This window comes from Varanus komodoensis, unplaced genomic scaffold, assembly GCF_004798865.1.
Source record: "Varanus komodoensis strain SLA01 unplaced genomic scaffold, ASM479886v1 scaffold4, whole genome shotgun sequence".
NCBI classification, from domain to species: Eukaryota; Metazoa; Chordata; class Lepidosauria; order Squamata; family Varanidae; genus Varanus; species Varanus komodoensis.
In genome coordinates this window covers 52,084,556-52,372,913 of record NW_025335941.1, presented here as the reverse complement: position 1 = coordinate 52,372,913, position 288,358 = coordinate 52,084,556, and the positions used below count along the sequence as shown (strand labels likewise).

Here is a 288,358-nt window from a genome sequence, read left to right as displayed (position 1 = left end):
ATAAAGTAGTGCCATTGCACAATAATTACCTGGAAGCATCGTCAAAGCATCTGAAAGAAAGCCTTCCCACAATGGCTTCTCTTTTCAGAAAGCTCAAATGCCTGCCATACGTATTGAGTTGAAATCAATGTGAAGATAACTGAATTTAATAATAATCTGTGAGGACGGAAACTGAGAATCTGGGGTTGAAATAGGATTTGTGGGAAAAAAATGATAGATTTGTGTAGTTTTTGCTTTGTCTTAGTTTTAAAGAGGAGCAATTCTAGAGCTTCAGGGGCAAAATGAAAGTGTTAATGACAGAACATGAATTTCCATTCTTTAAAAATTCATTGTTTTATCATAGTCATCTAACTCCTTGTCAGAACCGGCCACAGTAATAGAAGCTGGAATATTTGTGTATAAATATTTGCATTATGCCATTGTGGACGTTCTTTCAAATCCCATGCACCTGACAAAAAATGTTGCCAGTAAATAAATTGCATGAAACATCCGAGTGGGAGCTTGTGCTGTGCTCTTCAGTAAGTCAGTATCTCTTAGACACAGTTCTTATCTCTAAAATGGGCACATCTCAAGGAAATGTGGAACAGAAAACAACTGGGTTTGAACGTGGGAGGCTGTCTCCCCTCTGACTCCTAACCACCAAATTGCACCTAGGATTGCTGTGAAAATACAGTGACTGGGTTCGGACAGCACAATAACCTGTGAGTGTGAGTCATCACTGGATGATGAGTTGCTAAAATACACGTTATCCTGCTGCCTGAACCCAGCTGAAATGATAAACCACAGTGAACAATGCAACCAATCATGGGTTCGCTTCATGGGTTGTTCGTGGTTAACAAGCCATGGCTTGATCACAGCAAGACAATGACTCACAGTTCAAGAGCAACCCCATACTCAATCCCTGAGTGTGGATTACCTGAACCCAGTCAAGGATTGAATGCTACCAATGTTTTCAAAGGGTTCTTACCACAAAACAAAATAGAACACGGCCATGTACATTTATACAGTGATGCAGGCACGGAATCTACCTTTCCAGAGAAGACTATTCTGTGCATTTCTGTAGGGAACAAGACTAAATGTGCATTCCATGGCATGCATGGCACTGCTTCTCCCTGTTGCAAATAACACAGCCTCCCATGTGCCTGAGAAGATGGACTCCGACAAGAAGTCTTTCCCTGTGGAACCTGGAAGCTTTGGGAAGCAAAGCCCAGTGACCTTAATCCCTTCCCCAAATCATTGAAGCAGCTCTGGGATATGAGAGGCTGCATTTCTATTCTGTGTCAATCTAGATGGCAGCGATTGAGGGCCTCTTTGAGAAAGTGAAGTGCAATCACGTGTACAAGTGCGGAGCCTGGCATCTGATTTGGATGGGAGGATAGCTATCCAAATCTATTTTGAGCAAGAAAGGGGGACAAAATCACGACGTAGCCAACAAGAGCACTAGAGAGAGAATAAATTACTTTGTGCAGGGTCATGTTTGGAGAAGTGCAAAATGTTGAGTTAATTGTACTTACTAATATGCCATTCTCTGTCTGAAGAATCAGATGTCACTGAAGCAAGTGAGAGCGAAGCAAGTTGGAGCTCCCTGCCAGAGTTTTCTTGAATGATCTCGGTTAAGCCCTGCGCTGTTACACAGAGCCCCTGAGAGGGAGCAGCACCTGGAATGAAAGGTCAAGGTGAAAAGAGTGACTCTAAACCTTTCCCTCTCTTTATCAGCAATTTTTCTTCCTTGTGTGAGCTCTGGCTCCCTTTTATCTGAGGAGAAGACAATAGAGCATGGAAAGAGATTAAGGAGAGGATGATAGATACATATGTACAAAATGATGTGTGGTGTGCAGAAGGTGTGAGACTCAGGATAGATAAAAGGCATTATTATTATCATTACTATTATGACGACGAGGATGACTATACAGGCCAATAGCAGAAGCTCTCTGGCTAGTTTACAACAGCTCATACTGCTGACATACTGCAAATGCATATTTAAGATTATGTCTTTGTTGATCTCAATAACCAAAGGGAATATTGTTTACAAGGAGTCACAACTTGTGACAGCAAGGAGCAGCTGGCTGTGAATATCACCCATAAACACTTTGGATATCCGGGAGTAAATCTTCACACAGCACATCATTAAACTATGGAATACAGTACTGCAGGAAGTAGTGATAGCCATCAGTTCGGATGGCTTTAGAGAGGGACTGGGTACATTAATGGAAGAGAAGGCTGCTGGTCCTGAGGGCTGCATGTTGCCTCAGCATCAAGGGGGAATGGATGCCTTCACCAGCTCCTGGGCAACATGGTGAGGGGGCGCCATTGCCCTCGCGTGCTGCTCGTCGGCTTCCTGTGGGCAGCTAGTGGGCTACTGTGTGAACAGAATGCTGAGACTAATCTAAAGGAAGTTCAACGTGGTGGTGTTGGTGCATCTCACACAGTGGCATGAAGCATGATGCGCTTCCCACTCTGTTTTGGTGATGGGGAGCGTTTTTGCAAAGTCCTTTCAGAATGGCTATTCTGCATTTTCACATATTCATGTGTGTGCCCTGGCAGTGTGCTCTTCCTAATTCACCGAGCTGCAAGTGAGACAGCCTTTTGTCCCTTCTTGTCTCTGAACTGGGCACCTGGCTCAGACACTTCCAAGGTCTTTCTGTTCTCCTCCTGAGCTGGTCTTTCACAGCTCCACATAATGCTGCAGGGAAGCTTAGTGGCCACAGGTCATCACGTTTCATGGAAGCCCCTTGAATGTATAGATTTCTGCAACATCTGGAAACACATATGTACATGCACAGCTGCAGCTCAGAGCCAGTTCTAAGAACATAGCTGCCTCCAAAGCAATTGCTCAGGAAATGGCCAAGCACAGACACAAAAAACCCACCCGTTGTGAGCAGGGCTCTACCTTGCCCACAACATCATGACTGGGAGTTGCACAAGGATAAAAAACTTGTATATCTCTGGAAGAATAATGAAGTTTACTGAGCTGAGACCAGTTTTGGAGCTACAAGGAGGCAAATAATGACCAAGCAGAGTTATGTGTACAAACTTGTACAGAAGTCTGCAATGGAAGAAACACCTGAAGTTTTTATTTACCTTGAAACAGACTTGAGAATCTGTGCACAAGCAATAAGGAAAGGGAGGATTCACTGGATCACTGTGATGGTCATACTGACCCTCGAGAACATTATGCCTGTCCTCTGTCAGTAACACTGGTTGCCTGTTGCAACCAGTCCAGGCCCAATTCGAAGTGTTGACATTCACATGCAAAACCCTAAAGGACTTGGGGCCAGGCCACCTAAGGGAATTTCTGTCACCATATATCCCTATCTTATCACTGAGAACTTTGAAGGAGGTCTTTCTCTGAGAATCACCCCCAAATGAAGTGTGTGGGGGGGGAATGCTAGGAGAAGGGCCTTCTCTGTGGTAGCACACTACTTATGGAATATAGCCCCCAAGGAGGTGTGCTGGATGCCGTTGCTGCTTTCCTTTCAGCACCAGGTAAAGGCATTTTTATCTAGCAGGTGCAGCTGAACTGGTTTTTAACATTGCTTTTAATCTTAATTGCCATGTGCTTCGCCATGATCTTCCTTGCCTTGAGTTGCCAGCTTTTGTATTGTTTTTAAAGGATTATATTATTGTTGTTTTTACAGTTGTTGTTTTATTGTAAGCCACCCAGAGAGCCCTTCAGGCTATGGGCTGCCATGTAAATGTAATAAATAAATGAGTAAATAAGCAAGCAAACAAATAAATACTGGCATTGACACTGGCATGTGGCATGATAGAGCAGGTCCGATCCGGTCACAACAGTTGAATCAGTAAGTTCACATAATGCGACTCCATTTATGTATACCAAACTTAATGTGGTTCCTGAAAAGCTTTTCCTCCCAAAGGTGGACTTAATGCCAAGTCTATCATTGGCACCTTACCTTGCAGGAGAAGCAAACACAAATTCAAGAAACTGCATGATTCAATTGTGTTGGTGTCAGAAGGTGTTTCAGTGTAGATTAGGATGGACCTTGGTCTGATCCAGGACAGTTTTCCATATGGTCCTGGGATGCAGTCTGAACTCTCCTGGGAGGCAGGAGCTGGGAGGGCTTCACATCCATGGAGGGCCAACCCAAGACATTTTGCCACCTGAGGCGAACTGGACAATTGCAGCTCTTGCCGCCCACGGTCCAATGCAATTAACTTTACAATGCCTTAGAATTTTAACTTACACTAGTTTAGCTTCTCACATTAATGCCTAACTCTTAGCTGTTTATTGCTGTATATGACTGTGAATTGTGAACGTTGGTGTGTTTTGTTTATACAGTTGGTTTATTGTCATATTATGCATATTATTCTTCTTTGCATTTTATTTTATTTTATTTTATTTTATTTTATTTTATTTTATTTTATTTTATTATTTGTAATTCACCTAGAGGGTCTTTTAGAGTATAAGTTTAATGAATGAATGAATACAGTAGTCATGTATCTGGACCAAATACTAACACTATCATGACTCTCATGCAGTCTCTAAGGCCCAGTCATGACCTCACGACCCAGCCTACTTTATACGATCGTTGTGAAGATGAAAATACGGGGGGGTGGTCTTTAGCACTTGGAGGAAAGATGGGATATAGATGGAATATAATGAAGTTACAGGTAGATACAGTTGAAGAAACATGCTTTTCATAATATGTTATCACTAATTCAAAACAAGCCAGCCTAGCATGCAGAATGGCCACCTGTACATTGCACAGTTTCTTATAATGTTCATGCAGGCATATGCATGAACAAAAATTAGATGCATCAAATGCATTTTGATGGCCCTGATGTTATTTGTCAGTGGGGTGGTGCATAAATTGAAGGAATTCATTATGTAATTAAAATACCTGCCTTTGAGTTTAAATTTCTTCTAAGGATGGAACCTTGTGTAGACTGAATGAGGAGGAAGTCAAACTGTCAACAGAACATGGGAGCAGGATTCTGATTAAACATGCATAGGATTATGTGATAAATCCTAAAAACTGGCACAGACCAACTCTTGCAGTGGATATTAAGAGCTTAGTAGCTGAACAACTCATCCTTTTGCTTCTCATTTGCATCACCCTCGTGCCTCCATGTTTCGCAGGAGATGTTAAACAAAATTTCTCCACCATCCCTGGTGCTGTAAAGCCCCAAGGGAACCAGTCCTAAAGACACTTAGACTGCAATCCTATGAAAGTTTAGATGGAAAAACAGTTTTGCATAGTATTGCATCTTTATGGAGGAAGCTGCTGTGTTGCTGTCAGCCCTGTTCTTCTTTTGTGCTCTAGGAATGTGGGAGTAGGATAGGATGGTGTTCTAGCTGACTTTGGAGCCAGTGCTGGAGGACACTTTGGGGAACTGCCAAGAGTAAGTTTAGGCATCAGGAGTCTCTCTCCTCACTTCAAACTTCAGTTAAGAGCATGCAAATCAGCTCTGATATTTTAAATAGGAAGTTCAAAATGATGGGGGCATAATTTCAAGAGAAGGACAAGAGTTTGTGCACTCATCTCTCCACTTAGTCACTTTATTACGGCTGGGTGGAGACAGCATGACAAGCCATGGTGTTTTAGGAATGCTGGTCCTTTGTGTTGTCTGAACCCAGTCATGGTGTTCCACCATGGTAAGTTTGGCTTTTAGAAGCCATGTCATGGAAGGACTGTCTGTTCTATGGTTTTCCATTCACCATCACCTGTCATGTTGTCTGGATGCAGGATTCTAGTTTCCACAGTCCTGATATGCAACCCCCAGGGCACCCTCTGAAAAGAGGAACAACTGCAAAAGCCACTCCTGCCATCCAGCCTCTGTGTGTGGAGCAATGAGAAAGACCAAAGTGGCGCAGATAGGGAGCAATGCACCCTGGGATCAAATTTCAGGCACAGTGGCTGATAGGATGCATGCCAGGAATGGGAGGACTGTGGAGGGAGGATGGAGACCATAAACCACTCAATCATTTGTCAGGTAGATCATGGTAAAGAACCATGAGCCGCGGTAACCATGGCTTGCCATGTTGTTGAATGCATTCTAGCATTATTGCATTGCATTTATCTTCCATCTCTTATAAGGAATCCAAGGAAGCTTTCATAGACCTCTCCCACTCCATTTTATCCTCACAACAACAACCCTGTGAGGTAGGTTACGCTGAGAGTAAGTGACTGGCCCAAAGTCTCCAGCCTGACTTTCTGCTACCTCTCAGGTCCCGAAGAACAAAGTCTACCAGTTAAAGAATGACTGGGCAGGGGTGGGAAGGAAGTCCTGAATCACTTTCTGAGCAGAAGCACTGAGTTCGAAGGCATCTCTGAAGGACAAGCTGGACTGCCTGCAAGTGTGGTGGTTGGCGTGTTGGATTAGGGACCAGGGAGATCTGGGTTCTAGTCCCCACAGTCATGCAGCCGACAGGGTGACTTTGGCTGTCACTCACTCTTGGGCTAACCTACCTCACAGGATTGTTGTGACTCTAAAAAGGAAAGGAGGAGGATTATGCATGCTACCTTGGATTCCTTGGAGAAAACAAGATGAGATATAAATACAATACAATAATTAAGTAAACAAACATTTTAATACAAATACAAATTTATAATAGATAAATCTATGTCTAAACAAATAAAGACACGTGGTCACACCTTAAAGGGTTGCTAGTAGAAGAAAAAAGCCCTTAATGGCTGAGCCCCCATTTTTTAATATATGCATTTCTGGACATATTTTAATACATTTTAAAAGCCAAAACTACACTGAAGCATTTGGGAAGCACAGCAGCTGGCGGATAGCTAAGTTTCTATCCACACGTTAGTTGGGGATGTTGCGATCAGGTCAATTTCTAACAGAATTCACGAAGTCGGGATTTCCAAAGCATCTCCTGTGACAATAGCCATGGGTGCGGATATTCTAACTGCAAATAGTCTAAAATCCCATGGTGAAACTGTTGAGTCATATACCTGCACTGTTCTGACTATGAGCCCGCTGGGAACAATACTTCAAGGTGTAATTGTCCTTAAGGTTTTATGGATTATTTTAACAGACTATCAAATACGAGGCACCAAGACTTTTTATGCAGCTTGAGCAACTTTGCTGAGGATGGCTGATTCCCCCATTAATGATTAATCTTTCACATAAGAACATTGTTCCAACAGGGGACCGGCTGACTGATCACTTTATAAAGAGTTGTTTCAATAACCATTGAATGATAAGTGAGGAAAGAGAATGAATGCCTGAGTGCCACTTTTTGATTCAAGGCACAGTGGTGGAATATTCATTTTGGCACATGGAATACAAAGCCCTGGATCAAACTTTCTCAACTCGGTACCCTCCAGATGTTTTGGAGTACAATTCCCAGCATTCCCGTTGGCCAGACTGACTGGGACTGATGGGAGTTAAAGACCAAACACATCTGGAGTCACCAACTTGGGAAGGTTGTCCTCAAGGTTTTCAAAGTTCTGATATTTCTTTGGCTCATGTCTTTATTTGTAAGAACTGAATGCCATCTTTCATATGGCATCCATATATCCCTACCAGGCCACTCAGGTCAACAGTAGAGGTCCTCCTTTACAAATCCTCCCCAGATGAGGAAGGGAACAGTTAGCAAGGAAAAGGGCCTTCTCGGTTGTCTTACTTCACCTTTGGAATTCCCTTCCAAGGGATGTGAGACTGGCACCCACTTCATCTTGTTTTCTGCACCAAGTCAAGACTTTTTAATTTACGATCGGTTTTCAGATTGGACTGCTGCTGGCTTATTCCTTTATTGGTTGTTCTTTTTGGTTTATTGTGTTTATTTCCTTCTGTTCAATGTATTTGTTGTATTTATTTTCTATTTTAATCCTATTTGTTTATGGTTTCAGTTTGTTATTGTTTTTATTTTTATTTGTATTTTATATTGCACTGCGAGTCACCCACGAGCCTTCAGCTATGGGGCAGCGTGAATGAATGAATTTTAGCTGAGCTGCTCTGTGTAAGGATCATATCTTACTCTAACAAAACAAGGCAAACACAGAACTGGGCAGCTGCACCTATGGGAGGGCCAGACAGCCACCTTCAGGGCTGAATAATGCCAGAACACTATGGCTGTGTCCACAGATATGCTTCGGTTCTCTGCTGGGCATGTCAGGTGCATGCTGCCCTGGGACACCTACCAGGGATGGGCTTTGATAGGTGCAAGGATTCTCCCACTGGAAAAAGCCCACTTACAATCCAGTCACTCCACTTGCCCATGCGTTTTCCCACTGGGGAGAGAACATGGACCGAGTGAGGTTGCTCAGCTGGCTTCACCTGTCCATCTTTCCTTTTCTGGTGCCTGCGGGAGGCAGGGGCAGTACTTGCCTTTGCACAGCCTTTGCACTCCCTGTAAGGGGAAGGGGAAGGGGGGAATGATGAGGAGAAATCCCTCACTGCCCCCAGAAATAAGAGGACTGCTCTCCTCCCAAAGCCACAGGTAGCCTCTGGTCCAGGGGGTGGGGCTTGAGGAAGGAGGGACGGAGCTGTAGAAGAAGTGGGGGTTCTGGATTGTGTTTCACATTTGGGCTAAGCCAAAGGTAACTGGCTCAGCTACACCATTCCATCCTCATAAAACAAGCCACATGGCTTCTCCCATTGCTGTTTTTTATGATGCCATCCATTCATTCAAATATCCATTCATGTATAGATCAGGAACGCTTGCAGAACTTGAACTTCATGTGTTTGTCTGTGAGAGAACTTCAGCCACACCTCTTTGAACACTGTGCAGTTCAGAAGGTTGCTGTTCTTCAGATTCTTCACTTCTCAGAATAATTTTGGAAGGCTTTCATTCATAGGGTTGCAATAACTCAGAGATGACTTGATATCCCAATGACAACAGCCATTTCTACAGATTGGAATAGACATACAGGCTCACTAGAGGGCATTGCATGATCAATGCTAATTTTGTTTGCAGAAAGCATGGATTCCAACAACATTTTTCTCAGTGTAATGTAGCAGTAGTGATCCTATAGGCTTTTGGAAGATTCTCAGGAAAAGAGAGTCCCATAAGTAGTTTCCAGCATCTTCAAATACCCAGGATATGACTGTGTTTAAGTCAGTGGATACGCACAACTATCTTACATTCTGGTATTTTCTTTTCATAGAACACTGATTACTATGCTAAGCATTAAGGCACTTAATCGAAATGGGAATGTTTGTATGGATGATACAGCTAGTAGAAGCAACCTGCCTTCCAAAACCTCACAAGCTTTGTGCTGGGAAAACCATCCCAAACCACTTGAAAGCAGAGGTGTGACCTTGCTTAATATTTTAGAAAGGGGGGGGGGCAGGAAGGATAGAAAGATCATTCACCTAACTCATGAAATTGCAAGTAGGAACATTTAGGAACATTGGAATAGTCATGGGCATTTATAATCTGCGGTATCCTGGAGCCAAGACTCAAAGTGACACTCCTGGATCAGCAGGGATGCTGACATTAACTCCCACCCCCTCACAGTTCTCCATTCCTTCTGTAATCCTCATACTATCTGCAGAGAAAGCAATGCATTCCCAGGGAGAATATAATGTGCTTCCAAGTGATGCAAAGTATTTTGGAGTGGCCTGATCCTGAATGGGCAATTAATTCTCATTTGCTTCACAAAGGACCTGTTCTTCCTGGGAATGAAAGGTCCTAGACTTGGTTTGCTGATAAGGATCAACACTGTTTTAGTTCTTCCTTGGGAGATGGCTACTGACATTGTCATGATGAGCACCTACCCTTCAGGATTTACCACTCCCCCACTGCTTCTGATACCACTACTCTGAAACCAAGCATTAATATTTCCTCATTATGGATGGCTAAAAGTTCTTCCTGTCCAATAAGTCAACCAAGAGTCTTGCGGCATCTTACAGACTAAGGATGCCAGCTTACGTGTCTGCCTATAAACCTCTGAACTCAGAGAGTGTTTGTTTATTAATTTGTTTTGGAATTTGCATGCTCTAGGTGGCTTACAATAAAATGCTAAAAACAACAATACAACCAATTAAAATCTCATTTAAAACATAGATTTCATGATTAGGTCTGTTTTTTCCAAATTACTAGCACAGATGCAGCATCAGTTTAAAGGAAGTCTTCTACCCCTGTCCTTTGTATTAGGGATGGATGAATTATCAATTTCAGTTCATGTCAATTTTGTATTTTTCCAATGTCAAGTTCATACCATTTCCACACCAGTTTGTGATTTTTTAAAAACCTAGACAGTCATTTATATTTTTGCTTAGTATACACATTTTTGCAAGGAATGCATTGTTAGCATTATTTTCATGAATATATGCATGCTTATGTGAATTATAATTCATAGATTGGTTCAGGAATTTTCATTCCTATTTTGTATCTTTTTAATTTTATTATTTCTGCGGAAGGTATTACATCATTTAAAAATGTAAGTGGCGTTAAGGTAAGTTTAGCATATATATTACTTCAGCATCAATTTGGTGTTGTTCAGGCGTTAGGGTTTCTACTAGGGCTTTGCAGGCCTAGGCTATTGTTATTTTAGTGTAGCTTTCATATTGTTGTACTATTCATTTTTTATTTTAGTGCATTGTTTTTATTGTATATTTTGTAATTGAATTTGTACACTGCCCAGAGGGCCCAATGGGCTCTGGGGCGGTATAAAAATGTAGTAATAGCAGTTCTATAATAGTATAGCAGGTGAGTGTACATGTATGCATGAGGCAGCATTATACCAAGTAAGCAGAGCAACAACAATGCAGCAATTCACCCGTGCAGATTGGTGACAAATTTATTTCAGTTTATATGTAAGGATTTTATCAACATTTCAAAGCTCTTCATGCTTGGGAGAGAAATATTATAAAATATGAATGAAGGAAAAATTGATCAGCAATCCGCACAGGATTCCAGATGCGTTTTTTTCCAGGTATTGGGCAGCTATTGAACCTGGAACCTTCTACGTGCAAAGCATGTGCTCCACCACTGAGCCAGGGCACCTGGAAGTTCTTCCTATCTGGCCAATAAAGACATTGAGATTTTAAACCCAGCAAATCAGCTGGTGGAATGTTGGGCTCAGCCCTGTTTCTGCCAAAAGTGTCAATGAAAAGAAGTACAATGAACAAACCCCCGTCATTCAACTAAACAATGGGCCACTCGCTTCATTCTAGTGGCACTCTGAAATCCACTGCCTGAGGAGAGCAGCCTTATCCTACTTAACAGTAGCACCAGAATAGCTTCCAGAGACCCAGAGAATAGCTGAAACCTGGAAAATTCTATTGCATCTGTGTAATTATACATCTGCATAATTTCTGAATACAGCATCACAGGGATAAAACAGGAACCAGATTACAAAGACTCTTCCAGCTCAGAAAGAACTACATGTTTAATTTAATCCTCTCTCTCTCTCTCTCTCTCTCTCTCTCTCTCTCTCTCTCTCTCTCTGACTCAAAAGCAAATTCTACCATGGTAAAGGAGTCTAATTCAATATGTAAAAGCATTTCTCATCCTAATTTTAATGGCAGAAGGGAGCATAGCTCTGTTCTTCATTCCCCCTTCATGTGATGAGAAGTGACTTTTCCATATGCTGCTAAAATATTGCAACAAACAAACGAACAAATAAATACATGTGATGAAAAATGTGTGGCCCATCAGGATCACATACAAATTTCCATCTGCAGCATCCTAATGGCTGAAAGGCATAGATTGTGAAAAGTGGGGAAAGAAAGGCTAAAGGAGAAAATTTATTTCTTGGATAAGATGCTCATCTCAAGTCTGTGGTGCAGCCTGATCCCAAACCTATTTCCAAGCTTGATCCCAAGCCTAAATCTGTCTGTGATTCCTGGGGCTTGATCCCAGGGATGCATCCGGAAGATTCTGGCTTTAACGTTATGAAAGGCCACAGTGGATCATCTTAAGCAGGGGTCCTCAAACTTTTTCAACAGGGGGCCAGTTGAAAGGCGTGCATGGGCCGGTGAGGCAACATTGCCCATGGGTGCAGCAAAGTGGCAGCTTGCTCGCTCGGAGATCTCCAAGCAAGTCCAAAATGTTCTCTGAGCGAGCAAGCTGCCGCCTCGCCACACGCGCAGCGAGGCAGGCAGTGGTGGCGGGTGCGGGGAGTCCAAAACCTCTGAGGTGGGCCAGATCCGGACTGTGGGCCGTAGTTTGAGGACCCATGAACTTAAGTATGGGATCATGAACCCCACTTGAAATCCAAAATAAGTAGGACAACATATTGCTGCAAGGCTGGGTCCATCTGTCAATTTTACTTTCTCCTGCATGTTGTTGTTGTTATTGTTGTTGTTGTTGTTATTATACATCAAGTTCTTTCTGTCTGGAATATGAAGAAATTGACAAATCTTGCTAAATCTTGTAAAAAAATGAACTAAAAAATTTCTTACCAGTCTGGTCTGGCCAAATACAATAGATACAGCTAATCTCAGCATGGCAAGGACTTTGTTGTACTAAGCTGCCCTGGAAACAATCTGAGGTGGGTGAAGGGGAATGCAGCAATGCGTGGTTGAATATGCAGGGTTCAAAACCAGACTTTTAGGAGCTAAACACTCAGTGCCTTTGGTATGGATGGGTGAATCTGTCCATTTCAGAATCTACCACATTGTTTGAGCAAATCTTAAACATGGAGTAATTTGTGAATTTTGGCAAATTCACATAAGGAGGTGCTGTGGCACAATTAGGTGGCATACAAATGTTTTCAATAAATAAATAAACCCTAGAAATGAAATTCCCACCGATCGATAGTTCTTCTCCACCCAAGTGCTGGCCAGTTTACTATTGTACAGCACAGCCATAGTATTAGGTTACTTCTTGAAAGTAGCAGAGTGCCTTTCCACTAATCAGGATCGTAAAAAGTGATGGAAAAGTATATCCACTCCACTCAACTGGAACTATTAAAGAGCCAAACTCCACCCCTACGTACTTCAGGACAATAGACAGCTCCTTAGCTCCCTTCCCTAGGGAGGACACTGCCTACCTCCCTTCATTTTTGAGGTTACCTCCCTGCCACTATTGCTGCCACATCTGCTGTTTCCTGTGGAGCACGTGGGGGGCTTATCTGGCAGTGCATGGTAGCCCCAGTGTTGGTGAAGTAATGTATGCACTCTGGGTTTCAGTCTGAACTTTGATTTATGAGACTGAGCCATGTTGGGGATAGGGTTAAGCACCATAGATAATTCTTCAAGAAAACCGGATTGGCCCCACCTCTGGTGATGGACTTGATACTAAATTGTAATCAGGCCCATGGCAGGAGAAGGGTTAACCTGCCCCATCCATACTGAAGTCCTAACCAGATCCTGCTGCCTGTGTTTCCAGTAGGGTAATCTTTTTTTTTTAAGTCAGTTTTGGCTTTCAGCCATGTGAAGAACATACCAAAGGTATGGATCAGACCGAAGCTCCTTCTAGTCTAGCATTCTGTTCACGCAGCCATTGCCCACAAGCAGGACATGAATGCAACAGCCTGCCAAGCCAGTTCCCCAGGAACAGGTGCACATAGTCAGACTGCCTCTGATCCTGGAGATGGCAAATAGTCATCAGGACAAGTAGCCATGGAGAGCCTTCTCCTCCATGAATCTGTCCAAGTGGTGGCTTCTCCAGGAGGTGAATCTCATAGTTAGCTCTATGCAGGATGCAGAAGTGCTTTCCTTTATCTCTCTCATGTCTCCCACCAGTCAGCTTCACTACTGGGTTCTAGTATTATGAGAGAAGGAGAAAAATATCTCCCTACCCCTCTTTTCCACAGCATGCATAATTCTGTAGACCTTTATCATGTTTCTCCTGACTCACTTTTTTTTATAAGCTAAAGACTTTCAGTTGCTGTAACCTTTCCTTGTCCAAGAGTTGCTCCAACACCTTGGTCATTAAATTTCCATTGAAGTTGGCCTAAAGCTTGCTGTTCTATGAAGATCTTCACAGATTTTCCAGATTCCCGACTAAGGAGATGAACTACAAGGATGCTCTCTGAGATTACAAATAAACAAGATATAATAAAACCAAACACCAAAGCTTCCATAAGAATGTCCTAAGTTGCTATTTAGGATCATTCTGTGATGGCTGTTCTTACTTTCCTCATCAGCAAAGGGATTGGGGTAACTCAGGATTGGGAAAAGGATGCATGCATGCAGGTGGGCAGAGGTTTCCACATCCTTTTCTGTCATTCTTTTGGGGACTGTTTTAGGCCTGATTTCTTTTCTGATGTCCAGTTTTATCTGGATCAGTTCTATTATTTCTTCTGGAAAAAGTTATGTAGTTTGCTATAGCCAAAACTTTCCATACATTTTGATTGTGTGAATCTTTCTCCATTTAGGGAACCTAAGAATTCAGACCTTTGAATTGTGGTGCTGGGGAAGACTCCCGAGAGTCCCGTGGACCACAAAGAGATCAAATAAGTCAATCTTAAAGGAAATCAACTCTGACTGCTCTTTAGAAGACCAGATACTGAAGATGAAACTCCAATAGTTTGGCCACCTAATGAGAAGGAACAACTTATGGGGAAGACCCTGATGCTGGGAATGATTGATGGCAAAAGGAGAAGGGGATGGCAGAGGATGAGGTGGCTAGATGGAGTCACCGGAGGAGTGGGTGTGGGCTTGGGTGGAGGACAGGAGAGCCTGGAGGACTGTTGTCCATGGGGTTGTGATGGGTCATACATGACTTTGCGACAAAACAAAACAAGTATTGCACAGATTCTGTCTGCTGCCATTTACAAACTCCGTTTATCCAAACAATAGTAGCAAAGTGGGAATTCCAGATGAGCACTGGACTCCTTTCTTTCCACATTAAGGAGACTTACTCATTCTTTCCTTTCAGAGATCTAATGGATTATGCCTGTGTCTCTCTTTCAGGTTAATTGACTTAATATGAATTACATACATGCAGCCCCACTGACAGATTTGTCTTTGGTCAATGCTGATGGTCGAACATAGCCTGGATCATATCTCTGATATGAAGATTTAGCATACTCACACAATAAGATGTTGTGAGCATTCATGGAGTGGGACTTACATAGAGATGAGAATCTTTTCCAAATACTTGCAAGTGGGACTGGGGCAAAAAGGGTAGGGGTAGGTCTGCCCTGGTCCTGCCAGCAGTTGCCAGCTCCTCTTTTCTCTGCACCAAGGCAAAGGAATTTACTTTGCAGCGGGTAAGGGTACAGGGAGATGGAACAACCCCAGCTTTCAGCACAGTAGCACTTTCCATGTGGTTTCTGGCATGGGTAGTCCTGTTCCCTGGCAGGAAAGGGCTTGGGAGTGCCAAGCCCCACAGGTGGGGACAGCGAATGGGGAATCAGAGGTAGCTGTGGAGGAAGTGTTTCTGAAATGCCTTTGAGGGCTTTGTCCAAGCTTGGAGAACAGGTCTCTTTGCAATGCTTTAATGGCAGGGAATTGCCTACTGTTACAGTCCGTTTCAGATGACCATTATTGCCATGCATTTCCTCTGAAAGTACATATGGTTGTACACATGTTAACATTTTGGGATGGGTTGTGTGTGTTCATGTGTGTGTGCTGAGAACCAGACCACAAATTCAAAGAAGTGCAAAGATCAGAAAGGAAAACTGTCTCCCAATTTACATTTTAGTTCAGGAAGTGTGAATCAGGATGGTTTGCTTAAAAATGAGGACCAAACAAGATTTTCAAGCATCTCTAATTGTTATAATGTAAAATTTATTCCTATTAAAAGATGCAACAAAACCATTACCTGCCGATAGGGACAGATTAATGCATACTGTGGTGTGAAAGAGAAAGAGAAAAGCCACAGGGAACTTTCCTTCCAAATATTATTGGACAGCAGCTCCCATCATCTCTAGCCAACATGCTCAGTGACTGGGGATGATGGGAGTTTTAATCCAACAATAACAGTGGCCAAATCAGGAGTAAGGAGAAGGTGTTGCCACATACAGAATGCCCATTCAAGATGTTGAACAATTGGACATGTTTAAAACATAAATGGATAAGGATGATTAAAAGCAGTGAGTGGAAAGTCCCATGAGGGGAGTTTTGGTGACTCTCATATACAGCAAAGCCAAAAATCATCTGGGAAGTCACTTTCATTGAAGAAACACAACTGTTGGTTGTTTCTGGGACTTAAATGGGTAGTCCATATTGCCCACTGTGCCTTTTCTCAGGAGAATCTCCTTGCAAAAGGATAATAAGACTGAACACCTTCTGAACTGTGTGAATAACAACCAACCTGATTACAGATGCTTCTGTGTGGCACTTATTGAATTTATCAGAGCTGGAATAGCCAGTAACCCCAGGATGAGCCTAATTAAAGGAAAATTAGAGGAAAACATTGAACGTTTGTGAAGTCCTGCTGAATGAATTGAAATATAAAGCTGTTCAGTTTGTGTTTTCTGGATTTGTTTCCTAGGCACCACAGTTGATTACAGAACAACCTGCCAGAATAGGTTGACCTACATATCTGTCTAGCTGATGGCCCCCAAAATAAGGTAGAACAACGGGGAGGGGGATTCAATTGCTCCTTGTTAAGAACTATGCTCCAGATTTTTAAAGGTCCATTGCCTTCCTTTGTTCACTTTAGACTGTCCCATACAATCATTAGTTGGGACTTTGGAGTTTCCTCCATGTAATGTTCATTAATGTCTGGACTGATATCTGCACTTTAGAGCCTGGAAGTTTAACTACATGTGCTGGAGTTTTTCTAAAATGGCCTGGACCTACTTCTCCCCCAATTATATTTGTGTGTGACACAGGATCACATTTTCACTGTGGAAAGTGTGCTGTATTCATTAGCATGGGTCCCAATGTGATAAATGCAATTTACATAAATAGTGTGATGCCTTTCCTTGTTAAAATGAAAGGGCTCTAGTACAGATTATTTCCAGTCACTCTTCCTTCCTTGTGAAAGCATAACACAGATGTGTATACACACTCTGTACCTTTATTAGATCTACCTTTTGCTGCTGTTGCCCTTGCACTGAGCACTGAAACTAGACTTCTTCTCAAAGTTAGGCTGCTCCAAATGCATAGAAACAGGATTTCAGAACATTTATTACATGCAGAACTACAGTTGGAGGGACAATACAGATGATCAAACTACACTGGGTTAACCTCAATCATCAGGGGGATGATTAGAGATTTCCACTTAATCATGCAATTTATTTACAGCAATTCTGTATTCCATGTGTGGTTCTTAAATCAAATCAATCCTGAACTTGCCCTGGAAGAAAAGAAATGATGAAACTGAGACTGATGTACTTCCAGCATGTTCCAAGAAGGCAAGACTCACTGCAGAAGATAACCATGCTAGGGAAAGTCAAAGGCGGCGGAGGAGGAGGACCAAGCTATGAGATAGCTTGTTTTCATAACAGAATCCACAGTCTGAGTGTGCAAGTGCTGAGCAGGGCTGTCAAGGAAAGGACATTGTGGAGGGCACTCATTTGCAGGTCCACCATAAGTTGGAGATGTTCTGATGGTACGTAGCAACAATGATCTTCTTTTTGCTGGCTTGCACAGTTAACCAAGCCACCCAGAAGTGAGAGTGGACCTTACTACGTGGTATTCTACCACAAATTCCATTTGAGCCCATCGTCTTGCTCAATATAGGATCAACTCTTATCTCTAACGCTTCAGTTTTCCCTCTTCATTTCTGTAGAATGCTATCACTCCAGGGCTGGGATATCTCTTTCAGCCCAAGGGTTGACTTCAGTTCCAGAAAATCTCACAGGGATCCTTTCCCAGTGGTGGCCAGAACCAAGGCAAAAGGAACTGAACTGAAAATATTTGCATATTTTAGCGTAAAGTTCTTCCTGCCGGTAACTAAGCCTTGAGAAAGGCATTTCACTTGGTGCTGTGCCAACAATGTATCCTACTTTTTAACCATTTGATTTGCTAGAGGAGAAATTGCTTTTGAAAAGGCAGTCAATGGTGAAGACATTTCGGTGAAATTCTCAACGGTTGGCACTGGCTTTCTTGGGCTTACCTTACTTAGGAGGTGGCAGAGAAGTGAGCATAAGTGTCTTGCTTTTCATTGCACTGTCATTTTTCCAGCATCCTGTAGCTGCATCAGCTGCTTACACTTCCATTAAAGCCCAGTGGAAGACATCATGAGGTACTTCCTCTGAGACAACGCTTTCAGATCAGGAAGTTCAAGCATTCTGGGAGGCCAGCAGTGCTTAGGTAAGCTCAAAAACACCAGGAGAACAAATGATAAACACTTTGGAACTTGAAGTGGAATCATTTTTGGGACAGGAAGAAACCTTTCCAGAACCCGGAGGACAGATTCAGGCACAGGGCTAGTTCTGTCTCATTCCTGGAACTAGACACAATACTTCTCCCACATGCCTGCATTGCGGTGGATGAACAATGGGGGCCAATGCCAGCAATGTTATGGCTATTGAAGCACAAACCCTGAAAGCCCATACCTTAAAAAGAATGAAAGAAAAAAGCTGCACTCCAACTGTACCCATGGGAAGCCTAAACTATGATAATTTCTCCTCACCCTGAAGACATTCAGGGTGTTCATCTCCCCATTTTTTTGCCCCCACCAAGAAAAGCAAGCAAGGTGGAGAATTTTGAGAGGCTAATTTAACCTCTTGGAATGGTAGGAAAAAACATGCAAAAACAGGAAAATCACCCCATTATCAGTGGTCAGAGGAAAGGGGGTGTGGCCAGGAAAAGAGTATGTGGCCATCTGGATGACTGAATTGGGACCCCAGGTGGGATGGATTTTTCCATGAGCCCAAAGGTCTTCAGCCCGACTGTAACCAATGTTACTTCCAGGGTGGCAACTCAAGCCAAAGGGTACCTTGATTTGTTTGCAACGCTGCTGATAAGGTGGGCAGGGGGGAGGTTAGGGAATGAAGCCATGCTGGGTTCTGTTCTTTCCCTCAGAGCCTTTACAAAACAATATGAAGGGTTCCCTGAAGGCAGCATAACTCATTTAGGCTTGTAATTTGGACAATGGGCTGAAAAAGAGAGCAGCTGCTGCTATAGATATGATTTAGCTGTCAGGAACATCTGGTAACTGACGGAGGGATTATAAGGAAGTTAGGAGTACATGAGAGTCACAAACTATCCCCCAATGCAATCTCGAAGCAATAGTGAAAGGGAATGCATGCCCAGTGTTAATGAAAACAGTAAACAGTTCTCCGAATGGCTTCTTACATGCATAATTTGAATGCGAAATCACAGCTTCATACTCATTATAGGTGCTATAAAATGGCCGTAAATCCTGAAATTTATAACCAGCTGAATTTTCTATAAATGATGTGTGCTTTATTGAGTGTTAATACACAGTTACTCCTGTCAAATGTTCGGTCCTGCCAATTTTATAACTTTTTTTAGCCATGCGTATTAGAACAGAGTGCTCACATTGCCGTAGTTAAGGATGAGTTGCAGTTTCCATTATAAACTTCTGTTTTCAGACATAAAGAAGTTATTCCATGTACTAACCTGGCACATATGGTTTGAAAATTAAAAAATGCCCTGAAAAAAGTACCCCATAAGCAGCCAGATTGGCTCCACACAAGTCATTTACGCATGAATGCAAGTCATTTTGGGCCTTCTATATTAAAATAAAAAGAGCCCTTAGTTTACATGCTGGGGTGGGGGGGGCGATATTATGTAGAGGAAACATTATGTTTTACTGATATCAATTAATTTGCTCTCAGTGCTGTTCAAGAACAACACTAGATTTAAGGAAGCAGCAGGCATAAATCTGACTGACTTGTCTTGGCTGATTCCCTGCTTCTGGTTCACAGCGCTGGTTTTAACCTATGAAACCCTACATGGCTTGGGGCTCCACTCCTGGACACAACACCTTTCCCAGCTGCCACCTGCCTGGATATTATGCTCAATACCTGAGGCCTTCCTCATGTGCCACCTCCTTGGTGGGTCTAGGTTGGTGGCAGCCCCTTATTATGGAACCAGTTTCCACACTGAAGCCTTCCTGGTGCCAGATTTACTACCTTTCTATCACCAGGTTAAGACAGGCCTTCAGCTCCTTTAACAAATCTGGTTGCATGCACCTGTCTTAACTATTTAAATTGTTTAAAAGCTTGTTTTTAAATTCAGTTTTAAATTTCTTCAGTGAAATGTTTAGTATGTGTTAATTCTTAGCTGTTTTTATAGTGTATTTGATCAAGTGCTGTAAACCACCCAGAGAGATTTGGCTATTAGATGGTACAGAATTAAAATCATAATAAGTCTGATGATCATAAATCTGATTATCATATAAGCATAAATCTGAGCTTTGATGAAGCAGTAGATAGAAAAAGAATTGCAACCAGCTGGCTTCACATTGGCTCTGGGCGGTGGGGTGGCCCCAACTTTGCTGAATGTCGCTGAATGCCCGAAATGGGGAGGAAATGTGAACTCACTTAATTTCACGCTTGTAAGTCTCTATGCAAATTCAATTACCCTTCAAAATTCATATTCTTCCAAATTCACAGTGGAATTCTCCATTAAAAAGGGGATGTAATGTGAACCAGCTGGTAACTCTGGGAGGCAGGGAAGGGTTAATGTACATATGGGGTAAGATGCTGGAAAAAACAGGGACTAGCACTGCAGGAAGCTCACCCCCAAGGTCATGGGAGGCAAGGCTCGGCTCGGCTCCTGCTATGCGTAAGAAAATGATATTATTATGCCCCAAGGAGCATACGCAGGAGGTGGTTGCAAGGAGGGGCAAAGGGTCTGCAGTTGGAGTCTGTAACTGGGCATTGCCTCATGGATCAGCTGACCTGGGTTGGCCGGAGGATAAAAGCCAGGGCATGGAAAGGCTCAGGGTTCCTCTTTCAGGAGAGCGGTCTGCTTTTCTGCCCTTGCTCTGTGCTGTGGTGTAGCCTTTGAGTGCATAGCAGAGAATAAGCTGCATTTTGTTACTTTTGGTGTCTGAGTGGGCCAGCAAGGTGTGGGAGCTGGGGGTCCTTGGTTGGCTGTAAACTTGCTGTTGCTGCTTTCCCAGAGTCCCCTTCCTGTTCCCTTCCCCCATTTCTCCTTTTCACTTTTTTTTTGGTTTTGTTTTAGTACCTTCCACCTCCATATTTTATCCTTTTAATATAGCTATTTCCCCCTCAATGCTTGGGTTTGTCATGTGCTTGAACCCAGTGTCTGGTCCAGAGCTCTGGGACCAGGGAGATTCTGGGCGGGAGCTCAGCCCCGGTGGCCACAGGAGCAAAGAATCCTTGTTGGCTTTCTGCCTCATGGTGATAGAGGTAGGATCATGATGCAAGACGTAACGTAAGGGTGGTGGAGGCTTTTGGGAAAGGCTGTTCTTGGTGCACTTGGACAGTCTGAGGGGTTGGGCTTCCTGCCTCTTCTGGAGGAATGAGGGAAGGGGGAAAGGGGGCAGAAAAAAAAAAATAGAGAGAGACCAGGAGAGAGAAGGAGGAAGAGAGTCAAAGTTTGCTCAGAAGGACAACAGCCCATCCACTGCAGCTTGGCCAGGCAACTGGAGGACAAGAGAGGCAGCCACTGCTGTGGAGGGAACATTGGCCTGGGAGTCTGCCTTTCTGTTTTCCCCGAAGTTTGTCTGGTTTGTGTACTTACCATGGGGAGAATGCCAGAGAGAAACGCCAGTGTTCTTGTTACCCCCCGCCCACCTTTTGCAAGTAGAGGTGTTACTGTGCCAAGGCTAAGAGAAGATGGCCACCCCAGCAAGGTGGGCAACTGGAATTCTCTGAGGCTAACAAAATGGTTTGCCATCCTGTTTCCAGCTTGTCCTGGTGCATCCTAAGGCCCTGGCACAGAAGAAAGAATCCCTCTTCATGGCTGAGCAATTCCTTCATTAGGACCAAAATTTGCTTGCGAATGGATTTTGGGGTTCTCCAGAGTTTTTCCTCAGGCGAGGTGGTACCAAAAGGAGGGGATGGTGATGGGGAGAAACAGAAAATGAGGGGAGGGGGAAAGGCTCCTTTCTTGTAGCCATGATATCTGCAGTTTAGAGAGCCAATTGCAATTAAATCATAGTTATTAATTAATTAATTTCTGTACTGCCCAACAGGTGAAACTCTTTGGGCAGTTCACAGCACATTTGTCTATTTATTTCTAAAATGTATCAGCTGCCCCATAATGAAAAGCTCTTGAAGTCAATTTATGATGCCATTGTATTGTTCTCTTTTCCAGAAAAGATTTGTTACATTCTACATAGGGTTTTTCCCCCTAGAAAAGCTGCAATAGCTAGCTTTTGATCTAGGGTGCAGTGTAATTTTATATAAGCCTGCTCAGAAGTAAACCCTGCTGACTTTGTCAGGGTTATTCCAGAGTAAACATGTATCAGACTCAGTTATGACTGCTACATGCCACCGGATTTCCTATAGGTGATGGACCTCTTCACATTTTTAAGAAAGCAGACACTCAACACAGCATGCTGCAATTCTCTCTCATCTACAAAAATGCATGCATGCTCTACTGTCTAATTTAGAACAGGATTTGACAAGTAATCCAAGCATTTCTACATGTGCTCTTCCATTTTCCCAGCTCCCTGCCTCTAATACACTTTTTCTTCTAGAAGCTCTGCAGCTATGTTTGCTAACACTTTATAGTAACCCTTTATCCTCTCTGGGGTTTTGTGTTCTCACAGTAAAGACCTGTTCAAAAGCCTGGGGACATTTCTTTAAAAAAACCTCCACTGATTGTTAGAAATGGGGCAGGTCAAATACCACGACTTCATTTCTCCTGTGAGCCTATATAATAAACAGTGTAAGATTTGGCTGTCGATACAACTTCCAGGCAGGGATTCAGACTAAATCTTTGTCTTTTGCTTGTGTAGCTCTGACCTACTTTTTATAAGTGTTCAGTGTGGGGTAGATGAATCAGAAAGAGACATTCTTTGAAGAATCCAGGAATGGCTTTTAAGAATCAATACAGAATCCTAAGGTGTGAAGGCAACTTCTAGTTGACGTTCAACCTCCACATTCATAAAACTAATTTGGAACTGAGCATACACAAAAACTTCATCACATTCTCCATCTCTTCCTCTACATGCTCCTATCAAAGAGGCTGCAAACTGTCCTGAACATTTCATAGAAGTGCAGAAGACCAGATGGCCCTTGGTCTAACCCTCAGTCAAGTCTTTGGACAATCCACCTCTATTCTTTTTTCTCCTGATCAGCCTCAGCGGCCCACACCACAGTGGGTTAGCTGAACACTAGTTGCTTGGTGTTAGGAAAGTGGACTCCCCCTTTAATAGGAATACTTTGCAGTCCATTTCACATAATCTCTGCATACTCAAGGAATGTGTAAAGGGTGAGAACATGGTGTGACTCCAGTCCCAACTTCTTTATTTATTTATTTTTTTCGATTTATAGCCTGCCTTTTTCCTACAAAGGGCTCAAGGCAGCTTACATCATCTCTCCTCCTCCATCAAGAACAACCCTGTGAGGTGGGTTGGGCTGAGAGTCTGTGACTGGCCCAAAGTCACCCAGTTGGCCCCATGGCTGAGCGGGGACTAGAACCCAGGTCGTCTGAGTCCCAGCCCCATGCTCTTCACCACTACGCCACACTGGCCCTCACACTGCTGAGCACAAACACATAGCCATAGGCTCTGTCATTATACATGTCAAGGCAAACTTTACCATTAGGTAGAGTGAGGCAGAAGTCTCAGGTGGTAAACAGCAGGTGTTGGGAACAGCGGTGAAGCAAGATTCAGTTGCCAGTGCAGTCAGCCCCTTTTCACAGAATGAGGGAGGGTGCTATCTTATCCTTTTCCTAGGGCCACAGAATATCTTGGGCCAATCCTGGTGGAGATCCTGTTTTTTGCAGGTGCTCGGAAAGCCTCTATGCATAGCTTGGTTTTTCCTTGCCTTGCTCACACCTCAGCTGGATGGGCAACAGGCAGGATTCCACTCTCCAACCGTATGGACTCATCTGCATGTGTGAATTGCATAAATGTTCTATTTTATTTTATTTTATCTTTTGCATTTATTTAAGTATGAATTTTTTGTATTTTATATGCAATCTTAATGATCGTAAGCTGCCCCGAGGCTCATGCGATGGGGTGGCATATAAGTTGTTTAAATAAATAAATAAATAAATAAATAAATGGCCAGTGGCCCCACAGAAAGTGCTGGTTCTAAAGTCTGGGGCTGTAGAACTTCAGCTGGAAGAAAATGCAGTGGAATGCTCCTTTTGATGCTGTCCCTGCCTTGAGAAACTGCTGACTTGGATTAAATGAACACATCAGAGGGACTGGTTTCGTGTCACTCTCACTGGCATGATAGATAAAGTACATGCGGGAAGCTTTTTGATTTATCTAAAGGAACGTTTAAAGAAATGCTTTTCTCTTACCATAATCTGATGTGGTATAGCCCAGAACTCCGTGACCTCCACTTCTTACCTCTTTCTCTGTAATCATCTGTGGAGTTGCATCATGACATACTAAGTTCTGAAAAAAGATTATGGCTGACCTAAATTTCATTCAAGTGCCAGCTGAAGTCGATTTCTTAACATTCATTCCCTGCCATTGTGACAAAGTAGTTTGCTCTAGGACTTTAGGAAGCTACTTGGCCGTTTGTATTAGACACATCTGTTAGAAAGGGAAAAAGGCAAATTGTTTAGCAATGTGGATCCCTATATATTTATTTGCCTGTGCAAGTGGATTTAGATGACAGCTGGAATAACATGCAGTGGCATGTGCTTGGTTCTAGATTATTTTCTTTGTGCTTTGCTGTTGCTTCCCAAATAGAATGGGATTAGGTCAGAGCAACACTTTCAAAGTTTGTCATGGAATTAGCTTTCAAGCAACTTCTTGCCGCACTTCAGTGACCAAGAGAAGGGCATTCCTCTCAACCCTTTTTCATTCCTGCCTATGGCCATCACTTGATTCCACTAATGATAATTGGAAGCTGAACATACAGATTAACCCAAAAGTTCTCAAAGGAGAGTTTTGTGATATTTTTTGGTGGGGGAAGACTTTTGTAGGTAAAAGAGAGCACAGTATACTGTTTTAACTTCTCTCCCTTCTTTTTGGGGAATCTGCTAGGCCTGGATTGGAATGCCATGGAGTGTGGTAGATCAGAGCTAGAATGGTTAAAGTGAAGGTCTTTTTTGTGGTGGCCCTACCTAAGGTAATTCCTGTATAAAACATATCCTGCTATTTCCTTTGAGCCTCATTTTAAGCAGTTTAAAAAAATATACCTGTTTTATCTGGCTTTTACTTGAAAAGAAGTCATTGCATATCACAATTCACACTGTGCAAAGATTACAACATGCTGAGTTTCTGTGAGGCTGTCCTAGCAAACTATTCAGAAGATGCAGCTTGTAGGAGCCAGATTAGTAACTGGGGTCAGAAGGTTGGAGCATTTAATAGCAATTCTGACCTGCTTGCATTTGCTCCCTCTGTTTCTGAGTCCAACTCAAGATGCTGATTTTAACCTATACAACCTTGCATCACTCAGGACAGCCATCCATGATGGCATGCCTGTCCCAGCGTGAATCTACCCAGGCACCATGTTCACCATCTGAGTGTCACATCCCGCTGACATCCCAAAAGGGGGCTTGGAAGTTGGCAAAAAGAAGGGCCTTTTCAGTGGTTTATTTTTTATTTAAAACATTTATATCCCGTCCTTTCCCACAAACAGCTCAGGACGGCTTACAATGGTTGCCCCATGATTATGGCGATTATAGAATGATCGCTCTGTTGAGGCCTTCCTGGCACCAATACTGTCAGTCCAGTTAAGATTACCCTTTACTCTTAGGCATTTAAGGGCATATAGTTGGGACATTCATGATAGTTGTATTGAGCAGGTCTAATATCTCACTGAAATTGTTTTTTGCTGTTTAAATTCTTTTAAAATTTGCAAGTTAAAATAGTGCTTGATTATGATGCGTCTGTGGTTTGTAATCCTTGTGAACTGCCTGGGGAGCTTCAGTTACTTAGCTGTATAGAAATGAAATTAATCATCATCATAATCCTCCTCATGAACATATGACTGCAGTTCCTGCTGCTGTACATTTGAAGTGGATTATGCTTTCTGTTGAATTAACTGGTCTATTTTATATTTGTCTGAATTTAAGGCAGTTTTACACTGAATCATATCAGGCAGGTTTGCATGACATGAGAAGCCACGGCGATATCTTAGCATGGTGAGTGTTGTGTCATCTGGACCTTCCAGAGCTCCTGCAAGGTAGGATTAGTTTTCTGAACTCACAGAGAGAATCAACTGTCTCCTTTAAGGTCCGTATGCTTCAATACGGCTTCTCTGGTCATCTGGACCCAGGATTTCTATTTTACCATTGATAGTATGGAGTCCCCTGGCAAGAACAGCTGCAGGAATGGTTGCCTCTAGCCTTCAATCATTACTGCCGTCAGCACCCTAGCAACAGATGTGTCATTGCATGCTTTATTCCCATTGGCCAAAATTTGCATCTGTCTTCCCATTTTCTTTTCAACACAGGAAAACAGTATGGAAATATATGGAGGGGAGAGGAGGGAATCACAACAAAACGTTTAGTTTCATTTAATAGCAATCCCAGTGGAGGCTGTAGTGGCTGGGAAGTGATCTGGACATGCAGATGAGCTGAAGGGGAGGAAGCAGCGGACCAATCAGGAGAAGGTTGCTGCAGTTCATAGGCAAGAACAGGGAAAGGAGAAAGTTTCATGTGTAGGAAGTTCTGGGATGTGCGGCAAGGCTGGGGGGATGGATTAATGAAATGAGGCAAGAAATATGTACAACAAACAGACAAGTATAGTCTTTTGCAGCTGTGCTCTCTCAGGTGAGCCATTCTCAGGATCCAGGCAGACCCTGAGACTGGTTCACCCAAGACAACATGGCTGTTGGCCAGCCACTGGAGCCATGCTGTGCTCCAGGGTGGATGGAGGTGGCTGCATGAATTGCCCTAGAGAGCAAAATAAGAGTGCATTCTAGGGTTCCATCCAACATGGCTGCCAACATGGCTGCCTGCAGCCCTCTGAACTCAGAAGATTATGGGTGCCCAATGGAAGGTGGGAGAGTGTAGGGCATGGAATAATCAATTCGAGTTACGACAACCCAGATTCAGGCTGGACATCAGGAAAAGTTTCCCCACTGTCAGAACAATATGACAGTGGAACCAGCTGCCTACAGAGGTGGTGGGCTTTCCCACACTAGAGACATTCTAAAAGAAACTGGACAGCCATCTGGATGGAATGATGTAACAGCAGGGGGTTGGACCCGATGGCCTCCATGGCTCCCTCCAACTCTACTATTCTATGATTCTGTGAATACAGAGGCAAGGGTAGCCCCTGGGGTCCTCTCACCTTCTAAAATGTTTAGTCAGTTGCATTTAATTGATTAAATGCTTTTTGCCTCCTTACGAGGAGGAGAAGCTCAGGCATTACTGAGATTCTTCACCCCATGGTGCTGCCTTACTCCTTCTCTTCCTCCAAGAATTGCACCTTCCATTCCCACTCCAAAGATGATCTTCTATCTTCGCAGCCCAGCCAGTGCAGAAACAACTGCACTGGCCATGTGGGTCACAAGGCCCCCCTGGAGGTCCAAACCCCAACTCTGACCTCAAACTGCTCTTTGGTGGTCTCACCTCAGACTTCAACCTACCCCGTGGGCCACCAGACATTGCCAGAGGGTTGTAGGACTGCACCTTTAAAGTAGGAGCTTGTTCTTTATTCCTTCTCGTGCTCCCACACGTGTGTAGTTCTCCATGTGGAGTACATTCCTTCACACACAGGTGTTTGTATTATTATTTTTTCATTTTCAGAAGCTCACAAAAGCCTTAAGAATGAATCATGCATTTCTCTCTCATAGCCAAGCTGACAGGCAGTGTCTTCTTAGGCTCCCGCTGTCTTCTAATTGGCACCTTTTGCGTTCTGCACCGTGCAAAGCAAATGAGTTAAATAGGATATCTTCCTAAGGATACCCTAGACATCAAGCTACAGGTGTCTATGCAAATGTGATGCTGTCAGAACAGAAGAAAAAACAAGAAGTGCAGACCTGCCAGGCACCGAGTCACTCGAGCAATGCTGAGAAAATAAGAATAGACGGTTGGTTGCTGGGCTAGTCCCAGGGAATACTAATGGAAGATCAGTATCTTTGATCAGGGCAACATCTGTTTGAGAGAGGTATGCACTTTTTTCATCCGACAGAAAAGAGAGACAGCTAAGCCTCGAGCAAATTTAACAATAATTATATGGATTTATTAACTTTAGATACCACCTTTCTGCAACTTTTCATTCACTATGATGTGCAATACCGTAACAAAAACCTCACAGCCATTTTTGTTTAAAGCAATCATTAGTAAAGAGTACAAAAATAAAGTAAGAGCAAGCCCAACTATCCTTACAAGGGCAAGGTTAAAAGCAGCAGCCGCAGCATCACCACCACCACCATTGAAAAGCCCAGTAGCACAATCTAGCAGAAGCTTTTAAGATAGGAAGGGCTGCCCTTTATGCATCTTTAGAAGACAGGCAAAGGGTGGGGAACCTGAGGCCTTCCAGATGTTGCAGGAATAATGCTGCCATTATTCCTGCTCCTTGTTCATGGTAGCCAGAGCTGATGGAAGAGTCCAGCAACAGCTGGAGGGCCAGAGTTCCTCCACATCTCCAGTTCCAGCTCCTCCAAGCATCCACTGAGAAGGACCACTCCTGTGTCCCACCCAAAAGATTCCAGATGCTGGTGGAACATCAGTGAGGACCTATCCTGAAGGTATTAAGATCAAGGCAGCTTTGTAGGGGGAGTAACTTGACCTCAACCTATTTGGATTCTAAGGGTTCTCTCCTATGTAGCTGCACTGCCCATAACCTTCTAAAGTTAGGATATGGGCACTCTATAAAGTGTGGAAGGAATATGAGTAAGTTTGCCACTGCACTCCCCTCAAAAACATTGAGGTGAACATGTTTTCCCTCTGCTCAGGGGGAGAAGTGGCTGAGGCACCACCTATACTTGACAGCAACTGGTGGTCTCTCATCCTTTCCCATCCCTCCTCCCGAAACTCCTCCCTCCCCTGGAACAGGCTGTCCTGAAGATGGTCTTCCAGCTTTTGGATCTCAACCAACATGGAAAGAACTGTACTAGTTAAGGGCAGGGACGGTGGGGAGGCAGAGTCCCTGCTATGACCCCAACAGGCTCTTTCGAAGTTGCAACACGGACTTTGCCTTTTCCTGTGGCTGGCTAGACAGCATTTGCCAGCCATAGGAAAGCACCATAAAAGTCATTGCCTGTATGTCAATTGTAGTGGCATCTGGTGAAGTTGTAACACAGCCTTGGACTTGCCATCATCTGGAACATGAGAATGATGGAGTTATTCAGGTGAAGTTTAGGGAAAACTGCAATGGGGGACCCAAAAAACCCAGAAATTTATTTATCAACAATCATGTATTTATTTTCACATGTCCAGACTTCAGTCACTTTCAAAGTACCCTCTGTTTGATGCAATACACATATCGGGACATTTTTTCCATTGCTCAAAACATGGTTTAAATTCATCAGTTTTGATGCCTTTTAATGTTTCTGCCATTCTTGTTTCACCAGTTCTTTTTCCTTTGAAGACATTTTTCATCCTGGGAAACAAACAAACAAACAAAAAAAGTTGCACAGGGTGAGATCAGGTGAAAAGGGAGCATGTGGCGCAAAGGCCATGCTGTTTTTGGTAAAAAAAACAAACTGCTGAACACTCAGCTGGACAAAATTCACTGCCACACATTGTTTGTGTGGCAGCCATCACGAAATAAGCAAACGTATTGGAAGAGTCTTCAAGGTAACCTCACTGAAGCTGAATGCAGCTTCTCACGACAACCCAGCTGGGTACGCTGGTGCAGGTGGGTTCCCAGAACACTCACCTAGCGAGGGAAGCCTGTACTCCAGAAGATAATTCCTGGTTGTTTTTTTGGGTGGGGTTAAATCCCCCCTTGTATGTTTCACAAGGCTACTAATTCTGGGAAGGGAGGAGCCATAGCTCAGTGGGAGAGAACCTACTTTGCGCAAGGGAGGTCTCAGGTTCAGTCTCCAACATCCTCAGGTAGGGCTGGAAAATCTGCCTGTAATCCTGAAGAGCTGCTGCCAATCAGTGTTGACAATGCTGGAAGGATCAAGGGTCTAACTCAATGTAAGGCAACTTCCTTTGCACCTATGGATCTCTGATTGGCCACTGGGCAAACAGAAGGCTGGACTATACAGGCCTGTGGTCAGATCCTGCAGGGCTGTTCTTATGCTCTTATGACTTGCAACATCTGGATTGTAATGTTATGTTCAGTTGCTCCATGCACTTCCCCCATGGATGAACAAGCAGCAGGAAGACAGCCTCCTCATCTTCCAGAGATAGCTAGAATGTCCCACTTTTGGTCTGTCAAGGTCTATTCTGTGAATATACAGAATACCATCTGGAGAACAGTAAGTACACCCAAGTAACCACTTTATCTCTTAAGTTGTGTTTGGTTGAGATGTGATAGGATGGATAAACAGGTTGTCTGTGGAACAGAGGTGTCTAAAATAATGCACGGTGTAGAGAAAGCGGGAAGGGAGACATTTTTCTCCTTCTCCCGTAGCATTCAGACCTGGTGTCGTCTCTTGAAACTGATCAGGACAGGCAAAAAAAGTACTTTTTCATACAACATGTAGTTAAACTATGGAATTTGCTGCCATGGGATGAGGTGATGGCCACCAATCTGGATGGCTTTGAAAGGGGATGGGACAGATTCATGAGGGAGGAAGCTATCAGTGGCCACTAGCCTTGCTGGCTAATTGCTTCCTCCTTTGCCAGAGGTGGCATGACTGCAAGCACCAGTTGTGGGCAGGAGGAGGTCCTGTGGGCAGCTGGTTTGCCACTGTGTGCCTTGAGTACTGGACTAGAAGGACCTTTGATCTAATCCATCATGGCTTTTCTTATGCTCTTATGTTCTTATAATAAATCCTTTCTACAAAAATATTGCAGCTCTACATTTGCATTTCTCATTTAACTATCACCATTTTAAAGCTTTTCCATGTTGCTTCAGAGTATATGAAGTTGAATTCTAGATGCTTTCTGAAGCCAACCAAGCATCCTTGATTCCATCTGAAGGCACTGACAACCATTTAGAATTTGAAGAAGTTGTATGATAAGTTATTTAGCCTGTGGCACTGAGATCAATTTATGAACTTTCCAGAATGATTTCAGACAAATTAATTTACTGTGGAAAGACTACAGCTTTTTAGTACCCCAGCAATGCAAAGCATAAGTTTCCAATGTCTGTTTTCATGTTTCTGTCCATTTTGTCCAATTTGTTGGTCTTATCTTCAAATGTTATTTCTGTTCTCAGTTAGTCTTTTGAGTCACACACCCATAAAAAAGCACTCAAAGAAGCTTTAATCTACTCAGAGTTTCCTGCCTTTGCTAGTGAAGCAAATTATTACAGCAGATAAATGTAATGGGCATTTTGATTGACTGGATACGATTGGCAGTTTGGTCTAAACGCATAGCTAATGATTTAGTGGCATAGCTATAAATATGCTGGCATGTAACGTTTCAGGTATAAGGTAGATGTAATACTGGTTCCCTGTAAAGCACAGTTTGCAAATTTGCAGTTTGCAAATTGCAAAAATGCAGTCCCAGTAAGGGAGATTCCCTCCTCTCCCCAGTAAGAATTCATTATGAAGCCCTTTGTTGGGCTTGATCTTGGTTTACTGTTAGGGTAAACACTTTGTAGTCCTCCAGATGTCCTGACCTACAACTCCCATTATCTCTAGTCAGAACAGGCAATAGTGGGGGATGATGGGAGTTGTAGGCCAGAACATCTGAAGGCCCAGAAGCTGCCCATCCCTGGTATAGTGTTAAATCAGTCATGCAACTAGCCAAGGATTTGAAATTATAACTGAAAGGAAGCCCAGTTAGGGAAGAACCTGGTTAACATTTGCACTCATATAGGTGAAAAGCTAAAGAAGGGTCACAAGTTTATTAATGCTGCCAAATTTGATATGCAACATGACTTCAAGGTGCGTGGGGAATGGCTGAGGAGCATTAGTAAAATTAAGAAGCAGCCCAGCCTGGTCTCACCTTTTCTTGCTTTGGAAAATGGTCAAGAAATATTTTAAATAGGCAAACAATGAAGTGGATGTAGTGAACAGCTTGCGCCAACCTGATCTGGTTGTATCTTCAGGCCCTGAGGAACACCTGCCTGAGGCACTACCATGCCTACCAGCCCCAGGACCCTGTGATTCCAGCAAGCCCCAGAAGGGTTCCTCCTCTCCTCCTTAATCCCCAAAGAATGGCAAACCATGGGAATGCCCTCTCATCTCAGTCCTCTGTGTTTAAAAGCCTCTCCGCCATAGCTATATGGAGTCTGATATAAATGGCCCTCACAAGGAAGAGCAGGACTACTTATTATTATTATTATTATTATTATTATTATTATTATTATTATTATTATTATAACATTTCTATGCCGCCCCTTGCCGAAGCCTCGGGGCGGCTTACAACACAATAAAATACATTGAAATACAATAGCACATAATAAATTACCATTAAATACAAAAATGCAAAAAATACATTGAGTTACAAACATAATAATATAAAATTAAAATTATCAGTATAAAATAAGTAAATGTGCCCCTTCAACAACACTGAACAAGGGGCAGAAATCACGGTGCCACCATCTTCCACACTTTGGCATTTCTATTTGAATTATACCTATGGTTTCTAAATTCGATCCTATGCTTCTAAATGAGCATGCTCACATTCCAGCAAATTGAAGTCCTCTTTTTCAGTTTTGCACATTCTCTCTCTCTCTCTCTCTCTCTCTCTCTCTCTCTCTCTCTCTCTCTCTCTCTCTCCCCCCCCCCCCCTTTTTTTAGGTGATGCTCAAGTAGTTGGTCTTTGCACCAGCTGCATGCAGAAGTTTTAAAGCAGAGCTGAGCTAACTGCGGCAAGCCCAGCAATTCAGCTTTCTGCATAAGAATGCCTGTCCTGCAATAAATAACCTTTGAAGACTCCTTGTCACGTTTAATCATAGTGTCTTATATTTTAAAGAAAGTAAATGTTCAGTGTAAGATTTAACACGCACAGACTGAACCCTCATATATACTAGTATCAATCTCAATGCAGTTTTATGCTGCATATTTTTCTGTGGAAGCTGCTTTAAAAAAACCCCTAAGGACAGCATAGAAACATTTAAACAAATAAAGTATTAACACCTCCCTCCCCCAACTTCTGATACTCAACCTCCTATCTGTCACTAGTGCTTATAAGGCTCCAACACATCAAATTCTTGTAGCCCCTTGGAGTAGTGTTATAAATACAACTTGATGGTGATTTAATTTTGAGGCAAAACAGGCTTATGTTATCTGACATATTTATCTAAAATTGATTTTAGTGCCTTTGGCATTCCAACTTATTCTCCCTCCCCACCCCTCCATCCACGACTTTGCAGGACTATGATAGAAAAGTGAAATATGGCCCCAGAATCTTAGCTCCTGATATAAGGAGTCATAAGCGCTGCACTCTAAAGTGCCAATCAATGGACCAACTAGCTTGTCTAGAGGTGCAGTCTGATGAACCTTTCAGTTTCATGGGACAAGTGCCGATCCAAATCTGGAATCGGACAAGGATATGGCAGAAACATGAAAGCGTGATGCTCATTGTAAGCTATTTGCCGCCAAATGATGAATACCAGAAGCTGTCCTTACACCCAGTTGGTTCACCCAGCGCAGTTGTTTCCACGGGGATGAGCTGCAGCTCCCCAGCATTTCAGGCAGTGTTCTTCTATCACCTGGAGAGGCAGTGGATTGAGCATGAGACTGTCTATGCTCTGCCCTGTAACTGAAGAATTGCCAGGAGGTGGACTCTGAAATGAGGCAAAGGTGAGAGGATGGGAGCAGAGCCCACCAATGGGATTGGGCTCCAAATGGCAGAACCCTGTTACAGGTATCGCAGCTCTGAATCTGACCATGAGTGATATCCAAGTGCACATGTACCCTTACATAAATTGCATTGCTCTTGAATAAGGGGTCAGCTCTGGTGCAACTCCAATTTTTATTTTGCATTTATTCTATTAATCCTGCTGGAGAATCAATCTCTATCACAGTGGACAATACTGAACTGGATGGGCCTATGGTTTGACTGGCTATAAGGGCAGGTTCTGGTATGCATCTTTTGGTAAGAGTATTTTAGCATGAACATCATGCTCATGGTTACATACCATTTGCTCAGACATCAGCACTAGTGTAGACTACATTGTCCCTGTGTAGCAGAGGTTCCAGTGCATTTCCAAAAGCATTAACTGATCTCAGTTTCAACATGAATGCCTGCATCATCAGGTTATAAGTGCATTGTTGCTCTTATAACCTGCTTTTTCTTCCATTGTGATGAATCTAAGGTGTCTTCCATAGTTTCATTTTTATCCCCACAACAACCTTTTGAGATAATTTAGGCTGAGAGTGAATGACTGGCCTGAAGTTGCACAGTGAGCTTCATGGCTGAGTGGGGACTAGAACCAGGGTCTCCCAGAGCCCCAGTCCAACCCTGTAACCACCACACCACGCTAGCACAAATGGAGCTGGCATAGTATGAGAGCTGCCTTGTGTTGCTCAGGGGAGAAGGCTCACGATATGACATGCAGACCTGGGATAATCCTACCATTTGGCAGAGTGAGGTGATTGAAGAGCGGGAGCAGCAGTCCCTGGTTGCTCATCCTGAGCCTCTGGAAGTTCACCCCTTTTTGGGGGTTTCACCATCAAAGGGAATTCAGTCCGTAGGGAATTCTAGAGGGGAATTCTGCTCCTGGAACTGCAGGGCTGAAAGATGTGCACAGAAGATGAAGAAAAGCATATGCAGGAAACAAGAGTCTTAAATTACTATGTCTCTGCATCAGATGGAAAAACTGGTAGAACCCTTGATTGTAATAACTGCCATTAATTTGCATTCTAAGCAACAAGGTATATTTGTTAGATTTCTGCAAAGTCATGAACTGTGACTGTTTCTCTGGAGTGGTTTATCTTCTGCCCTTATTTCATTCTTAGCATCTTAATGAAGTCTTTGCTGTGTGTGTGTGTGTGTGTGTGTGTGTGTGTTTTTAATCAATTTGCATTTTGATTTTGGTTTTCTTTTACTGCAGGCAGAAGGCAATGCTACTCCTACAAATTTGCACTAGAAGTCACATTAATAACCTCATGAGGGAGAATTTATGTGCAGGTTGTGTAGCTAAGAAGTTAATCTTAAAGTGTGTGGGCCTCTGTATTCCTTTGAGGAAATGGAATGTTGTGTCTGGCAACTTTTAATGCTGCTTTTATCATTATCTTGACTTTGCTGCTGTCACTTTTTGTTGTTGATTGTACATTTCTAATGTTATTGGAGTTGTTTTAATATTGTATGTATTCATAATATTGTGGACTTCATTGGGTGCATTTGTAGGACAGGAAGGTGGTGAGTGAAATTAATTGCTATTAGTATGAATCCCAAGATAAATTAACTTAAGGAAGTTGAGAGAAGGAAAGATGCTTAAGATATTCCCTCCCCTGTGACCACCAGGGACCCTTTGTCTCCTCAAAAGCCTACTGAACAATGTGTCATGGGGTAGAGAGGGATGCTGGTGGAAGAGGCAGTCAGTCTGAAGATAAGTACATTCAAGGCACAATCCTATGCATATTGAGACAAAAACGTCTAACTCCCCGCATCCCCCAGCTGGTCACGATGAGCTGCATCATGTCTCATATTTGTTCAGAAGTATATCCCACTGAACTCTGTATTTCCTCTGTTGAGGGACTGTAGCTTTAAAGACATTTTGGGGTCTGCTTTGTAGTTGAAAAAAATGCAGACAAAAAGTGGAGATCCTGCAGATACACAGAGTATTAGGGGAAGGCAGTAGCCTTTTCCTTACTGGTTCTACTGTAATTGTAAAGAAAAATCAATTCTCTCTCAAGAAGTAAATCTAAATGGTTTAGGTTTAATAAATCTAAATGGTCTAAATAGGCCTTGTTTCTGAGCAATCAGTTTTAAGTCACACTTCAAACTGATGTTCTCCATTTCATATCTAGATTTAACCATCACAAGGTAGAGATAAATCTTCAGGAACTGGATATCTAATGTGTGTCTAACCTTGCCAGGGTGAAGTTCATGGTCACCATTGCTCTTGCACAGTTCCTGTATATCTGGTTATGTGGATTGCAAGTGTATCTGCCTGGCATCCATGTACTTAGCTGTTATGGCACACATTGTCACACCTACAGACTTGTTGAGTGTGAATATCTCTGGATCTGAGCCAATATATCAAAGAGCAAACGGCCTTGCAGGATTTGGGAACAGTCAAATACTGCTGAGACATGATGTGGTGATGAGTGCAGCTCCTAATCTAGATGTCATTCAAGGGGGATTAGGTGGATCCCTTGAAGAAATTATCAAAGGGTTCTAGTTGTTATGGTTATATTCTTCCAGGACCAAGGCAGTGAATTGCCTCTAGGGGTCAACCATGAGAGGAGGCCCACTGAGGCACAGGGGGCCACTCTGGGGAGCAGCTGTGGAGGATGTGGTATAGCCTCTCCAGCAGACTCAGATGAAACCTTCAAAGCACCTTCCTTTTATTAAAGCCAGCCAGGTACAAAATAGTATAAACTGAAGATTTTCCTTGAGATTGGGAGGAGCATCCGCAAGCTAGATGGTGGGAATGCCAGCCATTTCATAATTGGTCCGCTAGTTCCACTTGTCATCTCCTGACAGCATCAAGGAACACTCCCCTCTATCTCATCCCCTCCAGCTCTGAAAAGTCTCCCTGCTTTTCCAAGGCTGCTGGTTCTCACACTCTGCCTGAGAGTCTTACCTAGTAAACTGCCAAGTGCTCTGCCCTGCTCTGCCCCCTCCCCCCCCCCAGCGTCAGGTGAATCTATCAACCCATAACATGTGAGAGCATGGCCCCCTCTCTTTGTTGGGGTGCAGTAGGCCTCTCTGGGGAGCAACCGTGGGAAGACTCCCCTCATCATATCTTGCTTATGGGTTTCCAAGGGGCAACTGGTGGATCCATCTCTGGAAATATTTTGCTAGACTTTGAAATTAGTATGATCATGAAGAACTCCTTTTCACGATCTTATAAACTGGAATGCAAAGAGTGCTTAAACATGTTCTTTATTTTAAACTAGAAGTATCAGGGGAAGTTCGCTGGTTAATGACACGGTGCTCATTATTGTACTTCGTTTGATGGTTGGCTTCTATTGGGCATACATTGTTCCCCTGTGTAGCCCAACTGAAGTGAAGTCAGGGATGAATTTGGACAATTTTGTAGGGTAAGGAAATTGTCATATTACTACTTTGCACTTAGATAACATTGAGACTCCCAGGATCTTGCAGCATTTACAAGTGTTAATTAAGTCTCAAGTCCCCTGGTAGTAAAGGAGGTTGGTGGCAAACTCATTTAAGATCTTAGCATCCCAATTTAAACTCATAGCATTGTTTTTTTAACTATGTCTCCACTATGGAAACACTTTGGGTTGAATGTGGCCATGAAGTAGGTATTTTTGCTCCACTGAACCACTATTTCACTGGTTAGTAGCATGTTTACTACGAATATGTATTAGTAAAATTCTACAGCAGCTTTCCCAAACCAGCCACCCTCCACATTTGTTTCTCTGCAACTCACATTTGCCAACTTATTCAGTGAGGGCTGAAGCCGATAGACTCATGTACACCCCAGCTAGGCTTTAAGAAGTTCTGGAAATGCAAGCTTGTTAGCTTAGGTTCATCCAGTATCGTTAAATATGACATGTGTTGGCACTATAAGTTGTGCTGGACCAAAATATTTGTGCCATCCAAATTGATTAGTTTGAGAGGATGACCCCAAAATATCCCCCCTACCCCATGTGGGGAACAGCAAACCTTAAATATGAGATGGTTGGGGCAGTATCTGCCAGGATGCAACCACAGGTGCAAACAGCATTGTATTACTGTGTACCACACTAGTGTAATGCTGATAGGGTTAGCTGGTGCACTAGATTCTTTGAGAAAACAGTGTGCTTGCTACCACTATTGGCATGGCGCTAGTGCAATGTAGTTGACACGAGCGGTGATGACCTGTTGGACACTCCCCCTGGTCGTTTTGCTTTCTGGCTTTAATAACAAAAAATGTCTTGCCAGTGTTGCGATCGTGCTCCTGGGATAGAACATGCATCATGTAAAGGATGCTATGTTTGAGGCAGTGGCAGCGGTGCTGGTGTGGAACAGACAAAGCAAAGTATTAAATCCAGCACTCAGTTGTAAACATGAGTTGGTTTCACCACCAGTGGTCCAGGGAGAATTGTTCTTCTGTGATGCCCTGCAGTTTTGGAGCACTCTTCCTCTGGAGCTCTAGAGCTCCATCCACTCTTCCTCTAGAGCTCTAGAGCTCCTTCCTCTAGAGCTCCATCAAAGTCTGAGCCCAAACGCCTTGTGAAATAGTTGACATGCAAGACCCAAGGTTAGGCAGGAATGAGATCATGGGGTTAATTGGATTCTTACTTAGTGGTTAAGTTACTTAGGGGTACTAGGGCATGAGATCATGGGGTTAATTGGATTCCTATTACTGCTTTTTTTAAGCTGCTTTTGCTCATTCTGAGTTTTTGAAAGGGACAGCAAAGGAACTAAGCTAAGAGAGCACTGTTATGCGTACTTAGAAAAAAGTCCTTCAACTCCCAGCACACAGGGCTAGGGATACTGTGGGTTGTGGGATTCTCTTCCCTCCATCTAACCATGCTTCATGCCACATTTATGTGAGGGAAAGTTGAAGGCAGATATGAAAGGAAAGGCCAAATATAGATGGATTGAATTCGTAAAGGAAGCCAAGCCTTGAACTTGGAATAGCTGAATGGAGCGGTTGTGGACAAGACATTTTGGAGGGCTTTCCTTAAGAGGGTTTCCATACTTGATGGTTCATAATACACACATGCACCAGGTTACATCTTTAATTAAGAAACCAGTGGATTGACACCATTATGGAAGAGAAAGGAATCTTGTCAGTGATCTTGAGGGAGCAGCTTTATTTGAACTGCTAGGTGGATTTCTGAGAAATTGCTAACCTCCCTTGCTTAAAATAGTATAGGATGTCTTGCAACAAAATGACAAGTGATACACGACTTAATAAGAGATTTTTATTGATGTATGAATAAGGAGATATTAGCACCTTCTCAAATTGGATGGAGGTAACTAGTGGGGTGCCTCAGGGTTCAGTTCTGGGCCCAGTGCTCTTCAACATCTTTATTAATGATTTAGGTGAGGAAGGACCAGAAAAGATAATCAATTTTGCAGATGATACAAAACTGAGTGGAATAGCAAACACTCCAGAAGACAGAATGAAAGCAACAGAATGAGATTCAATAAGGACAAGTTCCAAGTCCTCCACTTAGGAAAAAGAAACCAACTGCATCAATATGTGGCTCAACAGAACTGAAGAAGAAAAAGATCTTGGAGTAATTGTGGACAATAGGCTCAACATGAGCTAACAATGCGATGCAGCCGCCAAAAGTGCAAATGGTGTTTTGGGATGCACTAACAGAAGTATTACTTCCAAATGTAGTTTCTCTGTACTCCTCACTAGTCAGACCTCATCTGGAATGCTGTGTCCGGTTCTGGGCACCAAGATTTAAGAAAGATGCAGGATAATTAGAAAGGGTCCAGAGGAGGCCAACAGAAATGATCCAGGGTTTGGAAACACTGCCCTAAGAGGAGAGACTGAGAGAACTGAGCATGTTTAGCCTTGAGAAGAGAAAACTGAGGGGGGACATGATAGCCTTCTAGAAGTACCTCGAAGGCTGTCACAAAGAGGAAGGTCAAGATCTCGTCTTGCTGATACCAGAGTGTAGGGCATGGGACAGTCAATTCAAGTTGCAACAACCCCGATTCAGGCAGGATATCAGGAGAAGCTTCCTCACTGTCAGAGCAATATGACAGTGGAACCAGCTGCCTAGAGGGGTGGTGGGCTCTCCCACACTAGAGACAATTAAAAAAAAAAAAAAACTGGACAGCCCTCCGAGTGGGATGGTGTAATGCGGTGTCCTGCAACATCAGGGGGTTGGACTTGAAGGCCTTCATGGCCCCTTCTAACTCTACTATTCTAAGAGTCTATTATTCTAAATAGCAGTACTTTTATGAAACAGAAAACAGAGGCATAAGCAGACTCACAGTGAATTCTGGGTAATTTACGTAAACTAATTGGCAAGATGACCTGGATGATATCCAGAGAGAAAGCTGTGTTAAAGCCCTTTTACTTGGGTCAAAGAGTTATTTAAGTATGAAGAAGTGTCAGACTGTATTATTCAAGGTCAAAATTGTATTTAATGTGTTCATATCAGTTAATGAGCTAAAATATTATATGTGATATTAACATCAAAAAGCTTGATATAAAATATATAGGATGATTTATATACCTAGATTTAATTAGCAAATTTTGATTGAGTTATTTTTCAAAGATATAATTCATTGCATCTAGCTTGAAAGATGTACGATTAATCCTTTTGCATTATGTACATTTTAATTAATTTATTTATTTTTATAATTTAAGGCTGTGACCCCTGATTTGGGGTCATTCTGGAATACACTGGAATATGAGTTAGTCACTAATAACTTCAGTCCCATTAATTTCAATAGCCCTGTTCTAACCAAATGTAGGTCTAATTCAATAAACCTGCAGTTTTATCATCTGTGCCCTCAATGCATTTACGCCTCCAACTTGTTGGATTATTTGCATCATGTGCCCTGAAGGAACTACAACTGGAACCTCTGCAGTGCCTTGTACCCTGATTTTTATCTAGATGGCACAATTCTTTTCTTGGGGCTTGGACTTCTGCAGTCCCAGGTCCAAGTTTTCAGGATCATGTTGCTGGGAATCTGAATATTCCTACCAAGAGGTCATAGGATTATGTCCAAAACATTCCAACCCAATCAAGTACAATTTTAAACCAGATCTTTTTAAAAGTGGTTTCAAAGGGGACTGAAACTGGGACCTGCTAAATGCAAAGCATTTAGCTGTACCAATTGAGCTATCAGCCCATCCTGTATACAAACTACTTCTGATGTAATGGAAACAGTACTCATTTAATATTAAAGTCCATGGTGACCCAGGCTGAAGCTATAATTCATTTCATTTGTGTTGCTTTTATTGTAAAGCCCTCCTGAGACGCTAGTAGTTGGATGGGATAGATAAGTTTTAAATAAATAAATAATGCTAGATCACTGTGTAAAACTATGAAGCTGAATAGTGGATGATTCAGAACAGTTGAAGGAATTACTTCTTCAGAGGGGCAATGTTTGCTTATTTCCTTTCTATACTGCTGCACAGCCAAAACTCTCTGGGTGGTTAAACTATGGAATTCATTTCTAGACGCCATGGCCACCAGCTTGGATGGCTTTATCAGATTAAACAAATTTATAGAGAATAAATCTATAAATGGCAACCAGTCCGGATGGCTGTATGTTGTGCCCAGTATCAGTCAAAATAGCCTCATCCCTTTTAGCTCAAGAGGAATCTTTGAGACAAAGAAAGAACCCCTTTTCAAACTTGTTATGGGGCTGAGAATTCTGCAGTGTTCAGACAGAGAGAATAATGTGAATGAAAATTCCGCAAAGATCAGACAAAGGTTGGCAATCCAACATCCTTTGAATATCGTGTACTACAAGTCCCATAAGCACCAAGCAGTATGGCAGTTGTAGTACAAATTATATAGAAAGTACCAGGTTGCCTGCCCCAAAGCAACCTAATGAAGGCAAGTTTTGGCAATTGTGACCAATGAGGGAAAGGTCTAAATATCCAACCACTGAAGAGCATTAAATACAGGAGTTACTTTCTTTTATGCTAGCACATGACCTCAACTATCTAACGTCCTGTGATAAGAAGCTCCTTTTGAGCTCCATGGGTGAGCTGGGACTAGAACCCAGATCTCCCAAGTCTCAGTCTATCACAACTCTCTACTGCATTTACATTAATTTCTTCCCAGGTACTGCAAAAACTGCAACTAAGCTCAGAAAGGAAAGAGGCCTTCTAACAGGGTGTCAGATGATGTCAGCAAGGTTTTATTAGAGTTTTTGTTCCTATTCATGCAATCATATTCTGTTCACAGCCCCAGACACAAACAGGCATGAAATTCTTAGGAAATGTTTTCTTTCCAAATGCACATACACACAAGAGCATACTTCCAGAAATGTGTGTTTGTGCACTGTTGCATCTGCACACATGTGAAAATTCACAAATACTGCAAATCCACAGTTTCACATTTTTCAAAATAAGTATTTGCATGTTTGGAAATGTCCATTTTTCCTGTGTGTGTGTGTGTGTGTGTGTGTGTGTGTGTGTGTGTGTGTGTGTGTTTTAAGTGGCTCACATTCAGGAATGCAAGCAAGGTGACATGAGCTAAGGGGCAGGGGGAGGGATTTGAGAATCCGAGCAAGCTTAAACACCATGTCTGCTCATCCCTAATATTAGCATCCCTGCTAATAAAAGAGTGCAGGGACTGCTCCCCCTTGAACCCTGGCTCCTCTGTCCCTCTGGCCTGTTGCAACCAGGTGTTTTGGCTGCCACTGCATTCTGGAACTGGACTCCTGCATATATGTTGAACTACAGTTTTGGAGAGGCCGTTTTAGCATATGGAGAAGAGCCCCTTGCTTGTTTCATCAGCATTCTTTCCATACAAAATAAGATTTTCAGGAAAGATTGCAGGCACAAAGCCATTTCTTTGGTGTGTTTCTGCAGCTCCCTGGATTTGTATAAACATGTCAGTCATCTGTGCTTCCACTACTTTTTGCCTTTCATGTGGCCGCCAGGATAATGAATAAGAGAAAATTGTCCCCTGCTGCTTCCGAGTTCTCTGTTTCTCCTGACATCCAGTCCGCAGAGCTTGGTAGCAGTAGGAAATTTATACACTTTCATTGTCTGTTCTTTATAGATCTGAGCCTCTTTAAGCTAAGCTGTCCCTGGGCTTTATGCAAAGACAGTTCACATTAGCACAAAACTAACAGACATTACCGCTTAGCATCATAATAGCTCCATTTACTAAGCAGCACTGGAATTAGCTCTAGCATATCTTGTTCAGTGGGCAATTAAGAGAGAGAGAGAGAGAGAGAGAGAGAGAGAGAGAGAGAGAGAGCGCGCGCGCGCGCGCGCGCGCCAACACAGAAAGCCCACTGAATTCGACATTTAAGAATCTGACATTTAAGAAAGTTGGACTCCTACCCAGGGTGGACTGGTTTCCATTTGCTTTAGTGGAAGGGCCAGTTCCATGCACACGTCTTGTAATAAATGTTGGAATGAATAGAGAAACCTTTAGAAAAAACAGCCATGCTGGTTTGGATCGAGGACCTGTCTTGTCTGGCTCTGTGTTCAGCCAGGTGCCCGGGGGAAGAGCAGAACTAGACTATTGTTATTTTGATTGCTATATTACCCTATAGCCAAAGCTTTCTGGGTGGTTCACAGTGCATTCCTCATAGCCACAATAAACATGTAAGCACAATAAAATGCAATTTAGAACAGTTTAAACAGCTAAAACAAAATAACCTCCCACTCAGATTCCTAGCAATTGGCATACAGCAACCATTTGCTGTACCATTTTTATGTATAACAGAACCTTTTTGATATGTGATGACGGGAAATGTCCACTGTATTCCAAGTGTGGTCTTGCCATAGATTTGTATAATTGTGCATATATATATATATATGCATAATGTTTAATACAGTATCTATTATACAATATTATATATTATAATGGTAATTTAATTTTCAGTTCCATTTCTGATTATGCCCAACATGGAATTTTCCTTCTTCATGGAGCTATTGACCACAGCCCCAAGATCTCTTGCTAGCTAGCTCACATCCCATCGAATATTCAAGAAAGTGAACTCAAATATGCTACTCATATATTAAAGTTGGGGGGGGGCGGGTTGGCTCAAAGTGCATCACTTTACACTTGATGGCATTGAACTTGGCTGTCATTTTAATGCCAATTTCCTCCATTCAAAAAGATCATCTTGGGCTTCTTCACTGAGCAATTTTCTTTAGTTGCAATTTGTTGTCAGGAGCAAACTGAGCTACCTCACTGCTCATCCTGCTTCAGATCATTTATGAGCATATGAACTAGCACAGATTTCAGTAGACAGCACTGGGTGCGCCCACTGTTTCTGTCCCTCCGCTGCAGGAACTAGTTGTTCCCACCCACTGCCTTTTGTTCTTTAACCAGTTGTTGATCCATATTGACCTCTGCGGACTGAGAAGCACTGCAGGATCCATACCAGAACATTGGTCCAAGATTATTGTCTGAGAAACGGGGCCTTGAATCCTCTCCCATCTTTTCTCTATTATAGCATTTGCACAGAAGATCTGAAAGCAGGGAATGTAGCATTCAGTATGACTGCGATCATAGCGAAACAACACAGATGGCTGCTCTGCATTACATTTCATCTTCTAACTCATACACAAATGCCTGCCATTCTACTCACATTGGCTGAACAGATGGGTATGCAAACATGTGTCAAAAATGGTTTTCATGTGAGGTTCTCCTTGCATGTATTCAAGGAATTACCTAGCTGGGAGAGAATATAGGCCAGGAGAACCTGTTTGTAAGGTGGACCTGGAAGAGGTAGGTGCTTAGCAGGGGCAAAAAGGAGGGAAAATTACTTAACAGCCAAAAATACCCATTTTGAATGAGCTTTTGTCTGAATCTGTTGAGCACCCCTCTCTGGAAAATGGCCAATTTAAATTCTGTTGCATATTGCAGCCAGCAGAACACAGAACTGACTTTTGTTCCATCCTCTGAAAAATATAGTAAGTTTTTGCACTACTTTTTTCTGAAGTGCTCCAATTGCTTCACATATTTTATTGCAGTTATCTTTGCAGCAATGTTTTCAGGTTGGCCACTATCCTCAGATTACAGATGGGAGGAGAGGCAGTGGCACTGCAAAAGCTTTCTGTTCCTTCACTTTCAAAAGGTTACTATGAGTGAAAGAAAATTCTCTGCACGTTAACGCTGGTGACTTCCGAGAGCAGGTCTCACCTTGGACCCCACAAGCAGGGTGAGATCAGGACATTTTGCTGCCTGAAGCAAAAGAGGAGATGGTGTCTCTTCCCTGTTCCCTCCTCAAAAGTCAACTGTGCTGGCAATTGGATCTTCAGCACTGGTGACCGTAGGGCATCCTCCACTCCACCTGAGGCAGAAGGCAAGTTTTGATGGCCCAGGAGATTGCATGAGGCTTACACATCTCTGCTCTCCAAGAAAAGGGAATGGCTGGAGGTTTCCTGCCAGCACTTGCCACTTGAGGTCATAGCCTCACTCTCTCTAATAGTAGGACTGGTTCTGAAACTACTGAGTGTAACCTTGAGGATCATTTCCTCCTATTTCTGGGAACTGTTGAGTAAGCATCCTTGGCAACTCAAGAGCGCTTGTTGGGCTTGGTGCAAACAGCTTCATGGCACTGCAAGAGTGCAGAGTGTTTTTAGTGAGAAGGAGGAGGATAAGAGCCACCATCTTTTGAATATTTCCTGCAGTTATAAATGGAAACTCTGCCTTACCACCATTAGAAAACTCTATGAAATTCTTCCCCTTCCTGCAAAAAATGTAGGGGAAAAAAAGCAATAGAGGGAAGACTGTTGTGAAATTAGTGGGCAGAGTTTGGCACTGTACTGGTTTAGGTGACTTAAAAAGAATGTGGCAAATACATGCTGGGTAGGCCATACTGGACATGAATTTGTAAATAGACCTCTGTTTTGAGAGGCAGCATGGTGGGGAAAAAGAACATTGGCAAACTGAATGTGGTCAGAGGAGGGTGACTAGGATAGTAAGAAATCAGGGAACCTGGCTTGCTGAAGAATGGTTCACAGTGGATGTGATTAATCTGGGGAAGAAAATTCAAGGGTAGATGCTGCCATGCAGAAGATGTTTGAACAGACTTCACTGTGTGAACCAGTCTTTAACTTTTTAAAAATTCAGTCTTTATTCTCTAGTGAAGTTTTATTATCTTAGTTATTTATATTTTATTGTATTATGTGAATGCCCAGATGAATTTGGTTATTGGTTGGTTTGTTGTCATTAGGTGTCATCAAGTCCTCTCTGACTTATGGCAATCCTATGAGCGAAAGCCCTCCAAAATGTCCTGTCCTTCACAGACCTGCTCAGCTCTTACAAACTTAAGGTTGTAGCTTCCTTTATGGAGTCCAACCATCTTATCTTTGGTCTTCCTCTTGTTCTCCTGCCTTCACAGAATTATAGAATAGAAGAGCTGGAAGGGGCCATGAAGGCCTTCAAGTCCAACCCCCTGATGTTGCAGGACACCAACTTACACCATCCCACTCAGAGGGCTGTCCAGGTTTTTTTTTTTTTTTTGAGTGCCTCTAGTGTGGGAGAGCCCACCACCCCTCTAGGCAGCTGGTTCCACTGTCGTATTGCTCTGACAGTGAGGAAGCTTCTCCTGATGTCCAGACTGAATCTGGGTTGTTGCAACTTGAACTGATTATTCCGTGCGCTACACTCTGGCATCAGCAAGACGAGATCTTGACCTTCCCCTTTGTGACGGCCTTGGAAGTACTTCTAGAGGGATATTTTACCTCCAATAAAAATGGAGCAGATTTGTTCTCTGTTGGTCCAGAGGGCAGGACTAGACTCAATGGGTGGAAATTGAAGAGGCATGGATTTTGGCTAAACTTTAGGATAAATTGCAAGTGCGAGTTGTTTGACATTGAGTCAGGCTGCCCATTGCACACTTCATGAAGGGCCATCAGGGATCTTGTACTTCTGGACTGCAGATCCTGCCCAGAGCAAGGAGTTCGACTGGATGATATCCAGGTTCAGCTCTAAACCACTGTGCTTATGTGGATGCTATGCATTTGACTGGCCAGTATGAAAAACAGAATGCTTGTTCACATGGACCTGTCATCTGTGCCAGCAAAAGCAATTCTTAAAGATGAAGCTTTTTCTAGCAATTCCAGCTGAAGATAGATCAAAAGTAAATTCAGGATTGGCATTGCAACGTTTCAGCGTGTTACATCTGATTTCATTATGGATGAACTAAATAGGATCTTGTTTTTCAATCTGCATCTTAATGCAGTTTCAAACCCTCTGACAGCTCCACTGCTTCATATTCTGCTACCTTGACAACCAACCTGCCTTCCATAATTTGTTCTGTCTTTCAGCTGCCTCCGTATTTTGCTCAGTAGCAGTGGACTAACTTAACATGACCAGCACAAAAGCCCATCAGCATTTCTAACCGCTGGAAATGAGACCAGTTGCATACTAGAGCAGTCCAAAGTTTCCTTTCAGTCATTATTAAACCTTTGGTAATGGTCTGAATTAGATCTGGTATATTCAGTGGTGGCAAAATTCAGGGAGAGCTGATTGGAGGCAAGAAATTCTCCTCCTCTTCATCACATGGCTCCTGCAAAAATCAGTCCTGTCTGACTAAACTTCTAGAATTCTATGGCAAGGTTTCAAGGTGGCTAGAAGGAGGGGACTTGGTGGATGAAGTTTATCTGGATTTCAGCAGGATCTTTGACAAGAAGCTTCATGATATCCTGGTTGAGAAATTGATGAGCTTTGGGTAGATTAATGCATTGTCCAATGGATAAGGGCATGGTTGACAGACCACAAACAGAGGGTGACTATCAGCATGGAATAATGAGCATGGGGTCCCCCAGGGCTCTCTTCTGAAACTCTGTTCAACCTCTTCATCAATGATCTGGAGGAGGGGGTAACCCGTCTGTTGACCAGATTCGCAGACAATGCCAAAGTGGGGGTGGTGGCCACAGCTGGGGACAGCTCCAAATCCAAAAGGAACTGGTCAGACAGTGGAAGTGGACAGGGGACAACAGGATGGGATTCAATGTGGATGTGTGCAAGGTCTTGCACTTGGGACTCAGGAATAGGTGCTGTAAGTACAGGATGGGGGACAAGTGGCTGGAGAGAAGTGTGTGTGAAAGGAATCTTGGGGTACTTTTCGATAGCAGATTCAACATGAGCCAGCAGTGTGATGCAGTGGTTAAGAAGGTGAATGCCACCGTTGGGTGTATAGCCAGAAGCTTGTCTTCCAGAACAAGAGCGGGGTTAGAACTGCTCTATATGACTCTGGTACACTCAGAACTGGAGTACAGTGTCCAGTTCTAGGTTCCACATTATAAGAGAGACATAGCTAGGTTAGAATCAGGGTCACAAAGATACTAGCTGGATTGGAGGGGGATGACATATGAGATGAGATTGAGGGAACTGGGTCTTTACAGCCTGGAGAAGAGGAGACTTCGAGGGGATCTTTTAGCAACTTATAAGTATGTGAGGGGATGTCATGTGGAGGAGGGCCATGACCTGTTTTTCCCTGCAGTGGAGGGCAGGACACGTTCCAATGGGGCAAAGCTTGAGGAACCAGGCTTCAGGTTGTATGTCAGGAAGTACTTCTTGATGGTTAGGACCCCTTGGATATGGAATGGACTTCTATGGCAAGTGGTTGGGGCCCCATCAGCAAGGGTGTTCAAGGAAAGATTGGACAACCACATGTTGGGGATTACATTAATGGAACCGGCTGGAGCTGGGGTAAGATTAGATGCCCCAGAAGGCCTCTTTTGACTTGTTATGTTTCTATGCTTCTATCATCTGTGTAGCTAAAGCTCTTTTCATGGATTCCTCAGGTGACAGCCTGTGTGGCTGGGAAATTATCCATGGAGGAACAAGGATTTTAACAGGGACAGAGGGTACAAACAGAGGGAGTTGCAATGTGGCCTGTTACTAAGGGACTTTTTCAGGGACTGAGGAACAGCAAGAACGAGGATCCTCAGCGGCATGGGCTACTGAATTGGGGAGGAAGGATGGATAAGAGCTCAGGTCATTCACGCCTGCATTAAAATTAATAAATGAAAAGATGCTATAGCATGATGCAGCATGTGTCCACTGAGACATTACATGAAATGGTCCCAGAGTGGGCTTGGAGCACTTGCCACAGTGACAAAAATGTTGTTAGAAAAAAAGGTGGGAAGCCTACCAACCCTTAACATTCCCAACCCTTCAAAATGTTTAACAATTTCTCCACCTGCCTTGGAAATTCCAAACTCCAAAGTCAACTCCCCATTTTCCTAACAGAATGACGGAGTTATAAAACAATATAGGCAGACTCCATCTCAACATGAATTAACTGAGGTCTGTAGAAGAGACTATTGATTTTTGCTTCTAGACCTAAGTTTTTGTGTGCAGAGACGAATCAACCCTGGGCTCCCATCCCTGTAAAATACAGCAGGCCAGAATTCAACCAGAGGAGTTTATTGCCATGTTACTTTATCTTTGTGCTGAGAAAACTTTATCTGTTGAATCCGTTCCTGCTGTAAGACTCTAAAGGGGCACAGGAGCCCTTCCAGAAAACAAAACCATGTGGACTCCCTTCTCCTTTCTTCTGCTGTGACGCCTTTTGTCAGCTTGCAACCAGCAGCCAAAACTTCCAAGCAGTCTCAGCTTCCCTAGCTGAGAACAGAAGTGATGCAGAACCATGCACAGTTTGATATTTAGCATCTCACACAGAGCACCAGTATTGAAAATTAAATGAAGTTGCTTTTGCTGCTCAAGTACACCTTATGACAAGGTATTTGCATGAATAATCTCATGCACACAGGCTGAATGGATTAAAGATGAATGGGGACATAAAATTAACACCTAGCTTGCTGTTCCTGCTATCGCTCCAAAATGTAACTTTCTGATGAGTCCTCTGGAGAATGCAATCTGTCAGGTGACTGATGCCTGTGGGTGAAATCCTCATTAAATGATGTAGATGTGCATTACTTTTGCTGTGGGGGTAGGATGGCCAAAGGCAAGTGACAACCAGCTGCCCTACCTGCAGGGGTTGGTCTATGCATACGTTTCTAAGTTGTGTCTGTGTGTGTGTGTGTGAGAGAGAGAGATGAAAAGGCACCGTGAAGGGAACACTGGGACTCATTACTGAAGGTTCTTTCTTTCCATAAACTTGTAGCACTCCTTTTTGGAGGAATATAATGCCCAGGAAAATTTTTTTGTGGTTTGTTCATTTGTAATTTGTTTGATTTTTCCTTCCTTCCTTCCTTCCTTCCTTCCTTCCTTCCTTCCTTCCTTCTCACCAGTAAAAGGGGAAAAAACCTGAGTGGAAGAGGCAGAGGTTTAGAGTGGCATACCCAATAATTCAGGTGTACGATTTGGAAAGGGCAAGAGTTCTCTTCTCTTTGGCAGCACATAATATTCCTCCCCAGGAGCATCTACATTTGCAATCCATTTTTGCAGCAGCTGGGGGTGGTGGGAGGGAGAGGGGACAGGAGGAGCAATCTGAGGTTGGATGCCCCTTCCCAAGTCTGTAGCAGTGTCTAGAACCTCGGGAGGGGGATCTGAAGGATCCTATGTTCCTCGGGGTTCTTTCCAGGGACCATAGGGTTGCCCCTGAACACTCTTAATTTTTATTCATTTATGCATCTAAGTTTAAGTTTTAGGCTGTCTTGCAGGGCAGTAGAATGCTTATTCCTGACACTTTTGTGTGCAGATCATCCTCTTTTCAAGGAGCAAGGAGCTCAGCAATGTTGATGCCGATGGCTGATATTGTAGGCTCCAGTGCCCCCATGCTGGCTAAGAAGAGGATTTCAGGCCTATGTGCCACAGACTCCACTCTGTTGCTCTCCGGGTGACCATTAGGCCATGGGACCCTGGACTTTTGCCTCAAGGGCCATCCGTAGCTGCACCACAGAGCTCTAGCTCTTACCTAATTTACCTGGCTCTTAGAGATGCAAGCAACTTTCTTCCTCCTCCTTGTTCTGCTGCCCTCGACCACAGAGGTGGGGAAGGAACAGCTGCAGTACATTCCTATCATACACCTTCTGCTTGTGCTACCACTTAAACAAAAGTAACAGGCAGGAGGCATTTGGAGGCAATGCCAAGGAGGGGACAGTGTCTTGGAGGTGCAGATGGCTGGCAAGAAGGGGTGGTTATTTTGAACAGGATCAGGTGAAAATTTTATATTCTATGACTTTTAGAGCCCGACATTTCCCTCTTGCAAGGAGCCTGAGGTGGCTTACAGGGTTCCACTCCCCTGCCCCTCACCAACCCTGAAATGTAGGCTTGGCTCTGACTGTCCCAGTCACCGAATGAGCTTCAGGGCCAACCGGGGACCGGAACTTGGAACTCCCGAGTCCTAGCCCAGCATTCCAATCAGCACTCCACACTGGCTGCGGGTTCTTCATCCCATTTCTCTCCAGTTTGCAGTGGAAGAACATGGATCATTTCTGAGTTCATCTTCGTCAGGCAGGGTAGATTTTGCCTATCCCTGACTAATACGCACAAGCGTCAGGACACTTCAAAGAGGCACTGGCAGCCCAGAGAGCCCTCTGTGCACTCAGTTTTCTAGGAAAATCAGATCTGGCAGATCAGCAGCTTTGAGAAGAGATTACATTTCATGCCTGCAGCAATGGAATGGATGTGCAAATGTACAGCGGGGTTATGCTGGTGAGCTGGGCTGAATGGCATCCCTCTTCCTTTATCGCGGCTTCTCTTGGTCTGTGCTACGCACACAAGTCTGGAAATCACTTTGAAGTTTGGAACTGAAAAGGCAAGTCCTGACACCAGTAATTAATGGTGGGTTTATGATACTCGGGAATGACAGGATATTACAGAGAAGAAATACAGAGACAGTTGTCGAAAATGATATTCCTGTACAGCTAATTAATGGGATACTTTTCGAAATATATAGCCCCAGGTTCAGCATTGATGAAGAGCCTGTCAGGTCCAGTAGTCTCAAAATAAAATGTGATGACAGAAGATGCATTTTAGCCCTGAATTTGGTGCTAGGATTCCATGCTGAAGTTACTCCCTGTAAGGTCTTCACCCTTGCACTGCAACCTTCAATAAAATAAGCAAGTGCTTGTTGTGTATGTTTTTACTATAGTAAAACACAGTCATTTGATCCCTGAAATCTTTTGGGGTGATGCACTAAAATGGGCCCCTTCATGGATCACTGCCTTGTCATGGCAAAGGGGCTTGTGTAGCTCAATGAAGGTATGAGCTATGCCATGCAGGGGCACCCAAGATGGACAGGTCACAGTAGAGAGCTCTGACAAAAGGTAATCCCCTGGAGAAGGAAATGGCAACCCACTCCAGTACCCTTGCCATGAAAATCCCATGGACAGTACCAAAGACAAAAGTGTGTATAGTCAGGGCTATGGTTTTCCCAGTTGCAATGTATGGCTGTGAAAGCTGGGCCAAAAGGAAATGGACCACCAAAGAATTGAGGCCTTTGAATTGTGGTGCTGGAGGAGACTCCTGTGAGTCCCTTGGACTGCAAGGTCCAGTCAATCCTAGAGGAGATCAACCCTGACTGCTCCTTAGAAGCCCAAATACTGAAGATGAAACTCATATACTTTGGCCACCTAATGAGAAGGAAGGACTCCCTGGAGAAGAGCCTAATGCTGGGAACAATAGATGGCAAAAGAAGAAGGGGGTGGCAGAGGATGAGGTGGCTAGATGGCGTCACGGAAGCAGTCGGTGTGAGCTTAAGTGGACTCTGCAGGATGGTGGAGGACAGGAAGGCCTGGAGGAGTGTCGTCCATGGGGTTGCGAAGGGTCGGACATGACTTCGCAACTAAGAACAGAATTGGATTCAATCCTGGTTAGTTATAAGTATGGGATGCTGATCCACCATGTCATACTCCAGAGGTGGACAACCAGTGGACCTGGAGCTGCATGTGCCCGTTTCCTGGAGTTGCATGTGGCCCTGAGCTTCTTGAAAAGAGGATGATCTGCGGTGGTTCTGCTCCTATCTCAACAGCCGATTTCGGAAGGTGGTGCTGGGGAACTATGGCTCTGCGCCATGGCAGTTATGCCATGGAGTTCCGCAGGGGTCCATTTTGTCCCCTTTGCTATTTAACATCTACATGAAACCACTGGGAGAGGTCATCAGGAGGTGTGGGCTGAAGAATCATCAATATGCTGATGATACCCAGCTCTACCTCTCGTTTTCCACCAATCGAGATGAGGCAGTGGCTGTGCTGAACCGTTGCCTGGCCGAGGTAATGGGCTGGATGAGGGCCAATAAACTGAAGCTCAATCCAGACAAGACGGAGGTCCTGTTGGTGGGTGGCTTGGGCCTCGGGATGGGGGACTTGGGCCTTATCCTAAATGGGGTTGCACTTCCTCTGAGGGACAGGGTTCACAGCTTAGGAGTGCTCCTCGACCCTGAGCTGTCTCTAGAAGCTCAGGTGACGGCGATGGTGAGGAGTGCCTTCCTTCAGCTTCGGCTGATCCATCAGCTGTGTCCCTTCCTGGAGAATGACTGCCTGGTGACAGTGACACACGCGTTGGTGACTTCCAGATTAGATTTCTGTAACACGCTCTACGTGGGGCTACCCTTGAAGACAGTCCGGATACTTCAGTTGGTGCAGAATAGAGCTGCCAGGTTGCTGACGGGGACTGGGCGTTGTTCTCCTATAACCCCAGTTCTCCATCAGCTCCACTGGCTCCCGATTGAAGTCCGGGCCCAATTCAAGGTGCTGGTTATGACCTATAAAGCCCTAAACGGCTTGGGACCTGGATATCTAAAGGAACGTTTGCGTCCAGATATGCCCTCCCGCCCCTTGAGATCAGCAACAGATGCCCTTCTCCGGGAACCCTCTGTGAATGATATTAGGAGGGTGAGTACCCGGAGGAGGGCTTTCTCTGCGGTGGCGCCCCATCTATGGAATGCGCTCCCCAGAGAGGTCCTCCTGGCGCCGTCGTTATTTGTTTTTCAGTGCCAGGCTAAGACCTTTTTATTTAAAACTTATTTTAATTGTTAAATTATTTGTTTTTATAGGATTTTAAATTTTTAACCGAAATGCACTGGGGGTTTTTAAATATTTTTTTATTGTTATATTGTTATTCATTTATGTATTTTGTTTCTGTTGTGAGCCGCCCCAAAGCTTCGTTGCTATGGGGGCGGCATAAAAATGTTTTAAATAAATAAGTAATAAATATTCCCAAGTAGATGTGTTCAGCCTCAGGGCAGCAGGAGCAAACTGCTTTTCTGCTTTTATTCCTATAGTCATGATAGTGTTTAAGTGCAGAACTTCATGGGTTCAGAGTATTTTTTAAAAAAATCTGGACTAGCAAACTGTATTTTGCTTACTTTTTGCTCAAACATTTCAGGAGTATAGAGGCAGTTGTAAAATATGGAAAGGTGGGTGGGACAGGAAGAGAAACATTAGTTGTTTCACAACTGAAGGAGTAGATGTGGCCATTTCAAGATGACAGGGGCTGCCCCTTCTCATTGTGCAACTCACCTGCTGAAGGTAGTGCTCTGGTTCTTATCCACTCTTGGTCCAGGTTTAAGATTCTAGTGCTAGTAAAGAAGCCTTAAACAACTTGAGACCAGGATACCTGAGAGAGCAGCTTCTCTCTTACTAATCTGCCCCATCATCAAGGTTATTGGAGGACCTTCTCCTGCTTATTCCACATGACCCAATGGGCCAATTTTTGACTTCCACAAGAATGGCCTTCAGGGTGGTGGTGCCATTAATGTAGAGCTCCCTACTCTAGAGGTTTGAGACTGTCCTGTTTTTTATGCCTGCTGGTGACAATTTTGTTCTGGAAAGCCTTCCTAACTGACTAACCGCAGTTTTTAGTATTTTTAATTTGTTCAATGCAGGCTTGTATTCTTTTATCTGCTGCATCTTTTTATTGCCCACTGATCTGGAATCTGTGTAGATATGGAATGTTATACAATGCTATACATGAATGACTGAATAAAATAATGAATTCCAGGGTCTAGCTACCAGTGTTCTAAAAGACAGCTTTTATGTTTACTTAGTCCATCTTTTATCCCATTGGATGAATGAGTCATAATCTGTGTAGCTTCAGCTTTGGAAATGTCACTGATTGATGTTTAGTTCTGCTTTTCTTGATTACTCATCAGTACAGGCAGTCCTTGAGTTACAAACAACCCATAATTATGAGCATACTGCCCTACAGCCTAATAATTTTTAAAAATTACTGCAGAAAACCATCATCGCCATAGAAAGCGAGGAAGTGAAAGAGGAGAGAGGGAGACCTCCAAAGCATGCCTTTCTGCCTCAACCTTCTGGAGAGGGAAATCTCTCTGGCATTTCCTTGCTGTGAAGAGGAGGCACCAGTGAATTTGGGTGGGTGGGGTTTCAACTTTCATGGTATTCCTGCACCCCAACACCTTTGAATGTGGAGTGCTGGCTGCATGTGATTTGACTTACATACAAATTCAACTTGAAGATGAATTTCCCTTTTCTCAGGAAACTCATTTGTAACCCAGGAGCAGCCTGTATAGCAGATTTCTTGTTTCTAACAGAAATCTGTATTTCCAGGCATTGTGATCTCCCTCCATGCTCCACGTTCCTCCCATGGTATTCATCGTATGGCTAAAGCTTACAGAATCATGTTAACCAGTAGAGAGTGATAGAGACTGCACCTCATTATGCAGTCATTGGTAAAGATTTTTAAATTATTTTATTTTATTCTATTTAAAATTACTTTTAAGGTTCCTTTAAGGGATGAGCTATCTTTTCTTTAAAATAGCTTTCTTGATCAAGAACCTTTCAATTCAAGATGCATTAACCATCTTTACAGGCAAAGTTCCTGATACAGGACACATACTCTGACACTGCAATCTTTTAAAGAAAAAATTCGGGAAGACGGCTTCTGTTTAAATTGCCCCATAAATGCTCTCTTTCTCTCTTTGTTGCCAGCAGCTACAAAGAAATACTCTCTCAATTTTCTTTCCTGCATTTCACTTTTTCTTAAAAGTAGTTACCTCTGAGAAAACTTCCAAAAGCATGTGTCATCAAAGGAGCGGTAGCTACCAATGAGAATATATGTGCAAATAGTATAGGCATGATGAACGGGAGAACTACAGGTGTTCGAGTCTGCCAAAATTCTCCAGCTTCCCTTCAAAGCTCAGCTGGGTTTGCAACAATTTGGTCTGTAGTTTGTTTCTTTGTTTTTTGGTTTATTTGAATGCGAAAGTTGAATGCATATTTTCCAAATGTACGCAGGGGTTTTTTTTCCCATTGACTGGGGCACAATCCTATGGTCTCTGAACATCATTTGGATTCTTTGGACTCCCAACCCTAAGATCCTATAATCCTGAAGTTGGGACTCTGCAGACCAATCCCATCCATTGCTCCTTTTCAGCCAGCACAGAAAGAATGGGGCCAGCTGCCCCCTGGGATCTTGCGGAGCAGAAAGGAAAGGAATCTGGACCATGACGTCATGGCAGTCCAAGTCTTCCCTCCTGCTTCCTGGTGCCAAATCTAGATGGCTGAAATGCAGCAGCACTGAAGGTCAGGGCTGGTTGGTGCGCCTCACACCTTCCATTGAATGCTTGTCAATATTCCGGTTTCAAGGTTATGAACATTTACTTGAGGCAATAGGATTGCACCCTAAAGCACATCTTTGCACATATTTTTAAAACGTGCATTTCAAAGCATGCATTTTTCAAATGCAATCATGAATGTGTAAACTTTGATGTGAGCACGCTTTGAAAAGATGTATGCTTTGTGATCCTGTTTGGGATTGCTTAATGGGACAAACTGGGTGATGGACAAACTGAAAGAAGAGTCTTGTGACATTCCTAAATATTAAACACAGTGCAGTAATAGGCATTCTTCAACGCAGTATCAAGTCATCTGACTCCACTTGGAAAGTGGGTGCAATGGATCACCATGCTCAGTTGAACAAGGAAAGGGAAAATGATAGTTTTGGATGGGATTAAAACTTCAGACAGAAGATGTTTCAGGACTGGGGAGATGTATTTTATTGTGTTGTAAGCCGCCCCGAGGCTTCGGCAAGGGGCGGCATAGAAACATAATAATAATAATAATAATAATAATAATAATATTAACAACAACAACAATAATAAAGTCCTGAGAAGTAGGGACATGTAGCGACCAGGAGCCTGAAGGTAAGGAGAAGGTAGACTGAGAAACAGGAGCCTGAAAGAAAGATAGGTAGAGAGCAACACTTGAAGAAGAGGCCAAAGACTTATGGAGGGGTCTCTGAAGAAATTGCACAGTGCTTATAATGAGGAGGGGCTGTATATGGGGGGAGAGGGGAAGAGAAGTGCTAGGCAAGAGAAGTGCTAGTTAAAAGTAGACCAAAGAAAGCAACCTAAAAAAGAGGGACCCGAAGATGAGTGGCAGGCATGTAGGTGATGAAAATGGGAGACAAGGAAAAGCAGAGCTGGGACAATGTATGTGGTCATTTATGCATAGCATTTTATTCCACCTTTTAGCCCCTGCCTGCAAGATTATACTCTTAAAGACACAACACAAAAGGAAAGAGGGTTGGGAGGAAGGAGGACAAAAGCAAATTCATACGTTAGCATGGTAGGGCAGGTAGGGCTGGGAGGACCAGGAATATTCAAGCTCCAAATATGATTTCAAATGCTCTGAACTCTACTTCAAACTATAGTTGGGATTGCTCCCATTCTCATTTGAGAATAATTTGAGTTCCTTCAAAGGAGAAAACTGCACTGTTCAAAAATAAAGGTGTGAATCAACTCATGAGAAGATGTGGCAATGCTTCAGTGGTGACCTCTTCTGGAAAGAAGTTGTTAGACACATCAGCTTTGCTCTAAATATGTCATTTATGTTTAAAGAGGTGAATTATATGCCCACATCCTGGAAGCAATCCTCTAGTCACTGCAAGTGGACTATGTGTGCCCTCATGGTGGCGAAGAGGCTCACGCCACAGGGAGGGAAAGGCAAATCACCTCCCTCAACCATGCAATGGGCTGAAGACCTCAGCGCACTAGAGCCTATGAGAGGATGTACTACTGGGGACAACTTCATCTCAATACTCCTTAGGTTGACCTGGCTCAACCTATATATGAATGGTGTGGAACAGGAACTTTGGATATTTGTGTGTGTGTGTGTAAGCATGTATGCATACTTCTATAATATTAGTAATACTTTCATAGGAACATAGAATCAGAGTGAGTCAGAAGGGGTCTCCTGGGCCATCTAGTCTGACCCCTGGCTCCACTCATGACATGCCTACCGTGTGCATGTCCAGCCTATCCTTAAACACCCTCACAGTTGGGGCTTCAGCCACCTCCCGTGGAAGCCCATTCCATACTCTAGAAGTCCTAACCATTAGGAAGTACTTCCTGACATCCACCCTAAATCTTGGCTCCTTGAGGTTTGCTCCCTTGGAACATGTCAGACCAGCTCAATGTATTTCAACCGCTGCTGTGTGGCTGCATGCTTTGTCGTTGTTGTTTAGCGCTTTAGTTTTGTTTCAGTTCGTTTCATTTTGTTCCCCCCTTTTTTCTACCTGTTTGTGGTTCTACTCTAGTTTCATATTCTTGGTGTATATTTTTTGCTGATGTTTGGTTTTGTTGGAGGCTTGTGGAGATTCAATAATATATATATAAATGTTAAAAAGCCAGAACAACATGGGGCAGCTTTGCTCTCAATGCACAACTTTAAGATTAAGCATGGGCCCATCATCCAAGGCATCAGCTTCAGCTTCTAATTTCCTGGCTTTTTGAGTTTGGACCAACATAAAATAGCCCAAGTCTGGTCTTGGAAATTGGCAGGCTTTTTGATCACTGATAAAAACATATTGGTGTCTTTCCTTGTTTGCACTGACTGCCTTCCCTCCGGCATCACTTTCCTTTCACAATGTTTGCTGCTACAAACTGCATAAAATGAAGTATCTGGAGACTGAAGGACAAGACGAGACTTGTCTTGCTTCTTATAGCAACTTGAAATGGCTTCTGCTCGAAGTTTCCATTCTTTGCTGGTGACTAGCAGAGCAATTTCGGCTCTTGCTGTACCTTTCTGTCATCTATTTCTGAACGAAACATAAACAACGGCCAGATCCATATATTGCAAAGGGTTTTCCCCACTGGGCTGGACTTCCAACTAGAAACATGGGAATCAATTTTAACTACTGAGTGACTTGCCAGACTACTCATATATCAAGCACATATAATATCTACAGTATATTTGGTTCAGTATAAGAAGTAAAAGAATAAGATTAGGTTAGTAAGGGACTGTGCTTGTTGGCCTTCTTCAGTCTGGGCATCCAAGAGTTTTCCATGTTGCATCAGAAACAGCTCAGTGGTAATTCAGCACCTAGAAATTGGGGAAAAGAAACATTTATCCTTTCCTCTCTCCCCAACACCCAAGGATACAATTCCTTGGAGCAGTGTTAACATTTAATTTAATCTAATCTAATCTGTATACCATCTTTTTACTGTAAAATGGCATTCAAAAAGGCTTACGAAATTGATTAGAACATAATAAAATAGAATGAAAACATAATTACAGAAGAGAAACAGCATTGAAACCAGAGGCTTACTTGCAAGCCAAAAGTCTTCTTGAATAAAGCAGTCTTTGCTTTCTGTCAAAGGATGAAACAAACCTAGTGTTCCTTGGGAGGGAGTTCCACAACTTGGAGGTGTTGCCTGCAAACTTGCCCCTGTTGGGTCACCAGCTTTTGCTTTCCTGTTTTTATAAACCCATTTCAAAAACGTGTTGCTGGCATTGCAGGGTTTTCTGTCTGCTTGGAGTGACTGTCACTACCCTGTCCTATAGCTGTTGCATCAAACTTGATATTGTTCCAGCTCCTCACACAGCCATCAATTCACACACATATAAAAAATAAGAAGCACCTTGCTGGATCAGACCAAAGGTCTATCTTGTCCAGAGTCCTTATTTCCACAGGAGCCAACTAAATGCCTCTGGAAAGCACCCCACATGGTGTGAAGACAAGAGCAGCAGGAGGCCAACAAGCAGTAGAGAAATTTCTAGATATAAGGATGGAGGGATGAATCTGTCAATTTCATGGTCTAAGTTTCCAGACTTAAATCCCAAACTTTCATTCCCCCTGCCCAGTGTTAAGTTTGGCACATCCATTTTTTAAATCATTGTTTGTGGCTGCAAAAATCGACTGTGTATTCATTATATGTGCTGTGAGAGCCTTAGTGAATTTCCCACCTCTCCCCACTGTATCTGCTATTGCTTGGTTTTACAGGAGCTATTATTTAGAGCATGGCAGTTTTCTTAGTAAAAGGTTGTGGGGGAAGGAGGACTAGGGAGGTGTCAAAATTTGGCTTTGCTTGCACAGTATGTAGGCCTGCCTTGTTCGAAGCTCCAGCTGTGAATGTGAGCATCTGTCTGCCCAAAATGCTTGCATCTGATTTGTGTAACTTTCCCAGTTTGAGTTCACAGAAATTTCCTAATTGGTACTAATTTCCCCTATAGACTGAATTAGTCGTGTTTTAGTCTATGAAGGAGATTTGTGCACATTTGTCTGATGTGCTCATTTTTCTCGTAAAGGCAGAACAGGTTGTGAACAGACATGAAAATGGGAATTGGGTAAGAGGCCATGGTCAGAGCATCATGGACAATGCCTATTTGCCAATTCATAGAGGAGATGGGTCAGCAATGAGATGTGGCTCCAGCTAAAAGGATTTATTTATTTAAAACATTTCTATGCCACCCCATTCGCTGAAGCCTCGGGCGGCTCACAACATAAATTAAAATATAATACATTGAATATATAAAACAAATTAACAATATAAAATAAGTCACCCTGGCCAGACAAAATAAGCAAATAATATTAACAATTAAAATGACGTTTAAATAAAATGGTCTTCGCCTGGCACCGAAAAACAAATAACAACGGCGCCAGGCGGACCTCTCTAGGGAGCGCATTCCATAGATTCCATAAAAGGATGCCTCCCTTTACTTTGAATTGGTACATTAGTACAGCCTTACACAACCTAATGCCCTCTGGATGTTTTGCATGATCTCCCAGGATTCTTGACCATGCTAGCTAGGGATAACGGAATTCATGGGAGGGGGCCAAGAAAGCCATTGGGTCCAGCCTCCTGTTCAATACAGGATGTGTTAAACAATCACTCTCAGACGGCTGTCCAGCTGTATCTTGAATGCCTCTAGTGTGGGAGAGCCCACAGCCTCCCTAGGTCATGGGTTCCATTGTTGTGCTGCTCTAACAGTCAGGAAGTTCTTCCTGATGTCCAGTTATTATTATTATTATTATTATTATTATTATTATTATTATTATTATTAACATTTCTATGCCGCCCCTTGCCGAAACCTCGGGGCGGCTTACAACATGATAAAATACATTGAAATACAATAGTACATAATAAATTACCATTAAATATAAAAATACAAAAAAATACATTGATTTACAAATACAAAATTAAAATTATCAGTATAAAATAAAAATATAGGGGGAGAAAGAGAAGGAAGAAGAAGTTGCCCCAGCCAGATCATATGTTTTAACAATTGAAATGATGTTTAAATAAAAAGGTCTTTACCTGGCGCCGAAAAACCAGTAACGACGGTGCCAGGCGGACCTCTTTGGGGAGTGAATTCCATAGGTAACTTGAGCCCATTATTCCATGTCCCGCACTCTGGGATGATCAAGAAGAGATCCCATCCTTCCTCTTCATAACAGCCTTTCAAGCATTTGTAGAGTGCACATCAGTCTTCTCTTCTTGAGACGGAACATGGCTGGTTCTTCCAATGTCTCCTCATAGGGCTTTGTTTCCAGTCGCTGGATCATTCTTGTTACCCTGCTCTGGAAACCTTCCAGTGTGTCTGCATCTTTCTTAAACTGTGGTGCCCCAAACTAGACACAATAGTCCAAGATGAGGCTTAGCCAGTGCTGGATATGGGTCCATTTGGACCACATCAGCCTAATCAGCGCTGACCTGAAATCCATCTGGACTACACCTGCTTCTGAAAGGCTAGATGAGCAGAAGCATTATATGCAATACTAGCATTCATGCCACAGGAACAGGACTTTGTGACAAATAACAAATATTCTACCATGTCCCTCATAATCAGGAACAACTCATAAAGATAATTTTAGTACCTCTTTTATGCATCTATTTTTCTCCCCCCTTCCCACATTGTTTTGGAGCCGCAGCAGACTGGTATCCTGCGTGTAGCCAACTTGTCTCATTTTAGCACTCCCGGAGGCAAAGCCATACAGATGCCTCATTAATAAAGATTGTTTTCCTGACAAGAGGCTCATTACATAATTAGAAGGAACACTAAGAATTTACAGCCTCTGGTACTGTATATATGGTGCATTCCAGTGTCATCACAAATCTGGATGCAGGCTTTAATGCATTTGCCTTTTGCTGGGCACCAAGAATTATAAAATAAAATCTAAATGGTATAACTAGGAAAAATGAGAGATCACTGGGTCATAGGAGAGAAAAGAAGGCAAGTTATGGAAATGTATGGAAGTGTTGCAAAATTCCTATGAAAACCAGCTCAAATGAAGGAAAAGAGGAGCTAGATGGAGCTTGGCTCTCAGGAGAAGCCAAGAAGGCTCTACTGTCCTATTCCGCCTAGTACTCCAGCCAGGTGGAATGTCAACTGAATGATAGTCGTGGGAGAGGGAGAGCCAAATACAGCTCGTGTCTCAGCATAGCTTATGAAATGAGCCTGTAACCTTTCCACTCCTCCTGCTGCTGTTCAAGCTCTTTATATTTATATGAAAAATAAAATTGTATATGAATCCTATAGAAATATTCTTTTAACCAATATTTTGGCTACTCATATGCAAAGCTCTCTACCTCCAATCACCACGACTTAGTGGTAGGTCTCATGTACAGACATTTGATGAGGAAAGCAATGTACATGTGGAGAGCGCATTGACTACTGACAGCAAGCTTTGCATATCAGGCATCAGCATTGGGCAACCTCTTTCTCAGCTCCCTGAAACACAGTGCAAAACTAGAGAGCATATTTTTAAAAATGCCATCTGCAATGTCATTTAATATTTGAGAATGTGAGCTTGAGTTTCCACTCCACACATTTGTCCTCTACACACACGCTTTTGGTTCTCAGACTTGCTCTCATGTGGATCATTTTTATTTCTGGCTCTGAACTTTGACTCTTCAATTTTATGCCCCTTTCCTTGCCTGGGAAGGTTTGATCTTTTCAATAATGTAAGCAACAGATTTATAAGAGCTGCCATTAATCTCAGCTTTCTGTTCTTATAGCCTTCGTTCTACTTGCATCAGTCACAGCCAGACACATATTGGGAAGAAATATGCATTTTTCATTTTCTGGGTTTTCAGAAAAGTGAAATTGCATCCCCTTAGGTCATAACAAACATATCTAGAGGAAGTTCCATGGTTCCTCCTGCTTAAGCAGTTTACCCCTTAATATTTCTTGTTATGAAACTACATAAATTAGGGTTATTTCACACATTCGTGCAACTCCCTTGTCAACCTGCTCAACCTCAACACCAGATATCCCCTGGAGTGTCTCAGTCATCCTTGCTTTTCCAAATTACTTCTGTACATGTAAGGCAAAGGTGCAGAACGTCATACCCGGGGAAACAAATTCACGCTACTTCAGTTCCAGGCCAGTCCTGCCATGTTCCCATGCTTTCTTCCTCAGGATCTACTGTTTTATCACAAACACTTATTATTTCATAGTTTCCTGATTTTTTTAATTTCCCTCCACCCCATGTTAAAAAGCTAAAATTCTTCTCCTAAAACTGAGGTACTGCCAGCATCAGCATTAAGCTAAAATATGCTCATATCTTTGGCCCCGTATTTGCCTTCCGCCCTTCCATCACTGCAGTGTAGCCCTCCCCACTACTGAATTATTTATTTGTGTTGTTCTCCAGAATTTTCCTTGGTCCATTGTTTTATCCATTGAGATAGGCTAATTCCAAAATAAAGTATAATCCTTACAATTATGAGTCAGACCATTGTCTAATTTTGGTAATGGGATGGAGTTCTTCTAGGGAGTGGAAGAACTTTAGGTTACTAAGAGCAGTAGAATCAAAGCAGCATAAGCCTAAGGGTTTTACATTGTTGTTGCATTTTATGACTTACATGGTTGTGTCATTATGAGGCTATCAAGCCATCTCCAACTTATGATGGCCCTAGGAATGAACGCCTTCCAAAATGTCCTGTTCTTGTTCAGCTCTTATAACATCAAGACTTTGACTCTCTTTATGAAATGGATCTCCTCCTCCTCCTCCCTTTGACTTTCTCTAGCATGATTGTGTTCTCCAGTATATCTTGCCTTCTCATGAAGTACAGGAGCTTCTGTTTCATCTTTTTTGCTTCCAGGAATGTTCTGGTTTGATTCATTCTAGGACTTACCTGTTCATCTTTCTGTTTCAGGGCATTCCCAGAGCTGTCCTGAAGCATCATGTTTCAAAAGCATCAATTTTCTTCCTGTCGGTTTTCTTCACTGTCCAGCTCTCACCTCCATGCTCAGTGACTGGGAAGACGATAGTGTGGATGACCTTAGTCTTGGTCGCCAGTGAAATGTCCTTACACTTGAAGTTCCTTTCTCGTTTTTTTAATGCTCCCCTTCCAAATCTTGGTCTTGAAAAATATAGATGTATACACCCTTACAAATGTCAAATTACAATACATTGCATATGCATAAATTCACATAGAATATTTATTCAAGTATAAATGCAAATTTAGGAATAAATACATCTCACCATTATCTGGAAACGAGCTTAGTTACCTAAAACTAGGGTTGTGCGAGAATCAAGAAAACTTGAACTTATTGAAGTTCTCTGAATTCTGCTTCAAAGCTCATTCTGACTCAAACTCATGTCAGATGGAGAGCCTTCTTTTCACATGAGAATTCATGCATATTTTCATGTGCCCTTTTCAATATGTATTTCTGATGTATCATTTACATGCTTCTTTGGAATATGCTTCTTTCATCGATCAATGCATATTTGTATGCATTTCTTGAATGTACTCAAGTTGTCAAATAAATTTAGGAAATCAATATATGGACATCAATTGCAAATCATATCCAAATTCATGTCCCATCTAGAAGGTGTGAATGGGATAACTTTCATTAAAAACAACCTGGAACAAATGTCATTTACATTCTCATGGAAGAGTATCACCAGGTGTTCTGTATGTACTTGTGCTCACGCTGCTGTCCAGGTATTCACTATGGATAAGTTAAAGAAAAAAAAAAGAGTTCAAATCTCATGCATGTTTGAACAGATAAAAAGCTCTACAGGTCCCACAATTCCCCCAAAACCAGCTAGCTGGAGAATACTTGGAATTGCATGATTTTTTGGCCTAAACATGCATAAGAATGTGCTGTAAGATACTTCAACTTAAAACAAGAATTGAACTGGACATCCCTTCAAATAGAGGATGATCCTTTGGCAGCTCTTCAAACAGAGAACTGACCTCTATAAAAGAGGCCACCAGGACACCTAGCACCACCCCATCCTACCCCACTCCAGATGCCACTGTTATTCAATTGCATCATGCCTCTGAACCATATGTTTGTATTTAACTATCAAAGCTAGTATAAACGGAACCATCACAATTTATATTAGAATGCACCAAGGACCATGGCCTTCCTAAAATTCATTGGTATCATGCCCTGTAACTTCCCACCCCTCTATATTTGAAATAGCAGTCCTGATTCCAGCCCCTACCCCTGGGGATGAACCATTTCCCAGTAGGAGAGGACTGACCCTGAATGCCAATGGTCCCAGTTTTGATCACCAGCATCTCCATGCAGGGCTGGAAATACCTTGTCTGAAACCCAAGGGAGTGACTGCCAATCACTGTGCAATCAGAAGTGTGCTAGATGGACAGTGGGCTGTCTCAGAGGAAGAAAACATCCTATATTGGCCAGAGCAAGGAGTCAGAATACACGTCCAGCTTGCACCTGAGGCCTGGCTATGCTTTTTGAAAAAGCTACATTCAAGTGTATATTTCTGTAGTGCCAGGTAGGGGGTAGCAGTAGGCAAGCTTTTAGCTAAGATGTGTGCACACTCTGAGGCTGTTCTTTGGAAAGAAATCTTCCTCCTTTCTTTTTTGAAGTCACTGTACATCCGCGTGGCCCCCTGCAGTGAGTCCTTGTTCCAGGTACAGAGGAGCTGTGAGTTATGTTTTCTTGCAGCTTTACTGTTGTTATTTCCCTTTAGTGAAAGCAAAGCAAAGCAAAGCAAACACAAGCCTTCAATGCATCCTATTCACTACAAAAACCTGTAGTAATATGTGGTTTAATTGCATCATCGAGAAAGATATCTGCAAATTTGTAGGGAAGGAAATGCTGATTGACCAAAGTTGCTTCTCAGACTTTGAGGAAAACTGTCCAATGGTTTTGTATTAAAAGGATGTTGCATTTGTTTGAAGCTAGGAATGACAAGGATTCACAGGAAAACAGACCTATATAAAAGAGACTGGAATTAGAATAACCATCCAAGTAGTTCTTCCAAGTAGATCACAATAGTTAGTCATTCTCCAGGTTTTGGGGCAAGAATCCTTCCTAATCCTACCACATAAAATAACAACAACAACAACAACAACAACAACAACAACAATAATAATAATAATAATAATAATTATTATTATTATTTAAAACCATGTGTACCTGCTTGCATTTTACCCATAAACTCCAGCCTTTAATCTAAATATTGAAGCAGGACTGTTTTATATATTTCTAGTAGGTGTGCAGAACATGGTTGTCCTTAGGCCTCAATTGTATCCAATTAGAATTATTTTCCTGATGCTTAACTGCATCTTGTAATTACATGAACCACCAACCCCAAGCCCATTTGAAGACATTTTGTTGCCTGCACTAGGACATATAATACCACATTTCCAACCCACGTCAAGGTACGAAGTACCTGAAGCCAGCCTTTGGCCCACAAACCTGAGAATCCCACAAGCTCCTTTCCCCATTCCTAGGAAAAATACAATCACAATAAATTAACCAACACATTCCTAGCCTTCTGTAACAAGCAAAGACTGCTCCCTGAGATGGTTTCCTCATTTTTCCTAATTCGAGGGTGCAAAAGCTCAGGCTCCAAGATCAAATCAACCCCCAGATTTCCCCCATGCCCAAATCCCTTTGCCTGCCCCTGCCCCTTTTCTCCCAAGTAGGAGTGTCCAATGACTTCCTGGTTTTGGGGAAGTATCTCCCCATTCCAAAAGGCTGAAATGGCAGTCCTAGTTACTGACAGTAAGACCTGTGACTTGGTATGCTCTGTGGGTGTCCCTGTCCTTAGGCCTGTTCTGTACATGGTTTCACTCCTAGGAGTTGCCACCAGAAATGGAAATTTGTGTGCCCTATTCTACATAGAAAGCTAATGTCAAGCAGCAGTTCCTCAGGGGAGTGGGCCGCCTTCATATGCATCATCTACAGACCCTCTTTCTGAGAGCGCTGTGCCCAGGTAAGCACCTGTAAGACGGCAGCTTTCATTAAATGTAGAGCTGATCTCTTTTTGGCCATATGCTATTTTCATGTCAGTCAGGGTGCAATTCAGTCTGGGTTCCTGTAGGACTCTGAGCTGGAAGATTGTGCTTCTCCCATGCAGGGCTGAAGGAGCATGGAGGCGGGGGCTGCCTCTGCCCATTTCGTCTGTCCAGATGCCCTGCCTCGGAATGGGAGGGGAGGCTGAGGTGCTGTGGGGATCCTTCATCTCATGGTCCCTCCTCACCCCTCTCCCCACTTCTGGACTCCACTGCAGAGGAAAAGCTTCCTGCAGGGCTTAGTCTGCTGTGGTTGTGTTGTGTGCGGTGAAGAAGGGCTCTGCTGGAAGGGGACCCACCTGGAAGACCAGAGCAGTTTTCCAAAACTGTGCTGGGTGCCTATTTTTTCCTCCCTACATGCCCTCCTGCCCCTGAGATCAGCAACAGAAGCCCTCCTCCGGGAACCCTCTGTAAAAGACGTTAGGAGACAGTGTACCCGAAGGAGGGCCTTCTCGGCAGTGGTGTCCCGTCTATGGAATGTGCTCCCCAGAGAGGTCCGCCTGGCACCGTCATTATGTTTTTCAGCACCAGGTTAAGACTTTTTTATTTAATCAATATTTTAATATGTTTTAATGGGAATTGGATTTTATTGTTTGTATTTTATTAATTGCAGCCAGAGTGAAATTGTCAATTTATCTATTTTATTTTGATCTATGTTGTAAGCCATCCAGAGATGCAAGCAATGGATGGCATGGACATTTTATAAACAAACAAACAAACATTCTGCAGCCGTCTAGAGGCTGTTGCGAGCCCCCACCCCTGCCCCATTCTTAATATTGGATTTTGGTTTGTGCTAGATTTGAATACTGAGGTTGGAATACCTCCCTGGCTCCTGGCCCCCACAGTGGCCCCTCCCGCTGCAAGCCAGCCTTCCTTGGTCACAAGCCAGCACTCTACCTCTTCTGTCACAAGTTCTCGTGCGATTGGTAGGAAGCCTGTGGGTGATCGGTGGAAAGCCAGTAGACCAGAGTGAGAGGCAGGGGAATCAGCAGACTGCCATTGTGACAAGGAGGGGCAAGGGTCTGCATTAGACCAACCTGAGGAGTGGGCTCTTGGCCCAGCGATGCCTCCCCTACACAGTGGCCCTCCTGTTTGAGCAGCTTGTTCGAAAGTACGTAGAAAAATAGTTAACATGACCCTGAGTAACCAAACAGGTAGAACTGACATCCTATTTATTTTTGTTGTACTTATACCCTGCCTTTTTGCTCCTGCAAAGAATCCAAGGTGGCCGGCATAATCCTCTTTGTCCTCTCCATTTTATCCTCTCAACAACAGCCCTGAGAAATTGGTCAGGCTGAGAGGGAGTTGCTGCACCAAATTCAATCAATGAGCTTCCTGGCCAGCTGGGGACCAGGGGACCTCAGTCCAGCATTCTAACTACTGGGCCACCCTGGCTGTTTTGCGCTAATCTGCACATTCGGACTCCTCATTATGTGGCATCATTTCAAAGGCAGAGCAGCACTATCAAAGGAGAAGAAAGTTATCAAGATGAGTGGGATGTGATCCAAGAGCGAGTTCATTATCTAAGCTACTGACATTGTTCATCTGGACAAGGGAAAATAGCTCTCTTGTTTTATCTACATTTTTAAAAACCCACACCCCAAACAATCATTAAATCCAAAATGTAGATATTTTATTACCATTGTTCTGGTCCTTTTCCAAGCAGTGGAAAGTTCAGGGCAGTCTTTATGGAGTATGTTTCCTTTGGAAAGGACAGCACTGAAAAGACTGATGGTATCTTATATATTTCTGCAGAAATATTTGGGCAGAGCAGAAATGATAGCAATGCAGTGGTCAAGTAATAATAAATCCTATGTTCTAACAGTGAACCAATCCTCTGAGTGTAGACAAATCCACATTATCCACACACCAGAGGGAGACGGCTTGTGAAAGTGGCAGGGATGGAGGACTGGCTGAGTGGAGGAGGGTAGGAGTGAGTGCCAAGGTGTGATTCTGACTCACCCAACAAATGTGCCAGTAAAACTTTCCCTGGAAAAAGCCACCCCTGCACTGGAGGATTTCTGGCCAGTCTCTAACACTCCTTTCCTGCTTCAGGCCAGCTTTGGTCACCCTGGTGGATAAATCTACATAAGGAGCAGCATGGGGGATTGCTGCTGTTGGCTCTTCCAGATCTGCTCTCATTCTAGTACAGTGTCTGATGTCAGTAGTAGGCTAGATGAGGGGGCAAGCAAATGGAAGCTTAATCCATATGAGACTGATGTTCTTGTGCTTGGAGCACCTACTAGGTAGCCCTTCCAGGAAAGTCAACCATAAAATACATAGAGAGGGTGCTGGGTTTTAACCTGGGCATGACTTTATTGGTTACAGCTTAGAGCTTGACAAGGCTGGACAAGTGGCTGGAGAGCAGCACTTGTGAAAATGATCTCAGGGTGCTGGTCAACTGCAAGCTAAAGATGAGCCAGCAGTGTGACACTGCAGCCAACACCATCCTTGGATGCATAGCCATGCAATGGCTTCTAGATTGGGAAGCTTTCAAATGGACCACTCTTACCTGTAGTCTGAGAAATGGTACAGTCCAGGAATAATTTAGCATCTCAACTGCTGCTGTTTAGACCAGCCAGCAGTTCCCAGCTTACTGAGTATTATAAAACACACTCCATTCTCTCCAGCACCCTTCCAGCCCACTCCTTCAAGTTCCCCTGTGCTTTCTGGGTGCCATCAAGTTGGTCAGCCAAACAGAAAAATGGCTGAAGAGTTCTCTGCTTCCCTCCAATGGTGGCTCTTAATCGATCCAAACTGCTCACAGTCTTCACCAGAGCTTACCTTCCACCTGCTCACATGACACATTCTGGAATAGGCATGGATGGCCGGAGAGGAGCAGGTTCACAGACTGGTGCTGAATGTGGGAACACAGCATGGGTTCTATGGGTACCATTCTGTTTTCCCTTGTCCACCATACATTTGTTCAGTATTCCAGTTCCCAAGCTAGAGGTCCCAGGAAAAAGGCGGAAACTTGGTAGTATTTTTGTTCTAGAATCATATCCTTGGCAGTTTTTGTCCTAGAGTAATATTTAAAAGGGGCCTTTCAACAGATAGATATGGTAGGCACAACAGAAAGAAAGAGGCTGCCCTTGTTTCTGTGAATTAGCCAACTGTATTCTTTTTAAGGATTCGTTTTCCTGAGAACAAAACTTTTTATTTTGTAGCATGCATATTTCTTTATCAATTGCGAGACGAACAAATGATAAAAATGGCACATTTCTTCCCATCTTAATCTAGACTGTTAGTCATGCAGTTCTTCTAATGATGGCTCACTTCATTGTTTCTGTTTGGCTAAACCTTCTGTTTCCCACTCTCCTCCCTCCTATCTATGGTTACAAATTGGTAACAAGTCTTGGAGACTGGCAGCAGCTGCTGAGTTTAATGTGTGATCCACAGGCTTGTTGCTGCTTCTGCAACCATGCAGATCTTGTCATTGGCTTGTGCCTCCTACTCACTGTGGGGGCTCCTTAAATGGGGATGCTAAGCCAAGATGAAGTAGATCATTTTCTGGAGAATGGGTGGGCTTGTTTGGCATTTTCAAGCTCAGAGTTTTTCAAGCTCAGCTCGATGTCCATCAAAGTCAGGAAAGAAAATCATGTGGATTTCAGTGGAGCTGAGCTTGGGTTGGCCAATTTGATTATGATAAATTTCTCTGTGGGGTGGTTTAAGTATGTGTTGTAATCCCACAGAGATAGCAGCATCAAGGGGTAGCTTACAAATGTGAATAAGTAATTATTGCAAGGGTGATACACCAGCTTTTTTACAAGAGCCTTACCTAACCCTCAGTTTTCTGTATGCATAGCCAGTTGAGCCCACAGATCGTCCGAGAAAACTTTCTTGGTCATTCCATGGACAAGGAAATGTCACCAGGTACAATAAAGAGTTATCATGTGGGTTGACTTTGGCCAGGGATCAAAGCTGGAAATCTGGAAATGCTGGGGAAATCTGTCATGGACCAGGATGGAGTTCTGGCTTAGGCTGCTAACCAGAGGAGGAGGGAGAAGCCAGCCTGGTGTTTGGGTCATGGGGTTCTCTGAAGAACGTAAGAACAGAGCAGTGCTACAGTAGACCAAAGACTTACTTAGCAGCTTCCCCTTGCACAGCAGCCAATCATAAAGGAAACCCAGGAAAGGATGTGCGAGAAATAACAGCCTCCCACCCCTGTTCCCCAGCAACTGGTTCCATAGGCATACTGCCTCTGATGCATGAGCTAGCATTTAGCCCTCATAACTAGGAACCACTGATAGCTTAATTCACTGCGGATGTGACAATTACCCTTTTAAAGCCATCCAAATGGGTGGCTATCACTACATCTTGTGGAAGCAAATCCAATGAACTGTGCTGTGTGAGAGCATCTTTTAATCTGTCCTGCTTCTCTCACCAAGCAGCTCCATGCAATGACTCCACAGGGTTCTAGAGCTACAAGAGAGGGAGAAAATGTCTATCCGTTCTGAAGTGCTATGCATTGTAAGCTGCCTAGGAAGACCTCAGCGGTTATAGGCAGCCTGTGAATCTGAGTATGAATATATAAATAAATAAAATAAGCTCTTTGCTGAAGACAAGTATACAAAAGAGTTTAGGTGTGACTCTGGTGGTGAACTCAGTTGATGAGTGCTTACAGGAATGAAGTCCAATTGAAGCCTCTGAGAAACAGTTGGAAACAGTACCCAAACAAGCAAAACAAACACAAATCTAACCCCTCCCCGCAGCAAGACACCCAGCCCAATGGAGCTTGAGCATGCTCAGTAGAAATGGAAAGTAGGAGAAGAAGACTGGAAAATTGGGATAGCTGAAAAGAGGAGAACGTCCTTCTTGAGGAACTCCAAGGAAGAACAGTCCCGGTAAGAGGCAAGAATGGGTGGCAACAATTCATTGCAGGGCTTGCATGTTATAAATAGAAAGTTCATATCACCTCAGGCATGTTTGTCTGGGAGTTAAGGAGAGATGGGCATGTTTATGTGAATTGCCCTTGTATTCGGAATGCAGTTCTGAAGTCCTCCCTAAGTGTACCACAAAGCAAGGTCATTGTGGAGCCCATGCAGTGGTCATGTGAATCAGCAAAATGCAAACTCATCGAGGTTCTCCAGGTTCCACATTGAAGGTTGTTGCAGCTTGTGCCCATATCAGACAATCAGCTTTTTAAAATCTCTTTGCATGAAAGTTTGTGAGTATTTTTCATGCACATTTCCTCAAATATATGCCAATGTATGCAGTTTTCCCTAGATTAAATCATATGTAAGCACACTTTTTCGAAACTATGCATTTTCATGCACATTCCTAAAATTTGCATATTTTCTGAAGACTACACTACAAGCTCAGAAAGGAGCAGACTTTGACTGCAGGTTGTGTTTTGGTCTGCATTTGGTTCTGTAAGCTAAGAACTAGGTAAATTCTGTTAAAAGATACTGACATGAATTTCTTGTCCCATCCTGTTCTGTACAAACGCTGCTTAGCCAGCACAAATCAGTGGAAAAAAGATGGAGCAGGAGTACCTGTGTTAGGCACAGACAGCTCTTCAAACAGAGGACTGCTCTCTCCTCACTAGGATGCAGGACCAGCACAAGTGTGTTCAGTATTTAACTTTCTCTCCCTCTCTCATTGGGCCTAGGTTTGTATTCTACTTCCCTGCTTAATTAGATTAACCAGGAAAATAGAAAACAAAATGACCTCCACAATTTGAGAGTCTTCAAAGGGCTAGGGCTAGATCTTGCATGTAATGCCACTTTGGGCCACTTCAATGACAGGAGCATTGATGAGGTGTATGCCCTGCGCTATGATTAATGGCTGGAGAACCAACAATATGAAAGAACATGTTGTTAAAAGCACGAGCACGCTATGAAATAGCAGCTCAAATTGGGATTAGAGCCAAGTTCAGGTTCTTCCTTTGCCATCAAAATTGCTCAGAGTCCTTGCTGGTCTAATTGCTGGTCTTCAAGCTTAATTTACCTCACATGTGTTGTTGTTCTTTTTTAATAGAAGGAATAATTTGAAGAGAATGGTGGGATACTTTATATGCTGCACTGTACTGTAGACATAATAAATAACAGGCATTACGTTTAAAAAAACTCATGCACCTTAAATGGCTTCAGTTGATAGTCTGAAGATCTGTAAAATATACACAGTGCAGTGTCTTAGTGCAGAGGCCTGGAGGGCATGAGATGGTCTACAAAGTCAGAAGCACACAACCGTTTCGAGCCACATGAGCTTATTTTTCTAAGACCTCTCCAATGTAGGGTGATGACAAAAATGACCCCAAGGTAAGGAGCTGGTTCTTCAATGCTCTGAAATGGAGATTATCCAAATTCTACCTCAGATCTCATTCTGTATCAGGTTATGATCTTCTATTTTTTAATCACACTTGGGCCAGCATAGAAAATAGAATGCTGGACCAGGTGGTCCTTTGCTCTGATCCATAAGAACTTTTCTCATTAGGAATGGAAGAATTAGCAAGACTCAAGATCAAATTCCACCAAGAATCTCATTCCACCTCCTTCCCAAATATGTTCATTGTTGATTGTTGTTGCTCAGATAGGAAAGTTGTGCCTTTAGGTATACATTTTTTTCAATTGCACACACAAACCTATACTTTCTTTCATTCACTAAAGCATGATGATACATTTTTCCCAAAATGCACATTTTGACAGGGCACAATATTCTAATGAATGTATTTTGCAAATCTGATTGCATGCTTTGTCCAAAAACTGTGCTCATGTTTGGGATTCAGGATGGGAGAAGTCTTAATGTGTTAAGAACTGAACTGAAATTCTTGTTCATCCTTGGTTCTTACAGCAATTCCCAGACTGGTAAAACCCAGTGAAGCAAAGGTGGCCTAACACAGAACTACACCAGTTGCAATTCCTGGTTTTGTGCAATTATGAAAGACGCAGGGAGGCCTTCAATGCTTTGCATCTGGCCCCTGCAGCTGGATTGCAGTCAACATCTGTAGAATCACCTCTCAGCATAGGTACTCCAACTCAGGAATCGGCACTGCAGGAAAGCCATCATAACCATGGCTCTTGAATCACTCATCTTCCTCTTACTCATCATCACCACCAGCACAAAATCATGCAGCATTTTTAATTCAGAAGCTGGCTGTAAAGATTGCAATAAATGATTGTGATAACTGTAAATAATCAGAGTGGTAATTAGGATTTTTCACATAATCTGGATGACTGCCCAGGCAATTTGAAAGAATGAGGTAATATCGCTCTTAGATCCAATCAGAGATTTATTTTTTTATTACTTTTTTAAGAAAAGTCATCCACATATGATAGGTTTTAGTTCTATTTTAAAAGGTGGGTTTTGCCTGTGGTAAAAAGATTCTAACTCTCTGTTTTCAGTGCAATCCAAAAAGTTATCATTCAGCATAAATTTTAATAAGCACATTCTCGGGAGCAAAGCTATACTCTAATTAATGGGCAAAATAATTGTGCTCGGTGTGCAAGCTGGCTGACGGCCCCCAGCCTTACTTAGCTGGATGCTTCCCCCTCGCCTGCTTCCCCATACCTCCTGTATTGAGAAATCATGCTATTACTTTTGAGGATAATCAGCGCTTGCTGCTAACGCATGGTAGATACAGCAGCCTTTAAACACCGGAGTAAGCCTGTGAAAGTTACTGCATTGCAGTAAGCTGGCTAAGAACTCAGTGAAGCAAAGTATATTTACTGCTAGGAGCAGAACTTGAGAGGCACATCAGGATCGGCAAGCACAAGTAGTGTGTGTGTGTGTGTGTGTGTGTGTGTGCACGCGCGCTATGGGAGGTGGGAGGGATAATGGTGAAGCATTAAGCACCCTGAACATGCATGCGGGATGTGTTAAGCAAAATCTGTCCCTGTTTTGTGTCAGGAAAAGGCAGTGTTCATATTCTTCATTGCCAGGAGTACTGCAAATATCAACCAACCTGTGTCCACTGCTCGAAACAGAAGAGATCAGCTGGATCGAACCAGCATTCTAATACGCAGAACGTTGCTGAGATACATGCCTAAGAGAAGTCTGCAAGCATTAGCTCTGCTCCAGTATAACTGTCCCAGCAGCTGGTCTTCTGAAGCATGGAGGCATTGACCTTGAGATACCTCTTCTGGGTATACCTATATATAAATATTATATACATAATGTATATAAACAATATATATACACACATAATAGGTATATACATAATATACCTATTATGAATACCTATTCATAAGAACATAAGAAAAGTTATGACGGATTAGATCAAAGGTCCTTCTAGTCCAGCACTCAATGCACACAATGGCAAACAGGCTGCGCACAGGATCCCCCCAGCAGGATGGGTGCAAGGCCTCCTTCCACGCAAGCCCCTCAGCAACCGGTGTATGCAGGCAGGCCACCTCTGCTAAAGGAGGTAGCACACAGCCAGTAAGGCTAGCAGCCATTTGATAGCCTCTTTCACCATTCATTTATCCAGGCTGGTGGCCGTCACTACTTCCTGTGGCATTGAATCCCACCGTTTAACTGTGTGGTGTGTGAAGTGCTTCTTTTTATCTGTCCCAAATCTCACCAACGAGCTTCATGGGATGACCATGGGTTCTAGTATAATGGGAGAGGGAGAAAAATGTGTCCACTCCACTTTCTCCATACCATGCATAATTGGAAATGCCCCTATCCAGTTTCCCCTTACTTACCTTTTCCCTAGGCTAATAGTCCCAGTTGTTGTTGCTGCTTCATCCAACGCCACCACTGCACCAATGGGTCCCACCAGAACAGAAAGCTAATGCTCCCCAGAACAACCAGAAATTAGTTGAAAAACTTGCTTCTGGAGAGGAACAGGTCTGAGGTGTTTCCAGAAGGGAACCCCACTAACCATCCTATTTCAGACATGAGCATTTTGACTTATTTCTGGGGTTGCCCATGGGTTTCCTATTTCACTGGTGGTGAATCACACTAATGTAGCACAATCCTCAAAGGCTCAGAGGAAACTATGGACACACACTGCTCTTTTATTAGTAGATAATAGCCATATTCTTCATGAATTTGTCCACTCCCCTTTCTAAGTCCCATTTCTAAGTCCGTGTTCCTGACCACATCTTGGGATCTGAATTTCACGCTTTAACTACACACCCTCCAAACAAGTCCATCCTTTTGTCTCCTCTGCTCTTTATCAGTCGGCCCCCTTTGAGGAACCCCTTTGGGTTCTAGTATTATGAGAAAGGGATGACAAACTCCACCCATTTTTTTTTCTGCACCATTCATCATTCTCTGTCAAAACCTCTATCCTGTTGCCTGTTGCTTGCATTTTCTCTAAATGTTGCTTGCATTTTCTCTTTTCTCATACCTATCCCCTGATCATTTTGGCAGCCCTTTGGAGCATGTTTTTCACATGCAAAATATCCTTTTTCAGATGCCCCAACAAGAATTGGGCTCACGTTACACCCTGTGTGGCTGGGCTTAGAGTGCAAACTTCTTGAAAGGTCTGTAAGCCCCTGACCCTGCAGGCTTATGGGCATCAGCCACAGGGTGGCAGTACCTTGGAATGGGGAGAGTAGGAGAGATCATGGAACATTCATATCCTGGCCTCTTGAACCTCCTTCCTGCCCTGCACACTGAAATGCCCCCTTTTATCCTTTCTAAGGGTGCATTCCTGACTTCAGAGAATAGCCAGCGTGGTTCTTTCCATAACGGCTGGGAGGGGGTGGAGGCAGTGTGCCAGGGCTTCCCTGCTCTGATATCAGAGCACAGTCCCAGATCCAGGATCCTGTAAAACCTTATGGCCCTCAGGCACTGATAGGGGCCATAGGACCACTCCCTTACATTTGCATAGAAGCACCGTAAAAGACGCTTGCTCCTGGGGAGGAAAGCTATGGCAAATCTAGACAGCATACTAAAAAGCAGAGACATCACCCTGCCAACAAAAGTGCATATAGTCAAGGCTACGGTTTTCCCAGTTGCAATGTATGGCTGTGAAAGCTGGACCATAAGGAAGGCTGAGCGCCGAAGGATTGAGGCCTTTGAATTGTGGTGCTGGAGGAGACTCCTGAGGGTCCCTTGGACAGCAAGGCAATCAAACCGGTCAGTCCTAGAGGAGATCAACCTTGACTGCTCTTTAGAAGGCCAGATCCTGAAGATGAAACTCAAGTACTTTGGCCACCTAATGAGAAGGAAGGACTCCCTGGAGAAGAGCCTGATGCTGGGAACAATAGATGGCAAAAGAAGGAGGGGACGCAGAGGATGAGGTGGCTAGATGGAGTCACTGAAGCAGTCGGTGTGAGCTTAAGTGGACCCTGGGGGATGGTGGAGGACAGGAGAGCATGGAGGAATGTTGTCCATGGGGTCGCGATGGGTCGGATGTGACTTCGCAACTAACAACACCAACAACACCATAGAAGGTCTTTGGCACCAAAGCTAGTTTGTTGCTGAAGAAGGTTTTCATTGGATAGTGCTGTTTATTTCTTTCAATGCTACATTCCTTTAATGCTGCATTCTTAACTGTGTGTTTAATTTATTTGCTTTTATTTCATATTTTAACCGAAGCTCTGTTTTGAGGTTGCATTTTATTGTTAGCCACCCTAAGCTCCATTTTTGGTAGGCGAAGCACAGAAAGGTGGGGAAATAAATAAGGAAATAAAATGTTGACAGTTTTATTTGTAGAGGGATGAATATACCAGTTTCACTTCCTCTTGATTTGAAGTTTTTAAACTTCAATCTTTCCCCCATTTCATGAATTGATTGATTTTACTGTAAGTTTCACCATTCAGTAATTCAAGTTTCCCTGGTGGCATACAATATATTAAGAGCATGCATACACATATTAAAAACAAAAACAGTACAGAGCAAAACCATGATAAAATCAGAAAACAGAGGGCAAAAAAATTACAGCATTGTAAAACCAGGTTAAAACCAGCAATAGAATCAAGTAATAAAAGAACCAAAATCAATTCTTAAAATTCCTGGGAGAATAACAAGGTGTTTCCTGGTGTTGAAAAGACCATAGGTATCAGCAGGTTGCAGTCTTTCATGGAGAGAATTCCCCACTTGGACAGCAACTTCTGAAAATACATTTATGTTTTTGCCACCCACCTTAATTACAAGCCATTTTTTCGCATTTTCACAAATTCTTATGAAAAAGTGAACTGAACAAAATTCGCATCTAGCTGCAGCAGCCAGATCATAGGTATTTCCGGCATAAAGGGGGCTATGGTGTACTTTTCTGCCTAGTACCTCTTAAAGACGAGGAACCAGGCGGAGGGAGGGAGCAGTGGCAAGCCAAATTGAGCACTACCCATGTGGTTAATTACACAAGAATCAAACCCAGGCTTTCCAGAGCTAAGCACTGAAAGCCCTCTGGTGGGATGGAGCCATCTGCCAGTTTAACTTTCTTCTGCAGTTGGCATTTTTCAAACCTCAAGTTCTCTGTATCCTGTTTATAAGGAACTTTACAAGCCTGAAGGTTCTCTATCCACCTGTATTCTAAAGCATGACAAGGGCTAGAATGGCTCCTGGTGGTGCAAGCAATGCTGCCAGAAGTGGAGAAAGGATACTTAAGATATATAAATGTTTTCCTACCATTCTTTATATGTTCTCGCAAACGACATTGTTAAAGTGGGTCGTTTAACGGTTTGAAGTTGTTTCTAATTTTTGAGAATGATCAAAATACACCTTGTAAGTTTTGCTGGTAGGGGACTCTTGGCACGCTCCTCTGCTCCAGTGGAGCCAGAAATATTTCTTAATATGATATATATTTTCCAGAAATGGTCCCCTTTTCAGTTACTTGCAATTGAAAACATACTTTGGTATATGTATCCCAAGTGCGCTATAATTCTTTAAAAAACAATGTTCAATGCTTACAAAGTTCCTAGCTTTTTCACAATAAATACAATAAATAACAAAAGTGTCTAAAGCTTCTCATTGTGCAGAATACTTTATAATTCATGTTTCAATGTTAGCGGCAACTCTGTGAAGTAGCATTTCAGGGGGAAAGTTATTTGACTTGGGTGAATGTGGATTATGACTCCCACCTCCCAAGATTAGCAATGTGCTTTGAAGCTGGTCAGATCCTAAAGCAGATTATGTTAATGCAGACAAAGACAGGAGATATTAAAATCCAAGTGGGGATCTTCCAAAGTAATCTTAATTTGAGAATGGGCATACCTGAAGGTTTGGGAGTCAGAGGGACCTGAAGACACAGGGACATGCCTCCAGGATTGATATTCTTACTTAGGATTTACTTCCAGGTAAGCATATACTGCATGGCAGCCTTAAATGAAGCCCTATGTAAGTTTTAGTGGGGGGGAAAGCCTACAAGCACCAGCATGCTCCAGTCAGCCATACTGGCTAGGGAATGCTGGGAAACATAGGACTTTTCTAGTTAAATATGCATAGGATTGCACCCCAAGAGGCTGAGTGAAATGGTCCAATATCCGCCTCTGCATCTGCCAGCTAGCATGAAAAATCTGGATTGGCCAAGGTTAGACTATGAGCCTGGTGTTTGCTTTTTCTTGGGTTGCAGAGCTGAACAGCCTAGAATGCCAGTAGCTGGCCCTGACACCAGCTTTAGCAATAAAAATGGACCCCAGCGAGCCTGGATTGGAACATGCACCATATGAATCTGGAGTTTGGTGCAGCCAACTTGGGTTAGGCACTAAAGGAAAACATTTTGTCTCATTCTCTTGAATACTTTCCTAGTAAGAAAATCAAACATTAGCAGTCAAGTAGTATACTCCAGTCACAAGAGAGGCAGATGAAGTTTTCGGAGACCACATCACATCCACATTAGAGCACAGTCGATGAGATGCTACATACCAAGTCTGATTCTGAACACTTCTTTGGTTCAAGATGAGCGATTTGCAGATATGTGTTTTCAGCTGTACTTTCTCTCCATAATATTTGCATTTCTCATAATACCAATGCACCCAATAGAGAGCTATTGCACCATTGATTTTAATGGAATTTAGCGCAGTGCACACCGCAGAAAGCAGACTGTACAGAGAGAGTAATGTGGTTGCTGGTGCATAAAATAACCCAGACCAATATTCTTAGTAGTAGTCATTTGCTACAAAACCCGCACTACCTTTCTCAGTAGTATTCCTGGATGTTCTTTGTAACAGTTGCTCTGATATGTCTTACTTTAAATAATTTGTTGTTTGGGATAATAGCTTTCTTAGTGTGGGGGACACAGTGAATGGGTGTCTTCATAACTTACTGCTTTAGGTCTGTAGTGTTACTGCATTTTCTTTGAAATGCAGTGTGTGTGTGTGTGTGAGAGAGAGAGAGAGAGAGAGAGAGCGCGAGAGAGGGACTTGTGACTTGTGGGCTCTTTTCTATCTATGCTTCCTATAGGCTGAGGTGGAGATAGCAGGTGATGGAGAAGACCTCTATTTGAGACTCTGAAGAACTGCTGCCTGTCATATTAGACCCCTCCTCTCCTTAGACTTCACAAGACCCTCTACATGTAAAGCATCTAGGGCAGTGTGACTCCTATATACATTTTTTCCCAGCTCCTCTGGTCCGATGACTGTCCATCACTGGTGTCACCAGGTAAGCCTGGTTCCAGAACCCACTGATTTAGGATGGGCTTCCCTAGGAGGTGGCCTGCTGAGCATCTCTCTCAAACTTTGATTAATATGGGCTTTGCTAAACTGCTTCTTCCTTGTTTCATGGTTTTCTGGGTCTTTTCATGCTGTTACCTCCTCATTGGCAGAACTAGATTTTGCACAAATTTGATCTTCCAAAAATGTGCAAATCTTCCAAAATAGGAAAATCCTCCAAAAATGCACATGCTCACATTTTATTTGGGGGGGGTGGGGGTGGGGGTGGGGTGGGTAATGTGCATTTACAGTCAGTTTGTGTTTAAATTCTCTATTAAATTTGTACAACATTCTGGGAAGAAAGGAAGGAAATAAATGTTCCTCACATTTACAAAATTCATGTGACATGAGTAAAGCCAACCTGCTATAGAATCTGCACAGAAATCTGACTTCTCTGCTTAGTCTCAGAGTTTGGATGAAGCTGGAAAAACTACAGTGTGCAAAAAGAGTACACTTATTGGTATATAATTTGCACATGCTAATGCATATGAGGAGAGAATGCTGAATAATAATTTTAATAGACATGGAGTGCTGCCAACCCTCGTGTTGGAGACAGTGATGGAGTGACCTATGAGCCTCCTGTTTGCTGCCCAGGTGCTTAACTGTTGACCTGCAACTGTTAAATGGAATTGGTCAGGACAGTCTTTCAGACAGAGAACACCTTCAGCTAGAGGAGCGTTGTGTGGAAACCATTCAAAGGGGAACAGTCCTCCTTTGCAAAAGAGGATATAAGGCCACTCAGAGCCAGTCCCATCAAGACTTTCTCTACACTAGCATATTTTCCTTGATACACAAACACATTTCTCTTGGTTTTTCTAACATCATTCTCTCTCAGGCACACTAGTTCCTAAGTCTTTTGCAGCTGATGCACCCATGGGCATTTTGATCACTTTTGCATTTTTCAAAAGTCAATTTGTTCCTGCTGTCGGTGCAATATTGGCCTTTCACTCCTATTTCTGAGTGCTTTCTTTTTTTCTTCTTTTCTGGTGCACTTCTCATTGGCATCTGTTCCACTTGGCTGAACTGTATCTGATTCCAGGGTAACGATACTGAGCAAGGTCAGTCCAATGACTAAAGGTGTGATCGGAAAGTGTAAACTCCCTTTCCCTTGTTCAGCAGATGAGGACTGGCCTGCTGGAAAAGTTCCCATCGCAGACCCTTGCACACACTTTTCTTCCTTTCCAGTGTATTCATTTATTCCTAAAGTGTATACTTTGCCTTTCAAAAGCCCAGTGGCATTCCCAGGTCGAGTTACCGGAGAATAAAAATACAGCTATTATAAAAACATCTTTCTTGCAATGGGCAGGGGATGGAACTAGATGTCTATAAGGGCCCCCCTCTGTTATTCTATTTAAACCAACAGTAAAACAGCATGGCACAAGAAAAAACCCGTTCTTAAAACAGCAGCTTGAAACAGTCATTTTTCTTTTTCTTTTCTCTTTCTTTCTTTTAATGCATCTTTTCCATGTAACCATTAATTTAACCAATTTTTTCTCCACTGCTTGTACTTATAAATATGCTGCCTTTACTCTGAGAATACAGCAAAATAGGAAGAGGAAAACCTAAAGGGGAAGGAATGAGGCAGGGAGATGGAAGGGAGGAGAACTCAAGAAGAGGCAACCTGGATTGGACTGAGGGTCCATCCAGTCCTTTGTTCTTTGCACACTGCGCCTGATACTGGAGGCAAATGCAGCCATCAGGACTAGGAGCCATGGATTTTCCCAATTCCCTTTTAAACCCATCAAATTGGTCCCCAAATCTTGCGGAAGCGGATTCCATAGTTTAACTATGTGCTGTGTGCACACTTATTTCATCAAAATCTCCACCATTTCCTCTTTTGGGATTACCTCTTTGGCTCCTATGGGTTTTGGTACTATGAAAGGGAAACAAGATTCCAAGTGTGCTGGCTTGGCTGGTAGTTTCCTAATGCGTGGGGCTGTTCAAGGTAAGGTGAAGCTTCAGGTTAGGGGCAGGGATTGGAAAATAAGAGTTCCTCCAGATGTTTAAGAGTCTGGAACTTGCTTGGATGAGGAAGAAAATGTGAGCTGCCAGCAAAATGCTCAAGTGGTCTGCCTTGGATAGCTGATTCCTAATGCATAGGGAGATCCCACGGCTGTTAGGATTAGGGTAAGCTTCAGGATGGGGTTGGCTTTGAGAAAATATCTGTTCTTTTTTATCTCTAAGAGCTTCAAAGTTGCTCAGACGAGTCAAGAAAAGCCATGAGTGTGCTGCCTTTGCTGTTGGTTTGAAAATTCATGGGGAGCAAATGAGGCTGTTAACATGATGGTTAAGCTTCAGGTTATGGTTTGGGTTGAGAAATGAATAGTTGCTAGGGATACTGTAAGGGCTAGGAAGAGCTCAGATGAGACAGAAAATGCGAGTTGCTAAGATAATCCCCAAATGAGCTCCTTTTGCTTGTAGTTTCCTAATGAATGGGACCACATGGTATCTTTAGGGTTAAGCTTCCAGTTAGGCTTGGAGTTTGGGTTAGGGTTTGGAAAACATCATTTCCTGTGAATCTAAGGGTCTGAAGAGGCACAGATAGAGAGCTGCAATCAGAACCCCTAAATCCCTCCATGGATGTAGACTCCTAATGGATGAGAAGTATATGGTCCTGTAAGGATTAGGATAAACTCCAGGTTACAATTAAGTTTAGGAAAATATCCATCCATTTGCATTTCTATGTACTTGGAAGTAGCTCAGGTGAGGCAGAAAAGGTGGGATGTGAAGAGAAACCCTGAGTGTTCTCACTTTGCTGCTGGTTTTGAAATTCATGGGGGCCAGTTCGTTAGGGTTCAGCTTCAGGTTGGAGTTAGGAAAATAGCACTCCCTGTGAATTACTGAGGGCATGGAACTGCATCAGATGAGGCAGAAAAAGCAATCTGGAAAAGAAATTCACAATTTGCTGCCTATGCAGGTGAATTTCTAAGGAATGGAGATTATATAGGGCTGATAGGAAGAAACTTCAGGTTAAGATTAGGGTAAGGGAAATATTAGCTTCTGTTGAAGTGCACTGGGGGTAGAACCAACCTGAATCAGGCAGAAAAACTGAGTTTTCAAGGAAAACCCAAGGAGGCTTCCTTGCATGGCAGTTTCTGAATGAATGGGGAGCACATTGGGCTATTATCACTAAGTTTAAGCTTCAGGTTTGGTTTAGGGTTAGGCAAAGAGCAGTCTGCCTGAATGACCAAGGGCCTGGAATGAGACTGGGTGAGGCAGAGAAAGAGAGCTGCCAAAGAAAGCCAAAGCATGTATGCCATTTTCTAATGTATGGGGAGTATATAGGGCCATTTAGGGCAGGGTGAAGTTTCAGGTTAAGGTTAGGAGAATAATTGTTTCTGCAGACATTTAAGGGACTCAGGCTATCTCAAGGCAGAAGGAGCGCAGTCTCTAATTGATTCCAAAATTCATGGGGAGCAAATGACAGTGTGATTGTTAGGGTTAAGGTTCAGGTTAGGGTGAGGAAAGACTTGTTCCCAAGCATATCAGAGAGGATGGAACTAGCTCAGACACTGTCAAAAATGTGAGCTGCCAATGTAATCACTGAATGTGGCCCTGTGAAGGACTAAGGACCTAGAGCTAGACCAGAAGAGGCCAGAAGAAGAGGGAGAAGAGAGAGAGGGAGAAGTGGCCTCTTTTGGCTTTGAGTTGCCACTGCTGGTTCAGCATCCCATATGCAGCCTCCCAGACAAAGTGACCCTGAGAGGAGAACAAAAAGGTTGCCCTATAAAAATTCCTCTGGCATACATGACTACATATCTGGGAAGGTTATTACCCACTATTATACCAAAACCTATGCTGCATATGACCTATATTCTGTATATGAACACCTCAAGGCAGAATGTGCCATATGGAACCCTGAACAAAAGGTATGATGAAGAGGAGGTAATTCATGACTTCTGCTTAATGCTGCACACAAAAATCCTTCTATCATAATGTTAGACATTTATATACTGTGCAAGTTTCTTAGAAATTCCACATTTCTATTATAATAGAAACTTTTGCGTTAGTACTCTGCCAAAGCAGTTATCTCTAAACTGAAGGACTGTGCACTATAACCAACAATACTTTCATGATTTCTGGATAAACACAAGGCTTTTCAGGACCAATTGCCACAACATTTTCCTCGAGAAAAGCTGAAGCCAGTCTTGTCTGCCACAAATCAAAGTATGTATTTTACTTACTATGGAAATATTTCCTTCCTGCATTTATTTTACTAAATTATGTACCAAGGCAAGCCAAATCTTTAAAAGTGAATATGTCATGACTAGTTTCAACCCAAACTAGTAATGTGTTGCAAGATTATTTGGCAAAATATCTATCTCTACTATATTTGAGGAATGTGTATGAAACATGGTGCTGCAAGAGAGCGTTGTGAACACTCTGGGCCAATAGAAAGGTGAGCCAGTGTGACCTGGATGAAATTAAATCAGAACTTTACTTGGAAGGAAAATTGATGAACCTGAACCTGCCATATTTTGTGCAGATCATGAAAGGCAAAGCTCACTGGAGAAGACAATCCTGCTAGGGAAAGCTGAAGGCAGGAGGAGGAGGAAGAGGAGGAGTCTAGATGTGGGATGGATGGACTCCATCAAGGAAGCCACAGCCTTCAGTTCACAGAAGCTGAGCAGGTCTATCAAGGACAGGACATTTTGGAGGGCTTTCCTTACTAGGGCGCCAAAAGTTGGAGGCAACAGCATATAACAGCAACACCCCGATCAACTGTTGACATCCAATGGGTACTGAACACAAGAAGGGCTTGCCTAGACCAGAGGTTTTCAAGCTTTCCACAGCTGGGGCCTGGCAAAAAACAGGAAAACCACCTCAGGGACCACTGAGGCAGAAACAAAAAGCACCATAAACACAATATGGTATTCTGTGTACTAGTTTTCAAACACAATTCCAAAAACATGAAAATTCTCCAAAACAACCAGAAACTGAGCAACAAAAAAATGCCAACAGAAGAACAAAATATCGCAATCGGCACAGTATGACTCCCAGCTGGCTCCAGCTGAGCCGTCCCTCCCCTTCCTGGTCCCCCTGGCAGCACTGGCGCAGCCCCTGCATTGCAATGTCAACAGAGGAAGAGGTAACAGAGCACTGCAAGACCCCGTGTGGGTCCGCAGTGAGCAGAATGTGGCCCCCCATGGACTGGCAGGAAATCTGCAGACCGGTGCTGATCCATGCACCAGAGGCTGAAAACCACTGGCCTAGACCACATGGGGTTGGTCCTACCCTATATTCGCTGATATGTGACTGGCCACTCCCATGACTTAAAAATATAAATAGGAAAGTTATGCATGTGTAAAGATGAATATCAACATGGTTCCCTGTGTTCATGTCTGCATGATCGCTGTCTAGTTTTGACAGCCTCTGTATCTAACTGTTGAAAGCAATCAAATGAAGCACCATGGAAGCATTAACTTCACAGTACTGAAAAAGGGTAAATATTGGAGCTACTGAAAATTTTACTCTACTATTAAAAAAGATACTGGAGATGAAACTCAAATACTTTGGCCACCTAATGAGAAGGAAGGACTCCCTGGGGAAGAGCCTAATGCTGGGAACAATAGATGGCAAAAGAAGAAGGGGATGGCAGAGAATGAGGTGGCTAGATGGAGCCACTGAAGCTGTTGGTGTGAGCTTAAGTGGACTCCGGGGGATGGTGGAGGACAGGAAGGCCTGGAGGAATGTTGTCTATGGGGTCACGATGGGTCGGATGCGATTTCGCAACTAACAACAACTGTTAAAAAATGACTGAGAAATGAAATCTGCTGATTATTCAGTGGCAGGTTCCTAAAAGGGAATAGAAAAGGTGGAGGGGGGGGGGAGTGTTCAATATTCTTTTTCAATCCACTTAAAAGAGTTTCATGCCCCAGAAGCCAGTCTCTTGGCATTTAGATTAAGAGTTTGTGAACAACACAGTAAACAAGCCCCATAAGAAAACACCAAATAGGTTCAGATCATACCATTCTTTTGAAATACACGCATGACATTCACAGTAACCTTTACATCTTCAACACAGAGTGGATGCATCTCTGTAGCTGCAGTAATTTCTTTCCAAAGGTCAAGCAAGAATTAGTATGCTCTTGTAAAACAAATGCTGCCTATTGTTGAGGAGGGACAATTTCTATTTGCAGTAAACCAAAATATTGCAGCTTTCCCCCCACCCCAATTACTCAGCATCCGAACAATTACGCTTTTAGTTATTCAATCAAGATAAATGAAGCAGGATTTGTGTGTAGGCGTGATTATTGAATTCACCCCCTTCTGTTTTAATGAAGGCACTTGGGCCCAATTTAAATCTTTGACAAGGAAAGGTAAGCAAATTAGTTTTCCCTAAGAAATATATTTTGCATACCACTGAAATCTTTGAGACTAAAGCTTTTCTTAATTAAAAATCCCTTTGTAAGGTTTTATACCCCTTCCCCAGCAAAATATTGATTGAAGGCCCAAATGAAAAGAAGACTAGGCATACTGATGTGAAATCATCACTATCATATTTAAGAAAAAGAGAAAAGTGTGGGAATTTTAGGAAATGTGGGGCAGGACACATTTGGGTGTATCTTGACTATTATGCTTTTTAACCTGAAACTCGACCATTCAACCTTTCATTAGCACTCTTTGCAGCTTATAATACAACAAAATTAAAAACTGCAATTCTACCAGATTGACTCCCCTGTAGATAGAGGCTGGGCCAGCCCTACCATTAGACAAAGTGAAGTGCTTTCCTCAGGTGGCAAATACTAGGAGACAGCAGTACTAAGTTGGAAGAGAGAGATGTGTATGAAAGGCCTGCTGTGTACCCGCAAAGCTAATCCATGTATACCAGATACTGGTGTACATCAGAGACTATGAGCCTATGCACACCAATTACTGAAGAACTTGGGCAGGATGGTGTTGTTGTGTCCATAGTCTGCTTGCAGGATCCTGTGAGCGTCTGGCAGACCACTCTGTGAACAGAACGCTGCACTAGATGGACCTCTGGTCTGATCTTCTTATGCTCTTCTGCCTACTTCTTTCTGGTTTGAGGGAGGATGCTATCCCATCATCGGTGTCAAAGAAAGATTCAACAGCCAACACAGTTAGTTTTCATACATGGAAAAGGAGAGAGGCCACCTTGTCCTTTGTCATAGGTTGCATGCTGCTTTGGGTCAGCCCCAGGGAGAGGATTCTAAAATTGCAGCTTGCTGACTATCCAAAGCCCGGCCAGCCAGTGCAGGTGAAGCAGCACAGTCATTTTCAGCTCCTTTTCCACTTTAAAAATCATTTTTAGCTCTGCAGGCCTCTCAGCAGTGGGTGGGATGGGTGATGCAAAGAATAGCAGGTCCAGTGGAACCATTCACCTTTTCCTCCCTTCTTACCATTTTGCCCCCTTTCATCCTTGCCTGACCACTTATATGAGGTCACATTTTACAGTGGGGGAGGATGGAAATCTACAGCCTCCTTTGTTTCTTGGCCTGCCCTCCCAGGAACCATCGGATTGCTCTGCAGGAAAACTTTTCAAAAATGCAAGCATTAAAACCATACCGTGAAATCAGTACTAATTAAGGGTGGGTGTAATCCTTAATACAATGTTTCTCCGCCTCCGCCTCCTCCCTATTATTATTACATCTTTATACTGCCCCATAGCCCAGTGGTGGTGAGGGGAGTGTCGGTGGTGATGACAGCCCAACAAGCGAATTGTAGCTCGCCCTTCGTGCAGAGCTCCTCAGAAGTCCCTGCGATGGAAGACCCCGCTGTGGCACCAGGCCATCCTCTCTCCCAGCCCCGCCAGCTCTCACCAGGGGGTGTGGGAGGAGTTCCGTGTTTCCCTGAAATATTTTCCATTGTTTCTCCATTCTACCTGATTCAAATTAGATGCAAATTTCAATTCAGACAAAACATAAAAAATCTCATTATTACCTAGATGAATTCTGATGCTCATCTGCTGCTCATTTACCCCCTTTTTTCTGGTGCACAGGAAGCTTTTTTCTCCTTTCTACAAATTTCTTGGATGTTCCACCCAAAGGGGGGAAATGCCCAAATTTTCTTCAGTGTTGGCTCTAAGTAAAGCCTGGTAATATGCTGGGGGAGTTTGGGACCTCTGCTGTGAATTGCTGCTAGCATTACCAAGCATCTTCGTTTTGCTTTTTCCTCAAATTTCCTCATGAGGAGAGGTCCTTGGAAATCACTTCAGATGATCTCTCAGTTGGTTAAAACAAGCAGTAGCAACCAGCAGTTGAATATTAAGAAAACAAAAATCATAACCACAGAACATTTACAGAACTTTTCTGTTAACAATGTAGAAATTGAAATTATGAAAGTTTTTCATAATTCTTCAGCTCTGTCATCAATTCAAATCGAGACTGCAGGCAAGAAATTTGAAGAAAACTGTGATTGGAAAAAGAAGCAATGAAGGAAGTCGAAAAGATAATCGAGTGAAAGGAAGTTTCATTGGAGACCAAGGCAAAGAATGTCCACGGTGCTGTATTCCTGATCACCATGTATGTGTGAGAAAGCTGGACAGTGAAGGAAGCTGACCAGCAGAAAATTGATGCATCTGAAGCACGGTGCTGGAGGAGAGCTTTGCAAATACCCTGAACTGACAGAAAGACGAACAAGTGGGACCTAGATCAAATCAATCCAGAACTTCCCTAGAAGCAAAAAACTATGCAAGTGAGGCTGTCATACTTTGGACACACCATGAAAAGGCAAGACTACCTGGAGGAAATGTTCATGCTAGTTGGAGGCAGAAGAAGAAGAGGAAGGCCAAGTGCTAGAAGGATTGACTCCATAAAGGAAGTCCATCTTGAACTTAGAAGAGCTGAGTAAGCTGTCATGAATACATTATGGGGAGTTTGCATTCGTAGGGTTCCAATCAATTGGAGATGATGTGACAGTGCATAAAAACAACTGTGTCACTCTATACATGAAATAACAATGCTACCTATTTATTTATTTATTTAAAACATTTCTATGTTGCCCCCATCGCAACAAAGCCTCGGGGCAGCTCACAACATAATTAAAACATATAAATAACAAATTAATACAATTAAAAATTTAAAAAACCCAGTAACATCTTGGTTTAAAAATTTAAAACCTATAAATACATAATAAATTAACAATTAAAATAAGTTTTAAATAAAAAGGTCTTCACCTGGCGCCAAAAAACAAATAATGACGGCGCCAGGTGGACCTCTCTGGGGAGCTCATTCTATAAGTGGAACGCCACCGCAGAGAAGGCCCTCCTCTGGGTACTCACCCTCCTAATATCATTCATGGAGGGTTCCCGGAGAAGGGCATCTGTTGCCGATCTCAAGGGGTGGGAGGGCATATATGGACGCAAGCATTCTTTTAGATATCCAGGTCCCAAGCCGTTGAGGGCTTTATAGGTCATAACCAACACCTTGAATTGGGTCCAGACTTCAATCGGGAGCCAGTGAAGCTGACAGAGAACTGGGGTTATATGAGAACAACGCCCAGTCCCCGTCAGCAACCTGGCAGCTCTATTCTGCACCAATTGAAGTATTCGGACCGTCTTCAAGGGTAGCCCCACGTAGAGCGCGTTCCAGAAGTCTAATCGGGAAGTCACCAATGCGTGTGTCACTGTCACCAGGCAGTCGTTCTCCAGGAAGGGACGCAGCTGATGGATCAGCCGAAGCTGAAGGAAGGCGCTCCTCGCCACCGCCGTCACCTGAGCTTCTAAAGACAGCTCAGGGTCGAGGAGCACTCCCAAGGTGTGAACCCTGTCCCTCAGAGGGAGTGCAACCCCATTTAGGACAAGACCCAAGTCCCCCATCCCGAAGCCCGAACCACCCACCAACAGGACCTCCGTCTTGTCTGGATTGAGCTTCAGTTTATTGGCCCTCATCCAGCCCATTACCTCAGCCAGGCACCAGTTCAGGACAGCCACTACCTCACCTGGATTAGTTGAAAAAGAAAGGTAGAGCTGGGTGTCATCAGCATACTGCACCAAATCACCTCCCTAAAAAACTACTGTCCATTTTCAATTGACAATAGAAGGTAAACATTGAGTGGTGTATTGCTGAAACACAGGAAGCATGCCACAGAAGGTAGCTTTTTATTGATATAACAACAAAAACATTACATATATAAATTGCTTGCAAGGAAGTAGAGTCTGCCTCAGAATAATGCAGCGATTTTGTTGGCTTTGTTTCTTCCCAAGTAGTACAGTCCTTTTAAATTAATGAAACTATTTCAGGATCTTTCAAAAGTCATGTTTGCACTAAAGATTGGATAGCAAATGAAAAAGAAAGAACCAGTTCATACTTTTGATACAGATGGCACAACTGACTGTGCTTTTGCTTCCGTTCATTTGTAGAGGGTATAAGTGAACAGCAGAAGGTCCTTGGAAATGGTGTTCTGAAAAATCGTAACAGATCTGAAGCAGGGTGAGATCGTCTGGTTTAAAATTCCTTGTGATTAACGTGTGTCTGTTTTTGCGGGTTGCCTCCCAGGTGAGCATCCCAGCAGAAATCTGCCATTGCTTTTTGGTGACACTGATCCCTCTGAGCTGGCTGTGCTGGGACCACACTGAACATCCTCCTTATCCAACATTATGGAGCTATGCACAATGCTCCTTTCTACTCATCCACAGGTGTGCATGGCTCTGAATTGGATTGCGACCATGGTACTTTAGCAAAGGAGCCATTATTCTTATTCTTTTTGTATTTCTGCACCACCCCACAGCCAAAGCTACCTGGGCAGTTTATAACAATGCATAGAAAGAAGACAACAAAAGGCAGTAAAAATATCATATTATCAGAGCAGCATTAAAATGACTTTAAACATAATATTAAAAATGGCCCCATGAAAAGACAAGAAGGAAAATCACCTGGGATACGTAGTGCCTTCAAGCCCCTGGAAAACTAAGCAGACCTTTAAATGCTTCAGCATGAAGAGGCATCTTAACTTTTTGTTGAAAAGATGACAAGTTTGGTACCATGCAGGCTGCAGTGGGGAGACGGTTCCATAGATGGGGTTTTAAGTTTCTCCTGCCTTGATTTTGTTCCAAAATTCTACCCAAGGATGAGGGATTAAAAAGAAAAAGAAAAAAAATGGAATCTTTTTTTAAGCTCCACTATGTGGTAACCTATATGTAATCTTCAGCTGGAATTCATTCATTCATTTATTGCTGTTGTACACCAAGCCTCTTAGCCAAAGTCTTTCAGGGCAAACAGTAAAATACCAATAAAACAGTTTGATTGATGATAAAACAATAAAACAACAAGAGAGTAAAACAGCTAAAAAAAGTTAAACCATCCATTACTAATAAAACCATTTCAAACAGATTAATATCAACAAATATTGTCTGGTGACTAAACACTCAACATGGCAGCAGAAATAAAGGGGGGGGGGTTGTTGTGAACTGAAGCATCAGGAACCTGATGGAAATGGAGGCCACAAATGCTTCCAAGATTGTAGGAAAAACAGTCATGCATGGCTCCACGAGGCTTAGGGGGATGCTTAGTTTGGTTCTCAACAACCTGCAGAAAAAGGAGGAGTGCTCCCATGCTGAGCGGGCTCGACCTGGTGTGTTGACATAGCCTGGAGAAATCCAGATCTTTACAGATGTTGCGCACACAAAAACACAGCTGTCTTCCCAGTAACAGTATTGTCACTCCAACACAAGCATTATATACCATGCTGCATCTTGAAAAAAGAGTGAGTCGAAGGAGCCCAGACCAGTGATGCCACTAGGGTTCTTTTCAGTTCAGTGTTTATAAGGCTTTCCAGAATTTGCAATGTTCTCCATATCTGGGGCAAAACAAACTTGAGTTTAAAAGCATTCAAATGTAGGGAAATGGAAACAGATTGACTTGTCCATCCAAGCCCAGGCCTTTGAGTGCTTAGCTGTTTAAAGTCTCTCCTGGAATCCCTGTTTTCAAGCACATTGGTGGTGAATTGGGATTGTCACCTTGTCCTTCTGCCAGGCCCCTCATCTTCATCAGCTGCTTAGCAGGCAGGCATTGCATCGTCCTCTCCACGCTGAAAAGAGCCGGATTTGGCTAGTGTAGGTAGGCGAGAACGTCACGTCAGGTTTTCTCAGTTGCTTTCCTTTTATATATGGATTTACCTAAATTTACATTTGGGAATGAAAGAATATTTTCCTATCCCTGGTGAGGTTTGAACCTTGGGGCAGAAGTCTAGAGGCCTACTGACCAGAGGTTCCTTGAACGACTACACATCTCAGGACAGGTGATGAAGCAGAACAAACCTCGTGACAGCTTGAGCGAGGCTCATTATGTCTTCCTCAATAATCGTAGGCAGGTCAACTAGTCATGTACAGTTTACAGGTGCTCATTTTATTGGATTTAGTTTTGTCATCATTACCTATAATGGAATGGCATATATTCCCTTAGCATCAAGAAAGTAGAAAGAAACTCCATTTTATTCCTGCAGCTGCAGGGGTGTGGGGTATAATTTAAGTGAGTTTAAAAGGCAAAACTTCCCATTGTGGGGAGAAGAGACTATTTAGTTGTGTATTTTATGTATTTATTTATTTATAAAATTTGTATGCTGTCCAATTACTTGCGTCTCTGGATGGCTTACAGCATAGATAAATTGACCATCCACACTGGCTGCAAATTAATAAAATACAACAACAACATTCAATATTAAAACATATTAAAATATTGATTAAATAAAAAGGTCTTAACATGGTGTATACATGGAAGGCATGTCATGAGTAGAGCTGGCTCAACCTGGGGGTCAGACTAGATGGCCCAGGAGACCCCTTCTGACTTGCTCTGTTTCTACGTTTCTCTACCTGACAGCCCTTAAACATCCTCCTCCCTTTAAGACCAGTATATGCTGCTCTAAAATTACATAACCGCATCATCTCTTGAGAGATGATATTCAATGAACTGTTGCATTTAAATCAAAGTGATAGCCCAGTGTTGGATCCATGCAGAGGTGCTACTTGGAATATCATTTAGTTACTAATGATGATAAATGCAATGGTCTCACATACTAGTTTCCCAATTGTAGCCTGGAATATTGGGGAATGTTTAGCTGAAGGACTGTGAAAAATTTCAAAAGAAATGTCAATTTGAATCTGAATTCAGAGCTGTTCATTTAATATGGGGGCAAAATAGGAACAAACTTACTTAAATTTCTTAAAATGGCATTTAGGAAGGAAAACAATTATAACTGATTCAAATAATGCGAAGCAAAGCCAGCAGACAGGTTGTATTTGCATTCTCAAGTGTTCCACCAGAATAGGAAGCAGTAACTGATTCAGCATTTAAACTTTATTCAGGAAGGGTTTGATAGAGATATAAAAACAAGGAGATAAGACGTTCAACTTGATAAAACAAACCAATCTAGAGGATGGAGATAATTTTAGAACTCTATTGATATAATCAGCAGAACAGGAGTGGTTTAAAAGTTCACAGTATTACCTGATAACAGGCCAATCTCAGTTTAATGCATGAAACACTATTATAAACGATTTCTTTCTTCCTTTAAGACAGGAAACCGAAAGCAAAACATAAAAGGTATCTGTGAAACCTTCCACCCAATTTTTTCTACTGCATCTACAGGCAAAAGTTCATTTCCCTTTTGACCATAAACTGACTTATATTTTGTGTGGATAGCTTTTAGGGAAAAGTATATATAAAAAATCCCATTGGAAAAGCTCTTCTTCCTTAATGTTTATCAAATAACTTTATCATAACATGTTCAACAGCACAGGAAGCTGACTATGTGCTGTAGCATTAAAGGATTTTATTTTACCATTATGCAGGTAATAAATGAATATTTATATTCAATGAAAATAATATACATTCAGCATTGTTTGGCATGAATCGGAAAATGCTCAAGGCATTAATATGCCTCATTAAAATATCATCCCAAAGTTCTTCCTTAAAAATGCTAAGAGTTTAAACTTAGTCATAGAAGCTACTAAAGACAGTTAACTAACATGACTGTATATAATGACAAAAGTATGGCATTCCTGTCCCATATGTAGTTAAAAGAATACTGGTCCTTAAATGTGCCTCTAAAAACTAGAACTCTGCTGTTGCTTAGATACATATACAAGAAGAGTGGAGGTACGCAAGTCCTTGCTCCTTTGTTGCATTCATGAGGTGGCATTAGGCAAGCCAATTTATCTCACTTCCAGTTCCTCATCTGCAACATGGGAGGTTGGGGAACTAATTACACCAGTTTACCTTATACAATTGTTCTCAGCACTTTGACTAGATAACGTAAGTGAAGTTCTCAGAACCCTTGAAAGTGCAATACAAATGCTGTGTATTATTCTTAAGAACCATCTTAAGGTGGTCTAGTTTAAACACATGTACAGATGAGGGACAGGGGGTAAAAATTCCAGCTGTCCAATTTTGGGTTCTGGAGTTCTTTGCAGTTGCTATGCAATCAGATGGGTTCTACTTGAAATACAGGAATGTATTTGGATAGATGGCTCCTTTGTGCTTAAATGCATTATTGGGTATTCAGAGGTCCCTGCTCACTCCCCAGCCATCTCTATGGAATCCATAAATGGAGAGCTTGTTCCATATTGTGAAAGCTGCACCCTGAATGTACCCTGTGAAAGTGTACTCTGAATAAGTCAGCGTACTTGTATACAGTTACTGTCTTTCTACAAAGTACTGTCCTCAAGACCTTAGTATAAGCCTAAGCCTTGAGATATTTGTAACTTCAGGGTGGGGGGACAGTAATATCTTCCAGAACCAGGTGGAGAAAGCTGAAGAGTCCAGTAAAGTTCTTCTGAAATTCCAATATAGGTTGGATGAATCTGTTAAATTGGGTTTCTCTCATTTTTCCAAACTAAAGTTTGATTCATCTTGAATTTTGGTTGCCTCAAGTTAAACAAAAAACGTTTAAAAGTTTGACTATTCATAAGCATTTTGTGCACATTTCTAATATATGTATTTTGTATGCATTTGCCTATTATGTACATTTCTGCAAGTAATTTTCCAAACAAAATGAATATCTGAAAGTTATTTCCCCATTTTTGTTTGTATTTCTAATTGGAAAACTGAAGTTTTGGTTCACATTCAGGTTCAAAAAAAACCAAAACCCAGATTTGGTGAGTTTACATTCCAGTCCAAGCTTAATTAATTTATTCGCTATCCCTAATTCTAACCTAGGAAACATAATGGTGATTAGACTCCTATGTGGATAACAGTGTGGCTCCTGAGGACACAGAAGGTGACCACACCTGCATTTGAAGCATCCTAAGATGCTTGACAGCACTGGCCACAACCTGACACATCAATAAAAGTTGATCCAGCAAGAATATTTGCTGACAGCTTGATGCTCTCCCTTGTGATGTATTTGAACCTGTAACCTGAAGGAATGAGAATGAGATCTTTGGAGGAGCGTTTGGTTCTAATCTGTAATATTGTATGAGTGGGCAGAAGATTGCATCTCCTTGGATCCAGACTGCTTAATGTGCAAGCTCGCCTGTTGTGAACCATAAGTTGCAACGCATGCCTCTGTGTATGCATTCCAACACTGCTGGATGTAGACACTCACTCCCCATTTGTACACTGGGGCAACATGTACAAACCTGCTTCTTCACATGGAGCACAGATGGTTGAGTGGGGATCTTGCATAGGAACGAGCTGCTTTGAAAATATACATGCGTTTTTCATTATTTACATTGTAAGTGTGCTTAAGTTAATAGGATTGTATGTGCAAGGGTATGCGAATACATGCATGCATACCCACGTGTACTTTATGCAAGAAAGTTCTTAAAAGCCAACTAGGAAATTCAGCCATGTAGTTAGATCTCACTGCACACACTGAACATTTCAGCCTTTGGGTTCTCCTGTTCTCTAATGCTTAATCCCAGATTTGCATTCAGATACATGAATCTGCCTTATCAATGCTGAAATATACTGGCACTTAGTAGTACTTTCTGTTGGATGTGGATTTCTCTACCAGTTACAATTCAGGCTGTTAGCAAAGTTTCATGGCCACCGAGATACTCCATGGGGACTGCTCTTCCTCCAGGAGAAAGATGTCCTTAAAGATGAAATTAGGACAGCTGAGACTGTTCTTATCGGGGCGGCCTCGCACTGCAGATACAGTCGCAACGCTCATGGTGTTCCAGCTGAATGTCAATCAGTGCCATGTTGTTCTTTGTTCTGCCCCTCCTCCTGACATGACCTGCTTCAGGGATGAATCTTAGCACCTAGAACAGGAAATAAAAGGTTAGTCAGAAACGTAGGTAGGAGATCAAACACTTGGGATGAAGGTTTACAGCCAGGCTTTGCAGAGTCACACTCCCCATCAAAGAACAAGTGCACGTGTTGGGAAAGAAACTGGTTTCACTTTGATTTTGTCAGGCTTTAGCCAGTTCACACTTGACAGAATGAACATGGATTTGGAGGTAATCTTTGGTCCAAGCCTGTACATTCTTGATCTTGCAATATGATTCATGGAGCAAAAAAGAAAATGCCTTCTACAGCCTGAATACAATTGAAACATGCACATAAAAATGCTTACATTTGAAAAAATGTGTACAAATGAACTTTAATCAATGGGAGAAGAACATGCACATTTCAGATGGATGCATCCATTGGAAACATACACATGAAAAGTTGCAAGAATTTTCATGCAAAGAGACCCTCCCTCTACATGCACACAATCTTGTGATGTCATATGCCTGTGAGTCAGAATGAGCTTTGAAATGGAATGAGGTTCGGTTCAGAGGCTCAGGTTTTGCTGATTTGCATATCCCTACTGCCAAGCCTCATGGATGTTGTGTTAACTGGAGTAGTTGGCTGTGATGTCCAAGAGTGCTTTTTACCAGCTTAGGAGAGGTTTTGAAGAGGCTGGACCTTGCCTTATATGGATTTCAGACACAAAATTTCCTTTCAAATAATGCAAATGGAGCTCTAAGAACTCCTGGAACTGTTACATAAATGCTAAACATCATTACCGAAAGCCAGTGGAATGGAGTGGCCGGAATTCTGGGCTGGGACTTAGGAGATCCAGGTTCAAGTCCCCACATAGCCAGAGAACTCACTGAGTGGCTGTGGGTCAGTGACTGACCCCCAGCCTGTTGGAAGGGCACACTGAATGGGAGGAGGACAATCACTCCAACCTGGTTTTCATGGAGAAAAGGCAGGGTACAAATGGAACAGATAGAAGTGTAAATGTGCATGCCAATGAGTGTAGCCTATAGCCTGTGTTGCCTGTGAGTTGGGGCACCGGAGTCCTAACATAGCTAGCATAAGGGCCAGCATGAGCCTTGGAGAGAGGATACACTTTCTGGTAGGGGCAAGAAAGCCACGGCCCTCTGAATGCTGTTGAGCTGAATCTCCCACTGCTCAGCTTCACCGGATGACCCTGGAATCTAGGATTATACAAGGAGGAGAAAAATGTCTCCCCATCTAGTGTCTCTTGCAGGCTCCCATCATGCCTCTCTGCACTCACCTTTCCTCTATGCTAAAGGGTCTCCGATATTGTAACTTCTTGATAGGGAAATTTCCCTAGCTCCTCGATGATGTTGTGTTCCCTTTCTGACTCTACAATTTCATAAAATAAAACACAAGGACCTAAGAATAGCTATGTTGGATCAGACCAATGGTTCCTCTGTACCAGAATTGGTGAATTGGTTGCCCGTGGGAAACCCACGAGCAGGACATGAGTGCAACAGCAGACTTGGATCCATGTCCCCATGTCCCTGGTGTGCATAGGCCTATCGCCTCGGAAATGAAAGGTAGCGTATAGCCTTCAGGACTAGTAGCCATTATTAGCATTGTCCTCCCAGAATTTGTCCAATCACCTTTTAAAGCCATCCGAGCTGGTAGCCAACACTACATCTGGTGGAAGTTCATGCACTGTATGAAGAAGTCCTTCCTTCTGTTTATTCTAAATGTCCTTCCATTGAATTTCAAGGGATGGCCCTTTGGGTTCGAGTATTATGAGAAAGGGAGGAAATGTCTTTCTCCAATCCACTTTCTTCGTGCCATGCATAATTCTGTACACTTTTGCCAGGTCTCCCTTTTCTTGCCTCTTTCTCAGCTAAACAGACCCTGATGTGGTATGGGGATCTTTCCACACAGAGGAGTCATTCCAGCTCCCTGATTATTCAGTTGCCCTTTTCTGCACATTTTCCAACCCACACGGTTGATGGTCAGGGATGATGGGAGTTGTAATGCAGCTAATCCAGTGGACCAAGGATTTTTCTCTCCTGCTCCGCAGGCATCACCTCTTCTACATGCAGCTCAATGAGTGGAGAAGGCTGGTCAGACCCAAATGCTCTCCAGCGTCCAGCAACTGCAGCACAAAAACTTTTAAAAATGCAAACACGTGGTTGCGTGACTGAGGATTTTTTCAAATGAAAGCACACGATGAAGGATTAGATCTGCTCAGGATTTAAGCCATCAGACTGCCTTGCAGTTTAGGGATTTTGTGTTCTCTGTATTTTCTATTAAGAAACTCAAACACAGTATAGGTGCACTCTGCTGATAACAGGAGAGAAATGAATCCTCAGCGAAGGCAGCAGTGTTGGGACAACAGTGGAATTCAGTAGCATTACAAGTGATGAAGAGGCTGATATTTCAACTGTCAGTCCTTCCTGCCATCCAATGGCCTATTAGGTTCCAGTTCATTCAGCAGAACTGGACATAAAAATAAAGCAAGGCCACCTGGCATGATTACAGTATTTAAAAGGAGACTCTGTGCTTTTGGAATGAAGCAGATGCTTTTGGAGGATGGACACTGTGCTTGCTGCCATGGTTCAGGTCTGAAGGATTCACTTGAAACTGAACTGAACTGAGACGGAAGCAGCAGCAGAGCATATGCCCAAATGCTGCTGCTCCCCCTCCTCACCTTCGGCCGTTGGAACCTGATAGGGTGGTCCACCCCCAGGGGAGCATGGTTTCCAAGGGTCTCCACAGGGTCTAGGGAATGGAGGGAGATTGTATCCCAGAGCTGAGATCGAATGAAACAACAGAAGATGGGATGCATTCCGAAAGAGGAAAAACTCCCGGTGGATACAGGCAAGCCCTGGTGCATGCCTGTAATCAGGTGGAGGGCAGTGAGAGGGCAGCGGCACAAGATCCTACTGCCTCTGTTCATTCTTCCATGAGGAAATGTTTAGAGCCATTCAGAGCCTGTTATATGCTAGCCCTAAGACAGTGTAGACCCACCTGAGGCTTGCAGTGACATATTCGCTAGGCACTTTCAGGACAAAAGTTCTTCCATCCACTGGCACCTGTTGGTCAACATTTATTGCCCAGCTTTTTTTCTATTGCCAGGTACCCAAGGGGGCTTACATAATCTGCCTCCTCCTCTTAATCTGTTCCTGGCAATAACCCTGTGAGTTGGGTTAGACTGAGTGATTGACCAAAAGTCAACCCATGGCCAAGCGGGGACTACAACCTAGATCTCCTGAGTTCCAGACGAACACTTTAACCACTAGTCATTCTTTCATATGGGAATTAATGAAAGAATGGCAGGGCTGGCGCCAGTCTTTGGGTGGCTCCTGCCCAGAACACCCATCACCACGTGGGCTCTCTGGTGGTGGCACCATCAGTCTCCCAAGCATATATGAGTGCAGGAGGCAAGCACCAGGCTCCCCTCATGCTGATAAGCAGGTTGATCCAGGTAAAGTCCCAATTCTTGTGCAATGCCACAAATGTGCAGAGGAAGCCACCACAAGAGGGCCAAGCTGGGACAGAGGGTTGGGACAGGTCAAGCATCAGCTTGAGTGGGCCCTACGTAGCATGAGGCTGGGCTTCAGGAATGGTTATAAAAAGGACAGTGCATCCCAGAAAATATTCCTTCCACCATCCCTGCAGATATCAGACTTCATTCATCCTGCCTGTGGGCTATGTTAATAAAACCTAGCTGGAAAATGCTACTGCTGAGGAAGAGTCCGCATTTACAGGAATAGAAAGGATTGTGATGCCCTTATGAAAGCCCTCACAGAATTGACCGCATGGAAGAAGCAGAGCCACACAACACTGTCCAAGAGTTGTGCCTCGTATCTATCTACGCCTCGTATCAAAGGACAACAAAGGGTCATGTCTGTGTCATTTCCCTACCTGGTGACAAATGCCATGGGCCTTTCATGCAACCTTCATCACACTCTCTTGACCTTGACTGGAATTTTGGAGAATATGGAATGAACAGGGCTCACTACATTACTTGAGAACCAAATATTCTCCAAAGCGCTGTCTACCAAGTACAGATCTATTTATTTTTAGCTGGTGATTGATTTCCTGGCTTATAACGAATCAATCCTTTTTAACCCTCCCATGTTTATATTAAAAACACATTATTGATTCGATGCTGGGAGTCAAATACTGTAAAAATGAGTGGCTGATTGTTAAGATGAGATGTATTTGAAATTGCATTGGTATTTATAATTATGGAGGGGTAGAACAAACCATTATTGGTCTGTGGCAATTTCACAGGAATCCATTGCCCATTCTATTTCTGCATTAATCTGCAGGGGAAGGAGCCTCAGCTAAAAGTCTGCACCATGTTCATGAGCCTATATTATATTTTTTATGGGGAATCATACATTTTACTATTGTGTTGAAGGCCCAGACCACATCAAATTGTGGAGATGGGCAGAATCAGAAGGCAAATGTTTCAATTTGCACATTTATTTTGGGAGGTGTGAATCAGTTAAGTTCATTTCCAGATGTGGCATGCACGATATCTTCATTTGATCCTACTTACAGTGGGGCAACACAAATAAACTGGTCTATGATAAGGCAATACTGAAATGGTTAACATGTAGGGTAGCCACTTTTACCTTGCCAAAATTATGAAATTCATCACTGAAAAAACCCAGGGCAGATGAAGACACAGACCTGCATATCTTTTCTATCTGCTAATGTCTGTGATAGATGCACGTGCTGAAATACTTATAATTCAAACAGAAATCCAGTGATGGGCGAAACAGAGACCAGGCAGCTTGGGTTTCTCCTCAGTCTGCTGCCCAGAGGTTAACAGCTGATGGACATACTATCTTTCCTCCCCCCGCCCTCCATTGTGCTAGAGGACTTTCAGCCCCCAGACCATATGCTTCATCACTATTTAACAGGGACACACATTTCTGGACATGGGAAGAGTATCCCTTGAAAACCAATCCTCCCACCCTGAGATAGCTAACTAAAAGTGGTGAGGAACTTGAGTAGCTTAATTCTCTTTTCCTCTGCCTTTCTATTTCTCCCCTAAGAAAGATAGAAAAACAGAAACCAGGCCCTGAGAGGGAGAAATGGGGAGGGGGAAATCGCATCTGCAGCTTCCCCTACTCTGCAGAGGATGCTCATATGCCTCCAAGTTCAGAGGCATATGAGTCTCAAGGGTACACCCTAAATCTCTCCAACTTACATTCTCTTTTTGAAGAATTCAGAAGGACTCGCCAGATGTTGTGCCATCTCAGTCCTGCCTAGCTTAGCAGCATATGCCTTTAGAACTTTCAGAGGCCGAACATTCACATTTCCTCTGCGTAGCATGCTTGCACACCACAGGAAAGTCTTCTCAACTTGCCCTCTTTATTCTGAGCACGCTCACTTTGCACAGGGAAGGTGAATTTGCACATGGCATGCTTTTCTATATGTTAAACCTCATATGCCACCGGAGGTGGTGTCATCCTTTGCAGGCTACACCAAGTGAATGTTCAAATGGGTTCTAAGATGGGAAAGACGCAAAAGAGTCAGTATCTCCTCCTCTTCTGCCCCAATGAGAACATTTTAATGGCTAGATAAATGTGGAACAATGGAAGTGAAGAGTAACTTGCCCCAGGATATGCTTCCTCCCAAAAACCCTTAAAGAATCTTGCCAGGGAAGAATGCACTGGGTTAATGCACTATAATGCACTATATTGGATACATCTTGTCTTTGATGTATCCAATATAGATTTATCTTTCCAGCCTCTGTTAATGCTAATGTCTAAATCTGTGTTCACTGTACTGTTAATTCATCCCTAAAGGATACATTTACATTTAAATTTACAAAAGTCAGGTCACTGGAAGCTAAAGCTAGAACATTGTCCTTAATTAATTCCGGTTTGTGAGATAAAAAGAATGGAAGAATTAATAGCAATGTGGCAGACTCGGTGTGTGGATTCCTTGCCTCCCTTTTTCCATTGCAGGGAAAGGCAGGTCTTCCATGCTGTGTGCCCACCCAACCGCCTGCTAATCTGTTCTCCTGACATGAGAGCATGCAGCAAAATCCTTAATATTCATTATAAATCACATTAATATTTGGGTGCTGCATACTTATTGCCTCCTCCAATCAAGGCACTCGCTCTTTTATTTACTCACATCCATGATGCAGTCACGCTATGCTGCTTTTAGAAGCTTCCTTCCCCATTCCCAGTTCAATCAACCTGCACTGAGATAAGCTCTCTGATTTTTAAATGTGTTCATTAAGAACAAGCCCTGAAAACTAGCAGCAAAATACACCAATCTGGTATTTGGTGAGAAGGGATTAATGAAAGCCAAGCACTTGCACCCCTCTCTGTAGAACGGGTGGCAGTATTTCACCGTGCTATCATACTGTGGTGGGAGGAGAGATCCAAAGTTGGGAAGATGCTACTTCCTGCCATGCCAACCAAGGAGAAGCATGGGGACAACGGCCACCTGTGCCAACCCTTGCGCTGGTGAAGTGTGCAGTTCTGCTGGGGGGCTTATCAGGGGAACAAGAGGGAACGGGGTCCTGAGGATGCTCAGTAGCCCTGACCTATCCCTAATTCCATTGCCCTGAACTGCCCTAATTTTTGCCATGCACCAGTGGCGAAGCACTGCTGGAAGGACTGCAACGGCAGCAAAAGACCTTTTCCCATTCAGAGAAGACCCCTGCAAGCAGACCTCCTTTTCTGGGGGCAGAGACATATGTCCAGTGGCCTGATATCCTACTTTACAATGGATAGCCTTCTTGCTTCCTCGAGTGTCCCTTTTTTGCATGAATCAAGTAAAGAAATACGTATTGACAAGCTGTCAGAGGAGAAGAGGAGAGATGCCCTTTATTGGATGGGCTGTTCTGTCCAATTCTGCTCTAAAGATAAACAATAAGAAAAACTGCTACCCATCCACAATTAATATCTGGCAGCAACCTGGACAGGTAGGCACACAGTCTGGCCACAGACTTCTGTGCTAGGGTGAAATGTACTGCTTTTCTTTTAAAATTGTAATCATTGTTCCAAAAGCTGTACCTATAGATCTGCATCAGCACATGCAAATATGCAAAACATTGCCCTGTTGTTTGGAGTGATGCTCAAATGGCCACTTTGGAGGATGCAGTTTGGCTCTGCCCATTGGCCCCCTTCCTTGCCAATACAGGCAAAAGGCTCCTTTAAACCCTTCTTTCCCACAGTGAACCAGGAAAGCCTTTTCTACTTAGGTGTCTCAGCGCTTTCCTCCCGTCAACCTTTATCTTGGCCTCCACCTGGGTCTGGCCAATTGAAGAGCCTCAGGTAGGCCTGAGGTACACATCTGGCCACCTGGGGATCCCTAGAAGGCCACTATCCCTCCTCCTTGTCCCATTCCTTTCCCTCAACTCCCAAGTGTTTGCAGTTTCCCACCACAGGATGCATCCCTGAGCATTTGTCCAACGCGGAGTTTGGCCCTCGGCCTGGAAAGGGTTCAACACCTCTGGCATGAAGAGGGGGGAATTGTGTGCTGGGCAAAAGTGGACTTGGCCTGAGATGCCTAATAGCAAAGAGGACTGAGTGTGAGATAAGCAAGGACTTCAGCTGGAGGCTGCATAAAATGGACCCAGGGTAGGTTTCCAAGCCTCTGAATTCCCAGCCCTTGTATTCTGGCATTCAACAAATAAGCCCCTTTGTAACCTGAAAAGTTCAAAACTGTCACCATCCTAGGTTTTTTTTTCCTGGTAGATGTTTAATAAATATTATTCAAGTATGCTGGGTGCTTAGAAAGGACTGGTGGGGAGAGGCAATGCAGAAAGTAAGCACTTGGGAGCTGGATGTGGAAGAAGTAAATCCCAAAGAAGTTTTAATTTTAAAATGCAGTCCTTCATGAGCCTAGAGGAAACAATGGGAGTGCACAAACATAAACCAGTGAGACCCAGAGAGAAAGAAGCAGAGTGCCAAATACCTCGTGATATTTTTTCACCAATTTTCCTGCTGTACATGTGCAGGATTTCCAGTTTACGGAGCCGCAGCCACAGTTACCTCCGCAGCGCTGGACGAGAAGGCAGCGTGGGAAGAAAACAACATTGGTTTGCCGCAGCTCTTCCCTTAGGTTGACCGAATAGTTCCTTGGAGTGCAACTATAACGTTTCACATCATCGTTCAACCTGTCCAAATCAACTGGAATGGAAAGAGAGGGTGGGGAAACAGGTGAGTCAAAAATCAACCCTGTAGAAGAAGTAGGCAAGGAACTTCTTATGTTGCTAATAGGGATGTAGGAATCTGGTTTTGGTTGTCGCTTTTGAACATTTTTACCAGAGCTGAGCTGTAACTTCTCAGAAGATAATTGCCACTTTGCAAATGACTAAAATGTTCTTTTTTCTGAACCCACTTTCTAGAAAAAGACCTTTTTATAGAATTAAAGCTGAATACTCTTTGCTACTTTATGGTGGTGACCAACACTCTCCATACCTGTCACCAATGGAGAGCAACACACCCAGAATGATGCTAGAGATGGGGGTACGTACACAACGGCCACATGGCCAATGGAATGGCTACTCTTTCCACCTTCAGTGGCAGCGGCAACAAGAATAATTGGGGGGAAAAAGGAAGCTACGCTGCCATCATTGATCCTGGTGATTCCTAATCCTGAGAGAACCCTAACCCTAATTCTGAACCTACCCTTACCCCTACCTACTGGAGAAATTCAGTGGATTGGTCTCACCTAATAGAAATGCCCATAAAAGAATAGAGAATTTCAAGAGGCTGTTTCCCCACAGCTTTAGATTCTACCCACAATTCTATTTGTTTCACTATTAATCTGCATGACTAACTTTCTCCTCCTCAGTATATATATCTCAGTACATATCTTAATCTGTATTCATAGGTATATTTTTTCTTAAAATATGTTTTTAAAGAAGCCATGACTTATTTCAAAATAAATATTTACCCACAGAAGTACATATTTGTTTCTCTCACTCAAAAAGCACATTTAATTTATGTACTTCAATATGTATTTTGCTTTGTTGAACCTGCTGAAAACTGTGCTACAACTTTCAGAGAAACAGAAAATCCAACATCACCTCCAAGCAGTGCATTAACATGAGAGGTTTCGGTTGGGTCATTCTGTACAAAAATGTGTAGAACTCCCAAGAATCTTTGAAAGTGCTAGTAGATGCACCTGTGGCTCTCAGACTAATCACAATTGTGCAATGTGTGTCCTCACACGTTTTCACTTCCTATCTTTGCTACATTTTCCCCGCAGCAAACACATTTACAACATAAAGTTTGGAATTATCCTGCTATCTGTGCACTTTGCAACTGATTGGTACAAGTGATAATAGAATTAGGTCCTGAATACAGTTCCCTTAGGACCTCAACTTTCTAGTTCCGATACCTCATGTCTCCAACATAGTCTTATAGGTATGATGGCAATTCTAGATTAAGTTCAGAAGCTGGTGTAGGGGAGGAAGGGAAGATTATTTTCAGGGGACTAGGGGTGAAGTTAGCAACTAGTTAGAAATTGAATTAAATGTTAGCTTAAACAGAGAAAAAAGTCACATCTTGCAAGAAAGGTTCACCCTGTTTTCCCAAGAGTGCCAGTATTTGTAGGAGAAGTATGTATTGCTTCAGATCTAACCACAAAATCAATGGGAGTTACTGGCACACTCAAGCACTGAAAGCAAAGTCACCCTAGTGTACATACCAAGAGTGAAGAGAATAGAAAACTATCAATTACTTTGTCTTAACTGATGGAATTTTGTGCTTTGTTGTCATTCTTTAAATCTTCTGGCTCTGAAACCTGACCATTCAAGCTAATTCCACTTAAATGGAAGATTTCTTATTTTTTTTGGTAGAGACTTTCCCTCCTGTTTTTGCCTACTCAGTGTGACCACATACCCACCCACCTTACTTTTGCAAGACAACTTTAAAAACAGTGGCTGCTGTTACTGTTTCTTGCTCAACATGCATAAGTTGCATAGTCATAGCTAAAAAACAGTTTAAAAACTCCTGGTCTGCAGCCTCTTTTTGCAGGGAAGTGGCGGTGGAACTTTATCTATTCAAAATACCAGTTGACAAAGCAATAAACACTTTCTTTAAAGCAAAAATTCAAATGATGTAAGTTAAATTATTTAAAGCACATGTAGAACAGTAATTGGAAACACCAATCAAACTGCCTGCCAGTAAGTTAACCAGGGCAGGCAGTTCTGAATTCCTTATGGAAAGCAGAGAAGAGAGGGCCAACTCCTGATCTCCATATGGCCCTTGGGCAACTGCAGTGAAGGTTCTACTTCATGCACTTGATGTTCTGTCTTCACCAGGTGAAACCCTGAAATACACAGGAGCTATGCAATAAAGGAATCTCAGTTCCAGGCTATGGAAGGCTTTGAAGATTATACCCTGTCCTGGGCCTGGGGCATAACAGGCAGTCGGAGCTTGTTGCTACAAAAGCTGGTTGAATATGCTAACACCACCTGAGTTTTGGCAGGAGACAAGGGAGCCCTTCAGCCTCAGTTGCAGTTCCTGAGTCTTCTTCAAGGGCAGCCCCATGGAAAGCATATTGCAGTTGTCAATCCCAGAGGTCACCAAAGCATGGGTAAATCTTGCAGGATCACCCCTGCACCAAGAGGTTGCAGTCCCTATGCTGATGGCCATTGGCTACCACTGATCATCCAGAAATAATGTGGGATTCAGAAGCATCTCCTGTGCTCTGAATCTTTTTAGAGGGTGATACTAACATCCTATCTACCACAGGTGTATTTATCCTTTCCAGAGATTGGAGGTTCTCTGCAGAATCACCACCAGCTTGTATAGATTTAACACCAGCCTCCCTCTCTACCACCACCAAGGGGCACCAAGAGGACGTCAAGTTATTCTTCTTTTGTGGCTCAGTCCTAACATCACTTTATTCAACCTGCTCCAGGAAAGATGATTTGTAGTCTTTACTGTTCACAATTTTAAGAGCAACCATATCTTGAACTGAACAAGAGCTGAAAAGGAACTTTAGTTCCAATGCAGTCTCATTCAAGCAGAGACATTAGAAAGAGGTTCTTTAAAAGCTCATGATTCCCCCACTCAACATTTAACAACGGGGATTGTCAAGAGGCTTCCCATTATGCAGAGGAGCGGGCATGGGGTGTGGAACAGGGGAGAGTAGCTCTTGAATCCTTACTGCAAAGGCTGGGGATGAAGGGCCCCCCTGCCTGTCTTTCAGCTTCCGTTCAGGACAAGGGGATCAGAAAAAGATGGCAGCCAGGAGGCTTCCTGGGACTCCTCCCATTTCTGGCTCCATGTTTCAATGGACTCTTCAGTGCATCTAACCTCCCATGGCTATTGTCACTGGCTGCCAGTTTGCCTCTACTTTCCCAGCATTGCCACCACTCTCTGGGTGTGGCATCACGTGGCAAGCCATGGTGGCTTCTCGAGCAGGATGGCTTGTTGTGCCGTTTGAACCCTATTGTGCTATTTCAGTATGGTACCTTCAGCTTTTAGAAACCATGATAAGAAACAACAGTCAGTTGTGTGGTTTCCAACACAAACCATGGTTCACCATAGTTTCTCTGGTTGTCTGAACCCAATATTGTGGTTTCCATAGAGTTTCCTGGAAAGAGCAGAAGCTGTTCCAAACATCCAGAATGGGACTGAATTTCAGGTGCAGCAGCTGGCTTCTCCCACATTTGGATTTTTTTAAATTTTAAGTATAAAGGACTTTCCATCCTGAATATGAAGAGATCTGTGAATATAAAGTAAAATGGAATATTCAACCTTCCCTAGAGAAGTAATCTTTTTGGCTGTGTCTTTCCAGGCTTAGGCAGGTTCTGAAATTTCTCTGAAAATTCGTTAAGAAATCTTGGAAAGGCTGGGCCCATTATGAGATGAGAATAATTTATTCTCAGGATGGAAGGACAAAGCTGTCAGTTTCAATTTCCCCCCCACATTTTTTTAATCTGAGGCTCTTTCCATCCAGTTTATAATGAAATGAGTGAATTTTGATGAGTTCTTATAGAAAAGTGACTTCTAAAAACCTGCTGCTACTCATTCCTGATAGATTCCATGCAAAACTGTCATATCCCCAAATTTTCCTTGTTGTTAAATGCATGTTTAATAAATTGGGCCCTACCCAGACAGAAGAAGCACCTGTACTTGTGTATGCAAGCACATGTGTCTGTAGCATCCTTCAGTTGCACCACAAATCTAAGAAGAAAACGGTACTTTGACAAGAGCTTTCTTCTTGAAGAAAACCAGCAAGAGGACTGGGCTTCTCAGTGGAATTACAACTGCTCACATGGAATTGGGATGCTGGCTCATGCAAGCTGGCATGACAATTACCTTAAAGGAGGAAGGTCAAATAGTCTGAGCAGTAGTAAAATTACTACTGTCATAAAAGGGGTGCATCTCAGATGAAATCAATGGAATCGAGCCAAGGATGAATCTGAATCACAGGATGTCTGTCATCTTGTTTCTAAAGAAAGAATTTGTGCTGCAAGAATTGACTCACTGTGTGCCAAGCAGCCCACAGCAGCTTAACCTATAGCAACGGGGTTGTGCTTGATTGTTCCCCCTTTGCCAATACAAACCAGCTCATACTTTGCACGCCTGCATAAGCAGGGCTATCTTTCTCCTTTCTCTGAGCACACGGTCACACAATCCGTGAGCAGACAGCTGACTGGTTGGATAGGTAATTTTTCCATAACAATAACTTTCCTGTTTCTGAAGAACAATTGGCCCATCTGTGCCTTGTCTACGTGCCTCCCCCCACCCCACTCTTTGTAGCAACCTATAAAAAATCAAGTCAACAGTCAACTGCATTTGAGAAATGTAGCAGTTCTTGAGGAACAGCTAAGGATATATGGCTGAGAAAAACTCCGTCCCTTGGGCTTTGTTAACTTTCTTCTCAAAGCTTGCTTCAACTTGCATCTGTTCTGCAACAAATTACAAGATTTGTTGTGTTTTTGTGCACAAAAGTCTGTGCTCATTTTCATGTACATTTTCATCCCAGCTGATAGCCACTGGAAGCTGGGGGATGCATAGCCCACTGGTGGCTCCCAAGATGAATCCCCTACAACTCCAGGTAGGGCTAGAAAAACCCTTGCCGAGACCCTGGAGAGCTGTTGCCAATCAGTATCATCAGTTCTGGGCTGGATGACCCGGTGGCTTGACTCAGTACAAGACAGCGTCAGATGTTCCTATGCACTCAGAACAGAAGAGCAAGCCAGAAATGGAGGACAACCTAGAATGCAGGACTGAAGAGCAAGCTTCAAGCTGGGACCAAAGATCTAGGTACACGGCAGAGTTCAGGAAAGCAGTGTTGCTCAAGCAGCACTCAGCTGCACCCAGAAGCCATTTATACCCCTTCCTGCCCAGATGGATTCAATGGCCAGTGTAGGTGAGCAGAGACAAGTCCAGGCCTGAAGTAGCTTATGGAGAAGGCTGCCACCAGCACCCCTAGGCTTTGGGACATAGGGCTGCCACCAGGCATTCCTGGCAAGCTCTCTCCTGAGTTCTGTGGCTTCCCAGCCAGGCCTGCCAACCGGGACTGTCTTAGGATCATTTGCTCCCTGAGGTGTATCAGCAATGCTCCCCTACAACCCCAAGTCAGGATGCATGGGATCCCAGCACAATCACATTATTTTGGCCCTGAGGTGATTCCTTTCTCCAGCAGTTCTCCAATTTCCTGCCTGTAAAAATACAGTTGTAGCAATTTGGATATCTATCTGCTTCCCTTTCTTGACATCCAGTACCAGCTGTCTGAGATGGCTGCCTCACTCTGCTTGGTAACTGGGACAGCTCTGCATGCACCATCTCTTTAAATGCAACACTACACATGTGTCTGAGTTAATTTTTCATCAGGGAGATCTTATTTATGTGTAACTTCCAATTTTGCTAGTTCATATACCAAGACAAGTGAAAATGTGTTGGTTAGGTTGACTATCTAAAGGAATGCCTCCTTCAATATATGCCTGCCCAGTCCTTAAGATCTTCAATGGAGGCTTTGAGAGCCCTCCTTGAAGGAAGTGAAGAGGGCTGTTACAAAGAGAAGGGTCTTATCAGTAGCAGTGCCTCAACTGTGGAATATGCTCTTCAGCAAGGTTCATCTGGCACTGACTCTTTATTCCTTCTGGTGCCAGCCCAAAACTTTTGTATTTAACCAGTATTTTAATTGTTGGTTTTAATATATATTTGATTTAATCCTATTTTAATCAAGTACTGTAAATTGTTTTTATGTTTTTATTGTTGTAAACTGTCTTAATATTTTCTCTGAAAATAATAGATGGTATAGAAAAAATTAACTAAACAAACAAAATAATTTGGAACAGTGAATTTTGAACTACTTTGGAGAACTCTCAGATTGTTGATTGGGGTTATATGAAGATTAATAGGAGTGGATAGGTATCTTTGAAGATGACACAACACTCATGAGTTGAATATAGGTTGACTGCAGATTATTATTGAACCAGCAGCTGTTGTTGAAACAGGTTGGTGTTGTGTGAACCCTGCTGTGCTTACAAGTCATGGCTTGTAACCCACAAACAATCCATGAAGAGATCTTATTGTTTATTGTTGGCTGGTGAACTGAGGGTTGTTCACCATCCTTTGTAATCTCAGCTGGATTTTGACAATGCTATAGCCCATGTTGCAGTAACAATGCACAATTCAGTGACAACACACACTAAACCCATGTACAATCCCATAGTATGGTTTATCATGTTGCCTTTACTCCATCAATATATACCTCTTTAACAACGTGCGGATGCGGGGTGTCAGGTGTGTTCTTGGGTACACTTTCTGTTCATGTGTTGTGGTTGTGAAATCTAAGAAACCTGTTTATGTGCTCTATGAGCACTAACTGTACCTATCAGTGTGCCTTGAGTCCTTTGCACCACACACACATTCCTCGACAGACAAGTTAATATAAAAAGGGTGCCCTGAAGATAAAACACTCAAAACCTCTTGTCTTAGATTGATGATTACCAGTTACACAAAATGGACTTTTTGGAACACAGGATGCATATTTACTTTGAGCGAGCACATGTGACATCAGTATTCTGCATTCAGGACCTTGTGACTTACTGGCAGATGGCCCAGAACCCTTCAAGGTTGAGAACATGGAGAATTACAGATATTTACTGGCATCTCCTTGCAAATGCTGGAGACATTAGACTCCTCTGATCAGTTTTTTTAAGGTTTGAAAATAATTCTTATTAATGATCCATAGATGGCATTGCTAAGGATACAGGGAACTCACAAGATATTGAAACACTTCAGTGTGTGTGTGTGTCTGGCTTCCTACATTTCACCATTTATTTTGGAATCACAGAAGAGTAGAGCTGGAAGGGGCTATGAAGGCCATTGAGTTCAACCCCCTACTGTTGCAGAACACCACGTTACACCATCCCACTCAGAATGCCAAGACGTAACATTCCTTTTTGTGCCAATCCTTTCTCTCTCAATCCACTATCCAATGGATTGAGCAAACCTTGTTTAACTCGTAAGCCTGCCATGATTACCTGATGTTCTTTCAAGAATATCCCTCCTGATTAATTTACCTTTGTCAGCTGTTGGATACTGTTCTGTAAGTTTTGTGAACTATGGCCTAGCATAACGTAGTACATGGAAGCATGGGCATTAGGGTCAATCCATGTGAGTGGATTTCGCTGGTCCTCATGCATCTGTTTTATTATTGTGGGCTGTTCACATAGGCAGGTGGTATCACTCGGCTTCTCATCAAATGTTGGTCCCAACATGGTGAATTGTAAATGGGCCCCATTGAAAAGCAATGCACTTCAGGTGATTCGAAAGTTCAGCCTCTGATGTTTGGTCTCTTCACATATACCTGTTCCTCACTGCTTAAGTACCATCCCTGATGAGTAGATGCAGGGACCCATCTTATTACCTTTACAGACCCCCTCTCGTTGAAACTAGGCCTGCCCAGTGAAAGGTGTATCACCTAATGATAGCCCTCTTTCTCTCCATGTTATCCTCCCTGTACACATTCACATCTTTCTGTTGATTGAAGGCCTAGTAAAAGCAAAGGCCAAGATAGGAACAAATTTCTTTCACAGCAAGTGCACTGATCTTCCTCTCCCTGCGGTTTCTCTGTAGTCACATTTAGGAAAACATGATTTACAGTCATTGTACGAAGTTCCTCAGATTCCATAGATTCTCTGTTGAAAGATCTTGGAGAGTTCTAACAGAAATGCTTTGGAACCAGTTCCCGTTCAAAGTCCAGCATTAATTGTTGCTTTGTTTCTGCCAGGTTTCAGCTCCAAATTACATTTACTAGTAGAAGCTGATGGAGTAAATAAAAAAAGAATGGGGTTGGCTCCAGGGTTCTGTGGAACAGAACTCAGTGAACTGGAGGATCCTATGGAAAGAAGACAGTTTTTGCCAAGTCTCCTTCCCCATGGTAATATGCTATACCCACAAAAATTTGCACTGAACTGTCAGTGCACATTTCACAAAGGAAGACGAGGTAATAAAAAATCACTACCCACCCCCTGCTCACTTCTTCCAGGAAGATGCTTTGCTGATTTCCTGCTCCCTTCATTAATAAAGGGAGCCCTTCCATGTGCAAAGTTCGACTGGGTACCCCACCCATTTTGCAGATTAAATGAATGTTACTGACCAACACAATAAACAAGTCCTTAATGTTGAGGAAATTCTTTCTTGGAAAAGATGGAAACAGAAATCAGTGAAAGACTAATTTCTGTCTTTTTTATTGAAATCCATGTGTCTGTTTCTTAATTTTGATGTGGAATTCTGCTTTACTCCTTGGAGCAGCTTGAATAGGTCTGTGTTCTTGGCTACTAAGAAGACTGATCATTTCTTAGAAAAAAAATCATTTAGGATGTCATCTTTGGCTCACTTTCCCAAGGCTGAGTCCCCTGCATACCATGATTACTGAGCAAATATACACAGGATTGTCCTGTACCATGGCTAACCATATTACCTCTCTAACTCCATTTCTATATCAACTGTCTGGATTCCTTTGACGATTCGGCATTGTTGCCATGGAAATCTGTCACACGGAACAGTGGGAACTTACGAGGAACTTATGTGCAGACTTTTCATGCACTTGTGTATCTTGAGAGGAGTTGCAGATACCCATAGACAGATGCTTGGATTCAGATGAAAGGTACAATCTTATGTGTATTTAGACATGGCTGACTATGGAGTGCTGGGAGTCATCAGACTTTTTTCCTACGCAAACTCAGTTGAACTTAGGTTTTCTTGAAATCAATGCAAAACACCAGCCATGCCTAATTGAACTCAATGAGACTCAGTTTAGTCTGGAGTTAACCCACAAAGCACAAAGTGTAGGTGCACAGATGGTGGAGGGGGGTCTTTACATGTGAGGATTTCCCCTGTCAAATATGGATTCCATGCAGAGAGGCAGGCCAACGGGATCCTAAACCACATGCCACATCCGAACGGAATGTCTCTAAAAGGCTGCAGTAACAGTATTGTGATTTTCTGAAGGCAAAGCAAGATTATAGTATCTGGAATCTGCAAGAAACTGTGGCAGTTTGTATATTCTCCTGTTCTTGCAACGGTTAGTATTCCAGTCCTACAGAGCATGATCAGTTCTCTTTGGACTATTTGGGAGGTTTCTTCCCATGTCCAGACTTTTTTTCCTACCTTGAACACTTTTGCAAACCTTGGGGTTTGCCCCAGTCCTGCTGCGACCTCTTCCTTTGTGTATGGATGGTCTCTTTTTGGCCACATACTCATACATGCTCATTTTGAATGCATTCAGAAGAGTAAGACTGGTAATGCATTAAATTGACTGAAATACCAGTATATCCCCATACTCATGTTTCACATTTAAAAGTCAGTACAAACTGAGGCTACCTGTGCTTTTGCCATCCCAATACTGTGAAAACTTTGACGTTGAGCCACACTGCACTTTCCCTCCTTCTTTTCCTACCCATTTTCCAAGGTCCACTGGGCCAAAATCGCCACAAAGGTGATTCCAGGAACACTTTTTGGGAAGTGCATTGCATGGCTTACTTCCAGGTAAAAGTATTAAGGAAATACATGATAACTACTTGAAACAGACTGAAAAGTAGCTTTATGTATCTATAACTAGATAGATATTCCATTGGGTGGTCAGATTTTTAATTGGTAGCAGGAAGGGGAGCTATGCATGTTCCCAGGCCAGAGCATCAAAGATCCTCTGTCCCTTTCATTCTGTCTGATTGACTAAAGTGTCATCCAAGCTTGCCAGCTGCCTTCTGCCTGCCATTATGAATAACTCACCAAATAAAAAGTGAGACACCTCTAATCATTTCTCAGGAGAACAAATGGTTTTTGGCTTTCTTTAAAGCCAGTTGCCATGGACATCCTAATTACTAGTACCAGATCCTTCTTTTTCTTCCCCACCCCCCACTTCCTCCATCTTTTCTATCCTGCTGGATAATCATTTTTATCACTCTGCTTTCAGAAGAACATCTGTCATGAGCACCTGTCAGAGCAGGTGGGTTTTATAGGTTGCAAATATCTCACCAATTTTCATTACTTAGACTGGGGAGTGTACACATTTGAATGATCATTGAACTAAGCATGGACTTCTGTATCTCACAACCAGCTACTACAAATGTGTTGTTAGGGGCACAAAATAAAACGAGCCCTTATACCAACTGTATGGTTTAGTCAATAAATCACAAAAGCCAATAAAACCCTTATTTATTTATTTACAAACTTTATGTGCTGCTTCATATTCTGGTATGGAGATTCCGGAGCAGTGAACAATCAAAGATAAGACAGAGAAAAGGATACAAAATGTTAAAAATAAAATTTAAAAACATGGCTGGTTTGCTCAGGAAGGCTTCCTGAAATAAAAGTATTTCAGTTAAAATGATGTGATATTGGTGTCACCAGCAGAGGATGGGGCTGCCCCAGAATGGAGGCCCCCTCACTGAATCTCTTTGGGTGGACTCCAGTTGGACCATGGAGCCAGGAGGGACCTAGCATCTGATGGGCAGATTACAAGGAAGTGGCTGGGAAGAACGGCAAGGAAGAAGGCATCTCAGGGCTCTTGGTCCGAGATCATTTAAGGCTTTATACACTGGTAGTAAAACCCTACAGCTGAGCTGGTAGTGGTTATGCAAGCCTGAGTGAGGGAGTGGCATGTTGAGAAGGGACATCTCTTAATGACAGCCAAGTGCTGCATTTTCCATTTGCTCCAGCTACCGGACCAGTTTTAAGGGCAGCCCTTCTAAGAGGTCATCCTGTCCTGATGAAGTTATTAACTCCTGTATCACTGAGGCCATGCTATCCCTGTCCAGGATAGGTCATAGCCAGTGAACCAGACACTGGAAAAGCCACTCTGGATCTTAAACTGCTAGCTACTTTGAAGTTCACTTTTTTATTATTTATTCATATATTCATTAATTTTTTTTGTATCCTGCCCTTTACAGTGTCTCAGGGCAGAGCTAAACCAGAAGAGGACGGGTGTAACATTTGATTCTATGGCATGGATGGGAAACCCCTGGCCCTCTGCCAAGCCCTTCCTCTGCCACAAGCCCCAATTCTCCAGGGCTAGAAGCATTTCCAGCATTATTTGATCAGTGACTGGGGAAAGCAGCTGGAGCTTCCCCATTGTGCCTTGTGCCATTTCAGCTGGGAGGGCGAGCATTGCATTAAATGCTTCACCTGTCTTGCATCCTTCCCAGTGGGGGAGATGGGAGGGTGGGCAGAGCCATGATGGAGAGGTGCTACGTGCCCTGGTACATCAACCATCACTGTGTGGGGGCTTTCTCTGATCAAAGCCAGGTCCCTTGGCTCCTCCAACCAGGGCCTGCGTCAGGGCGGCTCCACCTCCATCCTCGCCCTCCCCAGTGGGGGGAAGCATGGGATAGGCAAAGCCAGGCCCCCCATGTGAACCTCTATCTGGAGGAGCTCAAGTTGGCACTTTGGCTGGGGACTGGATGATGGCAATGGGGTGAACGCACTCTTTCCACTGATAATATCTGTCCCACCAATTGCTGGGTTTTGAGCAATCTGTTTCTCCAACCCTCTTCTATGGTCTGCAGAAAAAGGCCAAATGAACTACGGAGAGGGTGTGCTAAGCCCATAAGAAAAAAATGCACGAAGTCTGCCATGGAACTCAGTTTTGTTTTGCAAACTGAGACGGAACAAAGAAAAATAATCAACACAGCAGACACTGAATGTTGAGCACGCCTACTTGAACCAGGATCAAGGAAGAAATCACAATGTGTTGAACTTCTTATAGTTTTTGTAGTCAAAATGAGGAGTGTTAATTCTTGCTTAATTGAACTGTGCTGCTGTTTGAAAGCACAGACTTAATACCTGACAGATTCTTTATTCTGGTTTCAAAGAGCAGTAGTTTGCTACTATTATTTACAATCCACTAATTTTACCATTAATTTTAATCACTATTTTTCTCTGAATGCTGCTGCAACAATAGAACACAGTGGTAGGAAGGGCTTTATTCTGTGAAACTTCCATAAAATACTTTTAACACACAGCTGAAATACTGTTTAACATGCTGCAATTTCTGCAACTTGTAGGCAGGCGTGTGTAGTGCAACCAAGAAGCTGATATAATAATTCCCCAGACATCTTGAGGGGCTCTTATTTTCCCACTGACTTGCCTCAAGCAGTGAGAGCCAGAAGATTTACTGAAAGGGAGGGACTGACAATATTTCTAGTTTGGATTCTGCTTTTTACATGGGCAGAGGCTTCTCCGTCAACCTTGGTAGAAGGCTATTTGGAGTTCATCTGCTCTCAAGTTTCAGTCAAAGAACTGCACTTCAAAGGATGGTATTGAGTTTTGAGAACCAGTATGAAAGAGGGAAGGGTCCAGCTGCTGACACCGACTGGGACTCTGGTTCAGGGAAGCCCTCTTACCACATTGTGGTTTACAGGATACTTTGGGGAAAGACTTAATAACTGGTTTACAGGATACTTTGGGGAAAGACTTAATAACTGGTTTACAGGATACTTTGGGGAAAGACTTAATAACTGTAGGAGTACAAGTTCTATGCCTGCAGGAAAGCGATACTCTTAATTCCATACACCCCTCTATCTGCTAGCACTTAACTAACATCCAGAGAACCGTTTCACCAGGGCTGTCCCAAACTGCTTTGCTGCCAGAGGTGAAAGGCAAGGTGGGACCCTCCAGCAGGGTGTGTGGAGAAGCCAGCCCTGGACTCCAGTGCCAGCAAAGGGGCAGCGACCTCCACAGCATCCAGGAGCAGCAGGCTCACTTGGGAGACGCAGGGCAAGCTGTGTGGCACCTGCAGCACTCTCCTCTGGCAGAGCAAGCAGCTTGGGGTCTCAGGAGGAACGATGGCTGTTTCTGATGCCCAGTGGCCAGATAGCTCCAGGCATCTGTGGTCTGAAGTCTAACTTCACTGCTTGTAATGACAGGCCCAGCCCTGATTTATAAAACAAAGCAAGGTGGCCTACCAAATTAAGTACAGTAAAAACAACAGTTCTGCTTCTCTGTTCTGTTTTCCTTAGCTCCATTTTTCATAGAATCATAGGATCATAGAATAGTAGAGTTGGCAGGGGCCATGAAGGCCATCGGGCCCAATCCCCTGCTGCTGCAGGACACCAGTTCACACCATCCCAATCACTTCCTTGCTTTCAAATAAAATTGGACTGTAGTGCAGCAGGAACTTACAACAATAAAACAATTGAAAAATAACATATCAGAATTCTAAAAATCCTCAGAAATCAAAGGTTTCTTCCTACCTTTTGATTTCCTTTCGTAGAAGCTTCTGCCTCGAGCTGGGGCATTCTCTGTGTACAGATTCTCAAGATCTTCTTTCCATGTTTCTGGATTAAAATGTTTAAGCAGTTCCTCAACAGTATTGAATTTGGCGATGGCTTGATCCAGAGCTTCCGCAGTAAGAGTAGGGTCAGTCACTGATGAAGAGTGATAGGAAACGCCCTAAGAGTGACATATAGTGCAGTGTACTTTGAAAAACACAGATAGAAAATGAAGGGGAAAAAAAGATCAAAGAAGCTTTTTCTTTTTAGAGCTGTTTCACAGAACGTATTCATGCAAGGCTAGTGTTGCGCATTGTTAAATGCAATGGTTGTGTTCTTCCTGCCCTCTTCCTTCCTTCCTTCCTTCCTTCCTTCCTTCCTTCCTTCCTTCCTTCCTTCCTGTTTTTCCTGGCCATATCATTTCCATAGTCAAAGTTCTTCAGTGATTCACAAACAGGCAAATGTATCTATGTTTGTGACTAACCTATCCATATGAGCACTATTATTTATATAGTGCCATCAGTGTAATGCACATGACACTTTACAAGATAAAAGAGGATACGTCCCTGTTTCCAAGGTCTTACAATATAAAATGCAATCGTTTAACAGAGGCATTAAGCCAGGAAGGGGAAGGAAATGGTGGTTGTTTCAGTTACAGGAACTTAGGCTTAATTATAGTGGGGTAGGGAATTGGGGGCCTGGAGGAATGTTGTCCATGGGGTCCTGATGGGTTGGGTATGACTTCATGACTAACGTAACCTAAGGGGACTGGGGAGTTGTGCCACTGAAAAAGGGGGGATTTTGAAGATGGGTCTGAAGGAAGTAGGAGAGGGTGTTTCATGGAAATGCTCTGGGTGACATTTCTGGACATGAGGGGCAGATTGGAGAAAAGCCATTGTCCTGTGAAGGTCTGGTGGAAATTTAAATAGCTGAGGGTGCTGGAGACTTGAGTGTTGGGTGCAAGAATGTAACAGGACAGGGGGTAAGACTATGGAGGCCTTGAAGGCAAGGATGAGGTGCTTTTGCTGAACATGGGAATGGACAGTATTGCAATGTAAGGATTTAAGGAGATTTCTGCTGCAAGGTAGAGGGGGAGGGAACTGAAGTGAGGCCGTAGAAGACCCAAGAGGAGAAGCTGAATGAGTGATTGAGCGAGTGATCAAGACCAATGGCAGGTGAATACCAGTCATGGAACACCAAGCAGCCCAACCACTATTACCTTTCTCTGGAATAAAATACTCAGCTTTGAAAATCAAGGATAAAAGCGGAAGTTTAGCTCCCTTGGGCAGGGTGGACAAGTCAAAAGAACCTTAACTTGATGGCAGATTCAGTGTAAAAGTTCCTTTTTATGGACAGCCTTAACAAGGGTGAACTGCTGCAAAGATGGTATTACCAATTTTAGCAGAAAGGCTTTTGCCAACCGTACTATGGCTCAAACACTGTATCCGTGGAAGAGGACTAAGAGGATCTGTTTTAATGTGATACGATTGGGACTGACCAGGCTTAACCTCACAATTGGCAGTCCATTTCTACTAAGACCAAATCAGCAGCTATGTTTTTATTCCCCAGAAAAGTAACAAGAATTCAGAATGAGTGTACATTTTAAAAATAACAAACTGATTCAGCAACGTTGATTAGAAATACTCTAATTCTGCCAAAGTTACACAGCTGTACAAATGAGCCCTAAGGTGGTGGGGGAAAGAAGGAAATGTGAGGGGGTATAGTTGCAGCTTGCTCATTAGTTAAACAGGGATATGCCTGTGGTAGGACTTCATAAGTGCAAACTTATGCAGACTATTGCTATAATCTACCATTGGCTGGGTATAAGGCTTGGAGCCAAGAGCCTCAGCTGTACAAATGTGGCCCTGAGCTGTGGGCATCTGTGGCAATAGCTAGGCAGTAGAAGCAACTCACTTCTGGAAAGACCTTTGGCAGAGGCAGGCAAGGGGCATTATGCAGCTGTGGCAAATGGCCTGAATTGCTCCCAGACACAGGGCAAGGCATTTTGCTTCCTGAATCAGAACACGTTGGTTCCCCAGCTAACATGGACAAAGGCTGACGAGAGGGTGGCTGTACCTTCTTCAGCACTATTGGTGGGACAGCATCCTCCAGCAGACCTGAAGCCAACGGGTTAGCTTAGAGCAGGGCTCCTCAGACCTTTTAAGGCCCAGGGGGCCAGTTGAAAGGTGCCGGTACTGGGCGCAGGCCGGAAAGATGGTGCCGGCAGGCTGTGCGGGCTGGCATGGGAGCAGGGGCATGGTGTGCGGGCATGGTGAGGCAGGCGGGTGTGGCGAGGGGAGGGGAGGCGAGGCGAGGAGAGGCGAGGCAGGGGCGGGCATGTGCCGCAATGTAGGGGTGTGCGTGCAATGCAGTGGCTTGCTCACTTGGAGATTGTTTTCTCCTAGTGAGTCCAAAATGATCTCCTTGTGAGCAAGCCGTTGCCTCCCCGCATGGGGGGTGGCGGGGGCGGGCGAGGCAGGAACGTTGAAAACCTCTGAGGCGGGTCGGATAAATGGCCATGGCAGGCCAGATCTGGCTCCCGGGCCGTAGTTTGAGGACCCCTGGCTTAGAGGGTAAAGGGCGGGTTGCATGGCACACAACTTCATCTACCAAGAGCTTCCCACTACTACCTGAAGCAAACTATCTCTCTTCCTAATGGTAGCGTTATTCCTGCCTAGGCACCTCTTTAAACAATTGTTCTCAATATTTCAGAGAGTGTAGATTGCAGTGGCCAAAGAGTAAATGGCAATGCCTTTAAGGGACTGTACTATACCAGACCTTCAAGTTTTACACTACTGCCTATTATTCACTGGGTTTGATTCAAGGCATTGGTACTAAAGTATAATGCTTTGAATGGCTCAGAACGGTGATGACTGGAAGAACAACTTTCCCCTTGCCTTGGAAGATCCTTCTACAGATCGAACAGATTTTGTTTACACTATAACCCATGAGAGGACCTTCTCAGCCATAGCACTCTGCTTGTGGAATTACCTACCCTATGAGCGCCGTCTGACTCCAAACCTTTCTGTAGACCTTGTGGTAATTGGCTGGTTCATTGATGTTTCTGTTTCTAAACTATCTCTTTTTATTTGATTGTTGTGACCCACACAGAGATCATAGGTGATAAGGCATGGGATGCAGATTTTATAAATAAAATAAATGGACACAATACCCATGAATAGGAAGCCAGATCAGAGTGTTCAACTACTTAGGCCAGGATTGTCGGCTCTGACTAGATAGGGGCTCCCAATGGTCACCAGGAGAGCTCTTCCCCAACACCTCTGACTTGATCTTTTAAATCTAGGAATGCTACAGATTAAAACCAGGACCTTCCATATGCAAAGTATGTGCTGCATCTCTCCCCCAAGCTTGATACAACATGTTCCCCAGTACTGTGTTTGGATGGGTTTGCTTTCAGAGAAGCCCAGCCGAATTACTTCAGCCCAGTACCTATTCCATGACAAAATCACGACATTACCAGGTAGTGCTCCAGGGCTGATTTTTGGGAGTGATCTCTCAGCAAGTAACGTTTTGTCATTATGTCACATATTCTTCTTCTTGGGGACTTCAGCCTAACTCCAGGCTCTTTTACAATTCCTTTTCTAGATAAAGCAGCAACACAGTACTTACCAAAACAGGGCTTGTGACTGATTCCCAGTTGGTTTCAGATGCAGCAGGCTGGAGAACATCCTGAAGAGCAAACAGAAAGTGGGGGGAGGGATACTGCAGTCAGAAAAGTATTGTACAGGTCTGTTTTGTTTTGTCTTGTTTTTTGAAAGTATGAATTATATGGTCGCTAAGCATTTTAATCCAAAACACATGAACTTGCTCCGTTCTTCATTGTTGTTTACTGATTCTGGTTCCTTTAGATGCCTTCATGTGCATTCCGTACTTCAGTAAAGGTTATTCAGGACAAGGAGTTGGATCCTGCTTTTGTCAGAGTAGGCCCACTGAAATCAAGTTAGTTCTGGCTAATTTAAATCTCATTGCCTTTAATAGGTCTACTCTGGTGTAATTGAACAGGCACAAATCCCCCACCATCTCCTTCTAAAGAAAGGTCATGCTCAGTAGAAACAATTGAGTATGTTTGAGGGTGGCCTAAACTGTAGGAGATCTTAATCCGGAAAGGATAGTATTTGCTACCCTTCCTTCCTAACAAAGAGCCTATCTTTTTAGAATAGAAAAAGTGCTTAGTTTAAAAGTATTGGGCTAGAGTTGGCCAGAGGACAATTTGAATAATATTTTCACATATGTATTGGTGCAGATTCAGAAATATTAAGTATAAACTTTAATAGAAATACAAGACATCTCCCCATGACTGGTAAGAGTGTCCGGGTGATATGCATTCTGTTGTCAGTGGGGAAATTCAGGGCCCTGCTCTGACATCCTGTGGCTCTTTGACTTTAAACCAGGCTTAGAATGGACAGACAGTCAACAGAGAACTGAAGACTGTAATTTGCCAGCTCTCCCAAACAGAGGTTTGTCCTCTGTAAAGCAGGACACCCGCCTACTCAAGGCGCAGAGCCAGTAATCTCATTCTATTGTGTCACTGATGTTCTCTTTCTCCTGGACGCTGACAATGGCAACTCCTCCTCCCTCCCCAAAGTTTTCCTATTCAGGTGCAAACAAGGCTGAGACATCTTTAACCTTCAGATAATTTTGAAGCAGGGCTTCTTGTCTCCTTTGGAGTATATGAAGAATTTTTGGGTCAAGGAGGACGTCTGGCACATGCAATGCATCTTGGCAAGCCTGCTTGCCCTTGATTCATGGACTGAATAGCCCCTAGCTGAATGGAGGTGCTCCTTATTGGAGGCTTTAGTGGTCCCAAAGATATAGAAACATAGAAACAGAGCGAGTCAGAAGGGGCCTCCCGGGCCATCCAGTCTGACCTCCGGCACCAGCCGGCTCTGCTCACGACATGCCATGAAGAGCACTTTACCAAGGAAACTTTAAGGCTATACCATTGGTGCATTAGAACACCACTCCGCTTCTTAGGAATCCAAATGGAACCAATGTTCTGCCCCTCTTCTCTGCTGAGATTGCAATTCTTTCTCCTGTGTTAGTTTAGTTTCACAAAAGGACCTACAAGAAATTATGCCCTCTTTTCTTGTTATCTCCTGGATGCTCTGATGGATGGCTGTTGTTTTTGGCTTCATGGCGATGTTCATGGCTGCTAAGTTCTTGAGTACTGCTATTGGCACTGGATCCCTCCTGAAGGTAAATTATGCCGTACTTGCACTCTGAACTTGGCTCTTTCTGTTTATTGTTATGCTAGAGCTGGTTGGCTAATACATAAGTGATGATGATGATGATGATGATAGTGAAGTACTGCTGGATCATGACACAGACTATAGTCAAAACTCTCTTGAAGCTTCCTTCCCCTATTCTGGATCAATATCCCATTTAAAAAAAATCATGGTGCCTAAATAAGTTTAGATAACCTCAGGGCCATCTGCATTTAATGGTACAATGTACTTCTGGTTATTTTGTATTATCCTTCATTAATATTGTCTTCTTTTAGTGTGTTTATGACCTAAGGTTGACTGCTTAGCTACTATGCTAGAAAGGTACATGGTGACTGGCATTGTGATTCTATACACAACTACTCAGAGGAAATTTCTTCTACTTCAGTGGGAGTGACTCCCAGAGACGGCAGTAAAGGATGGCAGCCTAGGTGAGATTAAGGCAGCAAGGAGGAGAATCCTTCACCATTATGAAATTTGCAGGTAGGTTACAATCCTGTATACATTTACCAGGAAGGGATTTCCGTGGAATGCAGTTTGACTGTTTTATGAGTACAGATGCTTGCAATGTTAAAGTTTTTGTCCAAAAAGGAAAAGCAGGATAAACATTTGCAGTATACTCTTCTCCATTTTTACCCTGAAATAAGTCCCACTGAATGCAAAATAAGTGTGCAAAAGACAGCATTACCTGCATCTGTAGGTAAAGTATGACTCCCATAATCCTCAACTATTGCCCATGCTGACTGAGACTGATGGGAGCTGTACATATAAACAACTGGTTGCTACCCCCTGCTATGGAATTTCAGCTTAAAGTATAAAGGCTGCAAAAAAGGGGGAAAACTACATAGAAGAGGAAATGTTGGCAAAATACTTGCTATGCTTGGATGAAGCAGATGAAGCTACAGAAAATCTTTCCTGTATATAATGGAGAAAAAAGGAAACAACATGGTAGCAGTTTTATTGCTTAATCACAGGTTGTTGGAATGATAAAAATATACAACTTAAACAGAACACACAAGCCTAAAACTATAAAACCAGCAGTCAGTCACATCACAGGCATGGACAAGTTAATCAGTCTTCCTTTTATGTTGTAAAGGTCTTTCCCAGCTTTTGAGATGTTGTGGCAAATAAAGCTACGCCATCATACATTTACTATAGCAGCTATAAGGCAAATATTTCACTTTCCTTGGAAGCAGCATGAGTGATACCTTCTGCATCGGATCATAAGGACGCGTACTCGCAATCTGCAGGCAAGGACAACTTTATCAGCCATGAATTGGTTTAATCACTCCCCAAAGACATCTCAGTTGGTGGCCACCACTATATCTTGAGGTTGGGAATTGCACAATGTCATCTATAAAGAAGCCCTGCTGTCTCTCCTGGCTCGTCCACCATTGAGCTTGATAGGACGATCTCACTGGGAGCTGGTAAGAGAGGGGGGAAATGGTTTCCTTTCCAAATTCCCCATATCATGCATACATTTATGCACCTCCATCATGTCTCTCCCCCCTCACTCTTTCCTCATTGGGGAGCTGCTCTAGCCCCTTGATCATTTTGGTAGCCTTTCACTATGTCTGGAACAAGGCAGGCAGTTCACTTCAGTTTAACTTTGATTTAGAACTATCAAGATTCATAAAGTTCTTCACATTCAGGACCAAAATAGTTTGAGATACAAAAATGAATATGGGAGAAACTGAATCTGACAGGGCTTTGAAGGCTTGACTTTTGCGTGTTGGGTTTGAACTCATACATTTCACCATGTTAGCAGTGATTTAAGGTCACCGCCTTTTGCTGCTGACAGATTCCTCATCTTTTTTACAGCTACATCATGAAACTGTTTGGTGGGATGGTTAGAACAGACAAAAGGAAGCACTTCCTCACACAATGTATAGTTAAGCTGCGGATGTCACTGCCACAGGAAGTGGTGATGGCCACCAAATTGGGTGGCTTTAAAAAGGCAATTGGACTGATTGATGAGGGAGGAGGCTATCAGTGGCTACTAGCCTTGCAGGCAACGTGCCAACTCCTTTAGCAGAAGTGGCATGCCTGCATACACCAGTTGCGGAGGGGCTTGGGCAGGTAGAGGTTTCGCAAGCCATCCTGCTTGAGCAATCCTGTAGGCAGCTGGCTTGCCACCAGGTGTGTGGAGTGCTGGACCAGGTGGTCCTTTGGTCTGTTCCATCAGGGCTTTTCTTATGTCCTTACATTCTTACCATCAGCAGACATAACATGGCTCTCTCCCTGCTGGGAATAATTGGAGAGCCAGTGTGGTGCAGTGGTTAAGAGCACGGGACTGGGACTCAGGCGATCCGGGTTCGAGTCCCTGCTCGGCCATGGAGCCAACTGGGTGACTTTGGGCCAGTCACAGACTCTCAGCCCAACCTACCTCACAGGGTTGTTGTTTTGGGGAAGAGATGGAGGAGGAGAATGATGTAAGCTGCCTGGAGCCCTTTGTAGGAAAAAGGCAGGATATAAATCGATCAATCAATCAATCAATCAATCAATTGTACCACTTGAGTTTGGCCAGTGTGGATGAGTAAGGATTTCATGCCAGTTTGTTTTGCAGAAGGGTTTGCCAAATTTGCAACATGTTAACAGTCAAATATAGGAAAAAGTCAAATGGACATGTTTGTCCATCTCTAGTACAAAGCCAGCTTGCTCATCTGGGTCCTAGAGGTGACAGGAAAACTTGCATTCAGTTCAAGGAACATACTGATTTAAAGAAGAGACCGGAGGCCTATTCAAGATGTTTTTCTCCACATTTTCAAAGAATGGGAGTGAGGGGAGCTGCATGCACAAGGCCCTGCCACGGGATTCTCATTCTCCCCCCCCCCCCACAACCTCCCTGCATTTAGTTCGAAGATCTGAAAGAGGATCTGTGCACTTTGCTGGCTATGCCTAGAAAGCTTCTTGCAGTTGGATTCTTTGCTAGAGTTCCAATCACAGGGAAGCCTGCTATTAGGAACTCTACTGCTAAATGTGTGGAGAATTTCCTACCAGGCCTCGCCGGTCACGGCTGGAGCTGATCTGCATGGAAAAGGAGCAGCAGCATTTTAAATGGATGGGAACAGCTCGGCGTGTCCACCTGTTTTACAGCATTTACAACTGCATCTTTTTTCTGTATGGTATTACATTTCCTCTCACAACTGCGCACCATCCACAATTTGCTGAGAGAAGTTTTAGTTCCAAGATCATTTAATGCAGCTGCAGTCTCCCAAAAGCTCTGAAGGCTTTCCAGCCCAATCCACTCTTCAGCACACTTCACCAACTTCAGTTCTTGCTCACATACCCTTAAAAAGCCCTATCAGTATAATTTATCATACTCTTTAGATCCACATTGTTTACAGCATTTACAACTGCATCTTTTTTCTGTATGGTATTACATTTCCTCTCACAACTGCGCACCATCCACAATTTGCTGAGAGAAGTTTTAGTTCCAAGATCATTTAATGCAGCTGCAGTCTCCCAAAAGCTCTGAAGGCTTTCCAGCCCAATCCACTCTTCAGCACACTTCACCAACTTCAGTTCTTGCTCACATACCCTTAAAAAGCCCTATCAGTATAATTTATCATACTCTTTAGATCCACATTGTTCATAACAGCCTTCATAAGTCTGAAAACATGTTTCTCTTCAGTAGCATTACCTGGCTATTGTCTGCACCCAAAGCAATGTGGTTTTATTTATTCTAAAGTTCTACATGCAGACTTGCAATCTGCTGAAAATGTGGACTGTTTGCAATGATGTCATTTGTTAAAGTGTTCAATCTATGCAACTGGGCATGAGAACATTAACACTTGATTCATATAGCGCACAATGGCAATCATGACTTTGCTTCTGCACATATGCTGAGCATGAGGGGTGCAGACCTTCTTTTAGATGGAGGACTGAACTTCATGTTGGAGATCCTTTCAGGGACCAGATTGCAGGAGAGGAAGGGGCCAAAGGCAAAAAGGGTAGGTTGAAGGCCAACGTGTGGCCACTAAAATCCTCAAAATACCAACATGTTTTAGTTCAGAGCTTTCACTGCCAATAATGAAGCCTTAAGAGAGGCAGTTCAATCTTTTAGAATGCCAAACAAGCTGCACAAGAGGCAGGAAGCCACCAAAAGATAAGAGGTTGGCCAAGGTGTGTGGGGGGCGGGACATGGCCACCTACACAGTGGGGAGTTGGACTCGGTGATCTCTAAGGTTCCATCCAGCTCTGTGATTATGTGATGCTATGATTCTGTGAGCTGCCCATTAGGTGAGGATGTGTAATCACAGTGATGCTGCTAGAACAGGATCTTGTCAAGAAAGCCCAGGGCTCAGGAATCTAGGAGGCCCATGAAGGTCAGTCCAGAGAGCAATAGGTGAGGCCCACAGAAGAAACTCTATTTTATTCCTGTAGTTGTGATGAATCCATGATTTAAATGAGCTGAGTGCCAAAAATACATGCTCATGGTATTTTTTCCCAAAAAATAGTAAGTGTTGGCACAAGTTTGTCATTGGTTCTAACTTATCAGGAACAGAGAAGCATTTGAAAATTGAAGAATGGCACTTGGCAGTGGGAGAAGACAAAGTTAGCATGTGCTTCACAAGTGAAGTAATGCAACATGGCTACCTAAGCTCTGTCCACCCCAGGCCCTGCAAAAGCATCACATCCATGGTCTACAATTATCTAGCTAGCCCACTTGGCTCTGATCAGGTTGGCTCATCCTGGAATTCACAGAGCTGTGAAACCACCTTCTGAAATAAAGGACCTTTGAAAACCAATTTGTGACCTGTGGGTCACCTTTGAATGTGTTAAAGGAAAATAAATGAAGGTGTGCTTTTTCCTGCCAAGGTGCTACCTCCTAACGGAGCCTTGAATGTCCACAAGACACGCATACGGGGAGCTGCCGAAGAGCCTGGCTGCCACAACACATCTCCAGCTATAATTCCATTATCAGGGATGACTATGTTAATAATAGTGTGAAATGATGTCGCAGATGCCTCCTGATGCATTCTGACACAGTCGCTTGTTATAATAGAAAGAAGAACATGATAGTCCAAGCTCTGTCAAAGAAACATGAAGGTTTTCAGCTGCAATTATAGCCAAGGTCAGTCTGAGCTTGGCTTGCCTATTTATGAAAAGTGAAAGGCGTAGGAGGGAGGAACGTGGCTGTAAATAGCAGGTGCGCTTGGCCTGCACCTCATTCCTCCCTATCATGCTGGTGGAGCAACAGTGTTTTAAACTTTCTTTGGGTGAGAAGGGGAAAAGATCCATGCTTCCATATAAAATAAATTTAAAAATAAATAAAAAAACTTGGGGTCAATTACTAAAGTGGGTAAGTACTTAAGACTTCACCAAACACCTCTTTAGTCTATGGAATTCAGTGCTGTTGGGTGGACAGGTGTCGTCTTTTACAGAGGATGCTTTTCTATCTGAAGGGCTCTGATTGAAGAGCTGCCCAGGCCAATCACAGATTAAATACAATAAACCCTAAAAACTGTTTCCCATCATCAGTTACCATGCGGGGAGAGGATAAGCAAATATATCACCTGGTCATAAACTTTCACACCATGGCAAGATGTGCCGAATTTCTATTTAAATAACAATAACAATATTAATTTCTAATGTTAAAGCCATGCATGGAAATTAGCATATGCAAACATCCTCTTTCTTCTCTTTGGATAATTCATAAGAGACCATCCTATGTACCATCAACAGGCCATGCCTACTACTTTGCAGAGGGCAGTCCTTTACTTTTGGTTGTGTTGTGTCCAGAGGCCTTACTTACTTGTAAGTAAGAATTTCAGACCCCACAACGATGCAACATTTTGTTTTAGAGTTCTTTTCTTGCATACAGCCAGAGGCAGACTAGCCCTCACTGCCCAGTCTAGTATTAATCCTGGCTTGGCTCAGGAAATAGACCTGCTGCAAACTTTATGGGCTGTTCAGCATAAGTCCAGTTTAAAGAAGATTAAGTGGGAGCAGAAGCCTTGATGGAGCTCACCTGCAGTTTGCACCTGGCCAGCAGATGGGTAAGGCGCACTGCTCACCTGGTCAGTCTTCCCATTGTGAGTTGCATCCAATTTCTATTCCAATTTTTGTCATTATTTCTCCATTTGCATCTACACATATGCAAATGTGTGTTCTCTTTTTTGGTGATGTGTTTCCTCTTTTGGCGTGATTTTTAACTGGCCACTGTAGCAGAATTGCATCACACCACTGTTTGTTTGTTTGTTTGTTTGTTTGTTTGAAACATTTCTATACTGCCCCATACTTAGATGTTGCGGGACGGTTTACAGCCAATTAATACTAAAACAGAAATAAGAATAACAGTTGTCCAGCATCCAATGTTAAAATATAAACATACTAGATAAAACAAGTTAATTAAAATACTGCAAGAATAAAAAGGGTTTTGCCTGACGCTGAAAGGAAAGAAGCATTGGCGCCAGGCAGACCTCTGGGGAGCATTTTCCACACTCGGGGTGCCACTGCAGAGAAGGCCCTCCCCCAGGTAGTCACCCTCCTGATCTCTTTCAAGGACAGCTCCCAGAAGAGGGCTGACTCAGATCGCACAGGGTGGGAGGGCACGATAGCTTGGCTTTATTATTCCACCTCAGGTGCAAGGCAGCATCCCTGAATACATCTCTTTATTGAAGAGAAAAAATGTGTGCACACAGCGAACCGCTGCAGTTTCTGTTTGGCAGAAACAGTCAAACCTAGCCTTCTCCCTGACACGCTGGTTTGCTGTGTGCAGGAGGGCACTCAGCTTCTTTCTGGCCCATCATTTTCAACCCCAGCTCCACCTTGCCAGCCAGTTCCCCTCCCTCCTCCTATCAGGAGATCCACACTCACATTTCCATGATGACCATAGGTCTGACTCTTGGGCTGAGCTGAAGGTGGCTGATGTGGTGGGTAATAAAAGAGACAAGCAGGAGGCAATGGAAGTATTATTGAAAGTTACAAATATTTCTAGGTTGCTTTTCAGCCTATGGGCCTTCAAAGTGTCAAAAGAATAACAGAGAAAAAGGCTGTAATCCTATGCATGCCTAGAAGAAAAAGGTCCTACAATGCTCAGCAGTTCTCAGCCAACATGTCAGATTTTTTCTGTCTAAATATGCATGTGATTCTACTGAGAACAATGTAGTGGAAAAACGATCTTTCAAACAAAAGAGCACAGGACCAAAACAACTCTAAGCCCAGGCTCTGGAAATGTGGAGGATACACAAAGCTCCAGGGAAAAGGTTGTTTAATTTATATCTGAATATTTCACATATTTTGACTAATGCTGCAGTTTTATCATGGGCTGCTAGTTCTGTGTTTTTGGTTTTAAAGTGGAAGGATGTTTTTAGCTGTTACATCTGTGATTTCATCACAGATCTTGATATGTTGGGGCACTGGGCTGAAAAAAACAAAATTTAATTTAATAAAGACAAATGTCAGATACAGCCCATAGGAAAAAAGAAAGCAAATGCATTATTACAAGATGAGAGTACTCGGTTCAATGATACGAGAAGTGCGGTGGATCTTGTAATTGTTGTAGATCGCAAGCTGAATATGAGTCAACAATGGGATGTGGCAAATGATATTTTGGGCTGCATTCTTAGAAGTATCACTTCCAAATCACATGCAGCATTAATCCCTCTCTACTCAGCACTGGTTAGGCCTCACTTGTAGTGCTGCATCCAGTTCTGGGCACCACAGTTTAAGAAAGATGCTGACAAACTGGGAAAGTTTCTGAGAAGGACAACAAAAATTATCAGGGGACTGGAAACAGCCTTTTCTTAGGAGAGACGGAAGGAATCGAGCATGTTTAGCCTTGGGATGAGAAGACCGAACGAAGATATGATAGTACTTGAAAGGTTGTCACACAGAGTAGGACCAGGATCTTTTGTTAAACATCCCAGAGTGCAGGACATGGAACAATAGGCTCAGGTTTCAGGAAGCCAGGTTCTCGATGAACATCAGGAAAAGCTTCCTGACTGTTAGAGAATTACGACAATGGAAATAATCAGCAGGGGAGGTTGTGGCCTGTCCCACAGTGGAGGCAGTCAAGCTGCAGCTGGACAGCCATCTGTTAGGGATGCTTGAACTTGGACTCTTGCACTGAGCAGAGAGTTAGACTCAACAGCCTTATTGGCCCCTTGCATTCTTCTGTCTATGATTCTGCTGTTAGTCACCTTCAGCTCCCAGCAAGAAAAGCAGAGTATCAACATTTTCCAAAGAATGAATGGATGCATACAGAAACAAAAGAAAAGAAAGCTCCGGCACGGCAGACAAGAAGGGCCTACTTCATGTGGCCATCCATCGTGTTTGGAGAGCCTTGCTGCATTTGAAGAGTGGTCAGAGGACATGTGAAGGTCTCTATTTGAAATTGCCCTCTGTTTGAAGGGTACTTTATAAAGATAAAGGGTTGGATCCAGATGTAGGCATATAAGCAACTTATCCAGCAGTAGCAGCATTCCCTGCTCTCTCCTTCCCATAGCAACTCTTCAACCCCCGAATATGCTACACAGAGCTTTCTGTTGAATTGGTTGAGCTGTAGTAACTGGATGGGAGGAGTGATCCCTGAAGCTTGGGCAGAAGCACCTTCTGTGGACAGAGCATTTCCATCAACAGACTCATGAAATCATAGAACAGAAGAGTTGGAAGGGGCCATGAAGGCCATTGAGTCCACCCCCCTGCTGTTGCAGGACACCAAGTTACACCATCCCACTCAGATGGCTGTCCAGTTTCTTTTTGAGTGTCCCTACTGTGGGAGAGCCCACCACCTCTCTAGGCAGCTGGTCCCACTGTTGTATTGCTCTGAGCCAGATGTAGGCAGGGAAGAAGCTTTCCCTGATGTCCAGTCTGAATCTGGGGTCTCGCAACTTGAATTGATTTTTCCAGGTCCAACACTCTGGTATCAGCAAGAAGAGATCTTGACCTTCCTCTTTGTAATACCCTTTGACAGAAAAGCGATTCAACTCACAAAACTGTAAGAAGGGAAAACAGGTGCCTAGAAATTGCCCATCCATGGTTAGCATGTGGACAGCAGGTGGAGCAGGAACATGGGTCACTTGGTTGCAATCTGTTCCACTTTGGCAAGAAGTATTTTATTTCTGTTGAGATTGCAGCCATCATTTCCAGATTCGCAGCCAGATATATCAACAAGGGAATACAAATTACATGCAGATCTATGTCCTTGTTTCTCCTCTTTCCATTCCTTTTAGTAATGCCAAAAAGGGACCACTTGTGATTGTGATGTTCCTAAAAAAAACAAACCAAAAACCTGCAGACAAGTTCATATAGGAGAAATGTTTTTCTCCTGCCTGCCTCTTTCCCTCTGCAGTTCACAAACCTCTGGTCTAGCTTTGCAAAGTCAAAGCAGTGGTCAAGATCTGAAACCACATGGGGGTGGTATCGCCATTCCACCCTTTAGGTTGTATTTATTTATTAGATTTATATCCTGCCTTTTTTCCTACAAGGAACTCAAAGCAGCTTACATAATACTCCTCCTCCTGCTCTCTATCTTATCCACACAACAGTAACCCCATGAAATAGGTTGGGCTGAGAGTCTGTAACTGCCCTGAAGTCACCCAGTTGTCTTCTTGGCTGAGTCAGAGTAGATCCCAGATCTCCTGGATCCCAGTCCCAGGCCTTTAACCACTACACCACACTGGCTCTCATTGTATGCAAATATCTTGCTCTTTCTGTGGGAAGAGAGCTGCCAGTGGTGTGGATTTCTGCTCCACTTGGCAGCCTGTCTCCCCAGATCTTCTGCAGAAGGCTGAGGAACCCTTTGGTGTGGATTTGGGATACTTGGGGATTCTGCAGGATGATTGGGAGATTTTCTGCTGGAGGAGTGGGAAGGCTTTTGTGTCACACACCTGCCTGAGGAATACTGACCCTGAGAGTTTGATCTCATTCTCGGTGCAGAATGCAATGCCCTTGAGGGGACTTTGGTGAACTTCTGTCATGCTGACTGGCTGTTTTTAGAGTCAGCCTCCTTGGTAATACAAGAACACGCCTGGAGTGAAATTGCAAAAAAGCAGCAGCTAAGGCTTCAGTGGCTTTTCCTGTGTCCAGCAGAGCAGAAAAACAGCCCTTTGGGATTAACAGGAGGTTAATGACTACCTGTGAGAAAGGTAAAGTGGTCATTCCCAGATCCCTTCCTCCTTTGGAGTGAGTGACATTGAAGAATGATATTTTGAAAGGCCTTTTAAATAAGGACCATGCAGAAATGTTGTGTTTAAAACAGTGTAATGTTTCTGAAACCATAGAATAAGACCATTACAGAATTCAGGGAATGGGTGGTGAGGGGAGGGGGAGAAAGGCAGGAGTGTGACTGGAGACTTAAATTGATTTGTACATTAAAAACAAAACTGCTTTTATGAATGCAAAAAAAAATATTCTTTTTTAAACTTTTGGTCCCAGCTATTATTGGTGTTATTAATGGGATGGGGAATAATTTCAGGGCCAGATGCTATCAAGAGTCATAAGACTACCCAGGGATTAGTCTAATCTAGGAATGTATAAGGAATTTAATTGGGTGGTGAAAATCTGATGGATTTTCATTATTTACACTCCGGGATTCCAGTTTGATAGCCCCATGCTGGGGCCAACTCACTGTTGTGTTCGTCAATCCAGCTTGTGGACTTCCATCTCTAAATCAGACCTTGGTCTGTGCATTTTTTGAAACACTAAGAAATTTTGTGCAAAACATGATATTTGCACTCATTTGTGCAAATTGGAATATGAGAACGATGGAGTTTTAACACAATTGTGCTAGAACTACATAGTTTCTAACTCCCAGTTAATGCAAATAGCATGATTTGTGCAAATTTCCTTAATGTGTAAATTCCTTAATGCCTTTTAATGTGTAAATTGTGATCTGGCTTAGAGAGAAAAACCTGTGAGAAGAACAGTGACTCTGACTGCTTCCAGTTGAGCTGGACATCCCAGTGAGAGCACATCCCTACTGCTATTATTCCAGCATCACCACTGACCATATTGGTTGGAGATGATGGGAATTGTACTCCAATACATCTGGAGGGCACCCAGATGGGGAAGAGAAAATGTGGGTACATGCTATTTATCCATCTGTCTGTTGCATTTAACTGGTACCTTTGATTTGAAATCCTTAGTTTATTAATATGCAAATATAAACAATTGTTCAACTAATTCATTGACTAAGATTTCTGCCTTTCAGAGTGACAGACATATAATTTTTAATTGTGAATGTGACTCCAGAAACTTATGAACTCACATTAAAAATTTACTCTAGACCAACAAGCATGTTTTTTTCCTTCTTGGTCTTGAGCTGATTTCCCCAAACTTCTGGAATTCCTCTCAGTTTTGAATGTGGTTTGCCATATGACCCTAGGATTTACTGCTTAAGAAAGATCCTCTTGCGAGCATTGAACTAATCCCACAGATTTTTCAAACTTGAGTACTACCAGCAGCATCGTCTAAAGTCCCATCAAATTTTCCAACTAACTCCTATCCTACCTACCAACCCCAGATTCTATGACTTTGCTCATCCTGCTTTTCATTGCCTACTTTCCTCCACCAACCCCAGCTTCCTCCCCAGTTTTAGATGGGGAAACATATGAAAACCTTCTCCCTCCATCACACTGAATATGCCTTCAGCAGTAGGAAAGGGAGAAGAAAGAGAAATTGGTTCCTCCTACAGGCATTGGGGTCCGTTGGGTGGTGTTTGGGTGACAAGGCATCTGATTTTGTTAGCAGCCTTTGTCCTCATTAACCTGGGAGCTAAACCTGAAGAGGGGCAGGGCTCAGTTCCGAGCAAGTGCTCCATGTTCACTCACCACAAATTTATGGGGCACTCGCCATAAATTCAGACTCTGGGCTGTGACAAAGTGAACTGGCATCTGGGAGCTGAGCCCAGGGAATCCATAGGATTCAGCCCTGGTACTGATTCCTCCACATCCCAAACTTGGATGGCCAAAAAAGAGGAAATCCATTGCCAGAAGAGAGGTCAAAAGAGGAGACAGACTTGCATAAAATTGCCTAGGCTACTTCAGAGGTATTGATGCAAATATTGAAATGATGACCATGGTTTAAACAGAAATATAATTCATCTCAATACAATGGGTGAAAATGGCCAGGTGACCAGTGGATCTGCTCAGCCTGTTGATGGGGGACAAGTTTTTTAGGTCGCTTTTCTCTCTTTCTTTCTCAGAACTGGACAGACAGGCTGGCCCTTCCAAAAAGAGGACACCTTTGAATATTAAATTGGAACTGTCTTCTGTCAGTCTTTCAAATAGAGAACTGTCCTGAATAAAGTAGGACACACGCCACTGCCCCCACTCCAGGAAATGCCAGCACAGCTCATGTCCTTTTCTTCTGACATGATGTACCAATGTAAGGAAAGGGATTGTGTCTGATTATCTGCTACAACTTCAATGTGCTTTACTGATTTTATTGGATAGTTCACCGACTCTGGGTTTGTTTTTCTTTTTAGAGCTCATTGGGTTCCATTTAAGTTGACAGTAAACATATGAAGAAATGTGGATTACTGTATGGTTCATAGGGACAATACAAGGCAATGTAATTTGTTTTCCTCCTCCTGAGCCAGAGTGGTGTTGTTTTAGCGGGGAGTGGCTGTCTGTGTGTATTATATAATATTAACCAAGAGAAAGAAACTTCAGTAAATTATAAGAAGATAACAACAATGGCAAACAGGGAGAGACCCCCTCACTCTCTAAAGATTAGAAAGATGATCTTTTGCCGGGTTTCTGTTTACTGATGGGATCAAAAGATGCTGATGTCTGTATCCAGCAATGAGACTACCGCCTTCTTGGATTGCTTTCCCCTGACCTAATAGCAGCCTGATAGTCAGATGAGGTTTAAGGGAGAGAGATCACGTCCTTCCTATTGATTTTGTAACATCAGTTCCTTGTGTTTTCACCCAAAAGATGGCATTTAAAGGACCTTAGGGTTTTGTTTTTAATGTCATGGCTCTTTCCAAAGTTCCTAGCTGTCTACAGCTATAGAAAGCTCTACTGCAGGTGTCATTTCAAATTTCAAGAGCCAAGGGCAAAGCCATTTTAGGATGGGGGGAAGATTCTGCTGGACTGTAATATCCATCTGTTCCCCTGGAAGTAAGCCCCATTGAACTCTGGGGACTTACTTTTGAATGGGCATGAATAAGATTGCCCTGTAAGTATCAAAGGCCTGAAATGAGCTTTCTTCAAGGTCAAATTGCAAAACAACAACCCAACCCAGGGTATTCTAAAGATAAGATGCTCTAATTATTTTCTATTTTTTGTACTTCAAAACAATTAGCAGCTTTACCAACACAGGAACAACAGTCTTCCCTCCTTGCTTTGAAGAGAAGACTGAGCATATAAACATAGGGTTTAGCCCCATTTCAGTGTTTATCAGTATGTAGAGCCAATGAGCCACCCAATAAATATATGTGGAATAATTGTGCATGATCTGTAACATGGATTTGTGTGGGTCTCCCCGCCTGCTAAATAATAACTCTGCATTTCATGGTGCTATTAGGGAATGGTTCAGAATGGCCTGGGGGCATAGTGGATGTAAGGAAACTAGAGGAACCCCGTGTTTTCTCTTACAGGAAATTGCCCTCTATGTTGAAGGGTCCTCTGCTTGAAAGGCTGCCCTGTCCAAGCCCAGCTTGAGCATAAGGAACGGCCAGGAGGAATTGCCAGTTGGGTCTTGAAGTTACTGATCAGCTGCATCAGGAAGGCTGATTGAGCAAGTCACGTGGCTCATCCGGTCATCACAGATTTCCACCCAACAAAGAGATGCACTGTATATCTATTGAATTATGCTTATTTCTACATTTGCACCTACACGTATCAATTAGCATGTACAAAACCTATGCAAGTAGGCATCCGACATTTCCACCCTTTTGATGAGGCATAGGTCAACACTCTACAAGAACCTCAACAAGCTTCAGGAAACTTCTCAGAAGATTTTTTTTTTCTGAAAAAATGGCTGAGATTTTTCTTTTCTTATAGCCCCTAAAAAAGGTCACTTGGCAGAAGTTTCTCAAAATGTTCTCCACGATTATTTTCTTGTGGAAGTCATCAGCATCCGCCCTGCCTGCTATGACCTGGCCAAGTTTTATTAGTATTAGATTTCTATTTCACAAATCAATAGTCCAAGGGGACCCTCTAAGCAGATTCTAGACAGGCTGCCGGTCAGATGCTGGTGCAAAACCATTCAACACAGAAACAAGCAGTTCTATAACTGCCCCTGTAGTTGTACTCAGTGGAGTGTAAGCCATTCTCCTTTCCTGGAAGGAATTAGTGAAAGTAATCCCCTTAATGCCCCACATGTCCCTCCCTACATATTTTTATTGTATCATGGCCCTGTTTAGGAACTGTTGTAAACTGACCAGAGAATTTCAGCTACTGGGCAGCATAGAAGACAAATAGATCAATACATGGTGGTGGCAACAGAGAGCAAGCTGGCAGCAGCCCCCCCTCCCCCCCTTTTATTTTAGGATAGGAATACAGCTGGCCCTGCTTCCACAGTTTCTGATCCCTGGTGCTTTATCAGGTGGGAGAAAGAGCTCATTCAGGAATGGAACCTGCTCTCGTGCCCCCTGACCCTCTGCTTCGCCTTGATGCAAGTGAAAGATATTTGCTTCCCTTCCTTTTTTGTGTACCAGAGAAGAATGCCACGTACGCCTTTCCTGATGGAGAAAGACACCTGTGAGTTTGCTGGCTTATGAACACTGGATAAGCACTTTCTGAACCTTTAATCTCTTTGTAAATGTACGTGGCAAATGTACCTGAATCAGCATGGAGGTTGCACTGCAGCTTCTGAAAGCTGCAGCAAAAACAAGAAAGCAGAAATGGCTTTAATTTCTTGCATTTGGGAAGATAAATCACCCACAGGAGGAAAATGGAAAGTCTGATTATCCGCTGTCTTGCTGTCCCTGTGACTCAGAGAAGGAGAGTGCTTCTTAGTGAATGATTTACATGTTCTGACTAGTTGGTTATTGGTTCATTCTTAATAAACACTCCCAGTAATTTCTGGTCTACATTAAACTGTCTGAATCATGAGATCCGTTACGTCCAGTACAGTGCTTCTAACTGGCAGTGGCTATCCCCATGCATGATATTCATTTTATTTGTTTGTTTATCAATCTTTTTTGCACTACTTAATTTCAGTTCAGGTTGTTTCCTAATCCTATCAAGTCATACAGGGCTGGGCAACCTCAGGAGGGTTGGAGGCACCAGAGGTTGGTAGCCGAAATGGCTGGGTGTTGGTCTGGACTTTAAAGTAGTCATCCATGATGCTGAATTCTAGTCCTAAACAAGGTTCAGGACCATGGATAGCTCCTTGAAAGTTCAACCTACCACTTGGAGGAGATGCACTTTAGGATCCCTTGGTAGAGGGGCAGATCAGAACCCCCAGAACCCTCACCCTACTACAGCTGCAGCCAGAAGCTGCCACATGCATTCCCATCTTCCCCAGTTCTAGCACTTTTCAGTTACATCTGGAGTGGGGCTTCTGTAAACCTCATGGATATTTCTGGATCCATGGGCACACATGCGAAATTGAAAAGCTGCTGTGCTTATCACCACAAAAGTTCCCCCATGGAGACCAGTCCCTACTCACAAAATGGCTGCCATGGAGGCCTGGCTAGTCAAATGCAATTGGTGTATGTGTGTCTAGAAACAGTGAAGCTACAGATGGAAAGGAGGGAGAAATGGCAATGCAAAGGGGCAGCAGGGTGAGAAAGAAACTAGAAAGGGAGAGAGAGAAAAGACTAACATTTTCCAGGGTGGTGATGGTTGTTATTATTGGAAGGCAGCAAGGATGAGAGGACTTTGTGCTGGGAGCCCTTGTTTTATGGGTCTTAATAGACCATTCAAGATGAAGCCATGCCAAACTGTATTACTACTGGGAGCAAAATCTTCTTGCTAGGTAAATTCATTCCCTTCAGTAATGCTCAGAGGGAAGCTGTATGTGGGGAGGGGCTGTGGTGGGTGGCAGATTGCCTACTGGGAAAATGGTGCTGGGTCTGTATTCCGGTGAGCCCTGCCCCCACTATGCTACTGTTCCCATTATATGGGGCAAGGAGCCCCATGGCAGGGATGTCAAGGGTTCCATATCAGATGCACAAGACGCCTAACAGACTAGCACTTGTGGCCAAGCCAAAGGCTCCTTAAGTTGTGCAAGGGTGAGCTATATGGGATTCTCTCTCCTGCTCTCCAGCAAGGTGCACAACCCTGAGCCAGATTGGGATCATGGTGCATCAAAAGAGGAATGCCGCAGCTTCCTTTCCCGCCATTTTAATTCTGAAATTCCACCCCTCTGGGTTAAATAAAAGTTTTCAATGCAATAATGATGAGACTCCTTTTTAACCCTCCACCCCACTGAGGAAAAGGGACTTCAGCCTTCCTCTCCCAGGGATCCACAATCTCAGTCCGGCTCTGTTCAAAGCTGTGCTCTTGCAGGAGTGTAGGCTTGGAAGTGGGGGATTTTAAAAGTCGGGGAGCCTTCATTACAATAATGGAGCATTTCTTAATATCATCCCTCCCTCCTGCATATTTAGTTTGGAACTCAGGATGGAACCAACATGGTGCAAGGAAAAAGCAAGATGCATGCAAGACCATGTCTTGTGAGATGCAATGAGCACATTTCTTCAAGCATGGTTGGGCTTCCAGGAAGTCTGAGCAGAGCAGAACTTTTGATGGAGGGCTCCAGGCACAGAAAATCAGTGCAATGCTTACTGTTCCAAGGGTGTTTGAGAGAAGGAAAGAAATCTGGGGAGAGAGAGGTGGCCTATAGATCTGTAGAATGGCGGAAGACAGCACGAGTTATGTGAAGGCATTAAAGCAAAGGAAAATATAGGCCTGCTGTGAAGAAATATCTTCCTGACTGAGGTTTTTCTCCATGATGACCTCCCTAAGGGAGTGATAGAAGACCCATTTGCTGGAGATTTTAAAAGAAGACTGGACAGACAGGCTGGAAGAAATATAAAACAGGAGATGTAGTTTAGCGCCCAGAGAAATAGTTTAATGAGATGTCCTAATAGTTTTTTCAGGTCTTGAGTCCCAGGATCTGCATTCCTCCACAACAGCCAGTGAAACAGAATAATAAAATGTGAAAAACAGGCCAGCCCTGCACTCAGGGAATCTGATAAAACATCTCTATTATTGAACAGAACTCTGCAAATGTCTCCCAGTGGTTATGGCCCACCATTTCAAGACGCAAGTGGAAAGTTATGTAGTAAATAATTACACATATTGGACAATTTTCCAAACATACATTACCTTTTTGTGGTCAGCGGTGGTTTTTTAAATGCATCATTACAAATATTTCAAGTTCCATTACCAATAAATGTCCATGAGAACCAAGGATTTGTAACTCAACTTGTTAGTCACAGCTAATGACCTTTGAGATTATGAAAAGAAATAAATGTATTGTACAAAAAATACTGATTATGAATCATCCAAAGGATTTAATGTGTATCACTGTGGTTTGGTAAGATGCTTCAGAGTGCTGGATTCACACTGGGGAAATGCTTGGTTCAAAGCCCAGTCAACCACAAAGTTTGCTGCATTCAGTAGACACAGTGTGGAGTAGTGGTTAGAGTTGTGGGCTAGGTCTTGGAAAATTCAGGTTCTAGTCCCTGACTTGGCCATGAAGCTTACTAGGTGTCTCTAATCCATCACTCTATCACAGTCTAGCCTACCTCTCTGTGTTGTTGCAAGAAAAAACAGAGAAGAGTCTTGCATTAGCCACATTAGGTTTCCTATAAGGGGAAAATGGTGGAATATAAATCTAATAAAAATACATTTATTATCTTCTAGCCTAGGCTAGCTGATGAGGGTGTTTTGAGGATACAAGAGGGCCACGAGTCCTAGTCTGAGCTCCTTGGAGAAAGATGGGATAAAAATAGCATTAGCAATGACCATATGTTAATTCTGAGAGGCAGTGTGGTGCAGTGGTTAAGAGCATGGGACAGGAACTAAGACAACATCAGTATTAGTTGTCCTCACTTTGCAAAGAAGCTAACTGGGTAACTTTGGGCCAATCACAGACCAACCTCATAGGGTTGCTGTTGTGGGGATGAGATTGAGAGCAAGAGGAGGAGAATGATGTAAGCCACTTTGAGTTAATTAAAAAAGAAAAAAGTAAGATATAAGCCTAATAAATAAACAAATATGGAGAATATGCTTCTAAAATGAGCCAGTTCATATCTATATCCAAACAGAAAAGTCTCACATTGCGCTTGCAAGAGGAATAGCATGTATAGGTTTGACAAACTGCATGCAAGAGGGAATTCTCAAGTTGAAGACCGACCCCGAGATAACCTCTTTGATGCCCATAAGATTCCAAATTGGCATAGAGATGCCATACAGAAGAGAATGTTCTAGCTGGCTTGTATCTCCATTCATCTCATCAATGGAGTGGTGAGAGCTGCCATTCTTGGTCTTCCTGAAATGGTCATTTTACTTCTGTGCAAGCTTGCAATTTTTTTAAAAAAATGCATTTGGAGTTCAGTACGTTTTGTCCACATTTTCAAAGTGTACGCACAGATGTATGCCTTTTTAAAAGCACACATTTTCCCCTTTACATTGGGGAAATGCTATTTCATGTTTGCTTTTCCCTGCTATGTGAATGTGGGGTATGCATTATTCCTTAAACGAGGTGTGTTGGAAAGCAGCAGTGCTGGTTCTGGAATGCTGTTCTGTTTCACTGGAAATCTTGGGAAGTATGTCATTGCACAGGAGTTGGATCCAGTCTCCCGTGCAAGGATGGGACCTTAAGCAAGAGGGGAACCTCTGTCCAATTTGGGGGGCTTCCCTTCCTCCCACACACCACACTTTCTCCTATTCAGCTGCTTCTCCTAACTATGAGAGGACTTGTGCTGCTGAGTGGGCTAGAAATAAGTAAGTAATGTTTTTATGAGCATTTTTATGAGGTGGAAAAGGATACTGTGGAAAGAGACCAGGGAAGTCCAGTACCACCAAGCCCATAAATCTGCATCCAACCCTAAATCTCTGCAAAATTCCCCAGTGGAGCTCAATGCTCTCCTGTTTGGAATCATGGAACACCCAGAAGAAGTGGCGGAGACACTGAGACTGGGAAAACACATGGTTTGCTGGCTGGATATTTCTCCTGGTGTTTGCAAGGGTTGTTGATGTTGGCTGGGACACCCTCTGCTTCCATAGATACCTCCTGGTGCTTGAAGGTATGGATGGAAATGCTAGAAAATTCTTTCTCACTTCCCAGCCAGCAGCTCCAATCCACCTGAGTGACCACCACTGATCTTGAACACATTAATAAGATCGACACACAAAGCCACCATTGCTACTTGGGTAGGAGAGAGCCTAGTATTTTACTAAACCCTCCACCTCCACGGGGTATTTGTAGCCCATTTATTAAGATCCAGCCTTGCACTGTTTCTGATAGTATTTATTTGGTTTGTGAAGTTATCTGCACCAACTGAAATGGGTTTAGCTGTTCCCTGTGAAGATTTATAGGTTTTTAAGAGTAGCAAACATCACTGCAATCATTTAGTCTAATTTCATGGAAAATTCAGAGAAATTGATTTAATGCGGTAATCCTGACATCAAAAGCAAGATGTACTGTTAGTACATCTGATGAAACCTGGGCTGCTTGCTAAACGTATAAAAGCACAATGACAAAAGAGACCTCAGGCATAAGTCAGAGACATCTTTATACTCTCTGCCAAAAGCTAAAATTGCACTCCTGTACAGTAAAGCTAAATTCTGAATTATGCAAATATTATTTGATTATCTGATCCAATAAAATCAAATGTGATTTATGATACAGAATCCATCCAGCATTTTCAGAAGTGGCAATGGCTTATTTAGGAAGTCTGTGGTGGCTGGAATAAGAAGAAAAAGAAGGGGTGGTGGAGTAGATTGCAATCTCTGCAAGTGAGCTAGGAATAAACACAATGTGTACAATGCTGCAGACCTTGCTATCCAGTCACAATTTTCACCAGGATGTTTGGTTGGTATGCAGGATAGGAACACAGGGACAGAAGAAGTTGTCTTATACTGAATTTGAACCCTGGGCCATCTAGTTCCATACTACTGACACTGGCTGGCAGTGGCTCTTTAGCTTTTCAGTTAGATTCTTTCCTACAGCATTGCCATTTTGGAGTATTTTAAACTATGCACAGAAGATATATTTGCCTTCATCTTTCTCATCTGAGATACTGAGAGATCTTACAGCCAAGAAAGTACATCTTGGTTTCAGAGTAAGTTGGGATATAAAGGTTGTCCAAGAGGCTAATGAGTCTCTCTGTTCACATCCCTGGCAAGAAAGATGTCCAGCAGCTAAGGATTATCCATTTTCCACTGCTGAAAAGGCAGTTCTGCTGGAAAGTTACATTTTGTTTTTCCTAAGTCCCTATGGCTTCACATTAGCTGTACATATTTCCTTATAAAAGTAATTGTAACAAAGGTCAACTGGAGGTATCCCACAATACTGCATGGTTCAAGTTTTATGCATTTTAGTCCTGCAGAGAAAGCAATGTCATAAATCCTTGCTTGCAGAATTGCCTTCGCATTAAAGATAACGTTAACTCATACGAATACTCCATGGGTGGGCAAACTGTGACCCTCCAAGTGTCATCATCCAAGCATTAGCCATGCTGGCTGAAGCTGATGGGAGTTGGGGGCTATGGGGCTACATACTCCTGGCTGTACAACAGCTAGTTTTCCTGGACTCCAACTGTCCTCAGATCCAGATTCCCCAAGAGCTTTGCGAGACAGAGTTCTAGCAGGGGCTAGTCCATCAGTGGTTCCTCAGTCCTTCTGAGCTGCTTGAACTGTACAAGGACACACTGCTCCCTATCAAGCACCAGGTAGGGGACGGCTCCAGATAAAGGCTACCTTTGGTAGAGCAGTGCTTTGCTGCTCATTGGCTTCCCTGTCTGAAGAGAGACGTCATATAGCCAGGCCAGGAACTAGATGATGTCAGGGGGGTCTTGACATTAACCAGCCTGCAGAGGGCTTGACAGTGGAAGGGTCATCCAGCCTCCCACCTTAAAGTTCCCTTCCCCACATTGCCATTTATTGGAATCGCCTTAATCACTGCCATTGATTAAAAAGTGGAAGTTTCCATTTTAGTAATGGAAACGGAGTGATGGAGTTTCCATTAGCATCTGGGAAACTCCTTTCTCTTGAGGAGTGTCTATCCCAAAATATATATTGCTGAAAGGAGTTCAACCCCATATGGGACCTCCAACTTCCACAAAGTGCTCTACTCCCTTTCCCCTTCAAAAATGATTTTTTAAAAAGTTGATATTTTTAACGTAGCTATATTCCCCTCCCTCTCAAGCCTTCACCCTTGTTCTTTTTCTTCCCCCAGGGTTCCCATTAGCTTCATGAATGCATGAGAGTTTGAACCTGTATCAGTCCATTCAAACCAGTATGCCCCCCTCTCAATCCCACCCCAACTACCAGATCCATCCAGTCAGTAGAAAACGCTTGTTTCTTACAACAAATCAAAAGTCTTCAGTCTCATCAAGACAGTGAGTTTCTACACAAGCAATGCTCTATGGCAGTCCTGCTAAGGCAATCTGCCTTCTGTCTCCTCATCTATTAGAAATGACCTGTGAACATCTTGTTCCAGTCCATGAGTTATAAACCCCAAAGGCATTTTCATCTCTCTTTGACATCAGAGGCAAATCAAACTGGACCTGGAAAAGAGCAGCTGTTCCCACTATTGTTCTTTGGGTTTTTGTCTCTTTGCCCTCAGCTTTTCACTTCAGCCCAGAAAGCAATAGCATTCCTGAAAGATGTTATTAAAGTCAACAGTGATGCATTGTAGTTCATGGTTTCCTCTTAAATTCTTTGTTAGTAAAAGGATGACCACCTTGCTTTGATCTGCAGTGTTTGAAATGAAATACAAATGGACAATTAATTTTTCTTTGCTCTAAGGCAATGGTGCCTTAAAACCATCCCCAGAACATCTGCAGCACTTCCATGACAGAATCTTTATTTTACCCAAACAAGTGGTCGTACTACTTACCACTAGGGAGTAATAAATCTTGAAGCCGGGTTTAGCCACTAAGTAATCATCCGATTTGAAGGTTATCTTCAGCTGATTTGTTTTTGATGTTACCCTCGGAGGAATTTCCTTGTTTCCACACCATCGTCCTCGGATAAGCGTGCTGATTTCAGATATATCTTCCACTTCCACAAAGTCATATCTAGAGTCAGAGGTGACAGATTTAACAAGCAGGTTGACCAGGTTTGTTCTCCATGCGAGAGCCAAGATGGAAGTGATCTGTAAACTTTTGCCTTGAATTAGGGGGAAAGGTGGTGGGGCACAGCTTCTTCTCAGATCTTGGGGGAGGGGTGGAGATATCAGTCAAGATGAAGAGGAATCATGTTCAGATAGCCAGAAACATGTCTTGGGTGTGGAGAGCTCCTCCCAGTGGCCACCAGCTTGTGGCTGCCATCTCTCCCTCGACACCCCTCACAGAACAATAATATGTGAAGCTGCAGTGCAGCCCTTTCCAACCTGGTGGCCTGCAGGGGTGTTGGATACAACTCCCATCATAGCCAGCCATCAAGGTTGTTATAATCTGGAAAGCACCAAGCTGGGGAAGCTTGATGTAATATCACTCTGGTAGGGGCCTGTGGGTACAAGAAGTGTTAGAATGCTAATTATTACATAAAAGCCTACAAAACAAGGGTGCTGCAGCTTTCCCTGTGGTTTGTGGCATAAGTGCACATGGCAAAGTCTTCTCAGTGGTGGCATGTTGACGATGGAACATCCTCCCAGTGGTGATTCAGCTGACCCCTCTTTCTTATCATCGCTTCCACTTGCTTGCTTGACAGGCCTGAAGCCAGAGAGCATGTAGGCAGCGGTAATTCCTCCTCCTCCTCCTCCTCCTCACCATCACTGGTGCCTGGGCCAGAGTGAGAGACAGGTGGGCAGCAAGCTGCAGTGGTGAAGAGCAAGAGCCCAGCTGGGGCATTCTTGCCCACAGAGGGGTGGTTCTTTGGCAGATGCCCAGCTATGGCTATTCTTGATGGCAGTCCTATTCCTGTCCACCAAAAAAATAAATGAAGTCTTGAAGTCTCTGTCAGTTTAGGCCATGAACGAAGAGGAGGCCATCTATCTGAATGGCTACTTACAGCTGCTTCACTCACAAAGTGACCAGTGTTTGAACAATGAAAGTGGGTCCTACCAGTCTGTTAAGTCCTAACTGTGTCCGTCAGCTTCATATTAGCCCACATTGGTTTTGACCTCATTTATAGCAGCTTTCTCCAACTTGGTACATTCTCAGAGGCATTGAACTGAAACACCCATAATCCCAGTGGCCATGCTATGTGGGAAATATGGGAATTTTTCCCATACACCTGGGAAAACCTGGAAAGTAACAGGTTTGGGAAGGCTGAATTATAATAGCTCTGATCTTTTCTGGGTAACTATGGATAGCCTCCTGTAACGTTCTCAGCATCTGAATGTGCTAATTCAAACTACCAAGCAAAAACCGCACTCCAGCCTTTCTCAGCGTGGCACCCTCCAGCTGTGTAGTACATCTGGCTAGAGATGATGAGAGTTGTAGTCCTAGAACTCTGAAGGATGGCGGGTTGGGGATATCGGAGTTGCACAGTCATAAAGATAGTGAACTGATTGCAAATGAAATTCTGTCTGCCTTAATTTTACATGAAAGCATTCCATTTCCTTTCCCCCATCTACCCAGTCTGAGTACTGGTACTGCAGGGGTTATCAGTGGGGAAACGATGGCCACAGAGCAGAACAATCTGTTACTCCAAAGTTTTAGAAAGTTCTTAAATGTTTGCATAGTAACACAGAGACCTGTCTTTGATGAAGTGTCATGTGAAGTACAGCCATGCTTGGATCTCTCCTTGGCAAGACACTCTCAAATCCCCAAAAGGACTTTGAGGGTTATTTATTATGGCTAAAATTCATCCATATGCTTTGAATACTTTGCTGAAGCAAAATAGCCATAAAGCAGCCAGTGCAGCTAGGAATATGGCTCCTTTGTGTACTTAAATGAGTCCAAATGGTGTCCTTATTCAAAATAAACATTAGAAAGAACAAACCCTGCACAGAGGCAAGTGTTCTAGCCACACAACAGACTGCTCCTCACCAACTCCTTCCTATTCCTCACACCACTGGATGCTGTGCAGATTTTTCTGAAGATCAGACACCATGCCCAACCACATGCCTCGGCAGGGACAACATCAAACAACTTAAATTAACTTAAATCTGCAGCTAGGGGCTTCTGTTTGGGTCCGCAAAGCTCACTTAGAATGTGTGTACCTAACACATGTTCAGTACAGGAGAGAGGCAGAGGAAGAAGCCCTCTGCGTCTGCCACAGCTGGACTCCCACTGCCCACAGGACCATCTGCCATCCACGGCCCCATGAAAAGAATTCCTGGAGAAAGAGGCCATGGCTCAGTTGGTAGAGCAGCTGCTTGGCACGCAAGATGGCATCCCAGTCATCTCCACCCAGAACTGGGGAACGCATGGAGGAATCCCCAGGAAACTGCTGCCGGTCAGTGTGGACAGTACAAGGCTGGATGGACCAGTGCCAACTCAGGCAATTTCCTATGTCTGTTTGTGTGTGTGTGTGTGTGTGTGTGCGCGTGAGGAGAGAGAGATGATGGGGTCAGGCAAAGAAGACCCCAGAGTCTGAGAAAGCACACAGGGACACCCGCCATTAACTTCTTCAGGAAAGAATCCAGAAGAGAGGAAGGCAGAGGTGGGCAACATCAGATGTTGGCTGCTCTTCCAGCTGGGATCTGCATGGCCCAGGGCCACCTTGGACCAACTGCCCTGAATGGAGAATCTCAACAAATTCCTAAAAGAATTTTTTTTGGTTAATAACACTTATTGTTGGCTTCACTAATCTGATTTCACTCTGTAAGCCACAAATGAATAGTAAATACATTGCAGTTGAATTGCACGAGTTCTGCAAATGTGTTAAGCAGGTGGTTGGGCCAAGGGGATTATTTATGTACTAGATTTTTATCTTACCCCATTAGCCATAAGGCTGCCTGGGAGGGTCAATTTTGAGGGTGCAGTTCTCTTTAGATGGAAGCCTTCAATCTTGGAAGTGCCCAAGTATCCAGTGCCATGCTGAGCTGCTGCAGGAAGAGCAATGGAGGTATTTTTTCTGAGCCCATCCAGAGTAGTCGCACAGGTAGGACTGGAGGTATCATAAGAATCTCATCCTGGCCCGTCTGCTCCTTTCCCATATCTCCTTGCAGACCTCTCTTAGGCCTTTCAGGGCCACCCTTGTAGCTTTGGACAACTGCCGTATGTTTCCTCCCCTCCAGTGTGGCTGCAGGGAGGCAGGATCAGATGCCTGAGTCACCCTTCCCAGGTTGTAGCAGTGTTTACAGTCCGAAAGAGGGGCCGCTGAAGAATCCTACGATCCCTAGAAAATGCTCCTGGACCATAGGACTGCGCTCTTATTTTTGCATGGGTGTGTGGCTGCACAATACATATCTATGGGTTGACCCCTTTCCATCTTAGCATCTCTTTACTCCCCTGTTGCCCAGTGCTTCACTTACCTGCATATCTCATTTTCTGCTTCCTCCAATCCAAACTGATGATCAAACACCAACTGTATCCTTGCATTCTCTGGCGAAAGCAGCCTCCATGTCAGTAAGAGGTTCCTGGGGTAGCTGTGTGGGAAGCGAGGGCTGTGGATGTAGCCATTCTGCCAGACATTGATGGTCTCTTCTTTGCGGTACAGGGCTGTGAGGTGATTGCTCTCTGTTAGTAATCACAACTTGTAGAAATTAGTATGTGGGTCAGAACAGGAGGGCAATTAAAATGCTAAGGAAGAGCAATTTTACAATAGATGGGGCATGTTCTACATTGATAGGATTTTGAGGAGAACTTTCTGAAAAACGGGGCCCACAAGGACCTTTTCTCGGCCTGGGCACAGGGCTGCAGTGCAACTGGGGCTCACAGGATCAGAGCAGTGGACCTTTCTGATCGGCAGGGCTGATGGCCTCTCCTGCCACCTTCCTCAGGCTGCCGTGTTCCTTCTGAGCTGATACAGTGAGCTATCAGGTGAGTATTTTGGGATGACTTGGTTTTGAACAGGTGAGCAAGGCCCATCAACTTTTCCAAAGACCGGCCACAGATACGCATAGCACAGTGAGAGGTGGGTAAAGGCAAGCAAGCACCACTGAGACTTTCCTTGAGCATGTGGCAATGAGGGGTATCAGGATAAGATGCTGCAGATATACTTGCAGATGGGGTGCAGATGGGATGCTTCTTGGGATCAGCCTATTCGTGATATCACAGTGCTGCATAACTTAGCATGCCTGAATGCCTCCATACACATTGGCACGCTTATTCTGGATCGTGCTTGTTCCCAGCGGGGCCATCACTGCTGGATTTCAGCTCCCTCCTTCATGCAAGCTGCAGCACGTTACCTAGTATCATGTTTAGTACTTACAGAAGAGCCAAGCCAATTCTTTCCACACTGCCCAGTATGCCCGGTATGCATTGCTCAAAAGGCAGGCCTGGAGAAAGCAGGCCTCTGGGGCTGAGTTTCTGTGTTTTCCCCAGGACCTGTGCTGACAAAGCACATCCTTTGCCATTTAGGCATTGCTCTTCTCCATACTTCAGCATTCTTGTCTTCCAAGAAGGGAAGTGTATGAGAAATTAATTTTGGTTCATTTTTTTATCATGATTTGCCCAGTTAAAGCCTTCTAACCTGAAGAGGGCCTTGAACACAAACTGTGTTCAAATCCATGCATTTCTAAGCTTACAACATGTTTGCAAAGCTCTGTAACGCTTGGCAGCATGTGTACATTTGAAAAATACCCATTCAAAATGTGTATTTTGAAAAATGTACAGAAATAATGTTTGAAAAATCCACTGGAGAAGAATGTGTGTGTTTCAAAGACATGCACAATTAATGAGTACATTTAAAAAAATATGGAAGAATTGCATGAAGTTCCACATTAAAAGACCTCACATTTTGATTTGAAGATGAGATGGAATTGATGTAGTCTTTGGAGAGCTCTGATGAACTCAAGGTTTGGTTGTATGCATATTCCTACTCCCATCTGCCTTTGGGTAGCTCACAAGCAGAGCAAGTTATGGATAGGCAGGCCCCTCCTTTTTTGCCTCCTCCAAGGTCCTCAACACAATTTCTAGAACCTTTAAGGTGTTAAGGAGCTCTTTGTTGCTATGTTTCCTAAGAGTCACCCAAGTTGTGAATCACAGTCACTTTGGACCAAAGCAACAGGCATATGATTCAATTGACATCTGGCTGCTAAGTAACTTCCCATCATTGTTCTCAGAGCAATTAGGAACAAACGGAGACTCATATTGTTTTTAATTTTTCCCTCTCACGTATACCAGCTGAAGAATACGTGTGTGGCTCAAGGGCTTGCAGTAAAAAAACAAACCTCAGACAGGGATGGTATTGCCTGCATAAATTCCATACTTTCCTTCTCTGGGACACATCCCATTGACAAACAGGCATGATCTGGCATACAGTTCCTGTTTGTAACCAATCAACACCCTGGCTGTAACATTTAGAGCTCTTGAGGCTATGAACCGCCACAGACGCCCATCTCTAAATCACTGCTTCTCCCAAATGGGTGGGGATTCGGGGCACTCCTGAAAGGGTGTGTATACATTTTGAAAGGATCAGGGTGGGAACTGAAACAATTCAAATAATTTCAATGATGGGGGTATTTAGGGGTGTTCACTGTGGCATTAGCAGTATTATTTATTAATTTATTTAATTTAAAGCTTTTATACACCAACCCATTACTAGCATCTTGGGATGGTTTACGACACGCATAGATTAAAAAATGGCACAGCATCCAGCAAATCACAATAAAATCACAATTAAAACCAATTAAACATTAAAATAACAGGGGAATAAAAAGATCTCCTCTCCCTCTCCCTCTCCCTCTCCCTCTCCCTCCCTTCAAAAACCCCACTGCGTGTGATTAGTGTCCTGTTAAGGTGATAGGAGGTGGTTGGAGCTTTGCCCCAGTCCATGCTTTCACAAGTAGAATTTTGTTCAAGGAGCATGGGAGACAGCACTAGCAAAGCAAATTCCCTTAAGCACTCTTTTACCCCATCCTCTAAACAATCTCGATTATCGTGCGCACACAGGCCTACGCACTACACAGAACACAAACACGCACAAAGAATAAAATGTCAGAATGACTCTTCCCTACTTTCAGCACCTGCTCATTGGGTCAGTCTATTTGTGATGTCACAAAGGTGCTTATGTGGGTATGGCTGATTGCCTCCATACAAGTTGGAATGCTTTTTCTGGACTGTGCCCATTCCCAGTGGGGCCAACACCACCAGACTTCATGGCAATTAAAATATTTTTTTCTTAGAACATCATACACTTAAGGCACAGTTGAAAAACTGAGATGTATCTTTCCCAACAGCCCTGATTAATCTTATCAATTGCAAGCTTCAATGATGGATATCATTCGCTAAAGAAAAACAATAACCCTGTTTCTCAGTCAATAATTTCATCGCCCTAGATAAGAGAAGAGAAATTACTTGAGGCGATCATGCAGACTCTCTCAAATGGTATCTCCAGCTAAAAGCAACTTTGATTTTAACAGATAATAGTACATTAAATGCTATTCATAAACCTCTTAGCTAGAAAATCTAGAAACCTCTGGGCATAGGATAACCCAAGAGGTGACAGAATGCTCATACCAAATACAATATGAAGCTACAGCAGAAGTTATAAATGCAACTCCACACACCACAGAGTTCTCTGGCTCTATCTGTAACTCTCACATCAGTCATCATAAAGACCACAGAAATCATGTTCTTTCCTTTTTTTTACCCTTGCCTCTATTTCCCTCTGCTTCTTCTGTTGTCTCCCCAGGATCGAATTATAGATTGTAAACTCCACCATGGGATCTTTCCTCTTTTGCTTGGTAAAGCTCTGTCCACAGTGATGGTACCAGGTAAGCAATCTACCTGGTCCCTACAGTCATCTTCAGAGGCCCTTCTCAGGTTGCCCCTTCCAAAGGGAATATTATCTGTGGTAAAGGGACACAGGGTATTTTTACTGGTAGTATCCCGGTTGTGGAATGCCTTTTCCAGATAGGTTCACTGGGTGTCTAAGGTATGTTCCTTCCAGCATCCATGGATATTCTTTTTGTTTTCCTAGGTTTAATCTTAAGATCTTCCCACACTTTTAGATCTCCTTCTCAATCCTTTCCTGTTGGTTCAGTTATTCATTTTAATTTTATACTGTGTACTGTGATTGGTTTATTTTGCCTTGTTTTATAGCTGAGGTTAATTGATGTGTTTAGGTTCTGAATTTTTCATTGCTAATAAACAAACCAACACAACCATAACAATAAGAAAAAGGTTGAACTGGACATCCTTGGTATGTTCATTCCCATTTGTACCCTACTTCTCTAATACTTATATGCTGGGAGGGTTTGCATGACAAAACAAGTCATGATGGATTCTCACATAGGGTGGTCAGTTGTGTCATCTGAACCCTATCATGGCATTTCATGGTATGGAGTTAAAAATCATGATAAGAAACAACCACCTGCTTCACCATGGTTTCTTTGGTCATCCAAACCTAGCATCATGGTTTTTACAGTTCTGGTATGCAGCTATCACAGAATCCCCTGGAAAGAAAGCAGCCACTCTAGCCATCTAGCATGGAATTGAATTTCAGGCGATGTGGTTCATGGGATACATGGAAAAGAAGGAGGACTGAGTGAGGAGGGTGGAAACCACACCAGTGTAGAAACCACTTAATCATCTCTCAGGTATATCCAGGCAAAAATAGGTTCCATAGAAACCCTAACAGGGTTGCATGTTGTGATGTGTGAACCCAGCCATTATGAAAACAACTCTACCTTCTGAACTGTGAGTTACTGTTTGTTTGTCCCTAAATTACCACTGCACAGGGCAAACAAGACAAAATGAAATGCTAATCAGGGTCACCATAAGCAAGTAGTTCTACTTTTTTTGACAGGAGAGTAGGAACTCATGAGAATATATCCTTGATCCATCCAGGCTTTTGTAGCATGAATCTTTAGCTCCAAATAAAGGGAATTTAAGATCAAAATGTAGAGATCTTGTTTGAATCTGCCTAGAAGTACAAATGTTACTATCTCATTTCTTCCCTCAGGCTGTTTTCTGCTAGGTAGGTAGATGTGGGTATTTACATCCATCGAGGTCTGCATAAAAATGCAATTATGTCAGTAGTCCATCAACACTCCCTCTAGAAATTCTCTGAAGCTGCTCAGATAAAAATTACAGTGAAATAATAAATCTTCATCTGCAAGTCAAAACCATTCACAGCTGACAAAGACTCAGGAGAGACTCCCGTTATCCCATCCCCACTCATGGAAAGGAAAAGTGTACTCTGGGGCCACACTGGCTAGCCCCACCACCAGCTTCTGAGGTACGGCACGGTCAAGTCATTCCCCACCATCCGTGCGTTTGGCCAGTGCATGAAGGGGCTGCATGCACGCACATCAGTACAGGGGTGCAGAACCCAAACCTCACGGGCCAAATCTATCCTTCAAGAGGTCCCAAGACTGCCCTTGAGGGTTTCCCAGAATGGAGTGCTGATGGGGACCGTGCAGCCAGTTCAAGCCCCCTAAGCCTTGTATCGCATTGTACAGTTCAGGGATAGACGTGTGGGAAGCTGTGCAGCAGACACCAAGCGAAGCAGCCTCCTCCTCCGTGTGCTGTCCAGGAGTGTTCCTTTTTTCCTTGTTACACACGTTTTGGCTGTTGGGCTGTCGAGGAATAAATTAACTAATTAAATGGGAGGTGAGGAAATGCTTTCTCCAGGGCCAAATTCCACTCTTATTAACTACTTGCTTTTATGAGTTGCCTCTCGACTGTAAGATGTTCCCAAGGCAATATGTGCAAAATACCGCAAGCTCAAGCTAGAAAGAGGTCTGCTTCCCCACATTCCCATTCCATTGACTCAAAACTTAGCCAAATGCTCCCTTTCACCCAGATAACTGTTCATTTTGATGGGAATGAGAAGGAGACTATGTGGGGCCTTCACCCTTGCAGGCTCTACCACCCCTTGTCATGTATTCCCACAGAGAGAGTCACTCTATTATGCAGGACGAGGATTACCTCTTGCAGGGGAGAAGAATTCCAGAGTCCAGTCTGAGCTGAAAAATAATTTGGGGCCTTTAAAGTTGGCTGGGCCCGAATGAGCTCCAGAAGTTTTTTCCTACGGCTTGGGAGAACTTTGCCAGCTCCTCTGGCCAAACAGTCTGTTTGCAACAGCAGCCATCCATGCTTTTTATGAAGTGTGTGTGTTCTTTTATATTTTTTTGACAAAATTTTCCTTTTTCTGTATACCTGGAGAGTCCCTGAAGTCAGCAGAGACCTCCTCTTGTCTGTGAATGCCCCTTTCCCACTAGCTGGCAAGCAAGTTGGCTATTATTTTGAAGCTTCTATAGAACTGCCTTATCTCTTGCTAATGTCACATTCACTGGCAGGCAGACCTTCCCTGCTATTCATTTGAAATATTCCCTTCATCAGCCTATTCTTTAGGTACATTAACACATGAAGTTTAGCCTGCTGAGAAGAGACTGCCAGAGGCAATGTGGTTTTAATTGAGCCTGGTAATGCTTTGGAAAGAAAGATGATGCAAGTTAATCCACCCTGCTAATAAAGGAAGGCATGCTAGCATTCCCTCACCACATATGAGATAAGCCCAGCACCATCCTTTCCATGTCTTACTGGAAGAAGATTTATACCCTGCTCTGCACTTCCCATATGCATCAAAGCTCAAGTCAATGCCGGAAAACACAATACCTTGACAGAATCTTCCAATAACTGAGTCTGGCTTTTGAATAATGCAAGGGTAGAAAACAAACACATTGCATTAAAGCACTGAAAGAAGAAGGGCCTTTGTGTATTCATTCTAGCCAGAAATACCTTTGCTTTTTTCCATTTCTTTTCATTTCTCCATTGGAACTTGGGGGGAATGAAGAGTAATTCATTACGAAGAAGACATTTACCACAGTGTTGGGAAGCTCTCCTGAGAAAAGGCCAGTAGTGGTCAAAGTGAAATGAGGAAGTAATGGTCTGTTAATATTGGCCTTAATATTATGAAAAGCTTGCCCTTATTTTGCTCAAAAACAAGAAGAAAGGGAAGAAGAAGAGGAGGACTTGATTTCCAAGTGAAAATGCTCAACTGTCAATTGTTAGTAAAGATCAGTGGGCTGCAAGGTGATGAGATGTAGGTCCGTAGCTCAATCGTGCAGCACTTCAGGGCCATCCGAATTCAGTGAATTGAATGAACAGCACGTGAATGAACAGCAAAAGACAAAGCACCAAATCGAATGGCATGAATGGCACCCCCAAATGATTTCTTGCCTTTCTCATCAGGCAGAGCATTGTGGTTATTTAAAACAAGAAATGAGATTTTGGGAAACATATGTAAATATAAAAAGGGCATAAAATGAACATAAAGGAAAGGCATTGAACAAATCACTATCCTTTGCTAACATGAATAAATTCCGGATAACTATTATTGCCTTTAATAGTTTACAGACTATATAGATTTAGAAATATAGCAGCAACCACAATGGAAATAACCAGAAGATGATGAACATGAAAATATTTTGTGTCATTCTCTGCCAACCAACTAGTGTGCTAATGACAGTCATATAAATGTTATTTTGGGGAGATAATTGTCATAGAACATATGTCCTCTGCCCAAAGTATTGAGAGTGCACTTTATTAAAAAGAAACATTGTTGAGCTATAGCCATAGAAATCTGTTTTCCACCAAACGCACCCAGGAAATCTTCCTTTTGGCCTAATTATTTAAATGCATGGCTAGGCAATTCAACTGACTACATAAATTAAAATATAAGGCTAAAATCATGGGTCAAGTAAGGACAGACAGAGCTGTACTGGGAACACTACCTAATTTGGCCATCATAGAGAGTTGTGACGCCATTTTGAACTGTTCTTGTTGAATGGGATGGAGACAGGCCTCTTAAAGCTGATGCAAGAGTCAAGCTGGTGTGGCATTGTAATCCTCTGTGTATCTACATATGATAAACACTCAAGAAGGAGGAAATTCTGGTGGCATCCCAAATATGGAGAAGTGTCAATTTATTGGCAGCTTAGGATGAATCAATATTGCACCTACCTTCCGAATGCCAGGTGTTACTCAGGAAAGAAGGGGCTGTGGCAAGAAAAGGAAGACATTCAGCAAGCTGGCTGAAAGCAGATTGTGTTTTAAGGAAATGGTTGTTGATGGCTAGCAAAGCCACTCCTGGAATTTCCTCTAAGTGGCCTATAATGATGTGTTAGGTGATCTATAAATACAAAATCTGAATTAAATTGAACCCTTTATCTGTGCGTGTGTTTTGGTTTTTTTCATAAAAAGAATGGCTCATGGAATGGTCACTCTGACGTGTTGGAAGCACTTCATTATAAAGTGATCAGCTCAGAGTCCATGGGAGGTGGTTGAAGCCCCATCAGTGAGGATGTTCAAGGATAGATTGGACATGCACATGGTAGGTATGTCATGAGTGGAGCTGGCTGGAACTGGAGGTCAGCCGAGATGGCCCAGGTGGCCCCTTCTGACTCGATCTGTTTCTATGTTTTGGAGTGCCATCAACAACTGTCCATCTAAGTACCACAGTAACTCTGATGAAAGCAATTGGAAATATTTGAGTTAAATAGGTTCTGTCCAGAAGTTCTGAGCTAAAAGCCAGGCTGGAACCATGAAACTGGAAAATCCAGGTGGAATCCAGCTTAGGAAGATTCTGATTCACTTATCCTGAATGCATGGTCTCTAGAATAGAACATTTACTTCACAAATGGTCCCAATCTGGCCATGCTGTTTCTCTTGGCTTAACCCCTTCCTTCAGCCCGCAATAATTTCATGGCTTCCCAGCTTTGGTACTTCAAGGCCTAAAAGTCACAGGTGTGGAAGCAGAACTCCACTTGCAAAGTGGGTGGAGTGTGTGGAGTGTGTGGAGCTTCCTGATGAATGCTCAGTGCAAAGTGGACTTAAGACAGAAGGAAAGCAGGCCAGAGTCTGGGGAGCCAAGCTGAGGAAATCTGATGGATCCCCACCTGCAAACCATATTCCTCACACATCCCTAGTCAATGGGAGAAGAATGCATACATTTCAAATACGTACATATTTGATGTGTATATTTGGAAAATGCACGTGGAAATAGGCATAAATTTTCAAAAGAAATAAAAAAGCAAAGCTCACAATCAGATACTAACTTGGGCTAGAACAAAACTTGTGATGGAATTTGGAAAACACTATTGATCTGATTTCTGAGTTCACATCCCTAATGTAAGCAGAATTCCCTGCTTGATTGGGGACACGGATCTCTATGTGATTTGGACCAGCATGCACTGGGATATAAGGAGAGTCAGGCTGGATCAGACTGGTGGTCCACCTACTCCAGCATTCTGTTCACACACTGGGCAATCAGCTGCCCATGGGCAACCCACAACCCACAAGCAACAGCACCCTCTGGCCCAAGTGTCCCAGCAACTGGTGCACATAGGTATACTGCCTCTGATTCTAGAAGTGGCGTATCCAACAGGACTGGTAGACGCTGATAGCCTTTTCTTCTATGAACTTGTCCAATCCCCGGTTAAAGCCATCCACTGGGGAGTACCTTAACTCATGTATTTCTGTAACCTATTTGGGCTTAATGCCAGAAAAGGGATAATATTTGTATGCCTAAATGAATCTATCTAATGAAAATGTACGCTTAGTAACCCAAAATTAGTGCAGTGGAAGTTTTAGCAGGATGGTTGCACCAAAACCTTCAGAGGCACCCACTGGGTGACCTTTGAGTGCCACAGAAGAGGCATTTCTAAGATTTAGCAGGAGCTTTCATGCATAGTCCCATGTAGAAATGCTCATGTAAAATGGGACATGTATGCATGCATACCGATGTAAGTAGGTTTTGCTCATGTGCTGGAGTGTGGCCTGACTGCATGCGTGAGTCCTGAACTGGGGTTCATCTCTGTTCATCTATGATGCATTGTTCCTCATCAGAAACTTTAAGGTTTTGTCAAGGAAAACCCCAATACAGAAAGATCTGTGTGAATTGCCAACTGTTTGGGGGGCTCAATTGAAGCTGCTGGTGTTAACCTGTAAGTGTTATATTTGTTATTGCTGTTTAAATTTGTTTTTAATAGTTTGCTATGCTTTTGCTTGTTTATGTTTTTATGTTTTTTTAAAAAAAATCTTCTTACACTTCAAATCTTTATGGCTTCAAAAAGGTGGTGTAGAATTAGAATAAAGAAATAAAATAATAATGTAAGTTCTCACTGTATTCTCTTAAAAGTGATTCTTACTTGTATTTCCTGACTGTCCAATAGTTATTCGATTTCACTCCGCCCCCCATATACACACCTGTCAATATTTTGTTACCATCTGTCCACACATCACATGAAATTGGTTTTTTATTATAATCATTATGTTTATAATAATAATTATTTCCCTTCAGTTAAGCATTATTTCATTTTCCTTGGTTTGGCAGCTAACAAGATCAAGCCAGCTGATTTCATAGATTTCAAGTAAAGGAGAGCAAGGTATATTTGAATCTAAGCCACAGAGCAATTCATCTGCAGGTTGAGACATGCAAAATGAACTTAATGTGTATGGCTAGTTCTATTGCCTAATTTCTTCCCTCATTTTCCTATGGTAAGCAGGATTTTTTCAAAACTTACTGAGCTTAGAATTTTGTATAAATCAAAAGAACATTGACAGAATGCATAGGGAGGGCTGGGTTTCATGGACAAAACTGCGATAAAATTTCCAAAAGCCAAGATAGTTTCTCATAGGCATTTTATTTATTTGATTTGGGTATTTTTACCCCGTCCAATACATTGCGGGTCTCTGAATGGCTTACAAGTCAATACAAGCCAAAGCCTTTGATACTTCAGGTTGCTGTGAAGAGCACCATAATTAATTGCCTTGAAGATTCTTTCCCCAAGCATATTCCTTAGATAAGAGCTGCTTTTGCTGTGAGTATTAAAATGGCTTTTGCTGAAGCAGCGTCATCTTCCAGAAAAGGGTGGAGTTTCCAGCTTGTGCGTACAACAGCCTCCGAAGTAGTGGGAGAAAACATTACAAAATCCATGACAAGAACAGTTTTTCTGTGGGGAAGAGAAATTGACTCTTTGCTTAGTCAGGCAACTTTTGAGGCCCAGGGAAAATCCCCTGACCTATTGAGTGAACCAATATGGCTATGGATAAAGGGAATGTAAGTTTTCTCTTACTCTGTTATATTCTGTATCATTATTGCATTTACTAAACTGTGTGTGTATTCACATAGGTAGCCTTGTTTTTCCTGCTTCCTTGTATCTAAAGGGATATCCTATAGTATCAGTGATCCTCTAATCATTCATGCACTTCTTTTTAAAGCTTACTGTTCACACCTAAACTGCCACTCCTTTTCCACCAGAACAATGTCACAATGAATACATGTTTCAACTTCACAGACACGAGCAATTTTCATGCTTCTCTCCATATGGGAGATGGATTTTTCATCTCCAAAATGTGGAAGATGCAAAGTTTATGTTTCTCATTAGCAGAGTACAGGAAGTATAGAGAACATGCACATCCTTTTCCTTTGCTGCAAGGCACTGTCTTTAAATCTGCATGGCAAAAGCTGCTTGTTGTGTGAAAACTATCAAAATAACCCTAAAACAGCTGTCCAAGATCTTCAATCCTGTACTCCGCCCTTCAAGATTTGGCTCACTTTATGATGATGTCGGGAACTAGGTTGCCCCCTATTCATTTTGAGTGTTCCAAACCACAAAATAGCTCTTTATTGTCAAAGCATGGCTAGCAAGCTACCGCAATGGAAAGACCAGTTTGTATATGAACAGAGTTGTTAGCTGACCCCATACTAGAAACTACTTCCACATGTCCCCCTTTCAGTAACGCTGGGCTCCATCCATGTGGATGGGTCCTTCTTTAGAAGGCTCAGCCTTCAAGATCTACACAGTTAGCTCCTCTATCCTGACTTCATCGTGGGGTCAGGGACTGGGCAGCACATGGGCTTCTTTTCCACCTCTCCTTTGTCCCCTCCCTACTCTTCCAAATGCAAGGAGATCAAACCAGTCAGTCCTAGAGGAAATCAACCCAGACTGCTCTTTCGAAGGCCAGATACTGAAGATGAAACTCAAATACTTTGGCCACCTAATGAGAAGGAAGGACTCCCTGGAGAAGAGTCTAATGCTGGGAACAATAGATGGCAAAAGAAGAAGGGGATGGCAGAGGATGAGGTGGCTGGATGCAGTCACTGGGGCAGTGGGTGTGAGCTTGGGTGGACTCCAAGGGATGGTGGAGGACAGGAGAGCATGGAGGAAGGTGTCCATGGGGTCGTGATGGGTCAGGCATGACTTTGTGACTAACAACATACAACAACTCTTCCAAACCTTGCCTGTTCCCATGGTCTATCTGAAAATCTGGGGGCAGCAGCCTTGAGACAGTCTAACCCTCCTCTGCCCCCCCTTATTTCCCAGATTTCCCATCTTCCAGTCTTTCTGTCCTCAACTGAGGAGCCGGTACCACCCTGTCCTTGCAAAGCACACAAGAGTAAGTGCTTTGTCCATTCTGAACAGATGGCTGTTTTGCTTGTCTCTTTCTACTCCCAGCCAAGACAGAAGGCTCAGAATTTTGTGTTTGCATAAAGTTGTGTTAACATTGGCTATGCAACAGGCATCTTTTCTTTATGGACCGTGAAACGGTTCTCACCCATTGCGAGTTCAACCCTGTCACTATGTGTACTTTAACAAACTATCTCCAGGACAGTACTCCTGCACCAACTCACAACTTGCTAACACCCCCCCTCCACAAAGCTATGCAGCTATTTTGAATTTCAAAGCAGAAGGCTGAGTTCTGTTTATTACTGTCATTAGTATACATCCATGCATTTTCACAGGATAATTGTAGTATGAGGGTCAAAGATCACTACTGCAGATCCTTCTTCTGCTTCACTGAAGAGAAAAGAAGCTCTTTATTTTTTTATTTTAATTGAGGTTAATGAGCTGCTATAGCTTCATGCTGCTTTCATAGCAAATTTTATTCTGCATCTTTGCTTGGCTTCTGCATATAGCTTTGGCTCTTGAATGACCTTTCCATCTTGAGTTTAAAAACTTGAATTTTCTTTCAACACAGTGCTCATGGCTACAATCCAGCGCCAGTATCACGGTGTCCCACTTCCTTATAATATAAAGCTGAGGTTTGTGGGTTCTTTTAGAAAACCATCTCTGGGTTAAATGGTGTTCCAAAGGACTCCCGCTGTGGAGTCTCTCTGTGTAGTGGAAGATTCTAAAACACAGTATAAGATGCAGTCAGTTCATGTGATCGGACCTGTTAGATCCCAGTGTTGCTTTGCAGATGAAACTACGCCCAATGTTTGCTGAGGCTGTGCATTCCAGAAGAAGACTGATAATGCCAATGGTGATCAGATGAAGCTCTTCCATCATGACTGATCTTGCTTATCAGGAGGAACTCCAGGCTTAGTGGGACCAATGGCTACTAGTAATGAAGGTTCTATGGAACCTCCAGGTTCACAGTAGGTATAGATGAGAAATAAATTGGGTTTGCATTTTAATGTGAATGAACCACATCCACAGTTTCTGAGCCATCACATAAACTGGAATGTATGGATCCACAGTCTGTTCTTACAGATCCTAAACATGCCTTCAGCACACTTTGTTTAGCCCTTCTGGCAGAATGCCACAGGTATACACAGACACAGTGGTGGAGCTGTCTACCACCACACCGTGGGAATCCCCAGTGGCAGATGACCCATCCTTCCAGCAAGCCCCTCTGGCTGTCACTGGAGCCGCACATTAGCTGTATCCAGTGGCCCTCACGCTTTGGATTATAGGACTATACTCTCTTCTTTCAGTTCAAAATCGTTCAATTTCACCTCTCCTACAATTAAGGCAGTTTACAATTTGCGTCAGACATTTTTTCGCAAGTGAAAGATGACCCACACTTCTGCTCCTGTTGTCTTGGTGCCACTTATCCTCGCTTAACTTCTCTATATCTCAGGAGCATTCCTGGAAAGTTAGTTAAGAGCTTGCTGGTGCAAACATGAACAACTCACGAACAAAACTTAACAACTTTTACTCTACATTTGTGTGTCTCTGTAGGTAGGGAGTGGGGTGAAAAGGGTTGCAACTGAAAACAGGCAAACACCCGCATGCCCTGCATTACCCGTGGAATTTAATCAGTTGGGATCAACTGCTTAGAGCTTGTGTAAGATTCCTCTCAAGAAAAGCAGCAAGCAAGCAAGCAGTAGCAAGTAAGCATTAGGAAATGGACATGCATCTCAATGGGGAGATGACCAAATTAATCTCAAAATACCAGGAACTTCTAGACCCTTTTCTCCTCATTTTTGGAAATGAGATAAAATTCCTACATATTTGATACAGTGTAACAAAACCACCATCTTATCGCTCCCTTTCCATATACACAATTTCAGAATGCTTTCTATTTATCATGCAGGGAACACATTCTTAAGGGGTAGCTATTCATCTGAACAGTTTGGAGCTGCAAGCACTATTTACAAGGTCACAAGCACTGAAACATGCTGGCAGGAAATGCCCTGTGAGATCCATATTTTAATTTAGAATTGATTACTTTCAATGTTTGGGACCATGGTAACCTAAAGACCATCTCCACCTAGGAGTACGGCCCTTTCTTTGTGTCCTCCTATCATCGGAGTAGACTTGTTGAACAGAGTTTTCCTTGACAACTGTGGAGTGCCATTCCAAGAGAAGTCCCCTCATTCCATCAGTGCTGGCTGATGGAGTAAAGACAGGGACATTTTTGCAAAATACTTGTGGTGGGAGTGAGGTTCTTCATGACGTTCCTCAGTTTAGTTGCTTCCCTATTGACTTATGAGAATGTTCATCTGTTATATTTACTTCTATGCTGTAGCATTCATTTTGGTGTAAAGATGGACCTGTGTTTTTTAAGATGGGAAAGCAAAAGGCACACATACACAGACACATGGCAGAACAAAATCTAGACAGCATTGTGGGGAATGACTACTATCAGTCCATGGCAGTTACTCCCTCTCCTGGTTTGGCCAGTCCCACGGCGAGTGAGGGACATTTGGCTTCAACAGTGTCGGTGCTGCTGACGGGGTTCAGCACTGCAATTTACAGTGACTCTCAGTAAGGATCAGCTTTTGCCATCAGCTTAAAGCTACATGCTGTGATATACATTATTCAAATGGCTAAATACTTAGGGTTAATACTAATACTTACTACTAAGCCTGGGCTAAGACTATCTGTGGGGGGGGGGGTGGCATCTGCTTCCATATGAATCTCCCCAAACTTGCGAACTTGGTCGAGAGCCCTTCTTTTTCAGCTATTTGATGTCATAAACAGAAGCTTCTTAGTGGTGATGCCATGGTTATCAAACAGACTCTCCAGGTAGCTCTCTAAATCACCCGCTTGCCTACCTTTAAGATTGTGACATCTTAATTAAAATCAAGCAAATCAGTCCAGTGGCTCAATAAAGTGACTATCATGCAGAATCCAGTGAGTGCTTAGGCCCCTGCCAATTCTTCAATGCTCAGCTAAGTCCATTGTGCAAGCAATCTCCCCACTGCTTGGGCAACAGTAATTTAGTACTTCTGGGGCAATAGGCTCCTTTCTGGAAAGAGGCAGGTCAGCAGAGCTTGCATAAAGCTCCCACTTGCTCAGTGAAACTAGAGTCACTCATTGTTTGAAGACGGGAAACAGCAGGCGAAAGTGCCCCACTAGCTTCTGTCCACTTGTGCAAAACTGGAGGCTCTTAACTTCCGTAGGTGATACATGCACACTGAGATATCTGTTACTGGAGATCATGATGGGATGCAGGTGAGCAGATACAATGTGCTGCATCCTAGTTAAGATGGTGCATACAGCCAACCATGGGCACCCCCTCAATTCTTGGGGACTGGGGATAGCTGTGTGGCCTGGACTTTCCCTGAATTAAGATGTCATTCCATTCATTTCTGTACACTTGTGTGCATTTTTCAAAAGTACACATTTTTTCATTCACATTTTTGAAATGCAGGCATGTGTTTGAACAATCACAGTGCAAGCTTGGAAATGGACAAACTCAGACAAAAGATTGTGTCCAAGTTCCTGTTCAATCCAGAAGGTGCAAGCTCGGCAAATCCTGATAAAAATAAACTGAAATGAATTTTTTAAACATTTCTATATCTGGCTTAGCCTGTCATCTCTTTTATAAGATTACACACATCCAGACCAGATCTTTGCGTCTCCTGATCCCGGCTGAGTTAATACCTTCTGGTTTTCGGCAGAACTGAATGCTGCAGCTGAGCAGATACTGAGACCCTCCTCACACACTGCCCCAGTGAACCAGAATCAAGAGCCTGGATCCCACTGCCAGGGTTCCAGATGCAGGCCCACAACTGCTTTTCAACCAGCAACTGACCTTTGTTCCATGTACAAATGTTTCTGCCCATCAGTGATGATCATTTGCTGGGCAGTTTACAGAAAACCATCTAAAAAACCATCAGGGCACTAAAAATGCCAGCCAGCCAGCCAGGTGCAGACACGACTCGAACCTGGTGCTCTGCTACCCTATTGAGCATACAACAAGCAGCTGGGAATGCCAATTAAGGGCACCATCCCAAACATCTTTAGACAGAATAAAAGCTCTCCAATTGCCAGCGTGGTCTATCAATCATGCTGGGAGCTGGAGGGCGTTTTTTCTGTCCAGATACGTGTAGGACTGCACCTGAATTGAAGAGTGTGTGGATGTGGCCGTTGGTGGGGGCACTTCAGTCTTCCTTGATCGGGGAATAGATGAGACGTTGTCCACTGACTAGAATAAAGTGGCAATGGGTAATTGCCGAGGTTCCTGAGGGATGTCACATGCTATTTTTAAAGTGGAGCCTGCAATTATCAAAAGAACCACAGCAGTGACCTTGGAAATCTTCTGGATAAACTATAATTTATCTATGCTAAATAGCAACTCAGTGGTGTGATGCTAATGTATTGTTCCCTCCACATCCCAGCACTAGTTTGCTCCCCAATGATTAATCTGACTTAAAGTTTCTCCTTTTCACAATCCCTTTTCTTGTAAAGGATTATCATTACTATCCCACTGCATTTGCATCCCACTTTCTTCCTCCTGTAAGAGACCCAAAGAGATCTATCTAGTTCTCCTCCAGTCCTCACAAGATGAAACCTCTGAGGTAGGTTAGACTGAGAGCCCTTGACTGGCCCAGAGTCACCCAGCAAACTTCATGGCTAAGAGAGGACTTGAATCTGGATCTACCAGGGCCCCAGTCCAACTCCCTAACCATCAGACCACGCTGGCCTCCTTCTTCAAATATAACTTAAAATTTCCTGTTGAAACCTGCTATATCACCAGAATTGTGCTTGCCTGTAACTCAGATAAACCAGATTTGAGTATCTCATATTTTTAAAATCATTTGATAAATGAATTAATAGATAAATTGGCACCCTAATATAATTTTAATTTAATTTCTGTATGGACCAATAGCTGAAGCTCTACTGGCAGCTCTCCATAATTCATAAATTTACAAACCAAAAATACAGGTGATAAACTGCCACATAAAATTTCAACATACAACATTTTAAACCATTTAAACATCTAAGAACTATTTCAATAAAAATGCTAAATCTCACCATAAGCCATTAAATCCCACAATATCTGGGAGTAGAGAGTGGGAGTGAACCTGAGGCCAAAAAGATGACAGTACTGGCACCAGGTGGGTCTCAGTGGGGAAATCATTTCATAATTGAGGGGCATGGACTTCTGAGGAGACCGTCTTTCTTGCTGCCGCCTTCAGATGCACCTTCTGAGCATCTTTTAGAAGTTCGCTGGGAGGAAGGTCCATAGAATTTTTTCATATTGTTCAGGGGTGTTTATGGACTTGGCATTGTTCCACCTCACCCGGCCATTCTTTCTCTCCACGTGTCCCCAGTGTCCATGCATGTAGTAGAATATTTGCATCCGGAAATACATTAATACCCATCTACCCTTCTGTTTGCTGCATAGATGGACACTGGGTGCAAGGATGGACTGAACCCTTAATCCATGTGATGGCTTGGCAGAAGAGGGAACAAGGATCCATCATAGCTCATTCTACATTTTGCTAGTTTCAGGCCTTATCAACCTCCCCAGACTAAACTGCATTGAACTGGGATGTCAGAAATTTAGTCAAAGAAAAACACCAAACCCCCCCCCCCATCAGATCCCACATTGTGTAAAACATAAAAGTATGCATTATCATGGGGTTTACCCATTTTTGGCTGCTTTGCACATTTTTGGAAGCACAAAATTGCGCAACTGTAAATTAGCACAAAAATGCAGAAAATCATCAACCAATCATTGCCAGAGCAGTGTTCTCTCTCCATATATGGGACTTGGAGGGATATCCCACTGTAGACTACAACCACCGTTCACCTGAACATTGTGCTCAACCTCTGAGGCTTATCTCCAAAGGCCACCTTCTCAGTTGGAGTCAAGAGAAAGGAAGACCTTCTCTGTGGGAGTCCCCAAATGATTCTCCCCACTGAGGACTACAGGCCACCCATGTTTCTATCTTTTCAGCATCGGGCATAGGCCACCTAATTTGCCAAAGCATTTCCCAACTCTAAATAACACATGGGGGTGGGAAGGTATTACTCCCACTGCTTTTGGTTGATTAATTGTTAAAATGTGGTTTTAGAATTTTAATGTAATTTTATGATGCTTTTCACTGGAGAAGACCTTAATGCTGGGAGCAAGAGGTGGCAAAAAAGAAGGGGACGGCAGAGGATGAGGTGGCTAGATGGAGTCACTGAAGCAGTTGGTGTGAGCTTGAGTGGACTCCAGGGGATGGTGGAGGACAGGAAGGCCTGGAGGAATGTTGTCCATGGGGTCGCGATGGGTCGGATGCGATTTCGCAACTAGCATAGCAGAGTATAGGATGCTTTTATTGTTGCTTTCTTTTATATGTTGCATGTATGAATGGTTGTTCACTGCCCAGGGAACTTTAGCTGTCGGGCAGGAATGGAAAGTAAGGGAGGGAAGGAAGGAAGGAAATATGAGTATACCCTAGTTTGAAGTTTGAGAGGCAACCCCTATGCCCTGGAGAACCCAAGGTCCCAAATACACACCCAGTTGTCTCATATTTGGGCTTGCCCCCTGCTATAAGCCTCTGCGTCTGGAATCCTCTGTTCTTACACGGCCCCTGGAAATGGACCCCCAAAAGAAATGTAACAGTAACCCAGGCAGAAAGCAACATTAGAAGGCTGGGAACATGCCTGATGGCAGAATGCCACCCTTCCAGAAGTCCATTTCCTGAAGAGTTCTTGACTTGAGTTCTCCCAGGATGTGGTTCCTCCACACAAGGTAGGTTGCTATAAAAATCTTCAGCAACTGCTTGGCTGATGCTGGGGCGACAGCTCTGCTGGCTCAACTTCTTGTGACCTAATGGACAGCTCCCCTGCTGGTTCAGCAATGTTGCCCTAGATCCCGTTTCTGGAGCCTGGGTGAAGTTTGCTCCCTTGCCTGGCTGGGCAGCTCATTTTACAAATCCAGAAGACCATGAATTCAGGGCATGGTGAGTAACAATAGGACAGCTACTTTTCTATTTTCAGGGAGTTCTATTTTTTTAATACAGAAAATGATTAAACATGTGATCTCTGTCCTGCAGCCTGAAACAGACTAACACCTATATCTCTTCTACCATCTCATTTTCACTTTCTCCTGCTGCATGCTTAAGCTAGGTCTTGGGTGTGAAAAACAGCAGAAGGAAATTTATCTGAACTCTTGAGAGTGGTAGGAAGTCATGTGATATCCAAGTTCAGCCCTGGAAACTAGAATGAAAAACAGAACCTTGATTTTAAGTGTAATCAGAGTTCATACTTAAACCAAGGATCTGCCAAGCATTTACCAAACCTATATCTGTTCAACTATCCACTTAACAACAGGAACAGATATTGCATGGCTCACTTCCACTAATAAAGCTGACTGTCCTGACTTTCATGGCCAGAGTTACATCAATATCAGCTTATATTTATTCTTTAAAAATGTATCACATTCAACCTATGGAGTACAAATGACTCATTGTGTAAACAAATCCATGACTGTGTGATCAGATCCATGCATGCAAATTGATTGCTTCCAATAGCAGGGCTAAAGCGTGCATAAACAATAAGATCAGAGTTGTAAAATGGGCTACCAACACAATAAAGAATAGTTTTTTACACATCTGCTAATGTAAGAGGAGCAATAGTGCTTCTCAGGGACAATCGAGGATTCCCCTGTCCCTCTTGAATCCAGTGCAAACGGCAAATGTTCTTCCTTAATATCTGAGCTATTCTTTGAGATTCACTGTCTCAGATCCAGGGAAACACCTGTAGGATTGTTGCCATGGAACTGGCTTTGCTTTGAAGGGCCTTGGAAACTATCACTGCTCTAACAAGCTTCCATATAGCCTACGGTACCTGATCCTGTCTTGTCTTGGAAGCTAAGCAGCATTGGGACTGCTTAGTACTTGGATGGGTGACTTGAGTTCTGCCTTGGACCTGGAGGCCCTCTAGGGCTCTTCCAACTGTATGATTCTATGACTTCTATACCCCTAGTTGGAAAGGCATCTGTAGGAACAGCTGCATTCTCCGATCTCGCAAGCCGATGACCAAATCCTCAATTCTTCAAATACTTTTTAAGCCAATAAACCTATCACAAACATTCCTAGAGTTTGAAAAATAAGTATTTAACAACATTCAGTCCACTTCCTTCCTAGTATTTCTCTTACAAGTCTACCCTTGGCTGCAACAGCAGCTATGCTAGAATGTTGTGACTTATCTCTAAAATTCCACTGGAATGTCAGTGATAATCTAGGGGGTTCTGCCTGGCAGATACACCAAGGAGATGCATTTTTGTCCTTGCGTCACTATCTGAACTTGCAGCCATAGTACAGTTTGGACATCCAGATGTAGTAACTTATAGGTTGGTCCAGGGATCCAACTTTAGAGGTAAGCCTTCTTTTTTCAAAGTTGACAAAGGTTGAACCTCTGCTTGAAAATGTCCCCTGCTTAAAGGATCATCCAGTCTGAGTCTGGTTTAAAGATGCAGTAGTATTTATTTATTTAAAACATTTTATGCCGTATAGTATAAGTATAAGCAGGACAGCAGCCTCAAGTTCCCCATCCATGGTTAGGACCTGGATAGAAATCTGAGCAGGCATACATGTCACCAGGTCAGCTTTCTTCACCATGCTGTGAGGCGTTTAAATTGTATCTTTAAATTAAAATAATCCTTTCTTTTGCTGTTGTGTGCCGTCAAGTTGTCTGACTTATGGAGACCCTATGGATGAAAGCCCTCCAAAATGGCTTTCTCTGCTTAGTTGTCTGCTTTCGCATGACATCTCTGCTTAGCTGTTCCATGTTGTGGTATCCTTAATGGAGTCAATCCGTCTCATATTTGGTCTTCCTTTTCTTCTCCTGCCTTTGACTTTGTCTAGCATGACTGCCTTCTCCAGGAAATCTTGCCTTCTCAACATGTGTCTATTGAATGACAGCCTCAGTCTCCTCATTTTTGCTTCTAGAGAAAGCTCTGGCTTGTTTTAATCTAGGACTCATTTGTTTGTCTTTCTGCGAGTCCAGGGTATTCACAAAGCTCTCCTCCAGTACCATGCCATAAATCAGCCCCTGCTTCATGCAAATCTATCTGTTTTCTCTCCTTTTGTGGGGACATATGTCCATCTGGGGGGGCAAATCCTAAGCGGACATCTTGGTAATTTCTCCTTCAGAAATTTCTCCTTCATTAGGGGCACATGTGCCTAGTCCACACAATAATTAGGCCTCAGTGTTGCCTCCTGTGTCACAACATCCACGTACTTCACGAAGTGTATGACACAGATTGTCTCCCTGTGGTTGGACATCTGGTGATGCCCCAGTCCAAATGATTTTCTTTGTAAGAAGAAAAAATTACGCAAGTCCCTCACATCGTGCACTGTGTACGCTATGCATGGTGCAATGGGGAGCCGTACTTGCCACCACTAAAGGGAGGAGGTTGACGGTCCGTATGAACCAGACCGGAATTATGAGCTTTTGAGCATTTGAGCACCACTGAAATAGAGGAGTGACAAATGTCAAAAGATCTGATTTTAAATAGCATATTGCTGAGATTGTAGTGCTTTGAAAAGAAGGACAGATGCTCCAGGTGAGAATGAAACCACCACCACCACTGCCACCAGTTCTAGAAGAAGATGAGAACAAATGGACTTGTAGAATGCAGACACCTGACCTCTACAGTCAAATACAGAGGAGGAGCACACCAAACAAGGTGCACTTTACAGATAGGTGGCTTTGCTATGATAAGAACACAGGGAACTGCCTTATGCAGGGCCAGCCCATTCATCCATCCAATACGATATTATGGGCACTGATTTGCAATGGCTGTCCGGGCTTTCAGGCAGGTTTTGTTTTGTTTTTCTGAACTGCCTGGAGATGTCAAGGATTGACCCTGGTATGTAAAGCATGCACTTTACCACTGGTCTACGGTTTCTCCCCATCTGGGGAGAAAAAGATGCATAAATCCACAGCAATCCCAAAACATAAATTTTCTAATAGCTGAAAGCACAAACTAAAACAAATTGCATGATAAAAACATTTTTCTGCAAGAATGCAATCACATGGCAGTCTGCAGATGGTGTTTCCTTCAAGAGGCGATGCTGATCACAGCCTGTGAACACAGTTTCCAATTAGCGCTCACGTCTTGTGACACAAAGGGGACAACAACAAACTGTTTTGAGCCCAAGGGGCAACAGGGGCAGGACAGCAAGGAAGGACAAAGTGGGTGCTGGCACCAATTATCTTTCCTTGGTCCTAGCTTGTTTTTATGGTTCTTTCTGACAATGGAGGTGATTCAGGAAAGCAAACCTAAATTAGAGTAGATGGATTCTCACCAGTAGCACTGGAATTTTTTATTGTAATGACTTGCAAGAAAATATTGCAATCTGGAATGCTCTTGTTTGGGGTTTAAGCCATCCAGTTGGCAATGCCCTTTTTCAGGTTACTCCTTTCCATCACCGTCTTTCCCCTGAATTTCCATTCCCTGCACCAGTAGTCAGTCAACATTCCCTTGACACTAAGCATGGCCTTTTGGGCTCATTCTTTTGTTGTTAGTCGCGAAGTCGTGTCCGACCCATCGTGACCCCATGGACAACATTCCTCCAGGCCTTCCTGTCCTCCACCATCCACCAGAGTCCACTCAAGCTCACACCGACTGCTTCAGTGGCTCCATCCAGCCACCTCATCCTCTGCCATCCCCTTCTTCTTTTGCCATCTATAAATGCTGGGAACAATAGATGGCAAAGAAGAAGGGCTCATTCTAGAGACATTCAAAAAGAAACTGGACAGCTGAGTGGGGTGGTGTAACATGGCGTCCTGCAATAGCAGGGGGTTAGACCCGATGAGCTGCATGGCCCCTTCCAACTCTACTATTCTATGATTCTATGACTCTATGAGATATTTGTACGACTTTCCCCTTCTATTTATTATTCCTGAATTAGGACTCCTCTGCCTGTCACTTTGAACTTAGAAGAACATGTGGAAAAGAGATGCAGTGTAGAAATCAGGTGAATAGGAGGGATGGGTCCTGTGGAACAAAGTATCCTCACAGTCCAGGAGTTTTAGCTTTGCACTCTGAGAATTAATTTCTTCCATAAAGAATTTGAAAAGGAGAATAAAAACTTTGAATTTTCCTTGAGGACTGGAAACCTTAGACACAATTCTTGATTTTAGTTTCTGTATATTTGGTAGAAGCTGAGAAAAAGCATTCCATTGTACCCAGTTAAAAACTATGGAAATGAGGAGGGTACCAAAAGGAGGAGGAAATACACACATCTATTATTCTTTTCTACAGCAGTATTTAACACTCTTGTGGTGACTCAGTCTGTCTATATCATGTGGCATTTTTTAAAATATCACCCAGTATTTCCTAGCCAGTTATTGTAAACTTGAATAGGAAGATAAATGAGGAAATTATAGCTAGGGCTTTCTACTTCTTTTATTTATTTATTATTTATTTATTTATTTATTTATTGCATCAGGCTGAATCTGACAGTAATTACTTCCTCCTCCTCCTCCTCCTCCTCCTCCTTTCGTCTGCTTCCAAACCCACTTGGATGGTAGGAGAGCTCTCAGATGTGAAATTGCATGTTCTGAAGCCAAATACATAGTGATGTTGAGTTAAATTATAGAGACCTTTGGTCACTTGAATTGATTTGCTTGTTTTTAAACATGCTCAGAGTTATATCTTGTAAGCCCCCTCCCCTGTGGATAGTAGAGGTTGATCAGAAAAGCAAGCATGGGTGTGGCTAGGTAGGTTCCTGATCTGCTTATAGCAAGCATATGGAGCTCATCATAGAGGCATAACCCCCCATTTAAATATATACATTGCTCAGAAACTTCAAGCAGAAAGGAACCCGGCCAACTTAAATCCCATTTTTTGCAGTGGGGTTTATGTCAAGGTAAGTGGGTAAGCGAATAGAGCAGGCATCTCCAACCTCCATCCAGATGTTTTGGACAATAACTCCCAGGCTTCCTGACCATGCCAGCTGGTACTCCTGTGCAAAACATCTGGTCCAAAGCACTCCATTAAGCAATTTGGTACAATGGGAGTGTATTTCAATGTATTTTATCGTGTTGTAAGCCGCCCCGAGGTTTTGGCAAGGGGCGGCATAGAAATGTAATAATAATAATAATAATAATAATGAGCTGGGGGAGATGGGTAGGCAGCAAGGAAATGCAAAGCATCTGGAGGGGACCTGGTTGGGAAACACTGGGACATGAGGTCATAACCAGCCTTTTTCTATGGGAAACAGGCTTATGGGACAATGAGCAGACCCTATAATGAGGGTGGGGTGAAGCAACCTCTTCAGAAAGCAGATGTTAGGATGCAGTGAAGGCCTCTCAGCCATTCTTCCTATGCTGTCCGCACACAACCCTCAGCCACTCCTCTCCATAGGAAGATGGAGCTGTGTATAGTATGGAACCTTCCCTCTCAATGAGGGGGGGAAGTGCCCCCCACCTCCTGATATGGTGGGAGGGGGCACTTCCCCATCACCAGTGTTGACGTCATGTTCCACTGCCAGTCCAGTCATTTTCTGCACATCTAGTAGGGGAGGGGGTGCCACTGCCCCCTTTCCCCAGGCAGCTGAACGTCTTGGGCCAACCCTTGCTCAGATTGACAAACCCCAAGGCACAAAGGAATACGCAGGCAAAGGACTGATCCGAAACAAACCTTTACAAAACAGTGACTACCTCAAAGCACTTAATCATCAATTCCGCCAAAACTGACATAAAACAAATGTATTAAAATAAAATGGACTCAACCCAACTTCACAGTGATAAAAGAAATAAGAACAAGTCTCAGCACAACACCAGGATTTACTTTCCAAAGGACATGTCCTGAGGGGACCGAGCTCACTTCAAGGTGCTAGGTTCTGTGATCAGGACTTCACTTGTGGTTGTTATTGTTAGTTGCCGTATGCAGCATTTCTTTGATAGAGAGAAGAGGTAGGGAACACATCATATAAAACAATAATTGTCCCTATATGCTGCCAGCAGATCCCCTCAAAGTCTCCTCTTCCCTAGGCTGAAAAGACCCAGCTCCCTCAGTCTTGCCTCATATGGTTTTCCCTGCAATCTGCCCACCATTTGTGTGGCCCTACGCTGGACTCTAACCTGGCTATATCCTTCCTGTAATGTGGAGCCCAGAACTGGACATGATACTCCAGTTGCAGGCACAACAGAGTCATACAGAGTGGCAGTAATACCTCTCTTGATCTAGAAGCCACACTTCTGGCTATGCAACCAAGGGTGGCGTTCGCCCTCTTGACCACCACATCACACTGCTGACTCATGTTTAGCCTGCAGTCAACCAGCACTCCAAGGTCCCTTTCACAAGTGCTGCTCTCCAGTCACTTTTCTCTAACCTGTACTTATGACACCCATTCCTATGTCCAAGTGCAAGACCTTGCACTTATCCACATTGAATGCCATCCTGTTGTCCCCTGCCCACTTCCATAGCCTCTCCAGATCTTTCTTATAGAAGTAAGGTGCAACCCTCTGCATGTTAGGAAAAGGTCCTGTAACTTCCAGCATGCCCCAGCCAATTACTCTGAGGGTAGTAGGGATTTTTCTGCCTGAACGTGTATTTGAGTCCTCAGAAAGGTATAATTTAGAACATATAGAGATACATACACAGAAAGGGAAAAACCTGCTGAAGACACTGACAAACCCATGGATTCAAGCAACCATCAAGAGACCTTTTCACTAGGTCTGTAAGTCTATGGAGGCCTGGTTCACGTGCTTGTGGTGCACACTCCAAACCCACACTTTCCACGTTGCAGCCTGCAAATAGTCTACATGCATGCACAGCTTGCACACACATTGGCTCTCTTTCTGCACAATCATAAACAACTAATTGTGCGAACACTTGTACAGGCAGAAGGGCTGTCCAGACCAAATGCACGGAGAGGAGAAGAAGGCAGGATCCAACCTCTGTTCCCTACTACATACACACATCTACCCATAATATGAAAAGAGCCAGTGTTGATGTTCCCATGTTGCTTAATCAATCCAGCTTCCAGGAAATAGTAATTCATAGTGCATCTTTCTTGTTTAGGACCCACATTTAATGCCACTTTAAATTCCTGACATTAAAATGAGAAATAAACCACTCTAGTTTCTCAGAATGTGCGTGTGTGCATGTGTGCTTGTGTCTGCATGCTAGAGATGGCAGTGTATTGTAATTATGCCAGACTAATGGCATTGCAAAGCTTTTGAGGGGTACCTGGAGACTGCACAACTCACTTCAAAATAAATGCAAAGGACCCCAGAAGACTTCCCATCTTAAAAAGCTCATTTCATTGAGCTGAATTATCAGGCCTCATTATGCAGTAAACAAGTGTCTGTGTTTCAATGCCAAGTCAGGTAATTGCCGATTGAGAAATGATTTCTTGTTTATAAGAACATGCAGTACAATGGCTAGGCCAGTTGCAAACAAAACAGAAGGCGTGCATTAAATCATTTTGCTGGCATGCAACACACACTAAGTGAAAGCATTACCCAAGGGATATATCCATAAAAGGAAACTCTGGCAGGGGAGGGCATGAACTTTGCATGGATTAATTGTTCTTAAAGGTGCTAAAGCAGCTTGTAGAAACTTATGCTAGAAGAACCAGAAGAAGTTTAGAAATCTTGATGCAGAGCAAACAAGTCTTATATAAGAGGAGACAGCCCACAACCACTGCCGAGACATTAAGGCCTGGACAGTTTTAATAAGTACCTTTGCTATAAAAGAATGCCTGGCTATTTATCTTCTTATTACCCCAGGAAAGGAGTAAGTTCCAGCCGTGTTTAAAGCCGCAAGCCGAACTTCCTGTTTACCCACCACGAATGTGAACTCAGATGAGTCACAATGCTGTTCATTTAGGGCACTCAACAAAAGTCATTCTCCAACAGAGTGCATCCTCCGATTAGTTATTCATGCAGTGCCTGAATACGGCAATCTGATGCACATTTCCTTGGGAGCAAGCTCTGTGGAGCACAGTGGGACGGGGCTATTTGCAAATGTGCACACAGGGCAGACTCGGAGTTGGCCAACTCAGTGCAACTTTTCCATGAGGAATGGGGACATCCTCCTGCAATCCTTATGCATAATAAATCCCACCAAAGTTAAGGTTCTCTCAGCCTAGGATAGGGAGGTTGATGCCCCTACGAACATAAGCCATGGAGAAACTTGGAGCTCTAATCATCCGTGAGGAGCTATGTCATCCACCCCATGACTTCACCAATGACAGAATTCCAGAAGGGCCGGCCATACCGTGAGGCAGCTGCAGCAGGAAGCAGACACGGGGGAGGCGGACGCAGTGGTGAGTTTGTGGAAGGACAGATGAAGCATCATGTTCCCAGCCTACTAGTCTGCACTCTCATAAGGTCTGTGTTCTTAAAATAAAGCTTCAAATAAGACTCATTATTTGTATGTGGAATGGTGTGTTGGAGAGGGACCATCCTGTCTCTTCTGGGAGACGGCAGAATATTTCAGACTGGCCCTCACCTCAACTTTCATCTCTTTTTGTTTTTAAAAGAAATGTTCTTATTTATCTAAAAGTTTCATCATCCTTCCTCAAAGGAGCTCAGGGCTGAAGTTTCCTCCATATTTATTTATATTATTTATTAATTCTATTTATATCCCAGCCCTACTTTTTTCCTCTAGCAAGGAACCCAAAGTGGTGTAAATAATCCTCCTTCTCCTCTTTATTTTATCTTCAAAACAAGCCTGTGAAGTAGGCTAGGCTGAGGGTCATGACTGGTCCTTAATCACCCAGTGAGTTTCCTGGCCAACCCAGATCTCCTAAGTCCCAGTCTAACCTTCTAAGCACTACACCACACTGAGTGGTGTGCCACCATATAAAAAGACTGTGAAGACAGTTGGGGCAATGACTTTCTGAAGGGCACCCCATGACCTCCATGGTTGGCTGAAGATCTAAACTTGGTTCTCCTCTGAGCTTGTCCAGTTTCGGTTACCACCGCCTCCTCCAACCTGGTGCTCTTCATATGTTTGGAGGTAGATTACCCAAATATGCCATGATGGCTGGGAAGATAGGTGCTGGAATCCAACCATCTGGAGTTCACCAGGTTGGAGAAAGCTAGGCTATTGCTGTACTCCTCTTTGGCTTTAAGACTTTAGGATGGTTGAGATAAGTTTTAAAATGGGCGGGCAGTACCTGCTGAAATTTCAGATGCCAAAGAGAATAGACTTTCTGCACAGCAGTGATCATAAAATAAATTATGAAAAATAAGGGGGGAAACTGCAAAAATGGGTCTGTAGCATATATGGGTCAAAGATATTAGCTGTTACTGGTATGGAAGTGAGACTGAATTCAGAACTGTGCTTTCTTGGGGCAAAATCATTGGTATCCCTCTTGTAATCTGACCAACCATCAAAGCAGGAGGGGAACCAGGCTTGCTGGAAAATATGAGAGATATCCCCTTCATTTGTACTGTTATCCAAGGTTTTCTAGGAAGCGGCATGCCATGATCTTGCTGTGGGCAAGAACCATATTGACCCATGGACTGCATTACCATGTCAAACCAATCAACCATACTAGGAACTATTCCCTAGCAGTTGAAATGCTTCTCTGCAGGCTTTTGGCTAGCTATTCCTTCTGTTTACCCTTTCTGTTTACCTTTCAGACCGACACAATATTCTGTGACCATTGAGCACAGTCACTAGTTACTGGGATGTTTGGGGTGGACTTTAGGGAAAATTAATTAAAAGACTCTCACCAACTTGGCAAGCTGATGCAATGAAGTGGCTGCCTTATCAAGCACTTTCAAGAACAATTTGCTAATTGGTGAATGAGTAAACAGTCATATAATTCAAGCCAGTATGCTAGGATATGAGGTTCAGTGCATCAGTTATTAGTCTTGTATAAAATCGTCTCTTTTGGGCAGCAGTAATATGTTATAATATGATTGTGAGCATGTGCAACCCCACTTCTTTCATCATCTGAAGATGAGGATGACATTTAATTTATATCCCACCTTTTTCTTCTTCTTCTTCAAAGGAACCCAAGGTAGTTTCCATAGCAACATTTATCCTCACAACAACCACCCTGTGAGGTAGGTTAGGCTGTGAATCCATGATTGGCCCAAAGTCACCCAGTGAAAGTCTAATCACCACAACACACTGATTATGAGCCTTTTAAATGAAAGAGGTGATGAAGGCCCTGGTACATTACATGTGTAACCCGAGATTATCAGTTCTTTTCCTCTTGTCAGAAACTCTCTCTCAACATATACCAGATAGGATGCAAATTTCTCCATCTGTCACCATCCAGCAATGAGTGTTTACAGATTTATTTTAACACCCTCTCTAAATAGCACAGAGAAGATTGTTTGGGCTAGTGTCAAAGACCTCAATGAACTAGATAAATTTTAGCAGTGATGCTGGTGAACTTCAATTCTACTGGAGTTTAGGCCCAAAGATCCATCCAGTTCAGGGCTGTGAAACCTCTGCACCTCTGGATGTTGTTGGACTTCAGCTCCCCTTATTTCAGACCTTTGATGTGTTGTCTGGACATCATCAGAGTTCAAGTCTAACAGTGTCTGGAGGGTCACAGGTTCCTCTCATAATTTAGCCCAACATCTTTTCACTGATCATCGGAAGACTACTGCCTTTCAGCACATTCCAATCCAGTACTCAGTTTCATTGCCAACAACATAGATCTTATGGACACCCACTGTCACAGGGGTGAGATTGTTGTTCTAGTTATATATATTCACTTAAGCACAAGCAAAAGTACACAGATTATCAGCCTGAAGACACTGTCCAGATGGCTATGTTTCTCTAAGGAGGTTGCCAAAAGGTACAGGCTATATAGAAGCTCAAGTGTAGATGCTTCCATCTCACAATGGCTGAACCCATTGGACTGTGGGTTGACCTCTTTTATATATACTTACTCAGGGGCTAATTATATTGAATTCAATGGGATTCATTTCTGAGCAGACCTGTATAGGATTGATCTGTGAGCTTACTGCAAAGAATGAAGTAGGTTGAATCAACAGACTAATCTGTTATTTTGAATATGCAGATAATTAAACCATTTGCCTGCTCTGACTTCAAAGCATATAATTTTTCAAAGGATTATATAACCACAAGAAAGATCTGTCCATATGTGCTGCTATACATTTTTTAAGCTACCCACTCACTGCTAAAGTGAGAATAGGTGCAATTAAGATGGCCTGCTGTTTTTAAAAGAAGATCAAAAGCACTACGGTGCTTGGAACCTGAACGGTATGGAAAATAACAATTGGGACAGATCTGCCCTTGCAAAAATTGCTTTTATCCAACATCTGTTGATGAATGTTCTGCACATGCAATGCCTTTTTTTTTTTTTTTGACAAGGCAGAAAAAATGTGAATGCTCCACACATCTCCAGGTAATAGTGGTCTCCCTGCACTGAAGGATTTCTGAAAAGAGGTCATGAGCTTGCATGGTTGTAGTCCACAGAGAAATAAAGGAAAGGTCAACTGATGGAACCAGAAGTGCTCCTAGCAAACCAACAATAGTGGATCAATGAACCACTGGGAACCAATAGGACAACCCAACAGTGCCATGACTGGCTGCAAATGCATGCTGGGTTTTTAGAATCCTGCCTCAAGAAGCTCCAGACTAAATAGGCCAGGTGGTCCAGAAGTAGGGATGGATGAATCTGTTTTGCTTTCTGAAATGTTCACATTACTTCTCAAGCACAATGTTGTTCCACTGTCAGTTTGCACAGAAGACTGCATGAATATTCATATGATTTTGGGGTCTCCTGATGAGATGCCAGATTTTCAGCCACTCCGGATTTTTATTTCATTTCCTAAGGTATTTTTAAGATTACTTTTGTTTTGAACTGGGAAGGTGGCATGGACTCTGCTAAGCAACGCATTGCCTTCCAGTACCATTTATATCTGATTCCAAAGAATGGTTTTGTGTTTCAGAGTTCAGACCTCACTTCTTCCTTCTTGTTAGGTTCTTGGGTAAGATACTTTTTTGTTTTACTTTCGCCAATTTTCCTTCTGGGAACTGAGTGGCGGGTGACTGGCCATGCCTCTCATGGCAGCCCTTTTGTGAAAGATTAAGCCCTCCCCTGCACTCAAGACAACCATTTTGTAGGCATGCCCATGGCTCTCTAGCAGAATTTCAATTTTGGCACTTCCCAAAAAAGCACTGGGGATCCCCAGTATCTCTTTTATATGCTATTTCTTTTCACACATGCATTTTGGTGCATAATATCCCTCTGTATATGCATTTTATATACTTTAAAAAAAATGAGAACTGCATCACAACGGTTGAAGAAGTGCAAAAACCTAAGGATAACTGTTTGTGTATTTGTTATGAATTAGGCAGGCACATACGAGAACATCCTTGGGGATGCTGGGAGTTGTAGGCCTTTTTTCTATTTGAACATGCATAGAATTGCTCCTGAGATACGTTGATGTTCCTCAGGGATCATTAGCAATTATCCATCTCGAACAACAGGAATTCTTTGTGGAAGCAACACCTACCACTACTTTCTTAACTGTGATACCCTTGCCCCTGCCCCTGTCCTGCGGGAGCCCTCAGTAGCATGTAGACAGTTTGGGGGTTCTTCTGCAAATTGGATCCAAAGGCAGGTTCTTCCAATCTGGGTGAAACTGTGACTTGTCTTGAGGTGCTGTCGATGGCCAACTCTAGTTCTATTATGACTCTAATCTGAAGGAAAAATCATCAGATTGTAAGCTGTTTGCAATGGTGATGCAGCATCTTCTGCTTGTTCCATTCTTGTTCATCTCATGCTGATACAATTATGGAAGCCATTAAGAGATAAGCATCTGCTAACCATCACCACCTAGTGACAGTCCGAGACATCAGGTGTCCCAAATGCATGAAACAGAAGGCAACTCTAGTATGGCACAGGGAAGGCCAAGCTGAAAGGCAAGATCTTTGGCACAGGAACTAGAAAAAGTGAGGTGATGGCACTGGAATGGAATGAAAAGCTTGTTCTGTCAATTTGCGTTTTATCACACAGATCAAGAACACGCTCTAGCAATCTAAAATATGAAGACGATAGTCTGGGGATAGGCATGGACATCTGTTTGCAGAATTAAACAGAGCAATGAGAAAACTGTATACAAAAATGGACAGATTTCAGAAAGTCCGCATAGGAATGTGTACAATGCAGAAATGCATCTATTTGAAAAAAAAAACTGCATAGTGATTGTATTTGCCCAACACTGGAGGAGTGAAGAACCACCTACTGATGAACTGATTTTAAAAAAAGATCCTGGATTGCGCTGAAATGGACAGGCTGACTTTGTCTCTGAAGGAGAAAGAGGATACCTATTTCTATCAAACTTGGAACTCTTTTTATTATTGGATAGAGAAACGGGACTATGCGTAAATTTGAATATGTCTACGGATTGTTATAAAAAAATGGGGGGCTGACCCAGTAATCTGATGTCTTTGATGATTGATGTTTTTAGTCTTTTTCATTTTTCTTTAGTTTGTAGAAAAAATAATAGTAAAACTTATTGAAAACAAAAGAAACTGCATAACAATATCTACCAATGGATATGAAAAACAGGTTGCTCTGTTTAGTGGACCCATGTTGGGGTGTGGACCCTTGCCAGGTACTGGACCATACCTACCCTTGATATTGGCTCTGGGTGGCAGGTCTTGCATGCTGCCCCAAACACTTTGCACCTCACAGAAAAGGTTTAGGAATATAAGTTTCCTGGGGAAGGGCTCCTTCCGTGCAGGTGGAGCCATAGAAATAGTAATGAAAGCATGAAGATGTAATAAAAGTATAATAAATCAGAAGATGGACACCAATGAATTGCTGTCTAACCATTTGTACTAACACAGGGATGGAGATTAAGACACACACACACACGACCATGTCTTATGCTGCGGCCCTTCTTTTCTGTGAGTCATTGCTTCTGCTGCAAAAGCAGCTGTTGCCTGCAAGATGCAAGCCGGAAGGGCTTCGTTTACTCCCAGGTTTTCCCGCACAGTGGCTGATGCACACTATCTGCCTCACCATCACCTTGCGCTCATCCTCTCAGTGTCTGTTCAATGAAGAAAGGCTCGTGTCCTGTCACAGTTGTCATTTCAATCGGCAGCTGCAGTGTCAGCGGAGAAACCCTCTCCAAAAGGCAACATCCTTTCTACCAGGTAGAAGCAGAAACTTTGGCAGTCCTCCCCCTGCCCAAATCTTTGTCCTCACTGATAAAATCGTTGTTCATTATTTTGACTTTTCTCTAGGGAAATACACAAAATGCCAGAATGCTTATTCTGCTCCCCCATGGATCTCCCCCCCGCACCCTTTCCAGAGCCCAACCTATCATCAGATCCACCTTTCATACCTCCCTGTGGATTAAATGCCAGCTTTTATTTTGCTGAAGGTCTCGGCTTGATGGGACTGGCAAGGAAAGGCAGAAAAGTGATCTGCAGTTCCATTTTCAAAGAACACGAACAGCTGCTGCTGCTGCTGCTTCTTTGTTCAGCAAAGTTTTCCCCCTGCACTGAACTCTTTGTCCATGATGAAAGCAGGACCTGGAAACATATTTCTTTATTTTCTAAAAAGAAGGGCATTCCAAGGAGCTGGTGATTATGGCTCTCTCTCTCTCTCTCTCTCTCTCTCTCTCACTCTCGCTCTCGCTCTCTCTCAATCTGTGACCATTTGGGCCATAGCACAGACAAGCTCTCAGGGTCACCCCCAGGGTTTGGAGGTCTCCTTGGCAAGACACTTGGGTGGGCTCAGGGGAAATCCACCAGTGAGCTGACTTTCTTGCCACCACTGCTATTTCTCCACCTCGTCTTTGCCATCTTCGCCACCTCTTGCTTGCTTGCTTGCCAGGCAGAAAGCCAGTGAGCAAGGAGGCAGCGCCATCTGGTGCTGCTCCTCACTGGCACCATTATCTGAGCCAGAGCCCAGCGGTGGGTGGGCAGGCCGCAATGGTGAAAAAGAGCAACGGTTCCAGGGCCCTTCCATCAGCGGGCCCTCCTCCTCAAACCTACCTCAGGACTTGCATTGGATTTAAACTGGAGAAGGATTCCTGGCCTCTCTCCTGCTGTATCAACATTCTGCCACTTCTAGAGATGGGTGAAGCAGCAAACCCGGAGATTGTTGACGTTTTCCAAATTCCACTGCAGAGCACATTTCAGATCAAGGGTACATCATATTAAGAAAGCTCTTTCTTTCAGTACAAAAACTGCACATATTTGTTCCAATCTGTATGCATCAGCTGTATAAACCTTTGAAATGGGCACATTCTTTCCCTAACAAAACTACACCTTTTATTGTATATTTTTAAAATGCACGCATGCTGTCAAACACATTTGTGGAAGTCCATTACTATGTATGGAGTACAGCTGAGACTGTGTTCAGTTTAGAAGGTGTGAACTGGAGAAATCCTGAAGAAAAAAGAACTGAAACTTCAGAGAAGCATAACTAGAGCCATGATGGATCAGAAAAAAGCCTATCAATGACCATACAGGGGCTACCAGATACTCAGGGGAAACCCACAAGCCGGAGGTTTGTGCAAGAGCAACCCACCCATTTGCCTTCTCAAGGAACTGCCATAGGACCTCTGAGATTGGAAGTAAAATTTAGATGTCATGAGCAGCACCCAATGACCTCAGAAAGGGGGCTCAAGAACCTCAGAATTTCCCTTTCAGATAAAGGTCCAGCTAAGGTCAGCCAAGTTCTAGCTGAAATTCAGAGCTGATGCCACTGTCTAAGCTCTCCTTTGAATGGATTGGTCCACACAGTCAAAACAGCTTGGGAAGAGAGATCATTGATAACTCTGAAAAAAACAGGATTCTGGACTGTATTCTAATGGAAGTGCACTTTCCTGAAAACATGGAAAGTACCTTTTGATTCATTCTGAATGCATCGGAATCACACCTGTCCCTCTACGGCTTCCCATGTACACTTTCAAAGATCAGAGTCCAAAGGGTAGTTGCTCCCTTTATGGACTCTGGCTGAACTTTAGAAAGTGGCCATAGGGTGGTCTTAATGTAGAACACGAATTGCATGTTAAAAAACTAATGGATGTAATGAAGTCCTGAGAGGTGTTTCTTTTAATAAGATGGAGAGGAAAAGATACTGAGGATTTCTGTTCTCAGATCTGCTCCTGAAAATGATTGGCCAAATGTAATGTGCTCTATGTGGGGCTGCCCTCGAAGACAGTCCGGATACTTCAATTGGTTCAAAACAGAGCTGCCAGGTTGCTGACGGGGACTGGATGTTGTTCTCATATAACCCCAATCCTCCATCAGCTTCACTGGCTTCTCATTGAAGTCCAGGCCCAATTCAAGGTGTTGGTTATCACCTATAAAGCCCTCAATGGCTTGGGACCTGGTTATCTAAAGGAGCGCTTGCGTCCATATATGCCCTCCCGCCCCTTGAGATAGGCAGCAGAGGCCCTTCTCCAGGAACCCTCCGTGAAAGATATAAGGAGGGTGAGTACCCAGAAGAGGGCCTTCTCTGCAGTGGTGCCCCACCTATGGAATGCGCTCCCCAGAGAGGTCTGCCTGGCACCGTTGTTATTTGTTTTTCGGCACCAGGCCAAGACCTTTTTATTTAAAAGTTATTTTAATTGTTAATTATTGATTGTATTTATTGGGTTTTTATACTTGTGCCAAGATGTTTCCGGATTTTTAAGGTTAATTATATAATTGTTTATTTATTTTGTAAGCCGCCCCAAGGCTTTTTGTGAATGGGGCAGCATAGAAATGTTCTAAATATATAAAAAATAAATAAAAATGCTTTTAAGTTCCCTGGACTTTATGAAAGTTTAGTTTAGAAATGAAATTGAGGTGAGGGGGATGTGCCCCTAATAGGATTTATCTATTTAAAATCCACCATATGAAATCCTCAGACTGTTTTCTTGAATGCCAGAGGAGTTTTATATAGCAGCCAGGTGATGCTTGGGAGTAGCTTCTGAAAGGCAAACTCTGATATCATGAAATCTGTAACTACTTAATTAATAATAACAACAATCATCATCACAGAGCCATAGGGCTAGAAAAGTGCAGTTATCATTATATGACAATTATATCTTGCTTTTCTTTGTTCCTCTTGCAAGGAACCTAAGGTAAGTTACAAGATTCTCCTTTCCATTTTATCTTCACAACAACAACCTTGTGTGGTAGGTTATGCTAAGAGGTAGTGACTGGCCCAAAGTCAGCCAGTGAGCTTCATGTCTGAGCGGGGACTAGAACTGAACTCCTCTGAGTCCCAGTCCAACAGCCTTAACCAGGACACCACCCTGCTTCTCAGGGAACATTTATGCCATTGAATCCAATTGCCTCCTCATTCCAGGAATCCAAGCATTCCAAGATGGATGACCAGTTTTTGCTTGAACACTGCCAATGAAGGAAAGCCCACCGCCTCCTAGTTAGTTCCAAGGTTTGATTGCTCATACATTTAGGATGTTTTCCCCTGATGTTCCACTGAAATCTGCTTTCCCAGAACTTCAGCACCTTGTTTCACATCCTACGGCCTTGGATGTTAATGATAGATATATATTGCTTTCAAGAGATTCACATACATCATCTGGCTGTTATCATCACAAAAACCCTGTGAGGGATGGTGGCTTTATGAGTCCCATATTGCAAATGGGGAGATTGAGGTTGAGAGACTGAACGAGAAAGAGAGAGAGAGACTAATTGCCCAAGATCAAATAGGTCAACCTTCTCCAACCCGCTGTTTGCCAGATTTGTTGGACTACAACTCCCAGAAACCCCTAGTAAATATATGGCTCAAGCTAGATTTGCAGAAGGGACTGCCTACAATGACCTACACATCTGGATCCCAAGCCAATGGTCTTGCCTGCTCTACTTCCTGCTGGATGGGTCTTCTTCTTTCTCTCTCATACCTGCTTAGATGGCAGGCACAGCAGCAGTAATTCCGAATTTGTCTTTTGGAAAAGTCTGGAAGACTGGCCCACAATCTGTTCAGCCTGAACTCTGACAGCCCATCTAACAGGCCACACAAAGCATGTAGCATGCAGCTTGGCATGCACCCTAGTGTAAATAAAATGGATGCAGGGTGTTCAGCCTGATCTGGATGGGCTTGGACTCCCCTTGCAGGAGCAGGTTCATAGCCTGCAGGTTTCTTTTGATCCATCTGTGCCACTTGAGGTTCAGATGGCCTCAGAAGCACAGAGTGATTTCCATATCATCTGGGCAAGACAGACTCTGCATATGCAGTGCACAAGAAAAGGAAGATCTGGTCCACTATTTATGGGGATGTAATTTATATTCCAGTTGTAGGGAGCATGATCTATCTCATTTCCCTGGCCATTTGAGAAACTCAGCACAAGCTGAATTTTCTCTTGTAAGACTCTAACCAGTTTCAGAGGGTTTCTCTCCTTGCAGATAAGGCAGCCAGTTTAAGGAAGAAAGAGAAGGAAAAATCTTTAAAATTCATGTAAAGTCTCAGTGGATTTATCAAAACTTTTTTATTTAAAAACATGTTTTAAATAATTTTAATCTTTTTTATTAGTTCAATTTTAGACTTCTTATGCTAGGCTTTTGTTTTAAAGTACACACAGTTATTGCTTGCTTTCAGAGTGTGTTTATTGTGCTTGGAATGGTCTGCAGCCTTACATAATAAGATCTGACTTGAGTGCCTTCTGCCAGCTCTGGCTGGTGGCCAAGCTACTACCCTATCTAAACAGGAGTAGCCTGGTTGTTTCAGTAGTCTTTGCTCTGGTAATCTCTAACTTAGATTACCGCAAGGCATCTATGTGGGGCTGTCCTTGAAGTTTTTCCAGAAACTGCAGTTTGTGCAAAATATAGTAACGAGGTTACTTGGGACCCTTAAATCTGACCATATATGACCAGTTCTGTCTTGCTTGCATTGGTTGCTTGTACTCTTATGAGCTTGATTAAAGAAGCTGGTTTTAATTAATAAAGCCTGACACATTTCGGACCACAATAACTGGCAGAGTGCCTCTCCCAGATGCATCTGAGACTTTCCTCCAGCAGCCAGTGCTGGAGAAAGCTTGAAGGCAACCACAAAGGGCCTTTTCAGCGGTGCCTCCCATTGATGAAATTACCTCCCTCTTTAGGGCCAAGTAGCACCAACCTTGTTAACTTTTTGGCACCAGATTGAGATGGGCTTTCACAGTGAGGCATTGAAAGTTATAGCTAGATATTCAAGAGTTTGAGGGGATTATCCATCCTAAGTGTTTTATGGTTCTACTCTTCATAACATGATGATTTACAAGCTTATCCTAAGTTTTTGCATTTTGGAAAGATTTTATGGCATTTTATTGTATCGTTTTTATGACCTGTTGTAATCCAGGTGGAGAACTTCAGCTATCAGCATTAGTGTAAACATGTCCTGTTCCACTCCAGATTGGGATGATTGTGCTCTGGGAGAGAATTAAATATTCCTCTCCTAGAATTTATGTGAAGTCCCTCCCATCCTTTACATGGGTGTTAACCAAAGAGGAGAGGGGAGGGGAGGGGAGAGAGACTCTACTGAAGACACTTTTTCTTTCTCTTGTTAACCCTTGTGCCTGGTGGAAGGTTTCTGTCCACCTTTCTCAGAGCACAGTGATCCAAGTTGAAATCAGGGCCTCGTATGCTTAGCCTAGAGTAAACACACTCGAGTAACCTGAGGTGTGTCAGCACTGGAGCTATCCCAGGGCTGGTTCTGCCTCCCAGGATTGCACTACAACCATTTTTATACAGAAAGAAACTAGTCATCTGAGTGGGATGGTGTAACTTGGTGTCCCGCAACAGCAGGGGGTTGGAACTGAGGCCCTTCTTGGCCCCTTCCAGCTCTGCTGTTCTATGATTCGATGACCATGTATAAGCCATGGGCTGACCAGATGCTTCTCCCATTCCATTCACCCTCGCAAGAAATGAACACCTGGACACAATCAATTTTCTTTGCAAACCAGTGCAGGCTCTCCTCATTTTGGGCTATTCATGCTGAGAGCCACAAGAGCTATTCATGCTGAGAGCCACAAGAGCTATTCATGCTGAGAGCCTCCATGCCACAAGAAGGAATAAGCAGGGAAGGATGCATGCAGATTTGAGTTGGTTCCTTCCTTCTCCTTGGGTACAATGCTGGATTCAGGACACAAAGGGTTGGTTACATTTGGATAAGGATGACTGAAACAACTTACGTTGTTCTTCACAACTTTCACATTTTGAAAGTGCACAAGTTCATGCCAGCCTGTTTCTACAGCCTGTTAGCAAATTGGTTTAAAAAAAAACCCTGCACAAAAATTTGTATCTGTATTTGCACAGACTTGGATACAATTTCTCCTTAATGTAAATGATCATGTACAAGTACGATCATGTATAAGCAATATCGATTTACAAGCTACCTTTTCTATGCAATTTCCCCTGATTGTCTTGATTTGTTCTTGGGTGACTTTACATTTTAGTTCAGAAACTGTAAGTTAGGTAGGTTCCTACTGAAACAAAAACCAAACAAAGGTCTCCATCTCTACACCTAAAGAGGGTCATAAAGATACTTGATTGTTATCACTCAGTGAAAGAACAAATAAGCACTAGTTATCTGAAGCTGCTTTCCAGAAAACCTGTACATAGAAATATACTCCTTCAGTTGGGAGAAGCAATGTCTCAATGGCACTTGGTAGCTATTTCATGAAAGGAGCCAGGGGTTAGACTAGATAGCCCAGGAGGCCCCCTTCTGACTCACTCTATGTTTCTAATACACTTGACTAGATTTTTGAAGACCTTTGGTTCAAATGTCACTTGGCATCACTCCAGATGATGTTCCTCAACCCAGCCTGGGATCTTACCCAGGGAAGTAGATCTGTTAAAAGAAGCCATCTGTGGTACTCTGGCAGAATGCACAATTCTGTGGAGGAGACTGATGGATTATTATAATGCCAAGGACATGGTTCAAGGTTCAAGATAAGTTTCTGGCTTTTGAAACAATACTGAAATGATTAAAGAAAGATTGGAAGATGTTATTAACTGAAAATGCACTTGCAATGGCATAACTTGGAAAATGAATCTATTCATGATGTTTCTGTTTGTCCCTTAGACTGTGGAAGGGTGAGCCATGTCTACACAATGGACCTGCTCCACTGACTCCTGGGCAACAAGTGTGGACACCAAGATCCATGCAAGTCAAAACCTGTCCTCTCTATCACTGGAGAAATGTTCCATGCATGCAAGAGAAACAAATGTGCATGGTTAGCATTGGGATGGGATCTTACAAAGCTTTGTAAAATGGCCAAGTTGGAAGAGAGAGAGAGGTAGGGAGAGGAACAAATGCCTGTTCCTTCCCACCAGCTGTTTTATTGCTCAGAAAGTTTTTCTGCAAGCTGCTCCTTACACTACAGGGCTCCAGATGTGTTTACAGACACATACTTGAAATATATGGGAGGAAAAGCAACTAAGGTGACTGATTCTGAGTGGGAAAAGATTTCTTGTGAGGAAGGAGCATCTCTTTTTTCTCTGTCCTTGATGTTCCTCTACTGAAAATCATAGCTGTCCAAAACTGCTTTTCGGTTAAAAGAGCTGTCGGGCTATCACTACATAAATTTCCAGATCCAGGACATGATGGTGCAATGAGGATTGTCGATGAAGATTTATAGATTGTCCCCTATTTCTGGGCTTTGGATAAACATCTGCCCTTTGTCAAGCAGAAAGCTTGCAATAGTAGAGCTTGCCTTTTGTTCTTTTGTAATTGATTTTTCTTGTGAGAAGTGCAATCTCAGCTGCCAACAATGAACTTCACATGAACGATGAATCTCAGATGATGTGTGTGTGGCTTTGGGTCACTTGAATGAAACAATATGCCCTCTATTGACATAGTGACTATCATGCCATTTCAGTGCAATCTTGCCAGAGAAGAGAAATATCCCTCTTGACTTGGTGATTAAAACCAAAGCGCCTAAGCAGTATGTTGAGACTGGAGTAAGAGCCGTCAGGTTGAACCATCCCATTCTATGAATAATGTCCTGGATTTGTCCAGTTAAAGGTGCCAGCCCTGGGCTCATCTCCATAACCAGTTTGGCCTAAACTGAAATGACTGAATGTCAGCATTGAGTGGGCTTTTCCTTTAGTTTCCACAAGCTGAATTGTCATGGGAACAGGCTCCTATGGCCAAACTAAACTAAATGTGACACTGGAGAGGCATAAGTGGAGATATTGGTGGGTTTTGCCAGGATGAGGCCTAAAAGCTGCAGGGTCTTGGTATTGCTCATCTCATATGAGAGCCCAGCATAAGGAGTTCCTGAAGCTCAGATTAGTATCTGAACTGGAGAGAATTTTTAGCTTCAAAGTTAGCTTGAGGAAAACCGTGAAAGGTGACAAACATCCCCCACCTTTGCAGGTGACCCCATGAACAGAATGGTCTTCCATGAGGCTGGGCTTCTCCACCCCCCTCTCCAAGCTTGCCCAGGGATATTTCTTCAATTTATCCATTGCTATGCTGGTGATTGCTTTGGAGGTTTTCCCAGACCGGTTCAGCAATGATCCAAGCTAATTCCCAGCTGGAGTGTAAATAGTTGAGACAATCTGACATGAGCTTGGGGATTTTATTCCTTACTCTTCATGATTAGGCTATCCAGAGGTCTGTTAAAAAACAGGCTGTGTACCAAACAGGCTGTGGCCATGCATTGCAGGTTGGGTATTAATCTGTTTCCCCTGGGTACTGTTTCTACACTTAAGATTGCCTCCCACAAAACCACCATTTCTTCACTGGGGAAAAACCTGAAGAAAAGTGTGTGGGGGGGAGGGGGTTGACTGAGAAAATGGTAGGGGCAAAGGGGTTAATTTGCATCATTCCCCAGTCCCAAACTGATTCCCAGTGCCATGGGGGATGCTAATCACAAACCTCTCGTATCACTTCTAATTGCACTCTCCACTTGAGCCCGATGGCTTTGCATGCAGCTTTAAAACATGCTGGGGAGTCTTCCATAATGTCTTCCATTCATGCCTAAACTGAAGTGAAAGCATCTCATCTGAACAAAGGAGGTTGCCCTGAACTAGATCAGACTATTTGACAATTGTGCCCAGCTTTGCATAGCCTGACTGCCAACAGTGGCCCAAGGTCCTGTGGCAGAGGTCTCCCGATCATTTGCACCTGTCCCGTTGCACTGGCAATGCCAGAAGCTGAACCTGGGACCTCCAACGTGCAGGCTTCATGCTTCGCCACTGAGCTATGGAGCCACCAGTCCCAGCATTGAACGGTGCCATTCTCAGGAAAGGAGGCCTGGTGTGTGCGCATCACACCGCTAGATATGGAGCACGCTGACTGGGTCCAGACAACAGAACAAACTAAACTCAGAACATGGGCAGAGTGCAGGCAGTTGCAGAACTGTGGGTTATTGTTGATTGTTGCCATACAACAATCCGTGGCTTGTTAACTATGACCAATTCATGTAGAGAATCCAGTGTTTGTTGCTGGGTTAGAAACTGTGTATCGTTCACCATGTTTTGCTGTTTCGGCTAGATTCAGACAACAGAATAATTCAAGTTTCAGCAACAACCTAAACTTCAGCAATGACCCACACTAAAGGTTATTGTGTTGCCTGAACCCAGCCACTGTGTTGCGCTGCATACATGTGATCGTCTTCGTATGCGAGCCCTCTCTTTCCATATACCCTTCATTTTTCTCTAAAAAAATGAAGAAAGGAGCCCTCGTGCTAGTATAAGATCTTTACTTCATTTAAATAAATGTCTGATCACCAGAAGTATGATATAACTAATGTATTTGCCTGAACCCTCAAGCACATCAAAAATCTTCAGTCACTGATTCTTCTGCCTTCTTTTAAAAAGAAGGTATTTTGCCTGGTATGAAGAACATATCCCAACAAAAGCATGGGAGAAATAACTTCACAGAAAGCCCTTGATGAAATGCTCAGTAAAACCCCTAAGATCAATAAAAACTTTGAAGTGGTGCTCTGAAGTACAACTGGTCTCATTTTCTTATCTTGTGAGGAAAAATTGATTTCTAAGTAATGTTTCATGGGAAGGAAATAGGGCGAAATTGCCATATTAGCAATGTAGTCCATCAGATGTTCAGTTCAAGCATTCCGTGACTTCTGAATCCATAAATGAATGCTTTTGAAATATATTCTTTCTTTAAAAATGTAGAGTGCACCGAATAAAAGTTCTGCTCTCCCTTTTTTCTTTAATGAGCATCCCTCACATGAAATGTTGTGCATCTTGAGAAATGTTTAGAGTTGTAAGTGAGGAGACCTGTGAAAAATTAATTGGGTTCTTACTGAACTTAAGACGGATAGGAAATAGATATGGTGTAGATGCTTCCATGACATAAAAATAAAGATCAAACCTGTGCAGGCATCATGCCTGAATGAGAAGCCCTTCCTCCAGACCCCAATCTCTCTGTCCCCACCCACTCCAGTTCTGACCTTCCTACACTGAATGGGGAAAGTCTGAAGAAGAGAGCTTCCGAGTTCAGCTGAAGACATTTAGAAGTTTCTCTGGAATCAAGAACTTTGCTTTATCACGTTCTGAAACTGTGTGCATTGAACCCCAGTGGGAGTAGAGAAGGGCAGGACACAGTGCACCCCTTTCTTTAGTTGGGAGACCCTGTTCAGACCTACTGCCTGATCAGCTGCATTATGAATGGAACTTCCATGTCAAAGGGAGGGTACAAGAGACCAAATGCCATGGACAAATAACAGGGATGAAGCTTGACTTGTGTGTTAGAGGAAGCACTGTCTGAGTTCAACAAAAGATGAAAAGGCATACTAGGTTGTAAGCCATGATGGTTTCAGAGTGGCTTGTTGTGTTATCCACACCTGTCCAGAGTGGCTTATGTATGGTTAACAAACCATGCTGCAAGGCTTTGAAGCAAACATGGCTTGTAATCCACTGTGGCTTATCCTGTTGTGTGAACCCAGTCACTGTGTTTTATACCAGGCACAGTTGGCTTTGTATGTGCAATGGTGCATTAAGGATGTGCAAGGAATCTGTTTTGGGAGGATAGGAATCTATCGGGTTCCCTGAGCTCAGCATCCTGGACCCTGGTCCAACTGCTGCAGCCCCGATTCTGAGTTCCTGGTGAGCGTGCCCGTGCTTGTGTGGCACTTACCAGGAATCAAGCCTTGTGTGAACCCTGCACAAGCAGCATTTCTTCCATGCATCATGTGGAACAGCCATGTTTGTGTCACACACGATTGGAAGAAAGCTGCTGGTTGCACAGACTTCCTTCTGCAAGGATTTCCAGACTTCCAGGCTTGACGCTTCTTCTAAGATAGGGCTGAGCTTGAGAAGAAGTCTGTGAATGCTAGAGGAATGGATGCAATGCACTTTATCGCAACACTGTATCACATGCCTCAATACACATGTCTTGCCCTGCAACAGGTGTAAAGGTGGTACTTTTCTGAAAAAAAAAAAAAAAGAATCATCCTTTGACACTCTAATGATGGACATGCACTTTTGCATCACTTACAAACGTCAAGCTAAGGCAGAATGGTAACAGTGGGAGGCATTGCATGCTGCGAATGAGGGCACTGTGGCAGCTGGAGTAGATGGATCACCTCCGTATTTTGAAAATCCTGATTAATCACATGCACATGCCCACACTTCAATCTGCTAATGCCAGCTTCACAAATGCAAATTATATTTTGGAGCTTCTACATGCTTGTAAAACATCCATGTGCATGTTAAGATTGTTGGTCTATTTTTATTAAATTTATTTGAGAGCTGCTCACACTTTCCGGGTGGCCATTACAATAATAAATGCCAATGAAATAGCATTAGATAAATGCAATGCAATTTAAAATATCATAACAAACCTTTGTTCAAACAATGTTATTAACAATTCCATAATTCCTCATGTACATAGCTCATTTGTAGTCCTGTCAAGTTTTGTCCTTCAAAAGAACACCCTAGAACCTCTTTGATTGACACCAAGTCACTTTTCCAAAAAATATATCTATCTCTATGTGTGATTAATCCAGGGCAAACTTAATTGCAAGCAGGGAGAGGAGAAACAGATGGGCAGACTGTAAAAATGAAGGCAAAGATAGTTGCTGTTGAGGATTGATGCCAACTGCTGTCGCTCAGCCTTCAAACTGGTTATTGACAAGATACACCCCATTGGTATTCTACAAGCTACGGAACTTTATGCAGCCATATGTCAACATATCACTTATCATGGCATTGACACGTAGAGCTTTTGGAGTTTAACTTCTGTCAGCATCTCCATTAACACCCTTAAACATCGCAGTGTTAGATTTGTTCTGCCATGGCTAATCTCTCAAGCACCTCCAGAATATCGAATGCATGATCAGGTCAGTGAGGCAGGTACAAACTTTTTGGGCCTGAGGGCTGCACTGGGTAGTGCCAGAGGAATGCACACACATGCATACTTGCACATAAATGCTTGCTTGGGGAATAAAACCCAAAGGATGTTCTTGACTGGGCCCATGGATTTGGTTCTGATGACCCTGTGCTGCTGCTTCTCAGTCTGACACATGCTAACCCATCAAGAGAACTTCCATTTTCAAAATTGATTTGATTTTTCCTATTAATTAATTAAAAGCTTTTCTATCCTGTCCCCTACAAAATGTCTCGGGATGATTTGCAATCAATCAATAAATAGAATAGAACAGACCCACAGCATTCAACCAGGCTGCTGACAGGGACTGGGCATTATGTTCACATGACTCCAGTTCTCCGTCAGCTTCACTGGCTCCCCATTGAAGTCCAGGCCCAATTCAAGGTGTTGGTTATGACCTATAAAGCCCTTAACGGCTTGGGTCCTGGTTACCTGAAGGAGCGCTTGTGTCCATATATGCCCGCCCGCCCCTTGAGATCAGCGGGAAAGGCCCTTCTCCGGGAACCCTCCGTGAAGGATATTAGGAGGGTGAGTACCCGGAGGAGGGCTTTCTCTGTGGTGGTGCCCAATGTATGGAATGCGCTCCCCAGAGAGGTCCACCTGGCGCCCTTGTTATTTGTTTTTCGGCGCCAGGCGAAGACCTTTTTATTCAAATGCTATTTTAATTGTTAATGTTATTTATTTATTTTATTTCAGGCCAGGTCGACTCATATTATATCGTTTTATCCTGCTCTTATTTATTTATTATTGTGAGCCACCCCGAGGCTTCGGCGAATGGGGCGGCATAGAAGCCTTCCAAATAAATAAATAAATATACTAAAACTCTAATTAAAATCAATTAAACATTAAAATAATGGGAAAATAAAAAGGGTTTTGCCTGATGCCAAAAATAATATGACATCGGTGCCAGGAGAACCTCTCTGGGGAGCATATTCCATAGTTAGGGCACCACTGCAGAGAAGGCCCTCCTCCAGGTACTTTCCCTCCTAATCTTCTTCAAGGAGGGCTCCCGGAATAAAGCCTTTGTTTAAGAAAAGTGGAAGGATTTTAGACAACTCTGAAATTAATGGTCAGAAAATTCAGGTTGGCCAAGGAGGAATGTGTCTGTATGAAGCAAGAGGAGGATGGGAAGATGCTTCCCTACTTCTTATGTTCGACACTGCAACAAGAACAACTTGAATCTAATGACTCAGCCTAGAAGTGTGCAAATCTTATGCCAGACACACACACAGTTCCTGGCTCCAAATTTGCACAAATATCCCAAGCCATTTTCAGGAAACAGAACCCCCTGCTGATCTGCTCTGTTTTTGCCATCAGGTTGAAAGCCTGTTAAGCAGAATGTGTTCCCCAGCATTGCAATTCCCGACTCTTGATTCATATAGCCAGAAAAGCTCAGAGAACAATGGCCTTTGCAGACACGGAGGCACAACATCTGTGAGCACTGGTGCAACACATGAGCAGCTTTTTCCCAACCAGGCGCCTGCCAGATGCCTTGGGCTTCAGCTCCCACCAGCACCAGTCAACATGGCTAGGAATGCTGGAAGCTGTAATGCAACATATCTGAAGGGCAACTGGCTGGAGAAGGCTGCACTAGAGGGACTTGTGTGGCCTATAGGGATGACCTGGGCTCAGATTCTCCATTTGGCTGTAAGGAGTAATGGGTGAGCTTGGAGCTGTTTCTGTCTTCCAGGGTCTGGCTGTACAAATATAATCCTGAGCTGGCAGAACAGACCACATGACTGCAGGTGAGGGGTGCCATTTTTGAATATCCAACCAAAATTATATCTTTGCCAAGCCAGGTTCTAGTGTAGCCTACTCCCCTGCTCACTTTCTTCTTTCATGGAGCTTTAATGCAAATACTTCAAAAATAAAATTCCTCCCTGGGACTTGAAAGTGGTGCTGTGCATTCTCCCACCTCCCTGTGTAGATCTGGCCATAGTCGAATCTCCCTCACAGGACTGTTGTGATGATAAGATGGGTTAAGTCCCATGTGAGCTTCCTCTGAGCACCTTAGAAAATGGTTAGCTTATTATTTCTTATTAATTGAATTTCTTAGTATACAAGGTGAACTCCATTCTAGAGTGTTGAGTGAATTGATTAATGAACTTGCTGAACCATGGACAATTATTTTTGAAATGTCATGGGGAACTGGGTAGGGAGCAAGAAAATAGAAATGAGTAAATCAATTAATGAAATGAATGCATGATTTTGAAAAGTTGTGAGCCCAGAAATTGCTATTAACCAAGGCTGTATCTATACCTCCCATTTTAAATATTAGATTTAACACTATGTCAATCGCTATGGAAGCCATTTCATTACTCTGTGATTGACATTCAGCAATGTTGTGGTCTAACCACCGTTCTTCTCTTTCAGATACCTGCCATGTTACTGTTGGTGTAGCAGCATTATGCTGCCTGTCCCCTAAATTATAATATCTGATAAGGAAATCGGAAATTAAAGTTGCATGTTTCCTTGCATCCAAGGGTCCATGCCTTAAAAATAAAAATAGGCAGAAATTCAATAGGTACAGACTGTTAGGGGCTAGTGAATTTCCCTATTTGATTCCCTTATTGTTTTATCGGCTTTGTTCTTCACTGTATGAACAGTCCTCCTGAATTCCAATTTAAGCAGGATATTTTCTAAAATTGGTTCTGGAATTAGAGCATGGACAGTTTCCCAGTTTTTGCTTCCTTTAGCAACTGGCCTGTGCAGTTCTGCACTCCTGACACACACATGCATTGATGCAATGTGCCAAAAAGTAATCTTGGTCCTACTGATGACTTATCAGGAGAAAAGCAATCTTGATGTCTTAATGAATGACAAACTGAATGTTAGGCTTGTGGGAGACATTTCTCTGCTAAAGTTTCTGTTTGCTGGCCCACCCGCTTTGCAAGCCCTTGACCCAAATGCAGATCTAAATTCAATTCTGTGTATTTTCAAACTTGCGATGCATTCTGCAAGTTACATTAAACCGCATGCACAAGTTTGAAAAATGCATACCTGACAAAAACATGCACACACATATTTAGTCAAAAGGGGCATGTGTCCAAAAATGTGTACATTAAAAATATACTCAAAATACTTGTGTATTTTGAATACTAGGAATTCTTGTGGCTTTGTAAACATGGGATGTCATGAGCTTGACCTGACAATCATTAAAAAGGATGAGTCCAAGACTGACAGATCCCTCCACCCCTAATGAAAATGGGCCAGCCCTGAGATGCAGCTGCTAAAAATGTTAATGTATTCTTAAGCTGTATGAACAGGAGATTATGGGAATGATAATTCCAATTCTATTCTGCATCTTTAAGGCTGTATTTGTCCATTACCACATGTTAATCATACGTTAAAAAGGACACTGAGAACCAAGAGCCTGCACAGAAGGATAACCGAGATGCTGAATGGTCTGGGAACTACTAATAAGGAAAAGTTGAAAGAGCAGGATATGCTTAACCTGGAGAAGACAGGGTCACAGGGAGACACTGGTCTACAAATACCTAAAAGAAAATCTTACAGAAAATAGACTAGAATTTTCTCTGTTGCTCCAGAGGTCAGAACTATAAGCAAAGAACGGAAATTGTCATGAAGCAAATTTCTGCTAAACTATACAGGAAACTTTCTAACAATAAGAGCTATTCCACAGTGGAACAGAGGACCTTGGGAAGCGATAGGTGCTCCTTCCTCAGAGATATTTCAGCAGAGGCTGATAAGCATCTCAAAGGCCACATCTCAGCAGGAATTACTGAACTGTACCCTGCAGATCATGAACCAAGCAAGGTGCTCGATTTGAGGCAAGATCCCTCTCAGCTCCATAATTTTATGTGATTGTACATAACATGGACAGTGTTTTACCAATACACACATGTGCTCCTGTGCACTCATGGAAGAAAGGGTCTAAAGGGCTAAAAGCTCTGGCAAATGGCACATGCATAGTGCCTTGTGGAGAATCTGTAAAAAAGCAAAGAGACCAACTCTCTTTGGGAATCAGGCTGTCTAACACTTGGGAATCAGGAGCATGCAATTCAGAACTCAAAACTGAGGCAGACATTTGCAGAGTTCTGAAGCAGCTCAGATGATTCAAGTTGGAGAAAATGGTGCCCACCTGCTCCTTTTTGTGCAGCTGTCATAGGTACAGAGGGCTCTGGTGGGTTTAGGCAGGGATCCTGGCAAGCAACCATAACTAAGATGGAGACAGAAGATGGGATTTCCAAGGGACAGATCCCCACTTAGAATGGTTGCCGAAATGCCCTCAGAAACCTGCTGCTGAACAGGCTGTGGGTATTAAGGTCGATATTTAACAATAGTCCAGTTCCAGATGTATGGAGGATTTTTACACAAAATTGTTTTGCTTCTTGTACACACATGACACTTAACCCTCTGCCCATGTCCAGAAGCATGGAGTCTGTTAAACCCATGCTCCAGCTCTGGTTTGTTATTATGTCTTGGAAATGAGAAGAGTTTGAACTTTGTATGATAAATTTCATGAAAACAAAATCAGAAAAATTGAAAGACAATCTATAGTTCATAAAAATTACCCTACAAGATTCCTGGTCACAGTTACCCAGTTTGCTGCCTGAACTGAGAAGTGAATTGCATCCAAGCATAAGGCTATTTTAAAAGATCCCGGTTTGCATTCACATTAATACCCTTTTACATCAGTTTTCCCCCTATGGAAAACTGCAGTTCTGATATAATCTTTGTTAACAGTGAAGGCCAATCCTTCTGAAATTACATTGTTGCTCTGACAATAAACTGGGATAAACCCCATTAAATGGGAATATAAGCAGCTCCTCTCAAAATGTAGCATTTTGTAGGATTTCACTGTCAAAAAGTGGCGAAAACATTTTTTGTGTCACCTCAACTACAAATGTTGCGGCGTGGCAGTCAAATGCTGGACCTTGCAAGGGAATCCATGGAGTGGGGGAAGCATAATTGGCCCCAAGATCTCATGTTGTTGCTCACTTATTCTTCTGTTTTATATATTAAAAGCTTTCCTATCCTGTCCCCTGCAGATGTCTCAGGAGAGCTCTTCTCCACACAGATAGAGCTGAGTGTTCTGAAACAAGAACATTGCACATGGACTGTGTCTCCATTCTCCTGAATCTTCCCTTACAGGTCCCCCTGCTACAAATAATAGGATTCTCCCAGGTATGCTGATACCTTCCTTCAGCTTCACAAGCTTTAGCCCATGGCCCAAATATGGTTAATAGAGGAAATGGTATGGGTGCATAGGGAGGCAGACACATACAGTGGAAAATGATGCAACATTATTTCCACTGTATTCATACTGATAGGGAAAAATACATTTTGCTCCTTTCTGAAGACAATAAATGATTGTGCTCACAGCAGTCACACCACCAATAACCTCGGGATCTGCCCCGTGGCACATGTATTGTCAGAATTAATTAGAACCTGTGACCACAGTGCTGTCAACCTTCAAGGAAGCTGAAAATTAATTAAAGAAAAAACATAAATTTGCATGTACACCCACCCCCCCGGCAATGGAAGGAATCCCCCAAAGAGCTGCATTGGGGCCAATGCCATTTAACATATAAATTATCTGGATGAACAATGAAGTATCCAAATGTATGATCAACATTAAATTATTCTGAATGATGTTGGCTGAAAGAATCTTGTCAAATAAAGTTAATGAGCACCCAAAAAAACCCCAAACAAGCCCAGAGCTACAGCTGGGGTAAACCTCAGCTGAACATGGAAGGTGCTGTTTCCACACTCAGAAGGAAGAGGCAGGCAGCTTCTTCTGACACAGGCCTGCCCCTCTTCTAGTCTGACATAATCTCTGTTGTTCAGGTGATCTAGAACATAAGGAGAACCCTGAATGCAGACCAAGTGCAAATATCCCCATCAAAAAAGGAGGAAGAGGAGGAGGAGGAGGAGGAAACCAATCTGCATAAAATTTGCAAATGCTGATTTCTATGCATGATGTCAATTTAGGAATCATTATTAATGGCCATATAAATAACAGTTCATGTCATTATAGTGTAGAAGATTGCAGCTGGGTGACTTGACTCCCCATTCATTCCAGGATGGATTAATGACTGATGCTGAACTCAGACACCCCACGGTTTAGGAGGGACATGAGTGGCATCTGGGAGTGCGGATCTGGTGGATTTTCTCAGCTTGGCTTTGTGCAGGCACTGACTCAGCCTGGTGAATGCCAAAACAGCATGTGAGCTTCCATTCTTATAATAGCAGGGATCAGCATATTAAAAGAAATGCCAGGAAAGTTGGGGCTTTCCTCTATAATTTGAGCGAATTTACACAACTTGCAAAAATGTGTCAAACTGTGTATGGACATATACAGTAAGATGAAGATGCTTCCATACTCCTCGTGTGAAATGCTACAAGAAACAGCCAGTGTGGCATAGTGGTTAGAGTGTTGGACTGTGGGGGAACTGGGCGAACTGGTTTTGTGCCCTCTCCTGGCCGTGAAGCTTACTGCATGACATTGAGCCTATCATGAACTCTCAGCCCAATCTACCTCACAGGGTTGTGAGGATAAAATGAAGAGGAGAATGTTGTGAGCTACATTGAGTCCCTTGCAAGAGCTAAAAAGGCTGAGTATACACTTAACACAATCATAATAGCAGCTCCAATATAACTCATCAGCCCTTATTTACACAACCTGCAAACATTTATGTAATTTGCACAAATTGCTTAGAGATATGCAGTTCTTAGCTCTGCATTTGCATGAATATTTTAAGCTATTTTGCAGAAGACAACAACAGAAACTCATCCTACTTTTGGTTACTGGGACAGAAAGGAGCCAAAGGACCACCAAGCTCATCTGGAATGGATTTTCCAGTGTCATGCATCCTTAGGTTCTAGTCCCTGCTTGGCCATGTGAACTTCACTAGTAGCTTTCAGCCTAACCTACCTCACAGGGTTGTTGTAAGGATAAAAATTGAGGACTAGATCACTGCCTTGACTTCCTGTTCCTTGCAAAAGGAAAAAGTAGGATCTGTTGCTGTTGGTGGTTAGGCCATGACAATAAGACAGACTGCTGTGAACTTCCTCCCTCTTTCTTTAATTACTGGAAACATTGGAGTCAATTGTCATTTATTAATGAAATTTCTTGCAAATAATTGAACACATACACCATGGTGAGTGTTTTCTGCATAAGCCATGACTGCATTGCTTTCAAGAACTAAAATCCGAACATGTCTTGTTTGAGAGTGTGGCACGTGTGTGTGTGTGTCTCTCAGGGAGAAAAGGGTAAAAAAAAACACCCAAGCCTTTTCTTTTAAATGAACTCCACCAGCTAAATTGAAAGCAAATGTTCCCACTATTGGGATGGTGTCAGAATTTATATTCTTAGCAGTTACATGCCAACTCATAAACAAAGAAACACAATTCTGTCCTTCAAAGAGTCCCCCCCCCCCCGCTGTCCTTGGTGTTGAAATGTTATTTTTATCCCTTGCCAAATGTCAGAATGTGTTTTTCCCCCATTTTCAGACATCAAAACTGAATGGCCTTTTATGATGACTATTTATGACAGCCAGTGCCTAGGAAACAGATGTAGGACTGGGAATGTGGAAGAAAGTTCACTGGAGCAACTTACTTGTTCCTTTGGTACAAAATTCTTGCTATGTTCAAATATGAAGTTTTGTTTCCAAAACTCACCATTTCAGCACATGCATTTTTGAGAGAGACAAATGCCCAATATGAAACAAAACAGCTAAATGATTAGATAACGACTGACTTGCAGCACCACAACGCTAGATATTATTTTGCAACTTTGCAATGGAAGATTGGCTACTTCAAAATAACAATACTAGCAGTATGTTCAGTAACAAATCATAGCTGTGCAAGTGCAGAAGAAAGGCTTGCATTTTGCAAAGTGCTGGCAATGCCAGGGTGGGAATGGAGGCATGACGACTCTGTGAAGTTTGCGCGCTGTGGAATTCCTCCGGGTGGTGTCAGAGTAAAAGGCAGGTTTTGCTGTCACTGGGTCACCATTTTGATATGATCTCTGTGTTGCAACATTCAGAGAAATGCAAAATTTGGGCAATTCATGCCAGGATTCATAAAGACGGAGTTCTTTGACCATCAGTATGCATGTGAGAACAACTCTAGAATTACACTGGCCCCATTCTTTTGTGGTTTTTCATGTGCTTTTTGAAATAGGTGGACTATGAATCAAAACGCAGTGATCTGAGGCAGCTTTTTTCCTGCCTCTTACATCCTACATATCATATGCCAGTGGGACGTGAACTGTTGACAGTAAATCCCAGGCAGAATGAGTGCAGGCAGACAAACCTCCTGCACAGCACAACATGATATCAAAGTGCCAGCACCAGAGGGAAGGGCCAAATCCAGCCCCATTTGTCTTCCGTGGTGCTGACACCGAAGAACACCAACTGCCAGCAGCAGATGGAAGAGCCAAGGCGAGCTCTTTAAATTTTCCATCAAGGATCATTTTCCCTTATGACAATCCTTCAGTCTGGAATAATTTTGCATGGCTTTGAGGCAACTGCTTTGTGGAAGGCTGATCTGTGAGCTGACACGCCAGGAAAAAGACAGGATAGAGACCCAGTACCTGCCTACATACAGATATGGCATGGGACAATGGCGAGGCGCTTTGTATGCACTGGGCGCCAAGGCCTAGTGCCACCATGTATTGCCAAGAGGATCCACCAGCAGACAAAAGGACAGATCTTTGTTGAAGAACTGCTGCTGGGAGTAGAATGAAAAATGACAAATTGCTCCAGTCTGTTAAAAGCAGCTTTCCCTGTTTCTCAAAATTGCTTTAGCCATGGCTGTTGCTTAAGGAGGATCACATGCTCTTCCCTCTCCACCAGACTGAACCTGATCCACTTGAAGGTGTGCAGCTGGGTTGCAGGAGAGTGGACATGAGACCCCCGGGGTTCTGCAGGCCATGTGAGAACAGTGGTGGACTGCATGTGGCTCACAAGCAGCAAGTGGCACACCGTTGCTTTACCGCATATTTAGGCAGAAGGAAGTCCCACGAATCCTTGCATTCTCTAGCCAGTATTGGGAGACATTTATATGGACTTAATTGTGGTGGGCAGACACATTCAGCGCCTGCTTCTAAGTGTGGCAGCCAGCACCACTTTGCTTTCTTAGCAATGCAGGAAATAAATAAATATACAAACAAACAATACCATGTCTACCTTCCCCCTACTTAGTTCAGCAACATTAAGCCCCAGTGAAGAATCTGTAGGCTTGTTGCCTTCATTTTTAACCAGAAAGGAGATGGAAAAGTGCAAAACTAGACTGATAGATACATAAATAAGGTTAAGGCATGAATCTTGTTCCAGCTGCAGTGTCCTGCATTATGAATCCCCTGCTTACTGACATATAAAGGCTGATAAAAAGGTATTGTGGGTGTATTTACAGATGCATTTTTTCACAGGGGTCTGGTGGGCATTGTGTTTGTCATTCAAGGAATTACATAGATTTGAAAATGATATTCTTTTCTTGAAGCACCTGGGCTGGAATAGGCATGTTTGTTCCTTAGTTCCTTCTGGGAGTTGTTGTCCAAAACATGTGGAGGACTCCAGGTAGGAAACAAACAACAATGTTTTGGACAACTCCCAAAAGCCCCAACCACCATGGCCAATGGGCAAGTATTATGGGAACGGTGGTCCAAGCCATCTGGAAGGTGCTTGATTGCTTACCTCTGACCTCCTTGACCTACCAGTCAGTGCCTCCAAGGACCAGGAGGTAGAGTCAGGAGCAACACATTCTTTGAGGGTTCCTGGGATCAGAGCCAGGGACGGAGTACAGCCTGAAAAAGGGAGCCTGAAGGCTCGGGGTCTATTTTTATTCATTCATTTAATTCACACTACATTTGTAACACTCTATGTCTAGATGGATTCCAGAAAGTGGACAATAAAAAGTCAAAATTGATAAAAAATAAAAGCAATGCATTAATACCAGAATAACATTAAAACCAGAGCTGGTCAACAAGAAAGGTTTCCTGAAACAAAGACATCTTCAGTAGGCACTGAAAACAACACAATGGCTGAACCTATCTGACCTCCACGAATAGGGAGGTCCATAAAACTGGAGCCATCACACTGAAGGTTCTTCTCCTGGTAGATTCCAAGTGGGCCATAGGTCCATATGAAACCATGAGCATAATGTCCTCCAATGACCTCTAACACCAGGCAAGTTGGCAAAGGGGATTGAACTACTGAAGGATGCTTCCAATGTTTGTCAGCCTTGCATGCATTTCAAATAAGTCCATTTGATCCCATTTTGACATTAATAGACATTCCTTTTTAAGACACACACAAAAATCATACTTAAGCATTTATTTAAATATATATTTACCACACATTTACTTTTTAAATATTCAAGTCAATTTCTCATATTCAAAAATCCAGATTTAAATAGCAATATATTTAAATATGTATTTTTTCAGTGCATCTCCTTTCCAAATGCATATTCCTAAACTCATTGTATCACAAAATGCCATTTTAATGCACATTTTTATGCTTATCTGAACTGAGACCTGCATCACAAAATTCAGAAAGGTGAGAAATCTGAAAATAATAACATTCCCATCTTGATGTTCACCTGGGAGGTAAAGAGCAGGAATGTACATTGCAAAACATGAACCAAACAAAATTGTTGAGCAATCCTAGGTGGATTCATGATGCCTGAATATGACACAAATGTAACTCAAATTATGCATGAATCTTCAAGAAATTAAAATCATTTCCACATTGGCTTTCACTCTAACCAACTCTTAACGGTTGTATAAAGTGCATGCATAAATCCATGCTAAGAAGGAGACTTAAAGACAGATCATTGTCATGAAATGGATTCACATGAAAAGAAAAGGAAGCCTTCAACAACAAATAAGGCTATAAATCTTGCATGAAAATGGTTCCTCCTAGAATGAACTCCTCAGCAAGAGTGGCACAGATGGAGTGGGTGGGGATATAGAAAATGAAGACAGAAACTTAATCTTCTGTGCTCTCGGTATCTTCAGAAGATAGCACTTCGATATGATCATGTTAAAAGCTTTGATTGTATTATTTAACTGCTGTAAGCATGCTGTGTGCGTACATAAACATTGTCTTCTCTCTCTCTCTCTTTCTCTCTGTATACAAACACACAAGTCTGTGTGTTTGTGTGTGCGTTCATGCATTGTGTGTAGTATGTGGTGTATGGAGCATACAACTTGATGGAGTGAAATATCTCCCTCTCTGGGTGTCAATTCTACTTTCCATCAGTTTCTTTTCACCTGTGAACTCTCACCAGCTGAAGACATTCCTGAGAAGTCTCCAACTTGATTCTGCCTAACTAGGAATATAAGATATCAAAGAGCAAGAAACAGAACCTCTGCTGTGGATTGCACACACAGAATGGAGGAAACAACAAGCAATGGCTTTTGGATCAAAAGCAGCCAAAGCATTCCCTAATGCACAAAAGAAAATTTGGGGAAGCGGCAGAGAAAAACAAAACATTACCACAGGATGCTACTAGAAAGGATGAAAGGGGGCTATAGCTCTTCAGGGGTCATTTCCAGCTTGATCTGGAGGTGCCCAGGGGTGGGTTCCCTTTAAAGAGGAATGAGCTAAGGCCTAGTTCATACATTATCAGACCAACACTGGAGTTGCTTCCTTGTGGGAAGTCCCATGCCAGGAACATCTGGAGAGAAGAACCTGAGACCAGATGAACTGCATGCCATTTTCCCATGCCAACATTTCCCCTTCCTTGGGGGCCAACAATGCAGACACAGAAACAAAACACATAATTTGGTTGATCTTTGGGATTGCTCTGTAGCTATTACCGAAGTGGCAGGAGACTGAGCGTGGGAAAGAGTTCCTGCTGTGCACCAGAACCTATTTCCGAGCAAGGCTTTGACTCTTAGATGAAAACAGTCTGCACAAAGAAAGCTGCTACGTGAGAACTCAAGCACTGCTCTATTGCGTACGCAACCGGTGGTGGTTCTGTCCCGAGTTATCACATCGTAAAAGTCTGAGCATCCAGTTACAAAAAGGAAAATCTCTGGCCATGGCTGGCCCATGAGATTTTGCAGACAAGATGGAACTTCTCCACTCCCTTCCATGCACAGGCCAAGAGACTGGCAACCGCTCAACACAAGCTGCAGGACACTGGGGGCAGCGAGCCAGCATGGGAGCAGCTTTGCAAAGGTCTTTGGACAAGATGTCTCAAAGACCCTCCTCCTGCGGTGGATCAGCCTTCTCATCACCAGTGCCAGTGGCTGGTATTGCTCCTCCTCATCACCACTGCCTCTACTACTTGCTTGCTTGCCTGCCAGACAGAGAGCCAGTGAGCAAGGAGAGCCAGTGAGCAAGGAGACACATCCTGCTTCTCCTTCACACCACGACCATTGTCTGGGCCGGAGCAACAGGCAGGTGAAGGGAAGCAGCAAGTCCAGAGGGCTCTTGCAAATGGGCCCTGGAGTACAGGCCCGTGGCAGATGTTTCTGACTATGTCTATCTGGATACTGTTCCTGTTACAGTGGATCTATTGAAATCAGAAATCTAAGTTTGATGTTTGAGAGATATTTTTACCGAGGATCAACTGCTTCTGGGGTTTACTACTCTTCCACTGCCAGCTACTCTTCCCCCTCATTCTCTCTCTCCCTCTCCCTCTCCCTCTCCCTCTCCCTCTCCCTCTCTCTCTCTCTCTCTCTCTCTCATCCTTGCTACTACTTCCTTGGTTGGAAGCCATTAAACAAAAAGGCAATGGTCTCTCCTGCTCCTCCTTCTCACCTCCAGCATGGGCTGACCCAGAGGGAGATGCAGCTGAAAAAGCAGGGTTTTTTTCAGCTGCATCTCCCTCTGGTTGCAATGGTGAAGAAGAGGAACAAGTGCAGGGTGATCTTGTTCATAGGTTTCTGTTGGGGTGGGGGTCCTTTGCAGGTTCCTCCTACAGTCCTAATTAGGGGACACCATTCAGGCTTCATGATACACACACTCTGTATCCCAATATCTAGCCATCATGTCCTGCCTCCCATCAGATGTCTAATAGCAGGGCCCAAACAGTGCCGAACCAACCCCAGGGAAGTATGCATGCCACCTCCTGCTCTCCAGGAAGGCCTCTGTGCAGGACTCCACAGCTGAGGGGGTTCTCTGCAATGTCCTTCCTACATGGGTGGGCTTTCTGGGCACTTGGAGCCAGGAAGCGGCCACTGTATTTACCTGGATTGATGACATGCCTTTCCACCAGGAAATGGCACTCACAGTGGCCAACAACCAAGAGTCCATTTTTAAAATAAAGCTCCATTAAAAGAATTCTAAAACCAATCCATTAAAAACACAGTTTGGAAACACAAGGAATAAAAACAAAACCTAACCCAGTGCACCAGTGTACACACTAAAGTCCTGCTTGAATAAAACATTGTTTTCCTGCCTGCAGAGGGACAGCAGAGAGCCAACCAAGGTACCCTTCCTGAGCAGGGAGATCTAAAAGCCATGGAGAATCCGCCAAGAAGGCCCTCAGTGGTACTATTGTCAGGACTTTGGGCACATTGTAGCAAGGACAGCCTTCCAGACTCAACCAGCAGCCATGGGGCCCAAAGGAAGAGCCAGTGTTGGCACCTCCAGAAGCATCGGAACCAGAGCGACTGCCTGAAGTTGCCATTTGCTGAGCCTAGCTTTGCTCTCACACTGGAAAAGTGCAATACATACACTAGTGCAGAGGGAATGAATAGGGAAAAAGGTTCTTCAGCCCTCCTCAGATGCAGAGCAGGCTTCACCACCAGCGCCATCTCTCGGGAGATTCCCAGTCAGCACCCTACGAGACCAGAGCATGTGGGAGATTTCGCAAGCCTGGAAACACGGCCTGGCCATCTCTGATAGCTGCCTAAAGAGCCCACTGACGTGTGGACGTGTGTTCCAATGGATAATGGCAGCTAAACAAGATTGTGTGCAAATAATTAGAAGCAGTCTTCTCCCATACAATAGGGAAGAAGGTGATGATTACAGAAATGCTCATTAACACTGTTATTCTTGAGGTATAATGAGAATAATTTTTGTTAGCAGGAACAAAGACATGAGCTTGAGTGGCTTAACAATAAAATGAAGTGATATTTTAAAATGACATTCCTTCTGCCACCTGCCTCCCAGGATAGCCAAATGTCCTCTTTTGCAGAGTACAGTCCCCTATTATAGGGGCTGCCAGAGGATCACCGTCTGTTTGAAGGTGTCCTCTATTCTGAGGATTTTGCTGTCTGCTTCCAGTTTAAGAGAAAGCACCTTGTAAAAGGAGAGAAGAAAAGGCCCTCAAGTCACCCATTCCTAAACAGCATCTGGGCAGCTGATTGCACCCCTCAGGTTGTATTTCTATTTAGAGGATGGTATTATTGTCTGTGTGCTTTTCCCTGGATCTCCTGTAGTCCCAACAGCTTGTGCCCAATAGGAATTGTGGGTTGTACACATCATTCAAGCAAAATGGACCAGCAGCACAGTGCAAGTAAGAGTCAGTGTCCATGATCCTTCACACGCTTTCCTCCCTTGGCTTAGAAAAAACTCATTGCCAGTCAATATTAACAGCTCTGCAAGGGAATTGGAGTGAGTCCATGCTAATAAACCAAACAAATCACCAAGGCAATGTAGAGGCCACAGAATCTTGCTTCCTAAGAATGCTTTATTGGATGTAGAATTTGGCTTCATAGAGTCCCATTTTTCATCATAATATATGCCTTTTGGGGCACAATGTCCACACACACACACACACACACGTTTTCAAGCAATTTCTCTTAATACAGAAATTTTGACTTTGAGTTCCTCTCAAAGAAACACTTTCATATGGAACATTCTGTACTATAAGCAGTTTTGTACATTTTATTTAAACAAATCTTAAAACTGCCTTGTAAAATTCAGAAAAATAAGAAATTGATCAATGGCTGATATCCAGGATAAGGCCAGATGTGTTTCATTACATTATCTATGACTTTTATTTGCATCGAGGTGGAGCTCTCACCACCAAATCAAACATGGTGGATTTTATGGCCGATGAAAGGGAAACACAAAGCAAAGCTTCTTGGGCATGCACGTTACATTATGTGTTTGTTTGTGTGCTTGTGGCATTATGTTGGCTTGACCCTAACTGCTCTGTAACTGGTATCTTTCTGAATTCATACAATGCTGCAAGCCATAGTATGGATTAATTGGGAACTGAGTGCAGGCTGTCATTGAATTGTAGGCTGTTGTTGAATCGTAGGTTGTTCTGTTGTATAATTCGAGCCATGCTAACAGCTATGGTTAGATAACAACCACCAACCCACAAAGAGAGCCCAGGATTTCTTGCTGGGTTGTAAACTGTGGGTTGTTTGTTATTAGCAATCCATAGTTTATTAGCATAGCTGGGTTCACATGACAACCCACAATACTACAACAACCAATGGTTCAATGACAGCCTGCACTCATCCCATATTACGACTCATCATGTTGTGTGGGGGCAACAAGATGGATACCCAGAGCTCTCTATTCCATCAGGTTATCATGCTCTTCCTCCCATGATTCACAATTGGATGCAGCTGCCTCACTCTGTCTGATAGCAGGGCCCAAGCAGTGCTGAACCAGTCCCATGAAGCAGCCATTGTATTTATCTCTTTATTGATGCTGTGCTTTTCTACCAGGAAACTGTACTCACAGCGGCCAACAAGAGTTCATTTTTAAAATAAAAATTCTGTGAAAGGAATCTGAAAACCAGTCCATTAAAAACACAGTTCAGATACACAAGGAATAAAAACAACACCCAACCCAACAGACCACCAAACAAGCCAAAGTCCTGCTTAAATAAAACATCATTTATCTGTCTGCAGAAGGACAGCAGAGAGGGAGCCAAACTAGCACTCATGAACAGGGAGTTCTAAAACTCCAGGAAGACCCTCAGTGATGCTGTATTGGGGATTCTGCAGGTCCTGTACACTTATTTAAAAGAAAGCCATCATTTCTGGATGGCCCGTATACATTTCAAGTGGTTTATCTTGTCTTCTATCTTGGGGGAGGCATTCCCACTTTTAGGCAAGGTACAAACACCCCATGTTCACTTTGCAAGTCTTGGCCAGTGTTCCAACTAGATGCTCAGCCACGCAGACGTAAAGATTCTGCCGGAAGCTTTCCATGGACATGCTACAGAAACACACTGATCACCTGCATGTCACTTGCTTTCCTTGCCTCTGCCTTCCCCTTACCTATGTCCCAGCCCAGAAACTTACCTTGGGAGATAGGGAATATGGCAGTAGCAGCAGGTTGTCCTAGGGCTCAGGTAAAGCGTCTTTTTCTCCACCAGCAAACGGGGCTAAGAATTCCAGGCCCCCATAGGAAAAGGTTCTCTGCCAAGCCACAGCAGGACCTCTGCTGAATTCTCCAGTCCCCAAGATCAGTTGCAAAGCCTTTGGGGGAATGCAATTCCAGTCCTACCCCAAATTCCAATTTGGGGTAGCAGCTGCAATTCCAGCTTTGCTCCAGGTGCCCCACAAATGAGGTGAAGCAGGTGAATATTAAAAGAGGGCCCTTCCACTGGTTGCTCCCTCTCTGTGACATGCTTTCCCAGGGAAGCCTGCATGTGGCCTGTATTATGGTTCTGTTTTGGTATCAGACGAAGACCTTTCCCCTTCCCAAGGGCTAATTAAGGGTTTTCCTATTGGGCAGTAGCCAATGGGGTTCCTCTGATTCCATTGGTGCCATGACACTTATGGGAGCAACAGTTTGTGCAATGGGACCATTGCACATCTAACTAATATTACAAAAGAGCAGAGAAAATCATTTCCAGATCAGATCAGGATGGCTGAGATCCCTTCTGTGAAATCTGGTGATCTGCCCCATTCTAGAAACACGAGTCTGCACTTGGTTGGACTAATTTTAGAAGCAAGGAAGCCCCAAAATGCTGGCCTGGGCTCCTTTGAGCTCATGCTAGGATGTTACCCATTGCAATCTACCAAGTTACCGAACATTATGGCTTAAGTTTTCGTTTATGAACTTTCCAGGGAGGCTTAGCCAGGGCTTTTTGTGTCATAGAACACACCGGAACAGAGTTCTGGCACCTTTTCTCGACAGATTTTCTAAGTTTTAAAAGTGACTTTTGAAAATTTGATGTTTGGTCCACGTGGATTCGAATAGCCGTCGGGCATAGCAGGTTGGCGGCAAAATCATTAAAATGGTGCATGTGGGCTGCTTGTGTGTCGAATCCGATGCATGCGTACTTCGTCCGCACTGGTTGTGATGGCGCTGCTCAGCTTGTGGTGCTGTGTGGCTTGTGATTGGTTGTGTGGTCATGCGCTGAGTGCTTACTGCGGGCGGCGACTGTTATGTTTCGTTACACAACTGACATGTGTGGGTGTGTGTACAGTGATTGACTATGTGCAAAAGGTAAATAATATCATGAGTTCTGGCATCTTTTTTCTTACAAAAAAAGCACTGGGTTTAGCTATTGGGTGGGACAGAAATACAATCAACCAATAAGCTGCAAATATTTAGGTGGGTATACCTACTTAGTGGAGCACCCATGCTCAAATACTTGGGTATGTTATCGTGCTCCAGGTCAACTTGAGACCCTGGATGATGTCCTGAAAGGCCAGATTCTAAGGATATCTCAGGGGAGAGACACAGTAATTATGGGAGATATCAATTTCAATCTCCCGGATATTACTTGGGAGACTCACTTGGCAGTGACAGCCAGGTCTCATCACTTCCTAGAAGCTATAGAGGGAGGGTTTTTCACACAGAGGGTCTGAGAGGCGACGACGGGGGGAAACATCCTTGACTTGGTCTTGACCAATAGGGAGGAGCTGATAGATGAAGTACAGATTAGGGGAGCTCTGGATGCGAGTGATCACTCCATCCTTTGCTTTGAGATCAGGGGACTGGGGACGTGCAGCAGGTCGAGCACTAGAAGCTGGGACTTCAAGAGGGCCAACTTTGCCCAACTGAAGGCCAGACTGGGGAAAGTCTCCTGGGATAGGTTACTGGAAGGTAAGCGAGTTGAGAAGGGCTGGATGGCACTCACAAGGGAGGTTTTGGAGGTGCAAGCCTTGACGATACCTCTAGTCAGTAAGGTGGGGAGGCGGAGGAGAGTGCCACCATGGATGTGAAAGGAGGTGGTTAGAGGGATTAGACGAAAGAGGAACCTCCGTAGGAAATGGGTACTGGGGCAAATAGACAAAAGGGTATACCGGGAGGAGGAGGCCTGTTGCAGAAGGATTCTTCGCAAGGCTAAGGCTGATTATGAGCTGAGACTTGCCAAGAATATCAAGAGCAACAAAAAGGGCTTCTTTCAGCATGTAAATAGGAAGAGGAAGGAGAGACAAGTGGTGGGACCACTAAATAAGGAGGAAGGAGATCCAGTGACTGATACGAGGGAACAGGCACAGATGCTAAATGACTATTTTGCCTCTGTATTTTCCCCAAAGCAGGAAGGGGGATATCCGCATAGGAGATTAGATGAGGCTGGGGACTTATGGGCACTGATTAGAGTCACCCCCCTTGAAGTTGAGGGGCTCCTCAGGGCATTGGACATTACAAAGGCGCCAGGCCCTGATGGGTTACACCCGAGAGTACTTAGAGAGTTGGCAGGGGTTCTCTCACGTCCGCTGGCCTCCATTTTTGAGGCCTCATGGAGAACAGGTGGAGTTCCAGAGGACTGGAGGGTGGCATCAGTGGTCCCAATTTTCAAAAAGGGTAATAGAAGGGACATGGGGAATTATAGACCAGTTAGCCTTATGTCCATTGTAGGAAAAACAATGGAAAGGCTCATAATAGAGAGAGATCTAGTGATGCTAGATAGGGAAGGGAGGCTGGCAGGCACACAACACGGCTTCCGCAAAAACAGGTCCTGCCAGACAAACCTTGTGGAATTCTATGACAAGGTTTTGCGATGGCTAGATGGAGGGGATGCAGTGGATGTGGTATACCTGGATTTCAGCAAGGCCTTTGACAAAGTGCCCCATGATATCCTGGTGGAGAAACTGAGGAGTTTTGGGATACAGCAAAGCACTGCCCAGTGGATTAGGGCATGGTTGACTGAAAGCAGAAGGTAACCATTAGTGGGGAATCATCGGGATGGTGGCCAGTGACAAGCAAGATCCCCCAGGGCTCTGTTCTGGGGCCGATCCTGTTTAATCTTTTCATTAACGACATGGAAGAAGGGGTGAACAGTATGCTGATCAAATTCGCAGACGATACTAAAACTGGAGCAGTGACCACAACTGAGGAGCAAGTACTCCAGATCCAAAAGGATCTGGACAGACTATGGAAATGGGCAGGAGACAACAGGATGGCATTCAGTGTGGATAAGTGCAAGGTCTTGCACTTGGGGCATAGGAATAGGTGTCATAAGTACAGGTTAGGGGACAAGTGTCTGGAGAGCAGCACTTGTGAAAGGGACCTCGGGGTACTGCTTGACTGCAGGCTAAACATGAGTCAGCAGTGTGATGCGGTGGTCAAGAGGGCGAACGCCACCCTTGGTTGCATAGCCAGAAGTGTGGCTTCTAGATCAAGAGAGGTATTACTACCACTCTATACGACTCTGGTGTGCCCACAACTGGAGTACTGTGCTCAGTTTTGGACCCCTCGTTACAGAAAGAATATAGCCAGGTTAGAGTCAGTGCAGCATAGGGCCACAAGGTTGGTGGCCGGTTTGCAGGGGATGGGGTATGAGGTGAGACTGAGGGAACTGGGTCTCTTCAGCCTGGAGAAGAGGAGACTCAGAGGGGATATGTTGGTGACATACAGGTATGTGAGGGGCTGTCACATGGAGATGGGTAGAGCCCTGTTCTCCCCTGCAGAGGAAAGCAGGACGCGCTCCAAAGGAGCAAAGCTCAGGGAGCCAAGGTTCCATTTGGATGCCAGGAAGCATTTCCTGACAGTTAGGACCCCGAGGGTGTGGAATGGGCTTCCACAAGAGGTCGTTGAGGCCCCATCGGTGCGGGTGTTCAAGGATAGGCTGGACATGCACATGGTGGGCATGTTGTGAGTGGAGCCGGCTGGTGCCAGAGGTCAGACTAGATGACCTGGGAGACCCCTTCTGACTCGCTCTGTTTCTATGTTTCTAAATAGTCAAGATACCATTAATTGGGCTAGGGGGCAGAATGTATTATTATTATTTTGCATTTATATCCCTCCATTGTTTCCTCTTGCACGTGTAGTCAAGGCAACTAACTATAATTGCAAGTTTGAGAAATGCTGGACTTCATTGCACTGTGCCAGCTCAAATATGTCACAGGTTTATAACCACAGTGTATAATAGATCTGCAGCTGTGATTGTTCCAGGTGCAGCAACCTCCCTGCTTCTATCCTTGCCTAGCATTTAGCATTCTGCAGTAACGACAGAAATAACATGAAAGGGGAAGAGGAAGGGAGAAGCACTGCCCATTGTGCTGCTGCAAGTTCAATGAAACTGATGACCCTTTCCACAAATTGCTGCGCTGTTTTTTTTCTGGGACATACAGATACGCATGCTTTTCAGTAGAACAACACCTGTTCTTAAAGTTCACAATAACATAAGAAAAGCCATGTTGAATTAGACCAAAGATCTGTCTAGTCCAGTACTTGGTGCACACGGTGGCAAAACAGCTGCGCACAGGTTCCCCCCAGCAGGATGGGTGCAAGACCTCCTCCTGACCAGCTCCTCAACAACCCGTGTCTGCATATGTGCCACCTCTGGTGATGACGGAAGCACACAGCCTGCAAAATTGGCTTCGGTGGCCAAGCTCCAAGTGAAGAGTAAACATGCTTGTTTAAAGTTTTAACAGCAGAGCACTTCTTGTATATCAAAAAGGTGGGGGCAGATTCACAATTATAAATACTTCTTTGTAGGCGCCACTTAAATGGAATACAGACATCTCAGACATTTTCTTGTTCCTGCTCAGTCCTTACCGAGTGCATTTTAGTGATTTTAAATGCAGATTAGCATCTGTTTTATTCATTTGCTGTCTCAGTTTCATCACATACTTTGCCCTGAAGCTGCAAGTGACCAGACCTATCCCCATCTGAATGGGTCTGTTAAATAACACATGTTTATTAAAGCAACCAGTGAATCCTTGCAGAACAAAGCATTCCTGCTCTCACAAATGGCTTAGAAGGGATGGGGGGGGGGGCGGGGGATATATATTATAAAAAGCTGTGTCCTCAAAAATAATAATAAAAAAAAAGGATTAGCATGTGACATGTGGTGGGCTGGCCTGCTTCCCATGAGTTAGCTAATTAGGGGAAGTGGACTTTAGAACATAAGAAGAGCCCAGCTGATCTGGAACAGACCAAGGGCTCATTTCTGTCAGTGGGCCGCCTGCGCAGAAGCCTTAGGCCGGGCACTGCCTCTGGTCTCATGACAGCCACAGTGAGGCTGCCTCCTTAGGTGATGGAGGAGACAGTGGAGACAGCTCTGTCACTGTTCCTCCTGAGCCCCTCAGCTGACGGAGCAGAGTTGTGTGCCGCATGGCCTGGACCGGTCCTCCTAAGCTGCCTTCAGCATCCGTCGTGGTGGATGCTAGCCTGTTGCTAGTGCTCAGGACATTTCTGCTGGCCTCTGTACTTGGAGTGAGGACGGCTGCCATCTTGTGCATTGCAACACAATTGTTTGGTTCCACAAATCCACGTCTTTGAGGATCGTTGAGCTGAATACCCGCTATGCACTCCTTCCTTCAGTGAGTCTACTTCCTCACCACCTTTACCACCAGCTGCCTTTGCTCCACCTCCTTCGTTGTCATCACTCGTGCTTGTGGACTCGAGGAGCAGAGAGCCGATGTGTGGCATCTATGGCTTCTTCTCCCTACCACCAACATTGACTGGATCAGAATGAGAGGCAGGGAACAACAGGTTGTGATGATGAAGAGGAGGAGTAAGTGAGGGGGGCCTTATCAGCAGTTCCCACAGGGGCAGGGACCCTAAGATGTGCCTGAGCATGCCCACCTTTGCTGCCAGACTTGCTGTCCCCTAGCAACTAGTACTTAGAAGTATTTGTAGTCCCACTTAGCTCTCATACACACTGATTCTTTTAAACTTCTGATTCCTAGGCTTTCTGAGCAATTAAAACACACTCAGTAAATATTCATTTAAAGGGAATACACATGAAAAACAACGGCCACAACATCAGTAAAACCAGCAGGGCAGGGCAGGGCAGCACCAGCACAAATAAAGAGTCTTTAAGAACAAAGAAGTCACCATTATTGCTCATTTAAAGCCTGCTTAAGCAAGGCAGCCTGAAGTTTGCTTGCTTGTGTTAAGAAATGTAGATCCAAGCCTGGCACAGTAAAGAAAACTGCACTCAGAATAAGGTGTTTCATTTAAAAACAAAATAGCAATATATCTTAGAAACACATTCAATACAGCAAGGTATGGCTGCAGCAGAGAAAAATCAACTCAGAGCTGTAGGACTAGCCATTACACATCTTTGCCGAGCAAATTAAGAGTTTAGTTGATTCACCACCACTGCCATCATCATCATCATTTTAATTTTATATTATTATGTTTGAAACTCAGTGTATTTTTTGTATTTTTGTATTTAATGGTAATTTATTATGTTCTATTGTATTTCAATGTATTTTATTGTGTTGTAAGCCGCCCCGAGGCTTCGGCAAGGGGCGGCATAGAAATGTTATAATCATCATCATCATCATCATCATCATCATCATCATCAGGACACAGAAAACACAGGGTGGACACCAAACAGATCCCCTAAGGGAGGGGTTTCATAGTATGGATGTGGCTCCTGAAAATCTCTCATATGTTCAAACTGGATCTTAGGGAAGTGGCAGAACTATATGGGAAGTGATGGTATCTCTTTAGATGGTACCTAAAGCCTAAATCCAGGCCACCAAGGGCTTTAAAAGCAGTTAGTGCTTGGGAACTAATATCTAGTTAATGAGTAACTAGATATGGGAGAACCAGGGATGCTTGGTCTTTCCAACATTCTCTACGTTTCCCTCAGTGCTCAGCTTAGCTCATTCCAATGCTTGTTTATGACCTGCTACTTGGTCTATTCATTCAAAAAGTTCCACATTTTTAAATTTGTGCCTTTTCCTGCTAAATGAAATTTGTTCGTTGTTATGCACCATGCCAATGTGAATGCAAGTTTGTGAATTTGTAACTAGTTTGGGAGAAACTATTTACTGCCCTCCTGTTTGCATCGGGGATTGCAAACAGAGCATTTTTTAGTGATTCGTGAACCGGAAAAGGGTGCTCATACACCCCTATGGGAAGTCAGTTTAGGTGTTGCAGATTGTGTTGTATGCCACTAACAATGCCAACTAATAAAAAAATGTGAAGGGCTATCAGATAGGTGATGGAGCAAACCTGTTTTCTGTTTTTTCCACAAGGTGAGATCTGAACCCATGGGTTCCAATTGCAAGAGAATGGATTCATTGGAAAGACTTAACCATTGGAAAGACCATACTGACTATACGAGCTGTCATGGTTAGAATCAGACTTTATCATGGTTAGAGGAGATCCACTGGAATCAATGGAACTTAATTTAGCTATGATTTAGTTGATTTCAATGGGTTTACTCTAAGCACACATCAAGAATTCAATTTCCTTTTGGTGCTCTGTGTGTAAGACTCCATTTGGCCAGGCTACAATGGCTTGTGGTGACGTCACCACGTGCTTGTCCATGATCTTGAGATGCCACTAACCTTTGAGTCCAGAGTAAGAATCAGGTAATTGAAATGAATGATTTCAGCCACATTCCTTTGGGAACTTTCAAGCTTCTCCATGGGTTTTGGGAATGCCTTTCCAGCTAGCTCGTGATTGCTTAAGAAGGACCTTCCTTGAGTTGTTAAGCATTAAATGAGTGGACTTGGAGCCACCTGTTTCTCCTCATGCTTCAATTAGTGCTTGGGCTCATAATTCTTCAGATCCCAGATTGGGCCCTGTCCTATAGGAAGACCCATACTTTGCAACATAAAGGTTATATTTAGAAATTTACTTTCATTTTGTCTGAACTTTTGTTTCTGAAGGTTATTCTGTTTCTTGCATGCTTTTTTATTCTTCCTCCCTTCCTACATAAATAGACTTAACAGCTGACTGAAGAGGGTTTTTTTCTGCTTCCTTCCAAGTAACCCTTAGTATTAAATTGTGCCTTCTTTGCTAGTTGCTTCTGTGTTTACTTTCAGTCCTAAGACTTGAAGAGAAGTATTGCTCTTTCAAAGCTCTCAGGTACTCCTGAAAGCTCTGAGCATCCTCTGGTTCAGATTGAAGATCAAGTAAAGAATAGGAAGTGCCTACAGTTCAGAACACCCATCTTTCCTTCACAATGATCAAGTTTGGGTCCAGCCTATTGAGTCTATTCTTCATAAGCAACTTGGAAGACAACATGTCCCACATACCGCTTCACAACTTGTGCTTGCCTTCTGTCCTGAGGTTTCTGAAGACTTTTCAAAGGAGCCTCAAGTAGCCCATATATCACATAGAATGCAGACATTACTACAACATGGGCCACCATGGCAACTACCACAAATGACCATGCCACCTGGCTGAGCGACCCTAAAGAAGGTGTTCCACAGCTGTGAACCAACTTGTACTCATCATCACCTGCTGAACCTGCAAATTCCCTAAGGTGGTTTCATATACATTAAAAATAGGGATAGGTGAACATGCTATGCTCATGATCATTGAGGTTCTCTAAATTCTTTCTCAAAATTTATTTTGCCTTGTTTGCATTTCTAACTGTGAGGTTTTCCTTTTTATAATAAGCGGAAATGATATGCATTTAGAAAATATGCATCTTTGATGAGAGAGAAAACCCCATCCCCAATAGGCTAAAACATGAAAATACAGCTTTGAAGGGGAAATTCATATTTGTGCATTTTTGGAAATGTGCACTTGTACTATCGCACACTTTTGAACAAGAATACGAGTTTGGCAAAAAGGAACATACCTTCAGGAATTGCATTCCTGTTCACATTCACATTTGGAGTTCCAAATTGAACGTGTCTGCATGATTTGTGAGAAGGAACATCTCATATATCTCTAATTAAAAATGAAGAGGCAACAGTAATATTAATAAGTAAAGCAACAGATTAAAAATGTTAAATGTGTGTTGGAAGAGGAAAGTCTTAACCTAATGCCCAAAGCTATACAAATAACAATCCCAGGCAAATCTCCCTGGGAAGTGCATTCTGCAGAGGGAGGTCCTCTACGAGAAGGCTCTTTTCTTGCGGCTACCCATCACACCATTGTCATGGATGCACCCACTATGATCCCAGCCAACGTAGGCCTAGTGCAGAAGTGCCAAGTGCCCACATCCCAGCAGCTTCCCAAGACAAGAACCTTCTGAAATTGCTCCTTGTGGTGATTTCAACTCGCTTGGTCATCTCACTCTCACTTTGGTCCAGACGATAGTGGTGGTGAGCTGGTGGAGGAGCAGTAGGTGCCACTGCCTACTGCTCACGGACTCCTTGTCTGTCAAGGAAACTAGCAGTAGCAAGGATGAGAGAGAAGGAGTGGGGAAACAGCAGTTGACAGACAGTGAAAAGGCTGACTCACTGAGGGAACAGGCGGCTGAGAATACCTAGTCCAAGAGCCTTCAGAGACCTGGAGTCTCCATTGATCTTATCCATGAGGAAGGAACATATGGAGAAAAGTATTCCTTCCGACAGACCTTCAGGTGGAATTTAAAGCAGTGTAGAACTTTAAAGGGACTGGGGGTGGCAAAGTGGTTTAAACTGCTGAGCTGCTGGGCTAGTTGATTGAAAGGTCAACAGTTGGAATCCACAGACGGGGTGAGCTCCCGTGCTTTGTCCTAGCTCCTGCCAACCTTGCAGTTCAATAGCATATAAATGCAGGTAGATCAATAGGTACCACTTTGGTGAGAAGGTAACAGCATTCCATGCACTTCATTGTTTAGTCATGCTGGCCACATGACCATGGAAACTGTCTGCGGACAAACACTTGCTCTCTTGGCTAGGAAATGGAGATGAGCACCGCCCCCAAAAGTCAGACATGACTGGACTTTAATGTCATGGGGAAACCTTTACCTTTTTAGGACTTTAACGATCAGCAACAACATTTTGGATTGGGCCCACAAACTGACTGGCAGAAACTTTGCAAAGCACTGGGCTAACATGCTTTAAATGGCCAGTCCCAGTATACAAACTTCATAGAATCATGGAATGGCAGAGTTGGAAGGGGCCGTGAAGGCCATCAAGCCCGACCCCCTGCTGTTCTACTTTGCACTAGCCGACGATTCTAGACCATCTTCTGAGGTAGCGCAACATATGAAGCATTGTGATGTGCTGTGTGCACCATGGCCTGGTCAACTAGTGGAGCCTTCTGTTTGTTGGCCACTTCAGCAAATGTCCAGCAAACTCCTTCCACTTGCTTCTCACTAGCTTTGGAGACCAGAAAAGCTTTCTCAAACATACACCAAAAACATTTCTGTGTCACTCTTCCACTGTAGCCAAAAATGATTGCATTTTCCTACTGGCAGCCTCTCGTGCTCTGCCCACGTTCCCTGACTTCAGTTATCCAGTATCAACTGGGGACCAAAGAATACAAAATGGAATGTGGCTTTTAACACCAAAACAGCCAAGGGAAAACTGCCCACCCATGGACAGAGTTACCTTCTTTGCCTCTCTCTCTCAGGGTCAGTTTGTTTTTTTTTTTTTTGAAAGACCAAGATTGCTTCCATCTGTTGGAAGAAAGGGTCCCAGCCTACTGCACAATGTCTTTTGGGTACATGTACAGCACAGCTGGCCGAACAGCTTGGAGACATGGTGGAGAGGTCGGAACTTGCAGAATTGTTAGGTCTGTGCAATTAGCATTCTCCGAACTAAGCAAACTTGACAGGAATGTTTGGCAGCAGTTGTTCTCTTTGGAAAGAACATTTCTTTGCATCTCCCTACCAGCCAAATGGAAAATGTACAAAGAAACCTGCTTAATGAGACTGACTTAAGAGAGGAGCAATACATGACATCCCACAGGTATAAAAATGAGGTAACTGGATTTCTTACCTATTCGTCCCCTGCTGAAAAGAAAGCTAAAGGGCTGGTAAATGCCTTTCCTAAACTTTATCCCAGACGGTCAACACAGAAATCAGATTGACTATGTGATCTGCAGCCAAAGATGGAGAAGCTCTATACAGTCAGTAAAAACTAGACCAGGAGCTGACTGTGGCTCAGATCATGAGCTTCTGGTTGCAAAATTTAGGCTTAAATTGAAGAAAGAAGGAAAAAGCACTAGGCCACTCAGGTATGACCTAAATCATATCCCTGATGAATATACAGTAGAGGTGACAAATAGATTTAAGGAATTAGATCTGATAGACAGAGTGCCTGAAGAACTATGGATGGAGGTTCGCAACATTGTACAAGAGGCAGCAACTAAAACCATACCAAAGAAAAAGAAATGCAAGAAAGCAAAATGGCTGTCTGAGGAAGCTTTACAAATAGCTAAGGAAAGAAGGGAAGTGAAAGGCAAGGGAGAAAAGGAAAGATACACCCAATTGAATGCACAATTCCAGAGAACAGCTAGAAGAGATAAGAATGCCTTCTTAAATGAACAGTGCAAAGAAATAGAAGAAAACAATAGAATAGGGAGGGCCAGCGATCTCTTCAAGAAAATTGGAGATATGAAGGGAAAGTTTCATGCAAAGATGGACATGATAAAGGACCAAAATGGCAGGGACCTAACAGAGGAAGAAGAGATTAAGAAGAGGTGGCAAGATTACACAGAAGAACTATACAAGAAAGAGCTTAACGTCTCTGATAACCACGATGGGGTGGTCATTGACCTCGAGCCAGACATCCTGCAATGTGAAGTCAAAGGGCCTTAGGAAGTCTGAGCAACAACATAGCTAGTGGAGGTGACAGTATTCCAGTTGAGCTACTCAAAATCCTAAAAGAGATGCAGTAAAAGTGCTACATTCAATATGCCAGCAAATTTGGAAAACTCAACAGTGGCCGCAGGATTGGAAAAGGTCAGTTTACATTCCGATGCCAAAGAAGGGCAATGCCAAAGAATGTTCAAACTACTGCACCATTGCACTCATTTCACACGCTAGCAAAGTTATGCTCAAAATCCTACAAGCTAGGCTCCAGCAGTATGTGGATTGAGAACTACCAGAAGTACAGGCAGGATTTCGAAGAGGGAGAGGAACTAGAGATCAAATTGCCAACATATGCTGGATCATAGAGAAAGCTAGGGAGTTCCAGAAAAACATCTACTTCTGCTTCATTGACTATGCTAAAGCCTTTGATTGTGTGGATCACAACAAATCATGGAAAGTTCTTAAAGAGATGGAAGTACCAGACCATCTTATTTGTCTCTTGAGAAACCTATATGTGGGTCAAGAAGCAACAGTGAGAACTGGACACGGAACCATGATTGGTTCAAAATTGAGAAAGGAGTTCAGCAAGGCTGTATACCGTCACCCTGCCTATTTAACTTATATGCAGAGCACATCATGAGAAAGGCGGGGCTAGATGAATCACCAGTTGGAATTAAGATTGCTGGGAGAAATATCAACAGCTTCAGATATGCAGATGATACCACTCTAATGGCAGAAAGTGAAGAGGAACTAAAGAGCCTCTTGATGTGGGTGAAGGAGGAGAGCGCAGAAGTTGGCTTGAAACTCAACATTAAGAAAACTAAGATAATGGCATCTGGTCCTATCACTTCCTGGCAAATAGATGGGGAAGAAATGGAGGGAGTGACAGATTTTATTTTTCTGGGCTCCAAGATCACCGCAGATGGGGAATGCAGCCAAGAAATTAAAAGATGCTTGCTCCTGGGGAGGAGAGCTATGGCAAATCTAGACAGCATACTAAAAAGCAGAGACATCACCCTGCCAACAAAAGTGCGTATAGTCAAGGCTATGGTTTTCCCAGTTGCAATGTATGGCTGTGAAAGCTGGACCATAAGGAAGGCTGAGTGCCGAAGAATTGAGGCCTTTGAATTGTGGTGCTGGAGGAGACTCCTGTGGGTTCCTTGGATCGCAAGGCGATCAAACTGGTCAGTCCTAGAGGAGATCAACCCTGACTGCTCTTTAGAAGGCCAGATCCTGAAGATGAAACTCAAATACTTTGCTTACCTAATGAGAAGGAAGGACTCCCTGGAGAAGAGCCTAATGCTGGGAACAATAGATGGCAAAAGAAGAAGAGGACGGCAGAGGATGAGGTGGCTGGATGGAGTCACTGAAGCTGTTGGTGTGAGCTTGGGTGGACTCCGGGAGATGGTGGAGGACAGGAGAGCCTGGAGGAATGTTGTCCATGGGGTCGTGATGGGTCGGACACGACTTCGCGACTAACAACAACAAACTTTATCCACTTTTTAACTTTGTTGCTCTCCTTCCTTCCCTTTGCTTTGTTGCTCTCAGAATGTATATTGCCAAGTAGCTGTGCTGTTTCCTCTGAAACACTCCATGGGATGCATTTTTCCTTGCAAATATCTTCATCTTGTTAACAGAGCAGTGCTGACATACTGGCAAACTACCATTCTTTCATTTTTTGATTTCCAGACTTTGCCACAGTTTTCAGTTTGCTTAAAAGTTAGTGGGGTCCCCTGATTCCTGGGCACACTGAGAAATCATGGAGAAAAAAGAAGCATTTGATAAGGTTGCGCCAATCACACATATGTGCCACAGCTAAAAGATATTTTTAAATAGCTTGGGAGGTAGGTGGTATGCAATGTGTGGCAGAGCAAACCCATGGGATCATAATTGAACAGGAAAACTGCTCTTCCCTATTTGCAGACTCTTCAGAGCTGGGTCCTTCTCTTTCTTGTTTATGATAATCCACAGAAAAGTACTGACCATGCCTGACATTTGTCTATTGATCTATATGGTGCTTATCATTTAAGTCATTGTCTTTCTGAGGCAGCTTATATAAACATGAAGAGCACATTAGGAATTAGAAAATCCAGACATAAAAAGCCAGCAGTGTAGTTTCCTTGGAAAATATAGAACAGTTAGCTCAGAGATTAGTAAAACAGCAACATAGTCTCTAACAGATCATTAACAATATTAAAGACAGCTCATTCATTTCAAACAAACAGGGTTAGGAGAGCTCATTTAACAGAATCCAGGGGCCACCACAGCAAAGGCTTTCTCATGCATGCCAGGTCCACCAGCAGAGGATAATGATGGAATTAAATGTTGAATCTGGTTGGCTCTTCTGTTCAAACAGCTCACACCAGAAGCTCTTGTTTGTCAATGGGATGGGAACCAACCCCCATCAATTCTCACTTTCAGTTTAACTAGGCTATACTAAGCTAAGGAACACATTGTGAAACTGTCTCAATCTCACTCATGCTTGGGATACTGAATGGGATCTATCTGCATGTTCTGAGAACAGAAATGACATTCTTGTACATCTCATCTTACCAGGTGAATTTCCTGGAAACACACACACACACTGAATCATACCAAGAGAAGATATCTGGATGTCTGGGACAAATGCAAGCTGGTTAATTCTTCTCATCTATGTTTACCAGTACACTGATGATGGACAAGATATACAGTGTGATGAACTGTAAACAGCATTGAAAACCAGGAACTGTGTATGGAGATGGAGTGTATATGGAGTGGAGGCCAAAAATTCCTACATTCTCATTGCTGACTGCTGCATCTTGTCTAGACATGGCGGATGGGATCTAGAAGATGACCATCTCTCGTAAGCTTCTCTTTCAGTAAATTCTCAGTCTTCTCTACCATAGGCTGCATCTGGCATTTTGTTTTGTTTTGACCCTGCTGACAGGAGACTCTTTGTTCCCATGAAATCTTCTTTCAGTGGAATGGAAGACAGGCATTTTTTCCTGATTCCTTCCCCCCCCCCCCAGATTTGCTCCAAAGGCACCCTTGGGGCACCCTTTAGAACTGCAAGGGTAGGGTGGGGAACTGCAGGAGCCCCAAACCCTGCTCAGCCATGAGGCAGGGATATTGGGCAATGGGGAGTATAAAATTATGCCACAATCACATCAGCCAGTGGGGACTGCTTTTACAAACAAAAACAATGTTCAACTACAAGGAGGGAATTAGAGGGATCTCCTGAGAAGTGTAAATACATTTCAAAGAATTGGTGCCACTACTGAGTAAGCTCTGCTAACCTCACCTAAAGAAAAGATGAAACATAAGAACAGAGTATCTTGTGATTGAAAGATGGAAGAGAGGCTCAAGCCATGCAGAAGTAACATTTTGAATTGGACCTGGAAGCAAATGGGCTAACAATGCAATTATTCCAAGATTGGCATAAACGCGCATTTTTGTTGCCTGCTTCAGGTAGAAGGCAAACACACATGTTTGACATTTAGTAATGGATGCTTGCTAGAACACAGGGGACTGGGGCCCAATCCATACCTAAGAGAAGAGGTTTTTGTGGCCTCTCAGACTCAGCTGGTGAAAGATGCTACTTTCCACCACTGCCACCTAAACATCAAATAGCAAGGCAGGATCAAAAAGCTCCTCTGGATTGGGGCCGATTCCGTCAAATGGGAAAAAGTATGAAAACACAGATCCTCTATCCAGACTCCAGATCTCTGAAAAGGTCTCTCCGCCATGCTGCCAAATTCAGCGGTGAGCCTTGTGGGGGTGGGGGGCCCTCTCCCTTTCAAAGCCCAAAACTTTACACTGCTCCCCTCTGACCACCAGTGCTGTGCCTCTACAGGTTGCCGCTGCTTTTGGCTTTCAAATGGAAGCTATTTTTTCTTGCCACCACCAGATTTCAGTAGCAAATGTGACAGCAAAAGGTCAGAAGGGACCGATGCCATTATACAGTGTAAGCTGGTGACCCCACTGTCCATGGGGTGGTTTATCCACTCCAGGTTTCTACCTGAACTTGAAGGAACTATGCGTGCAGCTGTAGCTGCTTTGCATGTGAGAGGCTGCATGTTCATTCCCTGGGATTTCCTGTTAAAAGGATTAGGTGGCAAGTAACCTGAAGGACTCTACCTGAGACTTGGGCAGGACTTTACCAATTAGAGGGATAATATGCTGGGCTCAGATGAACACGTGGCCCCATTTGGTATAAGGGATTGTTTTTTGCGATTCTGTCAGCAGCTAAATCCCATTGCCAGAAAAAGATATCTAACATCACTCAATTCATGGACAAATCCAGAAGGGAATCTTTCCACAAAGGGCAGCCCTCATATTAAAAAAACTTGCAAAAATAAGAACTCAATGCAAGTGTTTCTTTTACAGAAGAAGTTGATGTTGCATTTATATCCTGTATTTAGGCTATGAATATATAGTAAATTTAGAACTGAAGGCTCTACAAGTGTGTGATTAGTTCAGGTAGTCAACTGGATATTGCCTTATACAAGGAAGAAAATGGTTCTTTTTTCCCCTTGCAATGATGTCATCTTCCTTTTCCTCTCCCTCTCTCTCTCCCCCTTTTTGAAATTATGTTCAACTGTGTTCCTGCACGAGGGAGATAAAGTAGCATTAGTGGGGGAGCTTGCAATGCTATGATGCAGCAGAGAGCCGCAGGACATTTATTCTGAAACAGATCCCACATTTCATTCACTCCCCAATGTTTGTCTGAGATACCTATACACTGCGATGGAAACACAGGACTGGCACAGACTTTAACAAGTGATCAGAGGTCGCAAAGGCTGAAGGTGTCCTTCACAGATAATTGCTGGATGAGACTTGGGAGGAAGTATTTGGAATACTAATGCCCACACTAGGACCTGTTCTTTTAAGAAGAGGAAAGAAAGAGTCAGTTTCTATTGATGTTAGTCAAGCTATTTAAATTCTCTAAAATAATGTTCAGATTAAATCCTAGGAAGACCATGGCATGTGTATCAGCAAAGGTTTCTAAGGACATCAAACACCAAGATTAGGGGAGACCATGTATTAATGAGCCAATGGACATGGCTTCACGTGGGTTAATTAGTCCTTAGTTTGATGCAGGGAAGTCTTCAAGCACACAGACACAGTTGTTAAAGTTGGGCACTTTGTTCCTGCCTTATCTGAGGCAAGTCATGGTTCTGCACCTTGCCATGGTGCACCCGTAGCACCAGGCACCTCAGGGAGAGCTCTAGTTACTCCTTTTGCTTTACCCTCATAAAGTAAAGTAGTAGCTATCCAAAGCTCCCCTGGAAGCAGGCACCATACCTCCAGGGTGGTTACTGTCAAAATCTTACTCCAGCTGGTAACAGTTTCTACTAGACACAAAGATGCACAGCTAACAAAGACAGTTGACCAGAGTTGCTTCATCAAGCACCTTGGTAAGCAGCCACTGAGTTGACCGTTTTTGCAAGTATTTCTCTGGAGGCAGACTTAAGCACTCATGTTTAACACCTTCTCCTTGTTGGAATGTCCCTAATTTCTGGCATCTCTTAATAATGCTAGAGCCATGGTCAGGTTAAAGGCTCTCCAGAAAACTGGGGAACTGCCTGGGAACAGGTGCTGTAAAAGTCTGTCCTTTTGAAGGCCTTCGAGCAAGCCACCTTCTGCGGGTCTCCTCCCCCAGTGAGTCTACCTTTTCACCACCACTGTCACCTGCTGCAGTCGCTCCTCCTCTTTTTTCCCCCATCACTGGTAACATTTGTTTGTTCGAGAGGAAAAGAAGCAGTGAGCAAGCAGGCCATGGCATCTGCTGGTCCTTCTTGCCATCACCACTACTGTTGTCTTGCCCAGTGTAACTGGCAGGTGGCCAAGCAAGGCATAAAGGTCACAAGGATGACATGGTCCAGGGGACAGTAGGCCCCTGTTGATGTGTGGACCCTCTGGAGGTGCCCAACCATCTGTGTCCGCAACACTAGGCCTGATCACCAAACAGAACCAATATTGGTGATGGTTTAGAAAGTACGGATTGAAGTTATGTCAGTGATTCACTGCATCCACTAATGCTGTTTAAGGAGCCAACCTTGTTTGCTTGGAAAGCTCATAATTCTGTACGTAAGTGGAATCCACTGCTAATATCATGCATTAATGATTTGCCAGAATGAGGCAGAAAATAATTAACCACCCAAGACTGTGCATGGCCATCTTCAAATTTCTAGCTACGAAGCAAAGGGGAATGCTCTAAATAGCTAGGAGTGCATCATTTATTACAATTACTCATATTAGAGATTTTAATTATAATTTATAATTGTGTAAGCATACATAATCATTTTATACCAGCAATAAGCAATTAGCCTTGCACAGTGCTGCTCCGGCTTTTAGCCAGTTATGCAGGGGAGAGGGGGAGGGGACCCTTCCTCTTAATCCTCTCTGCTGGAAGGACATATATGGAGAGCATTGTTACTGCTGCTTAAATAAAATCTCTCCAAAATCTTAGTAAGGGAGAGAGGTGTGCTTGCAGATCATCCATGTCATATTTATAGAAGCACCCAAAATAATCTAGGTGCTCACTGTGAATGGAATGCCCAAGACCTGCATAATATACTCCCATGAGGCCAAAGGGGAGGGGACTGAGAAAACTGGCTGTACTGATTTTCATCATCTAAGACATCATCTTAGGCATCACCATAACTCAGAATAGCTTCTGAGTTAACAGTTCAGAGAGGACTCTGTTACAGGAAAGCATCCTGAGACTTGTCCTTCCTCCGGACCCAACCCAGTTCTCCACAAAGATGCCAAGCGCCTGCATCTGGAAGAGACAACATTGCTAACCCCAGGTTCTGAGAACTCCAGCCTGGGTCCGACTCCAGCATGCCACAGCTCTCCCGGTGTTGTCACAGCCCAGGGCTGCTAAAACAGACCAGGCCCCTTTAAATAAGAAAGGACTTAGTCAGGGCAGAGGTAGGCCAACCTAAACATAGTCAAACTCCTATTTAAGGTTCATTTAAAGTATGCTGCTTGTGGGACCAAGCTACAGACAAACTTTTCCAGTCTCCTTCCATTCCTGAAGTTGCACCTGGTTGAAGGCCTGGTCCTCAGGGAGCCCTGCAAGCCAGGCTTCACCAGTGCCTAAAAGATGCTAAACCCTTGTCTCAACAGGGACAGACCACACACAGTGATGGAAAACCTTCCAAAAGCTCAAACTGGGCTGGCTCAGTATAAACTGGGTTATTTCTGAGTCCACCCACCTTGCAGCCCCCAATTTCCTTGTCCACCCAGATCCCCTCTGTTCTTAAGCACTGCCCCAGTTCTCTGCAAAGTGCTCCTGTTCTGGTAACATGGAAATCACTAAACAGGAGAAATGGTGTGCTCACCCCAAACTCCCACTTCGCATTTAGCATCTGGGATGGTGTAACATGGTGTCCTGCAACAGCAGGGAGTTGGACTCAATGGCCTTCATGGCCCCTTCCAACTCTACTATTCTATGATTCTGTGATCATGGTATGCAGGATGTCATGAGCAAAGAGCCTCCAGAAACTGTAGTTTTTCAAGGGGTTGTGATGTCGCAGAAGCCTTTGGGAAAACTACATTTCCCAAGAGTATTTGCACTGGGCAATAGGCAGGGCAGTGTAGAAGCTACATGTCTTACTTCTTCCTACTTGTGACGGCCACAGCAGCAACAGCATCCAAGGATGTGGGTGGAAAGAGGGGGGGGGGTGTGCAGACTGTTGGGTGCAGTAGATTGGCTGGCTTTGAAGTACAGCTGAAGTGAGCTTCAGTTTTTTTAATAGGAAGCCTCTCAGCCCCCGGGAGAGCATTTTCTAATATAAATAAATGCTGCTACATTTTTCCTGCCCTTTTTCTCAGCTTGATTTATCTGACCTGATACACAGATCAGAAATCTCAACTGACAGATGGGTGGAAACAAAAAAGGAAACTATGCTATAGATGTTTTCCTAAAATCCTTCGCAACATTTCTTAAATTAGCCATACAGCTAAACAAACCACACAACAGAGAGCTCTAAAGATTTTTGATGTTATCTTTCCTCTTGCCCTTCACTTCATAGAAAAAAAACCCCATATTGTTGCCCCAAATAGTCATATCCTATGGTCTTAAAAAACTTGATCTAGCCATGTTGTTTTTCTGTAAGGGTCAAGCCTTCATTTCACATCCTGTACCTTTCCAGAACATTCCTCCAAAATAAGGAATGCTAGCAAAGGCTTCTGCAAGAAGAACAGAAGTACCCAACTCAAATTTTCCTTGCTTCTGACTTTCTCAACTCCAAAGAAACATTAGCTGTTAAGTAGTGAGACAGAAGGGAGTGGCCAAGGGATGGAAGAAAAGCACATTTTAAAGTGCAGGTGCTTATCATGGCTGTGCCTATAGTCAGTCTCCCAGGGAGGGTCTGTTAATTCAGGTAAGTGTGTTGATCCAAGCCAGTAAAACAGCTTTATCTTCACCAAGAATAAACCTTCTGCAAAACTGATGAGTCTCAATGGTTCATTAAAGGCCTAGCCCCCCCCCCCCCCAAATGTCGCATTGTGACACAGAACAATTTATTATCGCCTGGGGAATTAATTCCCACTCCTCCAGGTTACTATGAGGACTGCAACTCAAGCCCAGGGGGAAGGTGGAATAGCAAAGGGTGCCAGCTTCCCTGATAATCAAAAGGTGTTGGGAGACTGCTCTGCGACTTTGGATCCTCTGCTGTTTTGTCTACTTAGTAGTGTGGAAGCCTTCAGAATCCTTAACTTGGTTGAATTGCTGGATGAATCATTGAGTGAATGCAGCATATAGCCAGGCTCTTGGCTCCACAGTTCTGGAAAAATAATGCCTCTTATGGTATAAGCATTGCTTCCCACGCTGGATATAATGCCATTGCAGAAAAAGATTGTTTGTGCTAATGTTCAATAACTTGGATTTTTAGTACTTGAAAATCATGTTCTAAACAAAAAAGAGGACAGTGTAGTTTGGAGCAATGGCTTGCAGTATTTCGATTTGACAAATCATCTTGGCTCTACCAGAGTTTTCCATAATGCTTCCAGATGGGTTGCTGCCACTAAAATTTGGACACCCCCTGAGAGAAAAACCGCCAGATTGGTGTTCTGTTGTTTTTCAGTCTCGATGCTTTTGGATGCTATCAGCTTTGCTTAGTGAGCAAAAACTTTCTAATATGCTTTCCGTTTATTTATTTTTCTTTCATTCCAAAACACAGCTAGATGATTTGTTGGTAGGGCAGGGAAGGGAGATTTAGAAGAATTGTAAATTCTTGTGCAACTTCAAGAAAAAAAACAGTCAGCTTTTATGTCAGCAAAATCCATAAAGTTACCTGATTTATGATATTTTTAAGCTCTGTGACTGAAGCTATTTTTAGTTGATTACCCAGCTGCTTTTTAATCTATGAAAATAATTTTGTGCATTGCCAAAATCTTTCTATTAATGCCTTTTGGGCAATGTTAAAAGAAATACCAAGTAGCCTTCACTTTTATCAGTGAAGCCTAAAGGAAACAAGGAGCCCTGATGGATCAGTCTAAGGCCAGGTCTTGGAAGATAACAAAATTATGTGCTAGCATTACTTTATTATTAACAATATTTATTAAATTTGTTTAAAAGCTGCCTGTTAGCAACACGCTTTCTACATATTACACTGTGTGCCCATCATCATGGAGCCCAGCCAACTGTAAGTGTAAATCAAATCATACTTTTAAAAATTAGAGGAATTAGTGAGTGAGCATGCACAATTGCCATAATTGGTATCATATGATCCTTGGATCTGTACATTTCCATTTAATTAGCAGATTAATCAACTGCAGCTTTGGTTGTTTCATTGTAGGGGCTGTTAATTAATAGAGGAACCTTTTATTGTCACACTGGCAATATAAAGCATATTTGCTTATTTGAAGTCTTTTTAGCCATGGAGTGAAAAATCAAAACTTAAAGATGGCCATTTCTTCTTGCAATGAAATGTAAGCATGGACTTATGTGGTTGGCCACCACAAGAGGATGTGTTAGCCACCAATTCCGATGGCTTTATAAAGGGATTAAGCACATTCATAGAGGATGATGCCATCCAGAAGTAGGATCCTTCTCAAACAGGAACGCTGGCGAAATTCAAGTTCGGATTTGGGGGAATCCAGCCTGCAAATTTTGCAGCAGACCAGGCTGTTCTGAATCATTTGGATTCCACAGACTTGTGAACTGTTTTGCTATTGCTCCTGTTGTCTTTGAATGAACAATGTTATGAGTTTACATCTTTCAACTATTCTTTTCTGGATCTGGGGTCCAACTAAACACTCTGCTTTGTGTGATGGGCTTACTTATCTCTGTATAAGCACATGTGATCTGAGCTTGAATGAAGACAATGGTAGCTCAAGTGGGGAGAGAATTTAAGCTCACCCCTCCAATTTTTCTCCAAAGGTCCATCCTAAAGATATTGAAATGGGTTAAACACAGGAAAAGTCCCCCCCCCCGGAGAAAAGTAAGTCGAGGTTGCATAACTCTAAATGCACAATTAGCAGAACATTTACTTTGGCCCTTTGGTTCAGTAGCCAGGAAGCTGACTGAGGACATTCTGCCATGCACTGGCAGTGCAAAAATCTTGCCAGAATATATAAAACCAGCAGATAACTATAACATCTGAATATTTTTCTTTCTGCCTTAGCTTCTGGTCTTACATCTTTACCATCTGTGGCAGTATATTCTTAAGCTCTGACCTAGTGAAATGAAAAATAATTGTTGTTGAGAAAAAAGGAGGGTGTTCATAATTTCTGAAAGTCAGGCATCTGGCAACGCTGTGGGAGACACAGCCTCCTTGCCCCTGGACTTCCTAGGTGCAACTGCTAACATGGATATGAACAAGACGTGGGTTTGATTCCAATGTGCTAAAATCATTCTTTGTAAAGTCCTTGCTGGATTCTATCATTTCAGCTTGGGCAGGCTCCCTGACTCTGGCATAAACAAAATATTGGCAGGTATTCTCAGCGGACTCTTTTCAAGCAGTTAATCCTTGCAATCAGTGGGATGACAGCTTTACAATTAACTTGGTACACCTGGACAGTTTCTCTGTTAGGTGCTACCTCCATGATTTAACACATACACACCACTGAAAAAGAAGCAGAAGGCCATCTAAAACACCCTCTATACAACAACACACCAAGTGGTGCGTTTCCAAGTTCACCCAGATCTATTCCAGCATATATACACGTATATAGGAAAGGGGGTTGATATTAAGAGGCGATTATGATTGTCTTTCTTTCATAAAAACCCAATGAGAACCAAACTGGGTGTGACCAGGGGTCCAACTCATGCAGCATTCTCTTCATGCAGCCACCAGCCAGTTGCCCACAGAAAACTCACAAGCAGGGCATGAATGAAAAAGCACCACTCCATCCATATTCTCCAGAAACTGGAGCTCCTTATACTGGAGGTCTAATTGTTACTAGACCAAGACTAGTAACAACTGGCTCTCCTCTGGGAATGTATCCAAACTTCTCTTCGAGCTACCCAGAATGGTGGCCTTCAGCACCTGGTGACTAGTTGAACTCGGTGAAAAAGTTTGCTGTGTGAAAACACACCTCCTCTTCTCTGTCATTTCCCACCAGTCAGCTTCAACGATGACTCTACCCTACTCTTTACTTTCTTAGTTACAAAAAGTAAAGGCAGTCAGGAGGTGATCAATAGCACGGGGCTTATATATTTAACACCAGGCCTCTAAGCAGGTGTCCAGCCTGTATATGCAAGGGCTAGAAATCTGGGGGTGGGGGAAGGAAACACACAGCAACTCTGCCTCACATTTTCCATTCCTGTCCTCCCTGTTCCCACCCTTGAAGTGGGCTCCTACTTCTCTCCCAGTTGAGAATCTTGCTTGATCAGGGTTCTGGACTGTATGGAGGTGCTATTAATATACTGCAAGTGGAAGGCCCCATTCAGATTTTCCTGCCCAATGGGGTAAGACCAGGAATAGGGAATGCAGAGTAGGTGCATTCAGGGATGGGTTTGCCTTGTACCATCAGTTTTTTTCGCTCTCAGAAGTGCCAGCTAAATCCATAGGGCTGATATGGGAGGTATGTTGGGGTTAAAGGTAAAAAGGTAAAGGTTTCCCCTTGATGTTAAGTCCAGTCATGCCTGACTCTAGGGAGCGGTGCTCATCTCCGTTTCCCAGCCGAGGGAGCTAGCGTTTGTCCCAGACAGTCTCTGTGGTCATGTGGCCAGCATGACTAAACACCGAAGTGCACGGAACGCTGTTTACCTTCCCACCAAAGTGGTACCTTTTTATCTACTCACATCTGCATGTTTTCAAACTGCAAGGTTGGCAGGAGCTGGGACAGAGCAACGGGAACTCACCCCATTGTGCAGATTCGAACTGCTGACCTTTCGATCAACCAGCCCAGCAGCATAGCAGTTTAAGCCACTGCGCCACCTGCATCCCTTAGGGATGACTTAATTTTTAAAATTATTTTTACGGGAGCTCAATAGAATATCAGCAAGTTGACCTGAGCAGGGAAGGTAGGTGACTACTGGGTTGGTGGGACTCCTTATACCTTAGAAATGTTCTAATAATAATAATAATAATAATAATAATAATAATAATACCTTGCAGTTTTTATTCTGAGATTTATAGCTATGAATGGTGCTTCATGGTGGTGAAACAAATTTGGCGCATGGACAGCACTGTGAAGAACTCCTATCAAGCACAAAATAAGAACTGCAATCAACAAGGAGTCCCACTGAAAACAAACATGCATTTTTTATATATAAGGGCATAGCATCTCCAATTTTTATTTATTGTGCTTTTCTTTAATTATGGGCACCCAGCCAAATACTTGGAAGAATATTTCAGATTATCTGATCTCAGAACTCCAGTAAGTTTTGCAGTATTTAGATTTTCATATGCTCCCCTGCAAATAAGATGCTTTCTGTTTGTCAACTCTTTTGGCATAGTGCAGAAGTCCAATGGATCCTTTTGAACCCATAGAGCATTGCCTGAATCCTAAGTTCATCTTCTGCAGTCCTTCTTGAGGAGTCCCTGTCAAGGGAAGTGAGTCATTGGCTGTTTCTGCTGTGGCACCACCCCCTTTATGGAATGAGCTTTCCCAAGAACACCACTCTTGTTCTCTTTCTGCAGTCACGTGAAGAACTTCTTATTTTCTAATGAATTTTAATCTTTCAGTCTCTGTTGTATGAAATCCTAATTCTGTTTTATACTTTAAAGTCATTACAGTGCAGTTTATGTTGCATTTTATTGTTTTAATTACTGTGAACTGCCTGGAGAGTTTTGGCTATTGAGCAGGATAGAAATGTAATATAATAAATAAACTGCAAATCTATGATATGTACTGATATTTTCCAGCATTTTCAAAAGTACAAATATCCCAGACTACATGAAGTACTTTGTCAAAATGTGTGTTGTGGGTGAAATGAAATTATAAGCTTCATAGAGACAGAAAAATGCCCCCTCCACCACATTCAGACATTAACCTTGCTAATAAAAAAAATAACTTATGAAACAGAGTTGCATTCAGCTCTCACAGATGTCTATGCCAATAAGTATACTACAAATGGTAATTATTAGGTTTGCCAAGAAATGTATAAAACATGGCATTCAGTGCAACTATTGCACTAATCAAATGTCTAATTCTGATGCAAAGATGTTGGCACCCACTCCCAAGCCCGACCAGATCAGCTTATGATTCATACTTGTATAAATAGGCAATAAATATTTTTAGGGTATCTGTATTCTTAGGAGCCATTGGCACCAAATCGTCAGCATTCTCCAGGTAGATGCAAAAGACCATGACCAAGTTTATACAACAGCATAAGCCATGATGGTTTATCCACCAATATTTAACAAGCCATGCTGCTTGCTTCCAACAAAGCAGAAAACCAGCCTTAGCTTCTAAATCACCATGGCTTATCATGCCAAGTGAAACCTGTCAGTGCAGTGTTATCAGAGGGAAGTCCTTTTTCACCGCTTAGGCTCTGGCCTCATTGTCTCTCTCTCTCTCCCCATTTCCCCACCTTTGTCCATGTTCCCATCCCAGCACCATCCCTTCCTGTCTTCCTGTCTTTAGTGCACTGCCTCTAACCCTACGTTCTTCTCTCTGCGCCTTGCTGCCTTGCTGACCTCCCTCCCTTCCCAGTTTCTAGCATCAGTGTTTCTCTCTCCACCTCTTCACGTTGCTCCTTCTCAGGTTGCATCTGGTCCTTTTTTCCCTCTTGTCAATCCCCTTGCTTGCCATCTCCCCCTCCTAGCTGCTACCCATGCTATTTTGCTTTCCTTTTTTGCTCATGGTTTCTCCCCCTCCTACCCTCTAGCTTTGCTCTTTCTCTCCCTCCTGCCTCTTTGTATTGCAATAAGCAGGCAAAAGTAGGAACATTCCACTGGCCCTGCTACAAGAATCCACGTTTTCTCTGTTATTTCTCCTTTCATTTTCTTTGTGTGTCATGTCTTTTCGGATTCAAGGGCTTTTCTACCCAAGACTGTTAATTAGATGCACCTACCTTTGGTATCATTACAGAATAGTGATTTGAGTACTACAAGAGTGTTTCCCTTTTCTGCTGCATAACCTCTAGGTGGTGCTATCATATAGAGCAGGGGTCTCAAACTCACGGCCCACGGGCCAATCGCGGCCCATGGGATGATATTTTGTGTCCCCCACTTGATACCAAAGTTTAGTGATAGTGCGGCCCGCACATTTTTCTCACACACACCTGTGTGAGTCATTACCCTGGGCGCAATGTTCCCTCTAAGCTGCGCGCCGGGCTGGGTGGGGCCCTGCGGCCGTCAGAGCACCAGCGGTGCCTGGGCCGGCCTCCGGGAGCGATGCGGGATGAGCGGCCCACCACCACCACAGTGGTGGAATACTTGATGCGGCCCAGCCTCACCCAGACTCTACTTCCAGCGGCCCCCAGGTAACTTGAGTTTGAGACCCCTGATATTCAGAAATAGTGCATATGCACATATGGAAAACGCATTTCCTTTTACTTTCAGAAATACAACACAAAAAAACCCTCTTTCCAAAAGCACTTTTTTATAAACAGAAGCAAAACAAGAGGAGCAAAACAATGTTTAAAGGATCTGTAAACTGAGTAGGAACAATGAATGTAGAACCCTCCTCGTACACCCCTGAAATTCTACAGTTGCAGAGGACCCAGTGGAGCTGTGGTCCGGACAGAGGAGGATCTTTGAAAGCCTGGTATGAGTGGAGCACTTCTGACAATGGAAACCTTATCCTGACTCTTTATTATTATTTACAGAATGCATAACAATCTAGTGGATGACTAATAGGGTTTTGCAGGCAAAGGAAAGGCAGTCTTTCGTCACAAAGAGTTTTCAGTCACTGACACAGCCAGATATTTTTTCCTGACCATTCCTCAGCCCAAATCCTGTCCCTTCCTCTGTTAGTTTGTGCTGAATTTGAGATTGTAAACTCCTTCGGGAAGGGATCTCTCCTGTTGTGCTCTGCAAAGCGTAAGAAAAATGGGTTGGCTTCAAGCAAGTACAAGGGAAACTCCACTTATACAGCAACTTACACAACTTACACAGTCAGACTTCCTGGCTTTTCCCCATAAACTGCTCCATGTGCTCCCACCCCAGATCTGCTCCTGGAATGGCGAGGAATGGAAGGGAGGTCTGCACAGTGATGGGGAAATCACAATGATCTGTCTAGGCTACTATACGCTGGTGGAACCAAACATTAATAACAAAAATAATTGTGAGCGATAACAAAGGAGAGGAAAGAAAAGGCAGGCAGTTGAATGATAGAGGCAGAGCTGTGGCAACATATATAATAATGGATGTATGTGTGAAAATGTGGGCCTATATACACTGTTTCAGTTGGGGAGTGTCAAGGGGCAGGTATCTACCTGGGCCAGGTGTGATGTTGGTGGAAGGAGAACCAAAGCTTCCTCAGGCAAAGGTTAGACACACAAAGGGATGCAGTAGGGTCAGAAACAAAACAACATCAGGAGCAGGAAGGCATTGGCTATCAGCAACAGTATGGCATGACCAGAGGATAAGGTTGAGTCAGGAACAAGTGAGGGTTAAAACATGAGTGAAGATCCTGCAAGTTTGGAAGCAGGCACCAAATCAAGAACACAAAGCAGCAGTGTTGCTGTGGAAGAACTGAGAAGAGCTAAGAAGCCTTATATCATCTCCTGTAGTTCCCAGCAGCTCTGCATGACTGGACTGGCCCTAATCCTGCAAGCATTTACAGCTCCAATTCTAACCCTGAAAATACTTGCAAGGTAAGCCAGGCTGTCTTCTCTATTAGTCCATCAGGGGGAGCAGCAGATCCTAACAGGGATAAAGGCATAATATCAAGGTTTGATGGAACACATGCACTTGGGGAAAAGTTCCAGAGATGCCTCAGCAGAAATGCACATGTGGTTCTACAAAAACATTACATCATGGCTTGGACTAGGGTTGTGATGATCCTTTGGGGATTTGTCTTTCTTCTGTTTGCTGGAATTTCTCTTGTGCTCAAACCTGGCTTAGCAAGTGAGCCAAGCTGAGAGAAAGTCCACAAGCACTCACGGAGCTCCAGCTGCGCAACCAGCAACCTTCTTCTGCAGCACATGCAGCATGAGCAAAGGCTGGAAGTCTCCAGCCCAGAGGAGGAATGCCATTTGCACAGCGTCCATGTGGGGCCCAGTTTCTGGCAGGGCCTGTGCAAATATTCAGTGCGTTCAGAACCAAGCTGGACTTGCAATTACAAAAAGGCAGGCTGGACTCCAGGAAGTCAAGCCAAGGGAATCAGACAGATTCCTCACCATCCCTAGTCTAGACAGTGCCATTTGTATAGCTGCGTGGAAAGTCACCAGGGATGCAAGTCCTGATAAAGCTATCAAGCATAAGTATACCATAGAGAAGATAGACTTTATTAGGTAACAAACTGCAATTTGTAAAGTTTTTTGAAAAGATGAAAAACTTATTAACATGCACATAGCTGTTATCACTACCATGCTTTTCTCCTTCCCCGCTGTAGAATCAATTCAGAGAAAAACATCAACATCAAAACAATTTGTCAAGTTCTCTTGGTTCCAATTAGATTAAATGAAGAGTTTTCTGTTCCGGTGAGAGAGCTGATCTCTTTCAAAGCCAAGGAAAAATGGCCATTGTGTTTGCTGATGCATATCCCATTATCTTCAACACACTGTACACAACTGCCTTTGTTTTTCTGCGTAATTCAAGCCTAGTGGACAGAAACTTGGAGGAACATTAAATATTGGTGGTGGAGGTAGGGATTTTATGCAACAAGATTTGCTAAAAAAGTAAGTAGAGAACCAATCTAGCACCGTTTTTTCCAAACAGATGCCTTCCAAATGTCTGGGACTACAACATCTGTAATTTGGCCAGGCTAGCTAGAGACGGTGGGAACTGTGATCGTGAAGACTAATCAAGTGTATCCTTTTGTCCATTATCTTACCATTGCTAAACGTCTTTCTCCCATCAAGATGTTACAGTTTTCTGTTCATGTACAGAATTGGAAGCAACCTCTATTATCATCATGTAATATACAAGACTACAAGATAATGACAAAGTCCTAATCAGATAGTTACTTTAAATGAAATTCATCCATATATTATCCCATATTAAATTCAATCTTTTAATCCACTGGATACTTCCAGGAACAAGAGAAGCAGAAGTCATTTTCATCCATTCTCACTTTTCCTTGCTGCTGCTTGCATTGTGAAAATCTTTGCTGCGGGTATGGAAGGCAAGGCAGTATGGTGTGGTATAAAAAAGCAGTTTACTTCCTTTCAAGGAATCCTCTGCTAGACCAAAGACTTCCAGGACAATACAATCCCATATGCAATATATAAAAGACAGTTTGGGAAAGGGAAATGAACACCGTAAAAGCTTGTTAACCACTTTGAATCCATAACTTACAGTAAACTCCTAAGGAAGTCCACTTAGAAGTAAGCAGTATAGAGCTCATTCTTATGTAAGTTTAAAAACAATTGCAGCCTGAACCCACAAAATCAGAACAAATATGAAAATTTTCTAATTTTATAAGGTGAATATAACTATACCAAATACCAGTTACTTCCACAATACCAGTACAGTTGTATAACCAATAATATCTATATCAAATTAAACAAATATTATAAATTAATTTCTAGACCAGGAATGTTGTGGTCCTCTGGATATTTTGACGTACAACTCATATCAGTCCTAATCAACATAGCCAATGCTGAGCAATGATGGGAGTTTTATACACAAATATCCATGTCTTGCTCACTATGGTCCACATATATGAACCCTTCATAAAATCAGTGGAAACCAACTTGCATGGCTTATTATTTTATCTCGTTCCCTCATTGGGTTTATGGTAAGTATAGTTAAGTCTGAACTCAACGTGACATATCAGGTTGACTCCAAAATAGCAGTAATAGTAACAACAGGGGTGAAGAAAATACCTCAGTCTGAATAGTCATTTCCTAACCTGGTGCCTTCCAGATACATCGGGCAACAGTACAACTGCCATCAGTCCAGCCACCAAAGGTAAGTCTCATTGAATTTCAGGGAAATGTGCACAGAGTTATAGCCTATGTCAGCTGAATTGAAGTCAATAGCCATAAGAGGTGACCAATTTGTCCCAATGATTTCGATTTGAGCTAATTTACTACACACTCCTATTCACATCTACTCAGAGGCAAGTCTCAATGAGACTGCCTCTTCCTCCAAGGTGTTGAGAGCCAGTGTGGCTCAGTGGTTAAGAGTACTAGAGTGGGACTCAGGAAATCTGGGTTCTAGTCTCCACTCTGTCATATTGTCCACAGGGTGGCTTTGGGCCAGTCATTGCCTCTCAGACTAAGCTACTTCACAGGGTTGTTGAGAGAATGAAATGGAATGGAGAAGAACCTTGTAAGATACCTCCAGTTTCTTGGCAAAAGGAGAAAGGTGGGTGTAAATGCACTAGAAGTGGTTATAGGCCTCAGTCTGCATCCACTCAATAGTACTTAACAGACTGAATGCTGGGTAGATGACTTCTGCAGAAAGACTGGAATTCTGGGAGCTTTTTCCTGTCAACACATGCATGAGATTGCACTCTTAGGCTGTGTGCTGTCTTTACCTTTCCTTCAGAGCAAATTAAATAGCACTAATCACCTACCCTTCTTCCTGTAAAGAACCCATTCTGAGCCAATGTCTTAAAATAAAATGCTAGATTTATGGAGCATACTACTTCAGATGGAAGGCTGCATTTTCTTTATTTTCTGTTCTTTGTATTAAAAACAACCAACTGCACAGAGTAACGCACTGCAAAGGAAAAGGTTTATCCTTACCCTCATAAGCTGGCTTACATGGAAAATTTATATTCTCCTCTTTAGGCAATAGCTCCTCCCAATGTCTCAAGGCCAAGCCATAAATTCCCAGTAGATATGGGTTAAAAAGAGAAGCAAAGACCTACCTTTAACAATGGCACCACCTGATACATTATAATTACCTATTCCCGGTAAAGGTGTCTTAAAATGGCCATCCATTCCGCCCAGTGTGCAAATTGGATGCTAATTAAAACCATATGAATACCTGAACCTTTGCCGCTCAAAGCTGTAAAGTAAATTAGCATTTTATTTACTGGTCATTAACATGAGGTGAGGAGCAGCTGATATTGCACTTCTTTTAATAAGGTCACAACTACATAAATTATTTTGGAACAAATTGGACACCATCACACAAAGACAAGCCTTCTGGACTTGCAAAGAAGATAGGATGGAGAGTTGTTCTCCAGCCTGATGCCCTGTAGTATTCTGGGATAGGCCACACTTCACATAGCTTGCTGCTGCTAGTTTCTGTCTGAGACGGTTGCTAAGGTAAGTATAAACAGTGTTCAGAGGATGGTGATCGATTGGTTTTTCAAACAAGCCTATTTCTTCATAGAGTTATGGGTTGAGCAGTGTGACCGTACTGGTCCTTTTCCATCTCTTGTGGTTCTTGACTGTTAAGATTTCAGTAAGTGGTGTTGGTTGGTGTGGCACCCTGTGGCAAAACCTCTTGAAGACTGGATGGCCAGTGACATTCTGAGAATGTGTTACACCCTCTACTCTGTCCTTCTGCTCTTGCCACAAAATCAAAACATACTTCCTGGCTCTATTGCTCTCTATAGACCATAACAGCATCTTCCTGACTTTTCCACTGAAGCTTCAAGGTGGATTCTTCCTTTTTTCCCTCCTGCATCTCTGCAACACTTCCTAGCCACTCAGCCCTCCAAAACAAGTTTTAATCATTCATAATGAACACTTTTGTTGCAATTCCTCCCTGCTCCCTCCCTGAATTCACCTGCTTTCTCCCTGCTTCAGAGAGTCAACAGAGAGATAGGCAGATCACTCAGCCAACAGGAAATAAGTGAACGATGGCACACTAGGGAGCTTAACATAGCAGAGAATGGATGGCTCCTGTGGATGCTTTTTCCACAGGACTCTATGGCATTTCTGTAGCTACAATGGTAAGATGGAGATCTTGAGTCCGGATAACTAGAAAAGCCATGGTGAAGGATGGAAACCCTTGAACAAACCATTGATTCTCTTTGTGGTATAGGGCAGGCTTCCCCAACCTTGTGTCTTCCAGATACGTTTGGACTGCAACACCCAGAATTCCCAGTCAATGGCCCTCCTGGATGGGAATGCTGGGAGTTGTGGTCCAAACGCCTCTGAAGGCTACCAGATTTGGGAAGGCTGGTATAGGGAAAGCAAAGTACCATGCAGAAATGTCATGACTGGGTCTGGATTGCAGAACAAACGAGGGTAAGCCATCACCATGACGTCTCCTGATGAGCAAACCTGTCCAATTTGCAAAGTTTGCAGAGCCCTTCACTTCTTAGATTCAGCAGCTTTCATTAGCTACTTCTGCTAACAAGCTTTCCTACACTTTGACCCCAGCAACAAGAATCCACTAGATAAACTCCTATAGAAGTTCTCATAAGTTCAGTTCCCATTCTTGTCCCAATCCCATGAATGCTAGATCTGCATTCATGATAGAGTTTACTATTTTTTTTTAAAAAAAAATCCAAATACATCATGTTTCCTAACTTCTATTCACTTGCTACCATTGGGTTGGATCAAACTTAGTCATACTTAGAGTAGACTCAGTGAAATCAGTGCAATGAGCTAATTATGACTAACTGAAGTTGAAGAAGCTAACATTGCATACAGCTCTGTTCCTCTACAATTTAGGGTTTTTTTCCTCACTCAGTATAACTTCTTAAGACTTGCGGAGTGAAGAGAGGTACATCTTTTGTCAGTAGTGTTGAACCTGACTAAGCTTGCATTCACTGGGATGCTTTGGCCTTGGTTCCATTTTTCTTAGTGTCTACTAAGGTAGTTTTTGGAAGCACAAGCAGCTCTGCTCACAGTTTACAGTTGCAGTTTACTTTAGAGGCCTGTTCTTCTTCAATCCATCGTGGAGGCCGCAAAGATGAACACAGACCACCAGCTGTGTATTGCATACAGCCAATGACTTGACAATCCATTTTCTTCCCTGCCTGAATGAGATTGCAAAAGCAGGGTATTTGTCAACTGCATCTACTTTGGCAGCTCACAAACTGTGCTGGTCTGCTTTGAACACTCAAAAACACCCATCTAAATAGCGCATATTGTTATTTGTCACCTGGTCCTTTAAAGTCAGCTAGAAAGGAGCTATTGAAGCAATTGTGGTACTGTCTGGGAGCAGTTTCCTGGGGAATTTTCATGCTGAGACCAGATTTGTGGAAAACTGGGCTGGTCCAAGACTTGAGAGAGAATCATACAGCAATCACATTTTCTGCACACATGGAGGAAGAAATGTTTTAGAAAGTGATTTTCATGAAGACCAACGAACCAGACAGAACAGCTTACCTGCAACACTGTATTTCCTTTCCTGGTTATCTTACGGCCAAAATCAGTGTAACCTTAACCAGGTAGTTTGCCTTCCCATGCAGTACTTCTGAGAAATTGTGAGGTGCTGGGAAATTAGAATTTACCTTAAGACTCCTGCTTCGAATTTATGGCATTTTCTCTTTTCTGGTTTGCTGTGATTTGTTGGTGGCAATGAAAAGTTGCTGCCCTTCTTCCAATAATGGGGCAACATCTTTCTGCCCTTATTCCCCTTACTTACTGATGGAAATTTTGCCATCAGTAACCAAAATGTTATTGTTTACCAAAGTCAAGACCCATCCTGCAATTCTTCATGATCTTATTTCTCTTCTTTGCACTCTTCCTAACATTATGAACTTCAATGGATCATGCCTCATATGGAGAATCATGGGTGAAGGTCATAGGATTGACTGTCACTTTTGTAAAGCATGACTTTCTCACAGGAATGAAATGTTGCTCACTGGTGTTCCATGGCTGAGAGCCATAGGACTCCAGTTTTGGTTCTGCAACTCCACTTCTCCAAGAAGTATTCTTAGAGTCAGCATAGGAAGCAGGCCTTGCTTGCCAGGTAAAACTCCGCTTAATGCCCATTGATCTTATGCCAACAATACTCCCAATACCATACTTTGTAACAATTATGTTTTAAGCATACTGATGGCTGGTTACTGAAGCCATCTAACTCCAACAATGCCACTTAACTCATCCATGAGTCTCCCATCTATTTTATGTTTTAACATAGGCTAGCATGAAATGGCCATGAGAGTGATTTCATGGCCCCTAGCAAGTGCCAAGTGGTTGAAGGATTTTTCAGATGCACATATCTGAAGTCAAAATAAAATAATAATAATAAAGACCTATGAGATCAGAGCTGGGGATCCATGCTTGGATCCCACTTCCCAATTCTCTGAGACTATAAGATCATATCCTGGCAGGGCTCCAGCTTCCTTCTCTCTCTGTCTGAAGCTCTATAAGTACTTCAAAGGCTGTCACAAAGAGGAAGGTCAAAATCTCTTCTTATTGATGCCAAAGTGTAGGACACGAAATAATCAATTTAAGTTGTGACAGCCCAGATTCAGGCTGGACATCAGGGAAAGCTTCCTCACTGTCAGAGCAATGCAACAGTGGAACCAGCTGCCTAGAGAGGTGGTGGGCTCTCCCACACTAGAGACATTCAAAAAGAAACTGGACAGCCATCTGAGTGGGATGGTATAACTTGGTGTCCTGCAACTTCAGAGGGTTGGACCCAATGGCCTTCATGGTCCCTTCCAAATCTACTATTCTATTCTATGATTCTACAGCTGAGTCTGATCATCTAGCTCAGCCTTGCCCAACCTGGTGGCCTTCAGAAGTATTTGGACCACAACTTCCAGAATTCCCATCCAGCAGAGCCATTGACTGGGAATTCTGGGTTTTGCAGTCCAAACGTGTCTGGAAGGCACAAGGCTAAGGAAGACTGATCTAGCCGGCATGAAGGTTGGGTGCAGTCCAGTGGTGAAGGTCACCTCCTTGAACACTCATAAAGGCAGGAAGCTTTCTGGGATGCCCAGATGCCCACACCCTTTAACTGCTTAGTGCCTCCCATCTTCTCTTACCTCATTATTGATATCTTTGTTGATTCCAGAGAAACCCCAAAGTCCCTAACCTCCTTAAAGCACCTTGTCTCTGAGCCCTGTACTTAGGGAGTCATGCGGTTAATGGGGCAGGCTAAAAGTCCAATAAATAAGTAATATATTGAAATAAAATGCATCAAACACAATCTTTCTCATAAATCTCTCTTTTTTTCCCAAAATCAGAAAGATGTTACTACCCAAAGAATCACTTGGGCTCAAACTAGGCCCCAAGAACCTTTTCAAGACCTGATCTTTGGTTCTTTTTGTTATCCCGTCTTAGCTATCTTATGTTATTCAGCCTTATACATAAGCAAAAACCTTATGACATGTTCAGAGAGTCCTCTCCCTTTAAAAAAAGTTCAGTTACTACGCTTTTTAAAGCTTTCTTACAGAAGGACTGCAATCCTAGCATGTACAGTAGTGGGGATTCATCCATTCACCCCCACAGTGTCTCAATCAGAGCCCATAAAACCTGCATTTCTCGTGGTGATGGTGGTGGAGTGTGTGTGTGCGGGGGGGGGGGGGAGAAGGAAGCTCATATTCATCTCAGTGGGAGTCTTTCTTCCCTTGACAACTGTCTGTACTGGGGTGGTACTACTCAGGTCAGGATTGCAGCAGAGGGATTCCCTCCACCATAAATAATCCTGCACTCAAGGGCAAGTGGCTCAGTTATCATCACCTGAAAATTGGACAGCAAAGAAAGGAAGAACACTCATGGTTTCGAAACAACGTGGTAGAGCAAAGCTTTGCAAATACCATGGACTGACAGAAGAACAAGTGGTCCCTAGATCAATTCAATCCAGGACTTGGACTGGATGCATCATTAGAAGGCAAGGCTCCCTGAAGGAATCAATTATGCTAGGGAAAGCCAAAGGCAGAAGAAGAGGAAGACCAAACAAGAGATGGATTGATTTCATAAAGGAAACCTTGAGTTTACAGGAGCTAAGCAGGACTCAACAGCACATAATAACAAAGTTTGTCCCCAACTCAGCTTTGGTAAGCCATAGTCATAAGGAATATATTTGCTTGCCACATTTTCCACAATGCATTGTGCTCTAAGTAGTTAACAAAATATACAATCACAATGGACAGGTGGCATGGCTTGTCATTACAAGGGAACCCAACAACTACAGTGAAGCACGATATGTTTGGTCTCTGTGGAACCATGGAGAGAACCAATGCTATGTTCTATAGTTTCCATGATTTAGCATGGCTTTTTTTAGTGTCTGAATCCAGAAAACATGATTCCATGTGGTTTCCATAATTTAACCATAGAGATAGGTTCAAAGAGTGGTCATGGCTGCAGCAGCCACTCTAGTCTGCATTCGTCACTGTCCAGTTCTGCCTAGCAACTGCTGACTTGCAGACAACAATGCTCTGATTGATTGCTCAGTGCTTTTTTAATCCCTTTTGCCACATGTTGCCTTCAGATGATCAGCTTCGGAACTTCAATGGCAGTGGGTCATTGCACCACATCACTCCAGCAGCAGCAACCTTCTAGATGGTCATGCTTGGCATTCCTATCTGGCCACTGCAGGGTGCCTGAGCATGGGCATTGGCAACTGGGCACTCACTCTGGAGAGCCAGTATCTCCTGTTCTGCCTACTGACCTCTGCTCTGCTCCCATCTCATCCTTGACTTTCTTTGGGACTTTCAACAAACCTTGCTGCCCCCTACTCTCCACATCTAACTGGCACCCACCCAAGAAACTTTCCCAGGCAGATGCCCACACCTGCCCCCTTGGGAAACCCTTCCCAGCAGGATATACTGCCCCTGCCCCTGGCACAAGTGCCTGTGTTGATGCCCTCCATGTGCCTTCCTGCAGGGGGAGGCAGCCCTTTCCGGCATGTGTAAGACCTGTGTACAAGGAAGTGCGGACACACATGCAGCAAGGGTGGGGTGGGGAGGAGGCATAGGTGTGAATATGCTTGTACACTGATGCTGAGCATGGCTGCACAGCAGAGCTTGCCTTTAGCACTCCTCAAGAGCAACAGCCCTACTCATGAGTAGGCAGTTGCTTCTTCTGAGGAGCAAACCCCAAAAACAGGAGCAGTGGCCAAGGCCTCATCCAGGGGAGTGAGTGGGCCAATGAGGGTGGAAACCCTAACCAGGCACCTGTCTGAACCCTGGCCCCTGGTTACCACATGACATGGTTTAGCATGATGTGTGATCATAGCCAATGTCTATAATTCATTACAGAATAACATTAAAGGAAAATAATTTGTGAAGCATAGCAATCCACAGTCAGTGTGACTGAAACCCCAGGGACGGTCGCATGGCCCACCCACTGCATCATTCTGTCCCACACTGACGTCATCTAATGTTCTGACACTCCACATAAGAAATGTGAAGAGATTAGGAGAAGCTAGACTTGAATTATCATAATGCAATGAATACTATATTGAAAGTACAGAGCATTTCCCTCCTTTGTATTGCTTTTCCTGGAAAATCCAATTAAAGAAAGTTCTCGTTTCCATACCATAGAGATTTAAATCTGATTTTAACCATCCTGCTAAAAAGCCACATTAGAATACTTCTATTGTTATTAAAACAACTATGCTTTATCTAAGCTTTTATGAATTAAAGCTACGTTCAATGTTTTATTATACTTTGCCATAAAATTAAATAAGTATGTTGAACAGATAAGATCAGCTATACTTTTTCTGCTCTTTGACAACTCTTGTTTCAATGTGGGCAGTTGGAAGTGAATTGCCTTCTATTCTAGAGCTGATCTGGTTTTTATTGCATGCCACAGCCATTCAAAGATGCGAAGTCATTAGATGGAGGAACGAAGGGACCTATTTCCTGTCACTCATCCAAGAAAGTGGTTTTCTGAGCTTTTAGTCACAGAAAGACGGAGAGAGGGTAAGAAAGAGGTCACAGAGCATGATAGTTGCTTTGTATGCCCAAAGCAAGGATACACAAAGAGGCTCATATGGTATCTTTTGGTACCGTAGAAACTTTTTGCTTCACATTCATTTATTATATTTGTATGCTGCCTCATAGCCCATAGGGCTCCCTGGGCAGTTTACAATAGAAAAAAGGACATATTCCATAGACATACAATAATACATTAAAATGGTACAAATAAGCAATACAATATCTAATTGTATTACATGGGTCCCATACAATGCATTACCTGGATCACCTGGTGGCAAGTCTGCCAATGGCTCTTAGATAGTAATGGTGTGTTTTGGATTCAGCCCAAACCCCAAACAGACTCATTTAAAACCATTCAGGAGATGACTGAATCAAAGCAAAGTTCCTTCACGGTAGGCCGGTTTGGCTTGGAAATTTGGAGAAACAAAAAGAAGGTAAGAAAAGCCCTGCTGGTTCAGACCAAAGGTGCACCTACACTGTACACATGGTGGCGAACTGGCAGCCCACAGGGTCCCCCCGGCAGGTTGGGTGCAAGAGCTCCACCTGCACGAGCTCCTCAGCGACTGGTGCGTGTAGGCAGGCCACCTCTGGTGAAGGAAGGGCGCGTAGCCAGCAAGGCTAGTAGCCCGTGAGACACAACCAATAGTCCTGGCCAGGCATTCTCCAACTAGGGATACATCCAAGCAGAGTGAGAGCCTCAGCCCTGCCTTCTTCCATTACTGCATTGTACTTCTCTTCACATTTCCCCCTGTGTGTGGAGTGGGGCTGAAGTGGTCGGTGGACTGTCATTCTGGGAGCCAGGAGGCAGATCTTCCAACATCTTGGCTCCTGTGAAGAGCCCACATGCATGCAAGGGTCTTCAAATAGTCACCCTTCAGGAATAGAGGGTAAAGATTGTGACAAAGGAGTTAGTGGGGCTGCAGTGCTCCCTCTTCTGGTGTATTAAGAATACCTGGTCAGAGAATGTATCTCTTCATCTGAGATACATCCAGCTCGGTCCACTAAGAAGTGGATCACGATGCTTGCAGTTCTCATCCAGATCAGACAAAATAAAAAAGGGTATCAGCACTTCACCTGAAAAATAAATAGAGCTCCCATCTTCTCTGAACACTGACCATACTAGGGTGTAAAAACTGGAGGGCATCATGTTGGAGAAGGCTGTCTTAGGACCAATACACTTTGGAAAAAAGAACTGTTTTAAAATATATATTTTAAGTCTGTCAGATAAATTTTAAGGTATTACTGCTAAGTATCCACTTCCTAAATTTGATATGTTCCCATTTCAGAATCTCTAAACCCAACAATTTCCATAATAATATTATAAGAATATAAATATGAATTACTTTGCAAGCAAATCAGGCTATGAGAATATGTTTGGAAATTCTCCCCAGCTGTTTTCAAATGTATTTTAGATTTTCTTTTGCTTTATGGTTCATTACCTTACAGTTTAGTTTTAAGAGGCATCCTCTTGTAGACTGTAAACTTAGGAATTCACATTAGTCTTTTATTCCAGTATGAATGTGCTTGAAGGCTGTCCAATCCACAACTGGTTTAAAAATAAAGAATCACAAGAAAGGAGAGCAGAAGTCTTGAGTTTGCTGATCAACCGTTAGCATCTGGACAGCAGGCTGAGCAAGTACACAGCCGGGCAGAATATGGTAAGACTATTTTTTTCTGTTTATCGTTATTTTTACATTATATGTATAAATTAATGTATACATATTTCGATCACGTTCTGGCATTGTATTAATAATTTTAGTTGCTTGTTTTAAATGGTTTTATGTTGTATTTTATTGTGTCATAGTCTGAGTTTTAGTTTTTGTTTAACTCTCCTGAGAGCTGCAGCTATCAGTGGTAGAGAAACGAAAAGAATATGCAAATTTTATGGAAATCTGTGTCATCTTTTATTGGCAACCTATTATCTTTTTCTTTCTTACATGGATTCCCCACCTTCCCTCCTAGGAGCTCAAGGCAGCATATGTGATCCTTTTCCTTGCCATTTTACCCCGCATTATCCCTATAAAGTAGGTTAGGCTGCAAGTCGGTGACTGACCCAAAGTCACCCAGTGAGTTTCATGATAGAGAGACAACTGGAATCCAGGCCTCCCCAGTCCTAACTGAACACTCTAACCACTGAACTGCACTGATTCTCAATTCTGTAAATAGCAACTCTATAAATAAACCATGGTTAAAATAACTTCTGCCTTTGTGTTATGCCCACACTGGTTACTATGAAAGTTGCAGCAACTCCAAGTTCTCAGTACACACAACACTCTAGAAGACAGAATGAAGATCCAGGGTGCTCTTGAGAAACCTGAACACTGGGCTGAAAGCAAAAGAATGAGATTCAACAGGGGCAAGTCCCAAGTCTTCCACCTAGTAAAAAGAAGCCAAACGCATCGATACAAGATGGGAAATATGTGGCTCAACAGAACTGAAGAAGAAAGAGACCTTGGCATTATTGTGGACAGCAGGCTAAATATGAGCCAACAATGTGATGCAGCTGCCAAAAGGGCAAATGCTGTTTTGGGATGCATTAACAGAAGTATTACTTCCAAATCATGAGAAGTAGTAGTTCCCCTATATTCCTCACTAGTCAGGCCTCATCTGGAATACTATGTCCAATTCTGGGTGCCAAGATCAAAGAAAGAAGCAGAAAAATTAGAATGGGTCTAGAGGAGGGCAACAAATATTATCCAGGGTTTGGAAACACTGCCCTATGAGGAGCGACTGAGAGAACTGGGCATGTTCAGCCTTGAGAAGAGAAGGCTGATCAGGGACATGATATCCCTCTATAAGTATCTCAAAGGCTGTCACAAAGAAGGAGGTCAAGATCTCTTCTCACTGACACCGGAGTATAGACACAGAATAATCAGTTCATCCAGATTCAGGTTAGATAGTATAAAAAGTTTCCTCACTGTCAGAGCAATAAGACAGTGGCACCAGTTACCTAGAGAGGTCATGAGTTCTCTCACACTAGAAACATTCAGGGCAAAACTGGACAGCCATCTGAGTGGGATGGTGTAAGTTGGTGTCCTTCAAAAGCAGGGGGTTGGACCCGATGGCCTTCATGGCCCCTTCCAACTATACTGTTCTATGATTTCAACCTTTATGGCTGCAGCCAATCTTGGTCTTTTGCAAATCAACCATCACATCTCTGGCTGTGCTTCCTGATTAAATTTCTCTGAACTCTGAGACAACAGTAAGCACTGGTGGGAAACATAAACAATGTTTCCTGTGATAATGAGGTCATCTCAGGACCATCCAGAAATAACTGAGGTCATGCACATTCCACTGACCTGAACTGAAACATCCACTGGGAATCACTGCATAGTACTTCTGTGCTTCCTACTGATGACACCAGCTGGGCCAGACCAAAATTACATGCAGACTTAACGACTATCCGTATTCTGTGGTGGACTCTTCCCCTCCAGCAGTTAGACTCGGTGAACGTTCTGTGACATCGGAGCTGCTCAGCCACTGTTGGGGAGGAGGCCGTGCTGATGGCCAGCAAATTAGGCAGCCATGTGACCAATCTGAGACCTATCTATCTATCTATCTATCTATCTATCTATCTCTGAAGTGTATGGGAATGCTTCCAATGCATGACTTCAGGGGAAGGTACCAAGGTCAAGCTCACTGTATTTTCAGCCCTTCACAAAGTGATTTTTATGTTTCTCAGGGAACTCAACTTTGTAAAGTCCCAAGTGCACAAGAAGGGCACACGGAGGCTAGAAGGAAGTCTATTCAGCAGCAACACTTGTCTTTTCAGTGTGCCGACAGCTCAGACTACTGAAGTACAAATATAGGAAGCTACTTTTTCAAAGCTACCACAAAGATCATTGCTGAGGAATGAGACCAGAAATTACTCAGATGTAACAGGAAGCTTAATGTCATGTAGTATTTACAGCTTTCCCTAAGAACAGAGGAATTCCATTTTCCAAAAAGAGAGACATTCTTTTTCTCCATTCTTATAATTATGTCACTTCAGGGATCTAGCATAATAAAAGAGGAAGTATGTCCATCCATCTGCCTGCAGAATAGCATCAAGACCATGAAACCTAGACATCGGAAACTTGGCATGAATTCTAAGATAAGCATCATAGTACAATATGTACCTCAGCATTCCTTTTCAAAGTATCAATTAATTCTGAATTCAACTGTCATTGGTACAAGACTGTACTAATAATCTTAGCCTCTAGAAAAAGGCTTCCCTAACAAGTATGTAACTTTGAGGCCCATGCAAGTTGAAGCTAGGGAGAGCAGTAAGCTGAGCAAAAGAGTAATATCCCTCCCCCTCCCCCTCATAAATGTGGAGTGGACAGACCTTTGCCTTACAGGGCTACAGGAATGCACCACGATGGGTCAAACCTAGGGGTGCCAGAGATGTACATTTACTCAGACAAGGGAGGCACAATGTGTCTAGCTCCCTGACAGCCGCAAAGCTTTGTTTGAAGTCTTCACTGTGCTAAATCAAGGGCTCTTCCAACCCAGGTAAAGCCAGTGCCATTCACATTTAAGAATAGGATACACGTACAGCTGAGGCAGCATCAGGCTGGCCCATGCTCAATCCATATTCTCATTCGTTTGTTCAGCTAAAATAATTTCAGCCCTGTGGCAGCATACCATTTGGCTCATCAGAAAATAAAAGCATTTTAAGCCAAAAGGCAGCAACCATTAAAATGCAAGTGTGGCCAAGAAAAGGAACCTATGTCTCTATACAGCAGTGAAAGCAAGACAAAGCAATGCCAGACACAGACCACAGCCTGCCGAAACTGTATCACAAAGTCTAATTTAAGAAGTATACCCAAAGTGCACCATCTATGGTGAGACCCAATAAATAGGACCATGCTCTCTTTTCACCCAGAAGACAGTGAAGCTGGCACCAAGCAGCTCTCCTTTGACAGGGAGGGATCTCAATCTTTCATCAGGGATCAAGAGAGAAGAGAAGATATTCCCTTGCTATTGCTACTGTTAGCTATGGAGAGCTTGTGCCTTCTCTTGCTGGCAGTAAAACCAGCAAGAGGATCCTTTCTTGATCTCCAAATTCTGGATGATTAGCATATTGGCTTCTTCATTATGGAACTCCTTGCCTGTTGATGTCATGGGAGTATTTTTTTAATTTTCTCTGCCCAATGAAGGCATTTTAGCTGTGCACAAGTAAGACTTTTACTAGTTACTTTCCTAACTAGGTAGCCAGGGTTTTAATGGCCTTATTGGTATAATCTGATTTAAAGGATATTAAAGTTGAATTTCAATTATTATTCAATAATTCCACTCAATAATTCTCCACTTGTTATTGGATTTTTATTTAATATGGGGCACTATATAAATCATGTAAATGAGCATGCAACAGAAAAGCACACAAATAAGGGAGGGGATTCACAGTGTGGACGGCAGCGCAGAGGTGGGAAGTCTGGGGTTTCTCATGCTAAACAGAAGTCCCTTCTGTATTTCCTGTCTCTCAGGGTCAGAAATAAGAGTGAGAACCATTGTTAGCGGCAGCACAGGAAACATCAAGCAGGGCCACCATGTTGTTTTGGAGGCAACCAAAGCAGCAGGGTCTGGCAGACCACCAGAAAGGGCTAGATGGGCTTTCTGTTGCCTGCAGGCCACCCTTTTAGCTGTCCTACCATGGGGTGCAAGTTCTGCTAGAAGGGAAAAAGTCCCTGAGCTGCCGGGCATTTGGTGCAATACTATTTAAAAGCTTAAGTGGATATGGACAAATTGTTGCGTGATCAAGGTTGTAAAAATGATTGCAATTTGGGAGGAAGTTATTCTACATCTCTCTGTGCAGCTAATCCCCACTCTCTTCTGAAATCTTGGCTCTGATCATGCAATCCTTTTCAGAAATAGAAGAATGCACTTCTGTTTCTATCAGCTGTAGGAACACTGTGATGGGAAAAGAAAAAGCAAGAACAGTATTTTATAGGGTCTTAAAGGTTGGTTCTGATAACACTATTCAGCTGTTTAAAAGTTACTGTAACTCAAAGACTGACTGGGGAGTTCATAATTGAAATATCTGCCTTAGCGTGATATACATCTATCTGATAAAACCGGCTGGAGGCTGTCAGGTCCTTTGTGGAACTCCATCCTATTGATTACAGCTGAGTCAGATTTGTAATTTCCCTAGTTACTTTAGTTCTTTAAAGGCAATTGTGCAGTTAAGAGCCAGTGCAGTGCTGTGGTTGGAGGCATGCTTTGTAAGATATGCGCTCTCTTTTCCATTCTCAAGTCAGCAGCCATGAACTTGGTGGCTGTAGCCAAGTCACTAAGGGACCGGGTGAAATCATGGTGTGCTACAATGCAAACAAGTCTTTAAGGATACTTCCTTTCCATCTGCTCAGGCTAACACGAACTCTTTCCACCGCTCAGAATTCCTTCCTTCTCTTTCTGGTTTAAAGCAGCTACAGCTTGCCCATGGTCTGAAACAAAGAACAAGCTTTTCATGCAGGTGTGGAGGAGCAAGCGCAGGAAACTGAGAAGTTTTTCCAGGTGGTGCCAAACCGCTCTGAGGCTTTTTCAGGTGTCAAGCCATTATTTGTCCTTATGTCTAAACCAGCTTGATTTTTTTAGCTTTGCCACCACAGTAATTTCTGAAGAGATTTGACATTCTACAGGAAGATGCTCATTAAGGTTGTGCTAAAATATGGTTGTGCCACCTTGTTGATCAGCTCCCGGTCTCTTCTTACCCATCACCAAACACCTCCTTCCTTCTGTGTGTCCACACCATCTCTCTATTCCACAGCAAGTCTCTTCTCCTCATCTCAGCGCTTTGTTAGGCATACGCCAGCTCATAAAGAGATCTTACCGAGAAGCAGTACTACACAGAGAGGAACCACCAACAGTGCGCCCCACTCCCCACATGCCTTGGAAACAGCAGTCTCTGGGTCTCTACAAGCAAAGGGGGGTTTCTGACATTCTGTTGCCCTCCCCTGCGACCAAGAGAATCAAACTGTCTCTTACAACACATATGCTGGGTCTCCTTGGTAAAAGGAGTTTATATACCACAGGACAACAATGCCCCCCAAGTGTAGGCCTTTTACTTTTTCTGCATAGGGCAGTCTTCACTGGCCTGACGCTCTCCAGACATTTGGGACTAAAGCCCCAAGAATTCCCGTGCATTAGCCATTCTGGCTGGGCCTGAGGGGAGTTGATGTCCAAGATATCTGGAGAGCATCAGGTTGGTGAAGGCTGAGAGAAGCAGATAGTGTCTTTTCACACTACATGGGGAAATAACATGCTTGAGGTGTAAAAGCTCTGCTGCAAAGGAAGCAAAACCTGTCTTGCACTACTGATATTGGGAATTGATGCATCCAAGCAGTATCCATGTACTGAAAACACAGAAATTCATTGCATCCCACAGGGGTCCTTGTAGCACCCCTCTGATTCCCATAAGTACCTTGCTGGTGCCTTATTTAATGTGTCTTTGCGTGCATTCTGTGTCTGCCAGCAATGTTTAGACCTTGTTTCAAAACACGGAGGTTCAAACACATGATAGACATCTTGTATATATGACTTATGCTGTTGCTTTTCTTTAAATGTGAGAACACATGCTCTCTATTACACTGCCAAGTTTTCTCCTGTCCCCCAGTAGGTAGCACGATCTTCCACCTGCATACCTGCCTTTCACCTTTCACAATCACTCTACAACCACTTTCTGCCCCCAATTTCTGCCTCCCTTTCTGGGCACGTACGCAGGAGAGTTGATGATCCCATGGACACACCTTTTTATGAGTAGGAGGAATTGCGTGATGGTGGTGGATTGCAAATGTGCATTTCTGAAAAGTCGCTTTAGAAGCATGAGAGTGTTGCATCATTTAAAAAAAAGGTAACTAGGAGGAAAACACTTGGGTTTACACTATACCAACTGGAAATGAAATGGAACAACACAAAGGAGAGCAAAATTGTATTATGCAGAAACAAACTCATTCAGAAATATCCCTATAAATGTCACAAGACCTAAGCCCCAAAGAAAGGTACAAGGTCTCCCAAACAGGGAACAGATTAGTGGTCATTTATGTTTCTATGGCACACCAGAAAAAAATAATGCTTTTTCCTAGTTGTGAAAAGAGATTGACAAGGCGGGGGAAATTAATAGGTGGCTGCAGAACCATGATAACTGAATGTGAACAGGCTGCAAAATTGCACCAATATGGAAAGTCAACAGCGTGTTAAAAACCTTGTCTGATCAAGCCCCACATGCCCGCTTGACTCCAGGGGACGACAACACTTGGCTTTGTGCAGAAAAGGTCTGCATTGTGTGAAAAGATACATTAAACTGTGCTATGAAAATTATTCAGCTATTGAAATTAGGGCTTTCTGTCTGAAGGCAAGTGGCATGGAAATCCAAATGGCTATTTTCCATTTTCTGAAAGAACCTTTTCTGCCTTTGAGCTCTCAGTCTCTAATCCTGGTATTCTCCAGCAGTAGATCTGGATCCCCTTGAGATGATGTTGTTAAGGTTGCTGAAACCTGGACACAAGCCCAGAGTATTTTACTGAATTAGGTTTTGTCCTAGCATTATAATTAAAGTAGCAATGTTGGAACATGCTGAGGACAGACCCTTAAAAACCAAACCAAACAAAAAACTAAAAAATGATGTTCAGAGAAGACTTTTTCCTTTACTTATTTCAAAGACTTATCTATTATTTGTCAGCAATTCCCAGTTAGTAGGTTAGAACACTGCTATGTGTTTCAGAAGCTTGCCACTACTGTGTTGACAGCAGGCGCAGGCTGTGGGTGGCACGCAGCTGGAAGTGCGGAGAGCAACTCTGGTGATGGAACATTTGCTGCCCAAACCCCAAACTGAGAGTAAAAGTCCTGCTCTGTGCAGCAAGAGCCCTCGTTTTTTCCCATGTACTCTGTGTGGATGCAGATCATCCCTTGCACCAAACAACAGAAGGTATTATAGCACCATAAGGGCAGACAAACTTACTCCAGAATAACCATGGACCATATCTACTTAACTGGATGCATGAAGTGCCAACCTCAAACTGGCACGTCTATAGCTATGTGCCCCTATGTGCCCTCCTGCCCCTTGGGAGCTGAGGCAGAGCACTCCTCTGGGAGCCGTCCTTGAAAGAGATCAGGAGGGTGAGTATTATTTATTTAGAATTTTTGCATGCCGTCCCATTCGCATGAGCCTCGGGACGGCTGACATACAATAAATAAACGCAATACAAATACTGCACATAAAATCCAGATCCACCCTGGCTGCAATTTAAAAAAACCTATAGATAATATTAAAAATTGTTAAAATATTGTTTAAATAAAACGGTCTTAGCCTGGCGCCGAAAAACAATAACGACGGCGCCAGGTGGACATCTCTGGGGAGCGCATTCCACAGATGGGGGCCACCGTAGAGAAAGCCCTCCTCCGGGTACTTAGCCTCCTAATGTCTTTCACAGAGGGTTCCCGGAGGAGGGCCTCTGCTGCTGATCTCAAGGGGCAGCCCCTGCTGACTACCCAGAGGAAGGCCTTCCCTTTGGTGGCGCTCTGATTCTGGAACACCCTCTCCAGAGAGGTCCGCTTGACTCCAATGCTCCTTTCCTTTCGGTGCCAGGAGAAAAACTTTTTATTCCCTCAATATTTTAATTGCTAATTTGTTTTAATTTGTGGTTTTATAACTAACATCGGATGCTGTGCAATTCTTACTCTTATTTCTATTTTTATACTATTTTATTAATGTTGTGAACCGTCCCGAGATGTCTGTGATGGCATGGCACAGAAAAGTTTTAAATAAATAAATAAATAAATAAATAAATACAGATTTCTACATAGGAAGAAGTGCTCAGTGCACAGGAAAGCTTATACTGGTATGAATTTGCCTTAAAATGCCACAAGGTTCTCTTAGTTTTTGGGCCATAATGTGAAACCCCTGCTGCAAGTCTCCTTTCAGAGGGATTCTGCCACAATGCTTGTGCAAAAAATTTTTAAAAAGGAGAAAATTCCCAAATCCAAATAGTGTGATTCCATTATTGGGCTAACTCGAAGATCACAGAAATGTGCATCCTTATCAGACCTGTTTGTCAAGCGAGAAGCTACAGACCAGGTTGGCGGTGGCAGTGGGAGAGAATAGGGAGGAAAACACCAGGCTGGAAGGATGTTGTCATGCAGTCAGGAAGTATGATAAGACAATACAGAAGAGAAAGGATCACAGACATTCAAATTAAATTCTACCAGTGGCTTTTCCAACCACATCCACCACCCCCCCCCATCTCCTGCCAACCTGCTTTTTCTGAAACATCTTGTCCTATTAAGAGATCTACAGATCATGAAAGCCTGCACCGTCAGGCAATCTTTGAGCTGATCTAATAAAGGTATTATGCTGCAGGGATTTTGGAGTGACTGCAAAGCTGTATCATGGGAGCAGGGAGGTGAGAGATTGTTCAAATTGCTGAGTACACTTTGGGGTGAGTCACGTATTTGAATGTTTTATATTTTAATTTTATGTTGTGAGCCGCCCCGAGGCTTCGGCGAATGGGGCGGCATAGAAATGTTCTAAATAAAATAATAAAAAAAACGTTAAAGCTCTTCCCACGAGAGCAACCTCTTTGCTCTCAGCAAATGCCAGCAGCAGGCTTTTGAGGACCTCTGAGAAGGGCACCTGGAGTGATCTCCCTCCCTGAGTGAGGCTGCCCTCTCACTGGCTCTGGCACTCACTGGTCCTGCTCCTCTCCCTCTTTCTCCTCGTTGCCATCCCTGGCTTGCTTGATAAACGGAGGGGCAGTGAGCAAGCAGGCAGAGCATCCTCTGCTGCTTCTTCTCAGCACCACCATTGTCTGGTCCAAGCAGGCTGCCCTGGTGGCATCCAAGGGGTTCTGGTCGGCAGGCTCTGAACCAAGCCTAGCCCAAACTATTCACAGGGTCAGTAGGAATCCTTGTGGCATTGGACTCTGCCAGGCACAGAATGACTGCTGTTGGCATGGGATTAATTAGGAGCCATGTGGCATTGCAGTTAGTGTTGGAAGGAGACTTTGGAGAATCAGGCTTGGAACTTGCTGGGTGATTCTGAGCCACCCACTGACCCAGCCTACCTTACTTCACGGGGTTGTTGCAAGGATAAATTGGGGAAACCATGAGTTCCTTGCAAGAGGAAAAAAGGTAGCACATAAATGTAATCATAAATAAACAAAAGATCAAACTGCATGTCCTATGGATTTATTTTTTCAGCCGAGGACTTTTCTCTTAATGTCTGGTTTGGAGTTAAAATGCTGAACTAGAAGTGGGAGTAAAATCCCATCCAGCTGAGCCAGCATAAGACAGTGATGTATGTGAATGGGGAGAGGAAAGAAGCTCAGTGACCAAAGGAAATGACTCCATCCGAGATATAATATACCTATTACAACCTTTGAGGCCTTGCTTAAGACCTTTTAAGTGCCATTAGTCCTTCAATGGCTTTCTTTAGTAAACATTTGCCGTGGAGAAGTATTGAATTCCAGCTGTTTGCAGCTGTAAATCCTCCTATGCCTAATATTTACACAGTGGGGAGTGGGTAGAGGCTGTGCTCTCTGCTTGCTGTATTCTACCCACCACATTCCTCCTTCTGTTCCATGCCCCCACCTCCACAACCACTCATGAAAGAAATATCCCAAAACAACTCGCTCTGGTGTGTGTGTGTGTTGGGGGGGTTGTTGCACTTGAATCATTTAGTCTTATGACACCACAAAACTGCCATTCTCAGCAAAGCTATGTAAGGCCAGCCCAACTAAGGGAGTGGGAAGCAATCTGTAAAGTTGTGTCATCCACTTCTTGGCATCTGGATGTTTAAAAAATTGGCAGTACAGGGCTGGGCCAGGCGCGTGGGTAGCATGTGAATGATGAGGCTTTCTGTCACTGAGCCAGAAACCATTGAAACCATTGGTACAAACACACACACACACACACAGAGTTCCAGTGGATGCTTAAGCCATTCTTGTTATGATTCTGTCTTTCCTGCTTGCTATATTTCAAACAGGCAAATGGGGTGGGATTCATTCAGTTGGCTTAATACTATCTCCCCCAGTGTGGGGAAGAGTAAATACCTGAATGCACCTGCACAAGCCTGCTGCTACCTGTTGTCTTCCAATTAAGTTGCATTATTCTCGGAGAATTCCCATGGGGCACTTTAGAGATGAGGAAAATGGAGCGGAGTTTCAGAGAAGCTCCTGATTTGGTTTTCTAATGGTATTTATCTACTCCAGTGAGGTTTTCCATACCTCCCCAAGGATTTTGGAAGAGGGATGAAGGTGTCCTATTTATTTGCTGATGCTGTTGTTGAATCAGAGGTCCAGTCTGTTAATGCTCACATGCAATTGCAGGTGGCATGTATAATTGATCTGTGCGTTCTTAACAGGAGCTGGTCAGGTTTCCTACTTCACAGAGCAAAGCTCTCTGCTTGGACAGCTAGCAGAGAAAAGCCCTCTTCTTGAAGGTATCTATTCAAAAGACATCTTGCCCAATTCCAGTTTAAAGTCAAAGAACTGTTAAAAATGGATTGCTGGGTCTCTGAAATTGCCCATTTGCAACACCTGCCTCAATCACCTCCACTATGGCGAGATGTCTTGAATCTTATTTAAATAATAGCCATTCTTTCTCAGTTTGCACCTATGCATATAAATGAACAGATGCATAAATTATGCAAACATGTGTCTTCCTTCATCCTCTCTTTTTTATTGTTGGCAATGCTTTTCCTCATTTTTCATGGTGCTTGATGATGGGTACATGGCCACACTAGTTCAGAATGGCTGATTTAGGGTTGCTCAGCAGGTCTGGGGACATTTCAGCTATCTGTTTTGGGGTCCTGTCTTCACATTGTTTGAGAAACTAGTAAGACAAAAGGATGCCTACCATCAGATGCAGAATATATACTGAGAAACGCACAGCATCCTCAACCCCACAATTGGAAAGGTGGCCAGGGGAGAGCAGAAGGTAGTGCTTCAGCATGGTTCTGTCCAAGCACTGATCCTTTTAGCAGTTTACCATAATTAGGATCTGTTTAATCAAAAATCCCTAATAGCATTCCAGAATTCATACTGAGGCGTTTGCACTCAGGGGTTCCTTTCCCCACCTTCTGCTTAGGAATAGTCTTTGCAAAATGTTGCACAGCTCTTTGGTTCATTCCAGCATGACTCTTTCCCTTTTGTTCTTCTGAGAAGAAATTGATGAAATTACCAGCAAAGAGAAGGCAACTTCTCTGAGGTTGGGGTCGAACTTGAGCAGCAACTTTTATTCACTTCACACAATGTCTTCTCCTGTCTGGAAGCATTTTATTTCCCTAGCACATACCATGCTATGGGGTAAAGTCAGAATCCCTACTCTCTCTCCCATCCTGAGATAGCAATTAAAGAGACAATCTTAGTCATGTTTAAAAAGAACAGTGCAGCATTCATCAGCCCATTAAATTAGATTATCTGTACAGAACAATGGTGCAATTTTAAGCCCTGGACTTCATAATCATATTGAAAGAGGGTATAGACATCTCTCGGTATTGCTTCACTTGTGAAGCAAATATACAGCGTTTCTCTTTTTCTTCTTTGTTATATGTTAGAATAATAGAAGAGCAAATCCACTGCTGACTTGAAACCAAAGCTAAATTTAAGCAGATGTTGATTGCAGTCCTAGGCCATGGCCTGCTGGCCAGGGAGGAAAAGGAAGATTACTAGTGGGAACAGAGATGAGCCATTGCTTATTTGTTGCAGAATGCATTGCTTGGTGTACAATGTAACACCTGCAAGTGATTCATTCCATCTGCAAATCTCCCTTTGGAAGTGGGATCTAAACTGTAGACCTGATGGCTACAACACTGGGCCAAGATTTTTAATATTTATGTCTTCTTCCCCATTCCCTGCTTTAGGAATCACCTGGACTGGTCGAAAGTTCTGGAGAATACTACGGAGGAATATTATGTGGGCCTACTGCAGTTGTTTTGGGGGGATTTTTCTTCTGATGAACAGGATAGCTATCTTAATGGAATACTATGAGCATAGGAGGTTGGGTTAGCCAAACTGTTAACCCAGTCTATCCCAGTACCCTCCATTCCAACTTGAAAGAAGTTCTGAGGATGTAAAAATGCCCATGCTGGATCTGTTTACATAGTGGCCAACCAGCTGCCCACAGGAAACCCACAAGCAGGACATGGCAGCCTCCTTGGTTCGGTCCAATTCCCCAGCACCTGGAATACCTAGGTCTACTGCTTTTGCTACTGGACCAAGGCCGTCTTAACGCATGGGCCTGATGGGCACTTGCCCGTGGGCCCCATACTAATCTGCGTATGTTAACCCTTGGAAAATTGGAAAACTTCCAAAATTAACAGTAGCTGTAGTTGTCGTAGGGGCCCCAGTACACTGCTTTGCCCAGGGCCCATCATGCTGTTAAGACGGCCCTGTACTGGACCCATCATGTAGCCATCAGGACCAGTAGCCATGGTAGCCTTCCTTTGGCTTGAGGTCTTCCAGATATGTTGGCTTACACCTCCCATCACCGTCATACAGAAAGACATATTGCTGGCCAGGATGTTGTGAGCTGTAGTCTAACAAGATGGGAGGGCACCAGTTTGAGAAGCCTGCTCTCGAAGGTCTTTTCTAGCTCTGGTAGCCCAGACAGTTTGATTGGCCTGGGGATGTCTGGCTGGCTCTCTATTCTGTTGGGAAAATTCTCTAAGACACAAGGTCAAACATGTGGGAAGGCTTGCTCCTCAGTGTCTGTCTTAAACCCTCAGAGGGCTTCTTCATAAGACTTTCCACGGGATTCCCACCATTTAGTTAGCATAATTACATCTCTTCATAGCTTTTGACTTTCCTGTATGTGTGAGACTTGCTGTGGATTTGTTCATCTGGAAGCCATTCAATGGCTCTAACTTCCCCAGAGCATCCATGCCAGACTGTGAATTTAGAGAGGTTGAAGAGAAATGATAATTAACACCTTAATTATTGCATGGTCCTGCACAAAACTTTTTTTCTGCATAGGAATTTGTAATATGAGATGTGATCCTGTGTGTGAGTTCTGGAGGATTTGGATGTGGTCATCTAACCAATCCATCTCCCAGTATTGTAAACATGTGTGCTTCCAGATTTCTGACCATCCCTGCAATTAATGCACTCAATTTTAGAACTAGTATGGGTTGTAAGAAAGTCCATTCATGTTTTGGAGGAGTTCATGTCTGTATGTGGGAAAAAAGAGGGGGTTAGAAAGGAATCTTTCCCCAGGACCTTTTCCTGAACTCCAGTCAAATGTTTTGTGATGCTTTCAGATGCAAGACTTCTAGCAATATCAGTCAGTGCAAAGGAAGCATGAGGGAAACAGGGGAGGCTTACAAATGTAGCCCCTTCCCCTAGTCAAATTCTATGAATGAGGCTGTGTGATTGCACAATAAAAAATATGGCCAATAGAGCCGTCCTATGCATGCTTTCTTGAAGGTAAGCCCTAGTCAGTCAGCAACATTCCCAAGTTGATTACCTATGATTGCAGCCCAAAGCAGGAAAATTGTGGACCGAGGGTGACAGCTGATAAGTCACTGTAGCAAATGCTGTAGATGTTTGTACTGTAAAGACTGGACATTTCTTGCATTGTAAACTTTTACAGACTACAGCCTGTTCATCAGTTGCTTCTCAGGTTATGTGGCACCTTAAAGATGAACACATTTAATCTGGCATTAAGTGTCCATGGTTACTGCCCACTCCATCAGGTGCATGATGCACAAGGTATGAATTTCTTAGACAGAACATATATGCCAACTTCCATATATGGGGTTGGCAGGGCAGCAGGAAAAGAGACTGAGCCCAAGCTCAGCATGGATAGATGTATTGCACGTGGGAAGCTGCACCTGTAAGAACATGTGCATCACCCACGTGGTGATTTGCTTTGTATGCATATGTTGCACCCCTAAGGCAGCCCCGTCATGGGGCGTCTGTGTGAGATTGAGAGAGAGAGAGAGCAAGGAAGAGCGTCTGCACACAAACCCCAAACCCTTCTTATCCTCCTTTGCCTCTCCGTCCAAGTTGCAGCCCTTAAGAGAAGTTCCCGAGCATGTCCTTCTGCCACCTCCAGGTTTTGGCGTCCGCCTGGTCAACTCCACAGATCATTAACAACAGTTGCGAGAAAGAAGACACTCACCATCTCTCCGCAGGTTCGAGGCCCGCAAGGCTCGGATAGATCCGCTCTGGGTGCCAGCGGAGGAGCCCTGTCGGTGGCAAAAGCTGGCGCCGATTGCGGCGTAAAGGAGGAAGGGCGCAAGGAGCTGCATCGGAACGCTCGGCGCTGCTGGGAACAAGAAGAACTTTCTTCCCGGTGGAAGAGCTTCTCGTCCGCGGCGCCCGCGCCCGCAGAGGTCTCTTGTCTCTCGCCCCTTCCCCGAGCTACTCTGCCAGTGATGCTGTCCAGCGGGGAAGGACTTTGCAATCGTGGCCGGGCCGGCTGCCGGCTGCGGAGATGAAGAGCCAGCCGGGACCTCTCTTGGCCAAGTTACAGTGAGCCGGCAAGGGACAGGTTGCCTCCGCCACCTCTCCTGCAGCTCCGGAAAGAAAAGTGATTCGCGAAGTGTGGGGAGCGGGCTCCTCCACACACAGACGCCGCGGGGTGGGGTGCGTGGGGGGGCTTGGCAGGCGGGAGGCTGCAACGCCCCCTCACCGCCCACTGTTGCTCGGATGGGTCGCCCGCTCTGCAGCGCTGCACGAGACTTTCCCAGGACTTTTCTTTTCTTTCCACGGGAGGGAGCGGGGGGGGGGGGGGCCTGGCGGGCCCCCGGGTTTGGGGGGGGTCGGGGGCGGCGCGGGGTGTCTCTCGGCCCCCGGGGGCGCCCGTGCATCGCGGCGAGGGGCAGGCGGCGCGCGGCGAGGGGGCCGGAGCGGGCGCGGGAGGTTGCGGCTCGCTCCCGTTCCCTCCTTGCCATTCGGAAGGAAAGCGCGCCGGCGACGGCTGAGCGGAGAGGAAGGAGGCGGCGGCGAAGGCGCCTCTGGCCACGGGGCAAGGAGGCAGGGACGGCAGGAGAGAAGGCGCCAGGGGCGGCGCTCAGTTCCCCAAGGGGCTGGCGCGCAGGTCCGCAAGGGCCTGGCTCTGTGCGGCTGCAGACATGGGCATCTTTCTCGTCTTTCTCAGTGCGCGTGCCTTTCAAGCGCCCAGTCTCCTGTGGACCCCCACTTTGCAAAGCGGGGTTGGGATTTAATTTCGGGTGAGGACCTCAGGCAACTGGGGGGCAAGTGCCTATGGAGACTGAGGCGGTGGGGCAGTGGGTCGGAGGGGCTCCCAGAGGTTCTGGGCCCCAGATGAAAGATTCAGAACTGCAGCCCAAGTGGGTTGGCTCCTCAAACTGTCTCTGGCCAGAATCAAGAGCAGTGCCCCTGCTCGAGATGCAGTCTGCCAGGTGGGCCCCTGAGGGTCGGAGCTGGTGGGGAAGGATGGGGCAGACAGGGCCAGCGTTGGAGGTGGGATGGAGGACCCGCCCCTGAATGCAGCCCACCGGCACCCACCTTGGATGAAGCCACTGCCACCAGCGTCACTGGTGGGAGAGGCCTCGGGGCTTGGGGCACCCCCTGGCTTTACTGCTGCAGGGGTGGGGGCCTTCTTTCTCCCCCACCTTCCCTTCCTGGCTAAAGTGAGCAAAACAGGAGCAGCTCCAAGGAGAAACCACGTGCCTGCATGGGCTTGATCCTTCCTCCCTCTGGAGCAGCCTTCCCCAAGCAGGAGCCCCCTAGATCTGTTGGACTTCAACTCCCAGCATGCTCCCACCAGCTGAGTGCCTTCTCATAAGAATGCCCCTGGTTGTAAAACTGGATGTCTGGACAGGAAGAGGGAAGGAGGCCATAGGATTTCAGGGGAAGGTAAAACCCTCAGGCAGAAAGATTGGGGAGCGGGTCAGAAGGCAAAGGGCCAACTGGCCCGGGAGGATCAGTATCAGATCCAGCAGAGATAAACAGGGCCCCTATGCCTTTATTTTGTCCAACGCCCATAAGACAGTAGGATGTTGGGGTGGATGGCCTCCAGAGACTGGGGCTCCAAATGGAAGATGCAGGGTTCTAGCCCCAGCAGGCCACCCACTGGCACCATCTCTGGGCTCTGCTTCTTCACCTCCTTCTGGGCAGCATGATTGGGAAGCTAATCAACCCCCAGGAGAAGCCAAGGAGGTAGAGGAGAAGCCTGCTAGTAGATTTTAGTCTCACTCCATTGGATGAGTCCCTCTGCTTCACCTCCAGTTAGCACCAGGGCATCTGACTGCCAACCATCACCACAAGCTGCTCCTCAGGCTGGGCAGGTGAAAGGGAAGGGGCTGCAGAAGGGAAGCTAGCTAAGATGGCAAGGAGTGGCCACTGGTATAGCCCAGATCATATCCAGAGTGAGAGAGAGAAAGAGGCCTTTCCAGTCAAGACTTTAACAAACGAGCCACCACGGTTCAGGCACCTCCATTTCTCAGCTGATCCAGCACCACTTGTTGCCACCTGCCTGTGTTTTCCCAGCAATTCCCAGCAATAATTATTTTATTTGATACAGGAAATCTATTAGGGAGGGAAGGGCAGGACAGTTGTACCTTCTCTTGAAGGTGTGGACAATAAAATGCAGAATGAGAACAGGGTAGGAGGCCTTGTCCCCAGAGAACATGGATGACGTGTTGGAGGGAACCCTCCTTTCCTGATGGCCTGCCCTGCGTTTCCTGCTGTAGAGCTCAGTTTTGCAGCTCCTTCCAGCTTTTCAGAACAGCATTTGCAGCCACATAATGAAATGCGTCTTTCCCTGCTTTACTCCCAGAATGCACATGTTTAGCATCAGAACCACAATCACTTGCTTAATTTTGTAGCTCACTTTGGTTTTTAAAATGTTTGTTAGTGGTATGACTAAGATAAATAAAAATTTGAAAGTTCGAAATTGTCTGGGGCATCTTTACAATGGTGGTGGCAGAGTGGCAGATGATAGCAGAGAGGACTTGCTTGTACATAGTGCTGCTGTATTTATTTTATTTATAATTTTTGTATGCCATCCCCTTGCTATATAGCCTCGGGATGGCTCACATAAATAAATAAGCATAATACAAATACAATTAAAACCCGGAATTGTACTGCCTAGATGGAGTAGAAGGGATCTGCTTAGGCCTTGAAAAAGGAAACTAGTGTAATCTCCTCGGAGCAGTTGCTTCACTATTTTTTTTTTCCTTTGAAGCTTTACTCCTGAATGCTGGGAATGAAAGGGACAGATATTCTTGGCATGATTTCCAAGGTCAGGCAAATTTGGGCTAGTCACATGAGGCGGGGGGGGGGGGGTCCCTGGGAACCAGAATTGTTAGCCATTGAAATGGAAGAAGCAGAAGGGCTTATCTCCAGGACACCCTCCCCAGGTGTTGAGCAGATGTTGAGAGTAGTCGGAATTTGCAATTGCAGGGAGGGGGTGTAAGAGATGAACTCCTACGAATGTGCTCCCCAGAGAAGTCCACCTGGCGCCGTCATTTGTTTTTCGGCGCCAGGTGAAGACCTTTTTATTTAAACGTCATTTTAATTGTTAACAATATTTGCTTATTTATCTGGCCAGGGCGACTTCTTTTATATTTTTTTATTTATTTTATATTGTTAATTTTAATTTTATATTGTTATTTTTGTATTTTATTGTATTTTATTGTGTTGTAAGCCGCCCCGAGGCTTCGGCAAGGGGCGGCATAGAAATGTTTTAATAAATAAAATAAAATAAATACAACCAGCTGAGTCTGGTATGACTGAACTCCACGACGTGATGTTGGGAGATGCCTAGAGGAGTGGTGGACTGAGTAGAGGCTTGCCTGTCTCCCAAAGGGCCCTCCCAGAGGGAGGAGTCCCAAGGGTACTCCAAAGGAGTGTTCTCGGAAATAGTTGCTAAACAGGATTCAACAAGCCCCTCTATGTATTCCTGGTTGTGCTGGCTGGAATTGCCTTGGAGGATAAAGAGCCTTTGGCAAAGAACGGTCTGTTGTTTTAGACAGGTGAAATGGGAAACCTAGCTCATAACACTGAACACAATACTGAGATTGCCTACTCTGTAGTCCTTCCTTCCTTTTCTAAATCAATATAAATGCATATTAGAGACATTCCATAAGCAAAGACTTGCACAAGGGGTACAAATTAAAATAGGATTGTGTGAGACTCTTTTGTGGTAGTGATGGTGGGATGCTGAGGGATTTTTTTCCAGGCAGGGAGAAGGATGCCTTCTCAGCAGCCCTCCAGAAAGTTTTCCTGCAGCAGTGTTTGTTGGAAATCCAAGCAGCAAGTTAAATCTTTCTCAGTTTAGGAATTCTAAAATATCACACATCTGGGACTTTTTGTATTTGCTTGTTTAAAGAAAAGAGGCATATTTAGGCAACTTACACCAGAATGCATGCCCAGAATGACTCGTAGAAACAGAATAGCTGAGTTGGAAGGGGCCTAAAAGGCCATCAAGTCCAACCCCCTGCTAGTGCAGGACATCACCTTACACCATCCCACTAAGTTAACTGTTTAATTGCTTCTTGATTGCCTCTAGTGTGGAAGAGCACACAACCTCTCTTGGCAGCTGGCTCCACTGTTGTATTACGATTACAGTTAGGAAATTCTTCCTTGTGTCTAGCTTGCACCCAGTGTACTGTTCATACTAGACCTTTGCTCCTTGGCTTATAAAAGTTAGCAGAAAGGGAACAAGTGGCTGGGCCAGGGAAGTAATTAATACCTCCTCATGATCCCATGTCATTGAAAGAGGCACTGGGGAGGCCAGTTCTGAAGAAGTCCTCTCTGGATCTGAAAGATCTTAATTTTAGGTGGTGACAAATGTTCCTTTCATGGTGAAGATTACTGAGCAGGTGATGCTCATCCAACTCCAGATGCTCTCAGATAAGATTGGTTATCTTGATCCATTTCAGTTGGGTTTTGGCACAGAAACAGCTTTGGTTGCCCTGTATGATGATCTATCTTGGTAGGTAGATGGGAGAGTGTGACCCTGTTGGTACTCTTGGATCTCTCAGTGGCATTCAATACCATTGGCCATGATAATCTTCTGGGACTACTCTTCGGGAGTACTGAATTACAGTGACTCCATACCTACTCCCTGGTCAGGGCCACAAGATGTTTCCTTGGGAATATTTTCATTCATTCTTTTTTTGATTTATATCCTACCTTTTTCCTACAAAGGGCTCAAGGCAACTTACATCTCCTCCATCTCTTCCCCACAACAACAACCCTGTGAGGTAGGTTGGGCTGAGAGTCTGTGACTGGCCCAAAGTCACCCAGTTGGCTCCATGGCTGAGCGGGGACTAGAACCCAGATCGTCTGAGTCCCAGTCCCATGCTCTTAACCACTACACCACACTGACTCTGAGCCAATATTGCACAATTCTGTAGATACTCCAACATGGGGTTCCTCAATGACTGGTCCTATCTTTAACATGCTTTTGAACATCTACATGATGCTTGACATGTACGTGATCCTGAGGTTTGGACTGCTCTGCTATTAGTACACTGATGACACGCAGTTCCATTTCTCCTTCTGATTCAGATTAGGTGAGGCTGTAGAAGTGCTAAACAGCTGCCTGGCTGCAACAGTAGGACTGGATGAGGGCTAACAAACCAAAGCTCATTCTGGACAAGACTGTGATGCTGTCCTGAATGGAAAGCCAGAAAAGAGGCAACAAGGACAAAGTCCTTCTCTGTGGTGTCCCCTAAAGTTGAATTGAACTCTTCACTCAGGTCTGCCCGGTGCCAACTTTGTCTTCTTTTCAGAGTGAGGTTAAAACTGCCTTCTGCCTTCATCCAAAGAGGCTCTTGAGCAGTTTACATACAATCAATAAAAACAAAACAGTCCCTGCCTGCAGACTTACAATCTAAAAAGACATAACACTAAAGGAAAGGATGGGGAGGGAAAAGGGGAAAAGTGAATGATCTTTCAGCATCACTGCTATAATGCCCTGGCTTCCTTTCGCCTCTCCCTGTGCTGCAGCTTGCTACACATGATTTTTTTTCTTTTTTTTGGCATGCAACCAAGAACTGGCTTTTTTGTAAAGCTTATGGACTCATTTTTCATGGCTTATAGAGTTATGTTTTGCTGTTGAAACTAGGTTTTGAATTTATGTATTTTGTTAATTGGTGTTCTGTCTCAAGCATTTTCCCTTGGAAAGCTAAGGTATAAATATTGGCATAAATATAAGTTGCATGCAGGGACAACACATATATATGGTGGGCTGCACTCTGTGAATATGCCCATAAACATTGAAAACTGCCATAAACTGAGTCAGACAATCAGTTAGAGGGATTGACAGCTGCTCTTCACAGTTTTCTTCAGTTCTATCTGAAAATGCCGGGGACTGATATTTTGTATAACCTGGGATATTTTGCATGTGAAGCATGTACTTTGCTCCCCTTGAATTAAAACTTCTATGTGCTGCTAACTCACTGCTTTTGTATGCATGTAGCATAATCCTGTGCCATATTCCTGGCTGCCTATCCACTACCAAGCCAGGTTTAAGGTATTAGCAGCAACATACAAAGCCTGAATAACTTGGGACCAGAGAGAATGCCTCCTGCCTTACTAGCCTGCCAAGTCACTGAGGTTTTCAGAGGATATTCTCCTTGTGGTTCCACATGGACATGTGGCCCACTTGCAGCCTTCCAAAAGAAGAGCCTTCAGTGTGGTGGCCCCATTTTCTATGGAATTCACTGCCTGTATTGGTTGGGCAAGTACCAACACTGTTTTGTTTTGTTCTTCTGCTGCAGTCATATTTTTCTGGGATGCCATTCTTGCTGACCATCCATGGTGTTATCTTGTTTTCAATGTATGTTTTTCATTCTTTTATCTCATTTATTTATTCGATTTATATCCGGCCTTTTTCCTCCAAAGGTCTCAAGGCAGCTTACATCATTCTCCTCCTGAATCTTATCCCCACAACAACAACCCTGTGAGGTAGGTTGGGCTGAGAGTCTGTGCCTGGCCCAAAGTCACCCAGTTGGCTCCATGGTTGAGCAGGGACTAGAACCCAGATCGTCCGAGTCCCAGTCCCATGCTCTTCACCACTACACCACACTGGCTCTCTCTTTATTATTCACTGCTCTGGGATCTTTCTTGATGTGGCATGGTGTATAGCTGCTTTAAATAAATAAAGTCCTATTCAGTGAATTCAATGGGCTTAGTCCACTTGGCCCAGTTTTCTTGTTAAACTGGCAAATCTTGGGTCAATTATATAACCTGCAGTTTCCTGGGATTACATGGCCATGTTTGAATGATTCGGCTGATCAGGGAGAGTATATTCAAGAAAGTGGTTCATGTGGCAGGCAGCTCACAGGTCATGGGTTAATTATTGGAAAATTATTCTAATTATAATAAAATATTAGAACAATTACAAGATGCAATGCTCGAATTATGCACATAAAAGCACAATATTCTTTGCTCAAAAGAAGATAAAAGGATCTTGTTTTAACAACAATAACAGATTCTTCTAATTTAAGGCAAATTACAAGGCTATGGTTTTCCCACTTGCAATGTATGGCTGTGAAAGCTGGCCATAAGGAAGGCTGAGCGCCGAAGGATTGAGGCCTTTGAATTATGGTGCTGGTGGAGACTCCTGAGAGTCCCTTGGACCACAAGGCGATCAAACCGGTCAGTTCTAGGGGAGATCAAACCTGACTGCTCTTTAGAAGGCCAGATAGTGAAAATGAAACTCAAATACTTTGGCCACCTAATGAGAAGGAAGGACTCACTGGAGAAAACCCTGATGCTGGGAACAATAGATGGCAAAAGAAGAAGGGAATGGCAGAGGATGAGGTGGCTAGATGGAATCACTGAAGCAGTTGGTGTGAGCTTAAGTGGACTCCAGGGAATGGTGGAAGACAGGAAGGCCTGGAGGAATGTTGTCCATGGGGTTGCGATGGGTCGGACACGACTTCGTGACTAACAACAACAACAACAACACTATGTATGTTTAAGGCAAAAAGGTTCACTACTCCCATTGAATCCAAGATTTGGGAGCCTTGTACCTTTAGAGATCTCTTTTGCTCCTTCAATGAAATCAGTTTTCCATCTGACACAGGAGCTGTATGTGATGACCTACCATCTCAGCATCTCCCCAGTCTGGTGCATGTCAGATGTTAGGGACCACAAATCCCGCTATTCTCGACTGTGTTGGTAAAACTGATGGGAACTGAAGTCCCAGGCATCAGGGGTGGTACTAGGTTGTGGAAGGCTGTAATAGGATCTGTGCATTCTCCTGTGCTTTCATGACAAAGCATCTGCCAGAGCTTCCAAACCATCCATCACTGTGTTCTTTTAGCCTCTGAAAGAGTTCCATGCACAACCGAGGACACAAAATGCTGAGTCATAAGTAACTGCTTTGCTACAGTGCAAAGGAATGTATTTTTCCCTCTCTTTCTCTGTTTGTTTGCTTAGCCAAAGGGAAGCACAACCAAAATAACAAATCCCAAACAGCTGCTTGACTTTTTAAAAAAATATTATGTTATAAAATAATACTTTTCTGGTGGAGATTATGTCTAGCCATGGAGTTTTTAGGGAGCTGGTGTTGTTGCTGATAAAGCTACAGGTTGTAAGCTTCCTGTTCAGTTATTGGGCTAGTATGTGAATGCATTAGCAAGCTGCTGCTTCAAACTCTCAACACACATATTATTCTATTGCTTCTTCATACCACAATGGCCTGTCATGCTGACTGAACCAAGCTGATGGTTCCCACGGATCTGACAACTACCATGGAGTCCTCTGGAAAGAGCGGTAACTGCAGGAGACATTCCAGCCATTCAGCTTGTATGTGTGGGCCAATCAGAGAGTGACAGGCAACATAGGCAGGGAGTGATGCACCTTGGGATTGGATTGCAGGCACAGTGGCTGATGGGATTTGTGCCAACAGTGGGAGGACTGAGCAGGGAGAATGAGATCCATGATAACATAAAAGCCACTTGATCACCTGTTGGGTAGATCATAGTGAAAAATCATAAACCATGGTAACAATGCAGGATCGCTTGTCATGTTTTCAGAGCCTAGCCAATGAATAACTTCCTTGAAAAGGTGGGTATGAAAAGTCAACTTCTCAGATGTGAGAAAAAAAAGTTTACATTTTTGTTAGTAGGTATAATTAAGAATATTATTTATGCCCATTGCATTTCTATTATTTGCAATGTATGGCTGTGAAAACTGGACCATAAGGAAGGCTGAATGCCGAAGAATTGAGGCCTTTGAATTGTGGTGCAGGAGAAGACTCCTGCGTGTCCCTTGGACTGCAAGATGATCAAATCAGTCAGTCCTAGCGAAGATCAACCCTGACTGTTCTTTAGAAGGCCAGATCCTGAAGATGAAACTCAAATACTTTGGCCACCTAATTAGAAGGAAGGACTCACTGGAGAAGAGCCTAATGCTGGGAACAATTGACGGCAGAAGAAGAAGGGGACGACAGAGAATGAGGTGGCTAGATGGAGTCACTGAAGCAGTCGGTGTGAGCTTAAGTGGACTCTGGGGGATGGTGGAGGACAGGGAGGCCTGGAGGAATGTTGTCCATGGGGTCGTGATGGGTGGGACATGACTTTGCAACTAGTGACTTTTCTATTATATCAAATGTTTTAAATCTTCCCAGCAACCTTGTGAGTTAGGCTCTAAAGGCTATGCTAGTTAGGACATACTAGGAGTTGCAAGTTTTCTGTCCAAACTTGCATTAGATTGTATCCTAGAAGTCTCATATGGGACAATTAGGAGGTAAAATAGTGACCTCCAGAGTTCACAGATGAACTCCTTCATGAATCTAATGGAAAAAACAGAAAGGAAAAAAGAAAGATGGATGGACAGATGGACAGATGTGCAGGGAAAAGAAAAGATTCATCCAGCTGGGCAGAATGCTATAAGTGCTTAAGGGCGAAATCCTATACATGTTCAGATGGAGAAAATTCTGTACATTCTTCCCATTCCTCATCCACTGCCTTTGCATGGGGTATGCTGGCAATTGTAAGACTTTTGTGCCCCAAGTATTGTGCCTCAAGTCACCATATATTCAGTTGCTTTTGTACTGCTGAATTAAGGTTACCACTTTTTCCTTTGAACAGGCACCAGCACAATTCTCTCTGTGCTGGGAACAGCTGCACCTACTGAATTTGGCTGGTGCAGTTGGATGAGGATTTTGTTTTTATTTTTATGAGAATTTTGCAAATCTCTTCTTATACACAAGAACTTAATGGAAAGAATTTGAGCTTTTGTTTAAAAAAGGGAAAACAGGTGAAAGTAAAATGGACCAATTCATTGTTTCCTGTTTTCAAGAATGTGTGTTTAAGAACGTGATCTCCCCCTTTCTCTCTCTCTCACACACATTCATTTGTTTTATTTATAGCTTGTCCACACCCAAAAGTCTTGGGTGCTTCTCCACACCAAAAATAACAATAGGTTATTCCATCACAACCATCTCTCACAGTTATATTTATTAAACTCTCAGCCCTCGATCATAGAAACACAGAAACAAAGTGAGACTGAAAGGGCTGCTCAGGCCCTTTGACCCCCAGTCTGGCCCTCAGCTCCAGCCAGCTCCCCCCATGTAATCCGCAACATGTGGTCATCCAATCTTTCCTTGAACACCGTCACTGATGGGGCCTCTACCATCTCCCTTGGAAGTCCATTCCATATCCTAGGGGTGCTAACCGTCAGGAAGTACTTGTTGACATCCAACCTGAAGTCTGGTTCTTTGAGCTTTGCCCCATTGGAACACATCCTGCCCTCCAATGCAGGGAAGAGCAGGCTCCAGCCCTCCTCCACATGACATCCCCTCACATACCTAAAAGTTGCTAAAAGATCCCCTCGGAGTCTCCTTTTCTCCAGGCTGAAAGGATCCAGTTTCCTCAATCTGTCCTCAACTTGGCTACCATTCTTTTGACCCTGCACTGAACCAGTTCTAACCTGGCTATGTCTCTCCTATAATGTGGGGTCTGGAACTGGATGCAGTACTCCAGTTGTGGGTGGACCAGAATCATGCAGAGCAGCATCAACACCTCCCTAGATCTGGAAGCCACACTTCTGGCTATACATCCAAGGGTGGTGTTTGCCTTCTTAACCACTGCATCATTCTGCAGGCTTATGTTCTGCGTGCTGTCAGCAAATACCCCGAGATTCCTTCCACAAGTGCTGTTCTCCAGCCATTTGTACCCCACCCTGTACCTATTCTTGTGATACCTATTCCTGTGGCCCAAGTGCAAGACCTTGCACTTAGTCACATTGAATGCCATCCTGTGGTGCCTGCCCCTTCCACAGCCTGTCCAGATCCTTCCAGATCTGGATCACTTGGTACTCAGTTGTGGCCACTGCCCCCACTTCGGCCTTGTCTGCAAATTTAGTCAGCAGACTAAAATTTAGTCGATTTTATCCCTTCCTCCAGGTCATTGATAAAAAGAATTGATCCCAGAACTGAGCCCTAAGGGACTCCGCTCATCACCGGCTGCCAACCTGATGATTCCCCACTTAGAGTCATCCTCAGCTTGCAACATGATACATCAGATTCATCCATGCAAGCAGATGCTACAGGGTTCTGCAAACTATCCATCTTCAGAAAAGAAAAATAAGGAAACCTCTAATGTTTAAACAGAAACTTCTTGGTTGTTTGGAGAAATATAGTCAAATAAACTTTGAATCATGTATATTATCCTTTGAATAGAAGCAAGTGCTCTTAATAGACCAGGACTGAAGTGTTTACTGAGTGACAAGCAAAAGGAAAGTCATTAAAAAGTCTGATATTTGAGTAGTTACATATTACAAAATTTACAAAAATGTATTAAAAAGTGCAAGTGTGCAGGATGAAAGAGCAGAATTCAGAGGCTAAGAGTGCCAAATATCCTCGTACCACAAGAGCACAGGGATAAAGTGAACTCAAATGATGACAGCTGTTGGACAAAAGCCAGTCACATAAAGACACCAGCCCAAAATACCAGAAGCGACTGGCATACATCCCAAATCAATTAAGGAAGATTACTGCAGCATAGGCAATATACTTGTCTCCTGCAGCAGAAAATATACATAACAGAGCTAAAAAGGAAATGAAGGGAAATGTTAACTAATGAAATCAAGAGTAGAAATCTATGGAAATTTGAATAGCAAAATTGGGCTGTGGCAGTGGTGTTTTCATGTGTTGTTTTTAAACTACACTGAGGTCAATGCATCCTGACAACTTAAATTTGGCAATCAGAAATGAAACTCTCACATAAATCAAAGGGAACAGGGATTGGGCACCATCCTTAGGCATTCGGAAAGCATCTGAGGAGGGCAAAGGATCCTCAGAGTCCCAGCACCAAGGTCCTCAATCTTCAGAGCCTGGACTTGCATGGCCAAGCTTCCACCCTGCTCTCTCCCAGCCAGTGCAGAAAGAACTGTGCTGGCTACCTTTGTAAGGAGAGGTGAAAAGGGGGAGTGCTGAGTGGCAGGGAAGGGAATTGGTTGGGGCCATCGACTGAGCCACTCCCTCTCTGTGTCTCAACCTTCTCCCTTCCTGACATCCATCTTGATGGATTGGACAGAGCAGGGCATGGTAGGAGTGAGGTCACCACCACCACATCTTGCTCCATCCACATTACATGCATGCACGCAGAGCAGTGCAGAAGGAACTCCCCACTGGAACTCTCCTGGTGCCAACTCTGTTCCCTTTCCAGGGCCAGGTTAGGACTGCCCTATATGCTGGGACATCTCAAGGGATGTAGGGGGCTTATGTTTGTGCTCTTCCAGTTCATTGAGTGTTTATTTCTTAGATGGTTCATAACTTTTGCATTGAATGACATGCTGTTTTTAAAGCATTTGTACTGTTTTAGTGTTTTCGACAAATTGCTAACTGCCCAGACAGCTTCAGCTATTGGATCTCACCCTTTGCGAATGTAAACCTGTGCCTCCCATGTCATCCACTGGAGGTGATGCAAATACAATAGAGGTGGCTCTATGCTGGAACAGAGAAGCTCTTGGCAGGCGGCAGAAGGGGGGTACCCCTGGCACAGTGACCCCTGCTGTGTCCAGTGAGAGGTTGGTGGGCAGCAAGACCTGCTGCAGGAGTTCCCACTGGTGGTAGTTGGCATAAGGCCCTGGGAGGCAGGGCGCTTGCGAAAACAGGTGGAAGCTTCAAGGACAGACCCTGTGATAGCAGCCAAGAAGGGAAGGGTGTGCTCTGATGTGTCACATCATGTTGCACAGACAAACAGAAATGTGCGTTGTACAAGCCGCATTCCCAGGATGTACTTTGACGAAGTATATGCCTAACTGTGCAAATATAACACGAAAAAACAGTTTGTTTATTTATTTAGAGCCCATCTATTCCTAGTGATTACAACGTATTCCATAATAGTATAGAACTGTAGTCTGAATTCATAGCACTGGTTTTTTTTTTAGCTCAGCAAGCAAATAGAGAATCAATACGAAGTCAATTTGCCCACCACTATTTATTGTGGCTCTAATTTATCTTTGATAGTAAACATGGATTTTGATCTAATTTAAAGAAGAACCTCATTAGATCAGAACAAAGGTCTGTCTAGTTCAGCGTTCTGTCAATCCATTCGAGAAAGGCCAACTTCTTCAAGGCTTGCAAGAAGGACCTAAGCACAACAGCATGAATCTGCTGCTGTCCACCAGTAACTGGTATTCTGAGACACAATGGAACTCAGAAAGTATTGCTACATATGAACATCCTGAGCCAAACCATTTGTCAATCAAGTCTGTTCAATGGAGGATACCAGGATGGGAAACAGTTGCTGTAGGACCTCAGGAAGAGGTCCTTTTTCCTCAGCCCTGCTGATGTTCTTCTATCTGAGATGCCAAATATTGAAATAAAGTTATTTTGCATGCAATACATGTGCTGTTAATGGGGCAATGGCCTACTCTCTTTCTCTGAAGTAGCCTTACTTATTTATTTCATTTTTACACAGCCCAATTAACTGAGGCTCCCTGAGCAGTTAATAAAATTTAAAATTAACCATACATTTTTAAAAAGCACATACATTAATTTAAAATGTTAAATTAATAGCCATTGGCAATTTTGTGCAAAATCACAATGGTTCTACTGCCTACAAGCTAAATTTCACTGGTCAGTCGCAGTGTCCAAAGTTGAGACAATAATCTCCCCCCGCCCCCTTACTGCTGCCAGTTGTGTTCAATGGCTATGCTGGCTGGGGATGATGAGAGTTATAGCCTAAATGCCAGCTTGGGGGAGGCTCATATAGAAGAAACAATTTATTTCAACGTGAAACATCTGCAAAACCTCTTTTGCAGAAAGCATAGGGAAAAAATATCCTTTTAATGTTTCACTTGAACGTTGGATATTTATTGTGATTTATCCTAGAATAGACAACTTTTTCCCTATACAACTAGTCATCATTTCTGGCTTTATGAATAGTTTCTGATAGGCAGAAAGAGAGCTGACATCCTTTCCAATATACACTTACCATGTACCCATAAGCCCTATGAAGGCATTTGGCCTCCTTCCTTGGGGAAGGGATATGGGCGCGCCGTTGTCAACTTTCCTCAAGTTAAGTACAGATTTGGCAGGCTTTGCATGTCAGAACAAGCAGCTTTAGTTTACTATCATTATGAGCTTGTCATGTTGTCCAGATCCAGGCATGGTATATCACCATGCTTTATTCTGGGTCCAAAATCCATGATGAGAAACCTTGGATAGAGAGGTTTCTGCTTACTGAAATGCTGTGTCATGATATTGGAATGCAGTTCCATTTTCCATCTGTGGTGAAAAAATAACATGGAGTCCTGTGGAAAGAGCGGTAACAGAAAGGGCCACTCTAGGCATCTGATCTCTACTATCCACAACATCCTAGCAAAAGTGACACCGTCACATGCTTTGTTCCCATTGGCTGAGCACTTTGTCTGTTTACTTTCTGAAGCAGGGGATAAGTAGATAAATGCACAAAGGGGGAGGCATATAGGGAAAAAATAGTAATGAAGCAGTGGCTGCTGGGATGTGTGGCAAAAACAGGGGCAAGCAAAAAATGACAGAAGCCACGAGGAGTGATCATCTGTTGGGGAAAGCATGGTAAGTTACCAACAATCACGGCAATCTCCCATCCTGCCATGTTGTGCCATGTGAATCCGCCTCTTGTCTCATTTTCCCCATTTCAGGCAGAATTTGCTCATCCAGAAGCTCTAAGTGGAAGGCTTCCTATTTTATACTGGTTTCCTTCACTCCATCTCATCCCAACCTCCCGTTTAAAGCTTTTTTGCTCATCTCACATCATTTCTCTCAATTTATTCTACCACTCAACATACACACACACAGCATACATGTCCAGTTATGCATACATGCATGGTCAGTTTCTTCCTCCTGCTGGAAATATTGACAGCAGTGTGGTGGCTCTGAGACTCCCAGGGACCAAACCTGGAGACCTTTGGATGGGTAGGAATGACGACGTGATGTGCCACCCACTCCAGTGTCCCTGTTCCCTCTGAGCTTGGCTACAATCCTGACATTAGCTGGTGTGGGAACTGACATTTCCCAGCAGTCGTTTGCAGTTGTAATGGAAACTGTTTGGGAGGCAGCTTGGTTTTTAGTAGATAACTAAGACCCATTAGCTTTACCAAAGACCTATAAAATAGACGGAGCAAGAGAGATGGATCAACACAGCTGTCTGTAGTTTTGGACATAGCTATGTGAGCCATCATGCCAAGCACCTCTCCTTCAGAGTTTCCACCCGCCCCTCTGGGTACTGGCTGGGCTGCAGCACCCCAAGAGCAGCCTGATGCTACCAGTGGCCTTCAGCCACAGTTTGAGCAGTTCTCACCATAAGCCTAGTTTTCTCCTGTGATGTTGCAATTTCATGTGCTTCAGGACTTGAAACTGGCACATTTCCTCATTCCATAACACATAGATCACAAGCATTCTTGAGGGAGCTTAGCAAAGCCACAGACTGTTTTCACCTTCTTTGTCCATTTCCATTGGTTATGACCGCTCCCAGTATTGTTTCTTCTTCAAGAGAAATGACGTAACAAGAACCCCACAGGGCACCTCCCCCACTTGAAAAATAAAAGAGCCGAGCCTATTGTTTCGCCTTGCTGCATTCTGAAACTGTTTTGTGAAAGTTGGCCTTCTCTTGCTCTGATAGTACGGCAGTAATTATGACTGAACTTTGCCAAATCCTCTCTGAAGAACCAAATCAATACATCTGTAAGCAGTGGTTAAAATCTTCAAGTACAGAACTGCAGTAAGTAACAAACGTGCTGATGTGGAACACTGCTTAATATAGCCGAGAATTTCATGTGGTCTGCATTTTTAAGGAAACCAGCCTTATTCACACATCCCGGACAAAAATCTCAGCTGGGACAGAATTACCTTGTGAATGGTGCAGTACAGCTCTTCATTCAGACCTAGCATACAAAAATGTGTATATTAGGGAAAGTTAATGCAAACATGTCTGAATTAGAGGAAATGCTATTTTAAAAATAAATGTGTATTTCATGGTGTATTAAAATAAGAGATGAAGAAACTGTATTTTCAACCCCAAAGCAAGAGCAGGAAGTGGTAGTGAACATGAACTATTAATATTAAAAAGTCAGCTGAAAAAGATCACTTACAGAAGCTGAGTGCCAAAATACAGCTTGAATAACACTCTTGAGGAATTCAAAAACCCTGTAAAGAACAGATTTGTATTACTGAATTCAATTTACCATGAACTAGAAGATCTGAAACCAGAAATATTCTTAGGAAGGAATGCAAAATGACAATTCCTGTGGTGACAAGGGGGAAAAGAGCCTGGATTGATGATGGAAGAAACACAATTGCTAGAAGCAAAGAAGCAAAAGCACAAGGTGACAAAAATAGACTTAGGAGCCTGAATACAACATTTCAGTGACTATCACATAGGGGCAAAAAGAACTATTACAATGGCCAGTTCAAAGAATTAGAAGACAACATCCAAAGAGGAAAAATAAGAGACTGCTCCAGAAGATCCAAGAAATCAATGGGATATTCAAAGCTAGATTAGGAATGTGGAAAGACCAATAGGGAAACATGCTATCTGACCTGGATAAAATGAAGAGAAAGTAGAAGGACTATATAGAAGAACAATACAGGAAGGACAAAAGGTCAACATGCTCCTTTGAAGGGGAGGAGGCAGTTTACATGGGACTACTAGAACAAAGACACATGAAAGATCATATGTTTAAGTTATCGCATAGACTAGAGGGCAGAACCTCTGTCGATCTGAGGTCCAAATTGTACTCTAGAGAAATGAGGAATGAGAAATTTCAGTGGTAGGTGAGAAGCATTTTGACCTTTGACCAGGGGAAAAGCCTGTACAAAATCCAGGAAACCACCAAGCAGTGATATAGGGCTGATGTTCTATATCCCTGATAAGAGGGATAGAAAATGAATAGTACCCTATTTTTGACAATCAATGGGGCAGATCTTCACTGGATATGTGTCCACGATAGGGCCATCGCCCTACTGCCACCCTAATTGCATGCTTGTGTCTCAGAAGGCAAACGGCAGGAAATAGCAAGCAGCAGGTGCCCTTCATTATTATTCTTTATGTGCTCTCTGTGAAGAGGCTATGCATGCCCATCCATGTAAGCCACCTTGGGTTCTTTGCAAGAGGAGAAAAGGAGGGCTATAAATGTAGTAATAAATCATAAAAGGCAGGATATAAATGTAATAGATCAATCATGCCATGGGCAGAAGCTTCTTCTCACCTAAAAGGTTCGGTGTAATCAATTCACACATATCAGTGACAGCAGCAAGTAATTAACAGTGCAAGCCCGTGTGTGTCTACTTGGACAAAAGCTCCATCAAATCATTTACAGGAGGTATGCATGAGATCGCACTTGTAGCCATGTGTGAAGAATAGGCCTATGAGAACAATCTGAAAGCTTTTGTCCGACCTCAAATGTGGCTTCTCTTTATTTTTTGAAGGTTCTGCGGGTTAAATGAGGTTGTGATTTCTGATGGGTATTTTAGCTGGAGATGATTCTCATTCTCATTCTCTCTCTCTCTTCCTTATTTATTTATTTATTTATTTATTTATTTTACTGCATTATATTACCATCCTGAGACACTGGGAAGGGTGGGATATAAAAAGCTTTAAATAACTAAATGTGCAGCAATAGTGCTTGAGCAGGCTTTCATTTCCAAGCAAATTTACTCATGTGCAATACCATGTTACAGAAAGACCATGTCGAAGCCAATGACATAACATTTGAAGGTGAAAATTCTCCTACTGCAAACAACATTTTTCTCCTACCATTACATGAGCAAAGAAAACAAATATGAAGAAAATAATTCCACACTGCATTCTTCCTTTGGATCCATTAGTCTTAATTTAAATCTGAAAAGAAAACCAAGAGGCATCAATCTCATTTTATTACACATAAAGTCTCAGACAAGTGGGACCTTCAAAGCGTTACAATTACTCAGTGCAGTTCCTGAATTCATAATGAAAAAAGGAGAGGGAAAGAAAAGAAAGACTAAAGCATAAACGTTAGTATTGAATACATCTGTGACGGGGGAAAAACCTAATACGAAAGATGTACACGAGAGAAACAAAGAAGTCCATAAAGCTCATTCAGATGCACCAGCCACCGAGATGGCAGTGGATGTGTGTGGGAGATTGTGTGAATAGTCCCATCCCTGGTACAAACTAGGCTCTGTGCATATAGTTGCACTCCTAAACAAAGCAGGATTCCTCATTAGCAGAGCTGGGCTGTGACCAAAGGAACAAGCCAGGAAAAATACAGAACATGGCATGGTATAGCTCAGGCAGAATGTGCTGCCTGAGCCAGGCTCAGTCGAGCAGGACACTCTTTTATGGTCCTTCCTGTCCAGAAGGATCCAATGGCCGATCTGCATTGGTGGACTGAGAAGTTTCACTACGAAGCTGCCACCAGACCATTCAGTGGTTCATCACACGAGGGCAGTTCAGAGAAGCCCATGGAGGTGAACCTGAGCACAGACAGTTTTTACTTGCACTGGGTCTGTTCACAAAGAGGATTGCATGTGCATGGGATTGAGCACTGCTGAATGCTACTGGGAATGAAGAATGTGACCGACACGAAGAATATACCGTGTGCCATGAAGCCAATGGCGGTTTGTACTGTTTTTGATGCAACCACCCAGAGATGCATTTTGTCAAATTGTGGCAACCAATTGTGGCAAGTTCTTAAAGAGATGGGAGTACCCGATCATCTTATTTGTCTCTTGAGAAACCTATATGCGATTCAAGAAGCAACAGTGAGAACTGGACACGGAACCACTGATTGGTTCAAAATTGAGAAAGGAGTTCGGCAAGGCTGTATACTGTCACCCTGCCTATTTAACTTATATGCAGAGCACATCATGAGAAAGGCGGGGCTAGATTGCTGGGAGAAATATCAACAACCTCAGATATGCAGATGATACCACTCTCATGGCAGAAAGTGAAGAGGAACTAAAGAGCCTCTTGATGCGGGTGAAGGAGGAGAGTGCAAAAGTTGGCCTGAAACTCAACATCAAGAAAACTAAGATCATGGCATCCAGTCCTCTCTCTTCCTGGCAAATAGATGGGGAAGAAATGGAGGTAGTGACAGATTTTATTTTCCTGGGCTCCAAGATCACCGCAGATGGGGAATGCAGCCAATAAATTAAAGACGCTTGCTCCTGGGGAGGAGAGCTATGGCAAATCTAGACAGCATACTAAAAAGCAGAGACATCACCCTGCCAACAAAAGTGCGTATAGTCAAGGCTATGGTTTTCCTAGTTGCAATGGATGGCTGTGAAAGCTGGACATAAGGAAGGCTGAGCACCGAAGGATTGAGGCCTTTGAATTGTGGTGCTGGAGGAGACTCCTGCGAGTCCCTTGGATCGCAAGGCAATCAAACCGGTCAGTCCTAGAGGAAATCAACCCTGACTGCTCTTTAGAAGGCCAGATCCTGAAGATGAAACTCAAATACTTTGGCCACCTAAGGAGAAGGAAGGACTCCCTGGAGAAGAGTCTAATGCTGGGAACAATAGATGGCAAAAGAAGAAGGGGGGGGGCAGAGGATGAGGTGGCTAGATGGAGTCACTGAGGCAGTTGGTGTGAGCTTAGGTGGACTCCGGGGGATGGTGGAGGACAGGAAGGCCTGGAGGAATGTTGTCCATGGGGTCACGATGGGTCGGACATGACTTCGCGACTAACAACAACAACATTGCTTATCTTCTAACCAGGAAATCTAGAACTTCAGAGAAGCAGTAAGAATTATTGTACTCTCAACTTGCTTTTGGAACTCTGATGTGATCTAATTTGGTGGGGTAGGATGGTCATGTCCCAGTGCTTACCATGTGTTGCACCAGCTTTTCCCAGTTCTCCATTGCTCACAGCAGAGGGTCATCTTTCTGCCAATAGATGTGGTTCCATGTACTGCTCATGACACTGTGCACCCAAGTATATGTAGCTGACTTAAGCGTATATTCTTCCCCAGTATGTCCCTTCCTTCCACTTCCATTGTTTCCTGCAATGAATTTTAAATCTAAGCTCCTTAAAGGCAGGCACCTGTCCTTTGTTCTAGGCAGATTGAGGTATCCTTGCAAAGAAAGCCCCTGCTGGATGAGAGCAAAGGACCATCTAGTCTAGCGTTCTGGTCCCACAGTGGCCAACCAGTTGCCCACTGGAATCCCATACAAAGGACACGAGCACAACAGTACCTTCACACTTGTGCTACCTAGCAACTGCTCCACATAGACATATTGTCTCTGAGATTGTGAGAAGAATAAAGCCCATTGATGGTGCTGTGAAGCAATCTATCTGTCCCGGCATGGGTTCCGCTCTTCCTGGAACTCCACAGCCAACAGCGTATCTGCTCTAGGTGGCTTGGGGTAGAGCAGATGGGAAGCCGTGAGGCTGCAGTGAGAGGAGGAAAGGAAAGGGAATCCCATTGTGCAAATGGAAATCTGATCACATGACACTGGATGTAATCCTGAGACTCACTGCAAAGATATATGACTGGATGCCCCCAAAATCCCCTAGACACTTAAACAGAAAGCAAGTGTATACATATTGGATAAAACTGAAGCAATCTTTTATTTTTATCACCCACATCTATGGAAATCTCAGCTCCTTCATGGTGAAAATGTCCTTAATGTTGTAGGATGGAATCCCAAGAAACATTATTTTCCTTCTTTGAATAGGATCAGGCAGGACCCTGTAACAAAATTGTAGAAGATATGAAAGGAAAAAGCAACATGCAGGCCCAACAAGCTCCCAGTAACTCTTAAAATAAAATTATATTGAGCAGTGGAGGAGAACTCCTTTTGATTGTTAGCAATTCATCTCACAAAAACATGTCCTGCAGTTTACTCAGAAACATTGACACTTACAGTTAGGTATCTGTTTGTTCTTTTTATTGTTGCCTTCCTATTCCAGTGAATTATTTGCCATATTTGGGGCCTACCGCACAGTTAGCATCATCTGAAGAAGGGACTCAATGGCTGGTCTGTCATCCTGATGGCACCTCCCTTCTGCTTGGTCCTGCTGCTGCTGTTGGAGGATGAATGTCTGCAAGGAAGAGGTAGCTGGGGGTTATGGGCTACTGTAACCATGAAGGTTCCTGCATGATTTATGATGATGAGCATGGTGATTCCGTCACATTTATGCCCCACCTCTTGCAAGGAAGCCCAGGTGGCTCACAAGGTTTTATTCTCCTCTCTGTGCTCACAATAATAAGCCTGTGAGATACAGTAGGTCATTGAGCCAGTGACTGGCCCGAAATGTTGTGCATGTTTTTCGGCGCCAGGCAAAGACCTTTTTATTTAAGCAACATTTTAAATGCTAACACAATTGAATTTTATCTGGCCAGGGCGGCTTATTTTATAATGTGTGTTTTAAATTATGATTATTTTATATGGATATTTTAACTTATTGTTTTATCTAGTGTTGTAAGCCGCCCCGAGGCTTCGGCGAATGGGGCGGCATAAAAATGTTTTAATAAATAAATAAAATAAAATGTGTGGGGACTAGAATCCAGTCTCCAGCATCCTAGTCCAACACTGAGTGGCTACAAAGCGAAGGAGAAGGCAGACACTTTTCTGCTCTTCTTGGCATCGTTCTTGAGGCTCTTCCAGTGTCCGTGCCCCTTCTCCTGGCCACACCCCTTTATGCTAACCACCAATCACGTGGTGACTTCATGGGTTTTCTTCCTGAATTCTAAAATGCTAACATTCCTCTCCAAAGGTTGAAGAGCTTCAAGCTAATAAACTCCTTTCTTTTATATGTTGGCCCTGCCCTTTTGCTCTCTGCCCTGCCCACCCCTGGAACATCCCCCCCACCCCAAGCTTCTCTGCAATGGAATTTGGCTCTTGAGTAGAAAGAGCACCGGTATTCAAATCTCCAGGGCAGGGGAGGAACTGATTGCCCTCCCAGGACTAGACTTTTCCAAAGTGCCTGATATCAGTAACAAAAAATAAAGAGAGCCTGTGTCCTTTCAAACTGCAAAAAGAAGCTAAGGAATGGGTTCTGCAGCTGAGAGGAAAAGGGGAAAGCTGAGGAGAGAGATAATTTTGACAAGGCCAGAAGGAAATGGCAAGTGTTAAATAGGCATTGATATTTTTTGGCTTTGTTGGTCTTGCCAAGGCGTGTCCTTCCCCCCTCTGCCAACCAAGGGTAACCTGCAGGCACAGTGGCATTTACTTTCTGGCAGGGAAGGGGGAAATGTTCCCCAGCATTGCACCTTCTTTGAAAGACAGACGGAACAAGACTGGCTTTCTCTTAAGGACTGATGCGTTGCTGTATTTATTTAAAGCCTAGCCTTTCCACCAAAAAAGGCACTCAGTGACAAAGTAGCAGAAAAATGTAAAAAAAGAAAAGAAGTGGTAACAAAAAAAAACACATAACAAACATAAAACCCTAACAAAACAAACACATGGAAAATTTCAAAAAGAACAGATAAAACTACACCCAGCCCAAGAGCCTGTTTTACAAGCTGAAAGTCTTCATAAACAAGCAAATTTGCTGGCCAGTGGGAAGCAGTTCAATTAGCCTCCCTTGGCAGGGAGTTCCATGGCTTGGGAGCATCCAACAGGAAGAGTGACTCTTGTGTTGCCACCAAGCATGGCTTGGGAGACAGTGGCACCAAGAGGAGTGTCTCTCCTCAAGATCTTTCCTTGCTCTGATGCTCTTCCTTGAAGGTGGGTTAGAATCACCTGGCCAAGAGCAGTAGTCAAGCATAGTCCTCTTCAGCTCTGCAGCCCCAAAGTTTCAAAGCCCTGTTCCCTCTCTTGTGCGATGGGCTAAAAACCATTTCCTTAGTGGGTTATAGTCACATTTATGCTAGCTGTGTCCCAATATCAGGATAATTTGCTCCTGCTTTCCCAGTCAAAGTATTTGGCTTTCTTAGCACAGCACGCAGTGTGCATCATAGGGCTTGTCTTAGGTTGGATGCTTTTGATGTTTTCATCATATATCTGAGAGGGTAAAGTGTGAATGCAGCAAATAAGGACTTTTGGGAACAAATACAGGTTCTTTTTTTCATGGAAAAGAAAACTGTTGTTGCTGCTCCCTTTTGAATGTATACTAAAGAACAAATTCAGTTTTGCTGCTGCAGTATCTAAGCCTTCCTTTCAAGACGTTACTAGCTAGAGGTTCCTTGTGAGACCTCAGGGCTACACTATGCTACATCATTTACATGGAGTGTAGTGTAAATGCAAAGCCTCTCTGATCAGGATTGTGACCACCATGCACACATAGGGAGGGGCTAAATCTTCCCACCCAGCCATAATCCCTGAAAATCCTTTCCCCTCCATAGGAACTTTAAAAATAATGGGGATTCTACTGATGGGAATGTAGCATTTGCTTTTTCTCTTTTCTCTTTAAGCCTTGTAGTAGTGGAGAGTGGGATTTGAGAGGAAAACTGGGAACTTAAAAAACCTTCCTTACCTTTTTTTAAACTTC

The 288,358-nt window shown here is 43.5% G+C and overlaps 1 protein-coding gene across 2 annotated transcripts; it reads right to left on the bottom strand.

Moving 5' to 3' along the window:
- Nucleotides 1–93,829: 93,829 nt before the first annotated feature.
- Nucleotides 93,830–265,100, bottom strand: PDGFD (platelet derived growth factor D). Of its 2 annotated transcripts, none has more exons than XM_044441913.1 (7): nucleotides 264,649–265,100; nucleotides 149,168–149,354; nucleotides 145,640–145,820; nucleotides 122,055–122,114; nucleotides 118,407–118,605; nucleotides 104,651–104,865; nucleotides 93,830–96,756 (listed from the first exon to the last, which is right to left on the bottom strand). In XM_044441913.1, the coding sequence occupies exons 1-7, from the start codon at nucleotides 264,776–264,778 to the stop codon at nucleotides 96,622–96,624; spliced, it is 1,107 nt and encodes a 368-aa protein (XP_044297848.1). In that variant the 5' UTR covers nucleotides 264,779–265,100; the 3' UTR covers nucleotides 93,830–96,621. The 2 variants fall into 2 exon arrangements, with proteins under 2 accessions (XP_044297848.1, XP_044297847.1); XM_044441912.1 differs by having other exon boundaries at nucleotides 149,168–149,372; nucleotides 264,649–265,099.
- Between the last annotated feature and the right edge of the window lie 23,258 nt (nucleotides 265,101–288,358).

Excerpts from the sequence above, each read along its gene's own strand:
- PDGFD (XM_044441912.1), bottom strand. The coding sequence starts at position 264,778 with ATGCAGCTCCTTGCGCCCTTCCTCCTTTACGCCGCAATCGGCGCCAGC. Across the intron at positions 104,866-118,406 it reads CTACGAAAGGAAATCAAAAG|TTGATTTGGACAGGTTGAAC; the intron begins GTAGGAAGAAAC and ends TTTCCATTCCAG. Across the intron at positions 96,757-104,650 it reads TGGTGAAAAAATATCACGAG|GTGCTAAGATTCATCCCTGA; the intron begins GTATTTGGCACT and ends TTCCTGTTCTAG.